Source organism: Copadichromis virginalis, linkage group LG7, assembly GCF_057382275.1.
Source record: "Copadichromis virginalis isolate Kocher_CV1m ecotype Utaka linkage group LG7, C_Virginalis_male_GT1.1, whole genome shotgun sequence".
NCBI lineage: Eukaryota > Metazoa > Chordata > Actinopteri > Cichliformes > Cichlidae > Copadichromis > Copadichromis virginalis.
In genome coordinates this window covers 42,167,637-42,405,502 of record NC_140624.1, presented here as the reverse complement: position 1 = coordinate 42,405,502, position 237,866 = coordinate 42,167,637, and the positions used below count along the sequence as shown (strand labels likewise).

The window sequence follows — 237,866 nt, the reverse complement described above, 5'->3', positions numbered from 1 at the left end:
ATTCATATGTAGTTCTGTGCATATGTAGTAATATTTTCGACCACTTGAGAGCAGCAAAAACCAGTAAACACATTAATAATCATGTTTTCTTTTTCTTTTTTTAAATTCTTTTTTATATGAAGAGAACAAGTTTAAGTGCTTGCGGTGTCATCTTGCTTTCTTCAAAACAACAATGGTGTCAGTGCAGACATTACTGCAATGATCCTTTTGCTTTTTGCTGTTCGCTTCAGGATCTTGAACAGTAAAGGGAGTAAAGGACACACAATAAATTATATTATTAATCTAACATTAGATATTTATCATTGACATCTCAGGGAAGCCTAATGTTCTAAAGGCAAAGGCTAACCCTCACCGCCTTGTTGTGAAAGGTAGCTGCTTGTTTCTTGAGGGTTACAAAGACCTCACCTTTGCCACTTATAACATGCTGTGTTTATACACAGGTGTATAAACACTAAAGTCAAATTATGGAGACAAACAGGTTAAGCACCCCCAGAACAGTGTGTTTATGTCTTTCCCAAGAACAACAAGGAATGTGCTGGTTTCCAAGTAACAAATTAACGTTGCCATCCTTGAATGCCCTTATACAATTACACTTTTTTTAGAGAGCCTTATAAGGTGATCAGCTAGTTTTATGCTGAAAACCCAAAGCCAAACATAGGCAAGGTATGGTAAAAGGGCCTTGGTTTCAACAATTCGATATCACACAGTGTATGAGCCCATTTTTCCAGTAAACTTAGAACTAACTGGATGCTCGACTGGGACCATTACTGTAATATAGTGATTCTTGAAGATTTGTAGAACAGCTGATAAATGTAGGTGAATAAAGGAGCTCAGAGGTGTACTTTTCTGTTAATTTATGACTTCATACAGCCTTTATACAGCCATCTTCACCACAGTATTCAACAAGGGTACACTCTAAAAAATATTCGTTGTGTTTGTCGGTAGAACTTAACAAAAAAGCATTTTTCTGCTAAAAAAAGTAAGTTGCCTACATGTACACGTTTCAGTGAGTTGAATAATCAATGTTAGAAGTCAGTGCAACACAAAAATTAAAAAACAGCTCCTTAACTTAAATGTTTGAGTATATTGAATAAAATACTTTTGTCATCAATCAACAACAGAAAATATTAAGTTTGTGTAACATGTAAAAATGAGTTTCAACATCCTTCCTGTTTGAATTGAGACCATTCAGACAGACGAGGGCAACCCCGTAGCATATGTTCGTATCGTGCGCAACAGTTTCTGGATTCTTGTGGCTTCGTGGGAGAAGAGGTGTGTTTGCCCTCGACTGTGTTCGGTGAGTTAAGTAAGTACTGAATTCTAAATAGATGAATTACAAGTTATATTTGTACACTCTAAAATGTCATATTAAAAAAAACTGAAATTTGATGGTTTTAATCGTAATTTAGCAGAGTAGAGTTGTTGTTGTTTTTTTAAGTTTAGCTAGCCGTTTCTTTTAGCTAGCAAACGTTCCTCACAAATAAAAGAGTACAGATACAATTAAAACATGTCACTTGTCAGGTTACATTTGGTTAGCTGATAGACTATGCCGACAGCAGAGCATGTTCAATTTGAACCCGTATATGTTCAAATTAACCGGTCAGTAGCTGCCTGCATTTTTATCATGGTGTCAGAGTAAATTCGTGTTTCCACAAGATGGTCTCGGGTGAGGTAACTAATTACTGACAGAGTCAAATGTGGTGAATTTATCCCTGACTAAAAGTATTTCTATCAATTGTGTTGATGTTCTAAGCTCGACTGGGAATTCTGCCTGAGATTAAAGTTGGTTGACCTAGCAAAAAAAAAACCAAAAAGCAATATTGTGTGTGTGTGTGTGTGTGTGCGCGCGTGCATACGACTTGCATTTGCTTTCTGTAATTGTAAGCATAATGTAAAGTGTGGGATTGTGGCATGTCCACAGTGGTATTTAAATAGTTTAAAAGAAATTTCTCTTGCACATTTGGATTTGACACCTTATTACAAGTTTAAACTGCAGTCTGTAGATGTCAATTTTAAAATTCAATTTTGTTCAGTCTTTATGATTAATCTTTTTCAGTGTTGCATTGTAGTGTTTTAGAGAAGGTTTTATACTTAAAATAGCTTGTTAACTCAAAAGCTTCAATAATTCTTTGCATTACAAAAGGTCGCAGTAAATTTCAAAATGCATTGGACTTGCAAAATTTGCAAGTTTGAAACATCAAGAAGGAATGAGCTCTTAAAGCATTACAGGCTTAAACATAGCCATGGTGGACTGTTTATACCTTGCCTGTACTGGGATTGTTACTGCTCATTTGAACATGTGCTTCTCATAGGAACCGAAAACACACTCCTCACTCATTGGATGACTTCAAGCCTGAGCTGATACAGAGGTGTGTCAGTCGTTTGAATGCAGGAGATGATCCTCTTGAGGAACATAATGAAAATCCATTGTGTGAAGATGTAGCAAATGAAGAGGATGAAGAAATTGGGGAATTGCCTAATTTAATTGAGAAACATTTAGCCCACCTACTACTAAAACTGGAAAGTATATATAATGTACCTCGCAGGTGTATTGATGAATTAGTTGTTACAGTTACAGTTATAGTTCATGTCATTCTCTGATTCAGGTCCTATTCATCAAAAGCACAATTGTGCTGTTGATGAAATTTAGGTTACATTTACTTTTAGTCACTTTATCCTATTGCTAGCAAAGTGGGCATTTAAAGCAGGCCAGTGTGTAACAGTTTAAATTGAAGTTACAAAGATTAAATCTTTATTTCTTTTAAAAACATATTTAAAATCAATATTTGGCACAATGCAAGTCACATAAATGTAATAGTTTTGACTTTTCACCTAATAAACTGTAAGTTTAAGTTTTGTTTTGCTTTTTTTATTCTCCAGAGTTCGGTGGAAATGAAGAGAGAGGTCGCAATCCGTTGCCTGAAGGTGTATCTGAAAGAGAAGGAAGAGGATCTCTTCAGAGAACAGCTGGTAGGTGAATCTCGCATTCTTTTGTGTTTTATTTTTAAATGGCACATAAAATGCTGACATGTTTCCATTTAAACTACCTACTTGCCAGGATGGTGAACAACAGTTCCCAGAAGAAGTGGTAAAGATTGTAGACACCAGACGAGCAGCAGTGTCTCTCCCAGCTGTCGCTAAAATTGTGATTGAAGGAACAGCAGTCCTGGAAGACCTTGATGTGCCCAGAGTGTGTGCCTTAATGATGGGGCTTATATACACTCTCAATCTGAGCTACCCAAAACAAGTAAAGAACACTCTAGAGGTATTTCTGGAACTTGATGGGCTTAAACCAGTCCACGGGTAATGTCTGTTAAGTGCAAACTTCTGTCATGAAACGAATGTGAATTGGACTGTAGTATTCCGATGTGCCTGTTACGTTTTTGTATGCAGTCCTAGATGAGTGTAGTTTTGAGAAAAGTTTGTAATACATATAATCTTAGCTTTGGATTGTTCTGTTGTTGAACATTAAAATCTTTTGTCATTTCCTTGATTCTGCGACAAGTTGAACAAGTTGATACCAATTTAAGTTAATGTTAATGTACATGAAGTACTTTTTTTTTTTAGTCATTTATAATTAAAGGGCTGCTGTAATGTCTCATTTATGTTGTATTGACACAGAAGTGTATTACTTTGAAAATGTTTTGTAATAAAATAATCAATTGTAATAAGTGAAATGGCTTTGTGTGATTTTTAGAAAAGCTACTATAGAAACCTAAACTAATTGGCATGGATAATTGTGAGTAGGATACATGTAAAAAAGTTCGTTGGTGTAACTCAACTAATGTAATTTCTCAACTTAATTTTACCAGAAATTTTAAATTAATATTAGGTTGCATAAACTTAATTATGCTTGTGGAGGTCAAGGTAAATCATGTTGGTTTGTTAAACAAGTTGAGTTAGCCAAACCTAAAAATTACTTGCTGAATTTACTTAATAATATGCAAAATTTGTAACTTAAAAAGCTGAGTGGAAATTGTTACCTTACTTTTTTAAGTTGAGGCAACAAAATATTTTTTAGAGTGTATGGCTTGTTGAATACAAGCTTAACCATAAAGATAAAGATACATCTGGGGTTTTGTTTTTTGCAATTAAAACATTGCACAACAAACGAATCACATCATTGATGAACAAGGGGTAAGGTTCAACCACTGGTCTAAGTCTTCCTTTTATTCTCAACGTGCTGAGAGGTCTCATCCTAAGACTTGCAAGATATCAATCTAAAAAAAAAAGAGTTCCCAGCATGCCATTCAGCATACTAACAAAACAGACCTAAGCCTTTTTTTCCTTTTTTTTGCAAAGCTTGCACTCACCTGTACTCCTGTGCGCACTGATATATCCTCATATGAAAACAACTACAGTAGAACTTTTATGAGACTGGACTGAAACTCACTCCTTCCCACACATAAAAATGATTAAAAAAAACTATCCTCATTGTCAGCAACAACATCCACACCATCTATTACCCTGCTGGCTAAGTTATGTAAGCCTCTGATTGTACCCGACATTACTAAACATGAGAAGAAAATGGATTTATTTTATGTGCAAATACTGAAACAGGTTCTGTATGAGTTTCACTGTCCTTAAATTCATTCTACTTAGTCCCGCATCTTGATTTGTTTACACTACATCGAGGAAGAGGTGCTTCAACTGTCAAGTGATAATTGCCTGTCCTTATTTGAGATAAGGGCAGTGACATACCACTTTGCTTTCAAACTGCAACCACTTTGTGATCATACTTTATTTTTGAACATTCATCACACTGCAGTAAACAACTAAAGTGACCAATCATGGCTCCACTTTGGTCCATTAATCCACAGTACCTACTTCAACGTAAGTACACCGTGTCATTTAGCTGTCCTTTTCTTTTTTTACTTCATGCGACACAAGGTGAGAAGTGTTTTATTGATTTAAAATTTGAGGGGGAAAAGTCACAATAATGCTCATGATTGTGCTGCCAGGATCCTTTTTTTAACAACAGGATCTGTGTTTTCAGCATAACAGCTAATAATAATCAAGTCTTACCAAGAAAATAATACATCCATCCACTTTCTTTACCTCTTATAACCATTCAGTGACATCTCTCTTTTGGATAGGGCGATCCTATAAAAGCTGTTTCATCACAGGATAAAGGTGAACACTCAGAGCAACTTTATGCTGGTATGCATTAACAATTCATGATAGGAGGTCGAGTGGATCCAATGCAAGCACAATTCCCCAGGGCCACCAGATTCTCCACACTGGAGATGTAACTATAGTTAAAACTATAGATAAAGCAGTGTTAAGCAAACATTCAGTTAAAGCACAGTTACTGCTGTTCATTCCTCATTTTTTATCTGAAGCTGTCGTGTGAGTAGCTGACTGACACGTTTTATTTTTTATTTTGTTTTCAAGCTATCTTTTCTATCCTGCAGAGAAAGCTCTGACTTTCCTTCTCAGTGAGGAGGAAAGTCTCAGTGCGGCAGCACACATTAATCTCCGTGGCTGAAAATAACTTGTCTTTCAGATAGACAGCAGATAGCGCAGTCTGCAAAGCCGTTTTACGCAAGCAACACTATCTCAACATCTTTGGTGTGTTTGATTTTAACAGCTTAAAGCATGAAACTGGATTTTTCTTGCTATAGGCAGCCTTTTCCCTAAAGCAGTCATGTTTCTGTGAAAGAAAAGTTAGACATGGCACTGACCAAGCTGACTGTACGGTATCAGTTTAAAGATGGTTTCTTGGACCACTTCCACTGATAAATTCTCTCTGACACAACGTTAGAAGGCCAGGGAGCAAAAGATAACGCTGACTATGTTATATCACTGGTAAGGCTGGTTTGTAAGTCTGCCAGAGACTACTGGGATTCTTTTCACACAACTCACACTGACAAATATAAGATAATAACTCCGATGTGTTAAGTATTGCATTTATTGAATGAGCATAGAATTTATTAACATACACAGTAATGTTTTACAGGGTTGTAGATATGAATGCTTCAGTATAGAATTGTTGAGTTTTGTCAGTACAGTTAGCAAACATAACAGAAACCATTTAAGCTAATTCCTTCATCCGTTACTGAACATAGCATCTACACACATCCCCACTGCTTTGGTCTGGTTACAGATTCAGAAGCAGTCTATCTCTCCACAGTGTAGTGTAGCACCTCTTACAATTGGCTAGTTAAGGTCTTGGAGTCAACACTGTCAAATTACACACCTAATTTGTTACAATAAGCAAGTAAGCATTTTCATGGCATCATCAAGTGTCACTTTGAAACTTGTGCTCTATATCAACAAATCTTGTATTAATCCTGTTATTTTATTTGGAGAATACATCTGTGACTCCAGACTGCTATCATTCTACAGTGCAGTGAAAAAGTATCTGCTCCTTCCAGATTTATTTTCTTTCTTTCTTTCTTTCTTTCTTTCTTTCTTTCTTTCTTTCTTTCTTTCTTTCTTTCTTTCTTTCTTTCTTTCTTTCTTTCTTTCTTTCTTTTGCATATTTGCCAAACTTGTTTTAGAAATTTTACTATTAGACAAAGATAACTGGAGGAAATACAAAAGGCAGTTTTTAAAGGATGACATCATTTGATAAGGGGAAGAAAATGTCTACCCAAAGCTACCTAGCCCATGTGAAAAAGTAATTGCACCCTCAACTTAATAACTGGTTTTACCACCCCTGGAAGCAAGAACTGCAATCAAGTATTTGCAGTAACTAGTGAGTCTTCCACAGTGCAGAATTTTTGTCCCACTCTTCTTAAATCAGCCACATTGGAGGGTTTTTGAGCATGAACAGCCTGTTTAAGGTCATACCAACGATCTCAATCAGATTTAAGTCCAGATTTTGAATAGTGCTCTCCAATGCCTGATGTTTTTCTTTTTTTCTTTTTATTTTATAGTCATTCAGAGGTGGACTTACTGATGTGTTTCAGTTCATTGTCCCGCTGTATTGCCCAAGTGTGCTTGAGCTTAAGGGTAACAGCTGATGGCTGGACATTCTCTTTCAAAAAATTTTGGCAGAGCGCAGAATTCATGGTTTAATTTTCCCCAAAGTCTTGGGGGTCATCAAAATGTTTTTTGGCAGATATGAATCAAGTGTCTTCTTTGTGGTTAGCAGTGTTTTTCTCCTTGAAACTCTCCTATGAATGCCATTTTTGCATCTTTTTCTTATTGTTGAATCATGAACTTGAATCTTAACTGAGGGAAGTGAGGCCTGCAGTTCTCTAGATGTTGTTTTGGGTTCTTGTGTGACCTCCTGGATGAGTCATTGATGCACTCTTGGAATAGGTAAGCCGGCCACTCCTGGGAAGGTTCACCACTGCTCCAAGGTCTCTCCATCTGTGGATAATGGGTGTAATGGTGGTTTCCTGGAGTCCCCCAACCTTCAAAGTAACTTTGTAACCCTTTTCAGACTGACTTTGAATGACAGAATGACTCAATAAATGAAATAACCATTTTTAAAAAAGAAATTTTTTTATTAACTCTATTTGTCTTTGGCTAATAATTTTATTAATTCATAAGGGTCTGGCAGTAATCAGATCTGGGTGTGATTAATGAAACTCAAAAAGCTGTGTGTGTGTGTGTGTGTGTGTGTGGGGGGGGGGGGGGGGGGGGCTCACTTCCCACAGCACTGTGTATATGTATTATAACCAATATCCTATAGTACAAAATTTTAGGCAATTTTTAAAACTTTATCTGTTATTATTTTGAAAACAGGAGAACGGATATACTAAATAATTGATTTGCATTAGCTAATTATTTACAAATAATGGTGAAGCTATGTTATCGGACTGTTACTTTTTCTGGAATGTTCTATTATGAAAGTACAATTTGCCTCAAAAAAACCATGCAAATTACGATAGTTGAATATCAATAACAAATCATGTCCTTACAGTAAAAATCAATTACATAAGTATTTTTTTAAAGATACGATTGAAAATCATTCCGACTCACTGTCACATGTACAAACTGACTAAACACATGCTCCAGTGTACTGTTCCCACCGTGCAATGACGAAAAGCACTGAGTGTGTACGTAAGAGAGCGAGAAGGACTTCCGGTATCTCCAACCAATGAGGTGATTCCACATGCGGGCACCGAACACCGCATTCGAGAAGAAACGCTATTGGTGCTGATGAGGACGCTGCTGATTCCGCAACACACAGGCAAAGCGGGCGACGGGAGCCAAGCTGCAACTTACCCACATGTTTAAATCATCCATTCGGACGCAATTTTTCCGGGAGTCGCTGTTTTAAATGAAAGGGACAACATTAACAACATCCAGCTGAGACAGCAGCGTTGATATGGTTTTTTTCTCCAAGGTCTCACGAGGCAGCTAGCGAAGCAAAGCCGGCGAATTCAAGCAGAGCCAAAGGACCAGAGGCAATAGTTAGCTAGCTTTAGCCAGTTAGCCGCTCGCTAGCCCGGGAGCCGCTAATTTGTCCACTCTCGCCGCACACCTGTGCGCCGCGCTATCCTGTGTTGGAACTACTTAGCTCGTAACACTCACCGCTGTGGGTTTCCGCTTAAATATATATCTATTTTTAAATTTCAATTACGGTGACACCGAAGGAGGGGGAGTTAGAAAACCCACCTTGATAGGTTGAGGTTGGAACCAGCCAACTAAGCGGTGTCCTCAAGTGGCCATTCACCATGGACAACGCACACACAAAGACGGTGGAAGAAGTTTACAGCTTTTTTAATGTGAACGAAAGCACGGGTCTGAGTTTAGAAGAAGTGAAGAAACAACGGGAACGATATGGGCCAAACGGTAAGGAGCTGGTTTACATAGGTTTGTTCAAAAACAAGAAGCTATTCTCCCGGCGCCGCGTTATGGCCCATGGCTCCAGATATGTAACAGGCGAAAGAGCAAAAAGGAAGCTTACGTCACCATGTGCATGTTGAAATACTGGAAACCATCTCTTCTGTGACCAATTTTATGAGCAACTTGTCTTTATCATCCTACTACAGTATCATTGGCTGTTGATGTACTTCACTTGTGCTGAAATATGCTATTATGTATCAACTGCTTAACTTTAACTGCTTGTCCACCTTTTTTGCCTTCGTTATGAATGGGATGATCTACAGAACTACCAGCGGAGGAGGGTGAGTGAACCATTCTGGATGCTTTGGGGGGGGGATGACATGCATATGTTTAAAATGTATCACACTTAAGTTTGATGTTAACCCTCCCCAGGTAAATCACTTTGGGCACTAGTGATTGAACAGTTCGAAGATTTGCTTGTGAGGATCCTTTTACTTGCTGCCTGCATATCGTTTGTAAGTATAACACATGTTATGTTAGCAGTGCGGGTGATGTGTGCAGTGGTCTTTCAGACAATACTGGCTATTCATAGTGGTAATAATCAGTGAAGAGGATGTGACACTTGTACACTGGCAGTATTTTAATGATAGAATAGTGAGTCATTCATATGGAATACTTGAATAGAAGCACTCTCTCGCCTCAAGACTGATTACTTAGTACAAAATGTAATACTAAAACTTGGCTTTCAGCCAGTTGAACATCATTTATGTTCATTTCTACCACCATCCTTCTTTCAACCGCTCAGTGATGAGTTTAGAAAGCTTTTTTCCCCCTTTTCTCTCCACAGTTCAGCTTTGTCAGCCTACACATTGTATATAGTTATCATTTTGCAATTGATTCTGTGCAGATTATAGCTTAGGAAGAAAACTGTTCAAAATAAGAAAAGAAAGTCACCCAGAATTTGTCTGGTGACAAAACCCAGATTCATATTTTTCTTTTTTCTGATTCTGTGCAAACACGGCATTGCTCTTGAAGCTAATCATAAATTATCGTGGCTTCTTCAAGCATGTTGTTTTTATAGAGATTCTGTTAACACATCAATGCTCCAGAAGTCTGTAATTCAAAAGGAGCACTGACGCTGAGGCAGTTTGAGAATGGGTGAATCTGGCACTGTAACAAGTCTGAATGCGTGGCGTGTTGTTGACAAGAGCAGCAAACACTTGGCTGTTATAAAGAGAGAAGGCGACAGACACATGAGAAGTCGGTATACTTCAGTGGTGATTGATTTTACTGGTAACATACTGCTACAGTATAGCGAGGACTAATATTTGGAGTCATTAGTTGTCCGGTATGAACAAACATAACTTCTGAATGCTTTATATTCTTACCACCAATAAGTGGCGATCCCCAGCGTAGAGTATGCTTGACACAGTGGTAGGTTGAGTATCCTGTGGCTCTGCTTCTACTCAAGGATTGGCCACTCTCCCATTGGCTCAGACTATCCTGAGACACCAAGGCATGGTGACAACAGCCAGCTATGCTTTTCAGAGCTTATAAATCATCAGCTGTAGTACTCGGCCTTCTCTCAGTCACACCACATGCAGACACATTTACTTCAGTGTGAATATGAAGTTATATGCAGACATTTGTTAGATGTTACATTAAAACATTCAGGAACTGATGGGTGGAGTGTAAATTTCTTTAGTATAAAGTCTAAATTTGATGTTTGATTGGCAGTGTTGAAATAGGTTGGAGTAGGAGAGAGGCAGTTGACACACTTCTCTCCTGGCACAGTTTCTAAAAGAAGGGAAAGTGATTAATACCCTCTCACACACTTGGCCCCGTTCGCAATGCTGTCAGAAGCTGGCTTGGTATAAAATTTTAAATGATTATTGATGATTAAAATAATTTTTCCAACCACTATTAAGGCAAAGTGAGATTCTACCACAACTCCACCAACAGGCAAAGTTCATGGCAAACAGTGTAAGGAAATAACAACATGAACCTGACAATTACTATTGTCCAGAAAGTTGATTGAAAGGCCTCAAGTCCAAATTGTAAGTAACTGATCATAAATAAATATTCAGTGTAAGCCACAGTTTGACTTGTTTAATTTTGTTTGGCTGTGAGGTTATGTTTGCTGGTTTCTCACATTTAATTGATTTATTGAGTTCTTTTATAATATTTGTTCTATAAAAGGGTTGTAGCATTTCATGTGACATAAAGCTGGAGTCACTGCGCTTGTGGAGCTATTTGTCTTGGGCCATTAAATAGACAATCAGCTGAAAATAGCTGTGACCTTTTCACCTCCCTTTTCTCCATTCATGTGAATGACGCAATGTGGTGTTCAGCTCTGATATTTTCTGTTTCATGTTGTGATTTCAAAAGTCCTTTGTATTTTGATTTGGTTGTAAAGGGGCAGGTTTTGTGAATTTAGGCATCTTCACCATCAAGCCTGCAAGCTTGTTCTACTCGAGTCAACATTCTTGCAACTCTGTGAAACAAAGTAAACTCAAATGATACAACTTCAGTGAATAATCTAAAATATAATTCTGTGTAAATACTTTTTCTGACATATGCTAGAATATTCATTACTGGGTGTTCTTGGGTAAAAATATGCCATATCATCCCAGGCCAGGGACTTTAGTGTTACTTATAGCTCACACTTAAATATAAATTGCTTGCATTGTGTTTGATTCCCTTAATTTCTGTTTTGTCTGCAGGTCCTGGCCTGGTTTGAAGAGGGAGAAGAAACCGTTACAGCCTTTGTGGAACCTTTTGTTATCCTCCTTATTCTCATCGCAAATGCCATTGTAGGAGTTTGGCAGGTAAACGAAATTGCAGTTTTGAATCTGACTTCACATGGGTCATTAAAACTTGGCTACCTGAGTGAAATTTTCATGTACTGTTATGAATACTCGGCTTCCTTGTAAGCAGATAGGTTTTCCACATAACATCACACTTAGCTTAGATTTTAACCAAATCTACTAAATGGTGCTTAGTGGGGTGAGCAGGGAGTAGTTTTTTTTTTTCCCCTACCAGTTTCTGTCTTGCCAGTTATTCATCGTGCCATTAAAAAGCTTAATATCACAAAAATATGCATAGATGTTGTGTAGCTTGTAGAAGTCTCTCTTAAGAGGAAACTAATAATGTTATGGACAAAGAAGGTTTGATCAGATTACCAGTCTCCATTATTCAGATTATCTGACAACTTATTTGCACTTCTTCCTGTCGTCTCATCCTACGTATGCTTTGCAGTCAGAATAAATCTGTCCCCTCTCCATCAACCCTTGTATTCCTAGTATTAGTTGTTAGACTACATCAAGACTAGTTTGGATTTTTTTTCCTGATATTGCCTGTTTTTTGTTTTGTTTTTGTAAGATCCAAACAACATTTCAGAAATGAAGAAAACATAACCTACCAGACATAATGTTTTATTGGCTTCTTATTTAATTTTATCAAAGGATTATCAATGTCTGAGGAACAACTAGGGGTAGCCCTTCATGATAAACTGCGCTTAATATCTGTAGACAAATTAACTTCTTCCCTGGGGTCAGGATTGAAAGATCAGGCGTTTTGTTAAATAGGTTTTCTTCTCTCACTCGGTGCTGATGTAATCCAAACTGCACATTTGCTTGTTAAAGCCACCTGGGGATAAAATTCCAAATTACTATTTTGATTTATTTATGTGATTATAAACCACACCACACTATATTTCGTCAAAGACACCTGGTAGGCGAGTGTATCTCCGCTGGATTGCCTGTAAAAGTAAATGTTCGTTGAACAGTCCTGCTTAGGCTTGTGTAAATGGTGAGCTGTTAAGTGCCTGTTTGCCTTTGCTTATTCCTACAAAGCCACTATGAATGATGTAGAATGGAAGGGTGATCTGTTTGCTGCTTATCATGTTGGTGGTGGTTTGGCGCCTGTAGTTTTGTATATGTTGCTTAGCTTCCCTTAACTGGCCTCACCTTTACTGGCAGCCATTTTAAGAGCTTTGTATCCATTTTTCTGTGCTCCCTTACAAAGGTCATAACTTATGTGCCTGGTCTTGTTATGTCTATTCATGTGCAGCCTACTTACCGCTATGTTAAGAGTTGCCACTCAAACTATGCAGTCTGTAAGCGATCGGCCAGACAAAGAAAAGTGAAGAATGGTAAGGAAGGAAAATGGTGAGACTGAAAGGAATATTTGGGAAAACTGATGTAAAAATGCAGCTGTAGTATTTAAAATAAGGACAGTTTTACATAAATTAGGGGTCCTTTGAAGGTAACTGTAAAGTGTTTCACTTCTGAAAATGTAGCATTCCTACTATTTCAGCCTTTTGCAACACCGCAGTGTTTACTCTGCTTCACTTCCTCTCCTGGTTCACTTTGTCGGTTTGCTTACATAAAGATAACTCTCCATTATGTACATTGTGAATAGCTGTACACTGACTATCCGAGAGTCGTTTTAGTTTCACCTCCCTTTTCATCCTCAGCCTCTGAGCTGCATGTGTGGTGCTAGCTTGTTTTTAAGTCGAATTCCTGTTTCTACTTTTAAGGAACGAAATGCAGAAAATGCCATCGAAGCCCTTAAGGAGTATGAGCCAGAGATGGGGAAGGTGTACCGCCAGGATAGGAAGAGTGTCCAGAGAATCAAGGCAAGGGACATTGTGCCTGGGGACATTGTGGAGGTGGCAGGTAAGACTAAAAATATCAGGTGTACACTAATATAAAATAATATTCCAGATGTTGTTAGATGCTGCCAGCTTGTCATGAAAAAAAGCAAACAACAAAATTAAACACACTGTTCAGGATATATTGTGAGAAATTTTTCATCTTTTTGTCGCTTTGGTTCAGGTCATTGAAATCGCAACAGGAAGTGCAAAGCAACATAACGATTGTTAGATTTATTCATGTTTTTTTTTTCACCATGCTTTTCTAACAGGATAGAATGTAATTTCCTATTGATTGGTCTACATCAGTATCTGGTTTTAGTTTCCTTTTTTAAACTGATTGCATGCAGTATTGGTAATTCTTATCTAAAAACTTAAAGCTGTTTAAAAGCATGGCTGTAGTCCAGCAGTCATGTGCTATTGTTAAACATAAGATGATTACAGCTCTGTAAACATAACCAGTTATGATGTGCTTTTTACAGTGTTCAACATGTAGACACACAGCTGATCTCTCATCCTGTTTATCTCCCTAGACTATTTCAGAATAATTGTAGTATCAAGTAAATTATGCAATACAAGAGCAGCGGTTCAATCTGTTACTGAGCGTTAGTTGGCTGACCTCAGCTTGGATAGAGCCACACATGTTTATGCGTTTTGCGTCACTGCTCCTCATTACTCTGTGTTGTGTGTTTTCTTACCAAGACTTCATTTGGTCTCTTTTTATCTTTGTTCTTGTACTCTGTCTTGGGTTGTATATTTTTTTCCCTTTATTCCAGAGGAAAGCTTAGCGGAGTGTGTCTGTAATGTTTATCACAAGCTTACAGAACGGTTGTAGAATGAATGAGGATCCACTGCCTCTAAAGTAAATGCTGTGCTGTGCTCTGACAGATTTGTACTTGAAAAACTATCCCAGTAGGGCTGTTCGATATAACGATATATATCAGATGACAATATAAAAACGTCTGTTTCATTTTACGCTATCGTTTGTTTCGTGGTGTCGCAAAATAAACTGTTTACGTCAATATTTTTTCATCGTTTTGATGGTCACTGTAGTGGCTATATTAATTTCTTAAAGTTCTCTCTTTCGCTTATATTTTATATAACCACACTACGGCACAAACGGCGGCCTTTACAACTTATGTCTAAAAATGTATAGTTTCATATATCGGTTAAAACACTCGACTCCAGCTACATGACGCGCAGCTGGAAACACTTCCCGCAAGTCAAGCTGCCCGAGATTCACAGAATTTACAGAAAATGTTACAATTTTTGTGATTTATATTGTTATCGGGACGATAGAATTCTTATATTGGGATATGAGATTTTGGTCATATTGCACAGCCCTAAATCCCAGTATAACCTGATGGATTATATTCACTTTTTGTTTTTATTTTTTAAAATTTGCCACTCTTCACTCATTTTGTCATGATATGATAAGTTACAAATGCATCCATCATATCATGACAAAATGAGTGAAGATAAACCAAAATGTAATTGCTTCTGCCTGTCTGACATGACCTGAATAGATCCACTAAAGATAAGTATGAAGTACTTTAACCATATATTCAACAATTATTAACATTCAGCAAATCTGACATTTTAGTGGGACGGTCACTAATTCAAACAGCCCACTTTGCAAGCTTTATCAATGCAGTTAGATCAGTGTGATTTAGGGTCTGTGATAACAGGATGTTTGCGTGGCCATTAATGAGATAAATGGTTCCTTGAGTACTGACAATAACATGATTAACGAATTGTGTGCATATGTTTTTGTTATCAGTGTTGGTGAAACCAGTAAGTTGTATGTGTTATAAAACAGGATAGTGATGGGTATAATGTCAGTTGCAAAGTACCCTGCTGGACTGGGGTGCATGTGGTTTATATCTTTCTTTCACAATCTCAGATGCTTTGTCAGACCAGTTGTGAAATGCTAAGCTGAAGTGTGTGCTGAGTGTGTGAATTGCTCTGGTTTTGTGCCTTGCAGTCTGTCATTTGTATAGACATTTTTTTCTCACTCTTGCTCTCTTTTCACTCACTATAATCCATAAGAGCAGTTTCTATCTCAAAATTGTCTCAATAGAAACACTAGTTAGTTATTCATTATTAAATTAAATTGTCTCACAGCTGATATTAAACAAAAATCCAGTCTGAGTAATTTTTGTGAGCAAGAGGGTCAGGATCTGGCATTGTCTGGGTATAGCTGCTGCTACTGAGAAGAGCAAGCTGTTACTGGATGCCCTTGCTTTTCTAAAACTACTGTGAAAGCAAACATTAAAAATGTCTCCGATATATCAACATTCAAAACTGAAAGCAGTAAACACAAATTGGTAGAATGAGTTGATGTTTTATGGAGCTCTGATATGCAAAATTCAGGCTAAACACACTGGCCATCCATTATATTAAAAATGCAGCCACAACAGTGACTGATTAACATGGTGGTAGTTTGAAATCAACTCTGAGCAGAAGTTAGCAAATGGGGAAGGAAAAAAATTGGTTTACCCAACAGTCATTGTTGCATTTTCCAGTGTGAGTGGAGTCTTTCTCCTACTTAAAAAAATAAATAAAAAAAAATGTATCAGGCCAGAAAGGCTGACGTAAAACTCCTTAAAATCACTCTGGAAATTGTCCTATTAAAAAAAATTGGTGTGATAAGCACACATTGAACAAACAGTTAGCCTGTGCGTTTCACCGTTTTCCATCATAAATATTTTCAGGTGTGTTAGTTTGTACCAGTGTACTCAAACTGTGGGGCAGACCTCACTGAGGAATGTAAACAAGAGTTTGCTGATGCAATTACTGACCTGTTATTTACACAAAATTCAACTTGCATCTTTCTTTTTCATTTTTTGGTTAATGATTGATTAAAAATGTGGAATGGAGGGCTTGAACTATTTTTAACATCTGAATCAGGGCATGCCAAAAAACATGATGGCTGTTGGTGTAGATGGAGATTAACTGCTAAAATGCTCATCTTGTTAGAGATCAACTTTCCCGTTAAAATCTTTTTGAAATGGAAACACATTGGTGTCAGTGTAGCAGCAGCTGATTTATTTTATAGGCTTTGTTCTCTTAACTGCGTACTTCGTTTCCTGCGTTAATGTACTGGTTTTATTTGCTTTCTGCACTCGACTGACGTAAGAGACAATTCTTTGTTTTGTTTTTTTCTTTCTTGACATATAAAACCCATCAGCTCTGTTCTCATTGACTTACAGTTTTAACCCCAGCCTTTGGCCAGTGGTCACCATTAATGTGTTTTAGCCCAGAGGAAGAGACTAGACAGGATGTAACATGTAGAAAAGATACAGATTCAATTTGATGAATAATTTCTGCTCCAGATGGCCAGATTTCCTCTCTCTTTCAGGAGTGCAGGATGGCCTGTTTATTGTCATCACCCCTAGGTATTTCTTTGTTGATTTTTGGCCACGAGAGAGGAAGAGGAATAAATTAAGGAGAACAGAAAAGTTGACAAAAGTATTGATCCATTGTTGTAACTTACTAAACATTACATGAATGGACAATGTCCTGTGTTTGTGTGTCCTTAGGGGTTGTCTTGAATTTTTCCCCCCCCCAAATTCTTAAAAGAAGTAGAAGTCATTGGGGAGGTGGATGAACTCATGAAAGGTCCCAGGAGACTGGAAGCCTACGTGCTAGCACATCAGAGAGTCTGAGTCACTGGGAGAGAAAATATACAGCCCTCACTGGACCCCCTGTGAGTGGGTGCTTGTTGTCTTGATTACAGACAGATTCATACATCCTGAAATTCAGGCTATATTTTAAAGTCACATTGAATCATGGTTTTGGTCCACGATAAGGTTGGAAAGTGGGAACACAGACCCTGAATAGTGTCTGAAAACAGCTTCTGTCTTTAGAAACTGATGTGGCCTAATCGGTTAAGTTGCTGCCTGACATTTGTCCTGCACTCGAGGGAGCAGATAATACAGATAAAACCCTTTTGTTCACAAGGGAAAGGAAGGGGGTCCCAATCCCAGGGGCTGTCCACTCTGGAAAAAATAAAATGCCTCTAAGTTTATACAGCTGCAGTCCTGGGTGACTGCAGCAAATTTTGTTTTGTAGATAATTGAAAAATATTTAGAGTAATTACTCTTAACAAAAGGAAACAGCCACTGCACAGAGGCACTGTTAACTGCAGTTTATGCTTATCGACCTAATATTAACTAATGCATGCTTTTCCTTTTGGAATTAAAATACGATCACAATTCCCAGATAAGCAAGCTTGCCATGATGATGAACATATTGTACATCGTCATTGGGTAATGTATGCAGTTAAGGGTCTTACTGTTGAATAGCATTTATAGTCTGTGGTTGTAGGCAGAGTATTCTGTGTATTGTCTGTGAAAGTGGGTTAGTCTGCTTGCTGTGACCTTATTCCTAGTATACACCAGTGGATTGAAAATAGCGACATGCTTCACTGTTACTCTAAGGTAACAACAAAATAAACTATCACAGCTATGCAGATGACACACAAATATATATCACAATGTCACCAGGAGACCGAGGCCCTGTACAGGCTCTTGGTAAATGCATTGAGGAAATCAATGACTGGTTGTGCCACAATTTTCTCCAGCTAAACAAAAACAAAACTGAGGTAATAGTCTTTGGCGCCAAAGAAAAACGATTACAGGTCACCAGAGAACTTCAATCTATACATCTAAAAACCACAAACCAGGCGAGAAATTTGGGTGTAGTGATGGATGCAGACCTAAACTTAGAAAAACACATTAAGACAATAACAAAGTCAGCTTACTGTCACCTCAAGAATATATCAAGGATAAAAGATCTGATGTCTCAACAGGACCTGGAAAAACTAGTCCATGCATTCATCTTTAGTAGGCTTGATTACTGTAACAGCATCTTTACAGGTCTACCTAAAAAAATCAGTCAGACAACTACAGCTCATTCAGAACTCTGCTGCTCGAGTCCTCACTAAGACCAAAAAAGTGGACCACATCAGTCCAGCTCTGAGGTCCTTACACTGGCTGCCTGTCCGTCAGAGGATAGACTTTAAAGTTCTGATGCTGGCCTATAAAGCTCTGAATGGTTTAGGACCAAAATACATCAATGACCTCCTGACCCAGTATGAACCATCCAGATCCCTCAGGTCATCTGGATCCGGTCTTTTATCAGTTCCCAGAGTCAGAACCAGACACGGAGAAGCTGCATTCAGCTTTTATGCTCCTTATATCTGGAACAAACTCCCAGAAAGCCTCAGATCAGCTGAAACACTCAGTTTATTTAAATCCAGGTTGAAGACTCACCTGTTCTCAGCTGCGTTTGAATAAAGCACCAAACCCACACTTTAAGCTTAAATTTCAAAACTTACATTTAACTACTGATTTTATCTACTGTTCTGATTTTATCTGTTTTGATTTTATATACTGTTGTTTATTTGTTTGTTTGTTTGTTAATTAGTTAGTTAGTTTATTTGCTTGTTTTATTCAATTTTAAATCATGCTTTTTATTTGTTCTTGTTTCTAATGTCTCTGTAAAGCACTTTGAATCACCTTGTTGTTGAATTGTGCTATACAAATAAACTTGCCTTGCCTTGCCTAAGGTAGGAGGTTTTCTAATTAGTGAGTTTTAAAAGTCCCACAGGGCCTTCTAATATTTCCAGTGACTACAGTTCCTAATTTCTTTTTTGTCCTCCCCCATACTGCACTTGTTCATCTTCTTCACTGTCTCATATCTGTTAATGGTATTTCGTTTGCACGCAGGTGACGATGATAAGGATTTTGACAGTGTTTGGACAACTACAGAACCAAATTTGGTAGTACAGCTGGTGCAGTCCACGAGCATTACACTTAACATGAACCCAGCATTAACACGCTACAGTAATAACATTTTTATATGAATTGTGCGCTGTACACATGATGTGAAATGGTGTGGTGATCAGCTTATATTGGTTTAGTTTTAAGTAGAATTTCCTCGCTTAATTCTGTTGGTGGCAAAAGCTGTCACCAACTCACGAGACTTGTCTGAATTAACGAGCTATCTGTATGCAAGGACATGTCATATTTGTTTCTATTTCAGCTTATCTGACGTAAAACGGGTTTTCCTTGCTTAAAAAAACTTTTTTACTATCCCCCTCTTCAAATCCAGCTGCATGTTTTCAACTGATCAAAATAGTTTTCCCATTTTTGGATGTGTGGTTTGCAGGACTCATCTAATCCCTTTTCCCATTCCTCTCCTACATCCTTTTTCTCTTCCTCTTCTCTGAAGGGTACCGCAGGCCTAAGGGTTGGTTTACAAGTCTGTCATCACTCTCCATTATCCAGGGGTCTATTAAGAGCTTCTGGGTCATTGCTTTTACCTTTACACTTTTAGGCCATGTGATGTTTTAGTGCATGATGAAAATAGTGTTAGTGTATATTTGAATCCAAAGTGGCTTTAAAAAAAAAACACAAACATTTAATTTAAAAAACATTTTTAAGGTGAAGTTTGATACCTGAAGCACAAGTCTAGTAAGACTTTTTAAATGTTTGTATTTCCAGCCTCATCCCTGAAACGTTCAGTAAGTCTTTGCAGATCAGACCCACCTGCATGAGGAAATCATACAAAGTAGTGGTTGCTAATAAGTCTGTTGCTTTAATTGTACTTACTGTATTTATTCAGAGAAAACACTAGTTTGAAATTTGGTGTGTATTTGCATTTTGTGATCGTGTTACTGGGGCTCACTGAAGCCCGGTGTTAGTGGAAAAAATGAGCCACGATCTACTTGCATCCTGTGCAGGAGATGAGTGGAACATTAATCATTTTTGAATTCATGGCGCTCTCAGGCTTGAGTTTGATTATTTTATTACTCCCAGGGAGCATGAGATGGGATAACATGGCAGTTCATGTGTTTAGCATTTGTGTGTGGTGATTAATATTTATTTATAGCTTTTAACCCAGGTTTTCCTTTTCATGATAAAATACTCTAAATTTAGTAGAGTATTTTTACATGTGGGGTATGTGCATGCCTCAGCATAATGTTGCATCGGATAATTACAAAACTGCTTTTGTAAGTTGCATTGTTCAAAGTATCTATTCATTAGTTGTCAGTCCCATTCAAAGATGCATTTAAGTTGTTAAGAGGTACTTAGTTATATCCTGTTTTGTTTCTCTCCACAGTCGGCGATAAAGTGCCTGCAGACATCAGGCTCACTTCTATCAAGTCAACCACACTGAGGGTAGACCAGTCGATTCTTACAGGTAATTTCAGAGTTCAGCCATTTGCTTTTTTAAATATTTACTTTGTATTTGTGAGCTCTGTGTCGTACCCACAAAGAGTGATTGTACATATACCACCATCTTTTAATGCTTTTCCATAGCTTTATATTTTATGGTTTCTTTCTTGTTCACGCATTGCTGCTTTTTTTTTTTTAATTTATTTTTTCGCCCAGCTACCTCTGACCTTTTGATCAACCCAGACATGTAACAGCAGGAATAAGCACCTTGTCTCCTTTTCTGCACATTTCATTGCACTTAGTTGTCATGGCTGCTCAGCTGTGACAAAAATGAGTGATGTGAATAAAAGGTAAATGGATGATTCTGTGGGTGGATAATTGGACAATGAGGTAGATGGAAAGAAAAATAGAAGGGGAGAATATTGAAGGATGGAAAATGTAGGGGAGAAGAGTTTATGTGAACCAAGTCCTTAAATCGCTTGTCTTGCTCCGCTGCCTTAATTGGTAGCAAATTCCATGGGATATTTTAGTGTTTGAGCTATTTTTCTCCCCTCTTTCCTTCCCCATTCATGGCCATGCCGCCTGTCAAATGCTCCCTGCCTTACTCTATCAGAAAATGTGCAGTCTTGCACAGTTGATTACACACAGAGACATACACACATCAGATGAGGGGTTTGAAAGGCAGTGGAATTGCAGTATTTGATAATTGTCGGGCCTGCTCAGTCAGCTGCAAAGCCTTTTCTGCACATATCTGCCCAAAATGTCAACCAACCATCACAAGTACCACTACATGCTCTGCTGTGTAGAAACTGTGCGTCTGCTTCCCGTTCTCTTATCTTTTGTTTTCCTCTACCTGCAGGAGAGTCTGTGTCTGTGATCAAACACACAGACCCAGTGCCTGACCCGCGTGCTGTCAACCAGGACAAGAAGAACATGCTGTTTTCAGTGAGTCACTCACTAGACCATCTTAGGTGGTTTGGTGTCATTTTACACTTTTACGCTTTTTTTTTTTTTGAGGGGGAGCATGATTCCTCCTTTCCATCTTTTCTATCACCCAGAGCACACCTATAAAAGCAACAGTGTGCTGCTATTTACATTTTAAGCGTCTGTTTTTGAAATTTGTTTATAAAAGTTACTTCTGTGCGTCTCTAACCGGTCTCAGAGAAGTAGTTATTGACAAAGGGGAAAAACTGTCTTAAGATTTTTAGTTTTCTACTGCCTCTTTATTTTCCCTCATTACTCCACCAGGGTACCAACATTGCAGCTGGTAAGGCTGTCGGTGTGGTGGTTGCCACAGCTGGCAACACGGAGATTGGCAAAATCCGAGATGAGATGGCTACAACGGAGCAGGAGCGTACACCCCTGCAGCAGAAGCTTGATGAGTTTGGGCAGCAACTCTCCAAGGTTATTTAAATTGCATTGTTTTGCTTTTTTAAAAATAAATGAATAAAAATCTAATGTTTATTCCATTTGATATTAAAAGATCTTTAAATAAAAAATAAATTTTTAATTCAAGGTTATTTCACTGATCTGCATTGCTGTGTGGATCATCAATATTGGACATTTCAACGACCCGGTTCATGGAGGTTCCTGGATCCGAGGTGCTGTCTATTACTTCAAGATTGCTGTGGCTCTTGCAGTAGCTGCAATTCCTGAGGGTAAGCTGGACATTTGCAAATGTAGTTCTGTCCTTGATATGCTTGCTTCATTTTCCACTACTTCACGAGACGACTAAAGAATTTTCATCATTTAATAATCCTCTTTTCTGCTGTGGCTCCGCTGTTGCTGTTTTGCAGGGCTGCCGGCTGTCATCACTACCTGCTTGGCTTTAGGAACACGGCGTATGGCCAAGAAGAATGCTATTGTCCGCAGTTTGCCCTCTGTAGAGACCCTTGGCTGTACATCTGTCATCTGTTCCGACAAGACTGGCACACTGACGACCAATCAGATGTCTGTGTGCAGGGTAAGAAAACAGTGGGCAGTCGTTTTGAGTGCATGACGGAAGGAAGATGGATCGTAGTGTATCTTTAGTGGATTTAATGTATTTTTGTCACACCAACATCTAGGCACATCAGCGAATCTGAGTTTGGTTTTGGGGTTACTGCTAAGTCCACACTGAGGAAAACTGGTTGGAATCTCTGTAGATTGGTTTTTATGTGCTAAAAATGCCTCACTGTGGATCTGTTAAATGGTATACCACTGTAATTAAACATTATGTGATTATGTTGAGTGAACATAACTTAATGCGGAGTTTCCTAATATTTTCTGGACTCTGAACCCAGCAACTAGTACTGAATTGTGGTAATATTAACTAAACACTGTGTCACTGTTTGACTGTAAAATTCCCCCAATTCGTCTTTAAACATAGTGATTTACTGAGCAATAAAGCCTACTCGGGCTGAATGGCTAACAATAACACAATGAAAGAATTGAGTTTTACATATTTGGGGATGAAATGAGATTCAGAATTACAGGTGTTTCTTTTTTTTTTTTCATCCCTTATTAGTGCATGAATAATTTTATACTGCATCTTTTTACAGTCTGTTGTAGTACAGCAGAATATGTATTCTTCCCCCCTTTTCCTTCCATCTTTTTCAGTGCTCTCAGCCCCCACCCTCATTCAGGCAGCATGCTGATCAGTATGCAGTAGTTAGTCACTTGCAGCAAAACCAGTAGAGTTGCGTAACTGACCTTGTGTCTCTTTCGGCTGCCCCTGTGTCTCTATCCCTTGCTCATCCTTTAATTTTCTGCAAGCTACCTCTGCAGTGGCCAAGATGCTGCTGTCCAACTAGGGCACTACTGAAATTTGCTGCCATGAGTGACCGAAGGCTTCTCTTCAGTGCAGTGCCCTTTTCTTGTTCTTGTGTTTTGTGTAGGACAGCCAGTGACGTCACTGCCTTTTGAAGTCTTGCTAGTGCCTGAGGATAGTGCAGCCATAATGCCAGCTCATCATTTTATTCAGATATTTCTATTTTCATCCCCTGAGCAGCTTTGTTCTGCTCCTCTCAGTTTGGGGCAAATGTGGAATGAATAATCCATGTATGTTTGAATTAATGCACACTTCTGAATGACATTCCTAACAGAGCTAGTGCTATCTGCCTGAAAACCTCTTTGTTTCCTCTCATGTTATCCTTGCTCTTGTTTTCTGACATTTTTGCCATATTAATTTTATGTTTAAGCAATATTTATAGGCTGTAATTATGTGTTAGGCAAAGAATCCCTGTGTGGAGTCCTAACTTGTTGTAAGATGACATTTATTGAACCCTCCCATCAAAGCCCTTTGTGGTGTCTGCTTTGGCTCACCATTTCATCATTACACTCTGTTCAATGTTAGAGTGGACTGAAGGTTTCTTTGATGTCGATTGTAGTCTGATGCCATCTGCTGGATGCAGTGTGCATCAGTCTCTCAGCTTTCCCCCTTTGCCATCTTCGGACTTTGATACTCGAGTTATAATGTAATGAATACAGCATTGCACACATTGGACAGGAGGAGCTGGACGTGATAGTGGAAGACGTTGAGTTTTTCATTGGGAGCGATGAAATGAGTACATCAGAAAGACGGCTTAGGTTGAGCATTTTGGAGAAAAGAGTTACAGAAGTAAGGTTGAGATGGGTTGGTGGATGTATTGGACAAAGGATGTTGAGGAAAGGGTGAAGACCTCAGAGGTGGTTTGTGGATGTAGTGTGAAAAAGGACATGTCTGTTGCTGTTTTTCTTTTCTTTTTTTTATTGTACCTCTTACATTCAGAACTGCAGAAACCCTGAAAGTTACTTGATGATCTATCCATCTCACTGTATCTCTAATCCCTAGCAGGGAGACGGAAGCGACCCCCTAAAGGGAGCAGCCAAAAGTTATTTATACAGACAATAAATATGTTATGTGTGTTTCAAATATTATAATAAATTCAAAAATGTTTCTTTTGTTCCTCTAGATGTTTATCATTGATCGGGCAGAGGGCGATCACTGTTCATTAAAGGAATTCACCGTTAGCGGCTCCACATATGCCCCAGATGGACAAGTGTGAGTATTCAGTCTTCTTCTATGCCTCTAAGTTTTATTTGGGGCATCTTATAGCAAGATAGACATAAATGCTAAATTTCTATTTCTGCAAATGTGAGTTTCCTAACTGTTCCTCTGATATTTTTTATTTTTTTGTTTAGATTCCATGATGGAAAAACAGTCAAATGTTCCCAGTATGATGCGTTGGTGGAGCTGGCCTCTATCTGTGCTCTCTGTAATGATTCCTCGCTGGACTTCAATGAGGTTTGCAGTATTAATGGTTCTTGATCCTTGAAATGACATTTACATGTTTTGTGTGGCAATTTCCACATAAAAGATTAACATTGGTTGTTTTTTCTTCTTCCCAGGCCAAAGGTGTGTACGAGAAGGTGGGTGAGGCCACAGAGACGGCTCTCACATGCCTGGTTGAGAAGATGAACGTGTTTGATACAGACGTGAAAGGCCTCTCCAGGGTTGAGCGAGCCAACGCCTGCAATTCTGTATGTAATTGAATGCTTTAAGTCTGCTTTTCCTTCTCTGTCAGTGTGCAAAAATGTACAGCTTTTCACTTTATTAGAGAAATTCTTATTGGTGGTTTGGTTTTGTTGCATATTTAGGTGATCAAGCAGCTGATGAAGAAAGAGTTTACCTTGGAATTTTCCAGAGACAGGAAGTCTATGTCTGTGTACTGTACTCCTAACAAAGCACGCTCCTCAGTTGGCAAGATGTTTGTGAAGGTAAGAAATGCAACTACTATGCATTATTACAGGATTTGAAGCCTTGACACAGCTGCATGTTAAATTATTATCTTAGAGGTTGGTCTTTGCCTTTCTCATTAACTGATTTGTTCCTGTTCATAGGGTGCTCCTGAGGGAGTGATTGACAGGTGCATGCACGTTCGTGTAGGCAGTAACAAGGTACCCATGACCCCTGGAATCAAGGAAAAGCTAATGTCTGTGATCAGAGAGTATGGAACGGGCAGGGACACCCTGCGCTGTCTGGCTCTGGCCACACGAGATAATCCCCTGAACAAACATGAGCTGATGTTAGATGACTCCTCTCGATTTATCGAGTATGAGGTGAGAGCTGAAGCAGATGGATCGGATCACTTTATTATCTGAAAGCAGTTTTTTGTTTTTTTTGTTTTTTTAAAGTTCCTTAATCTGTGATTTTCTTATCTTGCAGACTGATCTGACATTTGTGGGTTGCGTGGGCATGCTGGATCCTCCCAGGGCAGAGGTGGCAGCCTCTGTTAGGCTCTGTCGTCTCGCTGGCATCCGAGTAATTATGATTACCGGAGACAACAAGGGTATGTGACAGTTGTATCTGAAAAATTAAAAGCGAAACAAATCAGAACACTCTGCTACTCTACAGATAATAAAAAAACATGGCAAATACGGCTTAACCAGCTTGTTTCTTTCCCAGACGCCTGAAGTAATAATTACTGCGTTCTCATGTATATTCCAGGGACGGCTGTGGCTATTTGCAGGCGCATTGGTATTTTTAGAGAAGATGATGACGTTTCCAGCATGGCTTTCACTGGCCGAGAGTTTGATGATCTGTCACCTGCGCAGCAGAGAGAGGCTGTGGTCAAGGCTCGCTGCTTTGCACGGGTTGAGCCTTCACATAAATCCAAGATTGTTGAGTATCTGCAGTCCTATGATGAGATCACAGCTATGGTAAGAAAAAATGGTGTTCTTCAGTCATGCATGCACGAAAGCATCTAAAACCAACCGTGCCATTTCTTTTCTAGATTTTTAATGTCTTATACCTTTTGGCTTTGTCACAGTTTTCTGCTGTTTTTCCCTTTTTTTTGCTTAGATTAAAGGAGCACTTGGATAAAGACGAGTTTCATTTCATTTCAGACGAGTCATTTATTTCAGACTATAAAACTCTGAATATTTTCCTGTCCTGCTTTTCATTCTCTCCTCAGACTGGTGATGGTGTAAATGACGCCCCTGCTCTGAAGAAGGCTGAGATTGGCATTGCCATGGGCTCGGGTACAGCTGTGGCCAAGACCGCCTCTGAGATGGTGCTGGCTGATGACAACTTTTCCACCATTGTTGCTGCAGTTGAGGAAGGAAGAGCCATTTATAACAACATGAAGCAGTTTATCAGATACCTCATCTCCTCAAATGTGGGCGAAGTTGTCTGGTGAGAATGACTTGCTTTTACAAACACACTTCATTCTTCTGAAATAAACACACATTATGGTTTTAGGGCACTTGATCATTTGTCATTCCTCTTTTTTTTGTGCAGCATCTTTCTGACTGCAGCTCTGGGCTTTCCTGAAGCTCTCATTCCCGTCCAACTGCTCTGGGTCAACCTGGTGACTGATGGTTTGCCTGCCACCGCTCTAGGTTTCAACCCACCAGACTTGGACATCATGAATAAGCCTCCACGCAATGCTCGTGAGCCGCTCATCTCTGGATGGCTTTTCTTCAGATACCTAGCTATTGGATGTAAGTAGTGAAAATCAAAGAGTGTACATATGCGCATGTGATACTCTGCTTTATACTGTATACAGCAAATAATTTGCAAGACGGCTGCTGCTACTCCTATATGTTTAAGTTTTAATTGCTGTTTCATGAGCATCTGTGCCATTGTCTGTGTAGGAATGATTTTTTCTTTGTGTGCGTCAGGTTATGTTGGTGCTGCCACTGTTGGTGCTGCTGCCTGGTGGTTTGTTGCAGCTGAGGATGGACCAAGGATCACCTTTTACCAGCTGGTAGAGCTTAATAACGCTATCATGCTAATTTGCTGCACTTTAATATGCCAGATTCTTCTGTTGGAGAACGTTGCTGATCTTTTTTTTCTTTCTGCCTCTTAGAGCCATTTTCTGCAGTGTGGTCCAGAAAATCCAGACTACCAGGGCATGGACTGCAAAGTGTTTGAGTCTCCTTACCCCATGACCATGGCCCTGTCTGTACTGGTCACGATTGAGATGTGCAATGCCCTTAATAGGTTAGGCATCTTTCCCAGCTGTTGATCTTCAGCTCCTCTTTTACGTTCACTCTCCGTGTGTGTGTGTGTGTGTGTGTGTGTGTGTGTGTGAGATGTTGGGAAATAAAGATTCATGAGTTTTTCTTTTCGAGTGAGTGACTTTTTAACAACCATCACCATTTGTCTGTGTTCCTCACAGCGTGTCAGAGAACCAGTCCCTGCTGCGGATGCCTCCGTGGGAGAACGTGTGGCTGCTGGGAGCCATCTGCCTCTCCATGTCCCTTCACTTCCTCATCCTCTATGTGGAACCTCTGCCAGTGAGCATTATTTTTCATTTTGACACAAAGAGTTTTATTTTACTGTCATCTGGATGCAGAGCACAAGAAAAGAAACATTGCTGTGTTGGCAAATTTCCTAATTCTGTTACTTTGTTCATTGCTGTTTCTGTTGTTTCTTCTTTTCCAGATCATTTTCCAGATCACACCCCTGAATCTGACCCAGTGGCTTATGGTGCTCAAGATCTCGCTCCCTGTCATTCTACTGGACGAACTGCTCAAGTTTGCTGCCAGGAACTACCTGGAGCCCGGTAAAGACCTGGAGAAGCCTGCCAACTCCAAAGGCTGCTCCCTGTCTGCATGTATGGAGGGAATCTCGTGGCCCTTTGTGGCCATTTCCCTCCCGTTGGTCCTCTGGATCTACAGCTGCGACACTAACATGGCCGACATGTTCTGGTCCTGACTGACTTGAGCACAACCTCGACTTTTCCATTCCCCACCCACTGCCATCACTTCCCTCTTTCCCTCTCCTCTTCTCTCTCTGCCTTCTGTAATGTGCGTAGCTAGTGCGTGTGTGTGTGCATTTGTAGAGTTAGTGTGTGTGCCTCTGCGTGCCACCACGTGCGTAAGAGAAAGGACCAACTTTGACACATAACAAATAATATAAAATGTTAACACTGAGAAGACGTCTGTTTTGAGGTGGTATAGGAATAATGAATGGGTGAGGCTTTAAATGTGAGTGTTAGAAGACCATCACTCCCATAGCTGTGGACTTTTTTTGTTGCTGGTGTGAAAGAAAATGTACCGTTGCCAGTTATTATTTTTGTTCATGTCAATATTGCCTTTATGGTTCATATTTCAATGATGGTGGGAATAACATGTCCTGTGTCACTACAGTATAAACAGCAAAATTCGGGTTTTTTTTGTTTTGTTTCCCTCTTGATGAAAAGGAAAATTAGGATATCAGAAATAATTTGATCTGTACAGAGACTGAACACTATTTTATGCAACTTTTTTTATGGCTTTGTAAATTGTTTGACCAGCGTGGCTTAGACATACCGCCTTGATTTATTTTCTGATGTTTACCATTGTGTCTTCAGTATAAACTCAGAACTCTTTCAGAGAGGACGAGCTCCATGTGGCAGACAAGGACGGGGGGGAAGGTTTGGGAGTGAAACATTTGAATGCTTAGCTAACAACAAAAAAAGACAACAAAAGAAAACCTTTGATAAACAAAAGCCGCATGTCCTGTGACAAAGCATGAACTGTATGTGTTTCTCATTCTAATTTAATTGTGTATGGTCCCCCATGTTAGAGCGAAAATTAACTTCATAGATGTTTTTTGTTTTTTTTAACTATAATGATCGAAAGTTTTTCAGTAAGTTTTTCTGCACTGGGCAGAGCACAGCTACCTCAATATAAGATTTTTCTTTTGCTCATCTTGAGATACTTTTCCTCAACAGTCTTGCTAAAGCGTAACATCTGAGGTGTGCCCCTATTTGCTTGTGCAGAAAACAACGAACAAAATCTCTCGTCCCTCTAACATTTTAAAGAATATATTTTGTGTTGATTTGTGACATTAACTTTATTTGTGTGTGTGTTCTGAGACAGAACTGGGTGGGGATGTTGTAAGGTGACTACCATCTCCATGGCGTTTGATTCAAAGGATCATAATATTAAAATTTTAAGGAAGAATACTAATACAGCAGCTGCTCCAATGAATGGACTTTGGATTACAAATTAAAAAACGCCCAAATGTTGTCATTTTTGTTTTTTTACTTTAAGAAAAATACACTCATGAACCCTTTGAATCAAGTGTTTTCTGTCTTTATTTAATACAATATAGACCCATGATATTCAATATTATTCATATCCATTTTTTGTATGTGCATATAATACTTGAATACAGACCATTTCAGACATGTGAATGCTTCGGTTTTCTTGGCACAACATTGCAGGCATGAGCTATTCATGGCATAAGAACCTGTGTGTTTGACTCTTAGACTATTCTTTAGGGGACTTAGTTTATGTTTGGTATACCATGCTTTACAGTAGTCTGTACTCGTTGGATCAGAGCCTATTCAGTCTACACTCATCTTAAGCATCACTGTTTGGAAATTCTGATGTGAGAAAAGCCCATCATTAGCATGTGTTTTGAAGCCTGGGTTTATTCGTGCTTGTGCGTGTTCCTCTTAACAGCTGTGTGCTTTTTTTTTTTTTTTTCTTTCTCTCCTTTCTCCCCCTCAATGCCTACCACTGGCCACCCTGTCACTAGAGTGAGTATCCATTTCCAGATATGCTAAATTAACAAGAGAAGACTCTTATAAAACAAAACGAATGGGTGTCTTGTTATTAAATTGGGAAGCATACGAGTAACTGAAGGGATGCAAGGGAGTCTTTAAGGACTACCAGTACATAGACAAACAGAACAACTTGACTTTGGCCACATGCCACTACTGTGAATGCCACCGAGTGCTGTTCTTTTCACCCCTCTCACACTTGCTTATGTTCACGAAATCCTCTTGTGGTAGAAAATGTACAGTGTAACAAATAATGGGAATACTTGTCACCATTTTTAAGAGTTTTGTGCTAACTGTTTTTCCTCTTCCTTTTTTAGGTTGGCTCTCATAAATGCTTCGTATATAAGAGTAGCCTCTAAAGTTGCAGCCATCCTACAACCCAGGGTGTCCACTCACTCTGGCTTCACACACCTCAGACACCATGATGACCAGCAGTATGTACCGTTGTGCAGACAGGGAAAAAAGTAAATAATTAGGACACGTTTTACAGTAATGAGACCAAATATGTAAGGATGTACTTCAAAAGGATTTGGGAGCTTATCCTAGCTCCTTTTGCCCAATGCATCACGACACGTGACCACATACTTCTCGAGACACTTGTACCTCCGCGTGCAGTTGCTAAATCATCAACACTTATGTTTTGTGTGCAGGGAACTTCTTAACGGCCTCAACGATCCCTCTTGCATGATGAACATATTTCCAACTTCCATGGTAGCTTGTCACATAGAGAATCTTTAAAACACTGGGTTGAATGGTCTTAGGTCTACATCAGTGTAAAAAATAGGAACATTCATGCATGCGTTTCAGCTGTATGTAGGCTTTGCAGTTTGTATTTATAGATTCTAATGTATTATAGTCAGATAACATTAAGATATATTGCAAAAATCACTGTTTTTATTGTAATGGTTTGGGTAATTTGCACAATATTAATGTGGATAAATGAGTGATGCTAAACTTGACTGTACTTTGGTCATTTGAATTTTACTCCTACTGTAGGCTGATCACTGACCCATTTACTTTGAAGAAGTCTTTTGCGATGAGTACAACAGACTGACACTGATTCATTGGTAATCCTGCAATACAACAGTGTTCTGTTTTCTTATTGCCTCTGTATAATTCTGATAATGTATCCTTATGAACTGCTGTAAAACTGTGATCTAATTCGGGGGAAGGGACGGTAGAAACTCTTCAGCGAAACCTGGTTGAAGAACAATAGTAACCATATTTTAAAAAAACAAAACAAAAGACGATCATTATTGAAGACTTGTAATGGTTACCATGCATTACTGAGGTTGTGGTTTCAGGTAAATAAAAATACATAGCATTTGAATTGTCTGCTTCTTCCTTTTATTATTGTACTGAAGTTATGGTAAATGGACTGGTTCTTCCTCTACTCTACCTGAGCGCTCAAAGCTCTTTCTACAGTAGGCTTCATGTACCCGTTCATACACGCACTTTTTTCTGTGCTTGAGTTCTAACATTCACACTGATGCACTTGAAAGCAACATTGGGTTAGCATGTTGCCCAACCGTATTTGGCATTCAGACTGGAGGAACCAGGTATCCAACCACCAACCTTCAAATTAGATGATGGGCTGCTCTACTTCCTGAGCTCACATTTTCACTGTGCACTACGGGAGTTTCTTCCTGTTAAAAGGGAGTTTTTCCTTCCCACTTCCAAGTAAGTGCTTGCTCATAGGGGGTCTCTGTATTACTGTAGGGTCAGACCCACTACTGTTGTGATTTGTGGATATATAAATTAAATTGAGCTGACCTGAACTTTGTGGTTAAGAAAAAAGTCAGCTACGGAATTACATTACACGTTCGCCGTATGTACGTTACTCCACTGGGTGGCAGTGTTAGGTTATAGATAGCAGTACACCGATCAATAACACCTGCTACACAGGTAAAATTCAAATGAACCCAGAAGCTGTAATAATTCTTAATCTATATTAACTGCTCTTAATAAAAATGTATAAAGCAGCGAGAACACTAGCAGTAGTGGTACCCTGTGTTTCCTGATGTATTAGATGGGATATGAGTTCAGATTTTACTAAGAGCCATTAATTTATGACAAACTACAGTAGTGTATTTGAACTTGCTTGGACGGATACATTTTATTTAAAAGACAATTAAAGCTCAATGAAAACCAAATATGTGTACCCCAGCTCTGTCTCTTTAACCAGCAGACTCACTGTGGCTCTGGTCCCTCCCATTCTTGCAGCCCTCCAGTGCTACTGGCCTGAGATGGGAGCGCGCACAGCGGCACTTTCACGGCCGAAGAAACGGGATAAATCTGGAAGGGAACTGATAAAAAAATACCACATAGGTGCTGTGGAAAAATGGGATAACGAAACGAGCAATATAATTAATACCGGATCCACCGCTTGATCCCTTCCCCTATTAAACAGATGTTGTCGTGGCTTGCATTTTGCGCTTTTTATCCATTCTCCTTCAGCGCTGATGGTACAAAGGCGCTTGGTCAGGACCAGCAGCAGCACCTGGGATTACAGCCATATGAATGGGCAAGAGTGAATGAACCGCGCACAAACCTGGGATGGTAAACACAGACAGCGAGTGAGTAAACCAAGCAGGATTAAAACACTTTCTTTCTTTTTTTTTTTCTCCGTGGGAAACAGACCACCAGTGTCACCCAGCGAAGACATACTGTCATTGTTTCGACGCTGATTTAGGGGAGAAAAAACGATTCAAAAGTGGCCTTTTCTGGAATAATGCACAAGAATTATGAACTCGATTACAGATTTTTATTCATCTCTATATCTCGCACATTCCCTAGTTTTTCTGTAACTGAACAGCCGGTTTCTCTTGTTCAGAATGGGATGTATTGTTGCGACTGCGCAACCTAAGACAAGTGTGTGCAATTAGACTGTGTGCTTGTGAACGGGTTACCTTTAACCATTGTCACTGCTACTGGAAGTGGCCATTGTTGTCGATAAGGAATCTGTGGTGATCGGAATAAAAACAAAGGAGGGTAAAACAGTGCACACTTGACATCACCCCCCGCCCTCTGTTTGTGAACCAGAGCTGGTCACAACCCCCCCACCCTAAAAATCTCCACATAATATGGTGGAGCCGGTGGGATTCATTGAGGCGTGGAAGGCGCAGTTCCCAGAGTCAGAGCCCCCCAAGATGGAGCTGCGGTCTGTCGGGGGCATCGAGCAGGAGCTGGAAAAGTGCAAAGCATCCATTAGACGCCTGGAGCAGGAGGTGAACAAGGAGCGCTTCCGCATGATCTACCTCCAGACCCTCCTGGCCAAAGAGAGAAAGAGCTATGACAAACAGCGGTGGGGCTTCAGAAAGACACCTTTGAATGAGGGGATGGACCCTGCAGCCACACAGGGTGCTGAAATCCAATCCCAGCAGCCACACATGCAGGAGACTGGTGTAGTTGGCATAGGAGGAGGTGGTGGAGGATATGGTGGTGGTGGTGGTGGTAGTGGGGATAGGAGCCGTTTTCAGCCTCTAGGAGATGGATCTGGCAGGTCCAAACCCAGACCTCCACCTGCCAGGAAGTCAGCCTCCCACGGTGATGGCCTGGAGTCAGCCTTTGATGTACCTCAGCAAGCAGAGTCAACTTCCTGCGACAACCTCGATGGCCTGTCGCCATCAAAGCAGAGAGGTGGTGTTACTGTGTCACCCCGCAGGCCCACCCTTCCACCCCCTGACAAGGACCTTCCCACTGACCCCAAGGACAAGCTTGGAATGGGACTTGGTGTGGCAGCTCTTAGATCCAACTTTGAGAGGATCAAACGGGCGAACTCGCACTTAGCAGGTGATGTAGCTAAGGGCCAGGAGAAGCAGCCGCTGCCACCACCACCGCTATATACCAACATGGAGTTCCACCATGACAGGGGTTTAGTCAGGGTCAATGACCGTGACGTCTCTGACAAGATCAGCTCACTAGGCAGCCAGGCCATGCAGATGGAGCGAAAGAGATCCCTTCACTCCCTTCCAGGTAATCTGGCTACGGTGGCAGGGGAGCTCCGTGCCAGGCCAGTCTATCGAGGAAGGTCCACTGAAAGCACCTGTGGTTATGATGCAGAGTATGAAGATGGGGAACCCAATCAACGGCATTCAGGAAGGGCCAATGGGGGAAAACCACCTCCCCCTCCTTGGCAGCCCTCTGAGTTCCAAGCCTACTCCAGCGTCTATGTTGGTGGGGTGATGATGGGTGAAGGTGGCAGTGGAGATGGACGAGGGGGTGGTGGAAGTAGCAGCAGTGGAGTCACAATGAGAGAACATGGTGGATGTGATGATCACCTTCTGACCTGGCCTCGTCGCTCCTATTCCCCAGGTAGCTTTGAGGATGTAGGTGGAGGTGGCGGTTATACACCGGACTGCAGCTCCAACGAGAACCTGACATCCAGTGAGGAGGACTTCTCCTCAGGTCAGTCCAGCCACGTCTCCCCCAGCCCTACCACTGCTTTCCGCCGTCCCTTTAGAGAGAAGAGCCGTTCACCCTCTCAGAACTCCCAGAACTCTCAGCACTCCTTCGACAGCAGCAGCCCTCCAACGCCACAGTCCCAGAAGCGTCACCACCGGCAGCAGGGAGGCCATGTGGTCATGTCTGAGGCTACTATTGTGAGTGTTCGCAAGACTGGTCAAATCTGGCCACCTGCTGCCCATCATGACCTCATGCCTCACTGTAGAACATCCCATGACAACAGTTTCCATGGAGATCACATAGGTGAGTGGTGGCTGCTGTCTGTAATATATGTTTTGTTAGAGGTCAGGTGGGCTGGAGGGCGAAGGACATTGTAGGACATCTTTCTGTGAGGAGGGAGGGGGGAAAAGAGTGAAAGCTTGAGTGAATGAGTATTATTTAGTCATGCTGGAATTATGTTGGTATGTTTTCATTTTTCTTATGCATTTTTAGACCCTTCTTCATGTAATTTGTATTTCCTCTTCAAGCCACAAAGCAGCCAAACGTTTTCGTGAGAGATACTGTTAGCACAATTTTGTGCATGCACGCAAACACTCTGGACTGTGTGTCCTCTGGACAGCCTTGCGTGGGAGAAAGATGAAAGATCCACCTCTGCTTATTTCTGGAATGTGTGTCGGCTGGGTGAACAGTAAATGTGGTCAGTCTGCGTTGAAACGGCAGGTCTAGCCTTTCCCAGATAACTCTTGCGGCTGTTAGTATGGAATTCGAACAACTGTCTGTCTTCCTGCCTGTCTTTCTTTCTTTCAGAATTTCGAAAACTGTCCCTGAACCACAGCCTGAAACTCTTCACCGGCAGAACAAAAGAAATCCAGTCTTATCTTTCCAAACAATTATCTACAATTATCTGCCATATACCTAACAGCTAAAGTGCAGCCTTCCAGCTATGGCACCTGTAATAGAAACCGCTAGCAGAGAGATGTGCAGCCTGGAGCTGAAATCATGGGTACTGGCTTACTGAGCTGTCATGCTGAAGCCCAGCAGGAGTGAAGTGTGTTGCTTTGAGGAAAAGCACATTAGGAGGGCACAGTTTACTGTAATTGCGCAGTAAAGTTTCCATTTCAGAGGCTGGGCCAGGTCACAAGAAGGAAAAGCCAAACACTGCTTGGGTAGTTCAAATATTTGATATATATGTATATTTTTCAGATATAGATTGTTGTTTACCAAGGTGTGGTTAGCTGCACGTCCGCTCATTTTGGAGTGTTGTCTCACTGGTTTTCTGCAATGGAAGTGAGGAGTGTTTTAGCACTCACTTGTAACAGATTTAGGACTGGCATCCTGCTTGACCAGACAGGCAGCAGGATGCTGGCATCACACACGTGCTCCAGTGCCAGGATGAACTGGAAAGACAGGAGGAGGTAGTCTGATAGATGGTAAAAAGGGAAAGAAACACAAGCAGTATTATACAGGGGGACCAGAAGAATTGAAAGTTAAAGAGAAAGTGTGAAAGCAAGGAAAGTTTAGGAACAGTGTTAACAGCTGTACAAGTACGCAAAAATGTAGCTAATCTAAGTAACATTTCTGTCTACCTTCATTCTCGAAAGCATTATTGTGTGTATACCAGTACTGCTATTTGTCTTAATATCCTGAATGTTGAACAGGCCTCTTTGCATCTATAATTCATTTATTTGAATTGAACCACTGACACAGTGGTCCTGGTGGGATCAGCTAAAATGCTTTTCCAGGCCGGATGCGATCGTCAAGGTGCGTGATTGCATCCTGTTTCAACAACCACGCCAGAAATACTTGTAGTGAAAGGAAAATACTTTTTGTTTTAAAATAGCAAGTAGCAGTTTAGAGCAATGCTAAGCTATTGGCTCTAGCAATTAAGATGTTAAGATGTTTTCATTTAGCAGCAAAACCCAGATAGCTAGTCCACAGCAAATGGCTATGTTATCTCCAGCTGGTATGTTTAGGATTATCACTCCACTGTCTGCCCTCTTTGTTTTAGCATCTTTTCCACAACAATGAGCCCTGCGGGAAATTAGGCGAGCCGGAAAAGCAGGGATGGAAATGCAGGATGGGGGTGATACATTTAGTGGGATAATCTGGAATTTGAGCAAAAGATAAAAAATGATGGTTAGACACCCTGCGGGGATGTCTTGTTTTCTAGTTGGGGTTTAAGCTGAGGGCAGATACATATGATGTTGATAACAGTGAATGTTGCATCATGTTTGGGCCCTTAGTGTGTATGTTTTGTTTTTGTTTTTTTTGACAGGCAGGTAAAGGGATAGTAAAGGAAGTGAATGTGTTTTTAGTGGCCGGCTGATTATAATGAAGAGCGGGATGGTGTTGTGAGGAAGACTGAGGGAGGCAGAGTGCAAGGCAGAGCTGTCGTTTCTCGCTTCATTGGTCAGGGATGCGGGGGCTGGAAAGAGGCACAGATGGGAAGAACTCTCCCGTTGTGTAACAGAAACACACACCCAGGCTCGCACACAAAGAGAGACATGCTTGATGCCCACTCTTATACCTTAAAGTTGGAGTGCTTTTAGAAGTAGGTGTAAACGTCCACTATTTGATCCATTGTTGTATTGTGAGATAATGCCGACTGGCCAGGTCATTGTCTTCTCTTCTCTTCTCTTCTCTTCTCTTCTCTTCTCTTCTCTTCTCTTCTCTTCTCTTCTCTTCTCTTCTCACAAATATAACAACCAGATCTTTTGAGGATATGACCGAGTGAAAGATAATGGCAAAAGCAGGGAAGATTGGCAGGTTACCCCTCCCCCCCACCCCTTCGGCTGCTTTTCATTTTTGAACTTGATTGAACAAATATGAGCTCAGCAGTATACCCTCAAACATTTAATCATTCATCCTGACTTAGACTGACACATTTCTTTTACATTTTGACTTTGAGTTTTCTAATTTGTTTTTACAGCGAGTACAGAAAATCGAATTTAATACAGTAAAAATGAAAAAAAGCTACACAAAAATATGGGGACTCTTGGAGGTCATTTGGTTTATGTATGGTAAACCTACTGATGGGGATTAACTGATAAAACTCACATTTTTTAGCGGTAGCAGGAAAGTGTCCCTACTCAGGTTTTGCTCCCCAGCCCAGCCCCACCCACACATCTCACCCACTCAAAGTTTTTAGAGGTCAGTTCATTAGAGAAAGTGCAATGATTCTTGTGCTGCCCAAAAAATGGTTAGTGTCTTCATACATTGTTTCCATGAATTAATCTGAAGGAAAGTCTGACGAAATGTTTTGTTTCTAGCGTAACCCAGGTTCTCTGAAAACTGAGTGAGATATATCACTATGGGGGAAGCGCCTTCTGGCATGACCAGTCACGGAAGCGCCGCTACCACCATGTCTGTCTGAGATAAATCATTTCAAGAATACGGAGTCCCCCATCACCACTTTAAAATTGCCCCTTGCGCTATACCAGGCAGGATTTTCTTACATTTGCCCATGCAAGTGCTAGCTGGGTTTATTGCTGGGTTTTGCCTTGGTGTCAAAATAGTGGGGATCAATCTTTGAGATCACCAACACTTGCAAACGCTGCTCAGGGATTCTACCTGTATAGCATTGTTTTCAGAAGTTGGTGTTTGCCAGCAACGCTTGTGCATGTTTGACGCCCATACATGCGATGCAAAGGGGATGGAGGGTTTTCACCGAGTTCATCAACCCACAAACATTTTGGCAAGTCCAGGTTATGATGTCCCTTACTTTGCTGCCACCAGTGTTCCCTGGACAGATCCAGTGGTTGCCATAACTACTAATGCTCAACTTTGACAGCCAGCAAATGGCTATATAAACACAAGCTCAGTTGACGTGCTAACTTGATAAGGTGCGGGAATGCAACAACACAACAACCTGTTACCAGAAAAATCTTTCCAGTAATCTTTCCTGAACCCACAACAACCCACATTCAGGGACTACCTATCCTGGTTCAGAACCGCTGACGAACTCTAGTGATCGTTACTGGGAAGAAAGTGAGAATGCCTGATGTTGGGTCAAGAGATCCGTGTGGGATAGCAGGGATAGCAAAGGACAAACCTAAGAAAACTTCACCCACTGTATCTGTCCTATTTATAAGTACTGCATGCTTTATGTGCAGGGATTATCACAAACTAACCATTTTAAAGTAATTGCATTTCTTAAACTCTCTATTATAGAAATGAATAGGTTAATACCTTTTTTAAAATCTGCATTAGGATACACATGGTGCTAAATTTTACACAGGCAACCAGTCGTATTAAGAAACCTGTGGTAGATATACAGTCATGTGAAAAAAGTTTTCCTTTGACTCTGTGCAGTCCTGTGAAAAACTAAACGCACCCTTTGGAATCCAGAGGAATTAAGAGGGTAAATGACAACAAGATGCTGCTAATCAAATGCACTTGAATAACTGAGTATTAGCAAGTTTGAGCACCAATGTAATAGCAAAACTTTTGTCATTGCAAATACGTATTAAAACATGTGTAGGAGAAGACAAAAAAACAGTCATATAGAAAAACCATTCCTGAGGGCAAAAAATCTGATTATGTCATCAGTGTCTGTCTGCGTGCATTTCTGGATATAATTCTAATATATTTGTCACCTGAAACACCATAATGTGAAATGCATACACACAAGATCCTCCCCGTGAAATCAGAGTTAAGTGTGTTGCCTGTTTGGCTGTCTCAAATATTGCTCAGCATCTTTAAATACTGTAACAAACTAGTGATCAGTGGAGTGAGCATTGTGAGAGGGAAGCCAGAGAGGATCTGAGAGGGGCTGTATGTTTTGCATCATATGATTCAGCATGTATTTCACATATGTACAGAAGGGGGAGAGAAAATGGAAAGGAATGTTTTATAGTGTCCTTGTGTAGCACAATGACCCCCTTTTTCACACGGGGATGGCAGTGACTATAAAAAAGATGCATTTAGCATGTGTAGTTGAGTGAAAGCAGGCTGCAGGCTTACAGTCAGGCCTTGAGTGGTTGAAGGAGTAGTGGAAAGAAGTATGAGAGGATAAGGAGAAGAGGTTGGAGGCTGAAGGAGGGGAAGCCAATCTGCCTTTCTTGCCAGCTGGGTGCTCAACTCAGCCTTTCATTGGCCTGGTGCAGGCCTGGCTGCACCCTTTGTTCCCTTGGCGAGATCAGTTTTGGAAGAAGAAATCTTCTTTGCTAGAAAAAACCCCCAAAAGCCAAATAATAAGTATTTACTGATGCGCAAAGATATGTAGGTATGTAGATTGTTGAAACAACTTTCATATTACAAATGATATTTTATTTGTGCCACAGTGGACATAAAAATTTATCCCTTTTTTTGTTATGAGGTGCTTACAGAAATAAAAGTTTCCAGTAACATCTTAACCAATATAAATTACAGCTTTTAAGAGATTACATAAAAAACCCCACCAGATCCAAACAATATTCTGTATACAAAATAACTTTACACCACAAATTCTTACCAAAATATGTCCCCAAACCACCGCATGCATGCCACAGATCACCGCTAATTGATTCATATGCATTCAAATATATAATGCGGATAGAGGTAGAGTTTCCTTGTAGTGTTCAGTGATGATGTTGCATTGCTGTGTTTCTGATGTAAGAGTCCAGTCTGGCACAGAGGCTGGCCTAGAATTGCTTGGTTGGCACTGGACAGCAGGGTGGAGCAAGTCCAGCATCTCCCCAAAGAAAGTCAAACTGCCTGGCTTGGTTTGTGAGCCTGGAGCCTCCTGTGTGTATTGTTGTTTGAGGTTGTGTGTGTCCGTGTGCACTCGCGTGTGTGTGTGTGTGTCCGCTGTCCATGTTTTGCAGGCTTGGGGACAGTTTTGGACATTCAAACCAACCTTAGGGTGAAGGGAAGCAGATTGGATGATCATAACTGAAAACTGCAGACAGACATGCAAAGTCAAACACACATAAACAGCACACACTCATATCCCTCCACAGGGTAATTACTTTTCCCTGCTTCACTTAATTCTTCTTTTTGTATTTGCTTGTGTATTTCCTATGTCAAGCATCCAGCCGCAATCTTTTCTCGGCCACTGACGGCACTTGGAAAATCCCTGTCATAAACTTTGGTGACTTGACCCCCCCCCCATTATTTTTTTTTTAAAACTCCCCTTACTTTTGAACAGTGGCCATCTTGGCTTCCCCTAACACAGCCCGTGCTGTCCCAGTCACTCAGGTTATAATTTTGATTGGCCACACTGCATGGAAACTGTACTAGTTAGCGTGCACAGCTCACCACTTACCACAGAGCTTTGTACTTGCAGTATAAGTGCATGCTGTTGTGTGTTTTCTGGTGTTTTGCATATCTTCGGTTAGCTGCATGGGTTATTAATCACAGCCAGGTCTCTAAGGGGCCAGGTTAAGGTGGTTGAGACCACAAGGCTCCGTACTGATTTGTTTACACTCATTTACTTTTGTCTAGACATAAAGGAGCATGCCACCTATTTATGTCAAGGTTGTGTTACTAGTCACAGAGCTCGCTATATAATTAAATATCTCAGTTTAGAGAATAAGAAAATTACTAAATAACTAAAAACATGTGAAGTGAAACAGTGACCATCATGTTTGTAAGACATGGAAACGCAAACACAAATTTACAGTGACATAGTATTAATACATATGATTTCCTGAGAGAAAGCTTATGTGAACTAAGCAGAGGGGTCTAGCTTGCTGTCTCTTGTCAGGTGAAAATAATTCGGCAATGTAAACCTCTTTGTAACCAATTTCACACGATTGGCTGCTGACTTCCTCCAACAACCACTCATAACCGGTCAGAGCATACACATTTTTCTCTTTTAGCCGGTGGCTGCCAGATGGTCGCTGGCAGGACTTTAGACCTGTGTGAGTGAGGCCTCATATGCCGTGTCTACTTCCAGGAGATAGTTTGACACTGTGACCAATATAAAGCCACATTTTGATCTCAGTGAGAGCTGCTTTATTAACAATGTGAGGCAGATAAGCCTATAGTGCTGTGATGCATTTTCACGCACATGTAATAACTGGAAGCCAAACAGTGTTGCTTAAAGAGCAACAGAAACCTCTCTAGTGATTGAAATCTGTAAGCCTTAATCGCCACTCTTCAGTCAGGGTATTAAAAATTGCCTAACATTTTTACTTTTCCTCACTTAACACAGCTCATATTAAAGCATTACAGCACCAATGCATCATGTCCTATATGCTACACTTAGGATTGACATGTATTCACGTTTAAAAGTCATACAGAAACGTCCCACAGTGAATCGTGTGTTATTGGTGGGCTTTAGCCCAAGATTTTTAGATCGGTTACCCCTGAACTACAGTGGTTACAGATTTAATACATTTATATGACCATTTTCCCTTCTTTGCCATTTCTTATACTGTCTTTGTTTTGTTCTTTCCAGCAATGCTTCATTAAAACATCTGCTTCTGGTTTCCTTTGCTTGGAACCCTTTAGTGGCACTTCACTTCTCTGTCTTTATTCTTCCTGGTTTTCCACCAAGCAAGGGGAAAAGCAGAGAGACATCAAAGTCAGGACCCCCCTCACAGTGAGGCCTCTGTGTGTAATTGTTGAATAGGGGTTTACCTGACGAAATCTCTGTAAAACAACACAATCAGTGCCAGCTGTTAGCAGCAGGCGTTCTTGTTACAAAGCAGAAAAAAACTCTTCCCGTGCACCTGCATCTGACTTTTCCTCCAGCTATGTTTCCATACATGCACTGTGTGTATGTGGAGTTTTTTTTTTTTTCAGTGTACCAGTGTAAGATGCACTCCTACCACCTCCTGCAGCTATACCCTTAAAGGCTTATAGTTCTTCAGAAAATGGCTTTAGTTACATTCATAGTGTTAACCACAGTCCTCCATCAGAACTAAAGAGGGTTAAGCTCTAAATAGGTTGTAATATCCCCTGTCCTCGGCTCCCTGAATGCCCTCAATATCATGCTGTCTTTTGTCTAATATTGCAAAAAGAAAAAAGTGAAGGACATGTTGTTTTCAGAGTGAACTATTACATGTGGTTGGTTCTTGATGTTACCTCGGATTCAGCAAAAGAAACAGCCCATATGGAAAAGAAATAGAGAAAACTTATAAAAGACTTGCATCAGATTTGGCTTGCTTCATATAGTGAATCATATAAGGCTTATATGATTTACTCATGAAAGTGGCCACTTTCTTATTACTTTCATATATTGTTTTAGGAAGTATCCAAAACATACAAGTTTCATTTATATAATTTTTCAAGGGATCTTATGTCTGTTTTCACTCTTGTATGCTTTTCATACAAGTTCCACACGAGACAGATACAAACTTTATAAGATTAATATATATCTTTTCCATATGGGAGAGAAGGTACAGAAAAGTCTAAAAATTCATGAAAATTTTGAAATTGTGAATCTTAAAGGGTGAAACGGAGAGAGGAAACTCTTCAGGCATTCCAAGCTTTCTGTGGCTGCAGATGATTAAGAGCCGTCTTCCCCTCCACATTCCCATGTTTTCCCTCAGACTGTGCTTCTATCAAACACGCATGGAGGAAGACATCATTATCTCACAGCAGACGTGTTGCTCGGTTTGTTTTCAGCTGCATTTAATCTCAATTCAGTATGAAATCTGACAAAACAGGCTTCGAGCCTCATTGACATTCACAACATGTAAGAATAACCTGAAAAAAGAAAATGAGCAACAAATGACATCATGCGCCTGTTTCCCTAAAGGTCTTCTCTTGCACTTTATTCATCCTCTTTATCTCATCACCCCCGGCCTTTTCCCATTTGCCTTTTCCTTGCCTGCCTCATTCACTTCATCTGAGCACCATATAAAGTGCTGCTTCTAATTTCTTTCTATTTGAAGCCAATTTCCATCTATATACCATCTTACAGCTGAGGCAGATGCATACTGCTAAAATTGACAGAATGAGCTCACCAGGATGGCTTTTAGTAGATAAGGCTGACTGCTCTGTGCTCTGTACAAAGCTCACTCATAGAGCGCTGTTTCTTCTTTCACAATAGCAGTTCGTGTACAGTGTTTGAGCAATATTGGTTATCTTCAATGACATAAAGAAGTAGACTATGAGCAGGGACTATGGACTATACCAGTAGGCTATAGGCAGTCTACTGGTAAACTGTGCTGAATAAAATCCAGTATCCTACTTTCTCAAGAGTTCCACATTGTCCTCTGATAGAAATGCTTGAACATACAAGTCAGTCCAGGTGTTTTTGTCAGTCTGAAATGATTCCAAATTGGAACAATTGATCCAAACCCAACCCCCAGCCCTCGGTTGGAATGACACATAAAAGAAAACAAAGAGCTCATTACAGCCAGCCATTCCCTCTGCTTGTCCTGTTACACTGCGGGCTTTCTGCATACTTTGAACCTGTCAGCTGGCTCGCTCTGTTTCTTTGTGTGTATGCATGTACTTGTGTGTCTGTTTTGTTTTTCCCCCCCCTTCTCTTAGGCTCTATAAGACTGTGTTTAACCTAAGTAGCAAGACGAGTTTGTTTAGTCAATAGTTGTTGTAAAGTACTGGCCAGGCAAGGTGTAGGTGTGTGTATGCATTTTATTTTTTATTTTTTAGATTTAATGATTAAAATATTCCTGTGTGGATATTCTGGCTAGTATTACTTATACAAATGCTTCATTGAATGTCAGCACACAGCAGGATTATAACAAAATGTAGTTACTAAGAAAAAACTAAAAAAAAAACGGAAACTCCAGAAACTATGACAAACCTTTGTAAATAAAGCAAACACATTTTTACCAGCATCATGTCCTGTAACAAGGATGTCATGCTGGTGTGTATTAAGCAGCATATCAGATGATTATATCAGCGAGGCTCTATTTTGTGGTGCCAACGTTCTGTGAAAGTAGGAGGTGGAGAGATTAAAACTAAAAATACCACCTTATCAAACTGATTCGAGTTGGACTCCTGACCCAGATGTTTACAGACCAGAGCGAACGAGCAGAAATGACTTAACCACATTTTTCAGTCCATCCTTTTTTTTTTTAACTGTCAGAGTGAAAGGGAAAGTATTTATGAAGACAAGTTGTGTTTTAGAGATCTATTTAAAAAAGGTATCTGGGTATAGGCAGTGGCAAAGGATTTGACTGCAGTTCTTTCAAAGGTTCCTTTTGGACTTTGGTTGCTTTTTCTCTCATTTTCAGTCTAGTCCATGAATCTGGCCAGTTTTTTGTTTACTAAGCCACTTAACAAGGACCTGTGAGTCATTCCAGCATAAAAAATACAATTAACTCAAGGCATGAACCAGCATTGTGTTTAAAACATAGCAGGCAACCAAAGAACCAATTTTATTTTGTATCTTTATGCATTTTGTTATAAAAACTAAATTTGTTCTTATTTCCTTAGAGGAGTGTAATAAAAAAATACCAAAGCCACACAGTTTCACAGACATAAAATAGCATTTTCCCCAACAAGGTGATTTCCTAAAAAGAATCAGCTGAAAACTTGGTATATCTTGGCAAATGTGTAGCATGTCCTCAAAAAATGGACAAAAATGGATAAACCCGAGAGATGCCTCTGGTCTTTCAGTTGATTTGTCTACTGTTCACCAAAGCCTCATCAGAAATGGTCTCAGTGGAAGTGTGGCTATCAAGAAGCCATTGATCCAAGTAACAGGAAACGGGGAGGAAAAGCTGAGGTGTCCCAGATTAAATAAAAACTGGACTGAAAATCAGTGGCACCAGGTCTTATGGAGTGATGAATCCAAATTTGAAATTTTTTGGTCAAACCATCTGTAAAACCTTGTGGAGGCTCTGTCATGATTTGAGTTTCATTTCAGCCAGCGGTGTTGGGGATCTTGTCAAGAATATAGAATTATAAATGCAGAAGTGTACTGTCCGATTTTCATCCGTCATGGAATACCATCTGGAAAGCATCTGATTGACAGTGGCTTCATTTTTCAGTAGTGTAATGACCCCAAATGCACTTCTAATGCAGAGCTTTGAATGTCCTTCAGGATGCACTGAGAATTATTCCTGAAGACTCGTTAAAGAAATTAGGTTTGCCTAAAAGAGTTCAGGCTGTGTCAGGAATAAAGCTGTTCATACCTGATACTCTTGTGCATTACTGTATTTCTCCAGTTTTTATGCATTTCAGTGTCATTTTAGGACAAAGAAAAATTAAAACTTAGGATAATGTCCACATCTTCAGAGACACTTTATTAGGCACAAAGAGCAAAATATATGTGAAACTGACTGCAATGTGACTTTGTCAGTTTTGAGAGGATGAGGATCTGCCCAGTTTAACAGACATGTGTTAAATGTCAAAAAGCAACCTTTCGGCAGATGTGAAGAGATGTTTGAAATCCCATTATGCTGTCTCTCACTCTAGCTCCCTTTATTGTCTGTTATTCGTTGAGCTGCTAGTTGCAGAGGGACTGGATAACTGTAGGCTCCTGGGGAAGATCAGATTTCATGTTGCGATCCCCCTCCCCTTCATCCATCTCTTCCCTGAATGCCCTTCGGTAACATCTTTCCTTCTGTGAAATCTCTTTTATGTCACTCAATATCCCTTTATCCATCCCCCTGACCATTTTGCTCTCTCCGGCTGCCTCTCTCATTCAGTGCTGTTCAGCCTGGAGCGCACTAGACTGTACAAATGCTGATTTTTAAGCCCAATTTGGCCATGACAGCTGATTTTCAGCTGTGGGGAGACGGCACTTGTCTGCAAGAATACAGAACACATAACTACGGATAGTGGCAAATGCTGTTTTTACAATTTTAATTTGTTACCTCGAAGTGCAAACATGATGTTTTCAAAAGTGTCCCATAACAGCAAGTAAGAGAAATCTGAGTGTTATCCTGAGCAGGTTAGAATGTGAAGTGTGTCTTCAAAAATCTCTTATTAATTGTTCAAATTTTAAAAACCTTTTATCTGCATCAGCATTTTTTCTTTTCTACATTTCTGCTCCAATCCAATGTTAGTCTTATTTTTTTCTGACAGGCAACACAATCCAATCCAAGACTTCGTATATGTGGATATAAGAAGTCCAACTGTCCAGCTTTTTCTGTTTTACCTGTACATAGCTCTACGACAAGTCTGGGTAATTTCCCTCACAGCACTTCAGTCGTAATGCGTGATATCTTTAAGTCTTCAACAGAAACCTTGTGCAAATAATCCTGATGGCAAGAAAACAAAGTCACAGTGAAGGCGTGTGATGTTTGCACTGGGCTGATACCTTGTCCCACTTACTATAAAAGTCAAGGAGCCAATTTGAATCAAACATAAGTACATCTAAAAAACAAAACCAGGAAATTAAAAAGACCTCTCTAAAATGTCAGGTTAAGCAGAGCAAACTTGCCAAATAGCTTATCTGACATTGATCTTACTGATGGTTTACAGAAACTGAATTTGGATGCAGGAGGAATGGATTATGAAGCTATTCTGCATGCGCTGCTTTGTTGTGGGATTCTGAGCTTCCTCTGTTATGTCCACATGGAGTCCACATGGTCAAAGCTAAACCCTGTTGTGTGTTTAGCTTTTTTCCCCCCTGCCATTCTTTATCATGTCTTGGGTCTTTCTTTCTTTCTCTTTGTTTCCTTTTCTCTCTCCGAGTGCTCCAGTTTTACATACCACACTGTGTCATTTTCATCGCAGCTCTTTCTCATCTGGCCCACTTTATAGACCCACGAATACTCAGAGTAAAGTGGCTGTGACTGGCTCGTAGTGACTACTCAAGAAGTCTTTTCTCAGCAGCATCTGTAGCACTGACATACTGTGGCTTGCTGAATTTGTACAGTGTTTATGTGAGTTGGTTGTAGACGCTTCTTAAAGTAAACCTTTCTAACCATCTCTGTGCACTATACAGATCTGTGTTGTTCACATTTATAGCTGCATATCCAATAATCCCACTCTTGACTTTTGACAAAAGGGTGTGTTTGCTTGCATGCATGCACCACTCTCTTTTCATCCATTATTGATGGTTGGGGCCCCTTTGCTGAAAAACTAGAAACTGACTATTGTAACACAGGGTGTCATATTACTCATCTCCACCCACCCAGTACTCAACCTAGTATGTCCGCCTATTCTAATTCACAGAAATAAAACAAACATACTTTTATAGAATTGTGAAAAAAAATTGTCTTAACACGCTGCAGTGATGTGTTCGGTTTGCAAACCGGCACGCCACAAGCCGAAGATTTTAAGTAAGTGTTTAAAGTGAAAGATAAAGGAAGTGAGTCATCACACTGAGAAGGTGAAACCAGAGAATATTTGTCCTTTTAACTAGAAAAATGAATTAGCCATCCATTTGTCAATTTTCTTAACCACTTATCCTGTTTAAGGTTGCAGGGAGGATGAAGTCTTTCCAAGCTATCATAAGACAAGAGGAGTGGAAGCTAGCCCATCCCAGGGATTGAAAATGAAGTAGCTGATTTTAAAAAGCATTGACCTTCTTTTTAAATGCACAATCATCATACTTACTTATCGTCTGCTCTCTGAGAGTTTCTGACAGCATTAGAAGTGATGACTTGTAGATTACATAAATATGATGTACGTTTTATTTTGTAAAATAGTTTTGTGACACCAAGTTTGGGTCAGAGTCTCCTTCACAGTTAGAATTTTCATGTTCACCATTTTTTATTCTGTATTTTCAACTGCAGTTCAGAACATGTTAAAAACAACATGCGACACACAGAAGTTTTACAAGCTTTGACTGAACACCAGTAAAGCTAAAAATACCAAGTATTATAATGTTTTTGTGTTTGTTTGAAAATTTCTTTCCTCCAAAATTTGTTATGGAAACGATTTATTAAACCCTAATAACACAAAATGATAAAATCTTGCTAATTCTGTTGTAGTTACAGAACTGGACATTTAGCACTACAGCTGATTGTAAAGTATATAAATATAGTTATAACTGCACTGAGTAACAAATTAGCATGCAGTTAAGAGCAGTGCTATGTGCATGTGCTTTCACGTGATTTCTTTTTGAATTGTAATGTTTTTGGTTTGGTTTTTGTTTAGTTTTTTTTTTTAACTCCGTGACCATTATTATTGTGGTCATAATTTTTGAGATTTTAAATTAAGTTTGAGAGAAGAATGCCACATGTGCACTGGGTCCAGTATTTGAGTAGTGTTACTGGTAGTAGTAGTGGATGGAAAAGGCGAAAGAACACAGTTGAACCAAGGAACTCAAAAAACCCCCCAAAAAACACATGCAAAGATAAACACCCAGCAGAAACCCTCACACCTATATCACTATTTACTAAAGGCACACACTGCCACTTTCTTTAGGCTTTGTCATGAGTGTGTCTTAAGGAAGACTGCGTTTACCAGGCGCCTGTCCTGATGCAAGCACACTTTATGTAAATATCACTATCTGTAAATATCACTATATATCTGTCACTCAGGGGAACCAATGCTTCTGGTTCTCTGAAGACTTCTTATTCATGTGTATTGTGCATTTATCCAGAGAGCGATGCCACTCCCTGATGTTGATGCGCGAGCGCAAATATGTTTCTGTATTTACTGTGTAAATGTTTGTGCTTTTGCCTTGAGAGTGACTTTGCATTAAAAACAGAAATGATCTGTCTGTGGTGCCCAAAGTCTGCTCTTCAGACCAGAGGAAAGTAGAATAATTCTATTACTAATGTATCGTGCCTTGAGATATTTTTAACTCTATTGATTACTTAAATGAGTCAGTGTCCCATCAGAATACCTTTGTGCATCTTTTAGCAGTTGGCTGAAAGATGAATGGCCTCATCTGAGAAAGGTGATATGGTGGTGGTTAGGTGTATTTCCTGGTGTTGGCTGAAATTATCCTTAATTTTGACAATGCTTCTCTTTCCTGAAGTTGTCTCTTAAAGATATTACATCTGCAGTACTTTATACAGTCTTGAGCTACCCTTAATTCCTTAGGTAGTTTTATTCCAAGGAGCAAGAACTTTCTTGCTTTGTGAAGGTCCTTCACCCTTTTATTTGGACATTGGCTGCTTTTTTAATACATTGTCACATTACACGGTGTGCAGTGTGTCCTTAATAAAATCAAAATAATTTCAACAAGCGTGGCATAAAAAAAATGAAGTGAAAGGCCTAAAAGCTATGTACAGCAGATGAACAGTATTTGAAAGTGGTACTTTAAGAAAAAGGAAAATATTCAGGAAAGTCTTGACACAGGCCTTAAGAGATGCCTCTGACTGGTTGATCCATTTACTGTTTGCCAAAGCCTCATCAGAAATGGTCTAAATAGAAGTGTGGTGGTAAAGAAGCCTTCCTTCAGGAAGGGAAATGGGTAAAAGAGGCTGAGGTATGCCACATTACACAAGAGCTGGACTGAATATCAGTGGCAACAGATCTAATGGAGTCTTTTTTTTTTTTTGTTCAAACTGTCATTGTTATGCACGGAGCAGGTAGAACACGGTGGAGGCTGTGTTATGTTTTGGATTTACATTTCAGCCAGTGGTGTTGGGGATCTTGTCAAATTATTAGAATCATAAATGCAGAAAAGTACCATTATCATTAAAGCCAATTATCTGATAGGTAACAGAGCGCTCTTACTGTTCTTTGATACTGATGCTTATCACTCTTAGCGGTCATAATCTAATAATATGAACTAATTTGGTGTAAAACAAAGAAAAGCACATTGATACTCTGGCAAGCTCATCACAGATGCATTCAGTAGCTACACCACCTCACATTTTCAGTGAGATAGCCGGCTGGAGTGCACTGGACATACAGGTGCAGCCACTTTACTGAAGCAAACGTGCACACAACTTTGGATTTATGGAATTTGCATTTGTGTTTTGTGAAGTTGCCGTTGTTACTCTGTAACTCCTGTCAGCTCCTCTTCTTACATGCAGTATTTTGCATATAGAGTAGCTGCATTTTGGTTTATATAATGAAGCATAACGGCAGAGCACATAATGTAATCACGCAGTTACGCAACATCCAAAGTGGCATGTGTTGACAACAGCACTTTTGTCATTGTATGAGTTCTCTCTCCACTGTGGAAACTTCCAGTGTTTTACACAGTAAAAACGAGCTTTAATGAATTGATTTAGCCTGCCGAGGTAGCAATGATTATAGTGAAAAACAGAACAGACAGAAAGAGATTCACCTCTGGCAGACACATTGTGGCATCTGGCTTCAAGGCCTCCGTTGCTCCAGTGAGGGAAACAGATGTGTTAATGTTATGAAAGCGTGTGTGTGTGTTTGGGTGAGTGCTCAAGCACGTTTTTGGATCCAAACCTCTATCTGTGTGTGTGTGTGTGTGTGTGTGTGTGTGTGTGTGTGTGTGTGTGTGTGTGTGTGTGTGTGTGTGTATCTTTGTCTGTTTAAGTGTGTGTTTTACCCACAGTGTGACCATCCAAGAGTTGCATTACCCTCTATGTTGGATACACAGCTGAATCCATAAATATCTCTTCCTCTCTCGCTCACTCAGTGAACACAGGAGCCTTGTGATTGATAATTGTGTAATTGCCACTTACAGATGCCTCTCACAGCTCCATTGTTTCCTTGGTTACATGTTGTAAATTACAGACACACTGTGGTCTCAAACTGCCCCCTTAAATTGCTGTTGGTCTCAAACAAACAAGTGTAGAACATGCACTGCGAGCATGTTTTAGAAGAGACCGAAGGAGCACTTCAGAGGCTTGCATCTACATTCTCCAGTCGATGGCAGTTGCCCTGGTCATAGGACAGAATCTGTATCACATTGACTGCCAGTTATTTGTGAAGACTGGATTAAGATCCACACAGGGAAGGAAAAAAGCTGTTCATATAAAGAGGAAGTGCAAAACAGTCTGTCACGAGTCACGAATAAAACTTAAGTGGCGAGTTTCCAAAAACACTGAAAGAGAATTACATCCCATCTGTGTTGCTTGGAGTGTTGACCATGGTTGCTAAATCTCCACAAAACTGCTTTTGTGTGCTAAAGACTATGACTTCAAGATGATTTGTAGGAAAATTTTTAACAAGGTGTCTGAGAAATTTACAGTGATACATATTTTAAAAAAGCCACTCCTGACGCAAAGTACATTTTAAAACTAATTATAGCTATGTTTCATGTTCTGTAAGTGTGCTGGACCTTTTTAGCTGAAATCCACAGGCTTATAGCAAACTGTTTTCTACTCTGTATTTCCTCTGTTGCTGTGTTTCTGAAATTCCTTTCTCAGCTTAGGCTCTTATGTAAGTGAATTAGCTAGCAGTGAAGCGATTAATTTTTGATTTGCTGTGTTAGAGATCAGAAAATAGCTTGCTTTTGCTTTCCAGCCAAGGGAAAGGGTTTAAACATGAAGTTTGTAATGAATTTGCAAAGCTTTATTACCACATCTTTTTGTGTTTGTCTCTGGTGCTCTCATTATGAATCTCTTAGCAGCCTTGATATGAGCTGTTAACTCATATGGTTATGGTGCCCACATACTTTAATCATTTAGTGATAACCCTCAGCCGTCATTTTGAGATCATTGTTTGAGAATGCAGAGTTCACAGATGATAATTTATCTAATATATTTATATTTTTTAGACTTGTATTTTTTTATGGTTTGGTTCCCCTCTAAAAAAGTTAACGAGGTCTGTGCAGCAGTACCAACTTATGTATTATAGAACATCTGAGGCTAAATTTGAAAGTGTGTATATCCAGGTTTTAGGAGGTTATTCTGTTCTGGTGGATAAACTGGTATTGACTGTAGGCTTTCTGTTGCCATTTTAGTCACAAGGCCTGTTCTCTTGAGAAATAGAAGCTATCTGCCAGTGAGGCAAATATCCCCTGTGTCCCTCTGCAAAACATAAATGGATGTTTCACTGCTCAGATTGATTTTTGAGTTCACTTTAAGGGAAACCGAGGTGAGATTTAGGTAGAAATGTCAAGTATAGATTGTCATTTGGAATGTTAATTATCTAGATCTCTTTTTTCAATGCTATGTGAAACATGTAGCTACTAAGAACTCGGAAGCATGTATGCAGGAAAAAGGGGTCTCAGCTCTGAACAAGGGGACTAATTATCTTACTTTTTGATGTGATTCTGAAGGAACCTATCAATGTGTTGGCAGATAACTTATTTGATTGGTCACCTTGTTTGTAAGCACCCTATCGTTCATGGCATTTATGGCTTTGGTTTTAGTCTCTACCAGCTCTTTTCAGAAATATCTGACACTAACTGTTTAATGCTCAGTTTTCACCAGCTAGTTGCTTACAGTATGTGTCTGCCATTTGATACAGAGTACATTTTCTGTTTACTTTCATTGAAAACAGACAATTTTACTTAATGCATATAAAAATGATGCTATATCTAAACGTCTGTTAGCCTTAAGTAGAACGTTATCTTTGCCTCTTGGTTCTTACTATGTGTGGATGAGCTGCTTGAGCCCTGCTAGGAGTGAAAGTCTAACAAAGAGGCAGTTTAACCACAGCCAGGATGGTATATATGGTCCATTAGTTTTACATTAGTTTTAAATGCCCATGCACTGTGTTGTTTGTCCTGTTTGGGGTGTCGGCAAATTAAACTAATATACAAATCAGAATAAAGATGCAAGGAGCAGAGATGGTGAGCGTGGATGAGTTTAAATACCTGGGTCAACCATCAAAAGCGACAAACGGTGCACAAGAGAGGTGATGAAGAGAATGTGGGTAGGGTGGAGTGGGTGGAGACGAGTTTCGGGGGCAATTTGCAATAGAAGGAGGGTAGCAGCAAGAGTGAAAGGGAAGGTTTACACAAGATGGTAGTAAGACCTGTAATGATGTATGGTTTGGAGACAGTGGCACTGATGAAAATGTAGGAGGCAGAGCTGGAGGCTGGAAGATTTTAACTGTGAGTGGAGAATGTCATTTTCACTAGTTGGTTCTCAGCTTTCGTGGATACAAATTCAATATTATTGTTGCAAAATAAAAAGAGACAATGTGTTTAAAGGTGTATAAAAATGTGCCATTTTTAGCATGTTGTTAGGTGGTTGCCAGGCAACATGATGATGTCAATGTATCTGATAAAGATCAGATCCTTCAGGGGCCAAGTTTGGTTGCTTAGGCCCTGATCGTGTAGGTGTTATTTGTGGACAAAGAAACCCACAGATGGACAGACAGAAGTAGATTTCCTGTATTGTAATACGATTTTTAAAAAATAATGATTAGAGCCATGAGTGAGAAGAACCACTTAGAATAGCCGCAGCGTGCATTTGTCTGTTCAAGGACATGCTGATATTTAAATTTTATACCATACAGGAAATTATGACCAAACCATCCCTCTTCCTGTACTGGGTACGTCTGGTATACTACCCACCGTATACTACCCATTTAATGATTCTGGAAATACCTTCTGTGTTGTGGAGAAATCTAACAACTACTGTCTGGCTAATATTTACTGTTACATTATTATGGATTTATGCTATGTGGGTGTATTTGTACTTGGGTCTGGATGGAAGCAGCAGCAGGCAGCGCTGCTATTTTTTGACACTGATGTCACTCGTCTTGCCTATGTGAGACTGATTCATGGACCTCAGGCGGAACATTTTAAGGGACAGCATGGGTGGGACGTCGCATATTAAAGTGTGAGTGTGTTTAGTCATGTCCTCGTTGTTTGCTTGAATGAGAATTATTCTATTTTTAATCTGGTGCTGTAATGTCAAGCCAAGGTGGGGAACATCAACTCTGCAAAGAGGAAAAAGAAGGTGAAAAAGGGTTTTTAAATAAATTCATCAGACAAGTAAGGAAGAAAAGGTCTGCGAGGAAAAGAACTACAACCAGCAGAGTGATTATGACATGAGCAAGTGCTGTGAAGCCGTTTCAGACTAGTACACAGCATAAGCACAATTAATTTTGCTCAGGAGGCAAAGCTTGTTATAGCATATTTAAGACATGTACCTTTTGTTGAGTCAAATAAAACAAACCTCGGTCCCATATGGCTGCTAAAGAAACAATCTGGGTAATGCAGGTACTAATTTAGATCTCAGTAACATCTGCTGCAGTGTATTGGTGGGACTTTTTCTATTTGTTAATAGCGAAAGCCTGACTCATCTGTTTAAAAAAACTCTGTTGTATTGGATTTTCTGTTAAAACTATACATTTTCAGGGTTGAGAGATCCACTGTGTCTGTCTACTGACTACATTTGTCAGATTTATTAGGAAGAAACACAATAAAATTCCTAGAAAAAAAAATCTAATAAAGATACTGTATTAAATGTCTGTTGTGAATGCTACCCTACCAGATTATAAAAACATCTTCCTCCACTATTCTCCACTATTTAATAAGATAAATCAGGTCAGATCAGATGGATGTCTTCATCTTTCTGCACTCCTTGCTAGCTGAGGAATTGTAAAATACAGGGTGTATCAAAAAGAATCATTCGATTTCAGTTTTTTGACTTGCTCTGTGTTAATATACAATAACATTTGGATCAGGAAAATGTTTAATTTTGTGTGCCTTTTTGGTAACGCGCTCGGTGTGTAACGCCTTTTACAATGATAAATCACTGTAGTTGGTTTACTTTCTAACAACAGTGCTAAATTACGTTAGCATTGTAGCGGATTTAAACTGAGCCTCCGCTAATGACAGTGGATGTGTTACAGCAACAAAAATGGAGAAAGCTGTAAATTTTGCAGAGCTCCACAATAGTGTGTGTCTGTACGCGTGGGTGTATTCACATGTGTGGTAAAATAGAATTTGTGGCCCGAGACAGGTTGTCAGCTCCCTATTATCACAGTGGGACCTGTGTGTCCGAGTTATTGATGGCTTCAATTAGAGACTGAATCTCCCCAAGAAGGCGCTCTCAACTTGCCATACCTGCTTATTATTTCTCCCAGCAGCTTTTTCTCATGGGTTACAAAGCTCTCAGGTAGCTCTCCGGGTGCTCAGATAAATATGTTGCTGAGCAGGCAGAAAACCAACCAGACTGAATTTGGCCAAAAGGACTGATGTTTTTTGGCCCTAGAGGCCAAAAACATAAAGCAGTAAGGTTATTATGCTACAATGTGGCTTTTAATTTAGTTCACAGAAGAAAAAGCAGTCGGGATTTCTCTCAGCTTGGTTCATCGTGATTTGAGCTTAACTCTGTGTTTTCTATTTTTTTACTTCATTTTTGTAGACAAAATCAATTAAAACACTAAACAGTAGTTGTAGTTCATTTTCAAACTATAGCCAAGGTATAACAGAAACAAAGAAATGGGGAAAGGAGACAGCAAAGTGTCAAAGAAGGACACATATCAAGATAAACTGCAGCACATGCTGCTTTCCCACACCCCTCGCTGTGATCTCTCCTGACACACAAACGCATCTTTCTCTCCACTTTCTCTTTCTCACGCTCTCACTCGTGCACACACACAGCCTCACAAACTTGTTGATTCTTTTGGTGTGCACTTGGAATATTACTGGACCTGTGATATCCCAACTCCACTTCTTAGACCGTGCTAATGGTTAAACTGGGTCACTCGAAGGTCTTTTCCCATCTTTTGGTTTACTATTACTTGTTGTCACTGGAGTGTGGTGAGGCCCCGCTGCCCTTTGTCCCACTCATCAGTGAATAATGGTCTCTCTCTCTTCAATCCTTTCTTCAACCTTTCTTCAAGTTGACTCGGGGTTGCCAAAGGCTCATGACGTTGTGCTAAAAGGCTACTTACTCTGCCCAGTGCAGCCGGTGATTATGTGAGATCATTCAAATGTTAAGCTGAGTGCTCTTACAACAGTGTGTTAACTCGCGTGAGACTGTCTGTTTACTTGTGTGTTTATATTTCAGATTTGCTGCCATGATTTTGAAGAGTGAATGTTTTCCTAATCGACACAAAAACCTCCATTTACTTAATTTGCTTGAAGATTGTGCTTAAATATAGTTCTGAGACTCTGTTTCATGTTAATTTATGTGCTTACTTTAGGACACTTATCCCACACCTATCCATATAAACAACATATAATGGTATACAAAGTAGTTTAGCTAGTGTCACATCAGTTTTTTTCTATAACATTAATAAAGTTTTAAAGGAGATTTACAAAATGTAATATTACTTTTTGGACAAAGCCAGCCAATACTGTTAATAAATACATTTAATTATAACCTAGATATAAAAATATAAGAAACTAGGTAGCTGCCTCATAATTGTGTGCCTAAGCCATAGACTGTATATAAAAGATGGGCTCCTTATTTTGTGGATAGCAGTTTTGAAGCTTTGAGTTCTGCTTTAGAGCATAATACACCAAAATGTCCTGGCTGGTTCCTGGACGTTGCTAGTTGCTGGAAGAAATGTTGTATTTAAAAAAAAGGCCTCTACCTCACATTGACTGCACCTCACAGGGTGGTACTAAAATAGGAAAAAGTGTGACGTGAAATGGAAACAGAGGACTTTTGCCTTCAAAATAAAAGTTGTGCCTCAGCGGTGCAGCCATTTTGAAAAGAGGAAACTTTTACTTTAAAGGTGAAAAACAAAAAGGGGTGTTTTTTTTGTTTTTACATTTGAATGCATTTGCATATTTTGTCATTATTCCTAGCAGAGACCACATTCATTGTAAAACATAATACAGCAACTGGTTTAACCAGCTTGGAGGGATAAAGAAAATACAAATATGGTGGGTTAAACAGATAAATGTTACTTTGCTACTCTCATACACTGTTTTGGAACTTTTCAGTTAAACAAAATAAAATTGATGGCTGTCTACACGGCTGATCTGAAGAAATCCTTCATGATGATTTGTTATGCTTTTAATTTATTTATTTTTCTGTCCTGCTGTGTACTGCTGTAGTGGAAACTACCTCTTTGAGATTGAAGTGTTACTCAGAAAAACCACAAGTATAAATACTACTTGTCCTTGCAGTTCTGTAACTAATTTAGGTTAATTGTTTCCATGCTCTCTCTTGCTTCCCTACATGTGCAGAGCCTTTGCAGAGCCTCTCTGACAAGTGTAATGACACACACACACACACACGCGCGCACGCACGCACACACGCACGCCTTTGTGTGAGAATTTGTGCCTGACCCAAATCCTGCACAATGTCTGAGTAGGAGGGTGGGACAGGAGGTGTGAGTGTGAGGGGTCCTGGCCTCTGTAGCCCACTGATATCCTAACAGTAGCTTAGTGACATCTCTGCTTAGTGTCAGCGGATAAGCCTCCTTTAGTGCTATAAGAAGGTTAGAATTTTGGCCCATATTGGAACACAATAGGCAGCGTATATGGTTTAGTTTTAGATGTAATCATTGCTTTCATTTAAACAAAACTTAACACAAACATCATCACTAAGTTCTTTTTGGGGGGGTTTCACAGAGGTAATTTGTGTTTTATGTCTGTCTGTATTTATGTGTGGCCCTATTTGCCACCTCAGTCGGTTTGATATAGAGAGTTTGTGACGGTGCTGTCAGCAGTCTTTGTGTGTCTCTCTTTGTCTAATCCTCCTGTCTGTGCTCAGTCTATGTTTAAGCTTTTGTTGTTCTTCATTGGATCATTTCGACAAGGATTTCAGTCGCCTGGTGTTTGACTGGTCTATTATGCATAATTAGAAACAGGTTTGCAAATCATTCACATTCACACAACAGAGCAAAAGTGGTCACTTTGTGTTGTTTGACTTTGCATTCATTTGCAGGGAGGTAACAACGGTAATAGTTTCCGTATTATCGTTCTAGTCTTTAAAGACACTAATTGTAACAGATGATATTTGTGTTTCAGTTCAAGTCATTTTAATGTATAGGAGTGTAGTGCCTTACTAGCGTAGAATTTGAGATATTTGAGTTCTGCTGTAAACAGAAATGCAGTCTAAGGATCTAAATGTTGTCTTCTTTTTTAGCATATCTTCAGCTCCTGTTGTGCTGCTAGGAATGCTTTTGTGTTAGCTTCATTTTTATGAAATAAATTGTTGATTTTTGGAGCTTTTCTTGGTTGATGTGCACATCAAACAAATCATCCTGAACTAGAAAGACTCATAGACATGACTTGATCTTGTAGCAACAAAGACAGAAAGTTGTCAAGAGCTTCACGAAACATGAAAACAATTACTCTCTCTTAAACATTTCAACACCCAGAAAGTTAAGAGATTAAATCTGTTTTTGTGGCTGCAGTTGTGGTTCTTGTTTGTTGGATTTTCTGTGTGTAGGAGTACTATTAACTCAGACACTGCAAATCTTATGACTCATTCTATCTGTCTGGTGAGGATTTATCTTTCTGGCTGTAAAAACATTGTATACCCAGTTATGGAGCTCTGTGATGTGGATAAAATTAATATTAACAGATAATATTAAATCTACAGTGTGGGACTATGGTGTGGCACCTTCTCTGGTAGAGGTGGGAATCACCATACATCCCTCGGTACGATATTATCACAATACTTAACGCACGATACGATATTATTGCAATTTTTTAAAAATATTTTGCGATATTCAGATTCTCTACATAAAGGTAAACTTTATCAATATTCATTTTATCTAATATCAAAGTCTCACACTCCAACTTAACTGAATGCAACCATCTGGTACAATTATAGCTATTCTGAACTATGCAATTTATGAAAACTATGCAGCCCCTTCAGCAACTGAAGAATTTGAAAGTAAATTAAAACAAAATATAATTTTACATTAAATAAAAAAGTTTTAAACTTAATTAAAATAAAACATTTCTTAAATTAAAATAAGTAAACTGTCATGTTTATTGCTGCCAAAAAAAAAGTTAAACACATTTGGACAACGAAGGAATATCAGGATTCTTGCTCAGAAAAAGGATCAACATGCTCTGACTTCAGACTTACTTTGTATAAGTAAGTGTGGCATTTACTGCATATTAAACTCCTACAATATAAAAAAAACTATATGAAAATATATAGTAGTGTACTAATTTAAACAGGTTTTCATGAAAACTAAACATGTGTTTGAATTCTCCTTAACAAACAAAGCAAAAGGACTTGCAGTCAGCACTATATTGTCTGGGGACTCTCTGCTGCCTGACTGCCTGGCTGCAGTGAGCCTCGTGTGTGTGTGTGTGTGTGTGTGTGTGTGTGCGTACATGTGCTGACAATGTTTGTTTAAGCAGCATGAACACTCATTAAAATGAACAAAGCTAACTGCGGTTAGTAAGTCAGAGGATAAATCCTATAAACAAACAAAAAAAGCATGCACATGTTAAATGTGACACTCACAGATGGCTTCACATATATTTGAAGACAAGATTGCACCCGCTTCTGTCATCTAACTTCTTCTCCTCTTTCTTTCCACCATTCTGACGCTTTGCTGGGCAGATTAGTGAAGCGCGCAGATGCCCTTATGGGAATTGTTGCATTTGTAGCTCTGCAGAGGAGAACCTCTGGGAGACTCGAGTTTTAATTTGATTTTTGTTCTTGAGGTCACAGCTCTATTTTGAGCCAATTTCCAACTTTTTTGGGGGGGGGATGCATACAATTTTTGGCTTGGACTTGCTGAGCTGAGCAAACAGACAAAATTTTTTATATTTCTTCCATGCACTACACTTTTTTTGATTGACCAAGATGGCGGCGCGCACAGACGCAGCGGCTCACTGCTCCTCACGTTCGGTGTTTTGTTTTTTACTTTCTCTACGTGTATCTGTGTGGATGTGTGTGCTTTTTATCATTATACATCGAGTAGAGTCCACCTACAGTCGTCAGGACCTTTTGAGTTTGGGATTACGCTGTGCAAGGAGCATTACATCGGACTACCACCACTTTCACAGCATTCCGGAGGACATAATAAGAGCTCCAGGGTCTCCGTGGTTGGTTCTTCCCAGCGGCAAGACAAAGAGGAAACGTAAACAAAGGAGGCAAAAGCGTGGCTGCAGGGCGGGTCCACTAGCTCGGCTAAAGAAACAGCCATTTAAGCCACCGCTTCCGAGTATTTTCCTCTCCAACGTCAGGTCCATAACCAACAAAATCGACGAACTGAGATTACAAATTGCAGTCAATAAGTGTGTACGGGACAGCAGCATAATATTACTCACAGAGACTTGGCTGCAGCCATCAATTCCGGACTCGGCTATTGAGCTAGCAGGCCGCACGGTTCACCGTCACGACAGGAACGGCCACTCCGGTAAGATCAAAGGAGGGGGTTTATGCATCTACACCAATGACAGCTGGTGCAAAAACACAAAGACTGTAGACAGCCACTGTTCCCCGGATTTGGAATACTTGACTGTGAAGTGCAGACCCGTCTACATACCTCGCGAGTTTACTGTTGTCATGGTAACGGCCGTGTATGTACCACCCGATGCTAATGCTAACTCTGCCATGGAGGAGCTGCACAAGACAATAAGCAACCAGCAGAACTCCCATCCAAACGCAGTGCACATTATAGCTGGGGACTTCAACCATGCTGATTTAAGGTCAGTATTCCCCAGATTTGAACAGCATATTAAATGTGCAACGAGGGGGAAAAACACATTGGATAAAGCCTACAGCAACATCCAAAAAGGCTACAGAGCAACCCCTCTACCACATCTAGGTTTGTCAGACCACATGTCCATGCTGTTGATCCCTGCATACACTCCCATTAGGAGAAGAGCCCCCCCAGTCACAAAAACTGTGAAAACCTGGCCAGAAGGTGCATCACATCAGCTGCAGGACTGTTTTGAAAACACGGACTGGAGCGTGTTCGAACATCAGGACCTTGAAGAGCACACAACATCAGTGCTCTCATATATTAACTTCTGTGTCAACAGTGTCACTGTGGACAAACGTCTCCGGGTGTATTCCAACCAGAAACCCTGGATGACTAAAGAGGTCCAGGTCCTGCTGAAGCAACGTGACGCCGCTTTTAGATCCGGTGATGGTATGCAGTACAGTGCAGCCAGATCTCAGTTGAAAAGAGGCATCAGAGAGGCCAAGGCAGCGTACAAGAGAAGGATCGAAGACCACTTCACCACCAACAACTCACGACAGGTATGGCAGGGAGTTCAGCACTTAACCAACTACAAACCTGGCAATACCACGTTGACTGAGGGTAACGCGGAGCTTGCAGAGGAGCTGAACCACTTCTTCGCACGCTTTGAGGTGAAGGGACCAGAGGCAGCAGCAGCAAAAACATCGGACAGCAGCAGCCCAAGCCTCATAGTGCAGGAATATGAGGTGAGGCGCACACTGAGGGCAGTGAACCCCAGGAAGGCCACCGGACCAGATGGGGTAACCGCAAAGGTCCTAAAAGAGTGTGCGGACCAGCTGGCTGGGGTCTTCACTAAGATCTTCAACACTTCACTGTCCCAGTCCTGCATCCCGCCGTGCCTAAAGTCAGCCACAATTGTCCCACTGCCAAAGCGTACTAACATTAGCAGCCTCAACGACTACCGACCAGTTGCTCTAACACCTGTTATAATGAAGTGCTTTGAGAAACTGGTCCGACGTCACATCATGTCCTGCCTGCCACCCACACTCGACCCGCTCCAGTTTGCATACAGAGCTAACAGATCAACTGAAGATGCCATTGCTACAACGCTCCACACCACCATCTCTCACCTGGAAGTGCAGGGCCGTTACGCCAGGCTGCTCTTTGTTGACTTTAGCTCTGCTTTCAATACGATACTCCCGGACAGACTAATAGATAAACTGCTGGAAATTGGACTTCCTTCCACCACCTGCCGCTGGATCAGAGACTTCCTCTCAGACCGTGTACAGAGAGTTAGAGTGGGGCCTCATCTTTCCTCAGCCCTCAGCCTCAACACCGGCTCTCCACAAGGCTGTGTACTGAGTCCCCTACTGTACACTCTGTACACACATGACTGTGTTAGTTCCCACCCAGACAACACAGTCATCAAGTTTGCAGATGATACCACTGTGGTGGGGCTCATCTCAGGGGGAGATGAGACTGCATACAGAGCTGAAGTTCAGAGGCTGTCAGATTGGTGTGCAGACAACAACCTGGACCTCAATACCACCAAAACAAAAGAACTGGTAGTTGACTTCAGAAGGAGGAAGTCCGAGCTGCAGCCTGTCAGCATCAACGGGGAGTGCGTGGAAAGGGTCTCCAGTTTCAAGTTTCTGGGTGTGCACATAGACACAGACCTCCAATGGAGCTCTAACACCTCTGCGGTCTTAAAGAAGGCCCAACAGCGTCTCCACTTTCTGAGAATCCTCAGAAAAATGGACCTGAAGAAGGAGCTGCTGACCGTCTTCTACCGCTGCTCCATTGAAAGTGTGCTGACATATTGCATCGGTGTGTGGTTCTCCAGCTGCACCACAGCACACAGAAAGGCACTCCAGAGGGTCATCAACATGGCCCAAAAAATCATTGGACATCCTCTTCCCTCCCTGAAGGACCTGTACAGCACTCGCTGTCTCAAGAGGGCACGCAGCATCCTACGGGACTGCACACACCCAGGACACCGGGTGTTTAAGCTGCTGCCGTCTGGCAGGAGGTTCAGGCTGCTGAGGTCCCGAACAAATAGACTCAAGGACAGCTTTTACAACAGGGCAATAGCCCTGATCAATGTAAATAGCTGACCTGACTGGATACCTCCCTGGACTTTTTAGGGGGAGGTAACAATGTTTAAAACGATAACAATAATATTTATATTTATAACAAGGTGCAATAATAATTAATGTGCAATAATAACAGTGTGCAATACACATACACTTATTCTTCTTTTTTATACTAAGTTAATATACTGTGTTGTGTTGTTTGTTACGTTGTGATGTGTCATATCGTGTCGTGTTGTGTTATATGTAGTGCCGACTAGAGCTGGGCGATAGAACGATAACGATATGTATCGCGATATAACTTTTACTCGATAGAGAAATTAAGCTATTGCGATAGACCTCGCCGCTCTTGTCCTCAAAAAAAAAAAAAAAAAAAAAAAAGGTCAGCCAATCCAAATTAAGTAGCGCAGAGCCGAACCAATCACAGCCGCAGCGTCACGTCGCGTGACTTGTTACATACAGCACGAGTGCCAAGCCGCACGTGTGTTTGTTTGGGAAGCAGCCAGCGGGTAATGGAGGAAATGAGTGTGCCGACTAGAAAAATCAACCGAGCGTGACCGAAGAGAAAACAGATGACGGTTCCAACGCCGGAGAGATTGTCGAACGGAAGAGCCATAGAAGCTCCGTAGTGTGAAGGTATTTCGGCTATTTCAAGTCTGACTAAAAACAGAGTAGCGTGCACTGTAAATTGTGCCGAAAGCAAGTCTGGAAATACAATAAACTGGTGCATGCGTCACACTGTGCGCCACGTTATTGTTTCGGTGAAATGAATTTCTACAATACTGTTACTGTTAATTCTACTCTCTGCAGTGTTTAAATGCTTACATACACACACAGTTACTGTCCGTCCACACATACGACTCGGTTCTGCTTCTATGTCCCAGCTTTGTTTACTTTTTCCCACCGAGGCTTCTAGACTTCTGATTGGCCAACATTTCTGCACGGTTAGGAATCTAGCGCCACCTGCTGCTTTGGCATGTTCATAGCAGCGTTTTCCTTCATTTCTGCCTTTATGTGTGGACGGGATTATTTTTTAAAACGAAAACGGAAAATCTCCGTTTTCAAAAATACCCGTGTACGTGTGGACGTAGCCTCAGTCTCTGACTGGAAGCGCTAATTCGTCATTCGGCTTTTGTCAGAATAAAGTAACTGTTAAAACTGTTTGAAAAGCTCAGCTATACAACAAGGAGAGATTGAGAATTTCCTTTTAGTTCTCAGTTTATTTGATATTGACAAAAGTTAGTCAGTTTTGTCTGTTCTTCTGTAAAACAAACTAAGATTTATTTTTAGAATTAATATTTTGTTTCTAAGTGGAATTGACAATTTAGTCTGTTTCGTTTGTTCTATTTTGAAACTTAAACGCTTTAGCGGCTGCCTTTTGTGTAGTTTGCAATATTTGCCTTTATTTATCTGAAAAAGTCTCATGTTCCTTAAGTACATCTACCCTGTTGAACTTATTATGGGAAATAAATATTTAAATAAAAACAAGCTGCTGATTATTTCACATTTTACTTGTGAGCAACGGCACATTTAAATCTTACAAATATAGTTATTTGGCTTATATCGTGATAGATATCGTTATCGCCTGAAATGAAAAAAACATATCGTGATATGAAAAAATCTCATATCGCCCAGCTCTAGTGCCGACGTAGGACAGTTTTTCCAATTTCATTGTACTACTGTACTATGTATGACTGTGCAATGACAATAAAGAGTTATCTTATCATATCTTACAGAATAATATAGCTGGTTTGCAGGTGGAGTGCATTAGTATCTTTATACAAGTTTGTGCAGATCCAATGGATCATTTGTCAAATGAAAAATGTGACAAACATGAGACTTGTTTTACTTGTTTTTACCATCTGCAGGTGAACCATGAGAGCAGTTTTGAACCCGAAGGACAAAGCTGAGTGAGAGTGCAACCAAAGACAGAGTGTCGTGTAATAACAATAAATCTACTCTTCCTCTGTTGCTGTAAAGTGATATCTGATTATATTATTTTAATTACACATTAAACAAACTGCAACTGTTACAAATCAGACAAGAGATTTGTTTTTATAGCTCCAGCCTCATGAGAAAAGAGGCCAAAAATACTCCAATGGTGTTGTGTCCTCTTCTCTCCCCCACTCTGCACTGTTCCCCAGAGTGTTTGTGGATTTTGTTTGTTAACCTTGTGCATCAGCCTGTATCCATGTGTGGTTATCGTGCCTACGTGTCATGCAGTTTAAATGTGAGTCTGTGTGTTTGGATCATAAGGAGTATTGTCAATAGCTTGTCAAGCACTTTGAGTTGCAGTAACCTGAATAAAAGGTCATCTGGAATAAAATAACTGATTTATAGGAATCAGAAAACGTTGTATGGTCACTAAGGATGGGTCTTCCTAGAAAGGATAGTGAGTAATTGCTAAAAGTTTCTGGCTGTTGCCAGGTGAAATTGGTTGGAAAGAGGGTGTTGCAGTACAAAAACCTCCTTTTGATTGCTTTGATAGCAGATTGCCTCAGTCACCTGCGGTTTGCATAGAAGACATTGTCTTATAAAACACTGACCAGTAAATTAAATATGATGCTAGCGTGTGTTGCACTTTTCACAGTTTCACTGACACTCAACTAGCAGTTGCCAAAGTCACCATCTTCCATGCAAGCTACAGGCGACCCTGCGTGACCGTACCTATGCAGCAGCCTTAAACAGCCTCTCACCACATTTTTCCCTGGCAAGCAGGGGTTGCAAGGGGGCCGCCCATTGCTTTGCAGGCATATGTGACTGGAGCTTCAAGGAATCTCTTCTTTAACCAAAGTATTCAGTGATTCAGAATTTACAAGAAGAGTTCAGGGAGTATTTCCCATCTGTTAATAAATTTTGAACCAGAATCATATGCAAGGCTGCACAGCATCATAGATTATCCAAACAACAGATAGTTGGACAGAATTAATAATGAGAGATCACATGGAGAAATGAACATGATTATTGAGATAGAGAAATTAATGTATTTGGCGATTATACTCTGATGACCCATCATGGTAGAATGGAACCCCAACGGTGATAGGATTAGGAAAGGACACCCCCCCCCCCAGAGTCTAGACTCCGGAGGTGGTGAAGATGAAGACTGAGGCTTGAGTAGAGCTCTGGCTGAGGTGTCTGAGGTGGAGATGGGGAGGAGGTGGGTGGCACGAGAGTCTGAAAGGGAGAATGACAGCGAACACAGATTTAAACCATGCGGAGTGGAGGCCGATTGGCTTAACGAAAGTGGTCGTGAAGATAATTGGACTAGAGAAATGATGTCAGTATTGGGATTGACAGCATGAGAAAGTGGTAGACATCACTGATTTTCAGTGCATTATCAACCAAAGCTCATGAGGTCACTGTGACTGGGCCTATACTATCCGATTTCCACTGGGAACTATTCACCTTTTCTTTGAAGATTGCCCCACCACACACTGATCTGACAAGAACTTGTAGTTGTGGTAGATTTGTGACATGCTAGCTTTACCTCCCTTTTCCCTTATTTTCTAAAGGAGGTACAACCAGAACTTTTTGATAGCTGCAATTATCTTTGGCTTTTCAGGTTTCTCCTTTAAGTACATTACCTTAATCTTTCTCTGTTTGATGCCTGCTAGTCAGTAGTGCATTCTGCTTTTGTTTTCCTTGTTTATTACTTGTTAAAAAATAGCTTCTGACTGAATTACTGCAACCTAGAAGCACCACTAGAGGATTTGATCAAACGTAGTGTCACATTGATATTTTTACAGGAGTTTCAGTCGGGAATTAATTACTTGCTGTTATTAAAAAGGCCAAAAAGTAAAAATTTATAGTGAAAAAGTGAGATTGAAAGAAAAACATATCTCATGGTAATGATGAAAAGTTGTTTAAAAGACAAAAGTCATTGAAATGAAATCTGTATCGTGAAAATAGGAGACCCAGGATAGCAAGCTATAATTTCATGTAGGGCTGTTGGAGCGTTGGAGTGCGACCAGATTTGCCAGACCACCTTCAGAGCTGGTTTGAACGAGATCTCAGCCTCATTCACCCAGAAATAAGCCTCTCTGTGTTTGTAAGTGTGTGCACGTGCGTGTTACTGGGTGTGTATGACTGGTAAATTTACTCAAGTGTATTTCTGCTTTACACATCAGCACTAAATATACCCTTTGCTATGTATACTTAACTGTTTTTCTTCTGTCGCACAACTTTTTGTAAGCTAAATGGTGCTAAAGCTAAATCAAGGGTTTTCAGACAGGAAATGTTTAAATTCAAGGGCAACAGGACATTTTGGGGCTTTTGTTTTAGGAAGCTGTTTACAGTTTGCTGTGCTGCACATTTCGAGGGCCTGTAGCTGCGCTTATCTCACATACGCTCCCAAAATGGCGAGACAGGCTTGATTCATCGTTACACCTCCAAGCAATGGTGACAAAAACGACTCCTTTGTTCGTCTACTGTAGCGACACACTCGCTGTCTCTTTTTCCATCGCTGACTGCTTTCCTTTTTTGGTCATATAGAGTTTAATGTTGTGGTAGAAAACACGCACATCTGGGCTGATGTGTACATACTACAGTTGCGTGAAAATATGCTTCAGTGTTGATAGATGGCATTCATGTGTCCTTGCGGTGTATTCTGCTCTATATGAGGTCATGTTTGCCCAGGCATGTGTGTGTGTGTGGCTCCCTTGCCATGCCCTTGGTGTGTAATAGGCATGTCGACAGCAGATCTTTGCACATCTGTCTGGTGGTTGAGAAACATTACAGTGCTGATGTGCACCATTTCAACCCACAGCAGCCCCACCCCCCACCTGCTTTGCCCTCCCAGTCACACACACACACACACACACACACACACACACACACACACACACACACACACACACACACGAAGAGGTCGTTTCCACAGAATTTGAGGACACCGACACTCCATGGGGAAATTTTCTTTGTCTGAATGAGTACAAGAACCTGCTGTGCTTTTATTATGTCATCATCTTATGTCTCCATGCTTTAGGCCCTAAAGCTAAAGTTAGAATTGTTTCAAAAGTAAAGCACAAAGTAAACACAAAGTCTGTATCAAATCTGTTTAGTGTGACTACCACTGATCTTCAAAACTGGAGCATTTCTGGGTGCTGGCTTAGCTCAGTGCGTTGAGCAGGCAACTACATGCCATACGGCTGAGACTGGCCCTTGGCCCTTTGCTTCATGTCTTCCCCCTTCTCTCTCTGCCCCCGCTTTCCTGTTCTGTCTTAACTGTGTCTGTCAAATAAAGATGAAAAAGGCCCCCCAAAAATAGAGCATTTCTACTGGGTACACCTGACAGTTAGGATCCAAACATTTAGGAAACCTGCTGCAGTTTTTCTGTGGATTGTGGTCTGTCTCATGGTGTAAATGCGGACTTATTGGCTTGCCTCTATTAACCCTAAGCACAAAGAAGCAGCACTTTTAGCAAGAAAAGGTAACTCGTGATATCTTAGGCAGCCAAACTGACTTAACATACTCTGCAGCTCTGTCACTGGAAATAGTCATTTGACATACGTCAAATTACCATTTACGAAACTGCAGCTTCAATAAGATGTGTCCATTGCTGTGGTGTGAACGACCTTTCACCAAACCCTGGCCTCTGGGATGGAAAAGAAACAGTCACCAATAAGCAGCGTGGTACAAAAGAAGGAATTGGAACCTATGCGTTATTCACCTCAGCGAATATGTGACAATGTACTGTAGTTTCTTTTTTAGGGTGTGTTATTATTAATAATACTGCCTGCTGTGTCATTAACTGTACTAACTGTAAGTCCAAGAAGTCTGTGCTCCAACTCTCAGACTGAAACTGTAGTGTGTTTGTGTTTGCACCAAACTTCACACTTTCTGTGTAATGTATTCATTTAGCAAGCTAGATAGCAAGCTAATTACACTTACTGCCTAGCTGATGACTTAGCAATCCACCTTCTCATTCAAACATTCAAATATCGTCATTTCTGACTCTGTAAAATCAACATGAAATGTGAAATGCTCATGTTGATGCTTCAGAAAACATGCTTCATATGTAGTCTATGCTTCCCTGTCATGTGTTAATGCAGATTTTTAACAAGGTCCCTGCTTATTTGAGTCAAAAGTCCAGCAAAACCAACATTCGCTCAGCTGCCTGTTGGACCTGATGCTTCAAAAGTGCTTATATGCTTCTTTGCTGTCTCATAATGTACTGAAGTTAAATGACACCCGTGGGTGTACACCCGTGCATACATATGAGGCACTACAATCTGCAGTGCCTTGCTCTCCCCTGCTTGTAGTGTTGTGTTACATAAGCAGGCTAATGTTACCCCAGCAGGCCGTGTAACTGGCACCTCAATATCAGTCATTACCCCAGAGAGAGAAGGGCGAGATGAAAGGGGAGGAGAGCAATGAAAAGATTAGTAGAAAGTTTTAGACATGAGGGGAAGAGGGCTGAGAAATAAAGGGATGTGGCTGAAAAGGTAGATGAGTGAGCGAAGAGAGTGAAGCTGGTGAAGAATCAGTAGGTCAGGTGAAGATACAGACTTATACAGTTTTGAGTGACACTCAGCTGCTCTTGTAGTCATGTTTCACTGACGGCTTGTAGCCTTGATCTGGCTTTGTAAAAGCTTCTAATTTCCATCTAGCATTGAAACACAGAAAAGCCTTCAACGCCTCAGATCCGTGTCTTGCATGCACTCCATGCCCATCTGAGTTTTTCCTTTCCTATCGCATTCTTTTAACCCAAATTTAATATATCATTCCTCCCTCGAGGCGCCAGAGAATAAAGACTCTAATTCTTACTGCCTCGCTCGCTGTCTCACAAAGTAGATGATGCTTTTCAGAGGCTCTTCTCATCTCTTCTCGCTGTTTTTTCCTCCTTTGAATTTTTCAGTGGAGTTGTGTTCCCAGTTTGTGACAAGCCTAATGCTTGTGATCATTTCTGTGGAGACAGTTTGTGTTGGACTTGTTCGCTATGTAACGCTAACCACTTTTAGTAAGCAGAACATACTAACAGCAAAATAATTGATTGGTCTTCAGGACTGAAGAAGTCACTTGGATGAGTGACGAAACGTTTCTCCCACTCGGTACATCCAGATGAACAGAATCAACCCTTTGGGATTTACTTACCTGGATGATTGAGCATCAAGACATTCATGCTGAATGCACGTGCTTGGCCTTTATGTTTTAAAATATTAAATATTGCACAAAGCAATATTTAATGCATACATGTGCCCTGGCTTCCCTATTTTGAGGATATTTCCTATATTTGCTCATGCTTATGGATGAGTTTATGAATACTGTCAGTATATTAAAGTTATGTTCCTGTGGGAGAATAGTGGAAGGCACTGTCCTTAACCCCTGTGTGGCCCTGGGACCATAAATGGTCCCAGGGCCACACAGGGGTTAATTTCACCTCTGGAAAGCAGGAATAGAAGCACACGAAGACTTACACAGGCCTGTCCAGATTTTCCTGTGCTACTCTTCGTCTTGTTGTCAGCAGTAAAGGGTCAAGGCTGAGCATTTGGGGTAAATGTATGGTAGAATTTATGCGTTAAAGTCAGGAGGTTTGCTTTGGTTCAGCCTGCCTGTTCATCATATCACAGTGCAGCCATGAATATACAATAAAATGCAATACAGTTGGCAGGGCAGGCTTGCTGTTGTTGGTGTTAGCATCAAATGTATCTGGGGAAATTTAACAAAACATCCTTTATTAGATCTGAAGAGACATGTTTAATGCTGTTAGCTATCATTGAAGTGTTTTTAAGCTTTAGAAGACAATCATCGCTTTGTCCTGATAGGGAAGATTCTGTAGTCCTTTAGGTTATTGATGAGCTCTAGCCCCGAGATGTATGGAGGGGAATCAAATAGCAAACTGGTTACTCATCACTGAGTCCCTTAGGACACAGTGGTGAGCTAAGCCCCTAACTTTCAAGAGATAGCAGCCGCCAGACAGCCGGAGCAACACAGATAATTGAAATGACTTTCTGTATAGACTTTCTTTTATCTCCCTTATTATTCACTGTCCTCATTTTGTGAAAATGAGCACTCGTATGTTCACACGAAAAAAAAAAAGTCTTAGACTGAGTCTACTGTGGGTTTTAGAAAGTGTGTTTATGCTCCACTATCAAATGGGTGTGTGTTTGAAAGGGCAGTGTGTGTGTGTGTGTGTGTGTGTGTGTGTGTGTGTGTGTGTGTGTGTGTGTGTGTGTGTGTGTGTGTGTGTGTGTGTGTGTGTGTGTGTGTGTGTGTGTGTGTGTGTGTTTTAGAGTGATCATGGGAATGTGTGAGTGCTGGATTCAGGTAATTAATGCTGGGACGCTTGAATCTGGCAGACAGTCAGACGGGCGCAGTGCCAATGTAAAGAGGGGGGAAGGATAGTAAAGGGGGTGGAGGAGAAGATTAGAGCAGAACTGATACAGGCCACGGAAATTTAGTTGCAACTAGGTTAGGTGAGAAACACTGTTAATGGATGTAAAATGACAGCTAACCATGTGGCGCGTTGCCGTCTTTTTCCTCCTCTTTGTGGAAATAAGACTTATTTGATAGATTGGGGTGTGTTAGATCCATGTGTGAGTAAGAAAAAAATGTCCCTGAGCCACTGTCTGTTATAATAGGATTAGAAAAAAAATATTTAGCTATAATATTTTGTAAGTAGTATGAATAAAAGCCTCTTGTGCATCCTGACAGATTACATAATCACAAATGAAATTCCCTTCCTGTTAGCTGTGGTAACCCAGGCAACAGTTCCCCTGGAGACAGGCTTTGGCAAATCTCTGTGGTCTGTTTAGAAAGTTCTAACGCATGTCCCCCAGAACAGCTCTGGCATAAAGCAGCATTTATTGCCCCAAGCGGTGATGTTGCTGCGGCTTGTGTTTGACCAGAGATTAGGAAGACTGGAGCCTTTTGTGTTCGTTCTGCTGTTTGCCGATGATAAGCTCCGCTGCAGGCCCTATTGTTTGAGTCAGAAGCTGAGGGACAGGGACCAGGGTTGAAGTAAACTGAGTGTTAGCCCTTGTGGGTTGGTCTTAGGTTGGAGATAATAAACATATATTATTAATTAATGATTTTCCCCTTACTACAGTGTGATGGGGGGGTAATCACCAACCCATCAAACTGTGTGATTAGACAGGAAATATATTGGGCTAGAGATTTTGTTGTTCACAATATGTATAATGGTCAGATGTCATGTTTAATTATTAAAATGACTGGCTCTAAGGGCGTTGCATTGGCTATATGGCGCTAACTGCTGAGTTGCAGAAGTGCAGTTGTCTGGCACGCACGCCTGATGTGAGGAGCTGATTTGGTTTCTTAGAGACAATCGCAGCAGCAGGAGGAGGATAACACCACCTCTGTTACAGGACTCTGGGAATTGTAATGATGTGAATGACATGACAAAGAGATGTAAACATACAGCATTCACTGAATGTGGACTTGCTCTGTGAAATGTGTGCAAAGTGAAGTAGAATGGCTGGACAAACATTTTAGCCACACTCCTAATTTGTAAAAGTGGCATTCCCAGATATTTCACATGGAAAAAAGTACTGATGAACCTATACATTACACCTATAGAAGCTGCTCAGCCATGGAAACCCATGCCATGAAGCTCCTGGCACAGGTTTTTGGTGCTGATGTTAATGGCAAGGAGGTGTGGAGCTCAGTCCAGAGCACTGGTGACCTTTTTACAGTATGTGCCTCAGCATTTGGTTAGAGCACTCATGGTTGAGTTGCTTTGGTTCCTAAACACTTTCCCTTTGCAATAATAACACTTACCCTGATCATGGAATATCTCTGAGGTTGGGATGTCACAATACTGGTGGAATTACACTATTCTCAATATCCACTTCAACACCAAAACAAAATAATCATCCCATGTACTTAAACATAAACTTCTTTATTGAAAAGACATTTTAAAACGCCGACATGACTGCGGGTCATTTATTTAAAATGTTAAGACACAGAATGAAGTTTTAGGATGGTTGCTGAGTAGACTGCTGTTACATTATGTTAATATAAGAATTTAATGTTAGCTATTGGAAACATTTTAGGCTATGGGACAAAGCTGATTTCTCAACGGCACCACCAAAACAGGTACATGGATTTCAGGATCACATAAGAGGATAACAGCTTGGATGCTGTTAATATAAACTGAAACTTAATCAACTTCAATTGAGTGGTGTTTTTTGGCGCTTTTCTGTCCTATATATAGCTTTCCCTGCATAATTGAACCAACAAATAATTTATGTGTTTACATCGCTTTACATGCAGAAAATCAGCAAGTGTCATCTGCTACAGCTGGCTGAAGCTTTTGTGGTATCTGCTCTGCTTCTACACTGAGATTCTCATTAAACAGTGCACACCATAATCCCATTATAAAAATCACAATCAATTCAGACTGCTTGTAGGATACTAACATACCATTTTTAGTGTTATAGTATTAATCTGTTAGTCTGATCAGCCATTGCACTGTTATGCTGTTACTCTGAAAAATAATGAGATGTCTGCTAAGCATCTGCTTGTCAGACGTGTTATCTATCTTCATTTGTGCCCTGTCGTTGATAGATTATTGTTCATTCATTTTCTGCTAACTGTCAGCATAGTGTGTTATTTCAAAAATCTAGTGAAAGTCAGAGTGGAGAAATCATGTGGTACGTATTTTAGGCATTAAAATTTGTTTACAGTGGACGAAGTACAACAAATCTTTCCTCAGATTCCCTTCAGTCTGGGCTTAAACAAAGCAACGTTAACGGGGGGGATTTCTTACACTGACATAAAGCTTGAGGCTTCAGGGTGAAATCAATAGAGTGATGAGCTTTAGAAAATGTTGTGTATGGACAGCAACTTAAAAAATGTCAATTACAGAGGAGTAGCTGACCTTTTTTTATTTATTTATTTATTTTTTTTAGCTTTTTTATATACTCCTGTTGCAAAAATGTCACACCTGGACAACAGATCTGCTCAGCATTATAGGAGCATATTTCTCTTTAAAGACTGTCTGCAACACCACATTCAGTGCTTTCATTATTTCATGAAATGAGTGAGGTCCAATAGCTGATAAAGTCCATTGTGAGCTTTCTAGCTGGTGGTTTTATTGATTGGAAAAGTAATATTTTTTGGTAATTGGTTTTCAGCTTTTTTCCCTCGAGGCATACGCACAGAAACACGCAGTAAAAAAAAAAAAAAAGAAAAAGAAAAGAAAAACAGGCGACCTTTGTCCCCATTCTCCTACTGCGGTAACCTTTAACCTTTGCCTTCAGCTTCCAGCAACAGATACACAGAAACACCTGTGTTCCCAGTATACATATAGATATGTTGTACTTGTAATTGCTACACTGGTTACGTGGCTCTTTGGATGAGTTGATCAACAAAATTAATGATGTCACTGTTACCCTCAGTACTTTATACTCAGCGCTAATTAGCAAACAGCATGCTCTGACACTGATCTGCAGTGGCTTACATAAAAAGCACAATGTTAACACACTGCTAACAGCTTGATATCCTTGTGAAATGTTACATGGATGTGTGTAATGCGCTAAAATTAGCATTTAGCTGAACACATGTGCAGCATGTGCATAAGTGTACCCTCAGTGAGCTGCTAGTGTGTTTACTCATGGTTCTATTAGTTCAAGCTAAAGTGAAAGAAATCAGCTGACAGGCTGCATTTGCTCATCCGCCAGACCTGTAAGTTACCTCAGATGTAACAGTATTGGTGCACTTTCAGTAACAGTCAGGCTGAGATCAGTTTTTCTTATGCAAGGCACTTTCTGGTTCATTTTCAACCTCTGTATGGCATCGTTTTCGCTTCCTCTGCAGCTGCTGTGTGTGAAAGCAGCTTTTATTGAGATTTTATATTGAATATTTTCGTGAAACTATTACTTATTTGATGAAATCTTCACATCTTGGTTTAATGATGCAAGCACCCCAAGCTTAACACCCCTAAGAGACTTTAGAGCATTTTAAACACGCACATTACTTATGGCGGGCCGCAGAGTGATTTTTGGATATCAGTGGAGAGTGCCAGCTTTGCTGTAGACAAATTAATGAGGCTGCTCTCCGCCCACATGGAAACACACGCAATCACCACGGTGCTCATGATGCATTAAAGAGATTGTCAGAGAGCTAAGGTCTGCCCTCAAGATTTAACGCTGTGGCGAGATCGCAGGCTGGCTCCTGCAAAGGCCAACTTGGAAAGGAAATGAAAGGAAGCAGACAAACGCACAAATCAAGAGATTGTGAGGAAAGATGGTATGTAGCGTAAAGCCTCAACTAAAGATTAAGAATATGGACTTGTTATAATAACACATGGAAATACAAATAAATTAGCTCTACCTTAAAATTTCCTTAGTGTTCCCTTTCCCTTAACAACCTAAAGCCAGACCGTCTTTGCCAGTAGAAACCACTTTCTAATGAGCACCGTCCATATTCCAGAGTGGAGAAAGTAATTTAACATGCTGTATTATTCATCAGAGTCTCTGTGTGATTTTTGCAGCAATTTGAACACTTATTTCCCCCATAACGCTTCGGGGGTCGGAGTAATGAGTCTCTTTCCTAATGACTTTAGCGGTTGACGAGAAGGACGCGACAGGCGCTTATGGAATCAAAGGTTTGTCTGGCAGAATTAAGGGTAAGAGCGGTGTGTTCTGAGCGCGTGTCCACCGAGACAGGAGCGCGCTCTGCTCTGAAGTACTGTGTGATGAAAGGAAGTGGAGGCAGGAAGGAGAAAGAGAATTAGAAAGCTGGCGGGTACAGAGGAGATGTAAAAACCCACAGCACCGAGGGGAAGATGACAAAACTAACGAGACATGACAGACTCTGCGACTGACTCTGCATGATTGGTGGTGCGGTTTTATTTGTGTATGTGATCTCTTTTGTTGTGATTCTGTTTATTTTTGTGTTTAGGTCATTTCTTTCCGTACACTATATATCTTCAACCCGCCTACTTGTCAACTTGTCTGTCTCTTTTCATCTTCCTGTCTTCTTATCACATAATTTTCTATTGTATTGCTTGTCTCCCTGTTTGGGGCAGTGATGCAGCATCCATCCAAGCACGAGGCTTGTGAAACAAAGCATTCATTCAAAGCATCCTGAAGTTAGTCAATATACTGATGGGTACTTTAAAAACAAACAAATAAACAAATTACACAGTTCTTTTTTTTTTAGGCAATAAATTGAAAAAATGAGCTGGATGTGGCAAATGTGATACAATTTAAAAGAAATTAATCATAGAAAATAAAAACACTGGCTTAATAAAGCTATAATAAAACATTTTCATCAGTGTGATGTCTGTTTTAAAACTATACTGTGTGTTGTGGTGTGTGTGTGTTACTGTTCTGTTCATGGTAAACTTTCAGTGGTGGTGCCGTAGTTACCGCTCTCAACCACCCTGCCAACCTGAATTGGCTAAGTGGCAAAAAATGGATGGTTGGAGAATATTCAGTAAAATATTTCTTTTTTTACTTTCTAGAGCCACTTTAGACACAATTTAAGGCATAATAGAGTAAAAAAAAAAACCCTTTCTGACATTGTTTTGTTGGAGATTCCACTTTTTACATCGCGCCTGTGCCTGGTTCATGCTGCGCCATAACACCAATGTATCTGCGATGCCACAGAATCACAAACCTTACTCCTGTCAGCAGATAAATGTGCACACTGCTGTCAGATTCTGCAAACAGAAGGTTTGAACAGCAGGTGGGTGGAGCTGCTGTGCTCACAGCCTGAACTATGTGCATGAGATGATCAGTTTAAGGATATCAGAAGAAGAAAACGGTCTCAAAGTGAGCACTGGGAAAGTCATGTGTTACAAAATGATCTACATGTAAACACAAGTCAGTAACAAAGATAGTGTAAGTGCTGGCTTACATTTATTCTACCTTAAAACTGTGGTGTTGTGCTACTGTGTTACTGCTTGGGTCTGGTTTTCTCATTCTTGTTGTAGTGTATGGTGTTATCAATCCAAGGGCCAAAGAACTCTCTAAGGCCGTCAAGAAAAAAAGATTGTGCATGCCCATGAGTCTGGGAATGAATTTGAAAATATTTTTTTTAATTATAAATCATTATCTGTAAGGGAGGTAGCTTTCAAGGACTCCCGGTTAGTCCTGAACTAGCTACTCCAGCAGGGGCCCAGTTTGCCCAAGAAACAAATAGTTGTGGACCTCAGGAGTAATGTCTTCTGGGGAGACAGAGACAGAGCTGCTTTGCTGCAGTAACAGCAGACAGCTTTTCAGGAGCAGGAACTACCGACTGTGAAGCACAAAACGTTTTGAGCTGCTTTGCTGCCTCAGGGATTGGTCAGGTTTCAGGTATTGATTCAAGAAAAAAGCAACAGATTTTAAAATGCCTTATAATTTTTTTGAATGGTTAGTAAAAAAAAAAAAAAGGCCCACCTGTTGGTTTCACGATGTACCGTGTGGCAGGCAAAACAGTGTTAACAAACAACGTTCAGAAATACGCACAAGAAAACAAAATACTAGGAAATATGGTTTTATGATAAACGCAGCAAGGGAGAACAGCAAAGTGACAGAATAACAAAGGACAAGGTGAGGCTCAGATAACAAATGTACTAAGTAATGAAGCTAGAGGAAAACTGGTGGGAAACACAGCAGGAACAAATCAGGGGTAAGGAGACAAGGGAAGTTAAACTCAATAGAAGGCACATGAGATAAGACACTATCAAAATAAAACAGGAATTAAATAATGTGGGGCATTTTACACCAACAGAGAATAAACTGAAACTCCAAGAAGCAAAATAAGCAGTCGCCTCAAAACCCGGAAAACAAAAGAACTAAAATTGGGCTCGAAGGCTAAGAAACGAGAAGATCCAGAAGCTTCTAAACCGAGTACTCAAAACATCAACTGAGATTATAACCATAAAAAGCCAAAAAATAAACTTTGGGTAAGAGACTAAGGACAACAGCTTGGACTTCAAAAAGTCAGTATCTTGCAACTGAATATTTTTTGCATTGAAGAATCATCAAAATTTTACAGTATCAGACAGACTGTGGTCCCTGAGGAACACTAACGAGTACGTAACAGTAACTGAATAAGTTTTCATTGTGGAAGGTAAGGTGCTTCTCAAAATAGCCTCGTTTTCCATGGAGTTTGCCAGCAGTCGTTCAGTAAAAAAGGGAAATCCTCATGCTTTCTGTTTTATTCCTCAGGTTGCTGTTTTGCATAGGCTGTCTGTGATGCAGCTTGAAGGATTGCTGCAGGGTTTTTTGCATTTTTTAATTTTGTAAAAAGTGACAGAATCCACTCCCAAATTTTGGGGCCTCTTTCCTAAATCACGATTCGTCTCTTGACCAAGTTTCATAAAATTCCGCTTGCTCACCGTGCGTAATCCCACAGACAAACAAACAGGCAAACAGCAGGGAAACCGTACCTCCGTGGAGGCAGCGGACTAACTGGTGAATGATAGCAATCTGGCATTTCGTCTCTGTGGCAGGGATTTGGAAAAACATTTGCATCTGTTTCCATGCGTAGTTTAGGAAAATACACAAACCACATAGCACAAACTGTAGCATTGTGAAGCCGCTCAGCACACAAGGCCCCACTTCATGCAGACATACTGTATATACAGATATCTTTGTTCCTCTACTCATCTTCTGGTATCCCTTCATCCACTGGTGTGATGTCAGGCCCCACTTTTCCTCTGTAAACATTTTTTTGCATCACAATTTTGTCTTTTATCCCTCTGTTCTGAAACAAAGGGATGATTACATCACTGCAGGCGGTGCTGTTAGTTTTTTTTAAAGGAGCTGTGTCTCTGGCTTGGCAATAGCACCAGTTTTATAACTGGAACCGGCTGCTGCTGCTGCTGCTGGGTGGTTTCCACAGAGATTATCAATGGTGAGTCAAAAAGATTACCTCCAGCAAGCAAACTTGGTTTGTTATAATTTCTTGACTAGAATATGTTAATACTGCCAGGAAGCAGGAAACAAGAAATTCACCAGCGGATATGCATCAGACGGCCGTGATTGCTGGTTCATTTGGGGAAATCATCTTTATAAGGAATTGAAAAAAAAAGAATAAAAGGGGAAAGTCGTGTCTTTATACTTGGCAATCTGAAATACAAAAATAAATGAATCATCAAAAGAGTTTCCTGGGACACATTGTCTCCACGGGAATGAATTCTGCAGCCAAATATTGTGTCTACTTTGGTTTTTACATGGCAGCCGAGACAGTCGTCTCTTTTTTCAGCAGTTCTTTTAGATGTGAGCAAAGTGCTCACTCTCCCGCATCTCCCGAGTAGCTAAAAGGAACCGAACATCCTGGTTATTTGTCTGAATTGGACATATTCAGGAGTAGAATCCAGCTGTGTGCAATTTATGACACTAAAGTCTCTCCTCTAATGACGAGATACTGACATTTATCAAATTAACTTCCGTCAAGCGGCTGTGCAGTTGTGGGAAGATTACGGTAGAAACGCTGTGTTCAAGTTCATTTGACGGCATGTCTGTCCCCTCCGGCTCTGCTGTAACCGAGGCTTCACTTTAATTTCCACAGCTTGCCACTTTTACTCGTCTACCAGCCCCCCCCTCACTTCTGTGCTAAATTGTCTCTAAATTGGATATTAAGGGGATGGAAGAACTCAGGGGAAGGGTTGCCCTCCACGTTTCTTTTCCTCCCTTTTAATATTCTTCTTTACAATATTACATATACACTGTATACATATTTGACTGTAATGAGAATTGCAGCATTATCCAAGAGACTGGGATGCATCTTATTTATCTCCAGTATCCAGATTTGGCCTATTCAATAAGCTTAGTCCTCCCAAATGCACCCTGCCCTAATAGCGCTCTGTATATGAATCACATTTGGATTGGGGAGCTTTGGGTGGGGGCATGAGACACACCCTTCGACCTTTGATTGCATTCCGCTTTGATCAAATAGCTGGGTAAAGAAAAAAGGCTCTGAGTGTTGTAGCGTAACATTAGCATCCTGTGGGGCCGGGTGGAGCTTAAAGGTGTCTGTGTGTGTGTGTGTTGAACCAGAAGTGGAGGTATAATGGTAGTTATAGGATGACAGACCTCGTCCCCAGGTCCAATAAAGGCGACAGCAGCCTGTGCAGATTTATAACTGCCTTCCTGAGTGAAAAGCGGGATGGGGGATGGAAAGGCAGCTCACTATCGAGGATATCTTATGCCTCTTTTGAGAGTCCCTCCCTTTCTCTCTTTAATTTCATGGCTCTCAGAGTGCTGTATTGTCTCTACCCCCTGTCTTCATCTTTTTTTAAAATCTCCTTTCTTTTTGTGTAATTTTTAGATCTATTTTTGCCTTAACTGTGGTCTTGTTTTTTCCCCCTTTGTTTTCTTTACTCTCGCCCCTCCTTTGCAGGGCTTTAGGCAACAAATGTTTCCTTTGTCTGTCAGCCACAGCTCTCTTTATTACTCAGCCAAGCCTTTTAATTCCTTGTATGTGTGAGACTGACTGGGGCAAATAAATGGCTAGCTTGTGTTTATGCTCCGACAGTATGACTAAATGTTGTATACAGTACAATATAGCTGAGACTAATGATGATGTTAATGATAGTGCAGAAAGAAGAAACACTGAGATGTGTAGCATAAACTAAGCACACCCTCTGTCAAGTGTAAGGTTTTAGCTGTCTATGTAACTAAGTACACCCCATTTTTCAGTGGCTTAGTATTTACCACTTTGAGGAGCAATACCTTTTGGACTTGCTTTAGCTTTTTGGAAAATGGGCTCACATTTGGCTCTAATATACTTTGGTATACAGAGGAGTTTGACTCAATGAGTGCAAGTGCCCAGGTTCTGTGGCTGCAGGGAAAGCCCAAATCAACACCCCTCCAGCACTGTGCATGGCAGAGGGAGATGTTTGTGCTGATATGTTGTGTGTGGTGTACCATACGTCCGGCGCTGCATTATGACCAAACATCTCCACTTCGGTGTCGTCTGTCAAAAGGAAGTTGTTCCAAAAGTCATGTGGTTTGTTCATATGCATGTTTGCAAACCCAAGCAGTGCTGTCATGTTTTTGTTTTTTTCAGAGAGAAGACGCCTTTGCCTCGGCAACCTTTCCAAACCAGCCATACTTGTTCAGTCTTTTTCTAATGTTGCTGTCATGAAGTTTAACATTTAACATGGTAACCAAGGCCTGTACAGTCTGAGATGTAGCTCTTGGGTTTTTGCGGTTTTTCCAAATTTAACTGATATGAGTGACCAGAGTTTTTCAAGGCTGTTCGGAGGTATTTTTCATTTTCCAGCCTAAAAATATCAGCGAAAAGCAGGTTTTGTCTTAACACCTACTACTTCCTGCAGTAGGAAAAGCTAGTTTTAGTCTAAATAAGTATTGAGTAAGTTAAACTGCAGGTGCATTTTTTAATCAAAGGATTATTGAATCTTTTAAAATTAGTGACAAATAATAATGACCTTTGCTTCCTGATGCCATTTAGGATTTTCACAGAATTAAAGCTGGATGCATGATCCAAAAACAAAACAAAAAAGAATCCATCATATACACCACACAGGAGCTATATCGACTTAATAGCTGCGAACAGCTCCGATATACAGTATTCTGTTATACAGCACATCGCATCAACAGATATATCACATGACACCCTCATACCCCTGCCTGTGATGTTGTTTTGGAAAGGCCGCTGTGTTCCCATGGCAGCCTAGCACCAGTTATTCCCAGTACGATTGTAGTTTTCCACCTGCAGCAGGAAAAAGACCTGTTCCCCTCCCAAACACTGTTTCCATGTAAACATTTTGCAGGAATGTGTGTTCATGTGAGCATGTGTGTGCGTTCCATTTCTGTGGTTCAAAGCTGAAGTTTGGTTGTTCTGTTGTGCCTAAAGCTCCAGGTAGAAATCAATGGATTGTTTTTGGCAAAAAATATATAGAAGGCAGTTTGTGTGTGTGTGTGTGTGTTTGTGCTCTTTAAGCATCGGTGCTCTCTGTCGTATTTTCAGTGTTACTTCTGTCCCGTTGGGGATGATTACAAGAGAGGAGGGGAAAGTGTAGGAGCTCAGAGCAAGAAGACGAGGGTGCTAATCTGTGAGCAGCATTAGGATGAAGAGGGTAGCTGTGGGGGCTGCACAACAAAACAAAACACTAGCTATCAGTTCACAAAAACACAAGACAAAAAAACCCCACAGTGTGAGAGATGCAGCCAAACAGAAAGTGACTCAAGGCAATGTTAGAAGCAGCGTCTTGGCTAAGATCAGGTCAGACGTGGGCAAAGAGAAGTGGTGTTTGAATACCACAGGCTATAGTGTCCCATTAACAGACTTGTAAAAACACAGTCCCTCCCCCAGTGGAAACTGCAGCTCATGCACATAAACACACATGTGCAGATTGCCGTTAAATATGATAAAGTGTTAAGATTGTTCAAAGGTCCAGGAACATTAGAGTAGGCGAGCCTGAGAGTAGGCTAGTAATTGTCTAATAAATCAAATGTGTTAGTAGTTTTTTTTCACTATATTATTAATCTTACACCTTTTTTAAAAGACAATTGCACATTTTCTGGATTGTCTTGGTGTATTTGTAAAAAAAAAAATCTGTTTAAAAAATAGAGCTATTTCGTTTTTGTCAGCACTTTTTAAAAAAACTCTTCATGTTGTATTTAGCGGTAAGTCGAACAAAATTCAACTGCGGATACAAATTTTAAATTCCGTGTGGGTGACACATGCTGAAGGTGAGACACGAATGAAAGACACAGTGAGAAAGTAACATCACATTTACAAGGATACAAATGAACATGATATATACATAGGAAAATTAAAAGAATTGAGATTCATGACATATTTCATCTATATATATTTTTAAACGTATAGATGTTAAATAACTTGAGTAGTTTCTTACTCATTATTGTATCTTATATAAAAAAAAGAGCGATCGTGCCCTCCTAGCAAATTAAAGTATTTATCTAAGAGGCTCTGCAGCAAATATCACCTCTATACCTCCTGTCTTTGACTGACTTTAAGCACAGTGCTGTACTTACAATGGTCGCAGGACATTTTAAGATTGATGCTCACACTGAACTTGGAAAATCTCGATTTAAATTCATCGGTGCATGTAAATGGAACGAGCTACAAAAAAAACATGAAGCGGCATTCTCTGATTTCACTTCTCATTTTAAAAGGTTGAATCTGTTCATCAGCAACTGCTCTATCACATGTTTTTCTTCATTTGTAATTTGAGACTGTATGTATACTTTTGACCTTTTTGTGGATTAAAAGAAAAACAACTCAAAACAAATTTAAACCTGTGCACCAATTCTTGATTTTTTTTTTTAATCCTTAAAGACGTATGCTGGCCTTCTGTCTAGTCAGAGTCAGAGTTACAGTGAGTCATACGCTTCCATATAGCTTTATTTGATCTAAATTGTGTATGACCGTGGTCTGTGTCTGTGCTCCTTTTCTAACCAGGAAGTGGTTTGTAGCCTGAAAGTTTTGTTTGGATGCTCAGCTGCCCTCAGGGCTGTGTGTGGGTGCTAAAGGCATTCACATGAATAGACACACTCTGCATGCTTCTAGTAAACGCATTAACCCAAAATGAGGTATCAAAAACAGAAAACTCTCACAGTTCTGCAAGTGTTCTGCAAGAACCAGCTGGAAGAATGATTTTGTGTAAATGTCAGCTTGTGATGTTAGGCCTCCTAACATGAATCAACAGAGGTGGGGCTAGAAAAAACACAGAAGAAGTCACAGCAGGATGGTACTCACTCATTTCCCACTCGGTGTTTTCATATCCGCACCCTGTATTTTTAGACAAACAATGAATCAGTTCTAAAAACATGCTTTTATGAAGGTTTTTACTGTGCAAAGCTGTCTGAAAAGATAAAGGACTCTAACGAGTTGTCGTAATTGTGAACAGCGCAGCATTTTTAGCTGGAGTCAGTGGAAGTTAAGAAATACAGTATTTCCAACAAGATACATGCAAGTGCTGCAAAAATAACAGCCACAGTGTATTTAAAAGCTGTATGTGAATGAAAAATGCTTATTACTCTACTAGGTTTGGGTTTCTGAAGGATTTGGCATTTGGGGCGAAGAAACTATTTTCACCAGACACAAACATGAAACCTTTATGTTGGTCTTTGCCTGGCTCAGTGCCACTGGACAAAGCAGGCCCAGTGGGCAGTGCTAACCCACAAGCAGCAGCGAGTACTTGGAGCAAATGGTGGGTGGGCTGAAGGTCATACGGGCTATGGACACACTGCCATTGTTCACTGCCCTGTGTGCTGGTATACGATTCACAGAATGCTATGAAAAGAGAGAGTAGGTGCATCGGAGATATCAGACAGTAAATACTCGATCAGATGTTAGCTGAACGTGTTTTAAAGCGATATAACTGATATGACTGAAGGATATGTGTGCATGTTTGTGACACTGCACAGTGGAGCAGCATGTTTTTGGTGTGAGTCAGCACTGTGTGAGGAGGCACAGCTAGCTCTGTGAGAAGTGCAGCTCTGTTGAATGTACAGTAGGAGTGGGAGGAGATGAGTAAAAAGCTCTTCTGTGACACTCAGGAGATGCATGATGTCTTCCCTTCAGCTGTTGCACACCACATTCCCCGAAGGGCTGACTGTACCTCTTCATCCTGGAAGAACTTTGATAAATGGAATCTACAACCTGAACTGCGCATGTATTTTCTCACTTAGAGGCTTTATAAAATGGGTCAGTTTGTTTGCATCCAACGTTCTGACCTTTGTTTCTTGTTAATTCTGCCTCTCCCACTCCTCTTTGCAAAGGCCAACACTCATGATCACAGGCAAAAGCACTTTGTGGCAGAGGCATTTATTCCTGCAGAGTGATAGCACCCGCTGTAGAAGCAGGTCAAGGGGAGGTTATTAAAATTTCCCTCGAGATGCTGCGCTCGGTGTTCAAATTATTTGCACCTTGACCCAGTTTATAGTTGGCCTTTTCAAGTGTTTTCTCTCCAAGCTTTAGGTTTTTGTGCGAATATATGTGAAGAAAGACGCAGGAGGGGGGAATTCGTTTTGTCTGCCTCACTTTCCAGAATTGCATTAATTAGTGACCCTGCCAGGCACATCTAGCGACTTTTGTCGTGATACTTAAGTACCAAGCAGAACACTTATTTGTAGTGGTATGAATTTAGTGATTAGAAGAGCAAAAAAATGTCTTAAAAAGATGGCTTCAATTGAGTTTAAAGGGAAGAGGCTGTTAACTGTACACTCTACATTTTATTTAACTGTTGTTTCAGCAGTCACAACTGTCAGTGACATGCTTAAGTACAGCAGTCAGACATCATTTAATCTGCGGTTTATTAGTAATCCAGTAATCAGCCAGCTTAAAGTACATTACAAGGAACTGCAGCACAGAAATTAAAAACATCACAAATCACAAAAATCTCAAGAAAATTCAACACTAACACAACACAACACTAACTTAAAGTTTGAATTTCTCCCATCACAGATGGTCACTTCACCGGGACCCCTCCCACATACGGTTACGACGCAGACCGAGCAGAGGAGCAGCGAAGGCACCACGACATCCTGCCGTACATCGATGACTCGCCGTCGTCATCTCCTCACCTCAGCTCCAAGAGCCGTAGCAGCCGGGACACTCTGTCCTCCGGATCGCTGGAGTCCTCCAAATCGGTCAGTATGACATCTGGGCGTGTCCTGTTGTTGACAAAGCAGACTTTGATGCTCACATCTAATCCAAATGCCAAGCTTTCTCACGTCTCCTCAAGTGATTCAGCAACTTAGCTGCAGACAGAGCAAAAACAAATCTCGCTGGTAAACTGTGCTCATTCTTGCATACATTATTTTTTTCCCATTGCAGAGCAGGAATTGGGCTAATCTATTCTTAGAACAATCCCATTCTGTCTAAAAGTCTTCAATTGAAAAACCATATCTGCTGTTTAAAGGAGATTGATAAGGGACATATCTCCTGCCTCATAGCTCCCGAAGCAGTCATCCAGTGAAGAAACCCATCCGCCTTAAGAGTCAGGGTTTTTTTCGTCTAGTGTATTAGGCAGAATTACCTATCACCTCAATCACCACATCGCTGCCTTCATCCTCTTACGCGACCTCCTTCCTCGTCTGCAGTGAAAACCAGTGATCTGTGACGTCTGCTCTTCAAAGGTTATAAGGGAGAGGATACATGTGTGCGCACACAGACACAGACTCACAACCTGTTTTTCTTGTCATCTGTATTTATTCTATGTTATTTATATATGTTCTATGATGCAGTCCTCAGTGGAAGCAAAGGACTTTGTGTACCAAATGCTAGTATATACCAGATAAACATGTTGTAGCCATAGGTTCAATTACAATAGAGGGGTATCTTGGGAGAATATAATAAGCTAATGCTGCCTCTACCTCCTGTGCCCTTGGAGGAAGTAATTGCATCAGTGGTCATGAAGCTGTATCGGTTACTCTGCCCCTTCAATCTTTGCTCACTGTCTGTACTGGTGAGCAAGCGACTGTCAGACTGATTGATGGCTTGAAAATGTCAATAAACGTGCCCCTTGACTGCACCGACCTTTGACCTGTGAGGTTTAACACCCGGTGGTTTTAATTTGCGCACACATACTTAGCTTGCATTTGGACACATACAATCCTTCTGTTTGTATGGAAAAAAGAAATTCAACACTACATGCTTAGAGCCTGTAGATGCATCGTCTGATGGCTGGATAAATACATTATGCACTGTGGCAAATATCCATCAACAAATTCCCCACAGGCTTACAATCAATGTTCTCAAAATGGAGTTACCATCATCCTTGATTTGCCCTTGAACAATCTGTCTTCAAACGTCACCCCACTCTGCTTTTCTAATTGATGAGTCAGAGTCCAGGCAAGCTCTGATTGGCTCAGGGGGAACTGATGGTTTAGTGATGTCACTGTCATGAGTCATCACTTTCAGTAATTCTGCTGATTTAATTTAAGAGTGCTCTGGGCTCTTTTTCACTCACAATCTGGCTCTGCCCAGCACTTGAAAGGGAAAAGAGGGTCACTGATCAGAAGTTTGCTGAAAATTCAATAACATCCTTAAACTGTTTTACCAAAAACACTGACCACGTGTGCTATCTGTGTTTCTGCATGATCATAGTGTACTTTATGACATCTACAGAGTGAACCTACAGAGTTCACTCTGCTTAATTTCCCATCAAGTTTGTGGTAATGATGCGTTATTATGTCTGTATTTAATAGGAGAAATTTCAAGAGACTTATGCTGCGGTCACAAAACTGTTTGGAGATTGCAGCATGACCAAAATTACTGTGACCACGTACAATGAACTTGCAATCTTGTTGCTCGAGACCAAGACTGCGACCTTTTGCAGTCAGCTGCCATCTTTAAAGTAGCTTTACTGCTTCATGACGGTGATAAAATGACCAGTCTGTGATTGAATGGGGTCAAACTGGCAACTAACTGTCAATTAACTGTGATAAATCTGCACAAATCATAAATCAGTTTCTGTCTGCATAGATCAGCTTCCCACCAGCTGATCTATGCAGTCATCTTTTCATTGAAAATGAGTCACCCAGAGGTTGTGGGTGATAGACACTCAACCTCTGGATGGCCAATTAGTCTTACAGTTAGTTGCTGACAGGGAAAAAAAAGAAAATCAGTGCAGTCCCCAGGCAAACCCAGATTTTTCCTAGTTGTAAGGAAGTTTCCATATTTTTACTGTAGTGCGACAGAGCCTTCCAGCTGGATTCATAGTCCTGTGTTTGTTTGCAGAGCCCTCAGGCTACAGTTATCCAGGGAAGCCGTCGGTCATGCACGATAATGATTTGGGTCTTCTTCACAACTGGGGCCAGGCTAAGTGACTGACACCAGCGCAAACATGAACAAGAGTAGCTCCGTTAACCACATATTTCTATTCAAGTGGCGCGACACAGCGTCAGCACATACGCGTGGGTCTGGTGAGCAATGTGTAGCACCTCCGCAGTATCATGCTGGGGCCTGCTGCCAGATTTAAATTGAAGATGTTGCAGGTAATTGCTTGTGCTTTGACCTCCCCGTGGATCATCCTAGTTCATGAGCCCCTGTATATTAAAACAACTAACTCCTCTCTCTTATGGCCCACACTTAAGGTGTGCAGTAAGCTTTATTTTCTGCTCGATCAGCAGAAATACTCTAAATGAGCAGCATGTGCACCATCAGTGTGTGTCTTATCTGACTGAAGACCTACACCTCCACTACATAGCCGATGTGGCGCTAGGAGCCAATCGCGTTAGGCTTTTCAAAAAGCCAGGGATAGCAGAACAGGATGCTACACAGATTAGAAAATGAAAATTGAAAAGGGTTGATAAAATGTGGGGTTGTTGTTATCGCAGTCACTGTTGTCCGTCCCATCTGTGAGTCCACTAAATAAAAAGAAATAAAAAGAAACATGTTGCTAAACAAACCCAGTGTACATCAGAATTCTTAAAAACATGCCAGGCTGAACTCCAGCTAAGTGATGCTGGGGCTGAAGAGGTTTAAGTGTAGATTTAAGTGTCAAATATTATTTTTATTGCTTCTTATGTACACTGCAGGGAGAATATGTTTTCTTTTTTTACTTATTTCATAACCAAACATGCACACAGACACTTCTTTAGTCTTCTGAAATTTTAACTGAAAATGATAAGTATATATCATAAATACACATCTCATCTTACGATGCACTTTTGTTTGTAAAGACAAACATTTACCTCTTTTGACTGTGTTAGTATCTACACATAATATACTTCATTATCGGCTTTCGTGGGAACCTAATGTTCTTACATTCAGTCCAGATACCTAGAAGGCTCTGCGTGATGCATGTTACATGTCTACCACAGAAATGATAAGGTGAGAAACAGTGTAGTATACTGTGCAGTAGAAACTGTGAGTACAAGACAGTTGGATGAAGATCCAATATTTTTGGAGCAAATGAGAAATCGGGATAATAGCAGAATATTAAATTATAGAAATCCTTGAGTTGCATCTTAGGATCTACTTTTTGCCTCATTCCAATAATAACTTGGACATCATTAACTAACATGCTAAGAAATTACAGCAGAGAGTAAAATATTGTATTCAAAACCTGGACAGCCATACATTTTTTTAACATCCAATTACATTGGATTACACGCCCTGGTCTACCCAGCACAATTTTCTTTTTGCTCTCAGTAAATAGATCTACAAAATATTAAATATATTACACAAGGAAGAGCAAAGACTACACATATATCTTCATACCTGTCCAAACGACCGGTTGTTAATAGTTCTGTTTAATCTTTTTTTTTCGTTCATTCAGTCAATTTGCTGATGTAAAATAAACGTGAAGAGTTGAGAACGTGTTTGTAGCAGGCTACTGAATCAAACTGACGACATATAAAAGCATATTGAGCCCGGCAGAAACTATGGTGGTAATGGACTCCTGTGTAATGGAGTCCATAAAAATCCTGGAGCATTTCATAATCTTCTGGCTTGTAACAGTCCCCTGAGATCTGTGTAAGCATCTGCTTATGCAGTGGCCATGGAAACAGGTTTCAGACCCATTTACCCCTTCATTTAAATAAATGCATGTACGCCCACACACATCCAAGTAGTCATGTATGCATTTAAAAGCAGTTCACACGAGCATCATGCATGGTGCACAGGCAGACATAAACGTTCCTGACAAGCATTTATATAATTTTCAAAATAACATAACTGTATTTAGTAACAAATCAATATAAAACAAAAACAGCTTTTATGAATATTGTATTTAATACTGTTGTTTTTTTAATGCTGTTTTTACTGTTAAGGTAGTTACAGGTAAAAACAGCAAGAAAAAATGATTAAAGAAGAGTAATAAAAAGAAGATGTTATTACTTAATGCAATTTTACCTGTTCAGCTGATATTCATCCACTAATTGCCACTAATTATGGTCATCATTCATGCTGCATCCAAATGCGTTTAATGATGATCCAGGGCTGTTTCACTGGTTTAATCCCAAGCTCATGCAGTCACAACTACCAGGAAAAAGGTTTGTGTGTCTCAGTGTAAAGATGTGTAAACAAAAAACCTAATGTATACACACATCTCTGTCTGCATCTGGCTTTGTAAATTATTTTTCTGCATCTTCTCACATGCTTTTGCCTCTCCCATAACACACAAACACACTCATACATACACATATTTATACCGCAGCTGTTTTTTTCTTGTCCTTGGTGACCCTGCCCGTTTGAGTTATTTCAGATTTGGTGGTTAATCAAGGCAACCCGGGGAGTTTATCTTTTATTTTTTCATATCTATGCCCTTCAGCGAGCTTTGACTCAGCTGAAGGGAACGGAGAGGCAACCAGGGATGATTTTCGGAAGGTGTTTAATTTTCCTGGACTCAGGCGCACAGAAGCAGCATGAAAGGTCCTTTACCAAATATATACATATAAATAATAGGATGTTATGTTTTGATGTTGTAACATAGTCACAAAAGAAGCAAAGGGCTTGCAGTGTGAAAATAGTTCCTAAAATATTTTAAATAAGCAAAAGAATAAGTTAGGCTAAGCAAACAGTTGTACATCACATTGCGTTACTGGGTGTTCTTGAAACGTTATTCTCTGTGTGTTTGTTACAGACCGAGTGTGACCTAGAAAAAGGTTTGGAGATGAGGAAGTGGGTCCTGTCTGGGATCTTGGCCACCGAGGAAACATATCTCAGTCATCTGGAGGCACTGCTTCTGGTGAGAACACACATCACTTTTAATGTCCTCATAATGTCCAGTATATAATCAATCTACCAACTGCTCAGGAAATATGAGTGTTTACAATGGAAATGATTGGTTTTTGAGTATGAGAGTGAAAGCTTTAGATATACAGAAGCTTTTCAAATGTTTAGTAGATTGTTTAGAAATACTATTTGTCCCTTTGCTGGTCTACTGAAGGGGCAGCTAACATTAACGTCCCCCTAACTTATAGATGCTTAAACAGTACTCTCACTGGCCACTTTATTAGGTACACCAAGTTAGTGTTAGTAGTAGTAGGTTTGCCCTCCAAACTGACTTAATTCTTTGTGGCGAAGACTCAACAAGGAAACATTCTTTTGGTCCATATTGACATGGCAGCATTTGTCAGCTGCTCATCAATCTTCTGTCCACCACATCCCAGAGGTGCTCTATTAGATTGAGATCTGGTGACTGTCGAGGCCATTTGAGTACAGTGAGCTGTCATATTCAAGAAACAAGTGATGATTTGAGCTTTGTGACATGGTGCAGTAAAGCTGCTAGAAATACCAGTAAGAAGATAAACACACTGAGGCATTTAAATACTGCTGAGTAGGTACTAAGCTCTGGTTTAGACTTCTGCAGGGAATCTTTGTGAAGTCTGTGACGTAACCTACTCCAGTGGTTTATGTCTTTGCCGGCATTTATCCTTATGCACCACGCATGTGTTAATTAAGCGTGTGGTTGTGTCCTGGTGTTTTATATGCAGTGCCAGCAAGTACAAACAACGTTGTTTGATTTTATTTTATTTCCTGGGTCTCTGCTCTTTGTTGGGGTAAGATTTTTTTCAGGGGCAGAAATATTTGTCCCTCTAGTTTTTCCACTTCTTTGTACATTCCCTCATATCCGTTCCGATAGTATCGTCGATTTCCTTACAGGAATTTTCTGGCATTTGTGGCAATGTGGCAGATTCATCACAGCAGGCATCTGTAGTCCAATTTTGGTGAGCCTGTGTAAATTGTACCCTCAGCTTCCTGTTCTTAGCTCACAGAAGTGGCGCACGGTGAGGTCTTCTGCTTCTGTAGCCCATCTGCTTCAAAGTTTCAGAACGGCTATTCTGTTACCTTGATTGTAACAAGTAGTCATTTGAGTTACTGTTGCTATTCCTATCAGCTCAAAGCAGTCATTTTCCTCTGACCTTTGACATCAACGAGACATTTTCACACAGAGAACTGCAGCTCTCTTCTTTTGGGCCATTGTCTGTGAACAATAGAGACGGTTGTGTGAGAAAATCTAAGATCAGATCAACAGATCAGCAGCGTCTGAAACTCTCACACCAGCTCTTCTGGGACCGACAACCATTCAGCGTCATAAAATCATCTTTCTTCTCTATTCTGGTGCTCTGTTTGGACTTCAGCAGGTCATCCTAAGTGTGTCTACATGCCTAAATGTTTGTTTCAGGCATAAAAGGATTTGAAAAGGTGTGCCTAATACAGTGGTCGGTAATTGTATCCTAACAATACTGTACATGTTACTGGTTATCCCAGATCAGATAAGGCAGGTAAGGTAGCAGTAAAACCTGTAAAGCCTCCTTGTTGCTGTTTTAATACTGATGAGTATGACAAAGAAAAATGTACCATACTTGAAACAAAAGACACCTTGGTGTAGAATATGTGATACCAAAGTGTAACCTGTAAAAGTCTTTTACTGTTTACTTTAAATCTGAATTAGTTCATACATTATAGTAGTGCAATATAACAGTCACTTAATCTAGTCATATTTTTTCTTTTTTCTATAAGATCTATAGAATGCTTCTAACATAATAAACACAATAAAGTAAATTTATATCTGCTCTCTTGGTCCTCCTCAGCCCATGAAGCCTCTGAAGGCTGCTGCTACAACATCCCAACCAGTGCTTACCGTGGCCCAGATAGAAACCATCTTCTTCAAAGTGCCTGAGCTCTACGAGATCCACAAAGAGTTCTACGATGGACTTTTGCCTCGTGTCCAGCAGTGGAGCCACCATCAGAGAGTCGGGGACCTCTTCCAGAAACTAGTAAGGCTGGAGCGTAGTTACCTTTAGTGCGCCTTTAGAGCTCATAGCCAGAGAGAGAAATGAGTCAAAGGGTGGGGGGTTGTAGGGTGTTTGTTATTAGAGTGTGTACCCTTGACAGCAGAAATGTCCCTCTGTGTAACTGCTTGACATTACCCCTAATAAAACTTGACAATATGGGCCACCCAAAAAAACTTGACAGCACTGATAAGAACAGCTACAGCTGCATTTCTGACCCCAAACAAACCAACAGGGTTCACTAGGGCTCCATTACTCAGAGTAATGTTATTTCTTCCATCGGAAGGCTTCCATGAAAAGCTGAATTTCTTAAACCAATAGTAAAAGTAATTTGATTTTTGGAGTAAAGCTCTTATTATCATATTAAATTCCAAACAAACTGATTCTGAATCATCTCCCCCCCCCCACATTTCCGCCTAAACAGCCGTTTTTGTCCTTCCCAGGATGTCAGGGCCAAATCTACACTGGGTCTGTTCAATCATTTTCACAATGGGTCAATTAACCCACAATGAATCATTTGTTAATTCTCTTAGAAATACTGCTCCTTTCCCACTCGTGTCTCCCTCCATTGCTCTGTCTCTCTCTATCCCTCTCCCCCTCTGACTCACTTGTGCTTGGACACACACACACACACACACACACACACACACACACACACACTGAGGGAGGTGCAAGCGTCTTTCACAATGCCGCCTTTCTGCCTCAGGCAGCTGAGACCATCACAGCACTGTGTGTTTCACGTCTAGAAGAAGCTGCTATAAATAGGAGCCTCTCTCTCTTTCTCAGAAACACACACACACATACACTCTCTCTCTCTCTCTCCCTCCCTCCATCTTATTCTCATTAACTTATCTTGGGAGGCGCCCCTTGTGGCTTGGCTAAGAAATAAGAATTTAATTGGTTTTGTCTTCATGTCAAATAAGCAAACATGAAAATCCAGTCCATCAAATTGTTGTATCCATCCTCCTTGTTCACACTGAACTTCTATCTAATAAAACTGCTTCACGGTCACCTCTAACATTAAAGAGATGACATGGTTCTGATGTTAATTATTGAGCAGAGCGATTGTTAGCTGTGAGATGTGTTTGAAAGGAACGCTGCATGTTAAATCTGGCAGACTGGCATCCTACAAGACACAAAGAGGCACCAGTAGAATAATGACTTCTTCACTGGTTGCCGAGCAAGGTTGAATGAAGGGCAAATTTGACCTCTGGGGCCCCCCAGAGGATTATGTCAATTAAGAACTTCATTTTTGACTATATTAGATTTCATTTGAACTTAAATTGGAAGGTGTAGCTAGTATTTCCATAGACTGGTGCTAGTTTGCCCATATATTTAGAGAGCTTCTTTGTCTGGCTCAGCAATTACGTCACTCGTTTTCATTTTGTGTTTTTTCTTTCTTTCCCCACCTTGACAGTCTGGTGTAGCTACAGTAACTATTGTTACTAACACTGTAACTGTAAATAGACATCTTTAGATTGATGCTCTCATGCTTATACATTTACTACCTCATACACTTCCCTTCTCCAGACTATAGTTAATAAAAGTCAAAAGGTGACCATGCTGAGCCTTGAAGAGGGGGGGAAAGGGAGAAAATGTTGGATGACAGTCTGCATTAGAAAGAGAAGGAGGGACGGGGATTAGTTGAGAGGAGAGGAGGTGATACAGACAAGGACCGGGGGGTAGGGAGGGTTGAGAGGAGGTAGGAGTTGACTAGGCAAGAAGATTTAGGCTGCTGCAACTGTGATAGAGCTGTCTTGCCATGACTCTGAAATCTTTGAGGAGAGACAGGCTTACGAATCGTAAAACATCAGAAGGAAGAAGGCGAGAATCGGAGAGAAAAGAGGAAGTGCCAAAGCATCAGTGACAGACTATGAGCATGACTGTCAGAGAATAGTGTTTGAAGACTGAAAATAGGGCAGAATCATGCTCATGTTTCTGCTGCTCCCTCACACACAGCAACAAAGTTAAGGCTTTGCACCATGAAGACAGCCAGGCAAACTGATAAACTGTCTCTGAGCATTTCAAGAAGAAACAAAAAAAACCTGATGACACATTTTTGCTTTCGGCCATGGTACTGTTGTGACTCTGATAATGTTCGATGCTAGAGCCACCATCATGATCCAGACTGATTATTATTATTATTATTTTTTAATTTTGGATGGATTGATGTGAAATTTTGTTCAGCCTTTTAGGAGAAGCTCAGCATGAATTTTAAGAAAAAAAGAAATTCAAGAGTATTTTTTTAAAGTAAACACTTCTTGCTGTGAGACACGGGTGCCTCACAGCAAGAATCAGCAAGAATCAAATCCAACGGCCCAGGCTGGCCATTGGATTTGATTCCTCCCACAATCCAAAGACATGGATGTTTTGGAGTAATTGGCAATCCTAAATTGGCCATAGGTTTGAAACAGATTTCCCTAACATTTGTTACGTGTAGTTATTTACGAGTCCTCACTAAGACAGTATGACAGTGCAATTTAGAAATATAATTTTATTGTCACAGGAAATTACTTGTTTAAGCTCCACCTTCCAGCCATCAGCTGGCTGTATTGTGTTCCAAACCTGTGCGTCAATAGGGAAGTTGTATAGTGCCCTCTGGTGGGCAAAGAACTGCAACAACGCTCATAACATGATTGAAGGGTGTTTCTCCTGGCAATTTTTTAAATTTTGTTAATTTTTATTTGTTGGTCATTATTAATGCTGATAATGATATATCAGCAAATGGCTATTACCGACCAGTATATCAGCCCCGTTGATAAAAAGTCATAATTGTTATTAATCTTTAGTGAGGAGCATAATTTCTACCTCAAGACTTATTTTGACTTTAATCAATTAGCAATTGCTGAAAAGCAGCGACTTCAAAGACATTAAGTGAAGCCTAGAAAAAATAATGAAGAAAAAACAGAACAAAAATTGAATCGTTTTACAAATGCATGCACTGTGTGAAAAAGTATAATAACTTCTGTGCCACCATCAAATCAAAATCTCTGGTTCACTTTGGTTCACTGCAAGCCTCAGTTCGCTTTGTGTTTAGATCTGATGAGCAAGTGTTGCCTGCTAACTTGATAAACTGAAATATTGTGGCATATTGGTGGTTTCATTGTGAGCATGTCAGTGTACTGGTGTTGGCACTCAAAGCACTGAGGTAGCACCATAGGACTAGATTCTTTCATTAAACTTAAAACAGAATTAAAGTTTTTTCATTCTGTCTGTTCTTGTATTATTATGTCGACATAGACCACACTGATTTTTTTTAATTTTGTCTTTCTCATATGTGTCAGAAGGCTTAACTAACTGAGGGCAAATTCAGCTTCCTCATAGAATGACCATAGTCTGTCATGAAGCTGTTTTCTTAATGTTGTTTTCCACTGTGGATTACACACATACTGTCACAAAGGGACAAATCCGGAAGTGAAAAATCCAGACACCTAAGCAGTTCTTTTCATCACCCAAAGGCATTTTCTGCTATGATACTGTAGCTGCATTTGGTAAGCCTCAGTGCTGTTGTGTGTGGAAGTGGCTGGCAGACACAGTCAAACTGTCACGCTCTGAATGGCTTCCGCTGTGTCGCAGATTGTGTGGCCCAGGGCAGGACTGGGGATTGCAGGACTATGAAAGCTACTTTACTCCTCACCTTCCTCTTTGCTGTTTCTTTCTGTGCGTGAATGTGAAACACATTTTGAGACAGTTTTGTTGCCTAAAAATGCATCTGTGAGAACCTGATTTAAAAACACAGTTAATAGGGTGCAAATTCCAGTCAGGTGGCACGTAGCATGTTGCCTCAGAGCTGTAAATAGTTTTGGACACACAAAGCGAGATCTGTCACTCTTGAACAAGTGTAAACAATGTTTAGAAAACTTGTGACTGCATTCCTGACGTAATAAGCTCTCACACCCCATGAATTAAAAAAAAAAGATTTAAAAGGAAGAATAGGCTCAGTTTGAGATGTTTTAGGTTAATAATTGAATTAAGTAAGGATTGTGGAAAAGTGGAAGAACATCTAGGTCAACAAAATACATGAAGCCTCATATATATTTATATTTAAAAAGTAAAAGCAGTCACAAATCACCTGGCCTTGCTCAGAGTCAGGCCTCATGCCGAGGCTTGTAAAGCCTGTATTCGCTTTAAATTAAACGGAGTCTCACTTGTTTGCCATGTAAAACATTGGGATCGTGCAAAATCTTTGACCTTCCCCATATTTCTTTATATTTTGCTTGGAGACTGGAAAATAGGTGCACCAGTTTACTGAAAGGTCCAAACACACATGGAAATAAATGTATGTTTTATGTATACATAGACATTGTCGTTGTTTTTAGGATCGTTTTCATGCTGAAAAATGAAGCTGCTGCCAATCAGACACTTTCCAGTACCATCAAGATTTGATACCTTTTTCATATTTCCATCGATTCATAATTCCATCGATTTTAACAAAATTCCCAACCCCGCTGGCTGAAAAGCAGTCCCAAACCACAACAGACCCTCCGCTGTGTTTTACAGATGGCTGTGAACACTCATTGTTTTACCTCTATCATGACAAAATGATGATGATTTGAAGCAAAAATGTAAAATTTGGATTCATCACTCCTGTCACCAACGAGTTTTGCTCCATGTCTTTTGTAATTTGAGGTAGCTCAGCCTTTTCTCTCTGTTTTCTTCGTTAAGAATGATTTCTTGAAAGTCACTCTTGCACTGATGCTGATGAGGCTTTGGCAAATATTAGATGGGTGAACTGAAGGGCTATATGCATCTCTCAGGTCCTGTGACAGGACTCTGTCAGGCCTGCCACTTCTTCTGTCCTCTGCTTGTTCAGTTTCCTCAGATTTTAAATGTCACTCTGCACACCATGCGAATGCTGACTTTTTAGGTCTTTGGGAATCAACTTGTTAGTGCTAAAATACCATTTCATGCCTGCCATCATGTGTTGTTTTTAGATTTTGTAGAAATTATGTGTTTTGGCGACAGGCTGCTAGATATTTGTGGATAGTTGAGTTGGTGGTGTCTTTTTATGCTTGATTAGTGGTCACCCCCCCCCCCCCCCCAAAAAAAAAAAAAAACCAAAAAAAAAAAACCAAAAACAAAACTTCCTCTAAAAATGGTCAGTTAGAAGGATTGAAGTGAAAATGAGTGAAAACACGGCCAATGTCCAAAGAAAAGACTTTTGGAAAGCCTGAGGAACTTTCAAAATAGAAAAATCTGGTTCTTTGGAGGCAAAATATAGAGAAATTAAGGGTATCTTGACAGTTTTGCACAGTACTGTGCATTAAAAACATAAATTTTTTTTGTAAAATTAAAGAGAACAAAAACTACTATTAGCCACATCATTATACACCTGATACTGGAGACATCATCTGGTCAGCCAAAACTAAAAGATGTAATCACAGAAACTGTAATTGTGTTCATGTTTTTGTCTTTTTCTGAGCCCTTTTTCAGACGGGCTCAGACCAGGTAATCAAATCTGGTGTGACTGGTGACACACAAACAAACTTGTGGTGCACAGAGCCATTTGAAGTTCTAGAGGAAGTGAATTAGACTTTAATAAAATCTGAAAACGAGTGTGAGATTGAAAGCCTTGGAGACAGTCCATAGATTGTTGATGTGATGTGCCTCAGCTGTGATCATGTAAATATGCCTTGTGTCTGTTCTTCACCTTCTTTACTTTCAGATGAAGTTCTTAAAACACTATTGTCTTTTTTTTTTTTTCACAATCTTACTAAAAATCAAATGGCTTTTTCTTCAAGTGTAATCCCAAAAAGTACTATATTATGATTGCAAGTGATGTAAATGATGTGAGGTCTAAACCAAACGTCTGAAGCTTCACACAGGCTAAAAAGGTCTCAAGTGCAACAAAGTGCTAGGTGTTTCATGCTTTAAATGCATTCATTTCTGCTCAGTGCACTCAGGTAAGACATGCTTACGTACATGCTAATCATTTTAGAGGTGTGTGAGAGTCTGCGTCACTCTCGAGGCACAAATCTCCACTGTACTCCGTCCGCATCCATCGGCTTTTGTTCTGGAGAATTGATTGTCCTTTTGTTCGCGGCAGAGATGGATTGCAGCGCTGGCAGGCAACGTTCGATGGAGTTTTATTCAGTCACACAGCTCACTAAATGTGCTTTCATAGCCTCTGTTACACCAATCATTAATTACTCACCCAAGCTCAGTGCGGGGCTCGCTGGTTGCTATGGCAATGTGCCGCAGAGACCACCATGGTTACACGCTGTAGCTGTGATCTGTCTCTCGCCGGTTGTTTTGTTCAGTTGTCTGCCGCTCATGTACAGTCCCTGGGACACACAGCTGAACAGACTCTGTGTTACAGTTCAAATGCACTTTGTACACATTTGTCCAGTGTTTCGGACATCTGTGCTGCAATTTTAGAATTTCTTTTCCCACTTACTCATTACTTAACCTGTGGGCATTACAATAGCAGTGCAGACAAGTATAACTGCACTGTCTGGAAGGCACTACAGAAGACTTTCGGGTAATTTTGTGTGTCTGAATTTCTAACTTAAAGTCTGAAAGCTCAGGAAAGATAGTTTGCCCTTATTTAATCCTCCAACATAGAAGCTTTTTAAAAGTTGTTCAAGCTCACTGTCACTGCATTGCGAAACTGCACTGTATATAAGTTTAAGTATGTCTGATCTGCGAATTAAAGTTTTTTTCCTGCTCTCTCTCTCAGGCCAGCCAGTTAGGGGTTTACCGGGCATTTGTGGACAACTATGAGCTGGCTGTGGAGACGGCGGAGAAGTGCTGCCAGGCGAACACGCAGTTTGCTGAAATTTCTGAGGTAAGAAAGCGAGTAAAAAGAACAGTTAAGTCACTTGATTCCTATTTACCAGCAAACTGAGGGTCACAGCTTGTGCTTTTTTCCCCTTGATGTGCTACGCAATGCTTTACAAGGATCATAAAGCTCTATAAAAATGTGTCTGTTCTCCTTTTAAGAAGTCTTCTCCTTTTGCACTTCAGAATAGTATGAAAGCTTGGAAGCACTGAAAAGGCAGTCAAAATGTCGGGCTAGTATCTCCAGATTTGAACTTACTCAACCTGCTGTGAAAATAACTTGAAATTGAGAAAATATGAAGAAATTTGGGTTAAGGCAAAATTTTGGAATAATAACATTCAGCAACATCACATGATTTATTTTTGTTAGGTTAACCTTTTTATTTTATGCAACTAATGTGGTGTTATAACAGCATCTGATGATGAAAAACATTAGCTCACTAAGCCAATCACAGACCAAAGTGATAAAATTAACTGAACGCAGTATGAATTGATGCTGCATCGCATTTTTGTTGTCATGACTCGAGCCACAGAGCAGTTTGTGATGGTAAAGCTCTGCTGGGGTTGGGGTAATCTGCAGTTTTTTTTGGTGAAGGCCTCTATTTGGCTTCATCTGCAATTAGAGCACCTGTAAAATAGGAGCTCTCCTGCACAGGGTGTAGAAACTGTCTCATAAATTGGAGTATTTTTATCTAAACTTGAGTTTCCAAACGCTTCATGGGCTGAGAAGATATTATACTCTGGCCTCAAATCTAGCTTTGAAAGCTGATATAAAATCCGGTTTAAACTTCGTCTCCCAGTAGAGTGTTGTACCGAGGCCGTCCAACATAGATAGGAAATGTGCAAGCTCCAGCAACATCGCAGCTCTCGTCATACATTTTGGGATATTTCTGTTTGAACGGCAGCCAAGGATTTAGATTTTTTGAGGGGGATTTGAGGAGAAGTGTTTTTTAAACTGCTATGTATGAATTAAACAGAAAAAAATATATTGATCCTAAATAATGATCTTTTATTATGTGGAAGAAAACTGCAGTTGTGAGTTAAACTAGTTCTCATGCCATTTCTTTCTCTTTTTTGTCAAGCATGCGTTAGTTTCTGCCACACCATCAGCACATGTCTGTGTTTTCTGAGGACTAGTAGTCAAGAGTGGAGGCTGGTATCTACATGCATATGGGGAGTTCATCATCGAGGGTTGTTAATGGCCTTAGTAATGATGCATGACTCAAAGCCATCTGAGCAAGATGGTTGGGGGAAAATCTGCTGAATATTGCGTAATTAATTTGGAAGTAGATGACCTTAAAGCTAAAGAATGAAAAGATAGTAACTTCATCGTGTTTTGTCACTGAAGAGACTTTTAAAGGTCTTTTTATACATTTTTAAGCCACTGTTTGCACCTTTGTTTTGTACCCAAACAGAACCTGAAGGTGAGGAGCCCCAAGGACTGTAAGGAGACAGGCAAGAACTCACTAGAAGGTCAGCTCGTGCCACACTTTACACCCCTTCTGTGTAAACATTTTTATTGTCTATATGTTGCAAATGGGCTCAGTAAAAAATCTGTCTGTTATCTGCTCTTTTTTCGTTTATAGCTTTGCTTTATAAACCAGTGGACAGAGTGACACGCAGCACTTTGGTACTTCATGTAAGTAATAGAGAACGTGCAGGCCCAGCGATGCTCATTAATAACTGTGTTCTACTGTATTTTGGGAATTGTGATGTTTTCTCACAAATTAAACCATGAAAGAATGCGTTGGGTGATCAAAGAACAGCCTGTGTTTCATTTGTCATTGGTTAGCATAATTGCTTATAATTTTTTTTTTTATTTTTTTTAAACCTGACAGCCCGTCTTTTTTTTTTTTCAGCTGTTTTATTGTACTGAACGGTTCTATGGGTCTATAGTTTATTGAATCTGTGAAATCTTATTGTAGAAACATTGAGCCATAAAGCTGTGTGACTCATCCATACATTTCCTGGACTGTGTGTGTAACACTTAAAAGGAAAAGAGGATTATAGTTAACTCGTAATAAGTAAGATTTGCTATACTGTAACTTTATAAGTTGAAAATATGCTTCTGCATCTCAATGTTTCTCCTTGTACTGCTAGGACTTGCTCAAACACACACCCATCAGCCACCCGGACCACCCCCTTCTGCAGGACGCCTTGCGGATCTCCCAGAACTTTCTGTCTAGCATCAATGAGGAGACGACGTCCCGTCGCCAGACTTTCAAGAAAGGAGAGGTGAGTGTTACAGAGGTTTAAAAGTCACGCTGAGGTCTGAGCTGATGTCATTCTTTGGTCCAATTATTGCCTTGAGCAGCTCATAGGAGGTGTGGTATATTCTGTTGTCTCGAAATTGTAACTATGACTTTAATAAACTGTAACATTAAGGACACATCTTTGACTTGAATCTGTTAAAATGAAATGAAATTACATTAAATTAAATCAAAACTCACATAGTGCTTGTTCGGTACACCCTCTAAATGACCTTGAAGTTGCTACCATAGGGGTCTACCAGATGCACCAATCTGCAGCCTAAAGCAGAGCCCATGTCCTTATATGGTCATACCAGGGTTGTCTAGTTGAGAGCAATTCCCCTAACGGTAACACAGTTGATCACAGCCGCCCCCACCCCCGCCCCGCTGTCTCTCTCATCCCTGGAGATGGCTTGATGCACATGAGTGGATGCCTCTTGATTGATAGCTTGCGTGACAGTGCCGTACATAATGCCTTGTAATGAGCAACCAGTCCGCTCTGACTGGCAGATTCCAAGTTAATTATTCATAAATTGAGAGTGGGAGGGAGCGAGCAAAAAGGCTCCTCCCTCACTCACCGGGAGGTCATTACCGCACCCTTTCCTCACACGCACGCACACACACAGCTTCACATGCTTTCTCATTCTCCTGGTCTTGTTTGCTTTTGAACATACATACACACGTGCCCATCTGTCCCTCCAGGCGCCCATTTCCATCTCCACGCCGCCATACCACAATCATGAAATTTTTATCATGGATTCATGAAAGCAGCACAATCAATGAGGCTCATTATATTGTGCCTCGCTATGGATGGAGCATGCGACAGACTTGATTTGATTTTTTTCAGTTCCTTGTTGAATTTACAGACTCCAGTCTGTACATACATGTCACAGTGTTGATGTGAGTGGTTTACATTTAAGTTTATTTCAGTTCAGCTGTCGTAATGTTTTTCCTTTCTTCTGCTGTTATGCCATAATGAGAGGACGCGAGAACAAAAGGAAACAGGTCAGAGTGCTCAATTATGATCTGACCTGAAATCTGCTTGTGAGCAGTCTGTGTTTTTAGTCACTGGAGGCATGCAGGAGCATAGCAAAACAGGTGCCCCCCAGAGGTCCTGGCCTGGCCACATGAGTGGGGGGCGACACAAACACAAACTGCTTAATTAAAATGCAAACGATGTCGCTCACTCGGCTCTGTTTTCCTTGGGGGGAAAAATGCTCCTGATGTGAGTGGAGCTAAATGTACACAGTCATCTAGACCCTTCAGCCTGTTAATAAACAAACGTGTCCCGAATTTTTTGTACAAGATAAAAAACCACACACACACATGCACACACAGACGCAGTGTGGCCCTCTAAGCATTTACTCTAAATATAAACACAGACCTTTTGTAAACTCACGTCAGTGCTTGCGCGCTGTCAGCGAGGCACCTCCAGGAGATGGTCAATATTTAATCGGCGTCCTCTGCGTCGGCGTGCTCCGCCCGATGTCGCTCTCTTTCCACACTTACGCTGCTGATGTTCTGCTCAGTTTTTACAAGGAAAAAAGAGAGACGCGTTTTTTTCCGAAGATTCATGCTGTAAAAAATGTCATCTGATGTGCGCAGACGGCTGGTTTGTTAAAGATGTCTTTTTTTTTTCTTTCCTAGTTGCAGAGCAAAGAAGCTCGATAAAACGAATGAGCTCGTCTTCCCATATTCTCATTTCTGCCTGCATCCGCATGGTGGCTGTGAAATAGTGCATTTATGCATCTGCATTAAATCTACGTAATAGATGCACAAACTGGTCTGAAACCCTGCGCTTTAATATACATCATAAACTAATGTGCACCTCCTAGAAATGTAGCTACACATTACATCGAAGCAGTCACCAAACAGCTCTACGAATATTCAGTGCAAGAATCTAAATTAAGCCTTTTTTTCATGACTTTTTAGATATTTTATTGTTGTTTTTTTAGTAGCAGAAAGAGGCCACATCTACCTATCTTTTGTCCCATAACTGTCGGCTACATGGTGTTTGAAGCGTCAGCTTTAACGATCATGTAAAGACCAGATAATGCTATGCTGTGCTCGTGCTGTTAATATGCATGCTTACAGTACAGATTCATATTTTTTAGCGCTGGTTCCCTCTGATGTGTCAAATCTTCAAACTGCTGCGCAACACTCTAAAAATAAACTGACTTGACAGCATGTAAGCTGGCACATGTATGACATAGACAGAGCTTTTTGATTGGTTGTTTCTTTTCTAGATAGGAAGTATCCTCCGGGGGTAATGTTACATGTGGAGCAACTTCACAGAACATCTGAATCCCCATGCAAACGCATGGAGACTGAGAGATGTGTACACTGCTCAACAGTGGCTGGGACAGTATAATCCTGATTAGGCAAATAGACCTGGACAGAAGAGAAGAAGGCATAATGAGTTTTTCTTTGTTTTTTTAGGGATCCTCTTGTTGTGGTTGAACTGACAGATGTAGATGACAGTTTCCAGTAGAGATGGCTGTCAGACAGACAGTAAGCAGTTCATCCGGAAGCTATCTATCACAGCACTTGGTCGTGATCACAACCTTGATTGTGTAGCTCGTGATGAATAATTATATCCTTCAGTGGGAATTAGTTTTCTATTAGATTGTTATTTCAGGGATCAGAATGTGATCATAATGTGCTGTGGGATAGGCAGCGAGTGCGTGCCTCGACAACAGATCACTGCAGTGGAGCTGCTGTGGTGATATGTCACTTGGTTCGCCGTCTATCTACAGCTAGAAACTGCTGCATGACATCTGTTCTGTCGAGAGCTACTACGTCTCTCTCTGGCTTCTTCTCTCCTTTCCTTCCTCTCTCCCTCTCTCAGACCTTTCCTTTTTATTGGGTCAGAGAGCCCCCCCCCCACCCCATCACTGACACTTTTCTTTTAAAATCATGCCCCATTATCTCTTTCCCTCTCTGTCTTGGTCATCCTCCTTTGATTCTCTCGGGCTTAAACACTGAGTGACACAGCATGATTCTCCTCCTTGTTAGCAGATGCCCAGTGAGAATTTGTAAGCACATAAACTTCTCTTTCATTAGCGTCATGTCCACTTCAGTGTTTTCAGGCGGTGACAGTAACTGTGTATTTGTGATGGAGAGGGGAAAGGAGAAAAACTGCACAAAGATGAAGACGAGGCATGTCGTTGGTTCTGGAAAGTATGATGTCATGTTTCAGGGTTTTCCTGTTAGACTGACAGGATTTGGGAAGTCAAGTGCTTGTGTGAAATTGGGGTCTGCGGTCATTACATGAAGAAAAATATGGTTTGGTTGCAGTGGAAGATGTAAAAGGAGCATTAAAGCCTCATTCTTTGGTTGGACAGTTTTTCTGGTAATTAGCCAAAGGAAACCCATACAATCCAATAAAGCGTGTGAAAAATTGAAACTTTACTAGATAAATTTGAACAGATTTAAAAAAAAGTATTTAAAGCAATTCAGTAGAAATGATCACGTGTACAGTCAATCAGAAGAATAAAAGTGGTGTCACAAATGAGTGAAAGGGATTTTGTTGTCTTTTTCCAAATTGCATCTCCTTTTTACAGTGAACCACTTGGATCTAATCTCTAACCACAAGTAAAACAAAGGTTATGACCATTTAAAAGCAGATTGTTTCCTTCTGAGCTGTGGTTTGAGCTTCATTTGCTCTCTGTTTTTGTTTTAATGCCCAGTCTCGCGTCTCCTTCTTAGCAAAGGGCATCACTGCCCTCTTTTGGCAAATGATGATATTACACATCTCATTATATAGTCTGACATCAGTGATCAGAGCTCTGGTCACTGATGTCACAAACATCACTCTTCCTCCTCTCGTTTCCTCCCTCACTCATCCTTTCCTGTGTGATCCCATGGTTCGTGATGATGATGCCAGATCAAGCATTTGAAAATAAATTTTTTTAATGTCTTTTGGGCGATGGGGAAAGTAATGATTGCACACAATGAGCTAATGAGGTTTTTGTCATTTTTGATGCTGTAAAGCTAAACTCCTCTCTCCCTTCCCTCCTTCACCGTCCTTTCCTTCTAGTGTCCTCTTTCACACACTTGTGGAAGAGAAGTAGGAATTTGGGAGAATGGAAGGAGCGATAATGCTTTTAGATGCGGCACCTAAGAAAAGGTTCTGCAAACTGATTGTGACCTTTCCAGAGAATTTCACACATTTATTACTGTGACTCTTAAAATGGTCTGAGCTCCCTAAAATGCCGCCGCCTCCATTACCCCCATTATCCAGACTGCCAGCAATTCAGTTTGGATGCACATTTCTCCAAGTGACTCTGTTTTTTCTTTTTGTTTGTTTTTTGTGAGCTGTTTAGTTATCAGCATAAAAGTGTTGTCTTTTTTACTGACCCCCTGAGTGTTGTCTTTTGTTGCCATAGAACCGCCAGCTGCTGAAGGACAGTTTCATGGTGGAGCTGGTGGAGGGAGCCAGGAAGCTTCGGCACGTCTTCCTCTTCACCGATCTGCTGCTCTGCGCCAAGCTGAAGAAACAGATTGGAGGGTAAGAAGAATCTGCTTATTTTTCTCAGTCTCAGGGATGAGATACACTGACATGCATCCAGCAGATTAGCAACAACCAGAGTTATTGACACAGATTTAATAATCTCTATTATTTGAAATATTTTCCCAAAAGACCCTCTTGATATTTTTTTTTGTTTTACAGATAATAAGTACTTTTCTTCATTTATCCCTGGCTCATCGTCTTTCATGTACCCCTTTTTTTTTACTTTCTTTTAACCAACACTCTCCTTTTAATTTCCTGTCCTTCTCCTGCTGCAGTAAAAACCAGCAGTACGACTGTAAGTGGTACATCCCCCTGAGCGAAATGACCTTCCAGGGCCCCGAGGAGGCTGAGCCACTTACCATCCCTCAAGTCCCCGATGAAGAGCTGGACGCCATGAAGGTCAAGATCTCACACCTCCGCAGCGAGATTCAGAGAGAGAAGGTATCGTAGATGTGCTCTAATCCAGATTTCTGCATGCAGATATTCAGAAGTAGACGCTTCTTCGAGTTGGATATGTGCAGTAGTTTCACCGATATCTGTTTGGAAACTTAAACAAGATTATTTCTTTTTTGTTTTTTTTGTATTTCAAGCAGTCCAAATGTAGCAGTTACTCACAGTTGAATAGGTTTTTCACGCTCTTCCAAATAAAGTCAAATATTTTCACCACCAGAGAGCAAACAAGGGTTCAAAAGTCATTGATCGCCTCCGGAAGAAGCTGTCTGAACAGGAGTCTTTGCTCCTGTTAACATCCCCAAGCATACCCCTCAGATTCTACAACAAGAATGGAAAGGTAATGATGCTTTCTATCCTAAACTACCTCTGCTTTTATTTTATCAACAGCTCTTTCCCATCAGCTTCCCCTCACTGCTCCTTCTCCTCATTTTAATTGTTGTTTTTAAAGTTATTTTTATAAATTTTTGGGTTGCTAACTTCTGTTGTAACTGCATACTTTCTTTTTATGAGTGTGTATCAATTTCTGCATGACACCTTGTACAATTATGCTGGCTCAACGTCAGTACATGACAACAGGCATAAAGAGAATATAGACATATAGACAGTGAATGCATTAAACAGTAACCGTGAGACTTGGTCACTGCTGTGAGAGTTCGAGAAACTTAAAGGATGAACATGAACGTGCATTGAGCTATCGTGTTGGTCTTCCTGTTATTTTGTGACCATCTGTTTTTCTCAAACGCCTCTCATGTGTTTATTTTTCAGAGCTACAGTTTCCTGATTTCATCCGACTATGAACGTGCAGAGTGGAAGGAGATAATCAAGGAGCAGCAGAAGAAGTGTAAGTGTCAGTCAGGCTGGACCGGCTCAGTCATCTGAAGTGCAAGATACTAAAATTTGGGCATGTTTATGTAAATACTACCAATCGATTGAGGCTAAGAAACCAATATTTTTTTGCATATCTGTACGGCACGTGGTGTTTTTTTTTTAAAGTACAGTGTGATTTAAAATTGAAATATACTGTCTCCCCTCAAGGTTTTAAAACAGTTTCCCTGACGTCCATGGAGCTGCAGATGTTGACCAGCTCTTGTATAAAACTACAAACTGTCCACCACATTCCACTTAGTATTAACAAAGAAGGTAGAGTGACTGTTTTTATTTTGTCCAACATAATTTTGTGTTTTTTACAGACTTCTTTTAAGTTAAAGATATTCATGAGTGCTTATGAGGCAGTTTTATTTACAGCCTCGGTTTGTCTTGCTTTTATTGGAAACCTTGAGCTTTCCCATAATGTCCCCAGGAATGAAGTAATCATTAATAACTAGGAAAATTGAGGATTGGTTTTAAACCCAGATGTTTAATACAGAGCACGTCTGTTAAACCTCTTCCTTCCTTTTCTCACTCTGTTCCAAAACATGCAGAGATCGGCATGCTTTTCTAGTGCCTCCTAACTTTTTATTACTGTCTGCTCACTGACCGTTTTTCCAGAGGATGAATCCTCCGGTCTCTACGGGTTCCTGAATGTAATCATCCACTCTGCCTCCGGCCTCAAACAGAGCTTAAGTGAGTCACTGACCTTCACCCACGCAACCTTTCAGTTCAATTCAATTTTAATTTGTTCATAAGCAGCGGAAACAGTGTTATTTTTGTTTAAACTTTCAATCGTGAGTGTGTAATTGGATCCACGGGCTGAAATTCGTAGACATTTGATTTGATTTATTTTCCTAGGGTAGCATCAAACATTCAGCCCATTCTTTTACTAATGTAATACATTCACAAAGACGACGTGATTTGCCATATAAATGTAAATTGTATTAAATTGTTTCCTCCCTGCCAGATCTCTACTGCACATTGGAGGTGGACTCCTTTGGGTTCTTTTCAAATAAAGCCAAGACGAGAGTGTATCGATACACCAGTGAACCCAAATGGAATGAGGTAAGAGATAAAGCGTGTGCAATTCAACACACACATACCTTCAAAGCTGGATTTGATGAAGTAGACATGTAGTTGTTTCTGTGACATTATAAAGAGATTGCTCACCCACATGTACCAGCTGGTGCCTGCATTGAATCCTCAGTTGCACAAATCTCTCCATCCTCTCCGTCATATCAGTGCAACTCAGGAACACATACCTGCACACATTTCCGTCTTAGCATAGTTCATGTAGCTGACATCTGGTCTTTTAATCATTTAGGCATCCATCTCCGAGCAGTTAAAAGATGTCTAAACAAATCCAAAGCATCCAGAGCTTCAGCAAGAATATACAAAACACACATGTACATACTCCATATATACATGGAAGCAAGCACACGTGCACAAACAAGAATGCATTAATGGCATAGCTGGGTGAAGCAAGAAAAGCTCTGAGACATAATCACAGGATTAGTTCATGTGTGACAGGGTGTGCTCCATAGTGGACCCAATGACTCTTTGAGGATTTTGCCCAGCAAAGTGGAAATAATATTAACTAATGAAGAGCTGCTGGTGATGACTCACATCTGGTCAAAAGCTAAGTGAACCAACGTAGTGTGGGCCTCAAAAAATATGTGCAAAACATATGCAGTACGTTCTCTTACATAATTACAGGAAGTGATGGTCAGCTGCGTTTTGTCGTTGGTCGTATTGAGATGCAATGCCATGGTGATGTCTCTGAAGTTATCATGGCTCTTTTGCATGATCTTTATCTGCAGACATCACTGTATTCAAATATTTCCCGCCCTTTGCTTTTATTTATTCTTTCCTCAATAGCTTTTTTTCTGTCTCTCTTTGTTCGCTGAAGGAGTTTGAAATCGAGCTGGAGGGCTCTCAGACCCTGAGGCTGCTCTGCTACGAAAAGAGCTACAACAAGACCAAGCAGAACAAAGAGGATGGAGACGGTACAGACCGCATCATGGGGAAAGGACAGATCCCGGTATGACATGACGTCACCCTTTTCTCAGCCGTGACCACCATGACTCATTGCTGATAAGCATTTATGCCACAATAGGTGCCGCATACCATATGATCAGTGAAGCTTGTTAGAGGAATATGTGATGGATAGGTAGAGGCTGGCTAAATGAAGATGGGTTTCAGTGAAGTTGTCTGCACTTGCAGGTGACTGTAATTTAAAAAAAAAAAGAAAAAGTGGAGTGACTTTGTAGCGGTTTAATAAAAGCTGTAAAAAGCTGTACGTGCTCACTGCTTCCTGCCAGGCTTAGCTGTTTCAAATATTTATCACCACCCTCCACAGAGGAAGTAAATATGAAATCAGTACCATAAAGTATTCTCTCCATAATAATGCCAGACCCATAAAATTGCCATTATGCTGAACCCATCTGACTGACCATAGTTTGATGGCAGATTTAGGTAGTCAGGAATTTAATCACGAAGGCAACCCCACCCCGCCGGATACTGCAAAGTGTCACCTAGAAGATTAACAGAGACAAAGGCAAAGATAAAAAACGTGAAAAACAGGAGTTGCTTCTTTCATCCATTGCTACCAAAAACAATCCCTTTTTCTACTCCTTCGTCAGCTTCAGTGTGCGTCTGTGTGTGCACGAGTATGATTGGACATTGCTGTAAGCTTTTTTTGCTCTGTTTACCACAAACACTCACACACACTAACCTTCATGTATATAGCAGCCCATTTGCTCTGGAGTTAAAAAAAACCCCACAAAATAATAGCTGTAACCTTTTAAATGATTGTTACAAATACACTGGTGCAACATTGCGTACATGTTGTTTCATGCCGTATGCACACACACGCATTACGGAGGACAGCTGTATTTATTCTGAGAATTCTGCATCCATGCTGGTTGGAAAAAGCTATCTACACTAGGATAAGTTTCCAAACTGTGACTTACAGTCACATACTCCACCTAGTGGCTCCTCTAAGCCTCAGACACGATCCTATTTTGACAGATGATGTCATTTTAAAAGGAAAAAACTCACAGAGCTGTTGGAAGGTTACTCAGCAGGATTTTCACAAATCCAAGGCAATGTTGCTGCTGTGTTCAGCAAAAGTCACGGTGGCTTATTGAATCTACATTTTACTCTGCAGCTTTTTTGAGTGTTTGATCAGTCAGGTGCATGCTGAGATTAAAAAAATGACTGTTTAGTTTTCAGACTGGCTGGTATCTAGCATAAGAGGCAAAACATGGGTGCTTAAGGATTGACCTGATAGATGGGTAATAAGAGTACATATAACATGGATGTACACTTGAGCAGGTCCTTGGTGTGTATTCTAGCTAGTGCAGTTTTTCCTGCATGTTTGTTCTTTATCTTAGAATCAAAGTAAAAAAATGAAGTTTTCTTTTTCTATGATAATTTCACGTATGCTATAAGGGAAGATCGGTGACTCAATCCATGGCTTCTCCAGTCTGCAAGTTGACGTATTCTTGAGAAAGATACTAAACCCCGATGCATCCGTCTGAGCGTTAGTGTGAATGTTGTGTGAATGTTAGACCAAGTGCTGAGGCTTATAAAAAGCACGAGTGTGATTGTGTGTGTGACTGGGTTTGCTCAATTAGAGTAGAAAAGCACTACATAAGTACCAGTCCATTTTTGTTTGCTTGTTTTTCCATAATCTTTCCTAAACTTAAGGGTCACTGTAGTTCAGGAGGTAGAGCAGCTCATCTATTAACCGCAATGTTGATGGTGCCATGCCTGGCTGCCCAAGTATCTTTGGGCAAGGTACTGAACCCCAAGTTGCTCTACGATGTGTCCATTGGAGTGTCATTGTGTATGAATGTTAAAAAAGAACTTGTACCAAAAAATGCTTGTATGAATGGGTGAATGAATCAAGCTGTATAAAGTGTTTTTAGTGCTCAAGGAGAGTAGAAAAAAACCAGAATGTAAAAATCACTCAGCCCACTAAAGTTCTAAAGTTTGGTGTCAGTTTGTCACATCATCAGCCTGAATTCCCCCATTTTTACTGCATCATTAGTACTTTCCCTTTCATTCTACACCATAAACATCCCTCTTGTTTCATACTTTCAATTTTTAAACGTACGCATCCACACCTTGCATTCATGGATTGTGTAAAGTCCTGTCTCCATCTGAATGAGCTGTGACAACTATTGTTTACCCTCGTGTTGCAATGCTGGCTAAATTCCAGCTTTTATCATCGTTCACTTGACCAGATTGTCGAATTATTGGAAAAAAAGCCACTAAAAGTCAGAGACGACAGCATCATGTTTGTGTCTGAAAGCTTTTAGGCCGGCGAGGATGCCAGCTCTTATGGCTTTGCTGTTTTTTAGTGGAATGTAATTCTTTATAGATAAATGGCTCAAACCAAAGAGCACTCCAATCTCTTCAGTTTGATTCGGTTGTGAGAAACTTGATCCAGCTTTGCAGCCAACCAGATGGGGCTTATACTAGGTAAACACACCCAGCATGCGTATACTGTGTATGAGCGTGTTTGTTGCGTTTTGTGAGTTGTGTTTGTTCGCACTCAGCCTTTATTGCCCAGGATGGCATGGCTCTTTGATTTGAGTGTAGTTAGTACCTCTGAATAAATTACATTTGTTTATCGTGCTTCTAAATATATAGCGAAGGGTGTAGTGTGTCTGCAAATCACATTTCAAAACATTCTGCTACAGCAGAGTAAGACAGTTGATGCAATTATAACTTTATGCTCTGCTTTTCTGACATAACACAGCAGCACAGTAAGTAGGACAACAGTATTTAAATATAGCCTTGACTTTTTAAGATCATCATAATAAAGCAGATAAACATCAATAATTTATAAAGCTGCAGTGGCTCCAAACAAAATACTGAAGTTATTCTTTCAATTGTAAAAAAGTGATCATTTTTTGATCCGGTTAGATCTAAAAGGTTTAATAATATAGATTGTTTCATGTAAATGCACTGCAAAATTAATATTAGGTAAGTACATGAATATTATCAGCTTATTAAAGTAGTAGTTTCATAGTAAGCTGTCCTTATACCTGACATATTATTAGTTTGTTAATGTTCCATCAATGCATAAGCAGCATTTTACATGAGCAACCTGCTTTGTCTCATGCCCAGTCAGAGGATCACAAAATAAATGTTGCATAGTTTCATTGTAAAAGAAAAAAATCTGAGGAAAATTTCTAAATATAAAAAAATCTACCATTGAGTATTTGTGTCAAATAAAGGTCTTTAAAGAACAGTGTTTCCATTTGAAAGGTGGTGGAGTAGAAGAAGAACGTAACTGAAGTACAGCAAAATTTCTCAAAATTGTACTTTCTACCACTTCTAATAGAAGACTATCATAAGCACTTTTACTGTTCGTTTATTTTGTTTTTTTTCCAGCAAACATGCACAATGGATCCTGAAACATGTCTTTAGTTTGAATGTACTCTCTGAATCTTCACATGACTCAAATTTCCAAATAATATTTTTATCTGGGCCTCGGTGCAGCTCATCCACTGTCTGAAATCGAGCCATTTTAGCTTCTAACCCAAGGGTGGGGAAACTCCAGGCCTCGAGGGCTGGTGTCCTGCAGGATTTAGATGTGTCCTTGATCCAACACACCTGATTTAAATGGCTAAATTTCCTTCTCAACATGTCTTGAAGTTCTCCAGAGGCCTGGTAATGAACTAATCATTTGATTCAGGTCTGTTGACCCAGGGTGAGATCTAAAACCTGCAGGACACCGGCCCTCGAGGCCTGGAGTTTCCCACCCCGTTCTAACCCTTTAAGACAACCTTTGAGTGGTTGGCTGCCATTCACAAACAGAAGATTTGTAAAGCTGGTGGGTGGGGCCTCTGTCCACTCTCACTGAGATCATACAGATCCAGAAGACTGAAGCCTGAGCTTTTAATTTTTGACTTGCGGTGATTACTTGCATTTATGTTGCTTCATTATTTGAAACTTTCTCAATGTTCAGTATGAGTATCCTTCAGTGTGAGCATTTATGTTTTTTTCTTTATCATGTTTCCTCAACTCAGCTTGATCCTCAGACTCTCCAAGGCAAAGACTGGCAGAGAACAGTTATTCCCATGAATGGGGTGAGTGGATCACACAAAATAAAGATATCAAAACTTAAACAAGATTTTCCTCCTGTATTACACTCACTAGCAGCTCTAATGTAGCTTTACATTTAGATCATAGTAGTATGCATTAATGAGAAATGGGAAGCAGGTCGATTCAGATTGTGTAATGGTTTGATTTGTTTTTTAACTTTGAGTTCTGTTTCTCATCAGATTGAGATTAAACTGTCCATGAAGTTCACCAGCAGAGAGTTTAGCCTGAAGAGGATGCCCTCGGAGAAACCCATGGGTGTGTTTGGAGTTAAGATCTCCACAGTGACCAAGTGAGTAAATAAATGAAGAGTGACTATTTGCCCACCAGCACTGTGAAATGTCCAGGTCATTACTATTTGTGTTCTCCTCTGACATTTTAGGGCTAGGACAGTTGCTCACAGTAATTTTTCTGTAATCAGAATAATCACATCTGTATTATTCCCTGTGTCAGGTTACTCAGTCTTATCCCAAACTGTGGTAGACTGTCATGTTTTAGAGAATAGGCCAGTGAATGGCTGAAGTCAGTTGGCGTAGCATACTGTATATACAGTTGTAACAAATGTTATTTCAGACCCTCCTTTTTGATTCCTTTTTTGTTTTCATCCAGACGAGAGCGCTCCAAGGTGCCCTACATTGTCCGGCAGTGCCTAGAGGAGATTGAAAGGAGGGGCATGGAGGAGGTGGGCATCTACAGAGTGTCAGGAGTGGCCACCGACATTCAGGCCTTGAAGACTGCCTTTGACACCAGTAAGTATCTCTGCCATCCGTATACCTGATGACTTCTTTTGTTTTGGGGGTTTTATTTTTGCATATTTGTCAATCTTACATGTTTCATTTTTAAATGATCATTTATTAAGGGACAAAAGCCATCCGAACCAACTTGGCCCTATATAAAGACATCATGAAGAAGACATCAAGAGGTTAATGATTTGAAATCATTAACCAGACTGACAGGGGAATCAATTTATGTATTAACGAATAATTGGGTATCCTACTTTGCACTTTTAATTCGATGCTAACAGTTAGGAGGCACGGCAGTTTGTTCTGAGGTGTTTCCTAGCGTTATGATTGGCAAACATCCAGTTTCAGGCTGCTCTCGTCTCTCCTGCAGATAACAAAGATGTGTCAGTGATGATGAGTGAGATGGATGTCAATGCCATCGCTGGGACCTTGAAGCTGTACTTCAGAGAGCTGCCGGAACCGCTCTTTACCGATGAGCTCTATCCCAATTTTGCAGGCGGCATCAGTAAGATACTGACTTTGAGGTTTTCCCACACATAAGCAGTTTGAACTGCTTTATTTACAAGAAATGTATAAGCAGCTGTATCTTTCCCTTCCCTCCTCTGCAGCCCTGTCTGATAGTGTTGCCAAAGAGAGCTGCATGCTGAACTTGCTGCTGTCACTGCCCGAACCCAACCTGGTCACATTCCTTTTCCTTTTGGATCACTTAAAGAGGTATAAACAACTAAACACAAAAATAAATGCACAGAAAGTAGACATGACCGCACACCAATGTGCACAGAAAGAAAGACAAACCAAATACAAGAACGTAAATTTTTATAGTTGATGCATTAGGTGGTGATCACTCACGAGTGTGTTTTCAGATGGATTTTCTTTACATTTGTCTCCAAAACATCTAAATGTTAATATTGTTTTAAACTTGAGACAGTTTATTGTGTTATGTGAACATCATTATGGTGCAGTGTTCACCTCAGTGATTTTCTGTATTGATGTAGCTTTTATACTGTTAGGTATAAATCACTTGCAACTGCAAACAGCCTGACTGTGCACTGAATAGAACTGGAGATTTATTACTTTTACTTTTAATGTCTTTATAGAGTCAAAGCTTTTTCAGTATTGGTTGACAATGTTATTGTTTTGTTATCATAAATCGTTTAGCCCCAAAAATTGGCCGTTACTACGATATCCAAGAGAATGTTTTCGGATAGTTTCATGCCTGTTTGCATATTTAGAACCACAACATGTTCTTGTAATTAAGGTAAAACAGAGACATCCTCACACTGCAGAGGCCATATTTAGCAGACGTCGCTCCACAGCCAACTTAAATGATAAACAGAATATCAGGATTGTTGGGCAGACTCATAATCTTTTTATCGGTATTAATTATTGGGTCTCTCTTGTAAATGAGACATTAAGTCTCAGTGGGATTACCTGTATAAATAAAGGTTAAGGAAATAAAATATGTAAAAAATGACAAGGAATGTCAGAGGTGGAGGAGCTTGTGATTATTATTTGGATGGAGTGTCTGTGGACAGTTATCCCGTTTTATCCTATAAACTCTTCTGCCGCACTTACTGTAGCATCTCCAACTTGCTCATATTTGCGCTCAGAGCAGTCCATCTCCATCCCTGCACATTAACATCGCTCTTGTTCTGCATCTTTATTACTAATCTACTCAACTCTTCCTCTCCTCCTCTACTCAACAACAAAATAAACTATCACAGCTATGCAGATGACACACAAATATATATCACAATGTCACCAGGAGACCGAGGCCCTGTACAGGCTCTTGGTAAATGCATTGAGGAAATCAATGACTGGTTGTGCCACAATTTTCTCCAGCTAAACAAAAACAAAACTGAGGTAATAGTCTTTGGCGCCAAAGAAAAACGATTACAGGTCACCAGAGAACTTCAATCTATACATCTAAAAACCACAAACCAGGCGAGAAATTTGGGTGTAGTGATGGATGCAGACCTAAACTTAGAAAAACACATTAAGACAATAACAAAGTCAGCTTACTATCACCTCAAGAATATATCAAGGATAAAAGATCTGATGTCTCAACAGGACCTGGAAAAACTAGTCCATGCGTTCATCTTTAGTAGGCTTGATTACTGTAACAGCATCTTTACAGGTCTACCTAAAAAATCAGTCAGACAACTACAGCTCATTCAGAACTCTGCTGCTCGAGTCCTCACTAAGACCAAAAAAGTGGACCACATCAGTCCAGCTCTGAGGTCCTTACACTGGCTGCCTGTCCGTCAGAGGATAGACTTTAAAGTTCTGATGCTGGCCTATAAAGCTCTGAATGGTTTAGGACCAAAATACATCAATGACCTCCTGACCCAGTATGAACCATCCAGATCCCTCAGGTCATCTGGATCCGGTCTTTTATCAGTTCCCAGAGTCAGAACCAGACACGGAGAAGCTGCATTCAGCTTTTATGCTCCTTATATCTGGAACAAACTCCCAGAAAGCCTCAGATCAGCTGAAACACTCAGTTTATTTAAATCCAGGTTGAAGACTCACCTGTTCTCAGCTGCATTTGAATAAAGCACCAAATCCACACTTTAAGCTTAAATTTCAAAACTTACATTTAACTACTGATTTTATCTACTGTTCTGATTTTATCTGTTTTGATTTTATATACTGTTGTTTGTTTGTTTGTTTGTTTGTTAATTAGTTAGTTAGTTTATTTGCTTGTTTTAATCAATTTTAAATCATGCTTTTTATTTGTTCTTGTTTCTAATGTCTCTGTAAAGCACTTTGAATCACCTTGTTGTTGAATTGTGCTATACAAATAAACTTGCCTTGCCTTGCCTCAGGGTGGCAGAGAAGGAGAGTATCAACAAGATGTCTCTTCATAATTTGGCAACGGTGTTCGGGCCGACCTTACTAAGGCCCGCTGAGAAGGACAGCAAGATCCCCGCTAACCCAACACAGCCCATCAGCATGGGGGACAGCTGGTCCCTGGAAGTGATGGCACAGGTAAGCCACACAGTTTATCTTCAATCTCTGCCCTCTGCCATTTTGTGTTTGTATTTTCTGTAAAGGTGCTTGGCTCATTACGATACTTATATTTTTAATTTGCTCATTTTTTAAACTTTCTCAATACAGGTCCAGGTGTTGCTGTATTTCCTCCAGCTGGAGACGATTCCCACCCCAGACAGTAAACGACAGAGCATCCTGTTCTCCACTGAAGTATAGAGCTAACGCTGACTCTGACCACCGCTGCGTGAACAAAGAGACGGACACTGGCTCAGAGCGAGCCTCCTGTCGTGTGTTTTTTATTTGACTGACTGCACTCCGCTCAGCTTTTGCAGCTGGGAAGGATTTGTCTCCGGTGATGCCTGTTGTGCTTGAACACAAGAGGGCGCCACTGGGCCTCTTAAGTACAGAGTATGTGAGGTCTTTGCCATTCCTATCTGTCATTACCTGATAATTAGTATGATTCCATGTACCTCCAGTGTAATGCATCCACCACCTGGTTTTTGTTGGTCTCAGTGGTGAACCTTTGCAGCTTTTACACAGTTGTGGTTCATAATTCGAGAAGTTCGAATGAACAAAATCGCACAGAACGAGTCAGGATTGTTGATTTTTCTGGAATTGGTTCGCCAACAAATCAGAATCTCCACGAACTTTTGGGCATTGTTCTCTGTACGTCTTTATTTTAACCAATCGCAGGAAAAAATGTTGCAAAATGTGTTTCTCCATCTCAAACGTTGCTTCATGTCCAGTTGAGGAAAATCCTAAGTATGTTTTACATAATCTCAGCGCATTCTTTCAAACAAGTGCAGACATTTGATGGAACTGAAAGTCAGCGTGTGGCTGTCGCCGTCGTGCTGGCTTTTTCTTTTTTTCTGTATCACAGGAAGCCAACACCTGTATGTTAAAGTGTTTACAACGTAAACAAACCCGGTTGGAGTGAAACGCTACGGCTTGGTGAAGTGAACCCAGTGATTTGTAATACACTGCAGTCTGACTGCCTGCCGTTTGTCCGACCACAAAAGCAAGTTTCCTCTATTTGTGTTGTGTCTCAAAGTAACCTTCAGCTTAAATGCACAGGAAGCAATATATTTTCTAACATAGGAGTTGTCTGTGTTCATATCTTTGCTGACGAAATGTCCTTCGCATTGTAACATAGGACGTCTTGCCAAATCAATATGTTTTTTTGGGGGGTTTTTGTTAGGAAAAAGGAAGCGGTTGTATTTACAGATAAAGTACATGTACATAATCTTAAAGTTGTATTTTTCTTTTTGGTTAACAGTATAATCATTGTTGCTGTTACTGTAATTTATTTTGGGGTCGTCGGGGAGAAATTGGTTTGTTTGTTTTTTTCTATGTGAACTTAGGTTTCTGTTTAAGAAAGTAGTAGGTTTTAGCCTTGACTTCAAGTCTTGCAGTAATTAAGCAAGATTTAGCCTTGTTCTAATAGAAACTGCTCAGCTGTTCTATCAGTTCTTCATTTCGATATTGTTATTATTATTAATATTATGAAGGTAACACACACTTTGTAGTTCATACTGTATGTTGCTGTGGAAAAGACTGAAGTTCTATGACTGCAAGCTGGTCCTTATCAGCACATCTCCCATCCAGAGATTGCCTGTCTAGTGTAGACATTATGCAATGTCATGATACATCTCATACACACATGGCGTTGTCTCCTTTTGTAACCATTTAATCTGTAGCTGCAGAAGTGCACTAATGCAATGTTAGAACTACTGTATTACCATTGAAGTGACCTGAGCACTCTGCGTTTATGTCCAGCGAACAGCGCATCTTTTGTCTTAAATGAAGGAATATTAATTTACTTGCGCACACATGGCAAAATGTCCTCCTAATTATTTGTCCACAACTCACTGGCCAAGTTAGAGACAAGCTCTTAAAATGTTTTTTTTTTTTTTTTTTTTGCAGTATGATTGATTTAACATGCAGGCATGTTTTGTTCATTTTATTTCTGTGCGCTCCTGCTATTGCTGTGTTGTATCCATGATGTGGGATGTAGTTCATGGGGATCTTTATCCTTTCTTTGTTCTTTTTTTTTCCTAAAGATTTTTATATCACTACTGCTTATACTGCTTACTTTTTATAGCCAATTCAAGGCTAGTTATCATGACTGGCTGTAAAACCAATGAATGAGTTAAATGGATCTGATAAGGGTTCACGTGTGCTTGTGGCCACGATGAAGATGGAGTGGAAAAGCACACATGAGTAAATTATGATGGAAAACACAGTTGCATTCGGATACAGGTGAACCCTCTAAACGTCGCATTTGCTCTTGCTTTGCCCTTGCAGCATCTCAAAGATATTTTTCTTGCCTGTACTCGTGTAGGTTGTGAGAGGCCGAATGCACCACCACCAGTCATTTATTCATTATTACACTTGTTACCTTTATAGCAAGTCCTAATTGCCTGCTCTACTCTACCCTATCGTGCCTCGACACTTACGCTTTTGTTTAGCGCCCGTGGGCCTCTGAATGTCAGTGATAGTGCTGACTGTGAAAACATTCGTTCTCCCGTTGCCTTTGCTGAGGACAGCCACACATCGTTCATCTCACTGACGACTAAGACAGGACCTTAAACTTAAGTGTGGTCTTAGCTCATACTCTCAGCTCCATGCCTATCCTACCTGCCACCTTCATTTGACTGTGATGCACATAATGTTAAAAGAGAAACTGTGTTAACATCTGTCTTTTTAGGGCAATGGATCAAAACATTTTCCCCAAGTCCATCTTTGTTATTTTCTTAAGTTTTATATCCTCTATTTTTATTTATTTATGCTTTTGCACAGCCTGGATCTATTTATTTAAGATGTTGCCATCTAAAGCTAAATTAATGTTCAAAAACTGTCTTTATCTGGTGTGCTTTCTTTGGGAAAATCTTACGTCTTAGAATTACAACTGTTTGTCTCTATTTGGCCCCGACTATGTAGAACTGCAGTGATTTTTCAACTCTCAGTTCCTGCATTGTCAGTTCATATTTAGTTATTTGTGTTGAACAACAGACTGGCCACTGTGATTGTCTAGCTAATAGGAAGTGCAGGTTCTTCTTAATTTAAAAGGTAGATTCTGTGAGTTCCTGGAACTCAGACTCCTCCTGCTTTTTCCATAGAGTTGTATAATGTGTATAATACTAGAGTATGCATAATCTGGTTTCTCTTTTATTTAATGTGGCGTCCGCTGATCGTTGGGGATTGAGACGGTACATCTCTAGTCTCTTTCAAAATCCAAACTATCAGTACAGTATGTGGTAGAGGAGAAAAGAGTCTTATATTAGTCTAAATCTGCATTGTTTTGGTCTGTTGATTGTCACCGTAACTGCATGTACCCTCCATAATACAGTTCCCTCCACAACCTCAGTCCCAACCGAGAAAAAAAAAAAGGTTTAGTTTTTCTGTGGAGTACTCTGATCATATATTCTTCTATATGAAAGTTCCAAATCTCTTGCATTTACTGTACACGACACTGCTATTGCCACTTCTTCAACAACATGCTGCCATTAAATTAGGCTTTTCCAACCTTCAAAAAGTATTCTTTTGCGTTACTGAGCATATAACGATGTAAAGGTGAGGATGAGACTTGGTGACCAACAACACTTTTTTTATTCCTCAACTTTTAACTCTTGTTCCTGTTAAATATTCAATGTTCTGCTTGTAGAACTGTAAAAAGGAATAATGAAAAAAAGGAATACTGTATTCTGAGGGCAAACATGTTTGGAAGGCATTTGCGGCCTATGTTTGTACACAAAATGCTAAATAAAATCTCCTGTATCTAAACAAAATCACCCCCCTTTTTTTTGTGAAGTCTGTGGTATTATCCAGAAAACCTAGAGAGGCTAAACAGTGTTTAAAACATTAACTACATATGCATCGTAATGTTGCTGGGCATCATGTTTATCATTTGAGATAGTTTGTAAAAAAAAAAAAGGAAAGAAAAAAATGAATCTTTGGATGTTCAACATTTATAAAACTCCGTGTACAAAAACGCTAATGAAACATTTAGAAATTCCACAAAAATAACACGATAAACATTTTTCTAAATCATTTAAAACATTTATTTAATTTAAACGAGACGTTTGTATCTAATAAATCTGAAATGGATTGTTTTTTGGAGAAATACTCTCAGATTTTATTTTGATTCTAGAAACCCCAAAGTGTTGGGACACGGCGTAACCACAGTGTTGATTCATGTCACGTTTTGGCAACTCTGCACATTTTTGGGCAACTGAGGAAATCAATAAAAACGTCATTCCATTCTTGCGTAACATAAAAGTTTCAGCTGTTTTTGTATTTTTTTTTCTCAGAATGCATCAAATCTTTTCAATGGCTGACAGATTAGCACCTGGACTCTTTCTCTTCAGAGTCACTTTTTAAGAGCGCGCTGATAACAAGCCGGTTGGTCCCTCTCCTCCTGGGATCGTGGGATGATGGCTCTGACAGTTTTCCTGTTCTCCTCAGTTCATCTTAAATGAGCTTGGCCTACAGAAGCTGGTAGCTGAATCTTGTGTATAAATATTTTTTCCTTACATGGTGATGTGTTAACCATAGACTGTAGATAAAAAATGGACATGGCCACCATAACATCATCCACTGTTGTTAAACATTAGCAGTTTTAGTGACGCCATTTGTTTTTTTTTAGGAACCATAAATAAAGTTTAGGAAGCTTTGTTTATACACAAAACTATTTTCTGGTTAATACTAAGTAAGCTATTTTTTGCTGCTCCTATATTTACAAGGGACTACCACAGCAGGTATCAGCACATTCGATATTGCAGACTTTTACACCGGATACCCTTCCTTATACAACCTCCAAATGTTTGTTTCCACCTGGGACAGAATCTTTGGCTAGCTAAGTGAATGTGTACACCACATGGAGCCAGTTACTAAATACTTGAATTTCACTATACAGAAACTAAAAAAGCTCAAGCTTCTTAAGACACAGCAAGCTGTAATATTAAATCAGATCACTCCATTATGTGCTCCTAAAAGCACTGTAGTGTAAAGGTTTCAGTCAGTGAGTCGAATTAGAGGACATGAGCACTAACAGACAGGTATTGGTTACAGTTCCCTTTGTTACCACATCTGACAATCAAAGCAGTCACTTCCCTAAGTTTAACCCTTATCAGTATCTCAAAGGTTACGTTATTAAGGGAAAACTATACCTATAAGATTGTATAGTTAACTTTTGTATTTTTAACATGACTCTGTGGGAAATGACTCGCTTTTGAAGCCAGCCTCAAGTGATCATTAGAGGGACAGTTTTTGGCATCTTTGAGATTCCTGCATAGTTTAACTTGGATGCACCAACAAACTTTGTTTGTTGTTGTTTTATTTAAAGTTTTTCTGAACCCATACAGTGATTTCCATCTTTCTTCCTTTTTTAGTAGTGATGCCCGAACATCCAAAAGATTAACACCATGCAGTACGGATTTGAGCTTTTCCCATGTGTTTTTTTTAATGTGCACCATATTTGATAAAGTCCTGAATAGCCTGTAAGAGCAGCTTTTTATTTTACTTCAAATGTAAAGTTAATGCATAATTTATTAGAAGCAGGAACCAGAACTAATATCTGACTCCCAAACCACTGATATAATAAACTCGTCACATGACTCAAAGGATGCCATAAAAAGTGACATTTTGCATACAGCATTCTTTGGTTCTTTACATACCGCAGTTTGGTGTATGACAAATCATCACTCAGCACAGTATAGAGGAACTCCACCGCGCATAATCATTCAATGTACAAACACACTAATTCAGACTAAATAAATAAATTGGCGAGCTCAGAGGACACGTTATGGCTGTTTATTTATTGATATGGAAGTAGTAGTCGGTGTGTTATTTATTTTAATTGAGTTCTGCTCTTTAAATATCACTTTCTTTCTTCTATGATCGGTTATTTCCATTCCTCTAGGCCACTCACCCACACACAGTCGTGTTTCTAACATCAACAACACTGCGCCGACCTGAATTTATTTCCAAGCCTTTCCAACTCCAAACCTTACCTAAATATATCATTTTCTTGACTTTAACCAGAGTTCAGTCCACACTCGAAAAATTAGTGGCTCATAGCAACGGCTTTGGCTTTGCTCTCAAAAAGAAGGCGGGACCCAAAAGAGTATGACTAAACAGATTTATGTCCCCACAACTTAAGCAGTATAATCAGCCTACACACTCGAGAAGCGAGGCGAGGCTGCGGGTGAGCGTTTTCCTGTTGCATCGAGTCGGTGCTCACCTTCAGACCTCTCCTGTCAAACATACGCACTGCCTCGTCTGCCGGTTTAAATTCTTCCCCCCTTTTTTGATCTTTTTTTTTCAGCGCTTTTAATTTATTAAATTTGAATTTACTGCGGGAACAGTGATCATCTGAACACGTGGAGGAAAAAGGACGCCCCCCCCCCCCCCCCCCCTCCCAATCGCTCTAAAAATAAGGTAAGAAATAACTAATAGCTTTCTTCCTATTCAGACATAATTAGTAAGTCGAAGTTGTAAGTTGACAGAGGAACAGGTGTCTCCCGGGTAAACGCCCACTCAAATAACATCGGTACGTCTGACACGCTTGGATTACTCCTTATTCTTCAACCAGTAAATCAAAGTGTCATTATTTTATATATTAAAGTTTTATTGCAATGGAGTGGGGACGTTTTACTGAAAATTGTTTTTTAACGCGGCTGAAGTTTGAAAAAGATGTAGTAATGTAGTAAACTTGTTATAATAAGATGAAGCAGTGCATTCACTGTACCTCAGTTCATGTAGTTAGTACGTATTTTTCCGTCACAGGGCAAATATTATATTACACCGTTTTGAAGCTTTTCGGTTGCCCTGCACATTGTTTACCTCTCCGTTGTCCTGTCTGTTCCTGCTGTCAGGAATTCCCAGTATGTTGTCAGATCAGTTCTTCCCTCATTCCTCATTCCCTCATACCCACAGTGCTGCCAGGAGTAACAAAACCAAATTTTCTTATATTTGTTTGACTTTTGGTGAACTTGCACATTGATTGGCAGGACTCTGGCAGATCCCCTCCAGCAGGATGTGTATTTTCTTATCACTTCCTCCAAGGCTGCTATGAGAATCTATATATATGTACAGCTATGACCATAATGGTAAAGTGAAGGGGAAGGTTAAAGCAATGTGCTGGAAAAGTATTAGGTAAACTCAGAATGTATATCTTATGTTATAGTCTCTAAACTAAAAGTCCAATTTAGTTTTCTCAATCAAACTCTGAAAGTTTTCCATGCTCATGCAGTCTCTTGCTTCAGTTTTGTAAATCTGCTGGACCAAGCCTGGTTTTTAAATTCCTTTTGCTTCTAAGAAAGCTCCAGTAGGAGAATAAAAGAGGGAAAAGTCGGACTTTGGTCCAGTGTACTGCCAGGATTAATGCAAGTAGAGCTGCACATATGTGATCAGCAGAGTATGAAATGTGCATCTGAAACTGTATTTAAACATTCATGAATGTCTTTAGGGACAATAAACAGCTGTTCTTTCACTTTATATGTTTTGCTGGCTGTGAGAGCACATCTACAGAGCATACAGCACAGATGCATATAGCAATAAAATATCTATTTATGATAATGCCTGGGGATTAACTGCAACACACAGGATATCGCTACTTAGTGTAAGTAGAGTATGGAAAATCCATCTATATTGAAATCAAATTCACACAATATAGCTCAGCACTGAAAGGGAAAAATCTTATTTTCCATGCACGGCATTGCAGTTCTTTGATATTACTCAATACACTGCAATGAAATTACAGTTTTTTCTGATTGCTTAAGCACATTTTTTGTAACTATTGGCTAATTTTGCAAAACTCTTCACACAAATAAGAAAACCTGTCACCCAATCATCAAAACATTGTAGTTCTCTTGCAAAAGCAAACACAGCTAGATTAACTCTTCACACCTTCGTAAAAATGGTGTTTCCGTATCAAACAGTACACACAAGCCATCATCTACTAAGCACACAATGCGCCAACTGCACACTGATGGTATGAATACAAAACACATCTGGCTTTTGCTTCCTCTGTGCACAAGGTAGGCTATGTCAGTTTGAGCTACTTCTGTCATAGATCCATAAGCATAGAGGGATCCAAACTTCAAGTACTGGTGTTTATTCACACACATCAAAACAAACACAAGTGTTTATTTCCAAGTATAGGATTATTTGCAATCGCCATAATGACTATATGGGTTACTTGGTCTGCAGTGAACATGCTTCCTCTGCCCCCAGCATCTGGTCCTCTAGCAATTCTGTAAAGTAACAATTTCAGTATTTTTACATCAATGGTATTGGTGTGTTTCTCATTGGCATATGGCAGTGCTACAAATCTTTGTGCGAAGTGACTGTACTAACCGATTCTCATTTCAAGATGTCCTTATGGTGCTTGCTACAGTGTAGCGGCTCGAGTTAGGCTGGACCCGTTGGCCAGCTACCCTCAGGGTCATTCCACGGTTGATTACATGGTCCACTATTGTAGCTCTGATGTCATCAGCAATTCTATTTCTTACTCTTCCTACCCTTCCTCTCCCCCCTCCTCATCTTCCTCTCCCCCCTCCTCATCTTCCTCTCCCCCCTCCTCGTCTTCCTCTTGCTCCTCCTTGTCCTTGTCGTCCTCTTCATCCTACTTCTTCACCTCCACGTCCTCTTCCTCGGCCTCCTCTACTTCTCACTCTTTCTGCTCCCTCCATTGTACTCCGCACACACAGCTTACCTGTATTATAGTGCTTAGGCTGATTGCAAAGTGAACTAATTATCTAAAAAAGTTTTCACATGTGAAAGTGTGCCAGACAGTTGGCAAATTAGTGTTAATGATAGCCATACATGTGTATACTTTTGCTAGGAGTGTGTTGGAAATTTGGTAATTGAGTGTTGTGCAGTGAATTGTGCCTACAGTTTTGCAAAGTGTGTGTTACAAAATTGCAAACTGAGTGCAAAGCAGTTTTTGTGCTTTTAGTTTTGCAAACTCAGTGAGTGGTTTTGCTATAAGTCTGAATAGTTTTAGAGATTGTGCTACAGGAATCACAGTTAGGGTTTAAGCATTCAGAAAAAACTGTAAGCTGAAACTTAAAACTGAAACTTTAAAAAACCTCTCACAAATATTACAATAATATCAACATTTTTCAGATTACTTTACGTTTAATACTGAAATTGAGTCACAGTCCTAAAAGGCATTAAGTATGAACAGAAGTATTTTATGTCTTACTGACGCAAGGAGATCAAAGCAGCTTATGAGGATGGATAGCTCATACCTTTTACACTTTTACACATGCAAAAAACCCCAAAAAAATAACATTTCGGTTGATGCCAATACTCCTACGTATATTTATTTTCTTAATTCTTTTTTGTTTAGGGTGTTTTTGTTGTGGATTAGGTGGCTGTGACTCAGGAGGTGAAGGAGTTCATCATCTTTTTTGTAGGTCAGTGGTTTGATCCCTGACCCTTCTAGCATGCGTGTCAAAAAATCCTTTTCAATTTTCAATTCAATTCCATTTTATTTATAAAGCGCCAAAGCACAACAAGAGTCACCTCAAGGTGCTTTATATTGTAAGGCAGACCCTACAATAATACATACAGAGAAAAACCCAACAACCAAATGAGCCCCTATGACCAAGCACTTTGGCAACAGTGGGGAGGAAAAACCAGGCTCAGGGAAGGGCGGCCATCTGCCATGACCAGTTGTGGTGGGAGAAGGAAGGCAGGACAAAAGACATGCCTTGACAAGACCTTGACAAGACACTGAACCCCGAGTTGCCCCCAGTGCATCCACCAGACTGTGAATTTTACATTAAAAACTATCAAGCATTAAACAGGGTGCTTATAGGAATTTGTGTGAATAAGTCTTGTACTAAGAAACACTTCAAATCTTATCAAATCGTCAAATCTTATCTCGTATCTAGACCTCACACCTCTGCAGGAAGTTGGTTGTATCAAGTTTGCTTTCACTGTATTCAGTAACTTCCACTGTTCTCTCAGAATAGTTTTAGTATAATAAAGATGTAATCAATAAAAATGACCGAACATGTTTTATTATTAACCTAAAAAAAAGGCTTGGTAGGACCATGTCATGATCTGCTCACAGAAATTGAACATACCTCAAAAATATAATCTCAGGCAAAGGAACATGCTGGTTATCAGTGTATTGTAAGTCTACTATAGTTCTTTTTTTTTCAGGAAAAATCTTGAAAGAAAGTCAGATTTAGTCATATCAATGTTTTGATCAGGTAAACTAAGAAGGCGTCATTAGCATGTTCCAACAGCAGTTACACCCTTGAGCTTCCAATCAGCCAGCCCACACTTAAGGGTAAAGGGAAAGTTTAGAATTTAATGCAGAGGGGGTGAGTACTAAGAAGCTGTTGCTGAGTCTCTGAAGAATATTCCTCAGTGTAATATTACTTTTAGTTTATTCTCACTGGAGGGATTTAAGAGAATACTATGAAACGACAACAACTTGAGATCATCTAAAATACAGGTGCCAAACATAAGGCTGGGACTGGCCTGGAAATGTGAAGGAGATTTGTGGATGTTTAAATGGGTTTTAATGAGTTTCACAGATTTTTCTGCTGATGAAAGCCTCCACCATGACAATTCATATTACATTACAAATACCAGCTCTTCAATGTATTTTGTCAGGTAACCATGAAACCAAGCATCAGAATGGGGAACAAATGTTATTTAATTGGCTTGCAATGTCACATGTAGTCAATGCCTTGTTGGTGTTAGAGATCAGAGAAGAATGGCAACACTGCTTTGGGTTGATAGGAAGGAAATAGTAACTCAGATAACCACCTCTTACACGACAAGGTATGCAGAAGAGCATCTCTGAACCTGTCAAACAGGAAACTGAGGCTACAGTTTGCACAGACTTGCCAAAATTGGAGAATAGAAGATTGGAAAGCATTGCCTGGTCTGATAAGTCTAGATTTCTAATGCAACATTTGGATGGTAGTTTCAGAATTTTAGTGCAAACAGCATGGAAGCGTGGATCCTTCCTGCTTTTTATCAGGCTGCTAATAGTGGTCCACTGATATTTTCTTGGCACATGTTGGCCTCCTTAGTGGCAACTACACATCGTTAAATGCCATAGTTATCACAAACTGGCTTAAAGTAGGAGACAAGGAGGGAGTTCAACCAAGTAGTTTACTAGTTTACCCCCCCCCCCCCCCCAAAATAAAAAAACAAAACAAAAAAAACAAACAACAACAACAAAACAAAACCAAACACAAACAAAAAACACGAAGGCTCCTTGTTGGCATCTCGAATTATTCTGGAAAGAGAAAAAGCAATAACAGAAGGCAAGATTAAAACATCTCCATTTATTAAAATGGCAACCACACAACCAGGCCCACAAACGATAACCACGTGACTGTGTAGTCCAAGTAGTATCTGCTCTAGATAGCAAATCTATCCTTGCAAATTGATTCAACAAGGGGGAGACAAAACAAAGCAAAAAAATCAATTACCCTAGGAACAGCAAGTGAAAATCTAATCGTTGCTACCTAAATGAGCACCAGATCTCATCAGAACTGCCCAACACCACATACACACCAACACAACATTGCATTGCCAAAACTCCAGCAATAGACAACCAAAGCTGGAATTAAAGTATGAGCATCAACCACAGTAACACACAACAAGGTTCCTACAAACAAAAACTTCCACGCTAACCAAAATGTCCAAGACACCAACGAAGAGGGAACCAAGCTACAACAAAGCTCACAGCAAATCAAAGCAGTTAATGGGGTCTACCGCAAAGCTACCAGACAAAACTTACTAAGCTAAATATTTCGCAACACTATTCAAGGTTAACTTTGCAACATAGTTACACCACAAGATCAGTCCAGCCATGTGTTTAGTAAGGCCAGAAACCCACAAGAAAAAATACAATAGTGAAGCACCAGTCACAGAGTTTATGCTCCCTAATCCTAGTTATTCAGTATAAGTTAATCTTAACCCTCGTCTTAACCCTGGTCTTCAGACAGATACTTGTGGTGGGTATTTATGCAATTCTACCAGCACCAAAAAGCAACCAGAAACTGGGAGCTTCCTGGAAAACAGGGAAATTCTCCAAAGACATTGTCTTCAACCACATTCTGTCACACTGAAGAGAAAACATGTTTGGTCTGTTATTGAGATCAGACAATTAAGCATACAAAGGAGGATGCATGCACTCCTGTGCCTTACTTACTTACCTATATATGTATGTGTGTGTGAATGGGTGGATGACTGAACGTGTAAAGCGCTTTGGGGTCCTTAGGGACTAAGTAAAGCACTATATATATATATATATATATATATATATATATATATAACAGCCAAGTACAATACTAATGCTGGTCTCTTCCATCATCAACCACATAATAACAACAACAAATCCAAACTAATGCTGTCTTGTGTAGAACTCAATAGGATATTTGTCACAATGATAAATACCACAACTACTTTAGCTGTACTCAAGACCCAGTTCAACTTAGATAAGCATTTGGCAAACCACAAGCTAAGTTAGTAGGTTAACACGAACTGGTTCAAAGTAGATGACAAGGAGGGAATTCATGCAAGAAGTTTACTTAAATATAAAATGATTTATTAACCTCAACCTAACCAAAACACAAAGCTCATCAATAGGTTGATGTCAGGTCGAGTGGAAGAGAGACTGAGCAGTTTATCTGAGCCAGTTTTTTTCTCCCATTAGGACAATGCATTTCTGGAACACAACTGAGCTTGCAGCACTCAGTTGGCCTCCACGGTCTCCTGATCTCACTCCAATAGATCATATTTGGGATGTGGCGGAACAGGATATATACATCATGGATTTTCAAACAACAAATCTGTAACAACTGTGTGATGCTATTGTGTCAACATAGGCCAAAATCTTTGAAGAATATTTCCAGCAGCTTGTTAGATTGATGCCATGAAGAATTACAACAGGACTTAGACACTTATAGTGACAAGACACAAAGCCACCTGAGAATTATTTTCAAACATCTCCAATTACGTTTGTCCTAGGAATGTGGGGTCCAAGTTATAAAATCTCATGTATTTTACTTAATGCACCACAGTTCCCAGAATCCATTGGAAAAGAAAGCTGAGAGTATAACCAACACACCTTTCATTTAATTTTGTATCGGTTTGTGCATTGATTAAGGAAATGAGATAAAGTAGTTTAATAAGTGAGCTTTTTAATCTGTAAGGCATATTGTTGGTCTTAGACAAAGCTGAGCTAGGTGGTTTCCCTACTTTCTCTGGGCTTTATGCAAAATTAGTCTTGTGGCCTCCAGCCACAAGCATTATCAGTCTTTTTATAAACTCAGTCCGGAAATGATTAAGCCCGTTGGGTTGGACCAGTACTTGTTCACCCCACACATAGTGTTTTAACATTTTACAAAGAAGAAAAAAAGGTTCAACACACTAATCTGCAATATCTCATTAAAATTCCAAGCAGGCTTCCACACGAACTTCTACAACGAGTTTAGTTATTAGAACAATAATGCACTACCTGCTTTCCAGGCTTAGTGCATCCTTGACCTGTTTCTCCTTCTCACTACCCTGTGGTTTACCTCAGCAAACTGAATACAGGTCTGTTTTTGAAGGTTATCATTTTGTAATGTGTTCCTATAATAGACCTAACATACAGAGTCGAGAAATGTAGTAAAACGCCCAGCAAAGAAAATCCAGTAATAGAACAATTTCTTTGAAATTTATGGGTGGTTTATTTTGCGTTATTATCAGTGACTTCATAGGAAACCATGCCAGTCTGGGGAATGATTAGCACGTAGAAGGGTTTTGGGAAATCTTTCCTAAAATAAAAGGTCCATTGTTGGGCTGTCTGCTTTGGCCCTGTATGGTTAAAAAAAACACCTGCCCCCTTGTCTTCTAGAGATAAATGGCTTTTTTTTTTTTTTTCGTTTCTTTTTTTTTCAAATCCTGTATGTGTATGTGTACGGCCTGCAATCTGTTTTTACAGAGATACTGTGTTCTCTTTCTTTCTCTCCAGAACACTGCTCTTAATTTTGCAGCCACTGTGGAAACTTCCCTCCTGTGCATTCTACTGCCACCTGTGACCAAGTTTACCCAACAGAACAGAGATTGTTATTTTTTTAAGACACAAAAAGAAAGAGGAAGACAAACAGACTGACGCAGGGTTTGTGACGCCAAAGGGTGCGAGAAGACCTCAAAGTGCACTGGCTTGTGGTGGGAACTTCCTGCCTTGGCTGTCCTTTTGTGACACAGTCGCTCTGTTGTTCAGTCATACCATGTGGTTTGGCGAGCAGGTATTTAGTCTAAAAACATGTGAAGCAGCTGAGTGTGTGGGATGACGGCACAAAGAAAGCAAAAACGTGGAATAAAACAACCATGCCGAATAGCAGTCTGGTCTATATTGGCCTGGAGCTGGTGATTGCTTGCCTGTCTGTGGCTGGGAATGTCCTGGTCTGCTGGTCTGTCTGCCTCAACTCCAACCTGCAGAGCATCACCAACTTCTTTGTAGTGTCACTGGCAATCGCTGATATTGCTGTGGGACTGCTGGCGATTCCCTTCGCTATCGCTATTAGGTATTGTTTCCTTCTTATTCAGTTTGGAAATGAGACAAATTTTGTGTTACCTGCATCCTTTACTACAAGATCTGTCACAATGTACTGTTGCTTTTTTTTGGCAGGGTTTGTAGTGATAAACACCCTTTTTGAATCTGTGATGTTTTCAGTACTGGTTTCTGTGCAAATTTCTACGGCTGCCTGTTCATCGCTTGCTTCGTCCTCGTGCTCACTCAGAGCTCCATCTTTAGTCTGCTGGCTATTGCTGTGGACCGCTACATCGCAATCAAAAACCCACTCAGGTGAGAGAAAGTAATGAAACTTCAACTGAGATATCATACATTCCAGCTGCAGAATCAGCAGCAGATGTCAAATGTTCACATGCACTGCAGTGGTGTAGCAAAGGGCAATAAATTATAGAGAGATCCTATTTTTAACTGAAGGCTAATTTGTCCAGCTGCGGACAAACATGGCTCCATCGCTCGACAGGCTTAATTGAGTTAGTGTTGTTGAAGGTGAACTGGTTAAATCTACTTAAAGCTTTCATGATTAGCATTCATGTAAATCAGCAGCATTCAAATAGTATTGCTCTTTAATGGATCATTTATTTAGAAGCTTAAAACAAAGCTCCTTGTTTCTGCAACACATCTGTTGACACACCACCGAGCCATAATCCAAAGCAGGTGACGCATTTGCATAAGCGGTTGCATAACAGTTTGATTGTGTCTTTATGTGACACAGCCCCAGCACCAATGACCAGAGAACAACTAATCATGTAGTTATTAGGAGGCTTTACGAAGCCTAGTGCTACCAGGTTGGCCATGCAACATCTCAGTCAAAAATACACAGACAGTTAAGTCAGTGTATGCAAGGTGATGCTGGGTATACTGATAATTCATAGTGATTTTCAAACTTCTATTTCCTTAATCAGGTTTCTGAATTAATTCTTTTCCTGCATCAAAAGTTGTGCATATGAAGATTTCAATACAGTGCTGTGCAAAGACATGAGCAAACCCTCTTTCTTTATATTTCCAATGCTTTTATCCATCCATTCATTTTCTACCACTTACCTGAGGCGGCGTGACAACTAATCAGAGAAGCCCAGACCTCCCTCTCCGGAGTCACCTCTTTGTGCTCAAATGGGAGTAGGAATGCCAAGGCGTTCCCAAACTAGTTGAGAGATGTAATCTCCCCAGCGTGTCCTGGGTCCTCCTGGGGACTTGTTTGTAATTTCTTTCAAAGCGGTCTTGAGCAGTATTTTTACCAGGCTTTCTGGTCTTTCTTTGGACAATGGCTGCTTTTTCACTCAGTTTTCAAACAGTTGTTGTACTTGACCATTTTCATAACAATTAATCATTGAAACATAGAAAACGGCACCTAACTCGGGAGCTAAACCAGTGTTGTGTCAACACATAATAGAACCAGATTTAATTAGTATCTGTTTTAAAGATTTAAGTAATTACAGCCACCACGGGCATCCGGTAAGCATCCGGAGAAGTATAGCAAAGAGACTTGAGGTCCTCTTAAAATCTTCATTTACTGACTGAGTGTGGTGCTCAGCATAGACCACAGTAATCAAGGATCCACTAAGTGGTTTCACAAAACATTAGAGACTTGACCACACTGTGCATTGCTGTAAGGACAGCTATTGGTCAGTAAATCCAGATCCGAGAGAGCTAAACACTGAGCCAATAAAATCAACCCTTACTGAAGACATTTTCAGCCATATCTTTAGACACTTTGTTTCTAGCAGTCTATTGAAAAATACATAATTTGTTTCCACTTCTTTAGTTGAATCTGATCTGTGAAAAATGCCAAAGGCAGCACAGACATAAGTCAAAGGTAGAAGAAGTGGCAGGCCAAAAAATGTATTTACAGCAGATGAACAGTATCTGAAAGTCATGTCCTCAAGAAATATCAAAAAACAGAGCAAAGACCCAGAACCTGACACAGAACCTGAGAGATTTCTCTGGCCATTCAGTTGACCCATCTGTTGTTCACTGAAGCCTCATCCAAAATGATCTCAGTGGGAGAATGGCTGTCAAGAAACAGGGAAAAAGGGCTGAGATATGCCAAATTACCCAAGAAGGTTATCGAATGGTGAATCCAAATCGAAAGTTTTTGGTTTAAGTTGTTTTCAACATGTATGGAGGAGGTCAGGCGAGCAGTAGAACATTGAGAGTCTACAGCCATCTGTAAGAAACATAGAGGCTTTGTCATGGGTTGCACTGCCAGTGGTGCTGGACACCGAACTACGAACAAGAGACATACCATGAGACTTTGATCCACCATGCAGTACCATCTGGAAGGCATCTGATTGGTACTAGTCTAAGTTTTCAGCATGGCAACAATCCCAAACCCACTGCCAATGCAGTAAAAGCATACCTGGATAGAATGCAACACTATCAAAAAAGACCCTTGAATGTCCTTCAAGAAGCCTGGAGAATTATTCCCAAAGCCTACTTCAAGAAATTACAAGAAAGTTTAACTAAGAATAAAGAATAAAGGTAATGATACCAAGTATTGACTTTCAGGCTTAATATAATTGTACCAGTTCAAATTCTTCCTTATTTCCAGTTTTATTTTTTGACGATTGCATGTGTAGAGACATTTTAATCATGTTTTAATTACCATTTCTTTGTGACTGAAAATTTAAAATGCAGTTGAAAAATACAACATACTAAATACTAGTATTAATAATGAAATGCAGAAAGGGACTGGACTCTAAACGTGCAGGGTGAGGACTGGGAAAGGGAAGAGGTACAGGACAGGACATAACTTTTACACTGCGTTTACAGTGCTGTGTTATCTTTCTGATGACATTTCCCTCTCTCATTCCAAATAAATGAACACCAACTATCATAAATCCCACAACTAAAACAACACAAGCTTTTTTTCCAGTGTTAAATTTAGACTTAACTGGCTGCAGCAAAACTTGATAAATCATATTTGTATGAGTCACTTAAATATCCTTCAAGAGTTTTTTTTTTTTTTTTTTTTTGCTGTGAAACAGAAACATGCATAACAAGGCCGGCCACAATAAATACATGTCCACACCTTCATTAAGGTTTTGTAGGTTTGGTTCTGGTGCAGAGCATTAGTAGGCAAAACCTGGCCTATGGGAACAGTTATTTTTGTAGCTGACCTCATTAGAAATACATATATAAATGTATTTGTATTTGACAACTTTATGTTCTTGAATTCAAGCTTTCTAAGCAAAATATAAAGAAATCAGCAGTAGCTCCAGACTTTTTCACAGTACTTTACCTTTAAAGCTAAAATATATCACTCAAATGTGACATGTCAGCATGAAAATTATTTGATATTAGCATCCACTATGTGATTTTCATTTAGTAACTTGACCTAAATGGAAATGTCCTTTACAACAACAGCAGTTTCATTTACACTTATGTAACACAACGGGAGTGTTGTACAAAAAATTCAATGCCCTAATGAAATCAATATATTTTTAATTTTAAGAAATCCTTATTTTTTTAAGGGATTTTTGAACACTTGATTAGTGCTGTCTTTAATTACCATAGCTACAAATGGGCATCAGCACTGCAGAGATAATCAGATTACTGTAAGTGCATTTTAAAGCGGGCCAATTGAAGTCCTGCTTTCGCTTATTAAATGAATAAAGTGTTAATGCTTCAGCGCACAAATCATTTTCTCTTCATTTAAACTGTATTGACTTTGTCTCGAGGGAATGCTATCACTGACAGAGTAGATAAAGCAACTGGCTGCATATATAATGCATGTTTGTGTTCTGTTCAAACTTTTAGGTACAACAGTCTGGTGACAGGGAAGAGGGCAAAGGGCATCATTGCACTGTGCTGGGTTCTTTCAGTGGGCATCGGCCTGACACCGATGTTTGGCTGGAACACAGGTGGGGAAAGATTTTTGCCAATTCCCACACAGAGTCAATGCTTTTAATTGATGCTGTGTGAAACATGAAACGACCTTCCTTTACATAGTCAAAATCATGCAGAGGAGGTATTTTGATGCAAACAAGCAAACATTATTCTTGTGTAAGGGAGGATGCCCCGCTTCTGTCTGTATATCTTCCCACTGCTTATTACAACAATTCTATTGCATTGTATAGTGTAAATGGATAAATGCATCAACAATGTATTTCTAGAAAGGTCTTGTGTTCTTATCTGCACTGGCAGTGGCAAGAGAGACATGCATACATTTATTTATTCATGTTTTCATGTTTAAGTTGCATATTTAAGCATGTTTAAGTGGTCCTAACTGCTGAGGAGATTGTTGAGGAAAACTGAGCTGAGCTGAAACCCTATAATTTTGCTTTTGGATGAAACTGGCAATAAATCACAGTTTTCTTTACACAGGTTGGAACTCCACTACAACTGCCACCAAAAGCCAAGGCTGCCCTGAAGGAATGACTGATTGCTTGTTTGAGAAAGTGGTTCCCCTTGACTATATGGTCTATTTCAATTTCTTTGGCTGCGTGCTGGTGCCCTTGGTGATAATGTTGGTCATCTATATCCATATCTTCATGGCAGCTCGCCGACAGCTTCGAATGATGAGCCTCAAAGTTGCACACGTACCTGCTCCTGGACAGAAAACTCCATCTTCTGGCTCATCTCGTTCGATTCTGCAGAAGGAAGTACACGCTGCAAAATCGCTGGCTATTATCGTTGGTTTGTTTGCTCTGTGCTGGCTTCCTGTGCATATTATCAATTGCATCAACCATATTTGCCAGGACTGTGAGCGCCCACACATCTGGGTGATGAACATTGCAATCATTCTCTCCCATGCCAACTCTGTGGTGAATCCCTTTATCTACGCCTACCGCCTTCGAGAATTCAGACATACCTTTCGCAAGATTCTCTATCAGCACATCCTGGGGAAGAGGGATGGGCATGTGTTCGGGGTTGAAAGTGCTGATGGCAGAGGTGTAAGGAGCACTAGTATCATGCAGACATCTGCCCGTACGAGTAAAGAGGATTTATCATGTGGCACAATGGTAAATAGTTATGTTCCAGATTCCGGTGCTGAGAAAACTACATCAAATGCCTCTCATGAGATTTTAGATTCTGTACCTAACAGTAATACACCCAACGGACACCAAAAAGCAACTGGCACCCCATCAGAAGTCCAGCATCAGCCAGGTATTTTGGCATCTTCTGCACAGGAAGCAGCAACGTCCGCCACAAATCTGGGAGGAGCAACAGATATTTTGGAGTTGAAAGACAGAGGAAGCTGCATTACTTTTGTAAATGTTCAGGCATTCCCATTAAAACAGAATGACTGTTCCCTTTCTTCAAAAATCACAGAAATATCATGACAAAGACATTTAGTTATTTCAAATATCTTGCTCTCAGAACACACGGAATGTTCTGCAAACGTGAAATTTCAGCAAATCAGCCTCGACAGCAAATCTGTTTTTTTAATGTAAAATTTTATTTTTTTAGTTTGGAGTTTCTTTTTTTAATGTGCACTTTAATGTTTAAAGATAATATACTTTTTGTAATGTGCAGGTTTTTGCTATCTGTGTTGTTTGTATGCCATCAAAATTAAATATCTTTAAATATGTCACAATTATGTGGTGTTTTTGTGCTGCAGCACTGAACTGAACTTTGTCACTCATCCAGGTTATGATACTCTGAAGAGCGTGAAAAAAGAAGGAAACTAGACTTTAAGTTGTGAAGATGTTTCACTTCTCATCCAACAGGCTTCTTCTGTTTCAAAAACACCTTGGCTGAAGTGACCTCAATAGGTCACATGACAGGATGTGACCTACTGCCCCCTAGTGTGGGTTGTTCCACTTGGAGGTGGTTGTTAACCCAATATTGATCATGCGAGTCATCAGATGAGCCAAAGTGTGAAAAAGATGTTGGTCATGACCATCGTCAGGGGTTGTGGGGGAAACCACTCAGAGACTGTGCCCCTATTGAGGTAATCTCAGGGAAGGTATGAGTAGGGGTTAAAGCACCTGGGAAAGGATCTCAAGACTGCATTGTAGGTGGCTGATAGCTGGTGTCACCACCTCCGTTCAATGATGGTCATTCACAAGTGACTGCTTGGTTTCTCCTTGATGCACTGCGAAGTATACGCTATGTTGCTCAGTTTGTGTTTGGTCCTTGAGATCAACCAGTTTTTCTCTAAGGGTGTGGCTGGGTCTGAAGTGCACTATAATATCATGAGAAGAAATTCTCATGAGTTTCTCTACAAACCTGCTACATAAGAGATGGCAATAGAAGACCTCCTTTACTCCTCCTATAAATCTGGCATTATGTTTGGGAGTTTTGTTCTTAGGATGGACCAGTTTTTGTCTGAGGGTGTGGCTACTCTGAAGTCTGAGGATCATCCACATACGTGTACCAGTAGCTAGGTGCTATTCCTCTGAGGAAGCCCAGAGCTTTATTAGAGGTTGGTATTTGTATAGTGCTTTTTTTAATAGTCCCTAAGGACCCCAAAGAGCTTTACACGTCCAGTCCATTCACACACACACATGGTGATTGCAAGCTACGTTGTAGCCACATCCACCCTGGTGGCTGGACACTGGCCCAGCCACACACTCGCACTGACGGAGGCGAGACTGCCGGACACTGGCGCCACCGGGCCCTTTGACCACCACTAGTAGGCAACGGGTGAAGTGTCTTGCCCAAGGACACAACGACCGAGACTGTTCGAGCCCCGGCTCGAACAGTCTCGGTCAAGGCGAACTCCCAACAAGGCGAACTTCTTGAGCCACGATCAGTTGGATAGAGGTTCCTGCACATCTAGGATTTTTTCTGTAGAAAAACCTTGAAGTATTTAAAATATGTGGTATCATATGTGGAGATGTCTAACAGTGTGCAGATCTGATGTGGGATGTAACAGATTCTGTTGTGTAAGGTGCTGTATTTGTTTTCTGACAGTCTCCACTTCCTCAGTTGTAACTCTATAAGTGAGAAGTGTGATGACATCACAGGCCTTACAACTAAAACTCTGTTTGTTTTGCTGCTGTTGTGATCAGCGATTTGATCAGTGCCGGGCAACACATGTTCACTGTTGTTCACTAACCATCCAAAACAAAGAGCTTGTTTGCCTGTACAGATATGACCCCATATGCCTGTATTGTAGATGCTTTTAGTGTAAGGCTTGCTTGCATAACACTATGAAAAGGACACACATACATAGGTAAAGTACATACACATGACCACAGACCACTCTGTAAGAAATGTTTACAGAGCAGCCTGGCACTGACGCCAGTCAATAAGCCTAATGCAATGGAAATCAAATGAAGGTTCATTTGATGGTGTCTTTTATTATCCCATAATGCTTTCCCTTCTCTCATTAAAAAGCTCTTCCACTGTGGCAAAGACCTACATTAACCAGCTTTTATGTGCCCTAAAGCTATCCCAGAGAGAGTACCCAGGAATACGGGTACGTATCTAACTTGCACTGTGTTTATTCAAAAACTTAAATGTATTTGCGTTTATTACACATTGTAATCATGCAAGAAGGGAATTAAAATGGGTGAAACCATTTCATTTTAATGTTTTTTGTTGTTGTTGCATGTTATGATATTTTGATAAGCATGAGAAGGGTTATCAAAATGATTTGGTTATGGATATTACATACCTGAGTCATAAAAAATAAAAAAGATAAGGGACCATTGTGGTATGATGACCTGGAGGAAAACAATCCAGTGTGTACATTTATAGTGTGTCATGCTGCCATAAATTACACATGTGTGACACCAGCATGCAAAATGATTAGGCTATCTTTTAGAAAGAAATGCAAATGATCAGAAACTCAGTAACAAAAGATTTATTGCAGCAGAGACCACAGTGTTTATTTAAAGAGTCATACTCTGTGCATTCCCTCTCTGGCTGATGATTTCAGTCAGCCTCATAAATTACCCGCCTCCACCAATGCACCGCATAACCATTACAAGTACTGCATCCTTTGTTCTACACCTCACAAATGTTCTTCTTTTTAAACGCCTCAAACTTAAATTTGTTAGTACATGTGATTCTTCTTACCCCATGGGTTTTTTTTGTTGTTGTTCTTATTGTTGTTGTTTTTTTCTTCAAATCTTAGTTCTTCTGGTGTGACTTTTTCTTTGCAACCTGGCTAAACGGGTTACCCTCCTTACTGTTAATGTTAAAACTTGTGTTTTGGTGATTCTTAAAAGTTACCAGAGAATCTGAGAACAAACTATTTCTCAAGCTGGAGACTCTGGTGAATCTATCCAACTGCTCAGTTGTGCACCGGGGCCTGCACCAGGGAGCTACTGTGATGCTGTTCTGCGAAGTGAATGGTAGGTGTAAAAGTGTAATTTCGGGAGGGAATTTCCCACATACGATAGCCTTCGCTACTAACAATAGTATGCAACTATGCAACTTTATTTTTATTTATAGTCAGCTCAACAGCTATTTTAACATAATTAAGGTTTGTTTGGTCATTGGTTTGCCTAGATCTTGATTCATAGACAGCTGATGAGAGACAGATAAGAATGTCTGCTCATTCTTTATTCTTTATTCAGATTCCCACTAGTTGTCCCTTGAGTCTAAAGATAAAACAATACAAAACATCCAGCCATCAATCTAGAGACAAGCAATCAATAAACTGGAAAAAATAACCTATCAAATAAAAAGAGAGTAGTTCCTGCAACTTATATGACAAACAATGACATATTATGGAATAATAATAATAAAAAAATACAATAAACGGCATGTATAAAAGATCTACTGATGATCATTTGATGTATCATTTTTTTCGCCAAATTCCTTGTGAACCCGTAAAGCCATAAAAATACAGATCCCACAATGCACTGCGGAGCATCGCAGGAAGCATTCGATTGACCCGCCGGTGGATTGTGGGAAAGCGGAAAAAGGGCTCAAAAGGTAGGGAACCGCGTCTGGCGCACGTTGCAACGTCAAACGAAGAAGCAATAACAAAGAAACTAGCTTTTACGATAGACTCCAGGTAAGAAACAAAAATACTCGTAATTCAACTGAGACCGTAATTTTTTTCCGTGCTCATTAGCAGCGTTGTTTGTTTCTTGGACGTTTGAATCAAGCGCGTTCATTCAGGAGCCAATATGGCTCCGTCTATTTGCCGAACTAATAACTTGTTACTGCAATAAAGAGGCAAACGTTAATGTTGAAATCGTATTTGTGTAATTTTAAGTTTGGTTTGTTACACATGGCATTAATTGGATTACATTATTGTATGCAACCAGGATATATTATTGTACATTAGCCTAGCTCGCTAATGAAGGCTAATTCCTCTCGCAGCTTCGATATTCAATGATTTGACTGAGAGATTCGCTTTATTGATCAGAAGTTAACTGTAGCCTGCTTATCCCATCTTAACGAGGGTCACTGGTTGTTATATATCAACTCCCAGCAACTCTTTAAACGGTATAAGAGAGCTGATTGTCGTTACACAGGCAGTACTCGAGTGAAAAATAAATTGGCGAGGATAATGTGTGGACAAGTGATTGCTTCCCTGGTGTTTCTGTAACTAAACGCATCCCAAAATTAACAAGCCAGTTAACTGTAACCAAACTTTATGGCTAAATATAATTTTGAGTCTGATGTTTGATGGTAAAAAAATAAAATAAAATGCGTTTGCAGGAGCTTACAGCCTATGAATGTGCACAGTGTAACATTTCTTCTGCTAAATTTTGTTTTCCAGAAACATTCTTGAAAAATGTCCATCGGCGTTCCAATCAAGGTCCTGCATGAGGCAGAAGGACACATTGTGACCTGTGAGACCAACACTGGAGAGGTTTACAGAGGCAAGCTGATTGAAGCAGAGGACAACATGAACTGCCAGGTCAGTACATGATAAAGAGTGTAAAGTGAATGTGGATGGTGTTGCTCCTCCCTCCTGGGGTCCCATCAACCAAAGTGTTGGTACTGTATTGTTTTATGGTTTTTTGTTTTTTTTTTTTTCTTTTCTGCCTTCATTAGAGTAATCAACAGTTTAGTCTTTAATAGGCTGCTCGATAATTTGAACAAGTTTTGTTTACTTTATTTTCAGGTACATGCCCATAAATGGCGTAATGTCTTGTGTGGCAAAACAGATAGAAAAGCTTAATGAGGCTCAAAGGAATTTTCATTGCAAATAATAGTGTCTTTGTTCTGTGTCTCTCTGTTCTGAATGTTCAGGTTCAATTTGTGGTGTTTTTATTTTAATTATAACATTTATTTCTGTTTTTTTGTGTTTTATTTTTTTCCCCATAGTTGTTTAAAGGTTTCCAAGCTTTCCACCTGTTGGTGTCAAATTAAGAGTGAATTGTGCTAATCAAGTACTGGAGACCCCAATCTGGTAGCTGCATTAGTAAAAGCCAGTTAATTAAAAATCGGTCCCGGATCAGATGGTAAAAAACTGTTCCTTTTATGGCTTTGTGAAGTTTAGATAACTACTGTTGATTTGAATAAAACACTAAAGAGCAGTTTGATTACATTTGTTGAAAGAATGATCTTTGTTTCTTACAGATGTCTAATATCACAGTGACTTATCGGGATGGCCGCGTGGCACAGCTGGAGCAAGTTTACATCCGTGGCAGCAAAATCCGCTTTCTGATTTTACCCGATATGTTAAAAAATGCTCCTATGCTGAAGAGTATGAAGAATAAGAACCAGGGATCTGGTGCAGGAAGGGGCAAGGCAGCTATTCTTAAAGCACAAGGTGAGTGAAAATTTGCAGTAGATTGATACACCTGTCAAGTATGTTCAGTAGTGGGCGCAACTGATGGTGATTTTATACTCATTGCATACATTGATTGCCTTTTTGTGTTTGTGCAGCATAACTAAATCCTACCATGAGAAAAGTGCTTTCTGTCCAGTGTTGCTCTGTTCCTTGTTTAATAAGTACAGTCTTGTCATAGGTGTGGGGATCTGTCAAAAACACTGATTTAAATGTTTCATTGTTGTTCAATTTGTCTTCACATCCCCTTTAAGATGGAACTGATATTTTGCCAAGTGGGTGTTAAGGATACAAAATTAGACTTCACTGTACTTCTCGCAACCAAAGTACTGAATGTATTATTAAAGTTACTGAACCGTTGGTGTATTTCTGATTCAGTGAGGTACTCTACGTTAAAAACTGATAGTATGCCATCTTTGTTTTTGTGCTCTCCAGTGGCTGCAAGAGGACGAGGGCGTGGTGGAATGGGAAGGGGAAACATCTTCCAGAAGAGGCGATAATTGCTCCAGCTACATTAACATTTTTGCATTGTATAGTTTTTGTTTTCCCCTTGAATTTGATACGTTGGATATCATTTGAAATCTCGTACTTTGCAGTCTGTTGCTTTAATTTCTTTTAATTAAAATAAAACTTTTTCAATTTGATGTGTCCTGATGTTTTTGTTCTGTTTTTCTTTTCCCATTTACAAGAGATTCACTTGTGCCACCTGCCTTTTTTTTCAAATGTATTTAATAAGTAATGTACTAGGAATGCGGTGTTTAGCCTTATCCAAGTAGTTTCAGTGTTAACCCTGGGTTTTCTGTACTATAAAAGGTTACCTGAGTATGTTGCCTTCTGCTGTGGACCAGATAAAATCGGGCATAAAATCACCACATACTAACCAATCAATTCTTTGGAAACTAATTTTACTAGTCCCAGAGGAGTCCTTGGCCCTCTGCAGATGGCAGCATTTAATGGATTTCAGCACCATACAGTCTTTTTCCCGCATCAGTAGTAAGTACGGCATTGATTCTTAAATGCTACCTCTTTTGTGTTGGCTGCAGACAACTTTTTTTTTTTTTTTTTCAACAGCTTTATTGCTCTTTGAGCATTAATATAGAACCATAAAACAGGATGGCTGTACTATAGTTGCTAACCTTGCATAAAATCTGCATGTAGCCTAAGCCTACATATGAATTTTTTTTTATTTATTTTTTTGCTTACTCTGCAGCTAAAAAGGCCAAGTAAAACCCCTTTAAACATTAATGAAATGCTCAATTATAATCCATGAGATTCTCCCCTGTTTCGATACTAGAAATGTGATATTCATAAGTCTGTTATCTCGCATATCATTTTCAAGTGTTGTTAACCAAAACACTCAAAGTGCTCACACATTTATGCAGAGCCTTTAATACTTAACTACTGTATAGCGCTTCTTGTTTCAGAAACTGACTGCTGATTCCAGTCTGCGTTCTGTGTTTAATATCTTTTTTTTTTTTTTAGTTTTATCTTCATCTCTTTCATGTGAATGGGCAGAACCCTGGATTACTTGACACCAGCTTTGTGTTAGAGGGATTGTTTATCACATTTTTTTTATGCATAAGTGTACCCTTTTAAAAAAAAACAAACAAACCCACAATGTTTTGGATTGTAAATTAACTAGTTATGACCATGAATCATCATTCAGGATTTCTAAGTCTGAAATTTGCAACAAAATTTACCTTTTTCCCCTAGTTTTCCTGAATTGTTTTAAATTAATGCAAAAATCTAGAGAGCATTTTATACCAAATGCAGAGCAAGCAAGATCTGTTACAATAATATACAGTATGTACTGTGGAGACAGTGCAGGAAGCTCAATGATTTAAAGATAATGGCTATCAGATGCAAAACCACATAGACACAAAGGACGTGTAATGAGAGTGGCTTGGCTGTAGTGTCCTGGTAGCCATCACAGCCATCCTAAATATAATAGTCTTATTATGTTAGACCTCTAAATAAAATGTGCCCATCATTAAAGAGCCAAGGCCAGTTTATTTTACTAGGTCCAACTCTCCAGTACACCACAAGATGGTGCCACTAGGTCATAAAGCAGTTGAGGCAGAAACGACCAGGAACCGTGAATGTTATATTTAAAACTCGTGAAATAAAAGAAGGCAAAAGGGCATCGTAGCCTTCAGCGGAAGTAGCTTAGGTTGTTTGTTAGCATATAAAAGCGTTGCGTTAAATGCCTGCAGTTATCATTTCCTCCATGTGAAGCACGGGACCTGCGTGCTCAGCTGGATTGGTCGTCAAAACATCGGTTCTCAGTCTGTTACAGTCTCCGTTTCTCAAACAGCTAGCTAGCTGTCGCAGGGCAGAAGCTACTCACACAGCAGACGAGGAAGGAGGGGGAGTCTTACATTTCTCACTTGTAGGCCTAAATAACACGCCAAGGTAAGGTTTTTGTTTGTTAAATCACACAGTATATATACAATTTTCTTTTTCTTTTTTTAAACGATTGCTTCCTGCATCTTTGCCAGCGGCTGTAGCATGAACGTTACTGGGACGTACTAGCATCACTGACTCCTTCGTCCACAACATCTGTATCTTGCCAGATGAGGCAGCTGCTAACGTTAGCTGAGCTGGTTGGCTTAGAAGCTCAGAGCTAAGTTAGCTTAGACTTGAGACGGCGGTGACTTTGTGAACGCCCAAACAACACCGGAGCAGCTTAACCGCTTTGACATTTACAGTCGATGTAGCAGCTCTTATCTGTGGGTGTAAGTAACACGAAATCCGGTGGTGCCAGTTGCATGTGTTATTGTTTGTCGGTTATCTCAAAGATTGCTTGTGTGTTTGTGAAATTGCAGAGTCTCGGTTTAGTCTCAAATCTTCATGTTGGGCTCTGGTAACATCTAATGTTACCATTTTGGGAAGTTGCGCTGACATATTCTTGAGGAGAGAAAGCCTCTGATGGCACAGAGTCCCCGATGTTTTTTATTTTAGTTATCATTATGTTATTTTTTGTTTTGGAAAACCATTTAAAGTATATATATTTGACACATTTAACTCCTGGCATCACTCTACAGGAATAAATTGAACTTTAACTTTGATATAGTAGGTTTAGTGGTTATTTTATAAGGTTAGCCTTAACCTTTCAGTAGATACAGAGTAGAAATGTGTCGAAACACATTTAATGTGCTGGACCTTCATTCTGGAAAATGCCCTTTAAATTTACTTGTACCATATTATTTTTATAATTATAATTATAATAATAATAATTATTATTATTGAAATTCTTTGTTTTCATTCAGCAATTTATGTTTTGAAGCCTGGTAACAGAACTAGTACAATATGTGTACAAATTAAGTTTGTCCAATAGAGAGGTGAAGAGAGATAAGGTGCACACTTTAAATAATACACAAATAAATAAGTTAGAGTAAAAACAAAACAATAAGAAAATTAAAATCCAATTTAATAGGTTTAACATATTTTACCCATTAATTAATCCCATTAACCTGTTAATCCCAGTTTTCTTAATCCTTTAAATATCCCTTACTATCTCTGTCCCCTCTGTGGCGGGGGGCTCTTGTGTCATATCATTAAAACCGTTTAACACAGGGGTGGGCAACTCCAGGCCTCGAGGGCTGGTGTCCTGCAGGTTTTAGATGTGTCCTTGATCCAACACAGCTGATTCAAATGGCTGATATTTGATTTGTGCCATTGTAACGTAGGGCATGACTGATACATATTATCACAGAGTCTTTGTGGAGTTTGCATTGCTGCCCCTCCATGAATCCACTGGAGGGCTGTTAAAAGGTAGATCTTTTTCTCCACCATTGTCAAGTGCTTTCGTATCGAGGACCCTCAGATTGGTGGGTTTCTCTCTGTTGGATTGTCTTTATCTTGCAATAAAATGCAGCTTGCTATATAAATAAAATTGAAATAAATAAATTCAATTTAATGTCTGGGTCACCAAATGAGTTTTTCGGATTCTCCCTAAATTGTGCTGTGATTATGTGGCAACACTGCAGCTAAGTTGATCAAGGACAATAATTCCTCCATTTACAGGAGCTTATCTCTTGCACGGTGCCGGACATCGCTGACAGTGTAACCCTGTTGATCTTTTAATGAAGCTGGGGATCCTCCTCTGCTCCAGATGGCCCTGTGTTGTACTGGTATTTCCATAACACAGTGCCTGTGTTGTTATTAATGCTCTACATGGCTTGGACCCCCTGCAAGTTGTGATAAGTCCTCTCTTCCCCTCCCATCCTCTCCCGCTTAGATAGTGACAGGCAGGTCACATGATTTTTGTTATGATAAAAGGCACGGTATGGCATCTGGAGCTAGGCAGCATCTGTTGGTGTTTCTCAAGGCTCAAATCTGACTCCTTGTTCTTCGTCGTGCTGCTGTGATCCGCAGGGATCAGGGAAGTTTTGGGCTTTAGCCAGCAGTTCAGTCATTAATGATGCACAGTGTTTTTGTACAAAAATGAAATTGAAGTCTGTGCAGTTCTCTTGTGTCACAGAAACTTGGTGACCTTTGAGGTAGCGTATTTATCTTTAGTGCGAGGGAATTGGGAGTTTGCAGTTTCAAAAATGACTTTAGCAAATAGTGGATGCAAAATATTGTATCAAACCGAATCATCGTGATTTCAGCATTCAAGTACATCTCCTGCTGAAAACCCAGCCCTTCTAGGTAGGAAATGAGATTTGCAGTAATATTGTCTTGTCTGACTAACAGTTACAATGTCACGTTAGGAGTTTATGCCATCATCAACTGATGATACTGCATAAACACCCTTTTGTTTTTATGGAAACAGGCCTTGTTTTGTGTCATCTGTGTATCTGTAGGTCAAACTGGGTAAGTTAACACTCACTTCTAGTCGGAATACTTTTGTTTTAATGAATTAAAACCAACCAAAAAGTATCTGCTTTTAATAACATGTCAGAAGTTTTCAGAGGTCATGAAAGCCAGAGGTGTTAAATTGACTTGAGAAAGACGCAAATAAGCAACATTTATCCTCTACAGCAAAATTGAAATGAAAATGTTTCTGGTTTTGAAAATGTTTTAACATAACAGTTAAAAAAACATTTAAAAAAATCACAAGGGGGTAATTTAAGTGGCTAAATAGACTTGGCAGTTAAAACACCCAGCAATTTCAGTTCCTTCTTATTAAACTGTTATTCTGTAATGTGCAGCATTTCTTTTCCTCTTTTGTCAGTTTACATTACAATAGTACTGTATATATAGGTTGGCAGTGAAAGAAGAGAGCCCACCTGGAGTGGGTGTTTCTTCCCACACATGGTTCTCGCTCTTAGCTTGGCTGGATCTCCCACTGTCTTGCTTGCCTTATGGCTTCCCTTTGTTGTTTTTTTTCTCTGTATCTGTGAGGTTTACTCAGCTCCCACACACCGACAGTGCCACAATCCTGTCAAAACCATGACAGAAAATATAGGGGATCTGTCTGTTTCTTTTTCCTCTTCTCTTTTCTCCTGTCTCCATTTCTCTGTCACGTAATAAGCAAATAATAAACTGAGTGGATTTCAAGATGGAAATTAGCCTCTTTTAATTATGCAAGAAATGGTTTTGGTTAGATGCTTCACAGATAAAAAATTAACCACCACGCTACTGTGTGCCCAACATCAAAAGCAGACTGCACCCATGCGTTTATAGATGCATTGTATCTGTAGTTTGCGATACTAGACGCGTTTGCCTGAATTAATTATCACCTAACAGAACGTGTGGGAAAATTTCTGCACCATGGATGTTTCTTATGGAAGCAGCCCTATCTGCTTATGTTTCAGAGCCAGTGAACAGCATCCCTGATTGTTTATCCCACACGTTTTCATTACACCCACAAGTTGGGTCGTGCTGCTCAGGCTCTGTGGATAATTGAACCTTACATGTAAATTTTACCATACTTTGTCACAGGATTTATGCCAGCCCTAAATTATTCTTGGCTGAAAAGAAACAGTCAACCTCTGTTTTTCTTAATTTCGGCTCCCAGTTCACAGTTTAAAGTTGTATGGCACCAGTTCAAAAACAGGGGAAGTATGCACCTTTTCAGTGAAGTTGGCTTACTGTGCATCAAGCTAAAATTATTAATAGTGGAACTGAAGTTTAGTAGTTTGTTTAATCTGGCTTCACCCAAATCACAGGTGAAGTGTAAGAGTAATGTCTAGTAGTCCAGGTGACTGTGCAGATGTTACTAGGAGAACTCTGGCAAAAGGGACTGTGTGAATAGGAAATTGCATCTTTTACAAACACATTATATTGCTATTGCTTTAATTAATATTTGCTGATGATGAGATAATGTGTAGATGTATTGCTTTGCACCTCAATAAAGATAATAAGGATATTTGTGTACTATGTGTTATTAGGTTGTATTCATTTTTTAATATATTTATTCCCCTAAATCCAAATCCAATTTATTGAATATATATATTTATTAGAGATGGACCGATCCGATATTACGTATCGGTATTGGTCCGATACTGATCTAAATTACTGGAGGGGATATCGGAGAGAAATAAAAAATGTAATCTGATCCATTAAATATCACAAAGCACCTCACAAAACTAGTGACATAGTGTAACCTAGCTCATAACCTTAGCACATCGGAGCAGTGTGCATCTCGTGATAGAGCGGCTGTGGCGTGCGAGACTTGTCCGGGGTCTGGTTGAGCATCTGGAGCCTCGCTACGCGCTCATAAACCAGCATTTCATCTCGGAGAAAGCTATCCTAGAGAAGTAAAGCAAGTGTGTAAGTTCATCTCTGAATGTTCGTAAAGCATTCCCACGTTAAGCTTAACAACCAATATATGGAGCGACTGCCTCTTCTCTCCCTCCCTCTCCTGTTGCTACTTCAATCATGAAACTGATCAATGATCAGCTGATCAGCTTTTCTGTCACGAGTCCGTCTCTCTTGTTAGTTTTTGGCCCACTTTGCACCAGAAAAAGGAAACCAGCGGCTAAACAACAGCAGCACGTTTAAGCTTGATAATCTGTTGTTAGAATTTATTTAATATTACTTTCTACACCAGGATCTTTTTCTATGTAGCTGACGGCTGGTAAGTGTGCAGGGGCGGATCTAGCAAAGCTTAGCCAGCGGGGCCGATAGGGCATGAACAGGGAAAAGGGGGCACAAAGACATACTTTTCCTTCTAATTGTCATTTCTAGCTTTTAATAAATAATTATCTGAATCTTACAGTCAAAGTTTTCGTCTGATGTAAAATGTATAGAAATCCATTATTGTATATAGTAACTATTAAGTCAAATTTATAACCTAGAAAGCTGCAGTACTTTTTCATTTGCAATTCTGTTGAATAAAGATGTTGAATCTATTTAATTATTGTAGAAAAATTATTGACTTATGTGCATTTTAAAAAAAATTTTATTTTCTTTTACACGTGCTTTAAATTAAAGTCCATTACGTCAATTAAGCATTATGAGGGTGGGGGGTGGTTCCCTATTTTTATTTTTTATTTTTTTGCTGGGAGTTGGCATACCTATTAGTTAGGTTGTTTAATATTTCCACTAAGTACTCTTTAAAATACCAGAATAGGGAGGATGGTGTAGGTTTAACTTTATTAGATTGATCAGTATTGCTGAACTATGAAATATTTTGGGTGCAGTGTATTTTTTTTGCATATAGGTAAAAAAAAATAGCTTTAGTGTTTTGGGTTTTTTTTAAACTTGAGTATGAACTTATACAAAATGCAGCAAAATATTTAAAAAAACATTTTATTGATTATGAAATACCCTATATTGGATTTATATCGGTATCGGCAGATATCCAAATTTATGATATCAGTATTGGTATCAGACATAATAATACTAAGTGCAATAATCCTTTCTGTCATCGTTGTATTTTTACTCAGTTGTATATAGTATTTGTATTTGTATTCTATTTTTATCTTATTGTATATTTATTTTATTTTATTCTACTGTATATAGTATTTTATTTTATTCTATTCTGTACAGTTGTGTACTGTATTTATTCTTATTGTATTCTAATTTTTGCCTCATAACTTTTGCACTGTCCACTCCTGCTGTGACAAAACAAATTTCCCACGTGTGGGACTAATAAAGGTTATCTTATCTTATCTTATCTTATCTTACATAAAAAAGTGGTATTGTGCCATCTCTAATATTTATATAAATAAATATAAATATACTTGAACGTAGTGAAAATATCTTGAAAGTTGAGTGGTTTTGAATCTTAACAAGCAATCACCGTGAATCATTTGCATGATTGCAGACATAATTATAGATTAAAGGTTACAAGGTTCAGAGTACAACCTCTGGGATAGTGTAAGAACGGACTATCTGCAGCATACTCTAGGAGATGGTCATAATAAAAAAGAAAATAACACAGAAGTTGTAAGGGTGTGAAGTATTAATCACATGCACTTTCTCATTTTTTAGTTTGCTGTCATAGATTAAGAGACATTCCCCATACGTTCCCATCTGATGGAGCACTGGTTGGCAGTCTTTGTGAAGAGGCACCATGTTTCCTTGTCATGTAACCCCTTGGCCATCTGCTGAGCCTCCAGCCTCTTGCAGCAGTCATGCAAATCCAATGCAACCCTCTCAGCCCTTGCCTGATCTACTGTGCAGCTGTCCTGCCCCACCTTTAAACACCCACTCTGAGACACCCTCGCCGGATCCAATGGAGTCCCTAATTGTCGTAACAGAGTATGAACCCAGCCGACCGCCTGGAGAGGCTGGGGAGGAAGAGGTAAGAGCAACAAAGGCAAGGGTTCATGCTAGAGATGTTGATGTCTACTGTATGAAGTGTAAGGTTTAGCAGGATTTTACATATAACAATCTTTGTCTAGTAGAACCGTAAGTACATCAAGGTGCAGGTGAATAGAGGATATGAAGTGGATGATTAGTAAGTAAGAGAAGTATAAACCATTCAAATCCATCTCATGTCAGGTAGAAGAAATGGACAGTTCAGAGACGCCGGAGCCAGCTTCCTCTGTGGCAGCACCTTTCCGGACTCCATCCTGTGACCTTCTGTCTCATACAGTTGGTCGGCCAGAAGCTCTACTACCCGGAAGCCAAGAGCAAAGGGGAAGGTTAAACTTTTCAGACAGGAAACTCTCTCTGCAGGAGCGCTCACAAACAGCAACCTCACCCTGTAGCTCACCGGGACTTAATGGGCGCTATATTTATCCATCGTTACCGTACTCCCCCATCACGTCACCTCATTCTTCTCCACGCCTGCCCCGCCGGCCCACTGTGGAGTCCCACAGTGTTTCCATCACAGACCTCCAGGTATGATTAAGCATTAAAGCTAATTTAGTTTCAGTTTTAATGGTATAAGGATTTTGTAGCTTGCAATGTGTTTCAGCCTGCGTTAAATGGAGAAAATATAGCTAAATCAAATTAATCGTGCTATATAATAAGTGTTAGCCATATTGGTAGCAGTAGTTTAATATCTACCACGAGTGCTAAGTCAGTATGAGTTATAATGAGGTTGCAGCATATGCCATAATATTTTGGTTATTATGTAATTTTTGCACCATGTGACTCATTGTATTCCCTTCAGCATTGTGTATTGCATAAACCATTACACATGGATAACCTAACTAATGACACAGAGCGAGGCACTAAAGTGCCCCACACATGTTAGTGTGTCATAAGTAATACCACAGCTGTCTGACAGTAAGAACTACATGTGCATTTGTCTTAAAATCAGCAGCAAAGTGATAAAGAGCAAGCTTTGTGGACACAAAGGTAAGGTTTTATAGTCCAAGTAGATGTAGCTGTGTAGCTGTTACATGTAGTTGTAGTTAGGATTTTTCAGAGCAGCAGGCTGAAGAGACTTTTTGCTTTCTCAGAATTACATATTGAAAGTGATAAAGGTTAATTAGGTGAAATATTTAGAGATATCCTGCAGATATGTCTTGCAGTCTAGAGAGGAGCAGTCAAATAAATGACATTTAGAAATGTGTTTTAATGATGTGTGGGACAGCCTTTGGAATGGGAGCCAAGACTGTAATATCAATAAGCTCCAACTTTATTAGCTCTGCCCTTCATACTGAAGAAAATCTATTGAATTTTTCCCTATTCTTACTCCTTTTTTCTCTCTCACAGCCTTTGTACTGCTAAGCTGTCTTTTTGACGCTCTTCAAAATATCCTAGCACAAACACACACACCAAGCTCTTAATGACAATGGCGAAGAGAAGTATCAGGAAGAGTAGTACAACTGCCTAAATCTTGACGATATCTACATGAGATCTACATGATGTTAGATTAACCCTTTCACTTATCATTCTACTTTAACAATGCATTTGACTGAAAAGCCTTCACACATCTGTCAGCTCCTCTCTGTTGTTCAAAACAAAAAAATGGAAAAATGTTTAGATTAGCAGCTCTACCATAATTTACTGTGATTCTGTCATTGTGTACTGGTACTTTAAGGTGTCCTTGGGAGTTTTGAAAACATAGTTTTCAAATATATATACATTTTTCTTTGTGATTTATCCATTCTTGTCTTTGATGAGTCCTGTTGATTACAGTTGAATTTATTATTGATTAGAAGTGAAATTTGATTTAAACTGGATTGCATAAAAAAATGAGTAATTGTCCTGATTTAGAGGGCAGCAAATCAGTGGCTGGTATGAAGAAATGTATTAAAAAATGTTAATGGAGAGAAAGTGTCAAAGGCAAATTTGAGGTTCAAGACAACATTCAGGCAGATTTTGTAGGAATACTCATGATGATGTGACGATTGTTTCCTTTTTTCCCCTCTCTCGCTCCCTCTTAAAGGACTGTGTTCAACTCAACCAGTACAAGCTGAAAGATGAGATTGGAAAGGTACCATGAGAGACAGCTCACTGATTGCTCCCTTTCACTGACTCTTCCATTTTCTCCTCCCGTCCGCCTACTGCATGTCTGTCAAGTAGCACACATCATCAAGGACAGTCTCTGATATCCTCCTTCCCGGCTGTCCTCATTTCCCAAACTCTGTGTAAACCACGAGGCCATGGGAGAGTTGGAAGATGGATGAGAGGCTGGTAAAAATAGCACTCTCTAAGGGTTGTGCAAGGCTTGGAGAGTGTGTGTGTATGAGTGAGTGGGTGTGTGTGCCTATATGAATGTTTTAGATTGTGGGCATCGTTAAGGCAGAATGTGTGTGTATTTCCGTATGTAGGTAGACCTTTTAATGTGTGCGCTTTTGAGCACAGTGGAGACAGTTAAAGCCTCTTTGAATTGTTGGAGAAACTTGTGTTATCAGTTTATCTCCGGGACTGTAGGACGAGCTGTGTGCTGTCTCTCCAATCTGCAATCTGCTCCCCCAGCAGGAACCGACACTGCCCTCTCTCTCTGTTTGTTTTTGTTCGTACACACAGGCTTGTAATTAGGCCTACTTTTTATCCTGAATTTCCTGTGTGTGGGCAGGGAAGCTTGATAGCATAAACCAGATCCAGTTTCCTTAATTAGCCTGAAATCAAAAATGAAAGAGAGAGAGGAGCGATGATTTGAAATTTCTCTGTTCTCATTTTGAAGCAGCCCACTCAATTCCCTTGTGTGTTTGTGTATTTATTCCTGTGTGTATCTATGTATTCCTTTGCATTTGCGTTACACTTTTAGTGTCACATTAAGAACTAACTGCTTAATATATATATATTAGTGCTGTCAGCGTTAATCTCGTTAAAATGACGGGGCGATCCGCGCTAACTCGCTAATGGAGATTTGCCGCATTAATGTGGTTATGGGGTTAACGTCATTTTAACGAGAGTAACGCTGACAGCACATATATATATTTATTTATTCAGATTTTTCCCTCATGTTTTCTTTTTTGCTTGTTTCCGGACAGGGCTCCTATGGTGTTGTCAAGTTGGCTTACAATGAGGATGACAACACATACTATGTGAGTTTGTAATGCACATGCGAGTCCAGATGTGATTTATTTCCTTATCACAGGTCAGGCGACCGCTGGTTAACTTTGCAATAATCAACCCCTCTTGTAATATTTACTGGTGTGATTTGATGTGGAGCCTCTGCATGTGAACATGTCTCCAGATAATTGAGCTCGTCGACTAATGTAATAACACATCATTTCAGGCTTTTGTGTTTTTGCTGTTCTTGATTATTGCTGCAGTTCACATTAAGCTGCATGATAGCGATTGACAACGACAAAGGGATTATTTTAATATTCCTCCCGAGTGACAAAGGCCTCGTGTCGCATTCAGTGATTATATCATTGACATAATAACTGAGGGCATTTAAGTTATTAAAGAATAGGGAAATATTCACCAAACAATGCCGCTGTTACACACCATGCTTTCTCTTCAAGTCTGATACAAATTCCTGTCAACCTTGGCAGTTTTTGAAGACATAATCTGGTGGAGAGAGAGACATTGGTCAGAAAGATCTGTCTAGACCAGGGATAGATACAGTTGTGTCAGTGTCTGCACAGTCAAGAACTGGCTCTCAAATAAAAGAAAAAGAAAGTACAATTCAACAGTATGTCAACAATGTTTACGCAAGGGAAATCACAAGAAACTGTTGGTCCACTTCCACACATCTTGGAATGCAGACATGGATAAGAGCTCCCAAAGCTCACAGGTGGGAGACTTGCGTGTATCCGCATCGCAGGGCATCTCTCAGCTGTTGTGCTCTTATCGTCTGCCCAACTTGTAGTCAGCTTTCTTCCCTTCCTCTGGGTCAGAGAGGTTGCGCTCTCAATCGCTATCGGGTCAGCTGAGGCACATGACTCCACCCTGCCACCCAGACTTCTCGTTAACCCCTGTCGGCACCTCCAGACGAAATTTGATGTTTGAAAACACTGTGTAGTGAATGGAGTTGGGCTTTCTTTATGACATGTAACCACTTAAATACCAAACTTGATAGACGGTGTAGTGCAGTTGAAATGCTGTTTAATGTAAATGTGCAGAAAATGTGTCTGTTACGGCTCAGATTTCAATCATTTCACACCACGATTGAGGAAAGCTGTCTACAGTGACAGCAGTGACAAACACACCAAGCATTTTCAAGCTACAGAATTTCTAGGTTTAGGGTGCAAGTGTAAGAAACCTGTAAGCATGCTGCTGTTTATCTTTTCTTTGGCTTTCTTGGCTGCTGGACTCTTTCTGTTTCTCTTAACCTGTTGCAACCCAACTAAGTTTCCCTCTCTGTGCTGTAGGCGATGAAGGTGCTTTCCAAGAAGAGGCTGATGAGGCAGGCAGGTTTCCCACGTAAGTAAGGGCCATATTTCTGTGTAAGGTCTCAGTCATCCAGTTCATGGTAATCTAAAGAGCTTGGAAAGAAAAGCGACTGGACTTCTTTAAGTTTCTTGAAGACGTGTCACTTCTCATCTGAGGAGCTTCTTCAGTTCTCAAAACCAATGGTGGAGCGTCCCAGGTATTTAAACCCGAGTGGAAGTTCTCCCTTAAGAGGGTTGTTGACCTGCTGTTGATCATGTGTCTCATCACATGGCCAAGGTGTTAAAAAGCTTCTCGGATGAGAGATGAAACATCTTCAAAAAGTCAGCTTCTTTCCAAGTTTCTTAGATTCAGGGCCAGAGCAGAGCATCTGTAATGTCTGTAATGATAATGTTAATGTTAACAGAACATACCAATACTTAGGATTTGACTCTATCTTTATCCTGTCCCTCTACCCTTCCCATATTGTCCCCTGTTTCCTCCATCAGGGAGACCTCCTCCTCGTGGGGCAAGAGCCGCTCCCGAGGGGCCTGCCCAACCTAAAGGGCCGCTGGAGCGAGTCTATCAAGAGATTGCCATCCTTAAAAAGCTTGACCACCCTAATGTAGTCAAACTAGTAGAAGTGAGTAATCTTGTAAAACATGTGGATATTTTCATTTGATCTCTTAAGGATTACTTATTGGTATTACGCTAATTTTAAACAAGTTAAGAAAGGAAAGGAAACAGCAATGGCATTTTGAAGAACCTTAAAATGTACATAAATTGTGTTAGACTGTAAAGCTATCTTTCTACTCTATGTATTCTTATTAGAAATTCCACCGAAGGTATATTTAACTTTGCCTGGTACAAAAGATCAAAAGATGATCTGTTGTGTATCTGTGTTCACACATTTCCATTCCTCTTCAATGTGGTGCCAGGTTTTGGATGACCCCGGTGAGGACCATCTGTACATGGGTATGTTGTGGCCAGACAACAACACATCACAGCAAGCATAAAACAAAGTCAATTTTAACCTCATCTTTAAAAGATGTGTTTTGTTTTTTTTTAGTTTGCTTGTCCTCACTAACCTCCTTTGTTTTCTGTTACAGTGTTTGAGCTGGTGAAGCAAGGGTAAGCTAAGCCTCTTATATGATTGTGACACTGGAATGAGCCCAGTCTCATTAGTTATGATTGGTAATTGAGTGTGTTTGTGTGTGTACCTGTTGATGTTGTACCGTGTGTATCTAGGGCTGTGATGGAGGTGCCGACCGATAAGCCTTTCAGCGAGGACCAGGCACGTTTTTACTTCCAGGATCTTCTCAGGGGAATCGAGTACTGTGAGTTTTCAAAACCTCCTGCTACTCTTCCACCTACCCTGTGACTACATTAGTGTTTATTACGCATGTGTAGATAGATTTAATCTGACTTGCAAAGTGAATTAATTTTACTCAACAGATTTTATGTTGTTAACCCACCAAGATGGCCAGCACTGTGTACAACATCAAAATGGCTCATTAAACAAGTTTACCTTGGTCACGCCGACTGTGACAGTTGTTCTAGTCTTGAAATGTTGTTTTTTTCAGTTTGTACAAAATAAAGCACTCAGTGGACACTTTATTAGGTACACCTTACTAATACTTGGTTGGACCCCTTCATGCCTTCAGAACTAATCTTATTCTTCATGACATAGATTCAACAAGGCGATTAATAAAGGTGTGTGGAAGAAATCCAAGTAGATCATTGGTTTCTGAAATATTTAGACCAGCCCATCTGGCACCAACGACCAGGCCACGTTTAAACTCACTCAGATCACTTTTCGTCTCCGGACTCCATTCTTCGGTTGGACCTTCAGCGGGTCTTCTTGACCATGTCTACATTGCTAAACAGTACTGGGTTGCTGCCATCAGCTGATTAAATGTTTGTGTTAACGAGCAGGTTATCAGGTGTACCTAACAAAGTGGTTGGTGAGTGTATACTTGTCAGATTTAGAGGCACCAATTTCAAAAGCTGAATATCTTTTTCATTATTGTTTGGACAAAATTCTGAGATTCAGTTTTTCATTTTATTTTTTCCTTGCTCATATAACTTTGTATATATTCATATGACATCACCTTTGCATTCTGGTAGCCCAGGTTTTTCTGACCAGGTGAACTAATAATAGCACAAATACAGCTTAGACCATAGATCTGAAATTGTGTTGCGTCATTTCTTTAATTCAGTCTTCTCTTTGGAGAAAAATATCAGCCAGAGATGTTTTTCCCATACTAATAGTTTTGTTTAAAAATTAGCTCATTACAGTGATGTTGCATAGTATCAGCATGTCCTTATAGAGATAAAAGTCTGCTAATGCTTTCCATTAGAATTATGATTGTGGTAAGAAGATGAAGCTCTGATTGTACAATCAAGTGCTGTCCTCCTACAGCTCTTCCCTGCCATTTACACAAGGCCTTCGTCTGAGCTGCTCTTGACTCTAGCAACACTCCACAAAGTTCATTTCACATAATTTCAGCGGCTCTTAATGCATATCAGTGCAAGCAGGGATGGACACAAAAACAGTCTGGAGTCATTTGGAAAGGAAAGTAGGCTTGTTTTAGTCATGGTGCAGGTAGATTAGTTAAAAACAGTTTAAATAATTAAGGCACACTTAACTCTCATTTTCACATCTTAACCAGGTAGTGTGGACATAATTTATCATCATTTACCAAACGTCTTGCTGGCTGTCTAACTACACTACCAGAGATTTTTCTTCACGAGTCCAAGCCATTAAAAAAAATGGTCAAGCCGTTTTTCACCATTAGAACATCTTAATTCTGCCATAAAGTGAATACTACGAATGTGACCCGATTGCGATAATAAAGTTTGTTCGTTTTTTCTGTTAATAGTACATTACCAGAGGATCATCCACAGAGACGTCAAACCGTCGAATCTGCTGGTGGGAGAAGATGGACACATCAAGATTGCAGACTTTGGAGTTAGTAACCAGTTTGAGGGAGCTGACGCCCTGTTGACCAGCACAGTTGGAACTCCTGCTTTTCTTGCTCCTGAAACGCTCTCTGAGACCAGAAAGAACTTCTCTGGAAAGGTGAAGCAGTATTCGGCTAACTAGTGCCCTCTTGGGATGACTTTCAGAAATGCAAGAACTTTTGTTTTTGATTTTCTTTTTCCATTAAAATGTTCCTGCTTTCCAAACATTTATGAAATTTTGAATCTCAGCTACCCAACAATCATTTTCACATCAAATTAAACCTGTTTTGCTTTTCTGCTAAGGCTTTGGATGTTTGGGCCATGGGAGTGACACTGTATTGCTTTGTCTTTGGAGAGGTGAGTTGGGGAAAAAACATTAACATTTTTTTGGTACTAGTGATCCTGCTAAAATCGACACACTTTTTTTGTATTCACAGTGTCCATTTATGGATGAGCGCATTCTCAGTCTTCATCAAAAAATCAAGACACAACCCGTGGTGTTACCAGAACAGTAAGTTCTGCCTTGCTCTTTTAACAGATGGCTGTTCCCAGTGTTTATTGTATAAATAGCATATTTATTAAATTAAATACACAATTTTGGCACTTTCTCAATAACATATTTACTCAGTTGTCTAATTAGTTTTTGTTACAACAGTGCCGACATATCAGATGATCTCAAGGATTTGTTATTGAAAATGCTGGACAAGAATCCAGAGACCAGGATAACGATCCCACAGATTAAGGTAAACACACGGGTAGCTGCCGGTGGCCGTGTGTCATGTTTAAATATCACACACACACAAAATGTCAAAAGGATTATTGTTCTTTTGTTTGGACATTACAGTCTTTTATGTCATTAAATTCATAAATCAACTGTTTGTGAAGTATAATCTATAGCAGTTTACATATATTTATAGATATGAATGAATAGCTTACGTTGATCTAACAAGTATAATTTTGCACTTAGATTCAGCCTGAGTAAATTTTTACTGTTGTGCCTCCAAAGACACTGTCTAAGTTTATATGTGTGGCACATAATCTGATTACTCAAAGAACTCCTTTGTTTGCCTTGTGCTTGTGTCCAGGTACACCCATGGGTGACAAGGCATGGTGCTGAGCCACTTCCCCCTGAGGACGATAACTGCTGTATGCTTATTGAAGTAACCGAGGAGGAAGTGGAGAATTCTGTTAAACACATCCCCAGCCTGGCAACAGTGGTGAGTTTGTGAACAATGTTTGTCTCACAAAAGCATTAAAAACATTACAGTCACTTCAGACCCTAATTTGCTTTTCTCTTGGTGTCATAACAGGAAATATCACATTTGGGTATCATTTATGGGCAACTCGGCTACAATGAAAGAGTAATAAAAAGTACCAGAGAGAACGAATGCTCCATCAGGAGCAAAAGATTATTTCTTAGCAAATTTGCATTAGTATAAATTAGCTTAATTACTTAGTACAACAGAGTGTTTTAGCAACTTATGAAATGGAACCCAGCAAAGTTGCAAAGAGTAGAGGTAGTGAAGGTAGATAAGTTTAAATACTTGGGGTCAACCATCTAAAGTGCAGGCGAAGAAGACCGTGCAGGCAGGGTGATGTGGGAGATAAATATCATGGGTGATTTGTGACAGAAGGATAGCAGCAGGAGGGAAAGGGCAGGTTTATAAGACGCTAGTGAGACCTGCTATGATGTATGGTTTGCAGAGTTAATTTCGAGATTTTCCCTAGGAGAGACCGGGAATAGGAATAAGCACATCAGAGGCAGAGCTCAGGTTGAGTGGTTTGGAGACAGAGTTAGAGAGGAAAGGCTGGGATGGTTTGGACACGTGCAGAGGGGGATAGTGAATATATTGGACAAAGGATGTTAAAGATGGAGCTGCCAGGCAGGAGGAAAAGCGGAAGACCTCAGGGAAGGTTTATGGATGTAATGTAGGAGGACATGTTGAGCGTTGGTGTGACAGAAGAGGAAGCTAGGGATAGGGTGAGATGGAGGCAGATGATCCGCTGTGGCGACCCCTAAGGGGAGCAGCCGAAAGACGAAAAAGAATTTCAGTCACATTGCACCATCCCACAGCTGAGGCACTGCACCTACTCAGTTCCTCTTTCAACACTTTGAGCTACAGCAGATGCATGACTCATTTTTTCAAAAAAAAGATTTTCTTTAGCTGCATTAATTAATGTTGTTTAACATTTTTGTTTGACTTTTAACTTAAAAAAAGTTAAAAGTCACAAATGGAAAATACATCTGACTTCCAAATTCATCAGATCTACCACGACATTGCCATCTGTTATCACAGCAGAAACATTTTCTTAAATATGAATTACATATTAATGATATAGTGGTTTTTGATGAGTACTGCATACTGTTTTGTAGGACAATAACATCTAGGAGAAATCAGTTCTTTAGCTGTGTTCTCATTGTTAGGGCTCTAAAATGAAGGACATTTTTAAAATGCATAAAATTGAAGCTTTTCATCTTTACATTACTAAGTACTGTTTACTTTTTTGAAGATCCTGGTAAGAACTATGCTCAGGAAGCGATCCTTCGGAAACCCCTTTGACTGGGGCCGGAAGGAGGACCGCAGCAGTTTGTGTCCTCCAGGGCAAACCCTCACGTAAGCACTGTTTACAAAAACACTACAGTTTCTAAACTCTAAAGAAAAAGGCAGCAGCAGAGCCAGCCGAGGCTTGCCGAGTAGTTTGTCTGAAAGACTGTTGGTGTTATTTCTCTCCCCCTTCTCCTGCCCTGTAGGAAAGGCAGAGCAGGCAGTGTGAGATACTGCTACATTCATTGTAACCAAAAAAGGTAAATAATGCTGGCATAGTTCTTGCCTGCTGTAATGCTGTTTAAGTGGTCACGAGAATATTTTAAGACCCGCTGGCATGATATAAGCAGCTGTCTCCCAGTATGGTGGTGATGGTCAAATACTCCTGTGCATCACATTTGTTAACTAACCTCTGGTGGTTTGGGGATGTCTGGAGAAGCCTTGTTAGGGAATGTTGAGCTTCACTTAAGAACCTTCAGTACCTGCAATCCAATTTCCTGTCGTTATCTGTGTCTGAGGGTGCTTTTGGTGTAGTATGAACTGTGTAGCGGGGAAATACTGTAAATATGTCATTCAATTAGGCATTCATATAATGGAAGATAAATTAGGACGCACATAAGCTACTGAGTGTAAACAAAACTACGCGAACAGCGGGTGACCAGCTGATACACAGAACGATGTCCTTTATCACAGAGGGTTCATTAGGTTATTAGGTTTTTTTCTGGGTTGACCCACAAAACAAAACAAATTAAAGAAGCATTTTAAAAGTCAAGTCATAATAAAAAGCATTTTTGTCCACACTCAGTTCATCATGGGCCAAGAGCATCCATTTATCTTCATGTGTTTTTACTTTCCCTTGCATGAAGCAGTCTTGACATTTAATGAAAGGACATGTCTGTAAATTAATGCCATCTTTACTTTTTTAAGATATTGTTTCCCCGCTTTCACCAGTTTTTGTTTTTTCAACCTTTCCTGGGGCTCTCTTTCACCGTATCTGCTGTAGAAATGAACTCGGTGTACTCTGCCATGTAACAGCTAAATGGTTGCTTTGACTTAGTAAACAGGGCTTAATAGTATCTGATTATTTTCTCTGTTCAGTGAAATAGGAATGACAGCGAGCCTACAGCACTGCTATAACTAACGCTGCCTCTCTGCTGTGTTACTTAGGAAACAGGAAAGCGGTGACGGGATGAGAAGTATGAACCTGCCCTACGTGGGAGAGGATGAGACTCTTTCCTGATGCGGGAGGTTTAATATGCACGCTGGCATCTGGCTGCCTGCAATCACACAGCACAAAACCCCTTTACTCACAGTTTTATACTTGCAGCCCACACATCATTTCTTGGGAGGTGGTCGAGTGTGGCAGACACTAACAAAAGGGAGGAAATAATGCTCTAAGGCACTTTGATGATCACTTTCTAAGCTTTTATTCTGTCCTGTCCTCTTACACAGTTTAATTTAAGGTTATGGGACTTAAACTGTAACATGGAAACCATCCAAGGGTGGAGCATCCTCCTTTACTTTCAACCTTCGCCCCCTTTTGCCTGGCCCACTCCTTCTCCTACCCTGCATGCTCTTATAGTCCTAGCATGCTTTGTCTCAGGCTTCAGCTGTACAGTTTCGGGTTTTATCATAGTCTAGCCACTTGTGTTTCAGGTATACGGGACGAAGGAATATTTGGAGGGGGGTTTTGGGTGGGGGGCAGGATGGTTGTCTTCACCATCACCACCAACAATTAAATAAGCAGTTTTCTTAAAAACGATTGTCTGGTTCACTCTGCTTCGTGGTAGCAGTGCCCAGTTTGGTAACACATTTTAGAGTGAAGTATCTATAGAATTTACCCAAAATGGGGAAAAAAAGGAGAGTGAAAAAATGTTTACTTCACCGAATGCATGTGTTTACTTTCCCAATGCAAACACTGTATAAGCTATTTCTAAACAGTTACATTGTTGTACAGCCATTACTTTTGTTTTTTTTCTCATTTACTACAATCAATAGCTTTCAGAAAGCTTTAATACAGTTGATATAGTGCTTTGTGAATAATAACATTCATTGCTGCATACAAGAGGGCATAAAAAAGTCATCCTTCCTCTTTCCTTGTTTTAAAGATCTAGTGCTTCTGGTGAATCTTTTTAAGATGTACAATTATGTGATTTTTAGGTGTTTGCTATAAATCCTGCGTGAAGGTGAAGGTGAGCTACTACCTGATGTGTTTGGGGGAAAACACAACGTGTTAGTTCTAAATGATTCTGTAGGTTAAACGTGTTGTTGAAGCTGTAAATCGGTCTGTTTAGACAAAAACGGGCTTTGTGGTCGGATCCCGAGCGTCACATGATTTCACTGTGTTCACGTATTTGTTTCACTTCTCCAAGTTGAGGTCTGTATGCAGACAAATTAAACAGAAAATCACAATTGAACCTCAAGCTTAAAACAACAACAACAAAAAACTTGTGAATGTTTTTACTAGTTTTGTTTGTTTTTGTATTGTAGGAGGTACCGATATTATGTTAAAACTGCACATTTCAAAGTCATTTTGTAAACTATGATAAATTGAAATAAATAAATAAATAATGCTGATCTATTAGAAATGGCTGCTGAAGTGAGTCTAAAATGGAAGCATAGTGCAAATGCAGACTTTTTGTACAAATCTATGCATGGCATATTGTCGAAGTGTTGAACTTAGAAACATTTCTCATGTTTGGTCTGGGCTGTAGACAACTCTGCAAATATTTCAACTTTTAAAGTAGGTTTGTTTTTGTTTTTTTTTTTTTATTAACGAGCTTCATTTTCGGTCCTAAAGCATTAAGTTATTTATGCCTCAGCAGTAAAAGGCTGATGGGGGTTGTCGTCACCCTGCCAGGACGCTCAAGTTTATTAATGCGATAACTTGAGAATGAAGCGACGTAGGAGTTTCAGATTGCAGCTACTAAAAATCTCTGACGGGTTTAAATCTCAGTGATCTTGACCTCAAGGTCAGAGGTCAAGTTTTCTGAAATGTAAATGTGATAACTCGAGAACAAGATGACGTAGGATTTTGAAATTCAGACCACAGGTGCATCTAGTAGGAGGCTGAGGGGTACCACTGGCCACTGCCAGTATTTCTTTTTCCTCCCACACTTTTGTACATTTTGTTGAGCCATCATTGTTTCCCTCATCAGTGTGTCTTTAGTTAACTTAGCGTATTAGCACGATATTGAAAGTAGTTATTACATTCAATGCTTCCACACACTAATTACTTCAGCACTAACGTGTTGAATGTATGAGAAAGGGACTGGAATCTTTTTGTACGTACTTCTTCTTGCATGTCACTCTGAACTGTACTGTATGTCTGTTTTTTAAGACGAGTACTATGCACATGGTGTAACTTTATGGTGCAACGGTACGCCCTGTCAGATACCTGTCATGTACACCGTCCACACCCACCGAGTTGAATCGAGAGGGCTGTATGTGGTTAATTAGTTTTGCTCATGTATCTTTTTTTTCCCCCCAAAAAAGATATCCACCTTAGAGCGTAGGGACATGCACTTTGGTTTTAGACTTCCAATAAGGTTAAAATTAGTTTTGAAGTGTAATTTCGGTGAAGATATCCAACAAATAATAACGTTTATCTTCAGTTTGCTCTGGATTGTGGACTGTTACCACATAGTTGTAACATAGTGCACCTACTGTAAGTTGCTGTTAACTGTCAGATTAATTTGTTGTCATGAACATAAGAAGACAGATGCATTTCCTTTGGTGTGAATATTTTCCATAACCAACAAGAGTAAAGTGAGCTACTGTTTGAGTGTGAATGTGGGGTGCAAGTCACAAAAACAACTGTATGATAAATATTTTATACAGTATTTAAACTTGTAGCTGGTTTCAATAGACCTGCCCATTGTTGCCAGAATGGTCAGGCTAAGTGATTAACCTTTATTGTTCACACAATTTTGCATTCTGTAGTGTAATTAATTTTATTAAGAGCTTTTGGGGGGGGTGGGCTCTTTTCCTCCTAAATGCATGCTAACTACTGAACACATACCACTGTATTGTCATAGCATGAGAGGTCCTTTACATCAAATGGGACCTTTAAAGTAAATATTCTCTACATACCTGTACCTTGTTCATAATTTGAATAAAGTATAATTGCCTTTCTGTGATGTTGTGGATTGAGTTATTGATGCAGTTGCGGAGGTAGACCACTAGTCTGTGCTGTGCACCAGAACATACTGTGATTCTTGAGAGGCTTACGGTAATATCACATTGTGCTCTTTGTATGTGTGTAATGCACAGCGGGAGCAACATTTCTGCATCTACCATATCCTTACAAACACTTAAACACTGTCGTGCTTTAATTCAGCAATTCACGTATACACATTTCATGTGCTCAGCACGCTCGTGGACGGTTATTTTTCAAAAATGGGGTTTAGTTAATAGGAAATCTGCATGTGAATCCTGAAAGTAATTTGTCCTGCTTTATTTGTCAAAAAAAGACTAAAGATAAAACAACACAAATCTGACCTCGTAAAGAACATGTCAACAAGAAATGCTAAATGATCAAATGGCACTTCTTCAGGAATTCTATGCAGGATTTACGGTTTAAAAGTGTCCAAGACCGTTTACAAAACATTTTCATTGACCGTAATGCTAGATGACAGACGAAGAAGTCACTTTGATAAGTGATTTTCTCTGTACACCGCCACCAAAGCATATTTCAGATCAAAAAATCAAGATGTGAACGTTAATTTGAGGCATTAAATTAAAGATTAGATTAATGGCCTGGCGAAGCCAGCTGCCTTGATATTTCATGACAAATTAAGAGGATAAAAGACCTGCAGTTGATTCCAAGTATTGAACTTCCCTTTCTGTCTATGGTAACTCTTTATGTGAGGTCCGATTAGAGTCAGTGCACGTGAAGGGATTGTTTTCCACTAGTGTTTATTGATGATGTGAATGTTGATAGAAGTAACAGGATGAACTGTGAAGTGTACAGAGCTATACTCTCTGCTCAGATTCAGTCACTTGCTGCAAAACTGATCTGACAGTGGAATGGATAATGACCCAAAGCAAACTGCAAAAGAGTGTCTAAAGGCAAAGGAAATGGAACATTTTTCAACAGACAAATCAGTCACCTGATCGAGCCCACAAACAATCAGCAACCAAGTATACGTTAACCAACTATAACCAAGTAACCAACTATACTTATATTTAAAACGATGTTTGTTAGCCTCTAAAAATTGGGAGTCTTTGTATAGAAATGGATACAATTCCTCAACAGTGAATGCTTTTGTTCAGTCTGATTTACAATCCTCTGTAGTTGTTCACAGTGGTAAAATTAGCTGCTGGACTTAACCATGCTTGGAGACCAGCGTCCATTTAGAAAATGTCCAGTGTGAAAATTTGATATCTTTTACAGAGTTAGAGATGCATCATTCATATGATTAATGAATAACTCTGATTTCAGAATTCATATATGCCCAAACCTGCAGTTTTTGTGAAACTTTTTTAGTTATGTTTCCATTACAGATCATAAACCTGACATCGACTTAGTTGTTGTTACTGACCCTTGTTTCACTATCGTGTAAACTCACCTTCAGAATCTAAACTCCAGTGGAGGCTTTAAAACATTTAGGGAAATAAAGTGTCACACTGACCTCTTGTGTGAATTTAATTGTATTGCAGTTGCCCACGTGAAAAGACAAACTTTATTTTGGAAAGTTGTTTGTCATGACTGAGGTGGTGGTGAAAATTCATTCACGAGGGAGGTTTCTATTTAAACGCTCATCTCTGATTTTGTTGATGTTTACACTCGGATCAATGTTAGCTAAAAGTCTCAATTTAACATTAAAAATACAAAATATTAAACTAGAACAACAGAAGAATCAATTGTTTCTGCTTATACTATGATTAGAAAACATTTTACTGTTGATATCAAAAGAAGAAAGAAATGTGAAACTTCGACCGTTCTACAAGCAGTCGTGAACTTCAAAACATAAATGCATAAGTATCCAAAGGGCAGTTTTGAAATGGATCACAAATTCGCTGCAGCACAGTATAATGCTTGCTGTATGACAAACTGTGTAAATGCAGCTTAGAGGCTTTTGCAGGTCTTGAACTGGTTGGTGTGTTGCACTCCCCACGGGGCACATAAGGAAGCCTAAAACGCCTATATCAGCAAATGAGAAGTGCTGAATGAGACAGAATCTGGGCCTTCGCTTTACTCTGAGTAGCACTCTATTAATTGTTAACATGCTGGAGGTAAAAGAAAAACACCAACGAACAAAACACTCAATACAATAAAGGCATTCATAAGAGACCTACTTCTCCATGAGAGATGTTTATTCCCAACCTCTTTGTTCACTTTCTTTAGTTTCCTAAATTGAGGCTGGTTGCAATCTCTGCATCTCTGGCACACCAACTGAATTGAACTTGCAGCCAGAGCAACTCTTGGAAAGATTAAAGGACTGTTTGAATCGTGCCATAAAACTGTTTCTCAAAGTGATGTCAGGGGTTCCCTAGGGTTCCACGACCCATATCTAAGTGGTCCAAAGAAAAATGTGCTATAAATTATAGAATTGTGCTGCAATATTAAAAGGTGCATGTCTGAAGATTACAACAACACAAAAATACTGTGCTACATTATCTTTGGGGCAATACAAATGTATATGATCATGAGACATGTGCGTTATGCTTTTTTGAATAAACTGACCGTAATTTTTGCATGAAACTTAAAGGTAAAAGGGAAATATGTGAAAGGCAGTGCTGGCCTGGGAAAGAAGTGGACTTTTAGACTGGTGCTACATAGGTTGTTGTTGAGTATTAGTTGTCTGTGATGTTTGCAAACCCTGTTTTGCATATCAAACTCAATGCAAATGCTCCACTCAAGCTCAAAGAGTGCGAAGAAAAAGAGAGATAGAAGTGGAAAAGCAGTGTACAGAAGGCAGATTGTGTTAAAGGCAAGATTAGGGACCCGAGGTGTTTCAGGAACAGGGAGATAAACTACCTTAAAACTTCTTTTTGAGAGTGAGGAATACCTTATCTGCAATTTTGTGCGTGTTGTGATAATGTGTAGGCAAAATAATTCAGCTTTTGCGGTATGTAACAAAATTTCTTTTCCCACTTCAAAGCACATACTAATCAGGCACTGACGCTGAAGTGATAGCAAGGCTTGTTTGGGAGCTACGGTTAGAACAGCAGGGCTTTTTTATGGCATACCTTTTGGACAGCAAACTTGATTGACTGAGTTTTAACTTTCAAAGCTACTCAGACTTTGACTTTTGTTTTCTCTTCCCCATTTGCCACCAATTAGTTTTCACTTTTGATGCCTTGATTTTGCTGTTGGATTCTTCTTTTGTAGTCTGAAGTGCAAAGACAAGAGCTACTGCTTTTACAGTTAGCCTTTAGTTCCTTATATATTTTGTACTTCGACAGTGGCTTGCTTTTTCAGGCCAGGAAACTCCTCCTGCTTCCCTCTAAGTACTCTGGTTCATTGATTTAATTGGTGGAAGTTAGTCGATGATACAGTGATAGACTGATGGTTCATCTAATCACCTGTCAGTGCTCTGTTTTTGCCAAGGAATTTCCAAATGGAGATTTCCTGGCACTCCCATGTAACAACCCATCTGCATGTCATGCAAGGCCGTATGTCATTTTTTTCTCTATTATACTTGGATTTTCCATTAATCAGTCTACAGCATAGAAAGAAAAGTGACTCCATTTGGGCTGAGTGTTGTATATTAATCTTGGTCTCGAGGCATTTCACTGAGACTTTTTCCCACATAATCCTACTTTATCTCCTATGAAGTTAACTTCTAATCTTCTTCTTTCAGCTACTTCCCTCAGGGTTCGTCGCAGCATCCCCTCATCTGTCTCCATCTCAGCCTATCCCTAGCATCCTCGCCCTGTCACAATAACAGCTCTGCATGTCTTCCTTCACTCCATCCATGAACCTCCTCTGTGATCTTTTTATCTTTAACATCTGTTGCCAGTATATCCACTATCCCTCCTCTGCACATGGTCAAACAATCTGAGCCTTGCCTCTCAACCTTTGTCTCGCTAAAACTAACCTGACCATTCATTCACACTCATTTCCAACCTGAAAATCTGATCATCTTCAACTCTGATAACTCCAGCCTCCTTTTGTTTTCAGAGCCATGATTTCCAAAACATACATCATTGCAAGTCTGTCATCTTTTAAACCTTCCTTTTCACTCTTACTGTCCCTCTGTCATAAATCACCCCCAAAACTCATCTCCATCTCCTCCGCCATGCCTGCACTCTAATTTTCACCTCTCGTGCACTGTCCATTGCTTTAGATGATTGACCCCAGTTATATAAACTTGTCCACGAGCACTACTTCTGCTCCTTCTGTCCAGTTGTCCATGTCTCATTCACACTTTCATTCCTCTTCTTTCCAGAACATACCGCCACCTCTCCAGGCTCTCTTCCATTCGCCCCCTGCTCTCACTCATCACAATGTCTTCTGCAAATGTGATAGTCCAGTGACGTTGACACTGTGAAGTTTAAGGATTATAAATGGGAATGAAATGCTGGATTGTGTTTGTGAGACACCATCACAAGAAACATGGCTGTATTGTTTGTTTTAGGTTTAGGAGCCTTTAAATAACTATCGAATATCTTTCTGCCGAAGTATCTATCAAAAAAGGCAAACAGTGCATCACAAGTAGACACATTTGCATCTTTAATTAGATTTCTGGTGAAATGTTAGTTTTTGTTCATTTATTTATTTGTTTGAAAGCAGAGGAAAGTGCTCTCAAACTCCTGAGTCAGAGTTCAGTGAATTCAGAATATTTTAAATTATAGTGATATTTTTCTTTTTTGCTTTGGTGTTTTTGAATTCATCCATCAAATAATATTCCATTAAACCCTAGAGCTGTTTAGGACAACTTCTCCAAGAATTTGGCAGCGTAATGCTTTTGCTGGAATTAAAAATGGCTCAGGAAAATGACAGGTTGCATAAGTGTGGAATTTTATATCTGTAGTGAAAACATGTACTGCGTGACTCAGGCTGAGAGAGCACTTGTCTGTGCCAGACAAACTGTAGGCCAGCATTTCGAAGTCAGAGAGGGCAAATGCAAATAAAAACCAATGTTAAGCCTGTAAAAAGCACTCCAGTGAGATTGGTTGAGTTTAACACACACAAAAAAAAAAAAATAGTTCTGCTCACAATGCTCAAATATTAACGCAAATAAATGACAAATGGAAAAGTATTTACCACACACTGATGTAGAAAAGCTCTGCCTGGCGTGTGTTTATTTGCATGTGTCTGTGTTACGCAGGGCTAGGACCACTTGACCACTCTAAGCCGAAGGGTTTCACCGTGCTGACTGCAGTTTTTCTGCACCTACACTCAGCAACCAGTCTTGAAGTTCCACTGTTTCGATCACTTTGAATTCTCGCCGTACTGGAGCTGAACGGCGACCTGTGACTTGACGGCACATCGTGTAGCACCTTCGAGATCGTGAACACATTCGCAACAATCGCTTCCTCTGATGCAGCACTCAGGAAGCACAAAACCTCAATATTCTGAGCCTTTTGCAAAATCTACCTGCTTTAAATGGCAAAAAATAAAAATAAAAATTGGGAATTGAGATTTTTGTGCTTTGCAAGAGTTGCTGCTTTTTATTATGTAAAGCTGCTATGGGAAACGTAGATTTTAGGGACTTGGGCACTTAACAGACTGAGATTAAATCAGCTGTTTTTAATACATTTTTAAAGTCTGTCAACCTTTGGAATGACCACGACTTCTGAACTGATTACTTCAAACATGTGTTTGATCTTCATTCATGCCCAAACACCCTGAATCCTACACTTCCCCTAATGCAGCTTTCCTCTCTATACAAACTCCCACAGCCCTCAAACACAGCAGCACCAGTTTGTAATGCAAGCTCTCTCATATAAGCTTCTTTCTAAAAATGTTCCCCCTGAGCCACAGAAGACATTATAAAATATTTTCACAGGAGCACTCCTCCTCATTACGAGCGAGCTGACCTTCAGATGTGGTACTGTATCTGTGAAATGGCTTTTTAACTTAGTCCTGATTTAATGGTTTCTTAAACTACTGTCCCAGCCCTAGCATTTGTGTGTGTGTGTGTGTGTGTACTGTATTTTTGTGTGAGTGCTTTGACCCTCCTTAATCTGTTTGAGACTGCTCAGGTCACTTGGGCCAGCCTTAGAAACTCACTGGCACCTGGAAGGAGAAGCAAATAGATGTTAACAATTTAAACTCCTGGCAAATTCGGGAAAGCTCCGGTCCTCGGACTGGATCACAGCCCAGCGAAGCGAGAGGCAGCGGAAGCCTGGTTGGCTGCCATTAAGAGAAGCCAAGTGTGTTTGGCAGATAGCGAGTGCAGCCAGCACTGTTGACAAGGGCCCGCTAAGTGGCCCGGACCTTCTGCAAATGAGCAGGAAGGATCAATAGGAAAACTCCTACACTACAGCGGTAGGAGCACTTGCATGGCTCTTACATCCCTCTTGACATCATGAAGGATACTAGACTGTCTTTGTGTTTGGATGTATGTGACAGAAAGATAATTGAGGGAATGATATTTTTTCCTTTACCGGATGAACAGTAAGAGAAAATACACACATCTGCATGTTTTTTTGTTTTGTTTTGTTGTTTTTTTTGTTTTACAAGGAAAACACCCACACACCCACACGATGTTCGAACATTGTACTTTCCCCCCAATGAGAATAGTTCCTCAAACCAAAGACGCATCTCTGGAGAGATAATACATTCATTCCAAGCAATGGCGATGAAGATTACAATATCTTGATAGACAAACAGGTTAATTACTTCATGGCTAAAACCTGAGTTATTCCAAAGTATTTCCATATGAAATTGCACAACAATGCACATCAAAAATAAATGATGCATTATTTCTCTTTTAATAGAGTAATTTGCATGACTGAAGCTATGCTAATATATTAATGTGATATATACACACATCAACGTATGGTTTATTTAGTATTTTACTCTGGGGTCTGAGATTATTTGGGAGGTCCAGTCAAAACACAGAACCACAGTATGACAGAATGAATTTCAGGAAGTTTTCTGACGCGCATCATCAGCTTCAAAAATGAAGTCCTTGCAACAGAGGAGTGTGACTCTAATGGTATTTCTTTTGTACACATTTGACATATGGATTTTGCTTTCAAACTCAAGAGGCAGACAGATTTGTTTGCCATGATGCAAACAAATCCAGCTCTCTCTCGCTCCCCCCCCCTTTTATGTTGATTTGGCCTTTTTTTCCCTGTTAGTCGGTGACCTTTCTTTTTGAAAACGAGGAAGAGCGGAGGCACAGCATAATTTAATTCATCTTCAGCCCCTTGGTCTACTATTGCCTTCCCTCTTCTCCCAGCCTCTCAAGGGTGAACGCGGGTATGACTGTTTGTGTCGAGTCGGCGGGCCGAGCACTACAGCTGAGCAATGTTCAAATGCTGGATCAGTTTTAACAGGTTCCTCGTGGCACTGGAGGGCTCCGCTGCACCATTGATCCAGATGTCTTTGTCACAAAAAATCCTCATAGTCCAACAGCTTGGAGTGTTGCCTCGTCTTCCAAAGGCGGTAGAGGCGGAAGTCAAAGTACGCCTCGATCATCTCTTTGCCTGAGTAGATAGGATAGGATCATTAAAACAAAGACATGAAGTTTAACATACTATAAGAAAGATATCTGTTTTGGGGTTAGAAAACTGGGTGCCAGGTATCTTTATGGGGTCCATCTGGATAGAATAAGGTTTGGGTTTCCTATGAAAATAGGAAATAGGTGGATTGCGTGTTTCTCTAGCCAGGTATGCTTTGACAGTATCTGCAGTGTGTGCGGGGCCACGGTCATGCTGAGAAAGGAAGCTGCTGCCATTCATACCCTTTCTACAAATGCTACCTTTTTCCATTCATAATTCTATCAATTATGACAAAATTCCCAACAGCAGTGGCTGAAAAGTCAGTTCAAACCATGACGGTGCCTCCACCGTGTTTTTATAGATAGCTGTAGACGCTCACTGTTGTACCTCGTCTAACCTCCTCTTTGAGGAGGCAGGAGAAGTGTAATGACAGATGCTTTCATTGTTTTTGATTTGTTTAGATAAAGAGAATCTATATCTCAGCCTTTGTTTGTTGCTGATTTTCTTGCTATCAGTAATTGTGGTAAACAACAATCTGAAAAGAATTTGCTGCTCTTAGACATTAAAACTTGGAGTTTAAGAGTTTGCTAATAATCAAAATGCAATCAAGGACACAACTTTGATTTCTGCTGTAGAACCATTTCTTTGTCTTTGCTTTAGGGTACTCTACATTTGTATATGCCGATGCTGATGCCTTTTTAGAACAAATGTAAAGGAAATCTGGAACTGGGTGTAAGTAAAATGCTCTAAATGTTCCTGGAGATGAGAACAGGCTTGTTTTTAATACTGATTGTGATACTGAATACTGTACATCCGTACTCCCACATGAGGCTAGAAAGGAGATGTGCAGGTCTCCAAGTGCTCAGTAACAGCACTGGACTGGGTGCTGTGCAAAGTTTGGAGTAGGAAATCTAAAAAAATGAGTTGCATTAAACATCACTTTAACACCAAAACATCAAGAAGCCACCCTAACAGAAGAGGAAGATTATAAATAAAACGCAAGTGATTATTAAAGAAGAAATTAAACAAAAAGGAGATGACTGTGAAAATAAATCAGATTTTTAAAATGAGGGAACAGCTGTTTGAGTAAATTCCTTGTGCAGTTGTTAAAGCAGGACAGATGGCACGTGTCCGTATCATTTCATATTTACCAGACGTATCGCACACTTCTGTGTGTGCGCAAGTCCCTCTACAGCACACGTTTGAGTGCGTTGGGATGTTTGTGTGGACCTACCCTGTGCAGACAGCTCCAGCGGTGACTCGAACTCAACAGAATAAGGCCTCATCAGATTCTTCAGCTTCTGGAACAGCTGTTGAGTTGAGATAAGAGAGCAAACACCAATTAATCGCATTTCACTTGACTACACTTGCAGAGGGGTCGTCTGCATCGCCTGACAAGCTCACAAACCCAGAAAAACAACAGGAGGATTGCAATAAATTCAGCTTCATATGGCCAAAGACACAAATGCACACTCAGAAAGACAAACATCAATTCCCAGCTTTAAATTTACACGAGATTTTTGAATTTTTGATCACAACTGATGGATTACTGAACAAGAAAACAATCACTAGTCGCCACCTTAATTACCTTATAGCACCAATGTGCTGCTGTCTGTTTCAGAAAAAGAGAATCTCTCTTTTTCTAACACGGGAGATCCTTCATGACCAAATTCAGGCAAGAAACTTAAAGAGCAAGAAAAGCATTTCTTTTCCACTTTATGATGTGTTATCACTTTATCATGTGATTTTGTCGTGCAAATCCTGTGTTGTGGCTAACTGAAGCCATGCGGTGTATTTATGTGTTACAAATACTTCTGTGTTTTTTCTAAGTGTTTGCGTTGTGCAGTCTGGAGTGAAGCATCTAGGAAAATATGTAGCTGTTTACAAAGGGACTGAAACGGGAGCCAAGATAATTCCATTAAAACTTTGGATAAACAGGCAGCATGGATGATGTGCTGTTCAGTGGCTACAGAACAGAAAACAGTAAATGAGATGTTAATTCTGATTTGCCAAACATATGAACAGTTTTGTGTGGAAAAACCTGACCACCTTCCCATCAACCATCATCACTGCCCAGCCTCATCAATGTTTTTGTGTCAGCAAATCCATGCTGCTAGGTTGGAGGCTCTCATAGCATCATAGAGCATACTGAATAAAAGTGTTCAACTGATGTTGGCAGTGTTTAAACAGAGAAACACTGAGACAGGAAGCAAATGCAGATCTCAAAACTATACCAAACCCCTGGAAAAAAGGACTTTGTGTTGTTTTGAATTCACACACTGGTGAAAGCAATGTTCATGTTTGTCTGTTTGTTTGTCAGGGTGTATATTTCACCGCTGTGCAGACTGTCCAACACTGGAGAGATCCACTAAGCATTTTGGCAGACATGACTGGAACAGACAGTTAGGTCAGACTAACACCGCTGGTTAGAGTTTATATCTGTGTCTGCATCTGTGCATGCCATCATGTTTGTATTTGTGTATGTGTGTGTGTCTATTTGTGTGTGTGTGTAAATAATTATTTATGTGATTATTTATTAGGGAGGAGGAGATATGTGTGTATATGGCTGGCTTTGTGTCTTAGTTGTTCACATCAGCTAGAGGGGTGCGGTATCATTCAGCATTTGTGTTATTCAGCTCTATCCATTAACATTACTCAGAATGAGATAATTGCTGCACAGGTGGAAGAGGAGATGAGGAGAAAACAAGAAAGCCAGCGGGGCTGCACACTGATCAGACAAAGAGGCATATAAACAGACACAAGGAGCAGATATGAAAGCAGTGGGCGGCAAACAGAAAATGAGTACAGAGAGAGGGAGAAGAGACAAGATTGGGCAGGAGTGACTGTAATGGTAAGAAACAAACCATCCCAAGTTATGAAATCAGTGCTATTTATATATAGAACTCATTTATATATATAACTATGATCGGTTCTACTTTAACACGATGTGCCTGGGATTTACTGATGAGCACTGCATCTTACGCATTTCTTTTCACCAAAATTCACACTAACAGAAGCGTTGTGCATTATCACATCATTCGTATATTGATACCATTAATAGCTTGATAGCTATATATAACAGAGCTGACTGATATATCGTCCGATATTTGCTGTTTGCCGATTTTTACTGATGTTGCAATCATGCGATGAGTGTCGTTGTTGCATAGTTTTTATCTTATACCTGAAGGAATTCTGCAACATCCTTGATGTCGACAAGTGGTGATTGGGCTGAACTAGTTCTTAGAACTTTCACTTTATCTTCACAGACTCCTTCAATACTCTTGGCATGTATTTAAATACACAAAAGGACTAGACCTCACATATTAGTGACTAAGTAATGTTATGTTTTTTAAGGTGCTTTTTGTACAACTAACTGTTTGATCACATTAGACATTAGTTACTAAGCTAACAACCCATGTGCTTTAAGGAGCAAGAATTTCACGTTATTTCAGTAAAACTTTAAGCTGACTAGTAAGACTACCGGTACTAACTACCTGCTACTAGCAAGACTATTCACTCAATAAGTAACAATGTGAAATATTAATTTATTCAACATTCTTATCTACTATCTACTGTCTGTAAATCATAAAGAAAACCACCTGACCAAAGTTCAATAAAAGTTAATGTTGCTGGAGAGCTGATGGACTTCCTCCAATAGCGTCTCCAATCCTCTGTTCTTCTAAAAATCAGCATTGTCAGTGGAGATTGCTATCGCTCAATAGTAAAATTTTACATATTCAAATAAATGTAATTTACATTTACATTCACATAAATTTAAATGATACATTTGTAAGAGCTGTTGTGATGGATTCCAATACAAATGATTAAAACTGTGACTGAGTATTAGATGAATATTTGGGCGTTTCTACAGTATTCTAGCCTATACGAGTAAACCTGCTAATTAGAAGTGAGGAAAGCATGGATAATATTGATTTGTTTCTACAATTACTGCACTCATTTTGCTGTGAGTTTGTGTAGTAGTGATCTAAATACCTTCTCGCCATTGGGGTTACCCAGGACATAGCATCCCATTATGTGGATCAGGTTTGGTTCTGGATTGACTTTACTCATGAAGCGACTGAGTCTCCTCCAGAATCTGAACAAATTCAAAGAGTACAGTTACATGGGATAATGCTTTAATAAAGAACACAGACAGGCTGAAAAATGCAAAGTAAAATGGGCAAGCATTTAAAATCAAATGCAACATTCAGACAAGCCAGATTCAAGACATGATTTGTATAACAAACAAATGTGATCAAGTCAAAATGTTCCCCTGTACAAGAAGAATAACAATAGATGGTGCACATAAATGCAAAAAATTGTAGAGATAGTGCTGCATGGTCCCAGAGGAACATCGCTGATTTGGTCAAGTGGGAGAGCATTCAAAGAAAGAGTATTAAAAGAGCATTTACATATACTTGTTATATGAACCTTAAACACACAATGAAAGTTATTAACTTATCATGAGCTCTATGTGCTTTTTTCATTTGCATTGCTTAAGAGCAATGGCAATGGTTAGCTGTTTGTCATGTTTTCTGTATTTATGTAAGTGCAGTTAGGCCCATCATTTGTTGGAACAGTCATTATAGTTTTGCCACTGTATTCAGTGGAGTACAATTTTAAATCAAACAGTCAATGTAATTGAAGTACAAACTTTACAGCTTTAATTTAAGGGTTTTTACAAATGTATTGCATTAACTATTTAGAAATTACAGTCATTTTTATACACAGTGCCTCCATTTTCAGAGGCTCAACATTAATTGGAAAATTAATTGACAACCAGTTTCATAGCCAGCACTTGTCACTGCCTTCATGAATGGAAATACAGAGGGTTTACAACTACTGGTTACATTCAAGAGCTGGTTTTGGCCAGAAACCTCTGGAAAGAGCTCGCACAGTGGTGAAAAAATTCTTTGGACGGATTAAAAACAAGATTAACTTCTAGCAGAATGATGGGAAGTGAAAAGTATGTAGAAGCAAGGAATAACTTATGATCCAGAGCATACCACATTATCTGTCAAACATGGAGGAGGCAATTATATGGCATATATGGCTGCCAGTGGAGCCGGGCCAATAGTGTTTATTGATGATGTGACTGCTGACAGAAGCAGCGGGATAAATTCTGAAGTATACAGGCCTATACTCTCTGCTCAGATTCAGCCAAATGCTGCAAAACTGATCAGATGGTGCTTCACATTGCAAATGGATAATGACCCAAAATATACTGCAAAGGCAACGCAAAAGTTTCCCAAAGCTATCAGATATTCTTCAATGGCCAAATCAGTCACCTGATCTCTACTCAATAGCAGGTTTTCAGTTATAAGATACAAACCTGAAGGCAAAGAGACCCACAAACATGCAACAAGTAACAGAACAAATCGAAGTGAGGAAACAGTATTTGGTGATGTCCTGTACACTGTCTGAGAGACAATCAATGACTTCCCGTCAAAGTACTGAAAACAATCCTTATATTAGAACTTATGTTGGTTTGTCCCGTTAATTTTGATCCTCTGAAAACGGAGAACAAATTCCTAAAAAATTTAATACGTTTTTTGGGTAAAAACTCCTGAATTAAAACTGATAGTCTGCACTTAATTGTTGTCGTGTACAGAGGCAAAACTAAAGAAACTGTTCCTTTGTTCAACAATTTATGGAGATAAAATGTATTTAACCATTAAATAAAGGTTAAAAGAAAAAAGCATGCACTGGCTTATGGCCATGCTTTATAAGATGTGGTAAATAAATAGGAATTGTTGCACTATTCTACATTACTGTGGCATAAACTAATATTCATTAAGGAGAGATGGACCCTAATGTCCAGAACTAGCTTACTGGCTCATGTCCTCCTCTTTTTCCACCTTAGCAAACGTTGCCACTTTATTCTTCAGTAAATACAGATGACCAGGGCCTCCCTGCAAAAAAAGTATACAGTATGTTATAGATCCTCAAACCGAAGCCAAGCTAAACCAAATACATGCATATTATTCATCGTCCCTTTACTATCCATGAAATTCATTTTCAGAAATAATTTCATTCAAAAAGGGATATCGTTGTGGAAAAATACACTATGTACAATACATAAATGCGTGCTTTAGGGTAGGACAGTTAATAAGTAAAATATTCAATTTTAATAGGAATAAAATTCTTGTTCCTCACTTGACAAAAGATGAGCATCCTCCAGAACTTGCTTCCTCTCCTGTAAGCTGTGAGCTTCTTGTCTATTTCCTCTGTGAGCAAGAGGGGGAAAGGGAGGGATTGATGTGAATGACAGGGACCGAGAGAGGGAGAGAAAAAAGAAAAGCGAAGCGACGTGTAAGAATGTAGGAAGAGAGGAAGAACACAAAGAAAATCCCAGGAGGGTGAGTTCAACTACAGGTGTAGTAATAGACAGCGGAGACACAAACAGAAGATGTAATTTAAATTGAACTCAACACTGTGTTCTTCAGGCGTCAGAAAGTGTCATCGTAAAATAAAACAGCTCGATGAATTTCAAATGAAAATCTGTATGTATCTGTAAAAACATCCATGGGCATCCTTGTACCTTCTATATGAGAGCTCTAATCAATGCAGAGATCATTATTACATTAGGAAACTCTGGAGAATGTGACTGTAAATGCCTCAGTGTTCAGAGGGGAGAAATCCATTGCAGCACTAAACAGTTTCTAAATAAATAAGCCACATTAGTCAAATCTAAGTTAATTTCTAGAGATTTGAAAGCAAGTAAGGTTTATCCACAAGATATTTGTGTGACCTTTAACTCCACAGGCAACACTATAAAGTAAAGATGCCTGTTTTCTATTTCACAGGAAGGAATTGACCTCATGTTTTATTCTGTTTATTCTGACAGGATGTTATGTAAGTCTTTTGTATCTATACAAATTTCATTATTCATCATGTCACTTGTTAAACATTTACTTTCAGGCTCAAAAATGTTTGGCAGTAGATGTATTTCATACACATAGTTTTATATTCCATTAGTGAAGTTTTGATTGTAGAAAGAAAGTGAGAATTAAAAAATAATAAAGAAGAAATAGTGAAGGTGAAAATGGCAGAGAAGAACACGCACCCCACAGAAATACTCACCCAAAATATCATCAAAAGTTGCATGTTCATGGTCCTGAAGAAAATGAAAATTACACAAAACATCTTAGCAAAGGCAGTTTGCATGGTTGATATATGTGTATATTTTAGTGTGACTTTCTGTAGTTCTTGTCTACTGTATGTTTCGGTGCATTCCACTCACATAGAGGATGGGAATGATGGAGGGGTCGTCCCTACGGATTATGGTGGGAATGTACTCGGCCTTGGGGACCTTAGAAGAGATCAGCTAAACATGAAGCAGAAACAGCAGAGGAGCGGAAACTTGTTAGTTTCGATGTAAGATGGAAAAGTACAAGAATTAATACAAAGAGAAAAGAGGAAAAGGCAGAATTTCTTATCGTACGCTTATATTTTATTACAACTATGCCCTAGGTAATATTCTACAGATGTAATAAAGATGTAGATTTTGTATATGTCTTAATTACTAGAGAATAAAAACAAAACAAGAATAATTATAATAATTTTAATGTACACTCACTGGCTACTTTGTATTCCTCTTCAATTGTTTCTAATCAGCCAATCACAAGGCAGGCCAATCAGCCTATCCGATTATTGTTGCTGACCATAGCCATCACTTTATGACCAAGGCGTACTCATGTTGATGATGGCTACAGCTCAAATCATCTCAAGCTGGTTTCTTGAACAGGGCAGTGACTTCATTTCACTCAAATGGCCTCCACAGCCAAAAATCATCAACCCAAATAAGCACATTTGGGATGTGGTGGCGATATGGGAGATTTGCATCAAAGATGTGCAGCCATTCAATCTACAGCAACATTGTGATGTGATCATGTCAACACTGATCAAGCTATCAAAGAAAAGTTTCAAACGGCTTGTTGTTTCAGTACCAATAAGCATGTAGGCAGTTACATGGTTAAAATAACTAATTCAGTTCCTTGTGAACAAAACCAACAGGACAGAAAACAATAACCAAGGATGATGCACCCATATAACGTTCCCTTATGGATCTCTTACCATGATTTTGGGAGGTATAAAGTCATCTCCCTCACATGCCAGCCTCTCCATCTCCCTTTCCTCCTCCCAGTCTATATTGTCGTCGAGACCTCCTTCATCCAGAGTGCCACAAGAGGTCTGCAGGTCTCCACCTGCAGAAAATGTAAGATAAAGAAGGTCTGAGATAATAGAGTGTAAGCAAGTTGTTGGAAGTTGGGTGAGAGGCAAGAAAGGTGACAGAGAAAGAGAAACTCGGGGAATGAAGGATGGATGTGTCCAGGAAGTGAAGCAAGGTGAGTGCGGGGGAGAGAGAAAGGATGGAGCTGTTAATGATGGCAATGGCATACAAAAATGGCAGGTGGAATAGGAAAAGCAGAGAGTAGCAAAAACAATGGGGAAAAAAAAGAAAATGACTGATGGGAAGCATAGCAGCAAGATTTCAGGTGTCAACTACAAAAAATGGGCTAGAAAAATCAAACTTAGTCTGGAGACCGGTTATTGTAAAGCAGGGACATGTTACAGGACACATATCGAGTACAATAATTATCCATATGTTTAATTAGTTCTAAAACCGTTGACTAAATATCCACGTACAAATGTTTGGTGGCCAGTGCTGTTACATGTCTCTTCTGATCAATGTCCAAAAATGAGCATATTAACCTTTCATTCTATTAAATTCTATATTGGACCTGTGTTACCACTGAAATGTGAAACACAGTATTGAATAATGCAATGCTGTAATGTTTGTTGGCCAAATAATTACCTGCCTGTTCACAAACAGAGGGATTTATTTATGTGATTTCAGATTATACTATAGTAACAAGGGGTTAATAGTTAATAACTGTAATGATGCTCACTCACATCTTTTCTCGGAAGGTTAAAATCTTCCATATTTATTAATACAGAAACACTTAGGCTCGTTCACACTGATCCACCCATGTTGTGGCTGAAACCTTTGTAGGTCCCAATATTTGGCTTGGTTTATTACATCTGAGATTTTTGTACCAGTGGACATTTGTTGGACATCAAGTCAGGCTTGTGTGTGTTTTGTCTATGTTGCTTGTTGTTTTGTTGACATGGTTTGATGTGAAATTTACGTTAACTGCACTAATGAGAGACACGAATATGCTCGCTCCTGAGCCGTGTTTCTTTGATGTGTGACCAGTTGGTATGGTATGAGACTATTGAAATGAAACAGCGTGAAAACTGAGGAAATGATAAACAAGACTGACATCAAAGTCTCCAGGAAACCGCCTGTGATTTAACACCACTCTTCCCCACAACAAAAAAAAAGCGAAAAATATGGGCTCAACCACACTTTTAAGCTGCAATAAACAACTCGTTAATCTTTCATTAGACTATGGAAGACAGAAAGACGATGAATGCAGTTTAGAATGATTCAAAGCCTTCCAGAAACACTGAGACACATACGCCTACAACAGTTGTAGGCGTATGACAGCTGACAGGGCTTGACTTAAGACACACACCATTTTTGAGGACGTACTCACAGAAAGAGAGAGCATCACAAAGTTGAAAAAGACCCACGGTCATACACAGACAGATGAACAGGGTCAGAGTCGACAGCAGAGACAGTCAGTTTGTACGTGTGAACGTGCGATTCTACGAGTGTCCACAGATTTGATTTTCCTGTGTTAGTTGGCCTTGAACTGCCAAAATCAGGAAGTGAGCTGTAAGACTGCAGCAACAAAATGTCATCTTATTTCAAGGGAGAGAGAGAGAGCGCGACAGCACTGTGACACGTACTGTCCATGAAATGTGACTTTCATTTTCAACTGACTACAAACAATGAAACAATGATAACCTTATGTGGATCTTATTAGGTCGCTTTTCAGTTCTGAATACTGGAAATCTTGAGATGATTGTGGTAAAAATGATTATTTGGGGATTTTTATAAAGACTTTAATACTGTAATATCATTTAGTAGGGTCTTATTTATTTATTTCTCTACATTTTATTGCAAATGCAAAGTCTCTGACTGCATTCTTAAGGATTTGGTGGGTTGGCCATCACTGACCACTCAAAGAAAGCAGCGCTAGTTTATTTTCTGTTAAAGCTGTTTTAGTTCTATATTGGTGTGTCAAACATAAGGCAAAGGGCCTAGAATTGGCCCAGCAAAAGCTCCAATTTGGCCCATCGCATGGACTTACAATTGTATTTTCTTTGTTTTTACAGCTTTTACAACATTCATACTACATCAAAGTAACTGAGTAAAGGAAAAACTGTTTTTTTTTTTACCTTTCTTTCTTCTGTTTTATAATTACACCCCTCAAATTTACACATTTATTTTCTTTACAACTTAAGCCCAAAGAGTAGTGCTGATGGATTACTTTGATTTATTCTGATTTACTCTTTCCTATACAGCACTTCTTTATCATGTAGAGAAACTGAGACATACTGTTGAAAATTCATTTTAATATCCAGGGATTAAATGTGTAGTCACACTCGACAGAAAGAGAACTTTCACTGCTATTAAATAGCAGCTACTCTCCTTTAGATGCTTGCTTTTTGATGAGATCTGGCAGATCTGGGAAAACAGCGTTTCGTTCCTATGCACCTTGTACAGGGAATACTTTACAGAAAGACCTCCATTTAACATGCCACTACCTATTGATGCATTCAAAAACATAATAAGGAAAGCAGTGAAGAAGATTTGTGGGCGTTTCTTTTGAGAAGCCATTTAATGTTTTATGTTATGGGTATTTTGACATTATGGACAATGTTGTGGATTTATATTTTATGTTTTATTTGTAGAATTATTATTTAGATGTTTTGGGTTGAGAGATTGTGATCTCAATGCGACTTCCTAATACAAGTAACACAAGGATACGTCTGATTTAGCCTCAGTCAACTCATACTCTTATGTCAAAGTGTTGAATAGCAGACCTTTAGTGTTTCATGAGAAATGCTAAGTGGCTTTCAACTTCTTGTGAGTCACCTGAGTGTGGAAATTCATTAATGACAGGGCACGAAGCCAACTCAAGCTGTAATCAATCTGACAGTCAAAATGTGATTGCTCAAAGGGACGCATGGATGATTTCTGACCGCACACGTAATGCACTGACCGAAATTTATTCTCACAATTTTCATTTCTGTTGTCCTGTCAGACTTAATTTGTGGTTAACATCTGTAATAGACACTCTTGCATATGGATGTCAGGTTGATATTTAATTTATGTTGTTGCCAGCTGATGGTGCTGGGAAGCAGCGTGACTTAATTTAAAATATGGACTCTTACAGAACCAGGTCAGGCTTTTTTTGTTTTGTTTTGTAAATGCTAGAAATAGAAACTGACAAAATTTATCAAGCAAAACATTCGCTGCTTGCAAGCATGTGCTAATAATATTCGTCTACGAGGTTTAAAACCTTTTTAAAAGGGAATGTTTTTGTGCTCATCTCACTTTGCTTAAATGCAAAGTTTTATGTCAACGTCCCAACATTCACGACTGCAAATTTTGCTACATACAAATTAAAAGTCACCTATTAGGTTTGTCCTTATTTTTCTTATCCAACTACAAGGTGGATGTCCATATTAAATGTTGCTTAAATGTAGTATATGCAGAAGTAATCTCTGTGACCCAAAGGGTCAGACTTGAAGCTACGCTGAAAGCTTGGTTTGCAAAGGTCCCCCCCCCCCCCATTATCAAGGTGGGGTAAGTAATTTTAGCACAGATTTCCTTATATGTTAAAAAACTTGACTCTGGAAGCCCGATGAGAGAATGTTAAAACCTCCCTATTTAAGTGTTTGTAATCTGGTTAGCTTGAAAAACAACATTTTCTCTCTAACTATTTGCGTTTGCTCCCTGCAGCTGTCAGCAACTCTTTGTTGGTGTCTGTTTGTTTGTCGTTGTGTGCACATGTGTGAGACTGCGTAAACTCACTCTCTCTGGGTTCATGAGGAGAGTCATTCTTGACAGGGGTGGGATCACTCCAGGAACGGCTGAAACTCTTCGATCTACGTTCAGCGAATGCTAGTGCAGGCGGGGAGAGAGAAACCTGCAAACTGGCTGTTTCTGCTATACACTCACCATCTTCAACACATGAAAGCGCAAAGGTGGATGGAGGAAGTGCACAAATGTAGTGTAAATACGATGGCATCTCTCCTCTGCACAAACTGCCTACATGTACAAACGAACAAACACGTACTGTACAGTAGACAAACAGTCATCCTCTCCTCGCTCCAGTTTCTATATCCTACCAGCTTCACTGAGCTACTCTGCGATAAAATCTGTTCTGCTTTGAACAGTAATCACTGTGCTCTTAGAATATCTTTAGAATACATGAAAGTGTTTGATACAGTTAATCAACAGTGGTCCTCAGGGCATCATATTTTTTGGCTTGTGTGGATTTTCAGGACGATGGGTCCTGACTAGGGATGGGTACCGGTATCGGTTCTGACATAAACGGTAGTAACCAGACCGAAAAGCAGCGCACATTTCAGTGCTTTATTTCGGTGCTTTTCTTTCCTGAGCTGTGATACACTTTAGATTCTCGCCAATCATTTTAGATTTCCGAGGATAGTAGGCGGGCCCAGGTACGTACGTTCTTGTAGAGCAGAGCTACAGATTAAAAATACCCAAGGCGAAGCGGTCAAAAGTCTGGCTGTACTTCACAGCAAAATATGCAAACTCAGCAGCCTGCAACAAGTGCTTTAAGCTGATACTGTGATACTGTGAAACTCTCAAAGGAGGTAACACCTCAAATCCGATGAAACACCTGGCGACGCATAGCGTTTTTTTAAAAAGCCGAGAAATGTGCCGTATTTGATAGCTTGCTGCAAGACCTCACGCTGTGCACATCTACTGCGGGTGTGGTGCCTCGGACCGGAGTTAGCAACATCCCCCAAAAACTGGAGGAGTAGAGTCCTGGCCCCTAGCCCTGCCAGTGTAGCAGAAATGATGACGGATGATGATGGCAGCAGCAGCAGTTCTTCTCTGCGTGAGTAGCTAATTTACGTTGAGTAGGCTAACCACGTTATTACATTAATGCATGTAAGCTGAACTAGCAAACATCATCATAGCTACATGCGGCTGTCCTCTTGTTTGATGGCAGATGCTCCCTTCACCCTGGCCAAAAAGGCTAAAATGACCAAAGAAAAAGTGGAAAACAGTTAAACATGAGAGGTGTTTGGCCAAAGTTTGTGGTTTTTCCATTGTTTAAGCACTGCTTCCAGCCAAGAATGATATCATATATGCCCCATAGCTGCAGAAAAGGCTAACAAACGGCACCGTTTCAAAAGTACTGGTTTGGCACCGGTATCGGATAAAACCTAAACGATACCCATCCCTAATCCTGACTTTGTTCATGTTGCTTCTCACATCAACGTCTTCATCTTTTCTTTTATAAGGAAATTCAGAGGCTCAACTTTTTTAATGTAATGATTTAAACGTGTCCTATTCTATATTCTTAGCACAACAAATACAGCTTTGTGTATTTTTTAAGTCAGAACCAAACTGCAGGTTAACTAACTATACTCAGGTTAGCTTGGCCCTAACAAAACGCTCATGTGTCCATGAAGAGAGAGAACTTGAGCCACCCTACATTTATTTATTTTTTGCTTCCATTGTCAATCTGTGTGAAGGAGGTGAGGGGTTGTTGGGGAAAATTGATGGAGCTATGAACACCGAAAAGTATGATGATCAGATTTTGAGCCAACATGGAGTACAATCCGGGAAGCATCTCACTGGCAACAGCTTCATTTTTCAGCATGATAGCGATCTAAAACACACTGCCAGTGCGGTAAAAGCATAACTAGTTAGAAAAACACACACAGTGGAATAGTATCAGCCCGGATGTCAACGTTATTGAAGCAGTGTGGGATCAACTTGATAGAGAATGGAACAAAAGCAAACCAACATCCAAAGAAAAGCTTTGAATGTCCTTTACGAAAGCTGGAGAACTATTCCTGAAGACTACTTAAAGAAATTACAAGAAAGTTTTCCTAAGCAGCTCACTATGTGTTGAAGAATAAAGGTGGTCACATCAAATACTCTGTTTTTGCCTTATATATAAATGGAAACATATTTGCACATATTTCAATAAATCGTTGCGCCTTTTTCCTATTTTCTGAGCAAAATATAAAGAAATGAGGGATAGCTCAAGACTTTTGCACAGTACTGTAGGAATGTGAGATCACTTTCCCTTACAGACATCAGCATCAAGATTTGGGGATGTCATATATTTCTACAGTGAAAGAATCAGGAGATGGTGTCATGTTTAGGTTTTAGTAATGGCTTCAACAGAGACTTTAAAGATTCTTTGATTTTCATTTAAGAAAGATGGCTGTATTAATTTTGAACGTTCACATGGATTTATGAGTGCTGACAGAAATAAAAAGATCACCATTTTTAGCAGAGCACACTGTACGTGTTTTCTTTGTACTTCCATATTTTCTAAAATCATAAAAGACAATAAAACTCTGGATGAGTCAATCCAATCTATCAAGTTTCTTGAAAGGTTGCAGTCACAGGACTCTAAGATCTCATTTGTCTCACAGACCCGTCTCAGTGATGCCCCGCTCACTATTTTTAAAAAGAAAAACACACACTTTTCAATCACCGCAACCCATTGCCTCATTTTTTGCCTTTTTAAAAGTATGTAATTTATTTTTGTGTGTGCTTTACGACAAAAACAACCAAAAAAACAAACATTTAAAGTGCTGCAACTAGAAAGCACGTACTGTGCACAGAGACACACACACACATAAATACACATGCACAGTCATATCGCTGACTTATCAAACACACACTGATCAATATATAATCTTCAAAGAGAGACAATATGCTGATTTAAAAAAAAAAAAAAATCCCAGCAAAGCAGCAGCAGTGCTTGGTGCCACACACACAGGCGAGAACACGCCAAAATAAACAGGAAAACAAAACACTTGTGATGGCGGGGTGAAGAACATCACAGTCAATTTGAGCAAACATATCAACCACACACATCTGACTCACTCTGTGCTTTAAGCCTTCTGCTGCCCACCATCCGAAGATGCTTCCGGAAGTTCCTGTGGGTAGCAAAATCAAAGCGGAGGAGGGATAACAGAGGACAGAGGAAGGACCAAAATGTAAAGAAGAGAAAGGGGAAGCGGTGGGTGGGGAGAAAAAAAGTCAGGCAACACACAAAAACACACACATTAGTGTCACGCATCTATTTATAACAGAGGTTTGAAAAAAGAGCTAATTAGGTAAATATATATTCATTTACTTGTCAGCGTGAGTGGTCAAAACAGTGCTGTGGGAGTAATGTGGGCTACCACATGGTGACAATACCTCTTTTTATGCTTTTTTTTTTTAGATTGTTGAAACGCACAAGATTATAATGCAACAGCAGCCAGAAGGGAAACCCTGCTCAGCTCTCATCTGAACAAGACATTAAAGCTTCAGAAGTAGCTTTTTTTGGTCAAGTTAGCATAGACCTAGTGAACAATTTATGGAATAATGTCCATGACATATATTGACCATGTCTAAAGTCTTTAGGAAATACTCCTCCTCTGCAACCAGTGTGTGATTGGTGCAAAAATGGTTTTTACTCAGTCCGGTTTATCAATATTAGTGGTGGAGTTTGTTAACAAGTTTAAAGCAAAAAATCAAATAAATAAAAACACAAATCAGACTAAAATTATAGCACATGAAAAGACAAGAAACTCAGATATTTCAGGTAATACTGAACTAAATGGGCAACACACTTGCATAGTACACACAGCAGGGACATTGCTAACCCTAACACTGAAAAGAAAGAAGGATGATAGTTATGCATCTATTTTAAAAGGTTCACCATAAAATGCTTAAAAAGGTACATACTTTCATGAAACTATAGATAAAGGACATAAACGCGTGCTTTATATATTATAAAAACTGTGGTATGAGTCAGAGTGTGGCTTTCAAAGAATTTTCCAAATGAGTTGTCAATCAAATGTCATATTAAATAACCAGAGATACACATATTTGATATTTAAACTGTCTTGTACACTGAAACATAATGTGTGACTGGTGTTGGTTTTGACCCATCTAAAACCAGATCATACACACATAAACGTTCATACTAGCCTATGAGTAAGTAAATATTGGAGATGTTGCATTACCATGCACTGTTTGGAAGCGTTTAATCTTCTTAATAGCAGCAAAGTATTATGGTTTGTGTAGACTTTGTGGGTGACTTGCTGCCTGATCCTGACATAATGTTCTATGCAAGAGTCCCAGATAAACATCCTTTTATCTTTCTGAGCTCCTCCCATGTCCCCTCTACACTCAGTGTTGATTCACTAAGCTACCAGTCAACACTCATTATTAATGGTCTCAGCGTGTGGTTGTGTGTGGGGAAATATATGCGTGATTGTCTGTTGGTAAAGCCTATAAATATAGAAGCAGCAGAAAGGGGAAAGAAGTCTTTAGAGTCTTCTTTCCCTTGATTTACTTCTTTAATAATGTCAGGAGAATAACTTATTCATGGTTTGATTTTGCATGTTTGTACAGCTAACTTCATCATCTAGATCTAGTGTAACATGGTCTAAATTAGAAATTAAATATAGTGCATATACTTATCACAGAAAAACTATTTTGTTTCCTTTAGTCCTAGATTATTAAAATGATATGTGGTTCATTATTGCAGTAGTAAACTGTAAAATTTGCAGACTAAATTGCTGATTAAATGAGCAGAAACATAATCACACCACCTAGTTAAATAAGTGGAAAATGAATAGATGCTATCACACCTGCAGTGTCTTAATTTTGTGCAGACAACAGGGATGAAAATCACAGATATAAAGTGAACACTTTTTTTAGTAATGATTATGGAAAGGACTTCCTGGCTTTGTTTTTCCCTGTGTTTTGGAAGTAACACTAGACTCTTATGGCATTTTTAACGTCTATATATTTTTGATATTTTTGCTATAACACATAATAATGATGCAGTTTTAGTTCAGTTAATAGTGAAAGTGAATGTGGAGAATTTCACGCAATATAAATCAGATTCGCTGTCTCTTATAAAAAGAAGATGGGTCAGACTGCTCTGCTCAGACACCTGTGGCTGTGTGGCCATGTTATACACATATTCAGAGCTAGTAGTAGAAAGAAAACAGAGCGTTTAGAACCGTCTCAGATGTCTATCTATCGATCTGTCTGCTTAACGAAACAAAAAATATAGAGAAAATAAGGAACGGTATAAAAAAGCCCACGTAAACAAGCCACAAAGCAGCTGTAATAACTCAGAGAATTCAAGAGTGAAAGTAAAAATTGGAGTGATTAGGCATTGAAATGGTTCCTTCACTTTTCCTTGCTTTTGTTTATAGTTTTATCTTCATTATTATTATCTCATAATATAACAAACAAAGTGGAAAAATTTGCATTGAATCCACTGCTTTCACTGGTTTTTAACAGAAACCCTGCGTGAAAATTGCCTTGTTATACGAATAATTCTTTTGTGCTGTGGTAGAGACCAGATTTACCCTAATGTGAATACATTTTTAAATTCTGTTTATATCAGCAGACTGTGATATGGATGATTATTTAGAGTTCACCGTGGGCAAGAAAATACAATAAATCCCATTCTTAAGCCAGCACCACTGCAACATCTCCATACAGAAGCTTTCACTGAGCTGTTTCAGAGTTACAGAAAGGAAATGATGAAGAACAAAGTCAATCACAAAGAGTATTGTGTCATCAAGAGATTTCATGTCTCATTTATAAAATATATAACGTTCCCTGTCCACAAAGCAGGCATTTTCTAATGCATTCACTTTGAGGTTGGTTTTGTTTTTGATCTGTTTCTGTTGTTCAAATACCCAGTTAGAGTGGATAAAAAGCCACAATGGAGAAAGAAAAATAAACATGCATTTTAATATTTTGACAGCCTTAGGGTAAAGAAAGCCTCAATGTGCTAAAATCCATATTTTTAGAATAACACTTTGAGACAGACACAGGATGGATTTTTGTGTGTTTTAGAGGTAAACTGCCCCCAAAAGTTTGTTCTGCAGTTTATTTTCCCTTGTGCTCAAATCACACATTTCGATGAAACAACACGCAGCTTTAATGACATTGGCACTGCAGATGGATAACACTCAGATGTCAAAGGAATCGAGATGTACTGCCTTGTGTCGCAGACGCCATCTGCCCCTGTGTGACAGAGTATCAGGGCCCGGGTGAAACAGGTTCTGAACTTGCAACTAAAGTCATTTCTCCATGTTGCAGAATCAAAATTTTTGAGGTAAATAAACACATATTTATAAAAACAATATCATCATATTTAAAATGTAGCTCTAATAAAGCAGCCTGTGGTGTACTACAGATTTAAATGCTTAGGTGCTTGCAACTATACAAAATATTTCTCAAATTAATTCAGACAAATTGCATACAACTTATCTACAAAAACAAAAATAAGTTGTCCATGTAGCATATCTTCAATTTTCCAGCCTTACACTGGAATAAAAGTTTGATTCATTCTGGCTTTGAAATTGGGGCATTGTGAGGCGATCCTTTTCTGGTTCTTTTAAAACCTGATGTCCTCACACCTCGTGTGCCATGTTCCAACTATTTGGCTTACACAGATTAGATATGGCTGTAAATAAGCAATAACAGAACCATAGCCAGAAATGAGCGCCAAAAACTGTGCCTGAGGAGGGGAGGGGGGATGCTTCGTACCTCTGGATGACTTCTGCTGACTCCTGCTCCCTCTCTCTCCTTTTTCTCTGCACAAATCCCCGGAAAGCCCTGCCATGATGTGGCACAGTATTAAAGGGATGAGAGAGGGAGAATGCTGGCATAGTGAGGGGTAGGACAGTGCAGGGAGGCTGATGCCACGGCTTTGAGCTGCAGGGGTTTTTGGGCTGTAAAGAGGATGCTGTTGTAGGTAGACAGCAGATAGCTTTGACTAAAAAGACCAGCAAGGTAAATAACCCCATGTGCCAGTTTGCATCTATAATAATCCATCATCCCATAGAAATGAGTATCTTGTCACCTTAAGTGACTTTTCAAGTGTTACACTTTTCAATTCTTAAAGAAATAGTTTGTTTTGGGGGGAATTTTATACTTTTTTACTTTTTGTACCATCCCAGAATCAGTTCCGCTTTGCTTCTAGTGCACCCTTCTTTGCATTTTAATGTTATGTTGAGTTTGGAGTATACACTATACTTAAATCAGCTCTTGCAGGTATGTGAACTCAAAAAGCAGCTACACTCAAATACATGCACGTTCTTCAGTACTTTGGGTATTTATTCACAACATGAGGTACATCAATTTTTAATGGAAACATTTCTTGACATTAAAACTATCTTCCCCTAGCAAGACCTCTTAGAAAAGAAGGATTTTTCTTTTTGTGGAGGCATGCCATTCGTTCATATGAACTACTGAGAAACTTGAGTGTGTTCTGACTAGCAGAAAGTCATACCACTGGGCTCACACTGGACTTCCATGTGTCAAAGTACAAACGTGGTGTGAAATGTACCACTTTCAATGTGCGATTATGTCTTCAACAGTCTTAATTGTCATTTGAAAGTGTGACCCAACAATTCTGTGAAACTGATTAACATTTGTCCAAATCAGAGTTTTAGCTAGACTACCTTTAACCAGTGATACCCCACTGTGGGCACTTCACATTCTGCTCGAGTAAATAAAAATGAATGAGTAAAATCCCCCTCAAATAACATGCCCATTTAATGAAGAGGTGTGGCTTTACTTTCTATGTTTGGGAAAGAAATCCCATTTTAAGAAAACAAAAAAACAAACCCCAAAACAATATTGTGTTAATCCACTTCCACCAGACTGGCACTTCATGGCACCTCAGCCATAAAACTGGTCAGAAGTATCTCCAATTTTAGCTAGTTTACCTAGTCAAGTATTGATAATACAAAACAACAGAGTTGATCTTGGATATGTTATTTACAGGTTTTTAGAAATAGCACAGAGTCACATGAAAATGAAAGTTTTCAAAGGTCTCTATGCTGCCCTTTTAAAAGCTAAGTACACCCCAATGACTCAAAGGAGTTGTGGAGGAATTTTGGCCCATTCTTCTTTGCGAGGTTGCTTTAGTTCGTTATGGTTACCAGCCATTTGTTTTTGCACAGCTCTCTAAAGTGCTACCACAACATTGCTACTTACTTTGCCTGGGATGTAAGCTCTAGGACACGTGGCCTAACATCTAGAACACTGGTTTACTGATGAGTTCATGGTCAACTCAGTGAGTGCAAGATGCCCAGGTCCTGTTGCAAAAATCATCTTCCCTGCACCACCATGCTTGACAGTTGCTATGAGGTGTTTTTGCTGGTATGTTGTGTTTGGTTTTCACCAACATGTGCCACGTGCCACTGTGCATTATGGCAAAACATCTCAAGAGTCAAACCTAGGCCTGCTGCCATGGCAACTCTTCCAACAAGCCATACTAGTTCAATCTTTTTCTAATTGTACTTTCATGAACTTTGACATGTAACACGCTAACAAGTCTAATTAACTGATTAATCTAATTGTGATTAACAGCACTTTCCTGCTACTTACCTCCTTGATTTCTATGGAAACAGTAAGGGTGTACATAGATTTTCATAGACTACACAGATATCTTTGAAAACTTTCTCTCTCAAATGATGATATATTTAATCATACATACTGTTTAGTACAATCAGTTAATTTGGGGTTTTTATATTTTTATAACAAATACTGACATCAGGACTGAATACCTTTGTGCTTACAACTGAAGAGTGGACTGTTTAATAAAAACCTGACATGTTTTCAGTGTTAAGTAGCAGCTCGGGTTAGCTGGGCTTAGTTAGTCACAGTGTGGTGCAGCAGGAAGGGGTATGTAGTATGAAATGTTAAGGTTCTGGCTTGGTTAAGCAGTGTTAATATGTTAGCATTTATCTTATCGCTGAAGCTAGTTAGGAAGCTTTTGCACACAGCACATTTCTTACAGGCTATTTATCTATCAAAGTTTTATGGAACTTACTGAATACAGCCAAAAGTTGCATTTTACTGGAAGACACTTGGATTGAATTTTTGCACTATAAATACTTGTTCTTGTACTTATGAAATCTCTCAGACACATTTAGTTCCAAACATGGCTGAAGTCAGCCAGCACAGATTTAGTGATAATTAGGAAGGCTGTGAAGAAGGATTAGAGCACCAACATAACTAACACAAATATCTTAAATGGCCAAAGTCCCTCTATTGCTGTGACCTAGACGAGTGTGTGCGTGCCAAACTGGTAAAACTGCAGGGCGCATGTGAGCTGCCAGGGTTTAGGTCAGCCAACGCACAGACATTTTCTGTACTTGAGCTTGGCAGACTTACTCAGCAGCACTGGATTACACCGGACTTCCCTTCTGTCACATTTTTAGCCATTTTGAGTTTTTACATGAATTAACATTATTTGTGCTGACTGCGCTTTATAGTTGTTCAGAGAGCTAAACACGCAATATTAAATGTATTTCAGTTTTCATATTATTTGAGAGCACTGCGCTACATCCTGCTTGGTTCTCTCTTGTAATGATTTATTTTCTTTAACTCAGCGCAACAAGCAGCCCGATGATGAAGGTTAAATGATAGCATCTAAGTTAAGGAACAGCAGTTAAGGACGAGGGATTTAGATGAGGAAAAAAGAAATCAGGCAGGGAACAATACTCACGAGATCCTGTTTGATGGTCCCAAGATTAATTAGCATGCAAGAAGAGAAGCAAGAAAGAAGAAGAAACAGTTAAGGCACCAGAGAGCACTGAGTCTCAGAGAGGCAAAGAACAGAATCAGAATGAGACAGAGGAAGTTTATGTTTAATCTCCATGTGTAAAAACTAATAAAGTAAAGCCATATTAGTGCCGTAGGTTTGCATTTAATTATAGAATCAAACAGCTTTTGCGGGATATGTGGTTGAGTGTGACTTTGGGCTCAACAGATGGTGCAACAAGCATCTAATACAAGGTGAAAGGCGAAAACACAAAGTGAATGACTTAAAAAGAGGTAAAATGACAGTGAAGGGGAGAAACAGTTTGCTGGAAACGGTGGGAGATTCTGCATATTTTAATCAGAAGTTGTGACAGTAGAAATATTCTGCAACTGCAGGTGTTTTTGAGAGATAAATTCATGCACTTACACAAATAGGTGCACGCGTTTTTATTCAAACGTGCTGACTAATATTCCAGCTCGAATGCACATGCAGCATTGATTTTACGGCCCTCAAAAGGGGTGTTTTCAGGTTTTCGTGTAGACTAGTAATATGGACAACGATAAATATGATGATGCATATGAGATGAGAGTGATCAGTCTAAGCATTTCTTTTATTCTTCTTTGAAGAAAAACTTGTAGCTGATTACATTTTAACCAAAAGGAAATGTGAGAATTAACAAAATAGTCACTATGATGGATGTCCTCCTTAAGCAAAACTTATAATAGTTTGCAAGTTGATTTTTAAACTTGCTCACGGGGAAGTCAATGGCAGCCTAGAAGATAATCAATTAGAAAATCCTTAATGTTAAGTATGCCAGTAATGGTCTGTTTCTAGGCAGTTGTATAAGACATTGCCATGGTACGTTTACTCTGACCTTTCAAACAGCAGATCTGGCATAATTGTGACTGTGCATGTTTGTGTACGTGTGTGCACAGGAACTGGACACTCACGCCTGCATGGTTGTTGTAGCAGTTTGAAAGGTGAACATATTTTCCTTGGGGAACCAGTTGGTGTCCTCTGCAATTAGAGAGAAAAATGAGGTTTCCGAGTTTAATAGACAGAGAAAAATAGACCATATTGGCAAATGTCGTAGTAAATTTATTGGAAATATGAAATCACAAAACCAGCACCAGCACTTCACAGTCCAGCACTCCACAAATGGAGAGAGGGAGACACAAAGAAAGAGACGGGCAGACGAAGAGTCAAAAATACAGATCACCACGTTACAACATCAAACTCTCGATCCCCTCCAGACCTGAGAAGAAATAGATTTGAAGTAATAAATATAATATTAGCTTATTTTAATGCAGGCATCCGTTATTTTTGTTTTGTTTCCTTAGACTGATAAACACTGATAGCAATAAGTGTTATTTCTTGACATTTTATGAAGGGCTTATTTGTTACTTGTTTTATACTCAGGTATTATAAATAGAGTTTATATGGAATCTTAAGTTTAAAAAAAAAGTAATCTGATGGAGAAGATTTTCGTGAAAACTACCAAAGGTGTGTTTTACTAGTGATTTTATAACCTACATTTGCACTATTTTTCATCACTATAACATCCTTCATTCACTCGTCCATTTTCTTAACTATTCATCAAACCACACACCAAGCTGGAATCACCAATTAACTTAACAAGCATGTCTTTGGACTTTGGATACAAACCCATGTAGGCACAGGGGGAACATCAAGTCTCTACATGAAAGGGAAGACAAGAAGCTTCTTACTGTGAGGCCACAGTGCTAACCGCTGCACCACTGTGCCGTCCTTTAAACGTCATGAATTAAAAAGATGAATTTTTGTGGAGAAGTCTCGAGCCAATCCTCATTTTCTTTATGTTTTGCTTCCAAGAATTCATTGTAATTTTTAGAGCGGTCTTGAACAATAGTTCTCTCTTGTTTCAGTCCAGTGCTTATACCTGATCATTTCAGAGGAATGCTTTATTGTTGTTTGTTAAGCCACTTAACATTGATCTATTTATCACCCCAACATTAAAAGGCACCTAAGTAATGAACCAGAGCTGCACATAACAGACAATTTTATTCAGATAACTTTAACTTCAATCTTTAGGCACTTTATTACAAGAAGCCTGCCAAAAAGACCATGTTGGTTTCCATTTCTTTCATTGGATCTACAAATAGTATTTTGTACACCGAGACAAGTGTAATTTGTTGAAAATTTGCAGCGTGTCATTGAAAATTTAAGAAACTGGACAAGTGGAGAACATCATAGGCAATAGGAGGCCTAAAAAAAAAAAAAAAGAAAAGCCCTATCTAAATCAGATCAACAGTATTTTAAAGTCATGGAAACAGGCAGGGGAAAAAAGTTAAAATCAGACAGAAGAGGAGTGTCTACAGCCATCTGCAAAACACGGTGGGGGCTCTGTCATGGTTTGGGGCTTCATTTCAGCCAGTGTTGGAGATCTTATCAAAATTGATGGAATTCTGAAATCCAGTCCATTTTTAGCCACAGTGCAATACCATCTGGAAAGCTAATTGGCATTGGCCTCATTGTTCCGCATGACAGTGATCCCAAGCACACTGCCAACACCCTGCAAACTGTATACCTGAATGTCTGGATAGAAAAGCACACAATGAAACACTATCAGTCATGGATTGCCCCCCGGAGCCCGGACCTCAACATTACTGACACACAGTGGGATCATCTTGACAGAGAACGGAACAAAAGGCAGCCGACATCCAAAGAAGAGCTTTGAATGTCTTTCAAGAAACTTGGAGAACTATTCCTGAAGACTGCTTAAAGAATTCAAAGAAGGCTTTCCCAAGAGAGTTCAGGTTACGTTGAAGAATAAAGGCGGTCATATCAAGAATTGTACAAACATTTTTGCCTTATATACCATATTGCCATGTATGTTTGCACATGTTTCTATAACTTGTTGCACCAATTTTATATTTTCCCTAACAAAATATTAAGGAATGAGGAGTGGCTCAAGAGTTTTGCACTGTACTGTAGTTTCTTTTTGCCATTTTCTATTATTTTTTCTGCTTCTTTGTACTAATAAAGAGGCTTTAACTTTCAGCATAAACTGCCTTGAAGCAACTGTTGTTGTGATTTGGTGCTATACAAATAAAACTGTATTGAATTGAAGTGAATGTTTAAGTAGCTATTCTTATTGGTTTATATACAAAACATCATCACTGTTAAAGTTTACTAAAAATGTAAAATATTAATAATTACCATTATAATTATTTGCTTCACAGAGAAAATATACTCTTCTATTGATTCTGTTAGTTTGACTTAATTATATACATCGTATGTCAAATTTAAAGTGTATTTAATTTATTTAGAAATAACTACATAAAACTGAAAAAAGATCAAAATCTATTTCATCTCTGGTCCCATACCCATTCCAGCCACAGGGCTTTATGGAGAACCTTACACTACCCTCCCCCCCCACTTGTTTGTGCCTTTTGAGCCTCTACCTTCCTTTGTGTCCTGAACCCTCTCACCTCTCTCCAGCCCAGTCATCCGGTCCACACTCCACATCCGCTCTAGGCGTCGGTGCTGCTTGCCTGCCTCTCTCGATGCACTCTCCAGGTCCAGGGAACCCTGGCTTCGAGAGGGAGCAGTACTGCACGACTCACAAGCCAACCCGCTACACTCCGCCTCCCCTTTTCCACCTTCGCCCCAGCTACGAATGTTGTGGGCGCTGACCGAGGTCTGCAGTGGAGGCTGAGACAGGTGATGATGATGGTGGGTGTGGTGGTGTGATGCATGATGAGAGTGAGAGCCTGCAGCGGTTAGCTGCGGCTGCTGGTTGCTACTGCTGCTTCCACTTGCCGCGCTACTTCCTCCGCTGCTGGAAGGTGGATTCATGCTCGAGACATTGTGGTGGTGGTGGTTTCCATGATGGTGCATACTATGGTGATGGTTGCTGTGATGGTGGCTGCCACAGCTGCTGGTGCCACGGCCACTGCTTACGCGATGGTACTGGGTTGGAGACGATGAGGCGGAGGAAGGGGAATTGGAAGGCTGGATCGAGCCACCCCTAGATCCTACCCCACTGCTCCCCGACTTCTCCTTTAGGACGTCCAGTTCGAGGCTCTCCTTGCTGCCCTGGCCGGCGCTCATCAGCATACCGTGCTGGGTGGTGATGGTGTACACACGTGAAGGCTGCAGTGTACACTCCACACACTTCTGCTGGTCTTCCTCCACTGAGAAGCTGCGTTCGAGGGACAATCGTGCTGGTGCCTTGTTAGAAAGTGTGATAGAAGATGGGGTTGGCTGGAGTAAGCCCAGTGGCTGTGTCACTAGGCTGGTCTCCTGTTTGTCCTCACAGCCCTTAGTTTCAGAACAGGGATGGAGGTGGTTGTTGTTGTTGGGGCCAAATGTGTCACTTGGCGACTCCGGGTCAGGACCCACCAAGGTTTCACACAGAAGATGAGCTAGAATTTGAAAAACGAAGATGGTTATAAAGACAACTAAAAGTGCTAAAGAATGAGAAATATACCAAGGTGCTAAAGAGCAAGAAAACAGAAAGAGTGGGAAAAAAATGACAAGCTGGCACAGTGGATAATCATCTTTCTTCGGTTATCAGCTGTCATCGTGACACACCAATGAGTGCTTCCTGGCATTTCAGCAGAGGATGAGGTGAGAAAAGAACTAAAAGCATAAAGGAACACACACAGGGGAGATAGAGGGATGGACAAATGACAGGATGGCAGAGACGCTGACCTGATCCGTTTCGGTTTTCAGGGTGTGTGTGGGACAGGTACTCTCCAAATGCTCGCGCTGCTCTGTGGGGACACACACACACACACACACACACACACATACACGACACACAAAGACATTAAATCATGGGTGGAAAGGAGGTATGAGTGGGAAAGAAGAGAAAGGGGAGAGAGAGGAGAGAAGGGCAAGGGAATTGTAAATTATAATCCTAATTGCCTTCTTTGTAGGCTTGTACCACCCACAGATTAAGATGGAGCCGTTTTATCTCCTCGCTCCAGGCAACCCCAGCCTGAGGGAGACAGAGTTTGAGACAACAGGAGGCGATAGAGTGAAGGATTGTTTTAGGGCGACTTAATTTCTCAGTGGGTCCTCAGTTTGCATTGATAGGTGTAATTGCAGATGGCAGACTGTGGGTGTGCTGGGATTTTTTTGTTTTGTGGCTGCACTTACTATATCTGTGAATACTTGACCTTGACAGCAACAGACCAAGATTGTTAATGTGCTGGTAGAAGCAAAAATAGATGCTAACAGGTTAATCTTTTACTCACAACTCTTTGCAGGTTACAACACTTTACAGATACACATTTAGCCACATATAGCAAAAATTAAATACCAAGGAGGGCTTCTCCTTTAAAAATAATAGTCCCAGATCTCACGGTTGATTGACACTGACCTGCTAATGTTCCTCTAGTGATTCTGTGTAATGGAAAAGGGATGAGAGAGACAAAGATGTTCTTTCAGTGTCAGTATAGGTACTCTGGAGAAATGTACTGCAGTGATAACTACAAGGAATGACAGAGGAGAGGACATGAGAAGTGAGTTAAACACTGTATGCTTACAATGAGTTACTGTGCAAGAAGAAAATACCACTGTAGTAGATTTTACCATACAAGCAAACCACCGGCTAAGCTCTTGAAATATGCTGTTTATAGTTTCAACTTTCCAACAGCAAGCTCGATGAAAAAGAAACCACCTACTGCTCTATTAAGGGATCTATAATTCAGCCCATTTTAACACTTAATGTTTTTAATGTATTAATTTTACTTGAACACTGTCAGCTGACTGTATGCAGACTTTAAATGCTGAGTTTATCTCTAAAATGGAAGCATTATGCATATTATATTTATTTTTTAATAATAATCTGATGTGTTCACAATATCAATATCAGTTATACTAACATACTAGTTACACTAGTACTAATTGAACACCGCAGCCCAAATGCTCCTAGTGGTTATGCTTTCCCAATACAGCTAACTGCTGACGTATCTGTGCTGAAGAATCCCTTGTATGCAGGAGAATCTGTGGGTGTACACCTCCGCCCGGCACCACCGTCAATTATTAAAGCCTGTCCAGCACAGTAAGCATACACACACATACACAAACTGACTCACACAATCTCCATCACAGAAAGAGCCGGAGTGCAGTGAAAACACTTCTCTCACACAGTTTCTTATTGAGACACAGCTCTGTATTCTTAGTGCACTCTGTGCTCTTTCACCCCTTTAACCCTCAAGGCTCCTCTTGAGACAATGCACAAAAACAAACCTGACTGACAAACCTGACTTTTCCATTTAATGATAAAACCTGACCTGTTTATAGCAGTCCATATAGGCATATTCTACAACCTGTCATATGTGCCATACTGAAATGTAAGCAATGTAAGTGAAATAACTAGCAGTCCAGTAAGAGAAGTTAATATTCCTGTACATATTCTCACCTCTAGATATCTGTAAACCTTAAAAACTATAAAACAATTTTGTCCTTAAGTTTGACCCGAGCATAGAACCATATAATTGTGATAATATGTGTTCTGATCCACGTCCCTTCAGCCTCCTTCCATTGCTGTGATGTACAAATACTGGAATAAATAAAGAAATATAAAGCGTGGTTGTACAAATTAATGCACATTTTCCACATACAGTGGGTTTTGATAGTACTCTATTATATTGCTAATAGAACCATGCAAAAGAAGAAGATTGTGTCATTAAATGGCCAAACTTCACATGATAGAAGGGAAATACAACATTTGTGTTCATTACCTCATTACTCATTGATCAGCACAAGATTGGGAGCCTCAATTAAAAAACTGGGAGCAGAAAACAACATATAATCCCATCTTTAACCAAAGTGACATAAGTTATCTTCCTAATGGTTATGTTTAGCCCAATCCCCTGTACTGGGATATTGTCTTTCAAATAGATCACTTATCTCCTTGGTCCTTGGGTGCTACGAACTAAATCCTCTTCTGTGCTGGTAACATATAAGAAAAACAGACATGTTTTAATGCTGAGCCTCTTTTTTGAACCAAATGTAAGTAGTACACTATTTGGAATTGCATAGGTTTCTGAGTGTTAATGTGAGAAAATGTTTAAATATATTATATCATCATTATTTCATATATTTATCTTATGATATAAGAATATTGGAGGCAGCCCCTACTAATGTGACATTCAGCCACTAAAGGTGAGCATGGACCAAAAGTAAATGTAAGTAAATTTAATTGAAGTTAATTCAATTCAATTTAATTCAACATCAAGGCACTTTATACTGTTTAGGTCTAACAATCAGACAACCCTCTATGAACAAGCACTTGGTGACAGTTGGAAGGAAAAACTCCCCTTCAACAGGAACAAACCTCGGGCTTCCACACACTGTGGAAGAGAGTCAGAGATTAATAATAACTAACAATTTTAAAATAAAATCAGTTCAGTTTTATTTATATAATGTCAAATCACAACAGTTGCCTCAAGGTGTCGTATATTGTAAGGTAAAGACCCTACAATAATACAAAGACAACAGAGAAAAGCCCAACAATCATATGACCCCCTGTGACCAAGCACTTTGGCGACAGTGGGAAGGAAAAACTCCCTTTTAACAGGAAGAAACCTCCAGCAGAACCAGGCTCAGGGATGGTGAGGGGAGGAAGACAGGACTAGGTCATGCTGTGGAAGAGAGCCAGAGATGAATAAGAACTCGTTTTAATTTAATGCAGAGTGGTGTATAAACACACAGAGACTGAAAAGAGTTAAGTGAAGAAGAAACAGTCAGCGCATCATGGGTAACCTCCAGCAGCCTAGGCCTATTGCAGCATAACTGAGGGCTGTCTCAGGGTCAGGTAATTTATATGATAAGAGTTTGCAGATGCTGTAGTGCTGATCTTTATCTCAATTAAATTCACACTAGATGTTTTTGTATTGTTCACTGCTAAAAACATTTTGAAGCGTGAACTTTTTCTCAGCTCAATGAGGGCTCAGTAGTATGTGTATGCCTCTGACCCAACCTTTCCACGCTGGGGATTTGCAGAAAGGTGGTGCGGTTGTTAGCACTGTATTTGAATCCAGCTGTTTGTAGTTTCTGTGTTCTCCCTGTGCCACGTGCTGGTCTGCACTATGACAGCTGGGATAAGCTCTAGCACAAACCAAAACCCTGAATTGCATAAATGGAAGAAAATGAATGGATAGATGAACAGACCTCAGTTCAACAAGTTTTTACTGCAAAACAAAAACCTCACACAGAACAAATTAACCGGTAATTTTAAATGTTTCTTGTGTGACCGCAGAGTCTTTTGGCTTCTACACTGTTCACTGTCAATGGTTAAGACTGCAGCTAATGTAAACCAAACCTTTGAGAGTTTGGGGGTGTTGTTGAGGACTAAGGCTCTGCACGTGCTGTGTCACCAACCAGCTCCTTTCACCACATTTCTAAAAATAGCTCACCATGCCGCTGCAGTTCTGCTACAGCAACTTCTTCTCAGAAACCCCCGACTTCTTCAGTTGTAATGGGCATAAAGCTGCGTGTGCATGTGCTTGCATACGGACATGTGAGTCTAATGGTACTTAAGGGCATTAAGAAAAAGAAATGTTTTAGTTTGTGTGTGCCTGCAGTAACAATAATCACAATTAAGGACACTTGTGATAAATGTAGTCTATACTTTAATCAGCAGGTGTCCCTCAGAACCTCTGATACATTTTCATTTGGCCCACCTGTTTTATAATTCAACAGGCTGGGCACTCTGATTAGAATCAGCAAACAATGGTGCAAGAGGCACGCATTATCCATTATACATGAGAGGAAACAGAGCTGGAAATGGATAGAGCAGAACGTCTCTCAATCATCCACTACACAAAACCTTTCTCTCTACAGTGCCGTCTTATATTCACAGTTTTGCACCAGCTTCATATGTGATACGTGAGCACAGCACGGGGGCAGTGAGGTAGCAACTGATAAATAGTCTCCGGTGAAAAATGATGAAGGGAAGGGAAAGGAAGAGCTTGACAGTTAGATATGAAATTCGTCCTGCGTGCTCTCAGCCATGTGACCGGGGTTTGGGGAAAGAGACAAGTTAGGGAGGGGAGATTCTGAGGAGCAGGGAAGTGATTACAGCTGAGAGGAAGAGCAGTGTAGAAAAATGTGACCATATTAAAAATGAAAGAAGACTAAACCTGAGGAAAGACAGGTGGATAGAAAAAGGACATCAGTGTTTTTTTTAATTTACAATAAAACTCTTTAAATTTCAACAATTGTCATACTAACTAACGTAGTACGCTACTGTTTATTAGTACAGATGCTTAAGGTAAGCGTCAGAGCATCTGTTTTCATTGACTCTGCAGCTTAGGAGACAACAACATGAAAACGGTTGACATCCTGCTATGTTGTTGCCTACTTGGTGAGCTGCAATGCTGAAAAGTAAGCAAAAAGCATCACTTGTGTCCGTTTTCCCTGTTGCATCAACCATGTCTTGCATATTTATGATTGTGCATATCACCGTTGGGTACCTTAAGCTGTGATTATGGTTGATGCACTTGCAATTGTTTGTCTGAATTATCACACCAAGACAACCCTGTGTTACAGGCATGGTCCTTTAAGGGTGAAGCCTGATGGGAAATGTATGCGGGTGTGTGTAGCGGAACTGCCTGTCGGGTGTGAGAGGGTGAGCGGAGAAGGAAAAGAAAAGTAACGGTTAACTACAGAAGAGACGAAGAGAAAGTAAATAAAAGGAATATAATAACTCCCTCGGCAGCCAAAGTTGTATCGGCGATGCCCGCTGTGAGTAAACTGTTTCAGCCCACTGTACGCGGTGTTCGTGCCTTGGAGGAGAAATAAAGGTTCGGTAAAGCAGTTTCCTACGCCTCCCTCGATCTTCTTGCTAGCGGAGTTGACCTGTATAGTAAGCTGTTGCCGGCTGCGAGTCAAGTAACTGCCAGAGGTTTCCTTACTACGGTTCGGGGCCGCGGATCTGGCGCGGTAACACTGGGGGCTCGTCCGGGATAAAACTCCGCAAAGCGCCGAGAGAGAGGGAGCGAACTTTCTTTTTCTCTTTTCCCTCGGATGACAGAGAAAATGGCGGCTCCGAGAGATGCTGAAGGGGATGGCATGGGAACGTACTTCAGTAAGAGCAGCAACCCATTTTTGCCAGAAACCCCAGAGAGTGGCACAGCTAATGTGGACCGTGCCACTTATGTAAACAATAGAATCCACAGCAGCAACCCCTTCATCACGGACATAGAGTTAACGCCAGCGGCGAGCATAGCAGCAGTCTATACGACGGAGTTTGAGGCTGCATGGCATCTCACCCCGCCACCTTCAGCTCACACCAACCCTTTCTTAACACCAATAGCGAAGCAGAATGCAGTGTGCAGTGAGTTTAAGCAGTTGCAGTGCTCAGACTGCGGAGGCCCTGGTAACACTGCATCTACACCGCTCACAGTGGGACAGCATGGCTCGCATGATCACCCACCTCGGATTGTTACATCTCGGCCATGCAGCCAGCCATTCACCGCCATGAACTGTACCTGCAGTGTCCCTAGAAAAACGCCGTTTACTGAGCCAGCGAAGCTACACATTATGCCGGGTATACCCCAACCTGCGCAGTACAGCTATGAAATGCCAGCTCAGGGCTATTTTTCCCCAACAACTCGCATGGCAATACCAGCACCAGATGGGGGGTGTGGGCTTTGCAAGCATGACCAGGGTCACAGTTCAAAACAAGCCATGCCAGGGCCACGCGGCTGTTTTCCTGGTGTAGTGCAAGACGGGGGTTTTGCAGATTGTAGTGCTGATGGACAGACGAGGGGCAAGGAGAAAATTCCCACATTACAACCAGACCATTTCGATGGGTCAGGGTCATGGAAAGACTTTCTCTATCAGTTCGAGACCTGTGCAAAGGCCAACTGCTGGACGGAGAACACCATGGCTGTCCAACTGAGATTCAGCCTGAGGGGCGCAGCTGGAGCCATAATCCACAAAAACCCCAAATCTGCTCGCTGGAGTTACCAGAGGATTGTGGAGGAGGTGGAGGCTGCCTATGGGCCGTGTTCAGAGCATGCAGCAGCTACGGCAGAGAATCCGGAAACCAGGTGAGGCCCTGCACACCCTCAGAGATGATATATACGAGAAGGTTTCCATTGTGTATGCCAACCGCTCCGAGCTGGAGCAGGACTGCATTGCTGTAGAGATCTTCACTAATGCTTTGGCAGATGCTGAAATGGCCCAGAAATTGTTGGAAGAACAACCACGCACCCTGGCAAGAGCCTATGAAATCGCCCACAGGTTCGAGACAACGAAAAGGGCCGCCAGGGCAGTCACACAGCTTATGCAGCCAGGGCCACGAGTCTCTACAGCACAGGGGACCCGAACAGCTGCATTACGGGAGAGTGTTCATATGCTAAGTTATGAACCGCCGGAGAGGGCCCAAAGACCTATCCAGCGTGGGCGCCAAAGCTGGAGCACATCTAACAGGTCAAGCAGGAAGGAGGCTGTTTGCCATAACTGCTCCGGCATAGGACATCTACAGAGGAACTGCCCCTCTCCTCGCTCACCTGCCCAAAAGCCTGTAAAAGCTGCTAGAGGCCCAGCCCCTGACCCAGGCACAGTGTTCCACAACGGAGGCCAAGATGTGATGTGTGTAGCAATACAGGGACGGGAAATACGGGCCTTGCTGGATTCTGGTGCACGGCGGAATGTGCTGCCCCTCCACTATTTTAACACCATCCCCGCAGAGTCAAGACCTCAGGTGCAGGCATCCATTGCTCAGACTCTACAAGGCATTGGTCCAGAGGGATTGGCCGTTCTGGGCGAGGTCATCCTGCCTGTACAGGTGGGGAGCGGTGTTGAAACTGTAGACTTTCTTTTGGCCGACATGGCTGAAGGCACTGAAGTTATTCTGGGGCACCCTTTCCTGCAACAATCGTGCGCTTGCTTAGACTACGGCCGCCAAGAGATAACCCTGTTTAATGAAAAGATACCATGTTTTGGCGTGGGCCCTCGACCCCAGGTGCTTGTTGTTAGGGTGGCACGCACTACGGTTTTGGAACCAGGCTGCGAGTATGTGGTCCCCGGGTTTTCCAGCTCCCACTGTGCCGCCCATAGAGACATGATGCTAAGCCCTACAAAGGGCTTTGTGGAGAAGCACCAAGTACTGGTAGCTCACGCAGTTGTGCAACCTAGTAAACCCTCTAGCATCCCAATCAGAGTCTTTAACCCTGGGGCCGCAGCTGTCACCTTAAAGCGTGGTGCCGTGGCAGGGGTTCTTCAGCCCGTGCAGGTCCTGGAGGGGTCGGGGGGTCGCCCACCAAGGGTCCTGGCAGCCCTCGAACTTAATGGTACTCCCCCTGCTTCTGTACCAAGCCATTTGCAGGCCCTTTACGCCGAGAGCAGCCCCGGTTTGACTCACGTTGCCCGCTACGATCTGGCAGGCCTGCTGAGGTCCTACAGTGATGTCTTCTCCACTGGCCCGAATGACCTTGGTCGCACTGGTGTTGTCCAGCATGACATCCTGACCACGCCAGGGCCACCAGTTAAGCACCCGCCGCGCAGGATGGCAGGGGACAAACAAATAGCGGCCGACCAGCAAGTACAGCAGAGCTTGGAGGCTGGGCTAGCTCAACCTAGCAATAGCGGCTGGGCTGCTCCAATTGTGATGGTGAAGAAGAAGGACCAGAGTCCCAGACTATGCGTGGACTATAGACCACTAAATGAGCGAACCCTTAAAGACGCTTATCCCCTGCCACGCATCCAGGACACCCTTGACACGCTTTCTACTGCCAAGTACTTCAGTACACTAGACCTGACTTCAGGGTACTGGCAGGTAGAGATGACCCCCAGAGCCCGAAAAGCAGCTGCATTTTGTACCCATAAGGGATTGTTCGAGTGGAATGTGATGCCGTTTGGACTGTGCAACGCACCGGCCACATTCCAAAGGCTTATGGACAGAGTCCTGGCTGGGCTGCAGTGGGAGACATGCCTAGTGTACCTAGATGACATCATTGTCCTGGGCCAGGATAGCACCCAGATGCTGGAGCGGCTCGAGCAAGTGTTCATCAGATTGCGTGGAGCCAACCTAAAACTGAAGCCATCTAAATGCTGCCTGTTTCGGGAGCAGGTGGCCTATCTGGGCCATATCATCTCTGCTGGAGGTATTTCCACGGACCCCCAGAAAGTCCAGCAGGTGACGGACTGGCCTGCACTGCGGACCGTCACAGAAGTGCGTCAGTTTGTTGGCTTAGCCTCATACTACCGCGGTTCGTGGAGGACTTTGCCACAGTGGCTAAACCCCTCCACGAACTAAGAAGTATGCCCGTTTTAACTGGACTGCCGACTGCCAGGGAGCATTCCAGGAATTAAAAAGACGGCTTACGGCAGCCCCTGTCCTGGGTTACCCACTGGACCAGGGTGACTTCTTCCTCGACACTGATGCCAGCAATTGTGGGATTGGAGCGATTCTCTCCCAAGTGCAAGGGGGCGAAGAGCGGGTCTTGGCCTATGGGAGCAGGCGGCTGTCGGCTACCGAACAAAACTATTGTACGACCAGGCGAGAGCTTCTGGCGGTTGTGGCGTTCACTTCCCACTTCAGACAGTACCTGCTGGGTAGGCCGTTCACTGTCCGGACTGACCATAGCAGCCTCCGCTGGCTGACCAGGCTGAGGGAGCCCGAGGGCCAGCTGGCCCGCTGGTTGGAGAAGCTGGCAGAGTATAACTTCCAGGTGCTGCACCGACCTGGGAAAAACCACCAGAATGCGGATGCACTTTCCAGGAGACCCTGCCGCGCTTCATGCCCGTGCACACTCCCAGAGCCCACCATCAACAGCGACCGGTTCGAGCATAAAGGTGTGCAGTGTAACTTAGAGGACTGTGGTACCAGCATGACCCCCCCAGGGCAGCCCCCAGTGGGGGTAGTGGGGCCTGATGGTATCGATGGGAAAAGCCGGGTAGCAGAACCAGAGTGTGCACCCGTAACAGCAGTGGACTGTTGTTCCAGTAGTAGCCACGACACCTGCCCAAATATCCACCGGGTGGATGAGTCCCATCACACTAGCTTGTTCAGTGGCTGGACCCCAGAACAGCTCTTGGCTAGCCAGAAGAACGATGTGGGTATAGGCCCAGTTTGGGAATGGAAGGAAAAAGGGGAAGGTCGGCCCGTCTGGGCCGATGTAGCGGCATGCAGCCCCGCAACCAAAGCCTACTGGGCGCAGTGGAAGAGACTGTACCTAAAAGATGGAGTGCTGGTGAGGAAATTCCACTGTACAGAAAGTAATGTGTTTTTCCCCCAAATCCTTCTGCCTCACGCCTATCGTCACTCCGTAATGCAGCAGATGCACGATGGCCCAGTGGGTGGCCACTTTGGGGCAGAAAGGACCCTGGCACGCTTGAAGAATAGGTACTACTGGTACAACATGAAAGATGATGTGACCCTGTGGTGCCGCACTTGCACCAGTTGTGCTGAAAGGGCGCGGCCCCCAAAAACCCCCCAGGCAGCGATGGGCACGGTACGTGTTGGCGCCCCCATGGAGAGGATTGCAGTCGATCTGATGGGACCGTTGAACGAAACAGAAAGGCATAACCGATTCATATTGGTGGTACAAGACTACTTCAGCAAGTGGGTGGAGGCTTATCCAGTCCCCGATGCACAAGCGCCCACGGTGGCAGGAAAGGTTGTTGCGGAGTGGGTATGTAGATATGGAGCCCCACAGTCTCTGCATAGCGACCAGGGCACCAACTTTGAGTCGGCTGTGTTCCAGGGGATGTGTGAACTGTTCGGAATCAAAAAGACACGCACCACGCCCTTTCATCCACAGTCCGATGGCCAGGTAGAGCGTTTTAATGCTACCCTGCAGAAGGCCTTAGCCACCACCGCGGATCTGGCGCGGTAACACCTGTAACCATTGACTGGCAACTCAGAGAAAGAAATCATTACTTGGGTGGGAATAGCAAAAATTGAAACAGAAATCAAAGTGATTACAGAGATTTTCTTCAAAGTTTTCTACTGAATCTCTTATATCTTCAGCCTGTTGCAGTATTCCTCTCAGTACCACCTGCAAATCTCTGTGCTCCTGCACTATTGTATCACCGAAACAGCTACAAAGATTGACCCACTCATACAATCATGTCACCAATCAGGCCGTGTGGCTGCTCCCTCACACCAGGCTAGAGAAATCAAGGGGCACACTGCAAGCCGAAATGACACCAGAAAGCAGCACCCGTCAGTCAGCTATGACTGACTGTCATGCACTGAATCTAGATACGTGAAAATGCAGCATCGCCTGGACTAATGGGCCATTCTTTTGTGTCTGTTCAATATTTTCAGCTCTTTAAGTACTTGTTGTCCATGTTGTTTGAAAGATGATGTTGGAAACAGCATTTTCAAAGGTCAAATTATGTTTAATAAGATGATGATGCATCCTTGAACACGACACCAACTCCTGTCTTCAGCTGTCCTCAATTGTAAATGACTAAATCGCCTTGTTTGCACCCCACCAGTACTCTGATCTCATTATTCAATTCTTCTGTTCAGTAGAACAATAAATCTTTTTCATAATGCAACCGCACTAAAAATAAATACTTAGCTTGGATTGTTTAAACATGTTGGTTTGGGTTAAAATTACTACTATGGTGAGAAAAGGGGACATTTGTTGTCATGGTTCCTGTAACATTACGTAGGGAATGAGAGGCAAACAGTAATCTCCTTTGTTAAGGTCTGACTGACATTTTGGTGATCCATTCATCAAAATCTCTTTCATATGCACCCTTAATGACTTAGGGAGGCTGTTGTAAGGACTTTTTGGGGCCATTTTCTGAATTAAAAAAGACACAATTCCAAGAGCAGCTTTATTCCTGTTATGTAAACTTCTGTGGGTACAACATGAAACCTTAAGGTGCTCCATATTATCTGGTCATCTTTTCAATTTCTTCTGAGTGAGCAGGTCAGAGTGAATCTGAGCATTTTTTTTTTGTACTTTGTGTCTAGAACTAAGCAGGTCGTGTGTAGTGTACTTATTACACCAGATGAATGAGTCAGACACCACTTACACACACTCCACTTCTTGAATACATTTTGTCAGAAACTCCACTAACCACTTCAGGCACATAAAAGGACTCTCAACAACAGGAAGATACACCTCAGCACTTTTCATGGATCTAGAGAGAACAATGTGTAATCACTTACTAATGGGTGCAGCTGGAGGAGCAGTACTGCCTATTAGTCCTACGTTATCCACTTGTTGTTTGACTTTTCTTTTCTCGGCTTGTTTCTTTTTGTTCAGGGTGCACTTACACCTACGTGATGAAGGCTGTCAGTCAAATGTTTTCCTGCTTCGGTTCCTCCTGTCAATAGTTAAAATGTCCACTCACTCTTGGATAGGCGCCAAACAAGCAATCCACACTCTTCCAAGTAACTGGCTGTATTTCAGTAATATAATTAAATAAACAGATTGTGTGGAACAGAGAGTTTTTGTCATCTCTAATGTAACACTTGCAAAAACAGTGTTACATTAGAGTGCGGTGCAAAACTCTTGAGTCACCCCTATTTTTCTATATTTTACTAGGAAAATGGGAAAAAGGTGCAGAAATTTGTTAAAACGTGTGCAAGCATACATGGATATACAGTATAGAAGAGACAAATTGAGTCTGTACAGCGCTAATGAGCTTGAAAGTCAATATTTCGTATGACCACCTTTATTCTTCAACACAGCATGAATTTTCTAAGGCAACCTTTCTTCTAATTTCTTCAAGCAATCTTGAAGAATAGTTCTGCAGGCTTCTTGAAGGACATTCCAAACACTTCTTTGGATGTTGGCTGCCTCTTGCTTCGTTATCTTTGAAAATGACGCTACACTGCTTCAATAACGTTCAGGTCTGGGCTCTGGGGAGGCCAATCCATGACTGATAGTGTGTCAATGTGATCATACTGGGTTGGCAGTGTGTCTGGGATCACTGGCATGCAGAAAAAAGTAGCCTTTGGCAATCAGATGCTTTCTAGGAGGTAATTCATGGTGGATCACTTCTTAATTTTGACAATATCCCCGGTATCACTGACTGTTGTACCTCTCTCCTGACGTCCTCTGTACATTTCGATGATAATTTGAATCAGAAATCCCAAATTTGGATTCACTATAACATCTGTTGCTACTGATTTAGTCCAGTTTTTGTGTAACCCAGCATACCTAAGCCTTTCCTCCCTGTTTCCCTTCCTTAAGAATAGCTTCTGGAGAGAGGTATCCTTGCATCTAGACCATTTCTGATGAGGCTTCAATGAACAATATCTGGATTAGCTACAGCGACAGATGTATTACTCAGGTCCAGTGTCAGGTGTTTGGTGGATTGTTTTCTACTTCTTGAGGACATGACTCTCAGATGCTATCACTCTGTATCTGACAGTCAGATACAGATGAACAGTGGGTCTTTTTTTTTTTAGGCCTATCACTTTTTCTTTTATCCAACATTGTTCCAGCTTCCTCAGTTTTGTTGCAGGACACACTGCACACCATGCTGAGAAACACCAAGTTTTCAGCTAAGAGCTCATTGGGAATCACCTTGCTGATTCAAACATATTATTTTATGCCTGTCACATGTGTTATCCTTGCCATTTTTGTGGATTCAGAAAAAGTCTGGCTCCCTGGAAACAAAATATAAAAAAATGAGGGGTGGCCCAGACTTTTGGATATTACTACCATCCTTAGGGAGTTTTTTCCAAATACATGTTCTCAATCAGCCAATTACTCACCTGTGTATACTATCTACACCACAGCTTTGGCCTTACTGTAGTAACTAAGTGTTCTCCAGTTAGCATTCCTCTTGTTTCCGCTTGTTTCTATTTTTTTATTTTTTGCTGACAATTTTTTGTGATCTCAGCTTATATTAAATATTTGGATTTCGACTTTTGGACTTTTACTGTGCGTACTTTGTCATGTGTTTGGGTCCTCTACTTCTGAGTCTTCATACAGTGGGGCAAAAAAGTATTTAGTCAGCCACCGATTGTGCAAGTTCCCCCACTTAAAATGATGACAGAGGTCAGTAATTTGCACCAGAGGTACACTTCAACTGTGAGAGACAGAATGTGAAAAAGAAAAATCCATGAATTCACATGGTAGGATTTGTAAAGAATTTATTCGTAAATCAGGGTGGAAAATAAGTATTTGGTCACCTCAAACAAGGAAAATCTCTGGCTCTCACAGACCTGTAACGTCTTCTGGAAGAAGCTTTTCTGTCCCCCACTCGTTACCTGTATGAATGGCACCTGTTTGAACTCATCATCTGTATAAAAGACACCTGTCCACAGCCTCAAACAGTCAGACTCCAAACTCCGCCATGGCCAAGACCAAAGAGCTTTCGAAGGACACCAGGAAAAGTATTGTAGACCTGCACCAGACTGGGAAGAGTGAATCTACAATAGCTTGGTGTGAAAAAATCAACTGTGGGAGCAATCATCAGAAAATGGAAGACATACAAGACCACTGATAATCTCCCTCCATCTGGGGCTCCACGCAAGATCTCATCCCGGGGGGTCAAAATGATCATGAGAACGGTGAGCAAAGATCCCAGAACCACACGGGGGGACCTGGTGAATGACCTGCAGAGAGCTGGGACCAAAGTAACAAAGGTCACCATCAGTAACACACTACAACGGCAGGGAATCAAATCCCGCAGTGCCAGACGTGTTCCGCTGCTGAAGCCAGTGCATGTCCAGGCCCGTCTGAAGTTTGCCAGAGAGCACATGGATGATACAGCAGAGGATTGGGAGAATGTCATGTGGTCAGATGAAACCAAAGTAGAACTTTTTGGTATAAACTCAACTCGTCGTGTTTGGAGGAAGACGAATACTGAGTTGCATCCCAAGAACACCATACCTACTGTGAAGCATGGGGGTGGAAACATCATGCTATGGGGCTGTTTTTCTGCCAAGGGGACAGGACGACTGATCCGTGTTAAGGACAGAATGAATGGGGCCATGTATCGTGAGATTTTGAGCCAAAACCTCCTTCCATCAGTGAGAACTTTGAAGATGAAACGAGGCTGGGTCTTCCAACATGACAATGATCCAAAACACACCGCCCGGGCAACAAAGGAGTGGCTCCGTAAGAAGCATTTGAAAGTCCTGGAGTGGCCTAGCCAGTCTCCAGACCTCAACCCCATAGAAAATCTGTGGCGGGAGTTGAAAGTCCGTGTTGCTCGGCGACAGCCCCAAAACATCACTGCTCTCGAGAAGATCTGCATGGAGGAATGGGCCAAAATACCAGCTACTGTGTGTGCAAACCTGGTAAAGACCTATAGTAAACGTTTGACCTCTGTTATTGCCAACAAAGGTTATGTTACAAAGTATTGAGTTGTATTTTTGTTATTGACCAAATACTTATTTTCCACCCTGATTTACGAATAAATTCTTTACAAATCCTACCATGTGGATTCATGGATTTTTTTTTCACATTCTGTCTCTCACAGTTGAAGTGTACCTCTGGTGCAAATTACTGACCTCTGACATCATTTTAGGTGGGGGAACTTGCACAATCGGTGGCTGACTAAATACTTTTTTGCCCCACTGTATATTTGTTACAAACTGTTTTCAAATGGTCCAATTAATCGTTTAGAAACATAATGCTAGCTTTTTAATGAGATTCATTTAATGCTTTGAAGGATAGAATGAATATTGAGAGATATCTCTAACCTTCTTACACTTCTTATGTGCTTTGTTCTTTAATAAAATGGCTTTTCTCATTTTTCCATCTCGAAATGACATCGATATGAAGGGTTAAATTAATACAACCAACAAAAATCCAAAACAAAGATGATAAATAGAAGAAAATAAATCTATGATCATTAACCGAAACAATTTCCTTCAATTGTGTTCTTTCTCATATTTAAGCTATAAACCTGACCTTTATCTGCAGGGCTATAAAATGGATCCCTAAGGACCTACAAGATTAAAGAACTTGCTTACTGTTCTTTACAGCAATGATGCAGCATTTCATTCATATTATTGACCCATATCTAATGTGCCTCGTTCCTCTGTGGACTCTGATATCATTTAACACAGTGACCATATCCCCTGCCATGGCTGAAAGGTCTCCTCTGGCAGTGTTCCCACTGGTCTGAATATCATCAGAGCTGATGTCTCCTCTGGGTGTCTCTCCATCCACCGTAAGCAATCGGCTGCCAAGGAAACAGATTCCTTAATGCCTCTTAATCATGTCCTCCTCTCAGATGCACTAATTGAATTGTTTCACAGAACACACATGCAGGTTAGCGCGCACACACACACACACACACACACACACACACACACACACACACACACACACACACACACACACACACACACACACACACACACGAGGTGATGAGAACCTGTTGAGGAACTTGTTGCACACTCCCATGTCCCTTCAATAGGGACATGGGAATGTTAATTGCAGTCTTAAAGGTGCAATGCTTTATGGGACATGTGGGAACCAAGCATTGAGGAGGGATCTGATTAAAATGTCAGTACACTAGAGGCTGAAGCACCACAACCACATACGGTGTTGAATGATGACACTGATTCCCACACAGCAGTGTTTTTCTGCAGCAGCTAACACATATTTAACGCTGATCTTTTTTATAGAGCGGGCACAGAGAGCTTATTCCCACTGTATATTTTCACTTGTGACAGTAGAAAAACCAAGTATAATAATAAAAAGAAAAAAACATCACCAGAAGCTTATGTTATGTTTCGGTATCTCATTTAGCCATGACATTAAAAGGAAACTTGAACGGAAATGGGAAAAAAAACAAGTAAATAAATAATCACAATTCAACTAAAATCATCTTCTGCTAAGCGAAAAAGACAAAATCAGAAGTCTCTTATAAAATAGTCCCAGGATTATCACGTGAACATCAATCATATGATTACCTCCAACAGTGTATTTACATCTTATTCATAACAGACATCGAGCACAGAAAAACCCTTGCTCACGCACGTTCCATTTGTATCTCGTTTATCTGCAATCTATCGATCATAAATAGTTTAATTTGACGGCACCTCTCTTCCAACTTCCACTTACATGAATACATCCAACACCAAACAAGGATTGATCAAGAATAGCTGTGAACCAAAATAAAAATATAAATGTTTTCAAAGAAAGGTTCACCACAGCATGGGATGGATAAGACCGGAGTTCCTCACTCAGTAGTAGTGAAGTAGAGGACCCAAACACATGACAAAGTATGCACAGTAAAAGCTTGAAATCCAAATCTTTAACATAAGCTGCTCTGGAACAGGCAGAGCATTGAGAATGGGGCAAATTTTTCAAAATAAAACTGCATTTTCTTTCACAAAATTTCTGGAAATTCTGTTGAAATCTGTGCTAGATTGCATGACATTAAGCAGGCATACTCAAACACAATTCCCTACTACAATCTATTGGCATACTGAACAATTTTCACTTGAGGTCCATTTACAGTACAAACTTGTTCTGGTGCTATTCCCCTGTAACTTTCATAATAAGCAAATTAAGCTTCCTAATTCATTAAGAAACATTAAATACAGAATGGCAGTCACAGACCAACAATCACACAGCATTGCTGGAGTGTGTATGATTATTCAGACTGTAATGAATAAAATGTGAATCATTTAGCATTTTAAATGAACAAATTACACAAATTGAACAAAGCAGGAGGGAAAGGAGGTTAAGATACAGTAGATATTATGAGATAATGAGAATGAATAAAGTAGTAAGAATACATTTAAAACACGGAGTGCATAATTTATAGCAGATGAGAAAAACATAAGCAAAAGCACGAGGAAGCATGATTTTGCCCAAAACACAATCAGATTTATAAAATTTAGGAGGCAGTCTTTCCATGGCGTTTGAATAAATCGAAATTACAAAAAAAAAAAAAAATTCTAACATTTATGTAACATCGCTGGCCCCCAATAACAGAGTGACTGCAGGCCACCTGACTGTCCTCCACAAACTAAAACACAATGTTTCATTTGCATCAGTCTGGAAAAAAAAAAAAAAGAAAAAAAGAAAAAAAGTCTTTCATCTTTCAGTCCATTTTCCACACTCTCAGAGCTCTGTGAAAGCTGTTGTCCACTGCCCTTCAGCCGAACCACAGCACAGCCTTCCTCTTAGGCTGATCGACAGATCAAAGCATTTCCTTCCTCGCTCAGTGTCGCAGAATTCTGGTGTGTACATAGGAGGTAATCTGTCCCCCTCTCTCTTTCCCTCCTCACTCTCTGTCACTAGCTACCTCACCGAAGCTGCTGGAGAGGAGAGTGTGACCTGTTTCATAACAGAAATCCATAAGCATGCACAAGATGACACAGGCACTGTCGAGCATCGGGTACAAGAAGCCAGTGTCTCTTCAGTAGCATTCAGACCTCTAACGCCTCCTCATATCTCAAGACAAAAGAGATCACTTGAGGAAAATATCTTTGTGCATGCTTTCCAATCAGGCACACCTATTAACAGATTAAAAACTCACCACATTTTTCTTCTTTTTAGCTATGCTAATGGCATGGCTGTGAGGACACGGATGCCAGTCTGTCCACCACTTTGGTACAGACTAAAATGTCTTAACAGCTGTTGCACTGACTGCCAAGAAACACACTGCAAACATCTATTGTTTGTTAAGGATAACTGTAACTGATTTCTGGTGCTATGAGTTTGAAATTTGTAGGTTTTTATCACAATGTGATTCTCCAAAAATCACGAATGAGTTCATAAGTCATAAGGAATGAATAACATGAAAATAACATATGACCTTTAAGCATTACAGCTTTCGCCATAGTTACACATTATCAGCTCCACTTAGGTATCACTGCCAATGGATTCTTTTGTTTTTTATTTTGGATATTGTACATGATTTGTATTGTGGTTCCTTGCAACATTTGTCATCACTCTTTTGTCCTTCTGTTATCACCACGTCACCTTTTAATTTGGCCAGTCCTTTGGAAGGCATTCCTAGTTAAAGGGAACAATGTAAAGCACTAGCAGAGTGACAGGTTTTGCCAAGAAGAAATAATTAAGTTAGAGAAAGATCCTTTTCTTGGTTTTAATAAATGGGGCCGTGGGGAATTGTTTTACTGTCAACCAAGCTCACACTTGTTATTAGTTAACAAGTGTGAGCTTAAAGTTAAAGTCCAGAACTTTCGCTGCTTGTGGCATTTCATATTCTTCCATCACGCTGATGCTGTATGCAAGGAAGGATAAAAAACAATAAATAATTATGTGTATTACAAAAAGTGTGTGAGTTTGCTAGATGTTTAAGTAAGCTTGACATTTATACCTGGCTCTTAAAAGGCCCCTGGAAGTTTCATTTAATGAAGTCAAAATAGACTGACTGGCATCTGGGATGGTTTGGAAATAGTAAAAGGAAAAGTGGGGGATATTTATAATTCAGAAAGATGTGTGGGGGAGTGTATAAGAGTTGGAGAAAGAGTTAAAAATAAGCATATTTAAAGTTACTTTTTCCAATGACTCAGACTTTAGTTTAGATGTATTGCCATTTGCCTATAAGTTTCTGAAAACCATAAAGGATCAGCATCACTTGATTTAAGGTAAAAATAAGAACAGTTAGTGCACCTAGCCCAGGGGTGAGCAACTCCAGGCCTCGAGGGCCGGTGTCCTGCAGGTTTTAGATGTGTCCTTGATCCAACACAGCTGATTTAAAGGGCTAAATGACACCTCAACATGTCTTGAAGTTCTCCAGAGGCCTGGTAATGAACTAATCATTTGATTCAGGTGTGTTGACTCAGGGTGAGATCTAAAACCTGCAGGACACCGGCACTCGAGGCCTGGAGTTGCCCACCCCTGACCTAGCCTCACTACTAGCATCATTTCCAGCATGTAGGAACATAAAGGCATGCCATATGGTTGACTCCAACTCCAGGTTACCGTGTCTGATTTGCTGTAACTTAAAATGTATAAGCAAAGTCTCCTTCCTTCACGTTGCTATAAATTAACAATAAACAGATTTTAGTGGGAGAAAGTATTAAATCCCACTCACGGTTACAAATCTGCATCTCGCTGCTTAACTTTCCCTTATTCTGGCATGGCACATGATACAAGATCAGCACAAAATGCACAAAAGATAACCTTAAAAACAGACAAGCAAACAAAAAAAAAAAAAAGAAAAGCTGTATGAAGAGACACACATGGGATCCATGCAACCGTGTGCATGTGCAAGTAGAGAGATGGAAATGGGGCGCTTTTATTAAATTCTTTTAAATTCTCACTTCCTCATGCATGAGGTTATGTGCAGGTGAAAGGCTGATAAATATTGGATGTGAATCAACTCTGTTTCCCATATACTGGAGGCGAGGTGGATTCTTCTATTAGTCAAAATAAATAAATAAGCTCTGAAATTGAGTGTTTGTGCTTATGTGAGTGAAGAAGGAGGGGAGCATGTGTGGTGTGTGTGTGTGTGTGTGGGGGGGGGGGGGGGGCTACCAGTTGAGTCAGACATGTAACAGTTTGTGCAGTCCCTTTGTAGATGCAAAGGGGGGAAAGAAAAAGAGTGGCAGCCCTGCGGTGGGCACACAGGGTCTCACAGTGGAACACCTGCTCAGGATCTCCTCTGGGTCCATTTTCTAATCGTGCAGGAGGATCACATTCTCATCTTCGTTTTAGGGCAGCACACAGACACAAAAACACACTGCGCTAAAAGCAACATCGCTAAAAGCATGGTTGTGTAATGTAAAGAAGGCACACACACCCTGAGAGAATGACGTAACAACACATCAGCCCACATCTGTGAACGCTATAGTCTGAACAAGTCAAGGTCATTCACGGACTGAATTAAAAACACTGGGCCCTGCTGTGAGGCACCCTCTGAAGCAGAGAGCTGCTTTGTATTCCGAGCTCATGTGGGACTGTAGCGTCCTGTCTGCGCTTGATGCCTGGACACATGAAACACACAGGCACACGTGCTTTCCAGCGAACTGCAGCCTCGCAGATGTGAGGAAGAAGGCAGCATCGTTGATACAGCCTCCTTACTCCCTCTGCGTAGTGCTGCAACAGCTGGATGCGGTTCTGGCTGTTTAAAACACGCACGGCTCTCAGACTGAGTCCCTAATAGGTTTTAACGGGCTGGACTCGTGCCAAACAGTCTGAGTCTTGTTTTTCCAGCCTGCAAAAATTAACGGACGTTTCCCGTGCTGCCCTCTGTGATTGACCCAATGACTGGTCGTGATAGGTGATTAGTGCAACGACAGAATCGATTGCCGTGACTGATTAATCGACAGCTGGCTCATTTGCCCACCCCGGAGTGAAGGCTGCCGTCTCATCGCTGTACTGTTTTCTCGATTCTCTGCGGCCAGACAGAAAAGCAGCTTTTGGTTAAACTGAAATAACAATCAAATAGCAGGATTTTTTATTTTATTTTTTATTTTTTAAATAGCGGCTAATAAGAGGTGGCAAACTGGGAAAATGTATCAGGGACACTCTGAGTCACGGCAGTCCCATTTTGCCTCTGCATGACTTTGGTTATACAATGATGCTTCATTCACAACATCCAGAAACACTCCGACGCGCCAGGAGCAAACATCTTGCAGCAGGTTTACATTACATAAAACACAGATATGGGGAAATTGCATGAAGCCATCCTAATCACGTAATCAATTTCTGATAACAGGTTCAGTTTTGGGAGATCTTTAATCGATATTTGCCCCAGTGCACGTTCCGAGCTAGACGCGGGACAATCAGCAACCACCAAAAGCGCAAAGAGCCTCTCTGCGCATTACAAGGCAGACTGGCTATATCCAGGATAGCGCAGTGGTAATCCATCAAAACGCAAAACTGTCACACCTGGGAACTTCGTGTCGCTCGCACCTGAAGGCTAAAACACCTGCCAAGACTTCCTAAGGGTACTATAACACTGAGATATAAGCCGAGAGCTCCGAGTGTCACTCACCTAACTTTTGCTGCCACAGAAGAAATCGCATCGTTTCTTAAATTCTTCCTCTTGGACACAGCAGTTCCCATGCTGGCATGGAAACGATGCAGGCAGGAAAACAGTTCATTCCAAAGGAAGGAGGAATGCGACGATGAAAACAGTATAAAAATCGCAAGAAAAAATAAAAAATTTGCAGGGAAATCCGGGAGCAGATAGGTCACGCACGCGTCTGCAGAGCAAAAAAGAAGGAAGTCAGTCTTCTCTCTCTCTCTTTCTCTCTCTTACTCTGTCTGTCTCTCTCCGGATATGAGCATGTACGTGGGGTAGCTGCACAGCTGCCAGAGTGAGGCTGAAAATACCCCCCCCCCCCTCTCTCTCTCTCTCTCCCTCCCCCTTTCTCTCTCTCTCTCTCATTGATAAAAAAAAATGCAATGGGAGGATTGTTGGGTTGGCGATATCACCATCGTCCTCATCGTGCTCGCAAAGGTGGAGGCGGGGAGCCGTGTATCTGCAACAGTGGTGTCATCCACCTCCACCTCTGCCATTCATCTAATGCTCCTTTTTGGGGACTGTGATCTCTGTATCTTTACTTATTTATTTCCTGGTGTTACATAAAGGGTCATTTTGGTGAAAGCCCCATCCACCCCCTCTAACACACACATACACAAACGCTGTAACTGGCTCCTACTCAACCAAAGACAGGATGAGGCACTGCAGCGCTCTGTAAATATTTCTTCAATTAATAATACCACTGGAGCTTTAGCGTGTGCTTTGTTCTATTTCTTCTTATTCTGTTTTTACATTTAGATGATTTTGAAATTCAGCAGTTGAATTGTGTTGACCATTGGACTCGTATATACCCCAAATACTTTATTTATCCCATTTTCGGGAAATTCTTTTGTTACACCAGTTGAAATAATAATAATAGTAAAAATAATAATGATAATATTATCTGCTCCCACGGCAGACAACAGCAAAGTACACTGCACTTGCTACAAGTCCTGAAGTCCTGGGTGACTGAAAATCTCCATCATTTACTGTAGACATTGATGGATGTCAGCTTGCTTTTTTTGCATACACTTCACTTACTGTGTTGGTCTTCCAGTTCAACGTGGATGCCATACTACCTCACCATATCAACATGCTTTCCCAGGATAGCCGTTGTCTTCCTTCTGAAGACGATCACCATGTCTCTGGTCTCGTCTCTGGTCTCATTCACATTCAGAAGCAGATGATTCCTTCCAGACCACCATCCATCACTAATACTGCAGAATATTATCATATTTCTGACCTGGAGTTACACTGAAAGTCTGAGGTGTACAGGGTGTAGCTTCTCTCATGATGAATGGAAATATTAGATATAGAATGTATAGATTTGATAATATACCAGCAATTAAGAATCTTACTTTGTTCATATATACTATTGGCCTTTTTGTCATGGTTCTGGGTCAGTTTGACCCAGCATTTTGAGTTTTTTATGTCTTGGTTTAGTTTTGAATGATGGATTGTTCTTTATGTTTCTCTGGTGCTTTGTTGGGTTTTATGATAAATCTGTGTTTCAGTTATTTTGGTGTGTTTTTGCATTATGGATTGTTTTCTTATTCTCTTGTAGTGCTTGTGGTGATGATGATGATAGATTATTATTAGTTTCTTGTTTCTGTTTATCCGTGTTTAAGGATTTGTTGTTTCATGTATTGTTTGAGTTGCATGTGTTATATTCTGTCTGCCTCTCTGTCTGCGTCTTTGTTTAGTGGTTTCTTATTTCCTGTTTTATTGTGAAGGTCTGTGTCTCATGTGAGTGTGTTCAGTTCTACTGCTCCCCTGTCTCGTTAGTCCAATTTCTCCCAGCTGTGTCTCCCTTCTGTTTCTCATTCCCCGATTACCTCCCTGTGTATATAAGCCCTGTGTGTTCCTGTGCTCTCTGTTGTGTTGTACCATCAGATTGTGCCTGTGTGTTTCTGGTTCTCAGTGTTTGTTGGTCTGTTCATGTTTTGTGCTTTGCCAGCAATAAAGCTGTGGTTTTCTGTTGAAATTTGGCTTCACGAGTCCTGCGTTTGGATCCTCACCTCCGCCTGCCACACACAGAGCCCTGAGACTTTTTGTCCATCTTTAAGAGCTGTCTAAAAAACACAATATTCTACTATTAAATGTTAACCTGTGATATAATGACATGGCAATGAAGTCAAGGTTTAAGATGCAAAGAGAGAGAAACATACAAAAATCTGTGTCTCACTGATATGCAGATCAACTGAAAATAGACTTGAACTTAGTCTAATTTGTAAAGCACATAGACATAGAGTAAGGGTCTCTGGACAACAACCTTTGTGGAAAACAATTGCACAATCCTGATTCCTTTCTGTGAGATGATTGTAGGATGGCAACAGTTCAGTGCAACATAAATAGGATGACAAACAATATAAGACCAACAAGCTGGCATCTCCTCCTGAATGCAATTCTTTTCACAGTAGGTTGCAATATTATATGGGAACCAGGAAATATTTAACAGAGTAGAAAATACCTATCTCACACTATGGCACTGTGAGAGTATTTCTTACAGCAGTTTGTCACAGTGTTTGCACACATGCATGCATAGTGTGGCACATGCATACTGTAAATTACGTAAACAGGCAGAGGCACAGGCACAGGCAGCAGATGAATCACCAAGCAGCCTAACAGCCGATTAGCCTTCAAACATCAACTCAATCAATCTTTCAATCCACGGGCCATTTCGCCAGTAGCTCAGATGTACAGGACGTCCTTGGGCTTTTTATCTATTTGTTGTGGACTTGTCCTGCACACAGCACACGCAACCACTCTCGGGAACAGCACACAGTAAGACAAAAGGAATGAAAATCGATAAATAAAGGAAAGCACCTCTGGGCTTGTGTGAGCTGCTGTAGGCCATTAAGCAGTAAATAATTCCAGGCAGCTCTGACTCTTGGAGCTTATGTGGGAAGACTGCAAATGACCATGAGAGAAAGAGGAGTGAATGAATGAAAAAAGAACAAACGTATGAGAAACTCATTTGTTCTTTTGCTCCCTTTTCATTCATTGAGGCATTAAGCAGCAAATAATTCCAGGTAGCTCTAATGACAGGCTTGGAGCTCATGTGGGACGACTGCAAATGACCATGAGAGAAAGATGAGTGGACGAATGAATGAAAAGAGGACAAAGGAACAAAGGAGTTTCTCATACCAATTTGTATGAGAAACTCTTTTTTTTTCATTCATTCACTCCTCTGTCTCTCATGGTCATTTGCAGTCGTCCCACATAAGCGCCAAGAGTCAGCGCTGCCTGGGATTATTTACTACTTAATGGCCTACAGCACCTCAAGAGGTGCTTTTCTTTATGGTGGCAATCGTGGCTCAAGAGTTGGGCGTTCGCCTTGTAATCGGTAGGTTGCCGGTTCGAGCCCTGGCTTGGGCAGTCTCGGTCGTTGTGTCCTTCGGCAAGACACTTCACCCGTTGCCTACTGGTGGTGGTCAGAGGGCCCGGTGGCGCCAGTGTCCGGCAGCCTCGCCTCTGTCAGTGCGCCCCAGGGTGGCTGTGGCTACAATGTAGCTTGCCATCATGACTGGATGTGTAAAGCGCTTTGGGGTCCTTAGGGACCAGTAAAGCGCTATACAAATACAGGCCATTTATTTATCGAAGGAGTGAATGAATGAAAAAAGAACAAACCAGAAAAAAGATGGCAAAGGTGGTAAGAAGACGATGGGAAATGGATGCAGGGATTTTCCAAGGGGTGCAGCTATGAGTCTAACACAGTGGGATACCAAATATGTTGAAAAACAAAAAAGAGAGGGGCGACAAATCAATGATGGGAGGGACACGCAAACCATAAATCCACATCTGTGCAAGATATTAGTGTCTCCTCTGACCCTGACAAGCACTCGCCGTTTGATTGATTGTAAAGCAGATCGATATTTGAGTCTGCAATGTTTACAACAGCAATCAGCCAAGTGGTCCGATAGTCCCTTTGTGTGGGCTGAACGTACGCTCCAGTCTCAAATTAGATTTTTCACAAGTGCACATTTTGTTAAATAGAAACAGCCTGGCAATATCAGCCGTTCAGTTCAGTTGACTGAAATAGATCAATGACTATTATATTGATTGACAAGAAATTTTGCACAGGGTCACAGAAGTTGAATCTTAATGACTTTGCTGATTCTCTCCAGCACTTTCATAAAGTTGATAACTGTGATTGATGGTAAAATATATATAACTACATGGTGTGTACCCATGAAAAACAGCACATACAATTCCACAGCCACAATATTAAAAGAATCTCTCTAATATTGTGAATTTCCTCTCGTTGCTTCGAAAACACCTCTAACTCCTCAAGACATCAACCTCATAAGGTGTCCTGTGTGCCTAAAGCTCCTTTAGGTTTGTGTTCTTCTTTTAGATAGGGTGGGGAGTCCATCGATCAAGCTTGTTTTGTTCCACGTACATCCCAAAGATGCTTGATCTTGTCAAGTGAATGTTAACCACCACAGTATGGAGCTGCTAGGATTAGATAGGTGGTAATGTCAAAGGAAAGTCAACAAAGTGTTCCCAAGGAGAACTGCCAAGAGCGTCAAGCTGTTGTCCTTCTCCACCCTTCAAGTGCATTTTGCTGCCATCAGCTAATGATGCACATGCACCTGGCCATGAGATACAAGAAAAAGTGATGCATGTATTTTATGATGAGTCACACTTTGAGGCCATATTTTCCATTTCTTCACAGGCCAGCTCTGACACATGCAACACTGAGTTATAGTAGCTGTGGTGCAACCCATAGGTCAAAAAATACATTTTTAGAATACCTTGTTTTATATTTAAATACCTCCTATATGATGAAATCCCAGTCAGCTTCAGCTGCTCAACTAGCATTGTCAGCTGGATATACTTATGCCCGCTAAAAGTGCTGGGAGTGGCCTCAGAGGGCCATCGGCATTACTGTACGCTCGTTGTCTTGTTACATTCTGGTGGATCACAGAAGCTTTCAAAGGCAATAAAATTCAGTTTCGCTTCATTTTATCATGATCAAAGTTACACAGTCCAAGCGCATTAAACTGTCACATGCTATTAGTCCTTTAACTGAAACTTTATCAGTCCATCTGACAGTGAGGAAATGTGTGGAAAACAGATGATAAAAACACCAACAGGGAAAGCAGTTGGATCATTTACAAAGACTATAGAGCAAGTCTGAATAGTGATAATGAACCGAACTCTGCAGTTTGTTATGCTATACAATGTTCTGTATACTTTGGTGCAAATTTCAAATCAGTATTGTGAAGCATACACCATTTTTGGAGACACTGGGGACATTTTGATGTGAAGGTGGAGGCATGTGTAGACAGCATAGCGTGATGTAGTAAAGCTTAAGAGTGAACTAAAACTCTAAAAGCTAAATGTGCTTTAACCGTCTAAGACCCAGGGGGAAAAAGTGTGTTGATATTTTGACCCTTTTAGATAACTGTAGGTACTGTGGATGAAAGAAACATCCTACAGCAATTTCTTTTATCAAAGCTCTTACTTTTATTTTTTTTTATCTTCTTTCCCTTGCAGTGGATGTCGGGTCTACCTTGATGATGTGATCTAATGTGTTGGTTATCACCTTAAGCTAAGTTGATAGGTCACACCATCCATTTCACACACACGTGACCATGTGTGGTATGACAGAAGGCTGAGTGAGAAAGGATTTTGCTCAGTAATGTGTACAGGGAGTCATACTTTTTTTAGGATGGCCAGGTGAAAGGTCAACATACCAGCTTTCTAGGAGCCTAAGGAGCCTGGAGCAGCTTTCGTAGGGCAAGAGGTGGGGCACACCCTGGACAGGTCTATCGCAGGGAGACAGAAAACCATTTGCACCCACATTCACACTTCCTCTGCCTGTTTACATAGTTAGAATCATCAGTTAACCTAACCTAGAGACACACAAACACAGGGAAAACATGCAAACTCCAGACAGAAAGGCCCCGGCCAGTTGGTGGAATCGAACTCTTGCTGGGTGGCAACAGAGTAACCACCGCAGTTTGTTACAAAATGTTCTTTACATTTTTGTCCTTGACAGATTAAGCAACAATAAATGGCAAAAGCATATAGGTGGTGTATGTATGCTTTTCTGCCTTTATAACCCCAGTGGTTTAAAATCTCACGTGATCTTGTGATATCGCCCACCACCACCCAATTAAACTTTTTTGAGTCCAAGTCTTGGCAGATTGGGGCAGCCTGGTCGCACACTGTTTAAGAGAGATCTCACCATACCTATCTTCAAGAATCTTATTGAACTAGTGATAAGGTTCTACGAGGACCCAGTATCCACGGGTATCTGGGTCATGCTATGAGCAGATAGCTGAAAAATGTCCTCAGATCTGGTAGGGTTTCAGTTTTAGGGTTGCCTTCAGAGTGGAGCACCTGCCTCTGGTTAATGTGCTCTGACATCTTTAAAAACCCGGTTACCTATTTTATGTTTGATGTAATCAGAGCACCTGCAACCCCGCTGGTTGTGGGACGCACTAGCCTGTTTTCATGTTTCATGTTCAAAACAGCTTCAGCCAAGTTCAGCAGGTGGGGCTAAAGTTAATTCACAAAGACAAAGAGAGGCACGATTTAATGCAATTTTGGCAAATCTAATGTTAATTATAAATAAAACTGCGTTAAAAGTTTAAGAAATTAAACTCTTACTTATTATGTTTTCTATATATTTATATATTTATATATTTGTGTGTGTGTGTGTGTGTGTGTGTGTGTGTGTGTGTGTGTGTGTGTGTGTGTGTGTGTGTGTGTGTGTGTGTGTGATTTCAGCTGAAAATGCTCTTAATTCCTCTTCTACACATTAAAAAAAATTCAGCTAGCTTATACATTGAAAGTTGGTGCTGTCACTTTGTACCTGTTTAGTTTCCTCAGAAGCTGATATGTCCTCCTGTGAGTTATTCACCTTCGAACTCAAATGTCTGGCCTTCTTCCATCCCATTCCATGACATGGAAATACCAGGATGTCCCCTTGACAGTACAGTAGGACTCAAATCAAATACACGGAATAGACTTGGCTTGCAGACTTATGTCTGATACAAATATATATTGCTTGGTGCAGGCTAATCTGCACTCAGAGGAAAATTAATAACTTGTAAAATTCATATATCTTCACATACATTGTTTCATTTATTCAATTCACTTCTATTCTATTTATGATGCACCAAATCACCATAATAGTCATGCCAAGGTAATGTATATTGTAAGCTAAAGATCCTGCAAAAATACAGAGAAATTCCGTACAATCAGACAAATTCCAGTGAGAAAACACTTGGTGACAGTGGGAAGGAAAAACTCCCTTTTAACAAGAAGAAAGCGCTGACAGAATCAGATTTGGGCAGGGGCCAGCCATCTACGGTGACTGGTTGGGGGTGAGGAGAGGGAGAAAGGAGGGTAAAGTTCACATTAAAGGACAGTATTGCCCAGTCATAATGAACTTTGATAGTGTATTTTGGTTACAGTATTCAATTATGTCATGTGCTCATTAGAGTGGACAGGTGCACAAACCCTTATGACAAAGTAGTCCACAGCTTGTGTCACCCACCATTTCCTGTCCTAAGTAAGTTGAATTACATCTGATTGTTTATAAATGTTAAATTGTAAAAACACAGCTGTCTGTGCACTAGAATACAACTGTGAAAGCTAAAATTTAGACTTTTCCTTCACACTTGACAAATTAATAATTTGTATTGAGCATTACATTATTTAAAACCCAAGCTGGATAAACAGTTAAAAAGATGGAAATGATTTTTCAACTCTTAAAATGGCAATATTACTTTTTGTTTCCTTTCTGAGACTTTATGAGGCGATGAGGAAAGGTTTGAACACTGAGCCACCATCTTAGTCAGAACATGTTAAACCTGTTGCTAACGCTATGCGTTAATCTTTTTTGTTCAGTTTCAGTTTTCTATACTATATATCCAGATATTTAAACACAGGCATTTTAGTTATACTTTCAAGACATTTTTAATTACAAAGAAGAAAGGAAGGAAGGAAATACTGATCACCAACAAAGCTAATCCTATTTCTTTTGCAAGCTAACCCTACCATTATCCTATCATTAGAATCACTTCTGTATTTGCATGCTTTTTTGCTACATTAAGCTCTAGGTATGGGGAAGTTGGTTTGTCACCTACTTTGGTTCAGACTGAAATATCTACAGTTATGAAGATTACCCATATGGAAAAGATACATATAAATCTTACAAAGTTTGTATCTGTCTTGTGTGAAACTTGTATGAAAAGCATATAAGAGTGAAAACAGATATAAGATCCCTTGAAATTTTATATAATGAAACTTGTATGTTTTGGATACTTACTAAAACAATCTATGAAAGTAATGAGAAAGTGGCCACTTTCATGAGTAAATCCCATATAAGTTTTTACTATTTCTTTTCCATATGGGTACAGACATCGATTAGTACAAACATATATGGTCTGTGCTTCAGAGCAGCTTATCTATGAGCACTTATTTAAGAAAAATAAGCATATCAATAGAAAAAAATATTTTGGACTAGTTAGGTCCATCTATCCATCCATTCGGCCATCTAGCCCCGATATTTTTTAGATTATTACCGGAATAGTTATATTGGTAGGCACGCTACTTTGCTCCTGTTTATTACTAGAATCAGAGATTAAAGGGATCCTCTATTCTATTTCCTCTAGCACTGTGAGGTTTGCATTTCCTTTTTATATCACCACCAAATATCCAACAACATATGTGAAGACAGACAGAAATGAAAAACCATCTAGCTCCTTCTAGCATTTCTACCATCTAGCATTTTCATCTAGCTCCTTGCATACCAGCACTTTGGAGGTATAATCAAAAGTACTGCCGTTTCCATCCACCTAATCAGTTGTCAGTTATTGCTGATGTTAGCATCAATTTTAACATGCAGAGTATGTCGAAAACCAGCTAAATGTAGCATGCTAGCATTGTGATTCTGAGCGTGTAAGCATGCTGATGTAAGCTTGTACTTCAAAGGGACACTAGTTACAGTATTCCAGAGCAGCTAGCATGAATGTAAGGTGTTTAACTCCTTTGAAGAATAATTGGTAAACAGGTGAATTATGGGACATTAAAAAGATGTAAATGATGATACTGCTAAAACCACCATTATCGCTGCTACCGCTCAGTTTAGCATAGACTGAGCTGCCTTGGGTTTCTTTGTTAGGGGAAGGTGCAGATGCCTTTGAAAACTCTTTAGGCTAATAGGCTCGCCCATAAATCTTGCCAATGCTTCTATGAAGATAAACTTTGTATCTCTCGGCATAATAACCCCAAAAGCTTTTACAGTAAGCCCTGTCTCTTGAGGAAGGCAGGATGGCTGTCTGGAGTCAAGGAAAAATAAAGATGGTGCTTAGCACACTGGAATGCAAAGGGAGAAAATGATGCCTCAATGCTTACAATGATTTGCATGAACGATACTAATAAGACAAACAAAAGGGTTAATAAATACATGTGTGTCGGATATTTTTTTCTTTCTCTCTAGTCTACACATTTCCTAGTCTAGGGCATTGGAGAAGCTGCTGCATATATCTGTGATAGTGAGGACCTTGCTCACCTGATAAAGGGAGGGGATAAGGAGAGATGGATGGCAGCAGTAAAATGACAGGAAGTGTGGCACAGAAATGAAGTGTGCCGTGGAGGAGAAGAGATTTTCATGGGCAGATGATGGATAGTGCAATCCGTGGGCAGGGACTTTGCTCTTTGTATGTGTGTGTGTGTGTGTGTGTGTGTGTGTGTGTGTGTGTGTGTGTGTGTGTGTGTGTGTGTATCAAGTTAAACTGAGAGCTCAGGTCTCAGTTCAGTCTGACTATTATTATTAAAATTAAGTGCTGTTGTATTTAAAATCAGTTACATTTTATCCTGAAGCCTCCACATATATAAAAAATGCTCTTGTAGCATGGAGTAACTATTTGTCACCCAAGTCTGATATATTGTTCCACCACACAACAGGCATCACAGCCTTTCTGGAAAAACTCTGAATCACACATTTTGTCTGGTAGAGTATCTCATTTTTGTACCCGTTTTCATCTAACAGTCTACAACTAACATAGACAAATAAACTGCCTAAATTTCCCCCCTCTGTGTCTGCCACAGAAGCACATGTGAGAACATCATAATGGCAAACATTAAAGCACTATGAGCACTTTCTCAGCTTCGCACAGTGTAAGCAGAAGAATTTTCACTTTTTCTGTGCGTTATCCTTGCATGCTAGACAGAAAAAACTGCCAGTAGCAGTAATTGAAGTATGTAAATTATCTTAATGGCTTAAAAAAAAAAGTTGTTCAATTTAAAGTGAGGATGTGGGACACTGTTTATATTAAATCATCCAGCAGAATAGGTATAAAGTATGTGATTTGCACAGTCATGAAACACAGTCTGACATCACTTTTGTGTGGACCTGACAGGTCAGACAATCTCTGCACTTTGAGGCTGGCTGAAACTGCAAACACAAAAGGAAATGAAAATAAGAAAATGCATCTTTTTTGGCTGACCAAGTCAGAGATACCATGTAACCAATAGGGGTGGGGGGAAAAATCGATACTGTGTAGTATCGTGATATTTTGTTTGCTAATAATGTATCGATACAGGGACAGCAGAAATTGATATTTTGTTACAAAAAAGTTTTTGTGGACTGGAACATGCTCTGACTTCAGAGCATGTTGATCCTTTTTCTGAGCAAGAATCCTGACATTCCTTCACTGTCCAAATGTGTTTAATCAGAATCAGAATCAGAATGGGTTTATTGCCAGATGTTGAGGTTTACAACATTAGGAAATTGCTGCGGTGCTTCAGTGCAGACAATAAGAATTAAAGTGCTATGTAGAAAGAAAGATATGTGCATGAGATATACATGAGATATATACATGAGAATAAGAATTATGAGTGCTACGTAGAAAGATATATACATGAGTGCAGGTGGTGATCAGTGCCAAACATATATACATGAGAATAAGAATTATGAGTGCTACGTAGAAAGATATATACATGAGTGCAGGTGGTGATCAGTGCCAAACATGAAATGATGCAGTGACACAGCGTAGGGTCATGTGTTAGTGGCGGGGACAGTCATGTGGTTATTGTTCATGTGTCCAACAGCAGAGGGGAAGAAACTGTTCTTATGGCGAGAGGTTCTGGTGCGAATGGACCGGAGCCTCCTGCCTGAGGGGAGCAGGTCAAACAGACTGTGTCCAGGGTGAGAAGGGTCAGCTGAGATCCGGGCTGCACGCCGCAATGTCCTGGAGGTGTACAGGTCCTGCAGAGATGGGAGTCTGCAGCCAATCACCTTCTCAGCAGAGCGCACAACACGCTGCAGTCTCTGTTTGTCCCTGATAGTGGCTCCAGCGTACCACACGGTGATGGAGGAGGTGAGGATGGACTCGATGATTGCAGTGTAGAACTGCATCATCGTCCGTGTTGGCAGGTTGAATTTCTTCAGCTGCCTCAGGAAGTACATCCTCTGCTGGGCTTTCTTGATGACGGAGGTGATGGTGGGCTCCCACTTCAGGTCCTGGGTGATGGTGGTACCCAGGAAGCGGAATGAGTCCACAGAGGTGATGGGGGTGTCAGTCAGGATGATGGGGGGGAGTGGGGCTGTGTGCTTCCTGAAGTCCACAATAATCTCCACTGTCTTCTGGGCATTCAGCACCAGGTTGTTGTGGCTGCACCAAGACACCAGACGTTCAACCTCCCTCCTGTAGGCAGACTCATCCCCGTCAGAGATGAGCCCAATGACGGTGGTGTCATCTGCGAACTTGATTAGCTTGACAGACTGGTGGGTGGAGGTGCAGCAGTTGGTGTACAGGGAGAAGAGCAGAGGAGAAAGAACACAGCCCTGAGGGGAGCCGGTGCTGATGGTCCGGGAGTCCGAGACATTCTTCCCCAGCCTCACGTGCTGCTTCCTGTCCGTCAGGAAGTCAGTGATCCACCGGCAGATGGGATCAGGCACATTCATCTGGGAAAGCTTGCCTCGGAGATGGTCTGGAAGGATGGTGTTGAAGGCAGAGCTGAAGTCCACAAACAGGATCCTGGCGTAGGTTCCTGGGGAGTCCAGATGCTGCAGGATGAAGTGTAGAGCCATGTTGATGGCGTCGTCTACAGACCTGTTGGCTCTATATGCAAACTGCAGGGGGTCCAGGAGGGGGGCCGTGAGGGTCTTGAGATGGGAGAGAACTAGGCGCTCAAATGACTTCATGACCACAGATGTCAGAGCCACGGGTCTGTAGTCATTTAGTACAGTGATCCTAGGTTTCTTGGGGACAGGGATTATGGTAGAGGACTTGAAGCAGGCAGGCACATGACATGCCTGCAGTGAGGAGTTGAAGATGCCAGAAAACACTGGGGCCAGCTCGTTTGCACAGTGTCTGAGGGTGGCAGGAGACACACCGTCTGGGCCGGGAGCTTTCCGAGCATTCAGACTCCTAAACTGCTTCCTCACATCTGCTTCATGAATATGAAGAGTTGTGGTCGGAGGAGGTGGTGTGAAATCCTCTTTTGTGTGGGGTGAGGGGGCGGGTGTTGCAGATGAACAGTTTGAAGGTGGTGATGGCTCTATGGAGGGGGGAGAGGTGGGGGAATGAGTGTCCAAAGTGCCTCTATTGTTGGGGTCGTTGGAGGTGTGAAGGCTGCCTGATGGCTCGTCAAAACGACAGTAGAAGTCGTTAAGGGTGTTGGCTAAGAGCAAGTCATCAGTGGAGTGGGGGGTTTTAGGCTTGTAGTTGGTGATATTCCTAAAACCTTTCCACACAGAGGCCGAGTCATTCTCTGAGATCTGCTGCTGCATCTTCTCAGAGTGCTGATGTTTGGCAATGTCCACTTCCTTAGTGAACCTGTACTTGGCCTCTCTGTAGCAGTCCCTGTCTCCGCTTCTGAACGCCTTACTCTTTTCCAGCCACAGCTTTTTGAGTTTAGGGGTAAACCAGGGTTTGTCATTGTTATAACTCACCCTGGTGCGTGATGGCACAATGCTGTCCTCACAGAAGTGGATATAGGAGGTGACAGTGTCCGTAAACTCGTCCAAGCTGTTAGAAGCAGCCTTCATTGTGTCCCAGTCTGTGGTCTCCAAACACGTGCGAAGCTCCTCCACAGCCTCGTTGCTCCACAGTTTTTTGGTCCTCACGACAGGTTTGGAGAGCTTCAGCCTCTGTCTGTACGCGGGGATTAGGTGGATCATGACGTGGTCAGAAAGTCCGAGTGAAGCGCGCGGCACCGCGCGATAGGCCCCGCTGATCGTGCTGTAGCAGTGGTCCAATGTCCTCTCCTCTCTGGTCGGGCATTTAATATACTGCTTGTATTTCGGAAGCTCATGGCTCAGATTGGCTTTGTTAAAGTCCCCAAGAGCAATGATGAGAGAGTCCGGGAATGTCCGCTCCGTGTGGAGAATCTGCTCTGCGAGTGCGCACTGAGCTGCTTGCGCATCCGCGTCTGGCGGGATGTAAACAGCGGCCAGGATGAATGAAGCAAACTCCCGCGGAGAATAAAACGGTTTGCAGTGAATAAAAAGATATTCCAGAGAGGGAGAGCAGTGCTGAGCAATCACTGTTACATCTGTGCACCAGCCACTATTGATGTAGAAGCAGACACCTCCACCTTTGGTTTTACCGGAGAGAGCGGCCTGCCGGTCCGCGCGCAGCAAATGAAAGCCCTCCAGCTTGAGCGCGCAGTCCGGGATGTCCTCACTGAGCCACGACTCCGTAAAACATAAGACACAGGAGGAGGCAAAGTCTCTGTTCATGCTTCTCATCAGGGCCAGTTCGTCTATCTTATTCCAGAGTGAGCGTACATTAGAAAGGAAGATCCCAGGAAGGGCCGTTCTCAGTCCGCGTTTCGTTAACTTTTTTTTATTGCAGCAATAAACATGACAGTTTGCTTATTTTCATTTAAGACATGTTTTATTTTAATTAAGTTTAAAACTTTTTTATTTAATGTAAAATTATATTTTGTTTTAATTTACTTTCAAATTCTTCAGTTGCTGAAGGGGCTGCATAGTTTTCACAAATTGCATAGTTCAGAATAGCTATAATTGTACCAGATGGTTGCATTCAGTTAAGTTGGACTAGACTGTAATACAAACCGTTCAGTTTGTCAACAATAAAACTGACTGAAATGAGAGAAAGACTGAGTGCGAGACTTTGATATTAGATAAAATGAATATTGATAAAGTTTACCTTTATGTACAGAATCTGAATATCGCAAAATATTTTTAAAAATTGCAATAATATCGTATCGTGCGTTAAATATTGTGATAATATCGTATCATGGGATGTATGGTGATTCCCACCTCTAGTAACCAAGTTAAAATGCTGTGATTGCATCTCCTTTAAAAAGTTGAATCTCAAAATTCCAGAAACACACATGACTTCTTACTAAAAACTTACATGAATGATCACCAAAACTGCAAAAAAATAAAGTTACATAAGATTTCTGGATATTAATGTTCTCATATAGTGAATAATTTTCTTTTCCTGAATTTAGAAAATAAGTCTGTGCAGCTCTTCATACTGCTTACAGCAGACACTATCCAGACTTGAAGGAGAACTAACTGAGGAAAATGACTGCTGTGAATACTAATGTTCAGAATGACCTAGACAGAGCATTTGGCAGAGTCTGGGAAAAAGATGGCTGACCCTAAATGAGCCCAAGGAGAAAAACAGACAAAAGAGAACAGGCTTTAAAATAGAGGACAGTAAGTGGGCAGATGAGAGACGGGAATTTAATAGATGGAGGTAGATAGGACCAGTGGGGGAAATGAAACTGACTGATGAAATAAGACATTAAATAAAAAGATAGAGAGACTCTTACTAGCTTTGACAAAGGGGATCTGTATATCAGGTTCTTACATGTGTACACAGCATCTCAAAAAGCGAGCTTGCGTCACACACAGAGGCCCCCCTCCACTTCCTCCTCAGGGAGTCAGGGCAAGCCCTTATTATCTATCACCAGTAGACATGAGCTTCATTAGAGGGCCGAACTGTGGTCTCTTTCCAAGTGACTCACCCACCATTTCTCAATGTCCTTTCTCTTCCATCACAGGATGGTAATTGCATTCACCATGCATAACGGGAATCCCGTGGACACATCATCCACCCACTCCCCTGTGACATTCACACTGCTGCAATAAATGAGCTATGGAATCCCGGATATGATGGGGAGGATTAAAGGCCTTTATTCAATCATATGACGTGAGGAACCACAACACAGGGAATGCCAAAATTTAAAACATCATGCTCCACCCGTCAGTTATGGTCTCGATGTGTTTTGTCAGTAGGCTACTCATCACCCGCAGCTACTAATGAGACAGGATTGAGAATTTTGCACCAGTCATAGCTGCCATTCCTACAGGCAAGTCATGATTTTAAGTGTTTCAGAGATGCTGTGGACACTACACTTGCTGCATACAAAGATTTTCTTCCTTTCTTCTTTCTTGGTACAGTGAATCACTTTAGCAGCAGTGTGAGCACTGCATAGCGCAGCTCTAGATGGTGTTGACAGTGATGGCGCGGCTCTTTATCTTACTAAGGCGGCTATTACTATCAACCCTCTGATTTGTGTGTTCCAGAACTAAAACAGGCACTCTCTTTTTTTCAGACTGCAAAGCTCAGAAGTGTCAGAGCATTGCTCCGTCAGCTAGAAGGTCAAAGTGTCACACCTTCCTCTGCAGTGGTCTTTGACAGCCTGTTAATTCATACATTTTGACTGGCAGTCGTGTACCACTTTGCCAGTCCTACTGACCACACTACAGTACAAGCCACATGCACTCATTCATAAAACGCTTTCAATCGAATTTAAAATTCTGCTCCTCCATACAAGGTCTTAAATAATCAGATAACCTTATCTTTAAGACCTCATAGTACTGTATCACCCCAATAGAGCACTTCATGCTGTCTTAGCTCTGGTTTCTGGGGTATTTAAAAGTAGAATGGGAGGCAGAGCCTTCAGCTTTCAGGACCCTCTTCTGTGGAACCAGTTTACAGTTTAGATTTGGTAGGCAGACACCCTCTCTACTTTTAAAATTAGGCTTAAAACGTTCCTTTTGATAAAGCTTATACTTAGGGCTGGATCAGGTGACCCTGAATCCTCCCTTAGCTATACTGCAATAGGTTTAGGCTGCTTGGGGCTCCCCACGATGCACTGTTTCCTTTTCACTCACCATGCTTTATACACCGCTCTGCATTTAATCATAACTTATTATTAATCTCTGTCTTTCTCCTACAGCATTACTTTTGTCTTGCCTTCGTCCCCTCCCTGATTTGGCGCTATATAAATAAAACTGAATTGAATCTCAGAAACTGAGAAGGCCACTAAAACCAACATGTAGCAACAATAAAGGTATGCATTTTATTTGCCAGTTTATCGCCTCCAACAACTCTGCATGGCTATGGTTTCATCAGAAAGATCAGCATTTTCCTGTGAATAATCAGCAACCCCACAACTCTCATCCGATGGCGATTTAGATGTTGTTAAATCCCGTGCACAGAATTGCAGGATTTTCAGTGGACAAGTCAGTTGAAAAATAAATGGATCACTTTTATTCAGTCTGACTGTTGCAGTGTAAGCAGGGGGATTTACGGTGTTCTAAGGGGTGATATAACTCTAACAGGGCAGTCCTACAATCTCATTACTGGTCCAGAATCACCCCTGAGAATAATGGCATTCGTGTCGACTCTTAAGATTCAACTACACTTTGTGTGGTTGTATATGTGGTGTAGATACAAGAGAGAGAGAAGTGGGAAGTCCTTCTCCCTACGTGACACCCATGCCTATTTCCACCTTGTCTCACCTTGGAACTGCAGCACACCTTACTCATCCATTTCTCCTCTTCTCCACCCTTTCCTCTCTACTAAATCACTTCTAACACTGGTTCTCCGGTGACATATTTCCCATATGGAGCTTAATAGATTCCTGTGCTCTCCAGTTGGCTGAGGAGAGAGTGGTTTGATTCTCTGAGAGGTAAAGGAGAAGCAGGTTGAAGAAACGGTGTGGAGTAGACATGTGGATATGACTGCAAAACATGGGAAAACTGAAATATTTTAGGGTAATCACAAAAGACAACAGGTTGATGTATCATCTGTAGGAGCGGGTATGGGGTTTTTTTTCCCTTTAAAAGTCAGCGGATCACCCAACTCCAACCATCCATTTATCCATGCACTTTTATCCATCCATGTGTTAAGTCCAGTTTTTAGAGCACTAACCCCAGGGAGACTTACTTAACTGCAGAGTTTGCAAGAGTTATGTAAATAAGTTCCAGTAGCATAGGGGTATACGTGAATGAATGTATGTCGTTCTGTTGTTGTGGACTTTACGGCAGTTAAATGAATGATTTGGCCGGCTTACACATTATCCTTCTAGAGGCTCAGCGATGAATGATAGAAGCCTGTTCATCTCTGTTTACCCAGACAAATTTCAGCATTTATTTGCAAAGAGAAAAGGAGAGAGAAATATTGAGGTTGTCAGTTTCAAGGTCAAGATATAACTACCTATCTGCTGACAACAGATTTCCTTTTCATATTTGCAAACACACTATGGTTTATTCTATAAACTATGAACGTCAGGAACAATTGTCCTTTGCAGGAACAACAGAACAGTGTCACAGAACAGAACAGTGATTTACTGCAGCTTGGTGAAACTGAATGTGAAGCCAAAGTGCCAGACAGAGTCCGTCTGTCCCATAGACAG

At 40.4% G+C, this 237,866-nt stretch overlaps 6 protein-coding genes and 1 long non-coding RNA gene across 19 annotated transcripts; 6 read left to right on the top strand and 1 right to left on the bottom strand.

Annotated features, from left to right (window-relative positions):
• The first annotated feature begins 952 nt into the window (after positions 1 to 952).
• On the top strand, positions 953 to 3,677 carry LOC146705690 (uncharacterized). 3 transcript variants are annotated; one of them, XR_014921396.1, is made up of 4 exons: positions 953 to 1,306; positions 2,313 to 2,369; positions 2,881 to 2,970; positions 3,059 to 3,677. It is a non-coding gene; the product is annotated as an uncharacterized LOC146705690 (long non-coding RNA). The 3 variants fall into 3 exon arrangements; XR_014921395.1 differs by having other exon boundaries at positions 954 to 1,297; positions 2,313 to 2,970; XR_014921394.1 differs by having other exon boundaries at positions 954 to 1,306; positions 2,313 to 2,970.
• Positions 3,678 to 8,082: 4,405 nt separating this feature from the next.
• atp2a2b (ATPase sarcoplasmic/endoplasmic reticulum Ca2+ transporting 2b) lies at positions 8,083 to 31,431 on the top strand. Of its 3 annotated transcripts, none has more exons than XR_014921393.1 (24): positions 8,083 to 8,751; positions 9,069 to 9,086; positions 9,178 to 9,260; positions 11,469 to 11,573; positions 13,286 to 13,424; positions 20,528 to 20,608; positions 21,443 to 21,528; positions 21,832 to 21,987; positions 22,100 to 22,241; positions 22,380 to 22,546; positions 24,516 to 24,604; positions 24,745 to 24,847; positions 24,952 to 25,083; positions 25,201 to 25,320; positions 25,444 to 25,662; positions 25,769 to 25,892; positions 26,051 to 26,262; positions 26,517 to 26,737; positions 26,843 to 27,045; positions 27,226 to 27,311; positions 27,414 to 27,547; positions 27,726 to 27,843; positions 27,992 to 30,077; positions 30,419 to 31,431. XR_014921393.1 is itself a non-coding variant. In XM_085463470.1 (24 exons), the coding sequence occupies exons 1-24, from the start codon at positions 8,634 to 8,636 to the stop codon at positions 30,430 to 30,432; spliced, it is 2,991 nt and encodes a 996-aa protein (XP_085319596.1). In that variant the 5' UTR covers positions 8,083 to 8,633; the 3' UTR covers positions 30,433 to 31,431. The 3 variants fall into 3 exon arrangements, 2 of the variants coding, with proteins under 2 accessions (XP_085319596.1, XP_085319595.1); XM_085463470.1 differs by having other exon boundaries at positions 27,992 to 28,112; XM_085463469.1 differs by having other exon boundaries at positions 27,992 to 31,431.
• A 915-nt stretch (positions 31,432 to 32,346) lies between these two features.
• On the top strand, positions 32,347 to 121,417 carry bcr (BCR activator of RhoGEF and GTPase). The gene is made up of 23 exons (XM_085463468.1): positions 32,347 to 34,808; positions 85,163 to 85,347; positions 90,288 to 90,392; positions 92,242 to 92,427; positions 99,122 to 99,229; positions 100,638 to 100,695; positions 100,809 to 100,861; positions 101,323 to 101,457; positions 105,860 to 105,981; positions 106,260 to 106,425; positions 106,655 to 106,774; positions 107,203 to 107,278; positions 107,473 to 107,577; positions 107,926 to 108,000; positions 108,275 to 108,372; positions 109,217 to 109,348; positions 113,352 to 113,411; positions 113,607 to 113,716; positions 114,034 to 114,173; positions 114,538 to 114,672; positions 114,776 to 114,881; positions 116,996 to 117,158; positions 117,288 to 121,417. The coding sequence occupies exons 1-23, from the start codon at positions 33,185 to 33,187 to the stop codon at positions 117,375 to 117,377; spliced, it is 4,152 nt and encodes a 1,383-aa protein (XP_085319594.1). The 5' UTR covers positions 32,347 to 33,184; the 3' UTR covers positions 117,378 to 121,417.
• A 2,146-nt stretch (positions 121,418 to 123,563) lies between these two features.
• On the top strand, positions 123,564 to 137,254 carry adora2ab (adenosine A2a receptor b). Its single transcript, XM_085463467.1, has 5 exons — positions 123,564 to 123,599; positions 131,158 to 131,713; positions 131,863 to 131,994; positions 135,478 to 135,581; positions 136,045 to 137,254. Exons 2-5 carry the CDS (start codon positions 131,517 to 131,519, stop codon positions 137,001 to 137,003), a joined length of 1,392 nt encoding a protein of 463 aa, XP_085319593.1. The 5' UTR covers positions 123,564 to 123,599; positions 131,158 to 131,516; the 3' UTR covers positions 137,004 to 137,254.
• A 3,232-nt stretch (positions 137,255 to 140,486) lies between these two features.
• On the top strand, positions 140,487 to 143,010 carry snrpd3l (small nuclear ribonucleoprotein D3 polypeptide, like). 2 transcript variants are annotated; one of them, XM_085463466.1, is made up of 4 exons: positions 140,487 to 140,553; positions 141,350 to 141,490; positions 142,156 to 142,348; positions 142,802 to 143,010. In XM_085463466.1, the coding sequence occupies exons 2-4, from the start codon at positions 141,365 to 141,367 to the stop codon at positions 142,864 to 142,866; spliced, it is 384 nt and encodes a 127-aa protein (XP_085319592.1). In that variant the 5' UTR covers positions 140,487 to 140,553; positions 141,350 to 141,364; the 3' UTR covers positions 142,867 to 143,010. The 2 variants fall into 2 exon arrangements, with proteins under 2 accessions (XP_085319592.1, XP_085319591.1); XM_085463465.1 differs by having other exon boundaries at positions 140,508 to 140,635.
• A 1,426-nt stretch (positions 143,011 to 144,436) lies between these two features.
• camkk2 (calcium/calmodulin-dependent protein kinase kinase 2) lies at positions 144,437 to 165,126 on the top strand. Of its 5 annotated transcripts, none has more exons than XM_085463459.1 (18): positions 144,438 to 144,778; positions 150,752 to 151,064; positions 151,265 to 151,606; positions 153,105 to 153,152; positions 154,156 to 154,209; positions 155,485 to 155,536; positions 155,992 to 156,125; positions 156,421 to 156,457; positions 156,592 to 156,613; positions 156,731 to 156,819; positions 158,365 to 158,564; positions 158,750 to 158,803; positions 158,884 to 158,957; positions 159,102 to 159,189; positions 159,532 to 159,663; positions 160,958 to 161,061; positions 161,199 to 161,252; positions 162,160 to 165,126. In XM_085463459.1, exons 2-18 carry the CDS (start codon positions 150,834 to 150,836, stop codon positions 162,230 to 162,232), a joined length of 1,788 nt encoding a protein of 595 aa, XP_085319585.1. In that variant the 5' UTR covers positions 144,438 to 144,778; positions 150,752 to 150,833; the 3' UTR covers positions 162,233 to 165,126. The 5 variants fall into 5 exon arrangements, with proteins under 5 accessions (XP_085319589.1, XP_085319585.1, XP_085319588.1 ...); XM_085463461.1 differs by lacking the exon at positions 144,438 to 144,778 and adding an exon at positions 144,997 to 145,101; XM_085463462.1 differs by lacking the exon at positions 161,199 to 161,252.
• A 4,529-nt stretch (positions 165,127 to 169,655) lies between these two features.
• Positions 169,656 to 220,497, bottom strand: nsmfa (NMDA receptor synaptonuclear signaling and neuronal migration factor a). 4 transcript variants are annotated; one of them, XM_085463455.1, is made up of 14 exons: positions 220,188 to 220,497; positions 199,026 to 199,087; positions 197,801 to 198,736; positions 195,281 to 195,347; positions 187,640 to 187,692; positions 184,568 to 184,657; positions 180,691 to 180,821; positions 179,858 to 179,941; positions 179,698 to 179,731; positions 178,771 to 178,841; positions 178,447 to 178,526; positions 176,608 to 176,710; positions 173,849 to 173,924; positions 169,656 to 172,599 (listed from the first exon to the last, which is right to left on the bottom strand). In XM_085463455.1, the coding sequence occupies exons 1-14, from the start codon at positions 220,256 to 220,258 to the stop codon at positions 172,502 to 172,504; spliced, it is 1,956 nt and encodes a 651-aa protein (XP_085319581.1). In that variant the 5' UTR covers positions 220,259 to 220,497; the 3' UTR covers positions 169,656 to 172,501. The 4 variants fall into 4 exon arrangements, with proteins under 4 accessions (XP_085319581.1, XP_085319582.1, XP_085319583.1 ...); XM_085463456.1 differs by having other exon boundaries at positions 197,864 to 198,736; XM_085463457.1 differs by lacking the exon at positions 184,568 to 184,657.
• Positions 220,498 to 237,866: the final 17,369 nt, after the last annotated feature.

Coding starts and splice junctions, on each gene's coding strand:
- atp2a2b (XM_085463469.1), top strand. CDS start 8,634: ATGGACAACGCACACACAAAGACGGTGGAAGAAGTTTACAGCTTTTTT. Junction 13,425..20,527: donor GGACATTGTGGAGGTGGCAG/GTAAGACTAAAA, acceptor TTCTCTCCACAG/TCGGCGATAAAGTGCCTGCA. Junction 25,084..25,200: donor GAGCCAACGCCTGCAATTCT/GTATGTAATTGA, acceptor TTGCATATTTAG/GTGATCAAGCAGCTGATGAA.
- bcr (XM_085463468.1), top strand. CDS start 33,185: ATGGTGGAGCCGGTGGGATTCATTGAGGCGTGGAAGGCGCAGTTCCCA. Junction 105,982..106,259: donor CTGAAGAAACAGATTGGAGG/GTAAGAAGAATC, acceptor CTCCTGCTGCAG/TAAAAACCAGCAGTACGACT. Junction 114,673..114,775: donor CAATTTTGCAGGCGGCATCA/GTAAGATACTGA, acceptor CCTCCTCTGCAG/CCCTGTCTGATAGTGTTGCC.
- adora2ab (XM_085463467.1), top strand. CDS start 131,517: ATGCCGAATAGCAGTCTGGTCTATATTGGCCTGGAGCTGGTGATTGCT. Junction 131,714..131,862: donor CCCTTCGCTATCGCTATTAG/GTATTGTTTCCT, acceptor TGATGTTTTCAG/TACTGGTTTCTGTGCAAATT. Junction 131,995..135,477: donor GCAATCAAAAACCCACTCAG/GTGAGAGAAAGT, acceptor TCAAACTTTTAG/GTACAACAGTCTGGTGACAG.
- snrpd3l (XM_085463466.1), top strand. CDS start 141,365: ATGTCCATCGGCGTTCCAATCAAGGTCCTGCATGAGGCAGAAGGACAC. Junction 141,491..142,155: donor AGGACAACATGAACTGCCAG/GTCAGTACATGA, acceptor TGTTTCTTACAG/ATGTCTAATATCACAGTGAC. Junction 142,349..142,801: donor AGCTATTCTTAAAGCACAAG/GTGAGTGAAAAT, acceptor TGTGCTCTCCAG/TGGCTGCAAGAGGACGAGGG.
- camkk2 (XM_085463459.1), top strand. CDS start 150,834: ATGTTTCCTTGTCATGTAACCCCTTGGCCATCTGCTGAGCCTCCAGCC. Junction 151,065..151,264: donor GAGAGGCTGGGGAGGAAGAG/GTAAGAGCAACA, acceptor ATCTCATGTCAG/GTAGAAGAAATGGACAGTTC. Junction 154,210..155,484: donor AGGATGACAACACATACTAT/GTGAGTTTGTAA, acceptor TCTGTGCTGTAG/GCGATGAAGGTGCTTTCCAA.
- nsmfa (XM_085463455.1), bottom strand. CDS start 220,258: ATGGGAACTGCTGTGTCCAAGAGGAAGAATTTAAGAAACGATGCGATT. Junction 178,842..179,697: donor AACTTTTGATGATATTTTGG/GTGAGTATTTCT, acceptor TCTTGCTCACAG/AGGAAATAGACAAGAAGCTC. Junction 178,527..178,770: donor GGATGCTCATCTTTTGTCAA/GTGAGGAACAAG, acceptor CTTTTTTTGCAG/GGAGGCCCTGGTCATCTGTA.